Below are 244,260 nucleotides of genomic sequence, written 5' to 3' on the forward strand. Positions count from 1 at the left end.
TTTTCTCACCTGGGAAGTTTGTTTGTTCAGTTGAGTCTTCGACTGCTACAGGTAGAGAGATATTCTCTTCTCATGGGTAACTCCATTCAAATGCGAAACGGATAGAAAGAAGATAGAAACCAGAAAGCAAAAACGACTCCTGTTTCTTCATATAAAATAAAAACGCGAATTTATTTTCTATAACAGAACATCGATGACGAATTTTGGTCATCTTGGCTAATTCCAAATACTCCATCTTCTTAAACGCGACTCCCCGCTTGTGAGTTTATCTATATGGTATAAAATAAAAAGAGATGTCCGCTTTCGTGTTTATTGGCTACTAAATCCATCTTTAAGAGATGATCTTCTGCAGAGGAAGAAATGTTCCACCAACTTCATTAATTGAACTACGAATTAACCCAATTAGACGTAAAGAGGGGGGGGGATTTAAGGTAAGCTGAAACCCTAATTTTTTTCAATTGATTTAGTGTTGTATTTGATTTAATTTTAATTTATATGCGTAATTTGTATTGATTGTGACCTAATTGTGGGATTTAGGGTTAGGGTTTATGCTATTTAGGGAACAATTTTGTCTTTATAGGGTTTAATTTCGGGATTAGAGTTAGGGTTTAGTGTATTTAGGGTATTGTTCAAGGTATTTAAGGGTTTAGGGATTAGGGCTTATGGTATTTTAGGGTATATGTTTTTTGTAGGGTTTAGTTTTTTTTTTTTTTTTTTTGTTAGGGTTCTCGGGTTTTTGGGGTGATAGGGTTTAGGGTTTAGGGTTTTGGGCTTTTAGGGGTTTTAAGGTCTTGGGTTTAGGGTATTTTGGTCTTTTTAATTTTTTAGGGTTCTCAGTTAGGGATTAGGGTTTGGGGTGTTTACTCTATTTCAAATAAGGCTGAGTCGCCTACACAGGCGTCCATTAGCCAACGAAACCCTACCCCCATCACTGACGATGTATGATTCGTAGTGACTGCGATGTCATATGGAGCTCTACCAGGGGTGTTCGGTGAATTTTGACTTGATGAGTATTGTTTTGCATTATTCTAGTTATCTGCAATAGAATTAGTTTGATTAATTTTGAAATGTTTTAGAATATTGTTGAGTATTTTTTAAGTTCTATGGAATGATCTTGCCATGTGGTGAGGAGATCTGCTAACATGCAGAGGCGGCGTGCATTAGAATCCACAAGAGCCGCACAATTTCGAGATGCCATAGCGATTAACATGTGGAGTGATCATTGATGGTTGTATCTTATTGTTTTTTAACATGTATTTTATCGTTCGTATGTACAAAACTAGTAAGTTGAAGATTTTAATATTAACTACACGAAATCGTTGTTATATTCCATGGCATAAACGTTTGCTTTTATGCTATAAATTGTGGATTATTACGAACAACATATATATGAACTTATATGTTATTAATAATTTATCCTAGTTTATTAATAAAATAATAAATTTATTTATTTATTATATTCATTAATGTTATTAATATATTAAATTATAAATTTAAGACTGGTAATTGATATATAGTTAAATATAGAATTTGATCAATTACTTTGGTTTAATTATCTCATTTTTATAATTATTTAAACTAATCATTTTTTATTTTGTAAAAATATATTATAAATTACGTAAAAATCATCTTTTGTTATTAATAAAATAATTTTTTTTATTGATTCAGTTCAATTAAAATTTTTATTCATTAATTATATTAGCTTCTATTATTTTTAAATTTTTTAATTTTTTTAATTTATTCTAGTCATTCGTAATTATTATATTAATTTATAATAAATTTTAATCATTAATTGGTTTAATTATCCCATTGTTATAATTAATTACACCAATGGTTTTAAATTTTGTGGTAAATATTATTAATTAATAATACTTAAAAATATATATTATGTTATAAATAAATTAATATATTTATTTATTTTTTATATTTTTTATTACTTTATTAAATTAGTGAGTTTTAATGTTAAAATATATCTTATGTTTTAAATTAATAAATTATTTATTTACTATATTCGCTTCTGTTCATTTTTTTACTTTTATTTTTTTTATAACTTATTCTACTCACAAGTAATTATTGGATTAATTTATAATAAATTGTAATAATTAAGTATTATAATATAATGTTTCATTAATTAGCTTTTTAATATATTTTAATAGTATACGTTAATAACCATATTAATTTTGGTTAATTATCTGTTTAAGTATATATTCTATTTAAATGTATTATAAAAAGTTTCTTATTTTCTTATTTATATCATATTTTTTATTTTTGGGTCGCTGTGGACTAACCGACCAAAGTGACAACGATGGTAAAACTCTTTGAAAATGGGGTCAATCCCGCGTTCTGTGTAAAAACGATGGCAAAACTCTTAAGTTGTTATATATTAGATGAATTCTATGGTTTTCCGACAACCACTCTATCAAAAATGAATCATCCCAGCGGGCAACTTATGCTCCCGCTTTGAAAAATTGCTTGGGATAAGGCAGTAGAGAAGAGGAGAAGCTGAGATAGTAGGGGAGGAAGAAGAAGAGAAAACGAGGTAAGTCCGAAACGGTTTCATTCTCCCCTTTCCCTCCTCTTCAATCCTTTCTGATTTCGTGTTTCCTCTTGATTTTCGGGATTTGAAAGTCCTAGCTTTACTTAGTTTAATTGAGTATATACTTTTATATTACAGTAGGACAAAAGAAAGAATGGGCTCGCGTCATACAGGAACAGGAGTACGCTTTGGGACGGTCGCTGTGATTTTGCTTGTAGCCTCGCTGGTTTTCATGGCGGAATCAAGGGCCTTGATTCATCTCCCATCTCAAGGTATTATCTGGTTTGGTAATTCGTAAAACTACTCGCCTAGAAAAGGAAGACGATGGTTCTCTAATATGATCACTTGCAGTTTGTTTTGCTTCTGTTTAGTTGAAATATTATTTGTTGATAATTGGTTTTGTATTTATTAATTGTATATTAATCTTTGACAGAAAAAGTGTTGCAGCGACACGGGAGAGAGCTGTTGGGCGATAGACAGTCTGGCGGCCCTCCACCGCCCGTACGAAATGGGAATCGGAGCCCGATCCCTAAGAATCCGAGCCGGGGCCCATGGGAATCAGAGCCCTAATGGGAATCAGAGCCAAGGCATCGATTAAAAAAGAAAAATAATTAGTAAAAAATATAATTTCTAATATTTAGTAGCAGAGAATCAGGATAGAAAATTAAATAAAAGCACGAAATTATAGAATTTGGTGAAAAAAAAGAAAGAAATAGATACTTGACGAATGTATATTACTATTTTTATTAATAATGCAAATATTTTTTTTATTTTTTTTCTATTTTCTCTCTCATCATCTACATTCAAGCAAGATAATATTCTTTTTCTCTTCTCCCTACATTTATGTGTTTCAAATACAGCCAATACATGTGCCAACAACTATGGGAAACCAGATGCATCTTTACGACAAAAAAAATTTACCAAGACACGGAAGTGATTTATCATGTAAAATAAAAAATAAATCGAGAAGAAACATATATTTTAGCTATCGAGAGCTCAAAAATTATCATCCTTACATCCTCCCAAAGAAAGAGAAAGAGCAGAGGAAGATATCTACGTAGAACTGATAACCCTAATCCACGTAAAGAAACATAAGCTAACCAACCAACAATGGCGGTAGGCGAAACTACAGGGTTTAAAATTTCATGCAAAGACAGCTAAAAATAGATCATAACTCGTATACGTCGTTTAGTGCATGTGCTCAACTGTTTGACCTGTTTACCTAAGGTTTTTCCGTGCCTAAAAATGCCTCGTCTTAATTGAGTATTTAAAAAGAAAAGAAGCCATTATCTGTGGCTCATGGAAGATCCCTTATGGGGTGGAGATTGTAGAGCCATCCAAAAAACTAGAGGATGGCGTTTTCGTTTCAGAATGAAACCGTTTATTGCCCACCACACACTTCAATCAGACCACACAATCTTCCATGATTCAGAATTCCAAGTTCCAGGCACTTCCAGCCCACTGACACCATACTAGACGCCCAAGTCGACAAATACACGCCGTTGAAATAAGATTCAGGTCGCTTCTACTGTGCAAATGCTGCCGGGTTTGACGACTTTACGGTGAGTCGTACAAGGGTAGAGCATCTTCTCGCCATGAGTGTCACCTATATGGCTTCTCGGTCGTTCAACATGTGCAGACTTCTGACTGGCTCATCAAAGAGCTCTTTCTGTTCCGTGTCAGTTTCATGTTTTCCGGCGAGCAGACAACAACGGGGAGAAGGCACAAGGGTACTTTTCTCACCTGGGAAGTTTGTTTGTTCAGCTGAGTCTTCCACTGCTACAGGTAGAGAGATATTCTCTTCTCATGGGTAACTCCATTCAAATGCGAAACGGAGAGAAAGAAGATAGAAACCAGAAAGCAAAAACGACTCCCTTTTTTTCATATTAAATAAAAACGCAATTTTTTTTTTCTATAACAGAACATTGATGACGAATTTTGGTCATCTTGGCTACTTCCATTTCTCCAAATTCTGTTAACAGCTGCTAATACTCCACCCTCTCGTTCTTATCGTGCAGCCACTGAAACAAACGAAAGCGCTGAAACTCCAGAAGAAGCGCCGGCAAAGCCCAAACGTGCATCTCCAGCGAAGGCTCCAGCCAAAGCCCTGCCTGAACTAATGGAAGAAGATGTAATACCTCCACTAAAAGCTATCCTTGAAGCTCAAGATGATCTTACAGAGATTGAGCTCTCGTTTCAGGATAACAAGGTTAGCATATATATTCTACTTGCTTTATTGGTTTTTACTTCCATTTCCTGTTTATGGATCGCATTCTTTAGATTATTTTTTCACGCGTGAAAGAAAAAGCTAAATCAAATCCGAAGAGAATCTATGAGCTAGGGAACCCTTATGCCAGTAAATTAACCATGGCGACCTAATTATACTAGCACACCTTTACTTAGATTTACAGTAGTTAACTAAGCTTGGCTTAGACTCAGAAGAAAAAAATTTGGACAGTTCACTAGCTACACAAGCACAAAGAGATTTTCAATTGCTCACTAAGTTACACAAGCTTAGACCCACATAGGGACTTTTAACAACTCACTAGGAACATTAGCCCAAACCCACAAATGGGTTTTCAACACCGTCTGCATATACAAGGCCTTATGGCTCCCACAATAACAAACCCCTTCCATAGGCATGTAAGATATGATTTGAAAAAAAAATGGCTTCTAGTACATATTTTAAATGGTATAAAATCCCACAACTACAATGGTTGAAACAAATATAATTTTAAAAACATATGGAATAGATTCAACAGATTGAGTTCTAAGAACTCAATAAAGATTTCAAAGATTAGCACTAAAATACTTATCTCAATAAAAAAAACTTTCAAATTTAGCTTCATTTTAATGTTTAGAGGAGGTCGAGCTTCTCAAATCAAGTGTGAGGGCTTGGGAGGCTTGGTTTTCATTGTGGGAAGAGAGATTTTCCGTTTGAGGCGAGTTTGATATATATAGCACGATTTTAAAAGTTAAAAAAACTTGTTGTTATGAATGGATTGGGTTATTTTTGGGTTTTAGAATTAATAGGTAATAATTGGTTTCAAATTTTGTGAAAAATACTCTAAAAAACTCCATTTTTTGCTACTGAATATGTTAGTAGGTCATGTATAAAATTTGGAGACCTACAACATTCGAATTTGGATCTAAAATTTTAGAACTTTGAATTTCTACAACATGGATTTTAATCCTTTGCCATGGGTTTAAATCCATGTCTTCCAATGATATGATTTTGTAGTTGAATCCTCCCCTTGGTTAGACTCCTTTGACTTCTACTTTATACACATCCTTTGTTTGTGCCAATTAAAACTTTTTGTCAATAGGGTTCGCATCATTTTGTTGTTTTTCACCCAGATGAGGATGAATCAACCCATAGGTTTGACTCCTACAATGTGTTCTTCTTTACTACAAGGGTCCTACCCACTTTTAATTTCAAAAGTTTATGTAACTAGGATCTAATTCATTTTCCTTTTTTCTGCTACGCTTAAGGGTTCGACTCATGTCCCTTGGGGTCAAATTTTTTCTTCTTTTCACAATTCATTAAGTCATTAGAATTCGAGTCCTACTCCCTAATGGGTTTGAATCTTGTGGAGGGTTCGATGCCCACTTTTAATTCTAAAAACTTTTTGTAAATGGGGCTCGTCTTCATTTTGCCTTTCTTCATGTTGATAGGTTCAACCCCTTCCATAGGGGTGACTCCCTTTACTCCATGTTCACCATATGCTTGACCATATGCTTGATCTTTTTCACTAATGTGTTATACTTCTATTCTTGGGCTTGACTCCTTTAACTTTTGATCCTTTATTAATTCTTCAATTCTTGATCTAATTAAAGTGTTTGACTTCTTTGTGGTCATCTCCTTTTGTTTTTTCTATGCTAGTTGTTTGTAAAAATAATTCTTTTTTTTTGTTCAATTAAAAAATATTATTAGGTTAATTGGATAATGTGCTTTCTGGCATGAACTACTTGCTTTCTTTGCTTGGATCGTAGAGATACATGCCTATCGAATAGATATGCTACCAAAAAAATTCCTTTTAGAGGTTTTTTACAACACAACATTCTTAATACATATCATTAGTAACCAAAATAGAAATCGAAGTGTCTTTTCTAGGACTAGAATGACATTACTAATACTCATAGAGTCTCAAGGCCACTGGAGTATTATTGCCACCTCTCTGAGAGAAAATACCGACATTATTCTTTCCTTATGCTTCTTAAATTTCATATTAATATCATGTTTTTGTCTAAGTGGTTTGAGTATATTTAATTTCTTTTTAAAATTTTCCACGACTTCTAGTATGTAACCTCAGAGTATAATTGCACATATAATTTACTTTTAATTATTCAACTATTCTTATTTTTATTAAATAAATGCTTCAGGTAACTATATTTCCATCATATTTAAAATGATTTTTAACCTTATAATTAAGTTGAAATAAGTTGAAGTGCGTTTTACTATCATACTTGTATTTTGTACAGTTATATTTCTGCAATATCTAGGTTGATGTAAGCGCTTTGAAATGTAAAACTGTTGGGTAGAATTTTTTGATAAATCTTGCACACCTAAAAACTGGTGTTCAATTCAGTATTTCCATTTAATAGATAACTCTCCCATAACCACAATTCTATCTTTTAGAAAAACAGAATCAACCATCTATTTTATTTATTCAAAGTAGCTTCGAAAATTGCAATACTGATTCAGTGATTCTAATCGTCTGCTTCAAATGAAAAATAGTTGGAAGGTTCGTTTCTTAAGAACGGGATTCCCTACACTTTCTGGGCATTCTTCCCTAATGGAGTCATCACAGGTAAAATCATTTTTACCTTTTCCACCGTCTGATAATTTAGTGTATTCATCTGGTTGATATTATGAATCTTAATTTTTTCTATTTTTTTCTGCAGGTTCAAAGGGATTTTCCCTGTCTTCATATGGATCAGGGGCTAGCACTGTTGAACCTTTTCTTATCGACGAAAAGAGAATCACAGCAAAACATGTGGTATTTTGGGTTGAGAAGAGGTTGGCAGCTCAGGGCATCCTTCCTGTTTGGACAAAGTAATCTCAACAGTTCGCCATTCATTCTATCAAAAGGAACTAAGAGAAGGAAAGAAAATAAAAATAAAATGAATAACAGTTGTATCTAATTCTTTTTCCCTTTGGAACATTGTTGTAAATTTCCTCTTCATGGCTTCAGCATGGCTAGAGCAAATACACCGATTTCTCATCTTGTAACTCAGAATCCATAATTGTTACTGGGTTATGTCTAAGCAGAACTCAGCTGCCATTTGCGGTGATGACTCAGATTGTTCGAATGCTTTCCTCCTGCCCGCATCTCAAAATTCCAGAATATGGAGAATTAAAGAATTCAGATTGCTAACGTATATCTCTGGGATGAAGCTGATGAACCGAAATGCCAGCAGTACCGAATGATCATAAACTCTTCCAGCGCGAAAGCGAAACAACGGAATGAATTCTCTAAAATGGAGCGACGGAGCGGCGATCCCAACTTTAGTTCCATTTCCAGGCAAGCGATTACGGACGACTAAAATATGCGAGACTCGTGAGGATTCTCTGAGAACGCTCAAAGGCTCTCCGCCGTCTACTTTCCTTCTGCTGGCGGTGTAAGCTACAACTGCCAGTTTCCGCATCGAACAGTTTCCGCATCGAAGAAGGAAAACCGATTAAAATATGAAGATTAGCTCTTCGTTTTCTATTCCATACGCCCTCGTCCAGATAATTCACTCGCGATGAGAATCGGCGAGGGATCAGTTTCCATTTCCAGGATATTGAATTCATCGCGCATTTTAGTGGCATATACGGTATATTATACATAACGTAGATACCTTTTTGTATGCCGGTACGCAACCGACACAAGATGGCACTATCGGCTTAGAAAATGACTTGCCTGTCCTAAAAAGACTAGAAGCTGGGGCCCACCTCAGTGGCTCACGAATGGTTCCACGAGAATATTGTCCTCAAATGGAGTGGTCCTCGTCGTGTGACACAGTGACCCAGCTGTCTCAGCGGTCATAAATGTCACCGCATGTGGGCGTGAGTACCTGCACTCGCGCAGAGAAACGAACAAGTTGCCCAGAGGCAAAAGAAAAAAAAAACTACAAACGAATTTGGCATTTATGACAAGGCTGCGTGAACAGAAAGAATCAACCTAGAGCTGCTTACAGCTAGGATGAGGGAAAAAATAAATAACAGCTAACAGCATATAACGAAGAGCCCAGAAAGGATATGCCATGATAACTTAGTAGTGGACAGCTTTGATATACAAGTTTGTTTCAAGGGCTCAGGTTGCATTCACGGAGATATACTTGATCGTAGTTCACAAACTTTCCCCAGTAATCTTTGTACTTGGGCAAGCGTATCTCAAGCCAAGGTTTCATGTTTCCATTATAATGGATAACAGCAGCCTTTTCAATTTCCTTCAGGTTCACATTCGGATTGTAACCAAGACCCAGGACATGCCACGATCGGTCAAGCGGATATGTCCGATTCCAAAACGTAATCAGACCAGGTGGGAGAGTTCCTAACTTCCACAAAGTTCTATCATGATTCTGCACAAAAGCAGTTTTTGTAATCACGAACAGTGAGCAGGACAAAGCATAAAGAAACCATCATAAAATTCAACAGAAGGGTATGCAGAGAGAATAAATCTTAGCCCACTCTCCCTACTGTTTCTTACTTTTTGTTTCTCAATTCTGTTCATGTGTGTGCCTGTATTTGTCTAGCTTACAGTAAGCACCCAGTGATCAAGAATAGATACTTTATATTTTCATTTCTCAAAAGTCTACAAAATGAACATAGACAGCGAACTATTTTGTAGTTCAAAGAATTTTTCTTACCAGATTTTGCCATGAATGGTAAACCTCTGTTATCTTCTGCCTCCTCCACTCGTCCAAATCAAACATATTCATCCCGTATGCCCATCCACAAGCACGAGGATTGAAGTTCTTAGAAATGAGTGGGTTTGAGAAGTTCAGATACCTATCAAACCGGTGGAAACTCTCACCGCAAGTTTCAACTGCACCATTCACCTTTCCCTTCAGATCAATTCTCCAAAGCCCTGTTAAATCCTTCTGAACAACTACATCATCATCCAAGAATAGCACTTTATTGAGCTTAGGGAAAATCTCTGGTAGGTAGAATCGGAGATGATTCAGGATGGAAAGGTACTTAGGGTTCCGGTACTTCAAATTTGAATCTGAGTTTGAACGGTGTGTACGGAAGTAATAATCTATCATCGATGGAGATGCAAGCTGTTTGAGAACTGGACTGTAGCTTGCATTCAGCCATGTAAATTCTTCAATATTCTGAACCTGGACAGTAGCTGAACGAGGTGGGTTAGCCAAAAACCACATTCTCATTGCAGCATAATTAAGCCTGTCCGAAACAATGTGGAAAACATGCTTTGCAGGTTCCTACAAAATGAAACAAGGATAGTTAGAGCATGGGTGGGCATTTCAGCAATACATCTTGCATGTTGCCCAATATGCCTCAGATTTTAGAGGAACCAATACAACACATGGATACATAATGTCTCACCTGTTCAATTATTTAATAAATTTACGGGTTTTAAGGGTCCGACCCATCTCAAGACACGAGATGTTCACCCTTAACAAAGACAGTACAATTGGCATAAGAGTTCAGCTTACCTTGGCATGAAAAATAGTGGAGTTCACGACAACAGCTGCTGCCAATAAATTGTCCGAGAAAAGTGTATAGTGATATAAGCTAGGGTCTTCTAGTTTCTCTTGGTTCGGGAACTGTCGTTGGCTAGGGCTAAGCATATAGTACTCAGTAGAAAGCCGTAAAGGCAGACAGTGAAGACCTTTTGGGAGGGTTTTGGCTGCTAGCTGTGTCAGAAACATAGCCTGCTTCTTATGAACTCGCAGCTGCTCTTCTGTGGAATGGAGAATAGCACGAAGCTTCTTGATGATGATACTGCAGTCATCTTGCACCTGCTTAGCTTTAGCCAGAGCTTGGTCCATCGCCTTCATTTTCTCATTGGCGCTGGTTTTATATAACAAGGTCAGACAAATAAAAGAAGACATATTTTGGAACTAGAAAAAGCTCAGAACCTAATTAAAGAAGCAGAATCAACAAAACCAACTATATATAGATGCTTGATACAAGGACTGACTTTTTTGGCAGGTCAGAATCCTTCAATGCATCACCAACTGCTCGCAGAACTTCCCTTAGTCTTTGTCGGAGCTCCTTTAATAAGGGAGAGTTGCTTCGGATGGATCCCAGACTAATGTAGACCTTAGCTCTGATCATTTGATCTCTAAGGTACCTTACTCTAGCATCTTCTATAACTACTTTGCCACCCGGCTCCTCAATTTTGGTTCTGTGAGGTTCTTGTGAGCCAACAATGCCAGATGTTTGAGGCTGCTCTTTGGTTTTGTTTTCCTGAAGATAAAAACACAAAAAGGTATTGGAATCTATAAGTACTTTGGCTTAAGCTACCTGATGCAAACATAAAAGAGATTTTTAAGTTAACGCAGCAAACTTCTGATTACTCAAAAGAGTTTTGACATGACTTACTACAACCTGTTCATCAGTGGAGACAAATCACATTTTTCATTACAGTTTCAATGAGCCAACATAAAAGTTGAAAATGGCAGGAAGGCGAATATATTCATTACGTCTCAAGTACATATCAAATTGTTCCTGCCACTCATCTTTTATCAATACAGAAGCAAGTCCACCACAGTTGCCATAAACAACTGAAACTTAAGACCAATAACATTGTTCTCAATCCTAATCCTTATTTTTATCCTTTTGTAGTGATTGAGCAGCCGCACAAGAACTGTCATAGTCACGAAGTTCAACTAAGGTTACACAAAAGGATCACTATTTCATTTAAAAAAAAAAAAAGATCTTTGTTGCTCAATCAAATGTTCTGCTTTCCAAAGACCCAAGCTCAAATACCCCTTGATTCACCAACCTCTACCAGAAGCTATGAGGGTACTACTTTCTGTCTCTCCAACCAATCTTTGAACAATCAAGCCAATAGAATCCCATGATAGCAGACAAGTCCATAAGTTATACACAATAAATCCACCAAATTTTGACAGAGCTAAAACTGTCAGCACTCTGAGATGCAATCTCTACTTGGCTCCTTGAAGAAATAACCAATTTGGAGAAGCTCATCATGATGCAATCTGCAAATTTAAAAATTACAATTCTACAACTTCATAAAATATTCAATATTCCATACACATAAAGAAAACTTTTTTCCCCCAAAAGTGACCCAACAGCTACAAATTCATTAAAGATCCCGTGTGACATAAGCCTTGAAAGAACCGCTTAACAAAAGGCTAGACGTGTCAGCTAGGGAGGACCTCAATAATATTAACTCTAAAGAGTAGAAACAGAAATATTAAGAAACCTCAATAATATTAAATTCCAAGAGACAGTCAGCTAGAGCGCCTGAATGTATGGATACTAGAACAAGAACAGTTACCTCATTGATGGAAACGGTTTCCACCGACTCTACTTTCTTTTCCATCTGTAGTCCATGTGTTTGTTGTCCACCGATGCTAGTTTCCTCACTGCCTCTTTCTGTTACTTGTTCAATGAAGTTCACCTTTTCGGCCCCATCTTCCTCATTTGCTGCAGATAATACTCTTGCTTTATGCTCCGCAGATTGCTTTAAGGGCAATCCTGTAAATAACAATCCGCAAACGGATCATTAAAAGACAGAGTATGAACACAGTTTTACCGATTACTTCGTCCATGAAGCCTCTTCGCGTTCTACTTGAAAGTTGTAACAGTTCTTCCAAGATCACAAAACAAAAATCAAACTTTATACTAAAAACAGACCTTCTATAGACGAACTGGTCTCTCCAGCAGGATTCCTTTCACTCGAACTCAGTTCATCGGAGATAAAACCTGAATTAACCGGGTCCGCAAGATACACATTTCCAACCGGCTCCTTTAAGGAGTTCGAAATTTCCTATGCGTCAAAAGAAAAGCAAAATTGAAATTAAAAATACAAAAAATAAGATCTGAAACAAGGAATCAGGATCCTAAATGGGACTGGAGACCAGAATTTACCTGCGGAAGCGCATTTAATTTGCCGATATCACCACCAAATGCCTGAAAAAAGGTAAAATGCATATATACAAATTTAAAAATGGATACGGTACGCGCAGATTTCTTAAAATTTTCTGAAGTTTCAAACGAAATCCTCACTTTCAGAACATGTCGAGGAACTTCAATAAAAAAATAATGCGACAATAGAAAATTAACTCACAAGAGTTGAAGAATCTTCCAGGAACTCGGTTCTGCCTGATAATTACAGAAAAAAAAGAATAACATCAGAACATCAGACGGAATATCTTATAAAACAAATCCGAAATTTTTTCATATTTCTGTCCAATTTCAAGCTTCTTTACTTGAATCTACTGAACTTACTCAGTGAATTCGAGAAAGTGCCGAGCCTCTCCGTGTAAAGAACAATGGGCGAAAGAACAGTGAAGAAGAGCAAGAACAAAACAGTCTTTCTCGAAATCATCTTCCGAGGCCCAAAATGGTTCTCTCTCCCCCTCGAACCCCTACAGAGCGCCACAGACAGACATCCGCTCCAACCAACCTCACATTCTACTAGATTCGCCCGACATTCACCGGAAAGAACTTCCCGTCGTCGGAAGACCGGTAATATTTTCAACTCACTTTCAGGCGTCGGACAACAGCTATTAAAAATATTACTACTTTTTCAAGCGGGCAAAAGGCATGAAATCACGCGCTCGCAGTCTATCGCCAGACAAATTCCAGTCTCCAGAGCTTCCTGGCTTTCAAGTTAGGGGAAACCCCCTTCAACAGAGGACCACTGATGTGGAGTGCCAAGTAAAGATGACTTTAGCTGCGTGATTGCCGGCACGGCAGCCACCTCGGCCAACGGTGGGATCCCGATCGCGCCAACGAGCGCTTCCTCAGGCAAGTAACTGAGGATGTGGTTTTGGATTGGACCACTTGCATTTTACACCACCGATCGTTTCTGCAAGATGGAACGCGGAATCAACAATCGCAACCGTTTCTGAAGTGGTCCCACATGCGGTTTGCTTGTAAGGAAGAAACGAACGGTCTAGATAAGCTATTAGCTATTTAATGTGCGATCAAGGAGGCTAAGCAAAGAATCCGTGTTAGATATTTTCAAGCATCGGTTACAGCAAAGATCCTTCAATGAATCGATTTATCTAGTCAATTGCAGTCAACTGTCAAGTGAAACTAACTATTTATCTTCTAACTACGTGTACCATTTGTCACATCTCCCTCCTCAATTATTGGTATCAACATCGATGCATCCAAGCGCTTCTGTCGAGTGGGCCCCAACTATTGGAGAAAAAATTTGGTCCCCTAATATATTATTTTTGTAAAAATAGATACAATCAAGATTAATATAACTGGAATTGAGTCTACATCCCGAGTCCTCTTCCTCGGCGATTTTTGGGTTGTTGTACGGCTAAGATTGACTGCGAGCGAGTATTTTGGCCAACCGGTATGGGAACTGGGAAGTGTCGGCGCTGTGGGGCCTCGGAGTGACTATGATATGAGCCGACAGCCAAGCTGGTAGCTGACGACCTGACGTAACGTGGCGCTTGTGCATTTAACGTTATCTTCATAATCAAAGAGCAAATAAGAAGCCAACGAGAAGATTTAAAGTATTTATTTATCAAAAATTAAAAAAAACTTTAATAGAAGGATTTATGTTTAATAGAAGAATATCCTTAGGCCTTAGCACATGAGCACATGGACCTTGTTTATATGAGAGAACCACGTCTTTGCATTGATTTAAAAGTGGTATTTGTATACAATTTACAACATAAATCATTTACTCTGAAGGGATAAATACAATCAATAGAGATATTGAAGGGATAAATATAATTTGAATAAAAAAATCTTATCTCCTAAACCAAAGAAAAGATAATCTCTTTATGCTCTCTCAAGATAGGTCACGATTAGAGAGGTCAATCTTGTCTCGTAGCAATTGAAATTGTGAACATGACAATGGTTTTGTAAGAAGATCAGCAAATTGGTCAACAGAAACAATGTGAGCAACATGAAGTAGACCAGATTGAACTTGATCGCGAATGAAGTGATAATGAACTGTTACATGTTTCATTATGGAGTGAAACACCGGATCGGAACTTAATTGGGTGGCACCAATATTATCACAATAGACTACAAGAGAAGACTGTAAAGTCACACCAAGTTCAATAGGTAGAGAGCACACTCACCAAAGTTTAGAAGTTGTAGCAACAGTTGATCGATACTTAGCCTTAATAGAAGAACGAGCAACAAGGTGTTGCTTCTTTGAACTCCAGAAAATGAGATTATGCCCAAAATAGATAAAGTAGGCATTAGTGGAAGAGTAATCATCTTTATTGTCAGCCCAATTGGCATCCGAGAACCCATATAGAGATATAGAAGACTTACGATGTTAAAGAAACCCTTTATCCAGTTTGCTACATAAATACCTTAAAATTCTTTTGACAAGTATCCAGTGCTTGTAAGTTGGTCGATGCATAAATTGGGACATCTTAATGACAACAAAGGAAATATCAAGCCGAGTGAGAGAGAGATATTGCAAACTACCAACTACTTCACGAAACTGAGATGGAACAAAGAGAGAAGAGCATGAGGTCATGGTGAGTAATGAAGAGTTCGTCGACAATGGGGTGCGAATAGGTTTAACATCTTTCATATGAGTTCTTTTGAGCAGGACTTGGTTGTATCTATGTTGAGAGAGTAATATGCCGTTGTAATGCAGAGCAACCTCAACTCCAAGGATGTAAGAAAGAAAGTCAAGATCTTTTAGAGAGAAAAGATGAGCGAGGCAATAAACAAATTTAGAAATATGTTCATCACTATTACAACTAATAATAATATCATTGATATACACTAGTAGAAACAGAATATGTTTGCTAGTATTGAGAATAAATAGGGAGGTATCAGAGTGAGAATTCTTGAAACCTGAACCAACAATAAATTGATGCAGTGCATGATATCAAGCATATGGAGTCTATCTGAGACCATGGATAGCTTCATATAGTTTGCAAACATAGGTTGGATATTCAGAATCAACAACGCCATGAGGTTGTGCCATATAAATATTTTCTAAGAATCGACCTTGAATAAATGCATTATTGATATCAAGTTAACGAAGGAACCAACCATTGGTAACTGCAATTCTAAGTACAAGTCTCATGGAGGTAGGCTTAACAACCGGGCTAAAAGTCTCATGGTAATCCACACCTGGTCGTTGATGAAATCCTTTGTCTACAAGACGAGATTTGAATCTGTCAATAGACCCATCAAAGTGTCTTTTGATTCAAAATTTTCACTTACAACCAACAAGATTAGTGATACCATCAAAAGGAACTATTTTCCACATCTCATTACGAGCAAGAGCATTATACTCTTTAGCAATAGCTCAACGCCAATTATGATATTTGAGAGCTTGAGTCATGGAGGTAGGTTCAAGGTCGGGTTGGGATGGTGGGTTCAAGGTTGAGTTGGGATGGTAGGTGGGTGTGAAGGTTGAATTTTTGAATGGGTTTACGGATATTGTTTTTTGCCCCGAGTGATCATGTGATGTTGGGTGGTAGACTGGGTTTCGATGGATGGATAGGTAGCATTTAGTGATGGTTGGATGGGTCGTGGTTGTAGCTCAATTTCTATGTGATTTATTGGTGACTTAGTGGTTTGTGAATTATCATCAAAAGGAGGTAGTACATGGGGAATCCAGGTATCTATGGTGGTGGAGGTGGAATGTATTAGGTGATTATTGAGGGAGGTGTACGGGAAAACTGACTCTACAAACATGACATGACGATAAACAAATATTTTTGAAGTAGATGGGTCAAAACAAAAATAAGTACTTTGAGATAAAGAGTAATCAAGAAATACACATGGTTTAGACCTTTGATCAAGTTTGTGAGATATGTATAGACGAAACCGAATATAACATAAACAACCAAAAATCTTTAATTTAGAATAATTTAGCATTTGCTAGAAAATTAACTCATAGGGAGATGATAGATTGGGTGTAGGGGTTGACATCTTGTATATTAAATAGAAAATAGTGGCAAAGACATGGGACCAAAAACTAATTGGAAGGGAGGTATGAGAAAGTAGGGTGAGACTAGTTTCAATAATATGACGATGTCGTCTTTTTGAGTAGCCATTGTGTTCCTGTGTATGGGGTGGAATGGTTAGGTGAGAGATGCCATTTAAAGAAAGGTACTCTTTGAGGCCCATATATTCTCCCTCATTGTCTAAATAGAGTGTGATAATTTTTCTTTTGAAGTAATTTTCCACAATGGCTTTGTAACGGTGAAAAACATCATGAACTTTAGATTTTCGTTTGAGTGGGTAAAACCTTATGTATTTGGTATAGTGGTCAACAAAAATGACATAGTATTTGAAACCATTTCATGACAAATTTGGAGAAGTCCATAAATCAAAAAAAATAATTTAATGTGGTTGTGTAGAGATAAGAGATGAAGTTGAGAAAGGCATCTTATGACTTTTATTGCAAAGACATACATGCATGAAAACTCTTTTGGCATAGGAGTAGAATTTTTGTAATGATAACTAGAAAGAATGTGTGTCAAAATGGGAAGAGCAAGATGACCTAATCGATGATGATGATGTAGTTTTGACTTGAGAGAAGGCAAGAATTGGAGAAGACATAGATTTACGAGTTGACCACTCATACACTCCATCTCTAGTGTTGCTTGTCAAATGGATTGCCCCCGTGCAAAGATTCTTCACATCAAAGGAAGATGGAAAGAATTCAAAGGAAGCATTATTAGTAGTGCAAAATTAAGATATAGAAATTAAGTTCATTTGCATGGTTTGAACGCAAAGGATATCATCCAAAGTAAATGTAGTAGTGAGAGTTGAAAGAGATATAAAACCGATGAGGGTGATGGAGAGACCAGTGCCATTGCCAATCATAACATCATCAGAGCCAGTATAGGGTGTATGGGGAGATACGTTGCTCAAGTTTTTTGTAACATGGAGAGATGCTCCACTATCAAATAAACAAGTCGAATTGTTAGAGGTGATGTAAGTAGCATAATGAGTTTGTGGTTGTCATGGTGTTGTCAAAGTATGAGAAGGTGAAAATCTTGTTTAGGTTGGCTGGATCAATACGAGTTGAAATGATGGATATCGCTTAGCCGAGTTGCCCTTGGATGATACAAATCTGACAAAACCCCATATATGGACAAGGTCGGGGATGGTTGGTGTTACTTGGAGTACTTGAGTTGGTAGCCATGGTTGGTCGGCCAGGGTAGTTAAACGACGGGCGCCAGCCCGCATGATTAAACATAGTGATTGATCTGGTTGAGTCGACGTATGTAAAATAGGCAGTGAGTTAGAACTAAGAAACAGTGAATAAGAATTAATTTTCTCCCTCGCACATATGACTACAAATGGGTGCCTCGTTGTGGGATATCATAACTCACTTCGAGTGGCTTAGCTGGGGTAGTTGGAGGCGCTTGGAAGTTTGGCCGATGCGAGTTTCCACTGAAGAAGGCGTTGCAGAGAGCGCGTGATGACCGAGAAGCAAAGGAAGAAATTTCGAAGAAAAAAATTCGAAAGAAGATAAATGTTTAACTGAACCACATCTTTTAAGAGGCTAAGAGTGATGTTTATACACAATTTACAACAAAAATTTTCTAATCCAAGTGGATAATTACAATTAACAGATATCCTAAACCAAATGGATAAATACAATTTGAAACATAAATCTTTATCTCTTTGACCTCTCAACCAATGAATACTTTAATTTCCTATGCAATCACGGCTACAACTCCTCCCAAATGGAAGCCTTTTCTAAGGATGGATACAAATGCCCAGAGCAATAGAGCATTTTGGACATGAACTACCCCTCCACCGGTCTGACTCGATAGCTGAAGAGGGCACACCTAGAAAGTACAAGGTTGGCGTGCAGCATCCTATAGGAGTATCTATATCGATTGAACCCAAGAGCTTCAGGTTCCAAAAGATGGGCGAGGAGATCACTTTGTCTCCCAAGCATGGGAGGAAGGGTGGTGTTTTTGTCAATGGGAGAATCATATGGTCCGACAGTTTCCATTATGTGAAAATTCCTATTGTAGTTGCGTGAGACACGTCTCTTGATTCAATCGGGATATATCGAATCTCACTCATTAAGTGAAGAACTCCCCTCACAGAGGACAAAAGGACAAGAGGAATTGATATATATATATATGGATGGTGGCCACATAGAAGAGTCTCTTGAATTTTCGAATAGACTCGCATTTACGGCTGATAAAGTGATGGATTGAAGAGTATTGGACAATCAAATCCATACTGCACTCTGCAAATCTCAAGATGATACGAAGGCATTTAGGAAAGAAGGAGGGAGGTATTGGTTTGGGCTCCTCTGCAGCTGGTTGCGTTCCTCGATTAGCCGAGCCACTCCTATTGTATTTGCCAAGGTTCTAGGTTATTTAATTTTAACACCTATGCGAATGTCGTCTCAGATGCCTGCAATAAAATAACCAATTAGGAACCTTTCGGGCAGGCCGTCCACTCGGTGGGAAAGCCTTTCAAAAGCTTCTTGATAAGCTGCTACGGTTGTGGTTTGTTTAAGGTGATTCAGAACTTTTGACGGGTCATCATAGTCGGTTGGACCAAATTGAAGTTGTACAGCCTTGGTGAACTCATCCCATGTGAATGATCCATGAAATTTTGTTAACCACCTGTGCCATTGCAAGGCGATGCCTTCTAAATGGAAGGAGGCAAGCTGAACTTATAGTTCTGGTGCAATGTTTTTGAAGTCAAAGTATTGTTCTGCCTTGTAAATCCATCAAGTCGATCGTAGTTGTTAAACTTTGGGAAGGACAACTTGAGGTGTTGATGGGAGTGGTCATTTATAATGTTTGAACGAGAAGTATGTGGGTGTGAAGATTTGTCACGTGCAAATGGGTTGGTTTTGGAAGGGCTAGTATTTTGGGTACAGAAAGCTCAAAGAGCATGGAGCTCGGTTATCACTACTTGTAAGGCTGCTTTCACCTGATCGAAGTTAGTCTCGTGTAGTACCAAGATTTCGTTGACCTCGTTGCGAAATTCTGTATTTGTTTTGCCGCGAGTGTCCATGGTTGGAACCATTCATTTTTTTTTTTTGGGAAGCTCCTGAGGAAGCTTTCGTTGAATCAGGATGAGTCTACGGCGACGGCAATAGCAGCAGCGAACGAGAATTGTGACCCTGATTCTGGTACCGACGGCGGCGATGACGGCCCTCAGTGGCGCAGCTCAGGTACCGGCAACGGCAAGGAAGGTCTGTGATGGAGAATGATTTGCGACTTTAATTTCTTCCCGAATAGAGAGTTGTGATTTTGAATTCTGAATTTCTTCACGAAAGAGGAAGGAGATTATTCTGGCAAGATTAGAGAAGACGTTGTTGCAGAGAAAGGAAGATTATTTCTGAGCGACGCTACGGAAGAGAGGAAAGACAGACTGAAGAAGGAGAGAAAAATTATTCTGAGCAGAGAAGGAAGATTATTCGGAGAGAACCAGAAGAAGCTGCATCAGAGAAGTTTGGGAAGATGCTCACGGCAGGGGAGAATAGGATTCTAGGCAGAACCAAAACACGCTCACGACAGAGGAAGGTATGCGGTAACTCTGATTTCGGAATGTTCACGGAAGAGAAGAAGAGAGGGACAGAGTGGAAGAAATATTTCATGGCAGAGATAGAGAAGAAATTATTCACGGGAGAGAGGCAAAAGGAAATTGACAGTAGAGAGAGAAAAGAGGATTCACTGCAAAGAGAGACAGAGAGAGACAGGAAGGACGAAAGGGAAGAAATTTGATCTTCTGGGCAGAATTGAAGAGCGTTGCGACAGAGAGAGACGTAGAGATAGAGGAAGGTCTGCGGCAACATAGGCAGATGAACTCTTTCTTCAGCGACGGAACGAGAGGTCGCGGAATGGAATTTCTTCCCGAGTGGCGTAATCTCGCTCTGATACCACTGATACGAAGGAATTTAGGAAAGTAGAAACTTTTTTGAGCTTGAAATCGTATCCCTTGCTTGAAATCGTATCCCTTAATTGAAATCATTCAGGCTATATATAGCCATACAACTAACAGTGAAAAATACAACTACTGCTGGAAAACAGGTTATGAACAACACCTACGTAACAAATAACTAAAGAGTTTTTTACCAAAATAACAGTTTGAAAAATCTTATTTCTGAAAACAACGACAACATCAACTTATTTTCAAAAATACCAAACTTTGACCAGTCCACTGTACATGTGGACAGTCAAAGGTGACACGTAAGCTTTGACTGTTTACATGTCAACATCTCATCAGTGTGGTATGGTAGTTGAACACATGGGCTGCCACGTCATTATTTTTATACATCATTTGACACATCATTATCAATTTCCCTTTTTGCCCCGTCATCTCTCACCACGTCAGCTCGCGCCACGTAAACCCTCCCTTATATTTTTTTCGTTCTAATCTTTCTTCCTCTCCTCTCCTCTCCTCTCGCCCTCTCTCCTGTTGTGGCCTCTCCCCTGCTGCCGCCGCTTGGCCTCGCCCTCACGCTCACCCTCAACGCCCCCCTCTCAACTGCTCTCTCTTCGTCTCAGCCTCATCTCTCGTTATTCTTCTTTGCTCCCCTCTGTTCATCCTCTCGCGGCCCCCTCTCTTCATACCCTATCATTTCACTCTCTCGCCACCCCTTCTCTCAAAACTGAAGCCCTACTCACCCTCCAAACCCGAATTTGAATTTCGGAAGCCGATTTAGGAGGGTGATTTTTTAGGGTTTTTGTTAATTGAATCTAATTACTGTATTTAATTATAATGTTGATTTGAATTTAGTTGTTTAATTACTGTATTGATTTTTTTGTGATTTACTGTTTAATTTCTGATTTTATGTTGATGAAATTTCTACCAAATTAAAATTATTGTAAAGTTTTGTAAGATTTTTAATTCAATAATATATTTTTTAATTAAGGTGATAAAAAGTATAAAAATAAATTATATTTTTAAACTCTAAAACAACTTTTTTGTATATTTTTTAATTTATAAATATTTCAAATGGATAATATATGGGTAAGACTTAAGAGTAAAATATTTTCTATTTATAAATATTTTAAATTTCTAACTTTAATTATTTTTTAAATAAGGTGATAAAAATTATACAAATAAATTGTATTTTTAAACTCTAAAATAAATTTTTTTGTATATTTTTTTAATTTTTAAATATTTTAAATCGATAATATATGGGTAAGACTTAAGAGTAAGATTTTTAAAATTTATAAATATTTTAAATCCATAATAAATGGGTAAGAGTTAGATTTTTTCTATTTATAAATATTTAAAATTTTTAAATTTTATTATTTTGTAAATAAGGTGATAAAAAGTATACAAATAAATTGTATTTTTAAACTCTAAAATAACTTTTTTGTATTTTTTAATTTATAAATATTTTAAATCGATAATATATGGGTAAGACTTAAGAGTAAGATTTTGTCTATTTATAAATATTTAAATCTAATTAATTTACTTAATTTTTATATTTTTTAAAATATGAAGAAATAAAAAGGTTAACGATAATTTTTTTAATTATTAAATATTTTAATTGATATTAAATGGTGTTAAATAAGTAAGAGTTAATTTTTTAATTGTTTATTAAATTTTTTTAATAATTTATTATTTTAGATATAATGTAATAACAAGTGCATTTGATTTTTTATTTTTTTAAATTTATTCAAAATTTTATCATGTAATAACGTGGTAGCTGACGTAGCAGAATATGTGTCAACTATAATGACTGGGCAGCCGATGTGTTAATCTACTGTATTGCATTGATGATGTGGCGACGTGTTAGTAGTCAAAGCTTATGTGTCGCATTGGACTGTCCACATGTACAATAGACAAGTCAAAGTTCGGTTTTTTTGGAAATAAGTTGATGCCATCGTTGTTTTCAGAAATAAGTTTTTTCGAACTGTTACTGTTATTTTAGTAAAAAACCCATGAACTAAACAACGGCTAAACCGCCCATTCAATCCACCCCTTCCTGGTCTTCGTGATCGTGGCACATACCACAAGGCTCTCAGCAGACCCAAACATATAGGCTATCAGTGTCCCGAGCAAAATACACGACTGGACTTTCAAGGCAGACTTTAATGGCTGAGAACCGAGAAGGGACAAGGAAGGCGGGCGCCGCAGTGTGCAGCATGCCATTATGTAGCAAATGCGGCTTCTCATTATTCTCGCTGTCGACAGTCTCGAACATTCCCTTTCAGGAAGCCCTAATCTGCTCCGATGTTATCTTTAAATCTTTCACTCGATGAGGACTCACAGAACTATACTCGGCCGTTCTTAGAACAGTTGCTGGAACTTCTTAAGAGAGACCTATGTGAAAGAAGTTACGTGAATAGACCATGTGAGTCTGTCTTCTTTTCATGTATTCTCGTCTCGTCACGCTTTGTACATGTCAATGTTACTTCTCTGTCGTCTCTATCATACCAGGTCATTGACAGTCTATCATGATGCGGTGGCGGCGGCTGCATCTTTCTCTTATCTCTGCTTCTCTATTTATTTCCCCCGAACGCAACGACAACCCCACAACGAATCTCACAGTTCAGAGGGATCATCTCTCACTAGCCCTACGAAAGCTGCTACACCCGTTTTTCTGGTCTTCGATCTGATAAAGTACAGATGAAGAGCGGCCAAGCTTCAGGCAAGCTTGAACGCAAGATAGTGGAGAAAAACAGAAGAATGCACATGAAAAGACTCAATTCAAAACTGGCATCCGTCATCCCATGTCTCGAGAACGAGGTAAATTCCATTCGCTGCTACTTTTCTGTGTTGCTTTGGAGCTCTACGACCATCATCGCCATCGACATGTTACGCTACTGGCTCATAGAATATTAGCACTGAGCTAAATTTGATATTAGTACTGTAGTTTCTGTAACCGAAGTGTGTATTACTTCATTCGTGTACATTGTTTCGAATTCTAATTAATCAGTCAACAGATTAGTAAAAAAGATTAGACACAGTACACTGCAGAAAATTCACCACTAGTGTTCAAATCCACAGGTTATGCATATATTGTAATATCAGTTTGAGATTGCATGTAATTAATTCTACGTGACAGAAGGCAATGTCGCAACAAGAAGTGTTGGATCAGGCAACTATTCACATAAAGAACTTGCAAGAGAGAATCCAGAGCCTGAAAGCAAAGAAGGACCTGGTGCTGAAGTCGGAAAGGCGAGTGGAAGGAAGTAGAGGAAGTTATATTACAGAACTATCGCCGCCGGTGGTGGAAGTGCGAAACTTGGCCTCTGGTATTGAAGTAGTTTTAGCTACTGGGATTGACAGGACTTTCAAACTTTCTGATGCTATTACTATTCTGAACGAAGAGGGGGTCGATGTTAAATACGCAGGTTTCTCAGTTGCGGGCTGCAGAGTCTTCTGCACAATACATTCACAGGTTAAATCTACTTTGCTTATATGTATTTTCCTCCAGTTGCTGATGAAGATTGTTTTCTGTGCAGCTTGCTATTCCTAGATTGGAAAGCGACTGCGGAAGGATGCGCGAGAGATTGAAGTTGCTGGTGCAATGACATTCTGGAAGAAGATATCGATAACAAGCAAAAGCAGAAGGATAAAGCTACAAAAGCAAAGAAACACTTATGGATCATGTAGCATCTCCTGATTAAGTAAATTCAAGTAGGGTAAAAATGATATCCATGTTACAGAATAAATTGAAGAAATCTTTTCCGACCATTAAATCTCGTAGAAATCTTCCCCTCTTGCCTTCGGCTGTCTATAAAAGAGATGCAGAAACAGATCATCCAAAGTAATATACAAAAGTGAACTCCGGCTAATCTATAGGCCCTCCATCCCTTCTGTTTCCAAACAGAAAATCAATCTTCCAAAATTAACATCGTTGAAGAAACCCTGTGTGCGAGATACAGCCGTCGCCTTTAATATATATTTTACAAATTTCTAACGTATGATAATGACAATAATATTATTCTATCTGTATATTTTATTAAAGGTTCGGAAGGTTTCGACGGCCGTTTCTCATCTGGAATTACTGTGAAGCGAGAGACGGTCGGTGGCCTTATCCAGTAAAAGAGATGTGTTGTCAAGTTTCGACACCAACCAGGCGTGATCGTTTTCTGTCAACTGTCAAACGCGGTTCATCTCTTTGTCTACGTCGTGAATCTGAAGCTCTATTTGTCAAGTCAGGCTCTGCAAAAGTGACATTGGTAAATTCCACGTCAATGAAGCCTATCCACATGGCACCACATCATCTTAACCTTCAAAATTATTATTTTTATTTACCTGATTACTCATTTTACAGTTTGAAATTTAGGTAAATAAATAATAAAAAATAGAAATAATCAGATAACAAATAACCTATTCATAATCTGAATAATTAATGTCATTCCATTTATATACTGTGCAAACAAAGGCCACTGGGAAACCTGAGCAGGAAAGAAGAAGATTGGGTGGGTTGGGACGATGACTTTCAAAGTCATGTCGCAGTTGCAGGAAGCTCGTATGGCTCTTAAGATGGGAGGAATTTCAGGCGTACAAGTAATGATGAATTGGACCTTTGTCCGTGCATACCAATGACAAAGAAGTCATCGTTCTCCTTCATCACCTTTCCTTCTTTTTTCAATCAAACACAGTTCTGCTTTTCTGTTTTTATGGTCAGAGAATAAGAAAATAATCTGGTTCGTTTTCCCGTTCCGCCATTGAATTCTAGATTCCGGACTCTGGATTACGCGCTTGCGACTTCCGTACAGTGGTATCCCAATGACTTCAACTTTGACGCAAACTCCACTAAAACAATATTACTACAGAAGATAAGCGTAATGTTACAGGCGTACTGTAAGAGAATCTCGATCTGTTCTTTTGCAAATCCACAAGTTCTTGTCATCTACCTTCACTCCCACTTTAATCGCTTTAATCATTATATAGATTGAACAATTTTTTTTAAATACTTTTGGCGTTTGACGTTTGCCATGATCCCCGTGAGGCTTCCCAGTATACGAACACGACTTCTGTATTTATACTGTCTGTAAGTTCATACAAAATTATTCAGGTCACCATTTAGACTGATGGAGATTTGGGGTACGTAGATGGGTGGGTGGTGACTAGTGACTACCTGAAATCAAAGGGGCGAGTCCGACGCTCAGATCCAATCCGCCTCCTCCGAGTCCGAGTCTACCCAGCCAAATCGCTGGATGACTTGACGGGTCGGAACAGAAGCCTCGGAGTCGGAGACCGTAGTCGGTGCGAGTACGTGCGTTACTAGCTGACAGAACAATCAGTCATAAAAGACAGCTGCAGAGCCTCTCTCATATGGAAGGAACCAGTAACATTTTGAAAAATTATGTGAAATGTTCAGTACAGACGCATGTCCGGAGCTTGCATCTCTTTCTTCGAACGGCTCAGGTCCTCCTCATGCTCCCTATAAGGTATAAATACCACTACGATGAACACGAGAGAGAGAGACTGAGAGACCATCGCAGAGATTCTCAACTGCCGTGTTGCTCTCAAGTAACGAAGCGCTTCTTCCATTGTCTTCAGTCTTTCTCTTCATTTGAGCATGCAGAGCAGCCAAGCTTCACCAAAGCCTGATCGTAATACAGTGGAGAGAAATAGGAGATTGCACATGAAAACCCTCTACGCGAAGCTAACCTCCCTCATCTCAAAGCACAACCCTCCAAAGGTATAGTTGAATGCTCCGATTAGAGAAACTCTGGTTTGTTGATTTGAGTGCATATCGCTTCGTGGGAAAATAGCAGTTGCAAAACTTAGGACTCATTTAAACAACCGAGTTTCCCTTTCTTCTTCTTCATCTTCTTCTTCTTTATCTTCTTCTTCATCTTCTTTTCTTCTTAACTGTTTGGCCCTTCTTGACCAGATTAACAATAGTAGGATGTAGGGCGAGGAGTTTCGCTCTGATGCAATTAGAAAGGGAAGGGAAATCAGTTGATCGTTCTAAAGTATGGTGATCTGCATGAAACAAAATCTGGATGATGTTATCTTTCGAATTCTTTCTTGATGTCAGCATAACATGTTTTTTTTTTCTGAATTAAACGTGTAAATACTGAAAATGACATAGAAGTGGTTATAATTATTTGAAGAGTTCAATTTCAACAAGACCAACTTGCTTTCTGATTAATACATAACACAAACATATTTCCGATTGACCAGTTTACTTTTGTTCTATAGGAGAGGTTGTCACAACAAGATCGTTTGGAGCAGGCGACCATTTACATAAAGAACCTGCAGGCGAAAACCAACAAAATGAAGGAGAGAAGGGATTTGATATTGGCTAAAATCAAAGGGAAAAACAAAGATACAAGGGCTGGGTTGATACTAGATTTAAGGCCTCCTATGGTGGAAATAACCGACTCGGGTTCTCGTCTTACTGTGGTTTTGATCACTGGATTCTACAAGAAACGGATATTGCCTGATGCACTCATCGTTCTTGAGGAAGAGGGAGTTGAAGTTGTGAATGCAAGTTTCTCTACATTTGCTGACAAAATATTATATATAATACATTCACAGGTTATTTACTGTATGTCAAATTTAATGTGTTTTCTCCTCCATATTTTAGATTTAGATTTCATGCTAATAACTTTTTTTGGTTAATTTTTCTTAGGTTACTAGCTCTAGAGTGGGTTACGACGCAAATAGAGTGTATCAGAGACTCAAGGAGTTGGTGCACTGAAGCAGAAGCGAATCCAAGAAATTTAAAGGGAGAGGGAAAGAGAGAGAGAGAGCATGGAGTTCTTGTTCTTCCCCTTCTGAAGGAACGGAATTCTGAACATAAGATAAATAATCATCTCTCTTACTTCTGGTAGTATGATCAGTTTTCTTTGTAATGTAATTCCCACTTTCAGTCACTTCCATTGCCCTTCTTCCACAAAAGAATTTGCATTAGTCCGTATGAGAAAAGAAAACTGCAAAATTTCCTTAAATATGCTTTTCTTTAAATAGAACCCATATCATGTTAAGAATCTATAATGCCTTCCCAGCCGAGAGTTTGAGTTATTGAACTCGAAAATCTTCTACGAAATTTAACCCAGTTGAGTGATACACTAAGAACGCGCCCGCGAGGCGTCCTACACTGTTCGGTGTTTTGTTGTGGCTCCCTAACGGGCAAATTAAGTACCTGATGGCTGTGAGATCGGAAGGAGAGACCAGCGAGACGGAAATGTAACCGTTTGAATGATCTATTCCAATAAAATAAGGAGCCATGAAACTTCTCCGCGCCGCAAGATCCCAGGTAGATGACCGTTAGCATTTAAAACTGTGATTTCAAGCGTTACGTGAATCCTTAGATATATATCACACTCGTTCCAAAAATCAGCAAGCGCTCATAATCTTTCCCCTCTGATCGAGTCACCCTTTTCTTCATTTTCTTGTTGAGTCTTTCTGTTCAGTCCGAGGTGCAAAATCCCCCTCCAAGAACAGCAGGGGCCTCTCCTTTCTTTTTCTCTTTGTTTGGTTTGTTAAGTTCTCCTTCTCTTTTTTAAATTTCCATTTAGGTGTTTCCGTTCACGAATATCAGTCGACCTCGATAAGATCGTCTCTACGTCTCTTAGCAAACTTGCGAGTCTCTTTCTCCGGAGTTTTTCAACGTAATTTCTCCCGTTGGAAAACAATCTGTGTTAGGCATGGCGGAGTTGAGAGATGCCCATGTCATCGATATACCTGCGGAAGAAGACTCTCAACAGCACAAGTGCTGTGACACTGATCGTCTTTCTGTAATGCAGCACCACCCACTAATGGAAATCTCTCAAAGCTCCGGTCATCTACTCCTTCTCAAACTGTGGCATAGATAAGAAGATATATTCAACCGTCAAATCGCTCTGAAGGAGAACCTGTTGGACAACATTAAACGTGAAGTCTTCCAATTGTGTTGTTTCGTTTTTGGTTTTCATGGGTTCCTATTAACCTCCCTCTTCAACTCTTCCGTTCAAGTTCAAGAACACAGCGGCCGGCAATGGTGGATTCCCTTTTCTTTATCTCTGACGACATCGCTCTTCGTCATCTTCTTTGTCCAATTGAACATTTTCAGGTACCACAAGGTCTCTAACCTGTTACATAGAGATCGGAGCGCTTGGCGAGCATTGGTTAGAAGCATCCAAGAACTGAGGATGAAAGGCGAGAGCTTTAATTTGTCCAAGGAGCCACTGGCCACCAGGAGAATGAAGAGCTCCAGTGTCAAAATTAGATGGAAGCTTCTGGAATGGTGCTCCAAAAATATGATTACGATCTGCCTTCTTTGCTTCACGGGATTCGTGGTTTCCGCCGGCAAAATCATCCTTCTTGCTTGAAGATCCGATGAAAGCCGGCGATTATCCAATCTTAGTTGAAAAGGTTAACCCAAATTTTCGTTTGCGTTACTGGGCCCATTTTCGCTGTTGAAATTAGGAGTGACTTTATAGTGGGCCTGGCTGCCTCCGCATCTTTTCCGTATACGGGGGGAGGTTATTTCACAATTAAGTGGAAATATGGAAAATTAAATTGAAGTGAGATGAATTGCTTTCACTTCAACTCATGTTTGGGTGTTAGTCCAGGCCAGTTTAAGTGGCTGGAAGACAGATTCCAATGTTAGTGCCTTGAAAACAGATTCCAGTGTCATTTTCTAAATAAAGAAGATAATGAGTAATCTTTTATAATTATAGTTTATTATAAATTAAAACAATAATTACGTGTGACTACAATAAATTATATAAAATTAATAAAAAAATAACATAAGGGAATATAATAAATAAATCTAATGGTTTAATTAATTATAACAATTAGATAATTAAACCAATTAATGATTATAATTTATTATAAATTAAAACAATAATTACATGTGACATGAATAAATTATATAAAATTAATAAAAAAATTAAAAAATAATGTAAGGGAATATAATAAATAAACCTAATGGTTTAATTAATTATAGCAATTGGATAATTAACCAATTAATGATTAAAATTTATTATAAATTAATATACTAATTACTTGTGACTAGAATAAATTATATAAAAATTAAAAAATAACATAAGGGAATATAATAAATAAACCTAATTGTTTAATTAATTATAGAAATTGCATAATTAAACCAATTAATGATTACAGTTTATTATAAATTAATATACTAATTACGAGTGACTAAAATAAATTATTTAAAGTACATAAAACAGTTAAAAATAACATAAATGAATATAATTAATAAATATTTTTTTTAATAACATAATATATAGTATAAAAACACTTAATAAATTAAAATACTTAATAAATAAAATTAAAACACGTGACAAAAAGGTATAAAATGACAACAACGAATATAATTAGACTAAATTATTTTTAACAACGAGTTTGTGTGTTTAACATCATCAACTTACTTATTGAATACCTCATCGGGTACGGCCCTATGACATTCTCGGTTTCACCGTTCAGCGGATTATCCGTTTGAATCATAATTTAATCCGTTTATAATTGAACATACAATAAAAATAATTACAGATAATTCACCTATTTTTTATTTATTAAATAAAAATATAAATAATAGTTATTATGTACTCAATTATTTAAAATTTTAAACATAAATAACTTAATAATTGGATTCTAATTTTCTTTGCTTGTCAATTGTTATTTTATAATTTAGTATATTTTAAGTATTCATTTAATTTATCGGTAAGTATTTTAAGTAATTTAGGTTTTAATTAAGTAGAAAAATCAAAACCATGGAACAGTGACTTGAAGTTTGGTCTGATTACTAGAGTAATGAGTTGGGTTAGTTTTTTTGAATTCAAAGGTTGGATTTGGGTGAGGCAAAGGGACTTACAAAAAATAAGATGAACAAGTCCTATCAGCCATGAGGTTCTTGTTCTCGTTCATGGAGACTAATGCGCAGTCCACGAAATCAAAGACCTCACGGATCAAGATAGCTCCTTGCCCTTTTACAGTCTGTATAACTTCTTTATTGATGTGTTGTTTGGCATCAATATTTGCTTTTTTTCTTCATATTTTCTTCATCTGTCTGTTAGACTCGGAATATTTCTTTATAATTCTGCTTCTCGTATCTTCCTATTCATTTCTTCGCTCTTCTTTGAGGATGACCTTTTCGGTATGATTAGTGGTTGTTTCAAACTATACGGAGTGACCTACAAAGATTGCACAGATTGATTAAAATAGATATATATCAAAGACCCAACGTAGTACATATGGTTCATCACATTAAAACAAAACAGCAAGATGGGATGGACAGGGTATCAGTCAACAACCGTTAAGCTCAGGGTTGTAAATTTTGAGTTCTAGAGCTACCAGCTTCTGATAACAATGATTTAAGCTCTCCTTTTCGATGCAATCTCATAGTATCTGTTGACATAAAATCATATTCAACACCCATAGTCAGAAAACCCTTTTTGTCATACTATATATATTATGAAGAAGAACATTGGTAAGTACCTGTACAACCACCAAAGTGTTTACCACCTGGTCACCAAGTAAAACAACATATAGAGTTATATCCAAAAGAAATATGGTGAAGTTGTATGTGAAAACATGCAGATATACAAATGCCAAACAGTGACAGGAGCAAGTATAGCAGGCAGTTGATTGCTTAAAACGGTATAGCACTTGTTCCTCATAAATTAAACTTTCATCTATAAAAAGAAATTGCTAGATAATAACAAAGAAGAGAAATACAAAAAGTAAAACTTGACCCTTTGGACAAGCCATCTTAGTATCATCAAAACAAAAAAAATTATTTTTCCCTAGCAGAAAAACAAGCCACAAATTTTGCAGAGTTATGTATCATGCACATAAAATTAAATAAATGCATCAAATGTATACAGTTAAGGGGCAGGTGAAAAAGGAAAAACATGTCATACACAATAAACAAAGCACTAGATCATCTAGTGCTATACATTATATCGATACTCAAACTTTTGGGTGGTCCAAAACATCACTATATTACCATAGAAGAATGCTTGGAATCTGACACACGTTTAATACACCAAATTGACAAATCTAAAAATGCAGATCAACTTGGAAAATTTGTCATTAGAGCAGAGGCATTCCAAAGGGTTAGATTACCAATAAAAAACATTTGGAACAGTGTGCTATCCAATTAGCCTTTCCAAGACCTTTTGCAACTGTGGGCCTTGAGGACCTAGAAGAGAACATCGGTGAATAACCATCGAGCTTAGACAAGTTAATAGTAATTAATACAAATTGAAAATCTTTGGTCTAATAATGGCTATAAAATGTACAAAAAGAAATTCATGTTTCTAGTATACTGCCACTTATTCAAATATAGGAAAGCCAAAACACCAGAAAAAAGAGCAGTAGACATTTAACTCAATTTTCTTTATTCTACTTGTTCTTTTTCCTCTTCATCTTTTAGTTTAACAGTACCAAGAATAAAACTTTATCTTAGACTAAGATATGAGTGAAAAGAGAGGAAGCAGAACAGACACTGAGAGTAACAACAATGGCCTAAAAAATAATAAATATATCAGAAAAGTTATCAAGTATCTTTCAAGATAAAAGGGCATCTATAGAAATTAAAATCCTAAAAGTCCCAAACCCCAACTCTAATCCCGAAATTAAACCCTATCAAGACGAAATTGAACCCTAAATCCCATAAACCATAACCCTAAATCCCACAATTAGGCCACAATCAAGATAAATTATGCACAAAAATTAAAATTAAATCAAATACAACACTAAATTAGTTGGAAAAAAAATTAGGGTTTCGGCTTACCTTCTGAAATTTGGGGAAAACCACCACCGAATGGGGAAATCTAAGCCCAATCAAAGAAATCGACACTTAACTGTCGAAAATCGAAGGATATTGAAACCGGAATAGGTTAAATCGAAGGAAATCGGGGGAGGAGGAAAGAGAAGAGCGAGAATGAGAAGGGAGAGGGAGGCCGAGAGGGAAAAGAGAGTGGGAGAAGGAAGAGTGAGGCCGAGAAGGGAGAGGGAGGCCAAGAGTGAGAAGAGAGGGAAAAGAGAGAGGGAGAAGGAAGAGTAAGGCTGAGAGAGAAACGGAGAGGAGATGCGTAGAAGAGAAGAAGAAGATGGGGCGAAAAAAAATCAAGCGATGACGAGAGAAAACTGAGAGCGAAAATGAGAGAGGACGAGAGAAAGCAGAGGGAGCAGAGAGAGTGAAGACGAGAGGAAGAAGATGGGGCCAAAAAAATCACCGGGAGACGAAGGCCAAAGGAGAGGAAGAGGATAATAGTGAATGATTTTGGGGGGGGGGGGGAAGAAGCAACGCGGTCGCGCATAAAAAGTCGATGAATCGCAAAAAAGGTAGGAATTAACTTTCCTCCGTTTTTGCCTGGGTAGATGAAATAGTATAATCTCACTTCAATTCAAATCTTTTTATACCAATGGCTTATTTGTGATGACCTATAGGGGGGAATTCATTCCATTTAATTGTGGACTAACCCCCCCCCCCCCCCTTAAAAATGCCTGTTACAGTATGGGGCCCAAAGTTTTACGATTTTATCGCTCTGGCTATTCCTAAATATGCTAGCTTGCGCATGGATAAGGCTCTTTGCAAATTACAACTGCCCCCTTCTCCGACTGCGTGTAGCTCTTCAAAAAGGACTGCCGTGGCAGATCGACAGTTCGCCAGTCGAAACCCTAAGGCGTCTACTCTCTTGAGGAAAGGAGAGGCTACTATAGAAATCTGAAAAGAAGGCGGAATGGTCAGTGCTCCAGATGTATCATTTAAGATTTTGCTCATTCTTAAGCTGTTAGGGTTTAGATCTTTCTTTTCCAGAACTCTCGTTTTGAGTTTAGAAGTCGTGCATCATTTTAGAATGTCATGCTACTGCTTTTAAATATCTGTTTTGCGAACATTTGAATTTTATATTCTTAAAAAAGAAAAGAAATGGGAACATTGTTTCTTGGATCGTTTTGATTGACCCGGTTTCCTTGATGCATATGGGTGAAGTTCTCTACGAAGGGCTTTGATCCAGTGAGGTTGCTTAATTTGACATCTTTCTCTCGGTTTTCTTCGTTACGGTTCTGTATGGTTTTGTCAGAAAACGCTTCAAAAATACATACATACATACATACATACATACATACATACATACATATATTTCTATTTATTGATGTTAATTTCTTATAATGTAAATATTTTTTCCCCAAAGGACTCTCTTAGCTTTTTAATAAAGTTTCAGTTCTTTAGGTACAATTGAATGATTTTTTGAGTTTTTTTTTTTTTTTTTTGAATGTAGTGATTGTTTCTGGACTACGGCTCTTAAATTGTGAGATTTGACTCTTTTTGTCTCAGATTGGTAGGAGAGGGAATGATAGATTCCGTGACGTATATACGCCAAGATCTGAAGAGAAGGGTAGTGTTAGTCGGCGCAATGCACCACCTTCACGGCACCTTTGGGTCGGTAATTTGTCTCCTCACATAGCAGAAGCTGCTCTCAGGCAGCAATTCTTGCGGTTTGGAGATATCGAAAGCCTTGCTTTCCTTCCTGGAAGAAGTTATGCATTCATTAACTTCATGAAAGATGAGGATGCAATAGTGGCTATGAAAACTCTCCAAGGCTTTGTTATTGGTGGGCTGCCTATGAAAATTGAGTTCACGAAGGGGGTCAGTTGTTTTAATCTTAATTTCATTTGTTATGCTTCCTTAGCTCTACTGATTAGCGTCAGAGTTGCTTGTACTTCTTTTGATCATTTAAAAGGTTGTTTGATTTTTCTTGACAATTAAGCCTGAACTGGAACAATAAGAATTGGTACATCATACGCTGATTAATTTCAAGTTATAGTTGAATTACATAAAATTGGAATGACTTCTAATGAGCACCCAACACAAAAAATGCACGTGTATTCTTATGAATGCAGAACAGGTCATCATTGTGTACATCTTATTTATTGGTAATTACCTCTTATTAAATTTTGCAACTTAAAGTAAGAGAAATTTTTTAAAACCTAAACTTTAAAGATGTAACAAGGAAACAGTTCTTCAGCACTTGCTAAGTCCAACACAGCAGTCATACAAATGAATGCAGCAACAGTTCTTTGAAATATTATAAAACCTTAAATTCAAAGATGTGACAAGCAAACAGTTTTTTAGCATTTGCGAAGTTTAACACGACAGCTATACTTAGCATATGTACAAATGTATGCAGCAACAGCTCTTTCCTGAGCACAATTTAGCTATAGGTAACTTAGCTAGTATTATATTTTGCAACTTAAAAATAGAGAAAATTTTAGTGACCTAAACTTCAAAGATGTCACAGCCAAACTGTTTTTAGCACTTTCAAAGTTCAAAAAGATGGCAGTACAAGTTATGATTTTGATGTCTACTACATGTTAGCAAATGAAGTAGAATAAATAAAAAATATAATGTTAAACAATTAGTCGATGCCTAATGAAAGTAAAAACTGCAAATAAATAAACATTTGACAGTAGCATTGGATGTCTTTAGCATGTAAATGTTTGTGAGAACGTCATTGTTGGTTTTTAAGTTCTCTTGATGTTTAGATTAGTATTTTTGCTTGCCAGATTCAAATTCTGAAGTACTTGTTCAGCAGTCAAACCTTTCTTTGTATCTGCCCCCTTTGAGTGAAACTATGTGAGTCAGTGCAGAAATCTATTACTTTGAGCACCATTTCATCCTGGAGGCTTTTATATCGATCTTAGGGAGAAGGAGATTTTGGAAACAGATACAGTTCCCTCTTGTTAAAACTATACTATTTTTGTCTCTTCTCTTGATTGGATGGGTTATAAACCATACTTCATTGTCTTGGATGAACTGTCTTACATATGGCAAGTGGGCTTGTAAACATCAATGTTGAATTAATAGAGTTTGTTTGGTGGATAACGAAAATGAAAAACAACAAAGTGAAATTCTAATAGAAAATTACTCTTTGTTCTTTCAAATAGACTAGTCCTCACAGCATAACATACATTATATTTTCTTCTATGCAAAGAAATGTTGTACTCTTTATTGTTTCAAGTTCTAGAGATGCACATTTGTCTGTCAACTGATCCAATCATGCTTGCATCTTTAATATGAATGTGGGGGACCAATGAATTGCAATTACCATTTGTTGACTTTTGAAACATGATGTGATCTTTGCATGATGATGATAGCACAGGAAATTGTATGCAGTACTACCTCTGTAAGTGACTTTGTTTTACAATTCTATCCCACTACAGTTCTCACTCCTCTACTACTATGTGGAAATGAATTTCAAAATATCTGTGACTCACTTTTATTAATGTTTAAAAGTTCTCTTACACAAGAAAGGTCATCAAAAGACAATGGAACTGGTTCCTCACTCATCTATGGCACAACTCATTAAGCTCCAAATTTATCTCTTGACCCTCAACCACAACCCTTCTATGGTCATTTAAGCATTCTGACGGTTGTGCAGATGAAACATCTAAAATTTGAAACGTAGGATTCATTGATTTCCCTGACCAGATTTTGTTTCCTAGCTAAGCACTTTGTATTTCATGACAGATGGCAAAAGAAGCAAATGAGAATTTCCTCTGACCCAACGACTGAATAATACTAAGTTCAGTAAAGCAAGTTCATTAAATGAGCACTTTTGTGTACCTAATAGTTACTTCGTATCTTTCTGGTGGTGTCAAATGGGAATCACATTCAAAGCAAAAGTAACGTTACAAGTGATGTTAACTAATAATGAACTAATTTTTGCTAATTCACATTGACAATCACAGTCATGAGAGTGTTGTCTCAACAGTACTGGATTTGGCTATATCCTCCATTCTACTCTAGCACATGGAAATTTCCATGCCTATTGCATGCTTACAGCAGCACAGTCAAGCAGCAGAGTCATAAACATGGTTGAAGTTTTTAAAGAGCATATTTATTGGATAAATGTCATGGCTTTTGACAGTCATATGCACGAAAGCCTCTTCTTTCCTGCTTCTTACAGCAGATGTGGATGTTGAAAAAAAATAATAAACAATAATAGAGAAGACAAATCCATTTTGAACAATAAACAGTATAAAAAAAAAAAGAAGATGAAAAGCAACAAGCTGCAAATTATCTAACCATACTCATTTTGTGAGATGCCTTTGTGTGTGCTTCATGTTCTTATGGTAGTTCATTTGTGTTTTTTGTTTTGACAATACATCTAGGCAAATGCATCCCCATCAATTCAAGGAGTTGGTTTGGCCTCAATTTCACCAAAAAATTATTTACATACACTTTATGGTAATTCATTTGCATTTTTGTTTTGATAATACATCTAGGCAAATGCAACTCTATCAATTCAAGAAGTTGGTTTGGCCTCAATTTCACCAAAAAAATATTTACATACACTTTATTAGTCCTATTCCAAATGCTTCAATTATTACCATTATAAGAAAAAAAATGGCTTCAATGCCACAACCACATATCTCATACTGAAAATGCTACTTTTCATTCACACTATCCACCTTGCAATAGTTTTGAGTATGGGAATATTTGCTTTACTCTTGAATTGGCTTGGGCAGCAGAATATGCTGAACGTATTTATAAATTTGAATCAAGATGTGGTTCTCAGTGGTCCTGTGACTGTCATCTGAAATCAAAACATAGCATATTTATATTTGTGGACATGTCTATTTCTTTGATGTGTTGTTGCTGTTATTGATTTGCCGTGTAGAAAAATCAGAAAAAAATGGAAGTGAAACTTTCTTGCTACCAACAAATATATAGTGGTGGATCGAGTCTTTGGCTCAATAGCCACATGGGTGTTTCTAGTGCAATCTCTTGGTTTTAAGTCTCACCAGTATGAGAGGTTTCCACATTGTTTTTATAAAAGAAGGATACATGCTATCAAGTCCAGCTGAGTTGCACGTCATTTTCTTTTCTTTAAAAAGTCAGGATTTACAAGATTGCCACTACACAAAAATGCCATTATCTTACATTTATCATTAAAAAATAAAATAAAAATAGAAAAACATTTAAGTATTTCAGTTTGAATCCCATGTCTGCTTTAAAAATGGGTACTGCTAACTTAACCACCCGACTCCATACTCCTTTTTTTCCAAAGATATTGAATATATCCTATTTTCTGATGAACTAATTTTTATATTTACACGCTTTAGTACCTATAGAACATGTTGGCTATTGCAATTATTTCACTGATTGTGCCAATTTAATGAAGCTGACTTGAAGGTGTTTACAACAATTCACTTTTTTTTTATATGTTAATCTAGGATATTAAGATTGGAATTTCAGTTATTATTTGAGTTGATTGAATGAACAAATTCTATCGTGGATGGCTTTTTTATTGCATAAAACAGTCACACCCAAACAAAGCAGCATATTCCAAATAACTAAATATTCTTGTTAGAAATGTTTTTAATCGACTGAGGTTCAAAAAATACAAAAGGACTCGGGCAACACTGCATTAACATTTTGTCTTCTTGAAAATGGGCCGGATAATCACCTGTATACATAAGTATTTAAATGGAGACACTACCATACTCACTCAAGAAGGGAAAAACACATGCATCATGTGTATCTTGTTATGAACGATTTAATGCTTGAAGCTGAGTACCAATATGTTCTACCAAAGTTTGTCCTATTGTGTCAGAGCCTTAAATTGTCCTATATATCCATGCCAAGAGTATTGTGCACTACATTCAAATATATTTGACAGATTAGGGAGGGAGTAAGACAAAGTTGTTCATCTAGCAACATCAAGAAGCATATCCTTTGTTGCTAAGCTGAATGGAGCATCTGTCTATACTTCTGATGGGATCCCTAAAAACATGGATAATTGCAAGTATGAAGGAGAATTGTAATTTTAATGATTTATACCTTGCCTTGGGGTGCAAAATACATGAGTTTCATATCTCATATATGTGATTCTGAGCTTTGTTTGGCTTCTTAAGTTGTATCTGAACCTTTTCAATGGAAATTTGCCACCCCAACATGAGATTTTAAATTAAATGCACTTGTGAAAGAAGAATAGAAAGTACTGAACCAACAAAATCCTGAGTCTATATACTGCAGTTCTAATTACATTCTGCAGCCCTCTGCATCTGCCCTAAAATTGTTATCAGCTGAATCCATCAGTGACTCCACTTGCAGATAACCATTTTCTTTGGGAGGTGACTTGCAATGATTAAAACTCTGGAATGTGTGGAATAGTAGTCTGAAGGGTCCATTTATTAAACACAGCCAATTATTAATTTTTCTTAGCCTAGCTGGCTCTCTGGAATGAATGGGCTATACAGTAAAAATAGCGGCTCCATTCTGAACAAGAAGGTTGTTTGGCCATCGTTTCCATGTTTTATTCTGGAGCTAATACAGTTCCATCGGTTTGAAGTATTGCTGCTATTTTGGTTGGTACGGTTTGGAAGTGTTTCCAACCACTGTGGCTAGGGAACTGTCTACAAAAGTATTGTGAGATTTCCTTCTTTTTTTTTTTTTTTTCTTTTTTTTTGAAGAAATACTGACTTGAGATTTCAGGACTTGAGAAATCTGTTGAATGACAAATAATTACTGAACCTATATGACAGTGGCCAAAACCAAAGGAAATCAGGCATTTGGACTTTATCACTGGCCAAAGGAAGTCAGCAACTCTTAAGACCATGCTCACAGATCTTTCAACCCCTCCTCTTCTCATCTAAATGGCTATTAATGGGCCATGTGGGTCACTATTTTAGTTGTTGTTTGCTTGGCTCACTGTTGCTTCTTCATTTAGGAACGACAGGTCGTATGAAGTGACTTGTACATTCATTTGGATTCCATTCTTGTCCTGCACTTTAGGACAGATATTCAAGTATTTGGGCATATAATTTTTCTCATTTCTCCTTTCTACTCTCATCTTTCACTACTATTCCAGCTTCAGCCGTGCTTCAGGTTAATCACCTTCAGTCTATTAAATGTGTTCTCAGTGTAAACTGGCCATATCGTACAGGCAAAGAATTCCTTTCAGCACCTTCCATGTTTGCTAGAAGTAGTCGTATCATTGAATTCTTAACCTGTAGATATTATTTCTGGTTGGTTTTGAGTTATTACGAGCACTTTAAATTGTAGGAATCATTTATAAGTGGATGATTTTCCTGAAGATAATGAGGTAGAAATTTCATGTGCAGGAGTTGCATTAGTTTCTTAATTTTCTTTCAGGCTGTTTGTTTGAGGGAGTACATCAAAATAAGCAAATAACTATGAGACTGCCAAATTCCTACACTTTTCTTTGTTTGAAAAACTATGGTATTTTATAAGGTGAAACTTCTACCACTATGTTCTATTTTGTAGATCAAGCCAGTTATTCTGTTGGTGGTGGAATTGTGTTGGAGGCAGAAGTGCTTAGTAACCAAATTTCATTCTTTTTTTCTTGTAATATTGCTTGTGTTTCGGTTTCTATTTATAAGCTTTTGAGAGTACATTTCTTATAAAATCGATTTTGTTATTGATTTAAGTTTCTTTTATGTAGCTTTTAAATTTTTTTGTGTGTTACATTCCTAATCGCTAACTGTTTTAATTTATTAAAATTGTTGCGGATTCATTTCATCATAGTTTGCTTGAATGCAAGCTGTTCTTTCAGGTTCCTTTCTTAATGGATTTTAGGTCCCCATGGAAGAAATATTTCACTTACCCGGCACGCATTTCCTATGACAGGAAAGACCATTACATTCGTCACAAAGTGAGGGGAATGTACATAGCAGAGATAAAGTGCATGGCTCTGCTGAACATGCAGAATCATTTTCTCAAAGAGATGCAAGAACTCATTATAGCAGTCCTGAGAAATACTTTGACAAATCGAAAGGGGATAAGAATGTAGAGCCCAGTGAGGTGTTGTGGATAGGGTTCCCATCTGTTTTGAATGTCGATGAAATGACCTTAAGGAGAGCCTTTTCACTATATGGTGAAATAGAGAAAATTACAACATTCTCTGGTCGTAGCTATGCTTTTGTGCAGTTCAGGAGTGTGGTTTCAGCTTGCAAGGCGAAAGATGCTCTTCAGGGTAAATTGTTTAATAACCCTCGTGTTAATATTACCTTTGCTAAGAGTGAACTTGGCCCATCTGAGCATGTGAGGGATTCCATTACTGCTTTTCCATTTCCCCAAAATATCAAGTCTAATGCTTCCTCCATGGTCGAGGCTGCTTCTCATTTGGTATCAAATTTTGATAAGGCCCACGATTCCTTTGCCACTGGGTTTGGCCAAAATAGGGTATCAGCCGATGGTGCCTTTGATCCAGTGATGTTGCCAGGGATGGCTCCTGAGAGAGGTCTTTCAGAAGACATTTATGACCATCAAAGGGCTAGTCCATCTATTGACAAAAGTGGAAGCAGGCATGATTTTCCTCCAAACAGGCCTCCTCGAAGACCGCTCCTTGATGAGCCATGGGATGTTCCAGATGATTCTTTGTCTTTTCAAGCAGCAAAAAGGCTAAAAAGTGGTCCATTTTCTGATAGTGAGCTTCCGGAGTTCCCTTTCTCACAACATGAAAAACCGCACACTGGGCTTTCAAGGCTATCTTCTGAGGGAAACATGGGACCTGGACCTTTGGAATATGGTCAATCCCTAGATCACTCAAAGAAAATGACTCATCCTCATACAGAAATTGATGATGTCTGGAAATCTCATGATTACTTCGAACAGGGTTCTGGTTCTTTACCTCCCAAATCCCTTGCAGGCCAAAGGTTCACTCCTGAAATTCGTCCATCACCTCCAACGGAAGTATGGAAGTGGGAAGGAACAATAGCAAAGGGTGGGACCCCTGTTTGTCGTGCACGTTGCTTTCCGGTGGGAAAGGTCTTGGATTTCATGCTGTAAGTTATTCTATCCCATGCATTTTAATACATTTTATTGGACTGTTGAGGCTTCAAATTCCATCTTACTTTAAAATAAAATTGATATTTACATTTACCAATATTTAATCTGTTAAAAAGCCAGGCCGAAGACTTGTTTGGTAAATATATGACCTGTATTACCTTTTACTTGCATGTGATATCTCTTTGGGTTTTGTTTATATTTTATCTACATATACAGCAGAGGTAGTTCAAGGACAAAATTTTAAAGTAGTTCGATCTTACTTTACAGGCCTGAGTTCCTAAATTGCACTGCTAGGACCGATCTTGATATGCTTGCGAAGCATTTCTACCAAGCAGCAAACTTTTGGGTGGTCTTTTTTGTTGCTGAAAGTGATTCGGACATTGTATTTTACAATGAGTTCATGCATTATTTGGAGGAGAGGCAGCGAGCTGCTGTTGCTAAACTAAGTGAGAAGACCACTTTATTTCTGGTCCCACCATCTGACTTTTCAGAAAGGGTCTTGAAGGTACCCGGTAAACTGAGTATTTCAGGTGTAATATTGAGTTTCCAGCATACGAATTCTAATTTTGGCTCACTATATCATCAAGTGGAAGCAAAAGGTTCAAAACTTCCATCACTTCCAGATACATCACTAAGAAAGTCAAATTCACCTGAAGCTAATTCATCTTTGTGGAGCCAAAACTATCCGAGCTCGTCATTGGAACGCCTACCATTGTCAAGTTCTTCATTCCCGACATTACCAAGAACAGCTTCTACCAATCTGCACATGGAAAGGGCATCTGATCCTCAGATTGAGAATCGGTATTACCAACTTCAGCACCAAAATCTTCATGCACCATCAAATTGGTCCCCCCACCAAACTCCCAACTCACACTCTTCCATAGGCAACTTTTCTTCCCAAGCTCCCTCTTCTATTTTGCATTTTTCTGATGAATCTGCAGAACAAAACTCTCCACGGCAACGAACAAGCTCAAGCCAGTTTAGTCCTGGAAATTCAAGTGCTGCTATTCAGAGGACCAAATATTCCCCACGTGAAACTAAACCTCAGGTTACCTCATCTGTGCCCTTACCCCCATTGCAACCTGAACAGCTTGTGCAACTGGCATCACTTCTTGGGCACCAACATCAACAACAAGATAAAATGTCCAACATGGCCTCACGGGGGGACAATGGCCAATCAAGCCTACCAAATCAGTTGGAACCAGGTTCATCTGCATCAAAACCTCCTTATTTTCAAAATCATGCCTCTGTATCCCCTTCCAGAGCTACAGGTTCTCAGGTTAGCCGTGGTCAACAATTTCAGCCAGCAGTTGAGTTTCAATCTGGTGGCTTTGATCCTCGGATGAATCAACAAGGACAAAAAAATGGCCGAGAAGACACTGAAGGTGATCCACAGAAACGTCTTCAAGCAACTTTGCAGCTCGCTGCAGCTCTTCTTCAGCAGATCCAGCAGCAAGCAAAGACTTCCGACTAATGGCTAATGGCTGTTCTATCTGGAAGATAGCACGCTTTTCACCTTCTGTTGCATGAAATCATAGTACTCGATTATTTAGTCCAAACTGCTGATAGGTGTTTATATTGTTTTCCTCAACAGCTTAAAACATAGAAACTACAACGTTGTCGTTTGCACATGTGTTTCAATTGGGTCATTTTGTTTATGCAGTTTCATTGCAGTGCCCACATTATTATATATTCGAGCCAGGCAGGAGAGCCACAGGTGCATACAATGTGTCCCATTATGGTCAAGACAAGCGCTTATGAAAAGAGTTACAGATGCATATATGATTATTACAGCATCACTGATGACTGAGGTAATGTTACCAAATACACAGATTGATATGAAATCAATTATGTGACATACAAAAAAAAATTGCTACAATGAACAAAGAATTTTGAGTATAGAATCGACTCAACTGACACACAAACCAGAAGGTGGCAGCTAGTAGTAAAAGTATGCAGATGGATCAACTGTATTTGGTGAATCTCTACACAGAATTGATCTTGCTTCAGTTACTGATCTTGGAGCCTCTAGATCTTTCTCCTGCAAGGAATTTCCTTCGAATCTCTGCATTTGAGATGCGAAAGTATCATCCAGTATCTGCACAAATATATTAGTCCCAACTTCAGAAAGCAACCCACGATACTGAAGGAATTACGTGTAAAGGATTGTGTAGGTAACTTACTCCTAGCGCGTAGTAAGAACCCTTATACCAGATTCTGTTCTCTTTCCTGCTCTCCAGAAAACTCAAAACTATCTGAGAAATTTCAAAAATAAAAAGTTAGATACAAGTTTCAGGAACGAAAATTAAAAAATGTTCTTTCTATACCTGTCCCATTCTATCCCAGAATCCACGACAGATTGCTACGAAGATTCGGCTTGAGAACACATCATGTAGATTGGATACAGAGTCTACGAGTTGTGACGTTAACATCTGCATTCTGTCACGGATTTCAGCTTGTCCATCTGCCTCTTTTGTCTCCTCTAGAATTCTTTTGAGCCGGGTGTTTCTGTTAGCTTGAGTCTGATATAAACGGGAAAAAGTTACCCATTAGAACATCTCATAATAGCAGATTATGTGAAGCATATTATGAATAACAAAGACTGACATTGCTCACGAGCTTCTCCACTGTGGCCTGCATGTAGTTTTTATACTTTGTTCTCAGCATTACAGTAATTTCATTTAGCTGCTCTCCAAAAATTTTCTGATCTCCCATAACAGGTAAACAGGATGCCCATCGTCTCAAAGTATCCTCCACTCTACAATGTAAGACATCTAGTATTCTCTTAACAGTATTCAGGAACGTTCCCAGCTGCAAGGTTACGTGAGAAAATGAACGACAGCAGATACAGGAGGTTAGCATGAGAGAGTGAAACAAAATCAATTAGCATTACTATTCTTTGTGATGATTAAGTTTAGATCAGTACTTACTTGATTGGGAACATGATAAAGTGATTGAGACTGTCTTCTAGTTAGTTTCTGCACCTGAATCCCAAGCTTCTTGGGGATGCTATCCTTCAATGGTCCAAGAATTTCATAGAACTGTTTCTCTAATGCTTTTACTATAGCTCTTTCCACAGTCGCTATAGCCTGAGAAGGAGAAAAAATTACTTTTGACTCGTCTTTTCCAAGTTTACGAATTCCATTTAAGGTCTTCTCACATTCAAAATCCTTTTTAGCTACTTACATTTTCTAGGGTCAAAGAGTACTGAGGCCATCTGTTAACCACTATTTCGTATTCAGCGAGAGTATCTTTGATCTTATCATACATGTCCTCAACAAACGGTGAGGTGGAAAGATGTGTTGTGACTCCGGACCATGGAGCCTGAAGCAAACATCTCTTATTAAAGCAGAGATAATAGGACAGCAGTAAAGAAAGAATAGTAAAGATGTGCAGCAGTTAGTATATTGACGAAGAAGAAGTTAGTAAAGATAGAAACCTTGTCTGCCTTGCAAAGATCCAGCAAGTAAAGCATCTTTTCTTCAATCCATACCACTATGTAGTGATGGAAGAGAACCTTAGAATTTACACCTCCAGGCACCAGACTGAACCCAAAACACCGCACCAGAAAGACCAAATAAATATTCAGGATATAGTTGTATGAATTAAGAGTTTTATAAAAAAAATGAACATAACAAACCTGATGTTCCATGAAACGAGATCCCTCTCAAAATCAGCAGTAGCCATCAAAAGCTCTGTTACATGCGGCAATGGACTAGATGGTGGGCAAGCCGAAAGAAACCCTCTCAGCCGGTTGCACAACTCGGCACTGTAAACTGAAGCAGCTAGATTTGGCAGGTCTATCGAACTGATCCGAAAGGAGTCATAATTCAGTAGAAGAAATAAATGAGAAGACAGAATGATGCCACCATGTTTTACTGGTGCTAGTGGTTTTACTATTCACAAGAATTAGAAACCTGGGAAGAATGTGCTGATTGTGGATCTTGATGTCTGCCTGAATTTCACTGCTTATGTTCGTACACAAGGTCTTCATCTTCATGTAGGCTGTGGAGATTGTCAAAGGGTCCATTAGGAAACCCTCACCACCGCTTGACATGAACTCTTCAGTGTCCATCATATGCCTTCTACACCTCTTCATTGCTGCTTTCTGTTAACAAGTGGTGTTGATTTTAGATACTATCTATACTTTGAGAGTCTCTTCACATGTCTATCAGAACATACCTGGAGATAGTTTCGCAATGTCATTTGCGCATCATGAGAAAGTATATCATGAAGAAGTGAGTATATTTGCACAGCAGGGACAAGAGCTGGAGCAGCAGATGCTGGTGGGGGCCCAAACTTTTCTGCTAAGCCAGTGGGAGAAAGTTCATCCAGTGATTTGTAGTTTTCGAAAACCTTTGCTAAGAGATTCTCTACTTGATTCTCACTGTCCAATAATATTGATCTCTGCACAAGAAAAAAAAAAAAAAAAGTTCAAGACCCAGTTTGCAAATCCTGCTTGCATCTTATAACTAAGAAAAAGGGTATTCAAAGATTTACCTCTTGTCTAGTTAAATTTTTTTCAGCTCGAGCCTTAATCACAGGTACAAGCAATTCATACACAAGCTCTAGACAGTCCTTTGTCGGAGTAGCCACTTCAATGACATATGATAGGTACCTAATCACCAAGAGATAGTAATGAGAATTGGCTGCTAATGAAATGCTTTAGACTACTTTTAATTTACCTCAGCTTCGTATATGCGTCTGTCACTCCATAGTACTCAGCAAACTCAGCCAATAGCCACTTCCATGGCCCATGCAGCCTTAAATTCTTGGAATGAAATTGCTGAGCTCGCAAGGCTGCCTCCAGTACAAAATCATACACAAGAGTTTCGACAACAGGGCCACTCTGCAATAGACAGAGAATTTAAGGATCAAAAAAATAATATTTGCACCTCAGTATTCTATAACTTGTATTTGCTTGATGAGAAAGAAATTTTGGAACCTTTACTGCATTGGCCTCTGCACATATACTGGTACTGGAAATCAAAAGCTGAACTTTCCCAACACATTCCTGATCCTCGTGGTAGATTGGCCACCACCTAAGTCCATCATTCTAGCATATTTTATAGAGAAAAATAAGTAAAAGCTAAAGGTAGAAAGAACCTTTAAGAAGTAGCTATAAGATATGTCTACGGAAATTCAAACCGAGTTGTCTATGAGAGTTGAAATTTGAAGTATAGTCCGTCCTTGTGTGACTCTGTTACTGTCCTGAACTTCCACTATCAGTGCATCTCCTTGACTCTCGGGAAAACTGAGAAATGAGACTCTTCATGTTAGTTAATACATCAGCTATATTAACAAAACTTTCAAAGTGCTCAAAACAGATAAGATAGTATTGATTTGTTGTCAACTTACAATACATGAGAATCACTTAGTCCTGGCTGCAAGCAAATAGCAGAACTTGGATCCGTGGTTGCCTCTTCACTGGAACTTTTCAATTGGAACAAGCATGACAGTGCTTCTACATTTGTCACAGAAAATTAGTAGGAACAGAATCATGAAACAGGGAGAGAGCCAAAGAGGTGTATATTACCTTCAGATGTTACAGCATTTGCAGATATCTTTAATGAGTTGATGCTTGTTTTCAGCAGAGATGAAACATAATGAACATACTCCGCCCCCACCTGCTTGTACAGGGAACCTCGCTGAGAGAATGTGCTCCGAAGTTTTCTTCGTGGAATTATACGAATTTTTCTTACTGCCAAAATCATCAGCAGTTAAAATTTTCAAATCAAAAGGATGTTTACAAGGTATAGATCAACTTGGCGGACATCAGTGCATGGCTGCCTTTTGACAGACAAGTACAAATACAAGATACATGGGGTTTATCTAGAGGAATCCCAGAGCGTGATCGGTTGGTGTGAAGGCAAAAAACCTCCTCCGTGGCGTCTTTGCCATTAACTCTAACGAAATCCAGGATCTTTCTTATTTTTCTGTTTGCTTAGCTAATCCCAACTTCGACACCATTCGGGTGTACACACATTTTGTTTTTAGACAAAGGAACTCTCGTTTCGTTTCAAATTTTCTATTTTCTATAAAGTAGGAACTCCAAAATAATTACAATGTTATTTATATAATATGAATATTTATTCCATAAAATTCTCGTAATATTTGAGTCCCCAAAACAAAATCAGCTTAGAGATTTTTGATTTCTTACCTTCCACTCTAATTTTTCCCATTGCCTTTTTGGCCCGAACAGAGCAGTTTTCCTCCAGGTTGCCTGAGGGTCCTGCCTCCCTAGGAATCTGTTTGCCCCTTGGTTGTAGCAAGTACTTTTGCAGCCTATGTACATATATCAAACAAAAATGAACCTTTGTCAGATTTCAAATAATCTAAAAGAATGTCACTAAAGTCTCAAAATCCTATGTTTTTGTTGTTTATGAAGAAGTAATGAAAGTTGCTGCCAGAGCATACCCAAATGCATTTCGGAGAACCATACATTCATCTCGAAGAAACTCTGGTGCCTCCATGCAATCTCTTGCCCATGCATTTAGACACAACCGGAAACATGCATCATATGCTATGAGTGTCTGCCATGCACTCTGAGAACTGCAGCCACAGCAAAAGAACAAACTTAGAGAATGTGGCATTTGTTTCAGGCCACTGACTTCAGAGGTTCTCATAACATACCTTGTATTGAAATGCATTACTTGATCCATTGGCCTGATATGACTGTGAGGTAACTGCTGTTCTACTTCTGTGGAAACAGATCTGAGCACAGATGTCACAAGAAGTGTTCAGAAAACCAAACGCCTGGAATTGTTTGGACCACAACATGGCAAGTCGACTAATAAATTTAAGAGAAAGCAAGAAGAATATAGTGAAGGAAACACGCCTTGCATATGGCTCACTGCTTCTCTGCGACTGAGTTCTCTGAACTGACAAGGGTTCATTCCAGTCTTTCGTCTCTTTGGGAATATGCATTCCGTTGCATGTTTCTGGCGTTATTGGGGCAGAGAATGCTTGTGTCACACCAGGGACTCGAGTCCTGTGCTCATCCTCATCTTCAAACTGACTTTCTTCTTTTCCAATTTCCATTATTGGAGGAGCGCTTGGGGTTCCCAAGTCTGGGAGATTTGATGACTTCACTTCGTCCACCAGATGACACTGCATAAGCCGAAGATGTGACTTATTTGATAGAGCAATTAGCATATTCTATCTCTGAAGTCTTTTATCTAAATGCACCAGTGACAAATTAGAACTGTCATAACATGAAGAGAAATGTGAAATAAAGAATCTGCTCTCACATTTGGGGTGCGATAGTCATAACTTGACACTGAATGTTTGCCTTCGTACATTTCGCCATTAGTCATTCTCGGTGCACTTGAAGGCACTTCAATTCTTAGATTCTCCTTTGAAACTCCTCTAATCAGGTTAGGCTTAGCCCCATTTACTGATTTTCGATTCAAGTACCCACTGGACTTGACTCCAAAGACTTCTTCATCATAGTTTCGGGCTCCTGGCTTTTCGAATGAATCAGAATCACTAGAACCCAAATCATCTTCGTACGTATCAGAGTAGTTATCAGCTACTGATGCTGTACTCTCATCGTCCTCTTCAGAATGAATATTGACAGTACTGTGGCGCCCAAGCAAACCAGAATGGAATTTTGGGGGAGGCAAAACGCGTGGAGACAACAAATGCTTGGTGTTCCAGAACACGGGGTTTGAAATAGAATCTACTGGAACTTTCTCGGCTAATGGCGATCGAACCTGCGGTTGTATACCTGTTCCCTGCAGATTGTAAAGCAATTGTTACAGTTCATCCGTACAAACAGAATGTAAAGCAAAGGAAGGAAGGAAGATGGTTTGAGAGATATGCATGTGGTGTATCAATCAGTCTAAATAAAAATAAAATGAAAAAAATAATACAAACGGAAACACGAGCATAATCCTTTGAAAGAAGATGATTAAAGAGATAAAGTTACATTCGCAGAATTTGCAAATGAGCAAAATTCTTGATCGTAAAAGAACAATTACAGAAACCCAGAGGCACGAACTCATATAACCTTGAAAAATGCTTAAAAATCCAAGCGGAACCCAGAAGTACAGTGTTTGGTTCAAAATCATCACAAGAAGTAACAAAGAAAAATACTCGGTTGTACACCAACTGAATCAGCAGAATCAGAGGAAAAGTACAGGTCAAACACTAACACGTCAAAATGTAGAAAAACAATGATATTGTTCACGATTTAGATAAGGTTTCTATTCTCAATTTAGAAGCTCTACAGGATCTTGCGTTACCGATACCTGTTTGACCCAGTTGATGGCGCTTTCGTCCAATCCTTCAGTAAACATCTTGGAGCTTTGTACGGATAGAAAAGGGAACTTGGATGCTAGAAACTCCGAAAAATACTGAAAGAAAGAAAGCACCGAAGAGAGGAGAGAAGAACAAGAACGGCGATCGGTAGAAATGAAAACGAGCGATGGGTTTCCAAGGGAGCCGGACAGTGGAGCGCTCCTGGTGTCACCGACCGCAACGGCTAGTTTGAAATCGCACTTTTTATTTGAATTTTGATATCGACGAGTAAAATATTATCAACGCGGACAACAATCGTATTTTATTTCGCGGCGCGTGCCGGTTATCTTTCTGGCGTTTCGTTTAGCGGCTACGTTGTTAGGCCAGTCAACGGAGCCGCCAGTCATTGTCGATTTTTTATCTGAAAAATATCAAATTATAAGTATAATTTTTTTATTTTTATGATAATTTATTTTAAATAATGAAAGAAGTCACATTATTTATAATAAATTTAATTAAAACTTGACAAATAATAAAAGAGAATCTAAAATTAATATAAAATAAAATAAAATTTAAAAATTACGTCATTAATTCTAATTTTATAATTAAATTTAGGTCTTCAATTTTAAATTAAAATTATTTATTAACCATTTATTATTTTATAATACTTTTTAAAAGATAATTCCTTGACTTATTGTCAATAAACATATATATATTTTTTAAAAATACTTTCTCTAACCATACGAGGGAGAAGAAATACTTTCTCTAACCATACGAGGGAGAAGAAATACTTTCTCTAACCATACGAGGGAGAAGACTCGTATGAATCCTTGCAGAGGGGGACTTGTATGAATCCTTGCACAGGTATAAGAGGAAGAAAGGATAGGGCGTTGTTTGCGACTAGGGGTTTATTTCTTTCCCCCACCGACATTCTGTTCAATTAGATTGTATGCAGGAAACGAACTGAAAAGGAGATCACTCGCTTCGAGCACTTTCTCTTTTCCTCTGTCTTCCCCTTCCCTTCCCTCCCTTTTTCCCCCAAGTCACCCTCTCTTTTCCCACGCATAACCTCCATCGCCCCTTCCTGTGACCACGGCCTTGGCGAGGAGCTACAATAGAGAGGTTGGATCCGATCCAAGCGCTCTGCACTATGTCAGCGAAGTGAAATTTCAGAAAGCTAGCTACTGGGAGTAAATCTCTTCCCTGTGTATTCGGAATACAAGTGAATATTTCTGTCGAGACTTGAACCCCTATTTATGTTGCAGAAGATCTCTTCGAGGGGTTTCATCTAGAAATTGTCAAAAAGCCAATCTCATAATTCTGCACCGCTATTTCTATTTGTGTTAGCCGATAAAAATGGATCCTTCCATCATGAAAATACTGGAAGACGATGAGGTTCGCGTCTACTTTCCTGATTCTTGCTTTCCGAAATTTGCTCAATTTAAATTTCTGGTATATGCCTTTGGTTTCTTCCTCTACTTTGTTTGTTGTTCATATGTTTTTAATTTTCAGCCGGACGAAAGTCAGTATTCGGGGGCTGATATAGACGCGATCTCAGCCGAGTTAAACAGAGATATAGGAGGCGATGTGCCTGCTTCTCAACCCTCTGATTCGGAAAATGGTAAGTTTTTAAACCTCTTGTGTTTATGCACATGCTAGGGGTACTCTTGTGGTTGATAAATTGTAGCAATGCGTTGCTGTGTTGCTTACAGAACAACTCTGAAGCCAAGATTGAACGGGGTAGCTTGACTGAAAGATTGCAGCGAAATATTTATTATACGTACCTTCTAAAAATCGAGTATACGTTTTTAAAAAACACAAAAGACTAACGTTGTATAGAGTTGTTGTCATTCTAAAAAGTGACGTTTAATTTTATGAAAACAAATAAAAATAATTTGCACAAAATGCACGAATGAAGGTTGAGATCAGTGTGCCCAGAATGGTTGGAGAAGGCAAAAGTATCATATAGAGCATGCAATGTTTAACCAATGTAGGGGGCACTAGGATCAATAATCCAAAAATTATCTCTTATTTAAAATTTTTATTGGGAATTGACTGTATCAAAAAGTGTAGGTACCAATATTTGTTTTCTCTTGATTATAAATCGTCTTGTGGACCTTAGTTCAAATAACTTAGGAGAAACAACTGTGAGGGAAACATTTAGCTATTGGGAATGTATGAGAGGAATGCATTCTGTCATTCTTTACAGGTAAAAAGGAGGATAATGCATATGTGTGAAACACCAAAGATTATATACTCGTCAATATAAGGTAGCTATTGTTGAAATGCTGAGAAAGGAAAAAGAAAAAAATGGCAGCTTGAAATTCAGAAAATATTTCTTGTCTTGATGATTTTGCTACTTGCCATGGAGTATTGCTCCTAATATTGTTTGGTGCATCATCTTTGTGTGTTCCTGATTCAGCAGGAGTATTGGGGCATGGAGGCAATTCAACATCGAGCCAGTTACTTGAACAATGGAAAGGCTGCAATCAGGAAGAACATATTACCAACCAAAATCAACAAGAAAAATCCCAAGATCATGTGGATGCACAGGGGCAATTGTCATCTGAAGTGGGACCAACAAAAAATGCGTCAGGATCTGAAAGCCAGACCCTGCAAAATAACTGTTCACTGGAACAAGATCAACATCCATTGCACCAATCTCAGAATAATCAAACTGCACCCCCATTGTCTGAGAAAAGTCATCAGGTTTCAGAACAAAGTCAAGTCCAAATTTCTGAACCAAGCTCTGTTCAGCTCTCAGAACAGGAGGGTAGACTTCAGGCTTCTCAAACCCAGCCACTTCAAGTTTCCAAACAGTCCCCCATGAGTAATCAAGTGCCACTAGTGGCAGAACAAACTAATAGCCCCATGAGACGAAACAAATCTACTCCTAATATATCTTTCGCCATGTTGATTCCAGTATTACGGCCTCACCTTGATAAAGATAGAAATATGCAGTTGGAGACGATCTTTACCAAATTGAGGGTAGGTCCTTCAAATATTTTATTGGTTTCTACTCCGAAATTCAAATTAACTTTGGCAGAACTGGGCCAGCCAGTGTCACCCTGGAAACTGGTTCATTTCTGGTTTCAACTTGCACCACTTGTAGAACCACCACTTGGCCAGACTGATTCTAGCAGGGCTCCGTTGCAATTTGACTGGTCCAGTGCTGTTGAGACTATCTACTTTCTTAAATTTCAATTTAAAAAATGAGACTTTGAAATCTTTAACCACCATTCTATTCTCAATGTTGTCTAACTATCAAGAAAAACTAGATGTTTTAAAGTTTGACATAAAAATACTTTTGTTTTTAATACATATTATGATATCAGCAGCTCAACAGTTAGACAGATGCTCATGAGGTGGGATGAGTCATCCCACCAGTTTGATGGCTAGCCTGGTTTTCGTAACCCTGCATCAATGCATGTACTTCTGTTTATAGTAAACTAATTATCATTTTTTCTTCAGAGAAATGAAGTCACCAAAGAGGACTTTCTACGTGTTGTAAGGAACATTGTGGGAGATCAAATGCTTCGTTTTGCTGCTCAGAAAGTACAAATGCGGGTAAGAGTATCATCTTGCACCAATGCTGATGCAATGTTGAGGTTATCACATCGTTCATCAAAGACAAATTACTTTGTTTACTTCTATCTTAGGATTTAATTGGTAAAACTTGTTCCAATAGCTGAAATTAGGACTTACCAAGTAGCTTATTACAGAATATTTCCTTGAAGGTCACAATCTTATCACTCGGCTCAAACTAGATCAATTCTCAGTGAGGAATGTTTGTTTCATGGGTGGCTGAATAATTCAGTTGTCTTCCCTTGTAACATCGAATAGAATTGATCATTTTCTCAAGAAGGTATGGGCATCTTCCCACATGCGACATGTGTTTGTAAAAATGCAGATGAAGAGGAAGAGAATGCAGCAAGAACAGCAACTTGAGTACTAAGTTTAGAGAGAGGTTTAGGGTTTATTGATGTGAGAAAGAAATCCTAGAAGTTTGAGTTGTCTGCAAATTGGGAAAATATCACAAGTAAACTTGTAAAAGAATGATAAGAACAAGAAAAAACTTTGCTATATTTAAGCTTTTCTAATATGTGCCTTCATACTAGACTTTAGGACTGCTTGTAATAGCAAGGGTGGTGGCCCATGACCTTGGTTGTCTTGAATTAGTAAGAGAGATGTGCTCTGTCACATGGGCGAAGCTCAAGCCTTAAACTGTCTTGAATTAGTAAGTGAGCTAGACTTTCTCCCATTGGTAGCCATGCTAGTCTTGGGGCTTTGTGGATTAGGAGGTGCCTGGGATTGGAGTAGGTCAAGTAAAACCCCATATTAATGCAATTAACTTCATTTTCCTCTTTTGGGGTAGCATCCAGAATCAAGGCATTTGGATGCTGTCTTTTAGACAAAAGAAATAGCCATGCGTTAAGAAGACGTATTCTACAAAGAGAATGACTAACACCTTTTGTCAGACCTTTGGATGTTTAAAGAATTAAAAAGCGCGTATTATGACAATCATTGATTTTTTTATTGATCTTATTTTTTGTTTGAAATTGAAAAACTAAAGGAAAACTGATGGAATGATGAGGATTGTGGGGATACTCGTTGCACAGGTGGATAGGATTTTATTTGATTAAGGGGAACATAGCTCTTGATTCATTTTATTTTAGGGAACCAATCTTTTTCTCGTCAAAGATGGATCATGGGTAAAATTTTTGGACTCCCTCCTGCGAGGTGTCATTTCTTTTTATTAACTGAAAAGTTACAAAAACTAAAATTTGTTTTTTGAAAATAACAAAACTATATTTTAGACTCTGCCTTCATTATATTCATTAAAAAGAAACCAATGACTTTCTTTGGCTCATACTTTGACCTACCAACCTGCTAACTTCATGCTTATTATTTGTCTATTATTGATCCCTAATTTCTCTTCTATTGTTTCCTATCATTCCACCCCCTCGAGGAACCTTGTCCTAGATGTTGAAAGCTTGTGCAGTTGCTTCTCCACAACTGGACTCTTGGCCACCCATAGATTCTGCTTTAGATGGTTGTCAATGGCCTTCCCTTCCAAATATTCCTGTTCTGAGGCTATTCACTTTCAAATTGTGTCCAGGTTGTTGGTTGGACCTTTGACTTAATGGCCACATAGGAGGTTTCTACCGTGATGTCTTGGGTTCAAGTTTCACTGGGGGATAGGAATGTAGAGTACATGTGTAATCAACATTAAAAAGAAAGGGTCCAGGTCTATCCCAAAATGTCTGGTTGATGTTAGGAGACCTTTCCTGACTAATTACCACAAGATTTTTCTTAACTCTTTAACGTATGTGGGTATAGTCCCTCTAAAATTCCTCCTCATATTCAGACCCTATAAATGAACAATGGGTTTTAGATGTGGATAATATAAATGGGATATAAACTAGGTCTAGCATAACAAGTGCCTTGCTTTTATACCTTATTTTAATTAGGCCCAGATCTGTCCCAAAATGACTAGCTGAAGTTATGAATCTTTTCCTCCACTTAATAACCTTGAGATATTTATTGACTCTAACCTATATGGGATGATACCCATTTACACTCACCAATTTTGCCTCATTTGCCTTTAAACAATCTTACAGTGCTTCCTTGTTGCAAATGAAATGAGGTTGTTGAAAACATACACTACTGAGCTTTGCACTCCAAAAACGTCTCATGTGATACTGACACGTCTTGCTACCTTCCTTCCTTAAGACAGCTATTTGTCTCTCACTCATAAAGGTGCTTCTAAGTGCAGAAGAAACGTCATAAAATGTGTTATGGGAACTATTTAAGTTCGTTTCTACTTGTTCGATCTGCCTTGCACATTTCTAAGTCACTCAAGGGAAAGGAACCCGTTGTTTCAAAAGTTGCTCATGCACTTGCACTATCACTATATGGTTTTAACCTCAACCAACAGAGCATTGAGTCATTTGTCTCCACCCTTGGATGCCGAATGGGTTACCTTCGAGCCTCCTACCCTGGCTTCCCGCTATTCACCTCAAGACTAGATAAAATTATTTGGAATCTAGTGTTATCGAGAATTGAGAAGAGGCTATCAACATGGAAAGGGGGATTTCTATCCAAAGCTAGAAGACTAAACCTTATCAAATCCTGCATCTTTGCCATCCCATCGTACTTCTTATCTTACGTACACCGCCCATCGAGTGTGACACTGAAGATTGAAAGACTCATGAGGAATCTTTTGTGGAAAGGCTCAGAAACAGGATTCAAACACCACTTAATCAAGTGGTCAGATGTTTTGAAGCATAAAAAGCAAGGATGCCTTGGCATTAAATCAGTCAAAACAATGAATCAAGCCCTGCAGCAAAGTGGTGCTGGAGATTCAACAGATTCAAAGACACCACATGGAGAGACTTGGTAGCTCTGATCACACTTGGTGGTTTGGAGAAGGTATCTTGTCCACGCTCTCCCCCCCTTGGCGTAGCCTTGCCAAGCTTTTCCCCATAACCAGTTTAGCAATTCGATTACTGTTTGTTTTTGGCATGACACTTGGATGGGACGAACAACCGTTAAAAGGTCCAAGCCTCAGTCTATTCCTTCTAGTAAGAAACCTGATCCGGGTCATCTCTGAAGCCCTCATCCCGCACAGCATCAATAGTTCTTGTTGGAACCCTCCTTTCAAAAAAACTCTAAATGGCTAGGAAGTGGTTTGCTTTTCTGGGCTTCTCTCCTGGCTAAGAAACCTATACTTGTAGAGGATCAGGGAGGACATTCCCATCTGGGAGTCGAAAGCAGATGGGGAAGACTCTGTTGCTAGCTGTTTCAATCTCCTCTCAGATGACAATCCAGAGGACAACCTTGATGCTGCCCAGGCATGGTTTCTTTCTAATCCTCACAAGGTAAATTTTTTTGTTTGGAGTGCTCTGAAAGAGAAGATCCTTACACTAGATAACCTGAGCAAGGGCGCCCTCCTAAACAGTCTCATGTGCTACATTTGTGGCGCCAGTAATGAGACTATCAATCACATTCTAGTGCACAGCCCCTTTGCCCGACACATTTGAATGAGTTTCCTCAACCTTTTTGGGATTAGTTGTTGCATGGCAGACTCCTGGACAAATCTTGTTAAGCAAGTGTTGAGCTTTCCTCTCCCAAGCTCAGCAAAACCATGCTGAAAGTTTGCACTGCCTGCATCCCCTGGATAATCTGACTTGAAAGGAATGGGAGACATTTTCAGTGGAAAATCTCTCCCCAAGCTTAGTCTACTGGTTCACCCAAAGAAGCATCATCACGAGGCTCAGTACCCCGAGGGAGTTCCAACAATTCGAAGCATGTTATGTCGAGGAGAACTGGCCCTAGATCACCTCTTTATCTGCTCCTAAACCTATCAGGCTCCAACAATGGTCTCCCCCTGCTAGCAGCTCCATCAAGCTAAATTTCAATGACAACTCTTTTTGGAACCCTGGTCCAGTTGGCTATGGAGGAGTATTCAGATCAGATGGCGGGGAACTCTCCTATCCTATACTGGCCCCTTAGGCCACACAAATTCCACAGTTGCTGAATTATCAGCCTTAGTGCAAGGCTTAAAGCGATTATTCAAAAAAAAGAAGTGTAAGGCTTAAAGCTCTTCAATGAAAAAAGGCAATTTGATTGTTGAAGGAGACTCCCTTTGTTTGTCATTAATTGGTGTTCCAGCAGGACTCTCCCTCCTTTGAGATTAAGACCCCTTTTTTATGAGACCATGGATTTGGCCATTGATGTAATTTCTTGGATTCATTTTTTAGTTCAGCCAACTCGTTGGCCGACTCCCTAGCTAGAGAAGGGGTGTCCCTCCAATTCCTAATTGTTAGGGAACCCCTCTCTCCCCTTTTGTAATCTTTCTTGTCCCTCAACTACTTTTTCTTTCTAAAGAAAAACTCATTATGGTCTCCTGCTTGTCATGAGAAAGAAAAAAATGCACCATTATATAAACCTAAGCAATTGGATCATTGTTAATTTGAAATTTTGGAAAGTGCAATCGGGTAAACTTTCGTTGTTGGCTCTTGTTCTCTTGAGATTGTTTCTTTTTTGTTTATCTTCTATCTTTAACCAACATGATTGCTATCTAGGTTGACTTGGCATCAACATATTTGCTGCCAAAGTTTTCTCAGTTTTCATCATCCTTGTTCATATCTTCTTTTGAAATCTAGCAAATTCAGTTATCAGAGTTTCAATGGACAGATTGTTACTCTCCCTCCTCTTGCCTAGTCTTCTTGAAGATGATCAGGCTAATCAACTCTAGTTGTCATTGGTTTTGCAAATGTTGAGTGGGAAAAAATCCCATATTGAGATAGGAGGAAAAGTTAATGAGTTAAAGATTGAGCAATAAGCCTCCTAAGTGGTTGGTCATTTTGGGATAGAATCAGACTCAATCCAACAATGGTATCAGAGCAGGATGTATTTGTGTGTTAAGACCCAATTTGTGCTCATCTTTGTCTTGTGGCCTCTATGAGGTAGGAGTTTGTGTATTTTGGGCTCCATGAGGTGGGAGTCTATGTTCACGTCTCAAGCCTGTTATATGCAAGCTTGGATATGAGTGTTTAGTGGGAAAATGTCCCACATTGAGAAATGAGAAGAAAAACTGAGTTAAAAGATTGGGTAATAACTCTCCTAAGTGGCTTGTCATTTTGGGATAGAATCGGGCTCAATCCAACAACAAGGAAACACATTCTTTATCAAGGACAAATAATTTGGTCTCATTTGAACCGCTTCTATGAGTTTACAATATCCAAAAATCAAGGAATGACTCACTTGATCACCTTAATCAGCTTTATAGATTTCCTGAAGAAGTCCTTTTGTCCTGCTTTGCTCGTAGTATCTTGCTCTTTCCTTTCAAGATCACCACCATTGATGCAAAATGTACTTGATCCACGTTGTCCATTGTGTCTAGTATTTGTGATAACCTAGACCGGCCTTTTGGGATGTTAAATTGGGGCCCACCTTTAGATTGAATTTCAAGCTGCCTTTCTTCACCAACAAAGCAATACTTGCTCAATTGGCACCACTCAATGAGTCCTAAGTTGAAAACCATAGGAAATGTTTCTTCGATCTCCTTGGTCAACCATATGGACAGTGAATATTGACTTACAACTTAGCACCCTTTCATTTGGTAAATCTCTATCCAACTAATAATACCCAACCAATTTTGCAGTTGTTTTAGTACATTTTCCAACAAAATAGAGAACATTTTTTCTTTGGGGTGGTCAACTCAGGATGTTCCCGACTATAATAATGACGTCATTATCCAAAAAATTGACTCGTACATTGAAATCTTACCAAGGGACATTTTGAAAAAGGAATTTGAGAAAACAGTGACCCAATAACACTCTATGGGAATCAAAGTTTGAGGTTTAGGTGGATAAAGGAGGGGGGATCCAAGAACGTGATGGTTATTATATTGTCACACTTTTCTGTCACTTGGATGCTAGTCCCTCATTCTGCTAACCGGGTTGCTGATTCATTACTATGTATTTTACTACATTGGTTATTCACAATATCCCTCCACCTCCTTTTTTTGGTGGGATCTTTTGCCTATGTTTTCTTCCATTTCTTTTTTCCTTTTTTTAAATATATCAACATCATTAAAAAGAAATCTGTATGCTAATTAATTGGGCTTGTTTTAGTCCTAATAGGATTCATAATTTGGGTTACATCATTTGTGTAATGTAAGATGTTGAAGAGAGTTATGCATTTAGTGTTTAAAAGAATGTATTTTTTTAAAGATATTGTAGTTCATATTGGTTCTAGTTATATTTATAACAATTCTACCTCCTCAAATTTGGCCCTTTAATGCTTTGCCAAAAATGCATTTCCTTTTTGACTGAGTCTTGATTTTGGTTGAGAAGCTACTTGTTGAATTTCTGGTGAAGAGAAAATAATTCACTAACTTGTTGTATAACTGAGTATAGTGAACCTCTATTTATAATAGAGAAAATAAAGAATCGGATTACATTTAAACTACCCTTATCCCAGTTACACCCAAAGTCAAATACTAAAAGATAAATCCTAGAACAAGTAAACAATTAAACATAATTAGAAGAATAACATAATTAAAACTCCTCTAACTGAGGTTATTCTTTGAGACTTCCTTTTATGAGACTCATGTAAGACTACAATATTAATTCTGGCTCTGTGAGACTTCTTGTTGTGAGAGTCATGTAATATTCTTCCATACCTGCCAAAAAAAAAAAAAATACTCTTCCATACTTGCCAAAAAAAAAAAATACTCTTCCATACCTGCCCTTTAAACTACTCATTGACTCATTTGATTTTTATCCATCTAAAATTACATCAATTAGTAATTAAGGCAAACATTTTGAGTGGCAAGCTAGTAAACTGTCTTTCTTTTGAGTTTTGAGGTATTCTTATTGTAGAATTTGAAGATTAAGAGATTTGAATGCTTATTCTTACTGTTCTCAAAAAAAAAAAAAAAAAAAAAAAAGAGTTGCTGCCATCCCTTTCTCTTGTGTAATCTTCACTATTTCAAATAAAAAAAAAAGTATATACATAGACAATATTGCTCCTGCTCTGACTTGCAACTTCTAAATAAACTTATTCTGAATACATAAAGACAAGCAAAATATAAGACACCAATACTAAGCGTCCGGACTTGTGAGAGGAACAGTTTACAACTAAAGTCTTGAAGCTGAATTACCAAAATGCCCCTGAACTACATTTCTAACATTTAACGAATGGCAAAATAGAGGATTTGTTGTTGGTGCAGTTCATGGTTTGAATTTCTTTGCGAGTTTGCAGAATGTTAGTAATCAAGTAAAAGAAGTATTCTTGTTAGCTAGCAGATCTCTCACTAAAGTTTTTGCTTGTTAATGTCAGCAACAAGCTCAGGTTCAGGCTGCTCAAAATTCACAAACCAATCCTTTGCCATACCAGCCAGAGTCTCAAGCATCTGGCCAGCAGCTTACTGCACCTACCTCTAGTGCTCAACAATTCTCTGATGCCCAGCATACACAGCCTTCTCCTGTTTCAGCATCAACAGCAAAAATGCAGACTGATACTTTTACGTCACAAGAAACTAGTGCTCAAATGTCCAGAGAGGCTGGAATCCAGTTAGAGACACAAGGGATGCGTGTGAATCAAGTTGTTGTTAAGACAGAAAGAGAGAGCTCTATGGCTTCTCTACCACCAGTCAACAAGCAGCAGCAACAGCACTTGCATCTCCAGCCTACATCTTTTCCAATGTATGGAGGGACAACAATTAACAATTATAATCCCCATGGATATTCTGGTCCATCTGTCCCTTCTGGCCCAACTTCGCTTAAACCTCAAACCCAAGAGTCACAATTAAGACAAGTTCAACACTTGCAAGGTTCACCATCTACTCAATTAATAGCTACTCAACCAATGAGCCTTGTGAATACAACAAAGTATGAGATACAAAATAATATGAATGAAACGAAGAGGCTCCATGGTGGGTCCATTCCTCATTTGAACAGCCCTTCACCGCTACAACAGAATTCTACAGCATGGCTTCCTTCCTTGAACAGAGAGCAGAAAATTGATCAGGCGACTGACCAACAACAGAAACCTCCTCATTTGTTGACTATGCAGAGGCCTACATTTGGTACTGCACACTCTGACCAAGGGAACTCTGCTCCTGGACCTTCAAAGGATGAAGGAGCTGAGAAGCAAGCAGCCAGAGTTAGTTTTCCTTCCCCCACGGGTCTGATAGCCACAAGTCAGATTTCTGGTCCTGTGACAACACCAACAGATCCCTCCATGCAGGTAATTATTATTTTATTTAGTTTTGTCCTTCAATTAGATTATGGAAGTGAATCACAGATGTATGGTCTGTCATTTGGGAGGCTTCTTTTCTTCTTCTTTTTTTGAATGGTAAAGACTTTTTTTTTTGTTGAACTAATTTGCTATGGAGATGTTATGCTTTAAGGCATAAAAAATTTGTGATAAGAGTTCATTTTAAAATTCCATGCTTCATGTCTTCTTCTCTCTTACATTTATGCCCTGTAAATTCAGATGCGTTCTCACATTCCATCTGCGACTACACCAGCCGCAACTGGAACTAATGTGAGGACACCTCCAAAGAAGCCTACTGTTGGACAGAAGAAACCACTGGAGGCAGGGGGCACCCCTTCGCCTCTCTCAAGGTGAAATCTAGTTTCATGTGCATTTTCAATGTCATTTCTCATTTAAGATTGATTTTAACTATTTTATGTGATATCGAATAGTAAAAAGCAGAAGGTATCTGGAGCTCTTCTGGATCAAAGCATTGAGCAACTTAATGATGTCACTGCTGTTAGTGGGGTTAATTTGAGGGTAAGAGATCTGTTTGAGTGAACTTGATGAAAGTTCTTCTGAGTTATATTTTGTGAGGTTGACCTTTTTAGCCGCTCAGTAGTTTGGTCCTCTGCCTTTGACAGGAAGAGGAAGAGCAACTATTGGCAGCACCCAAGGAGGAAAGTAGAGCTTCAGAAGCGACCAGAAAAGTTGTTCAAGAAGAAGAAGAAAGGTTGATCTTGCAGAAGGGTCCACTTCAGAAGAAAATTGCTGAAATCAGTTAAAAATTCTTCAGCCTTTTGCTTTTCCAAATGCTTCTATTCAAATTTCAACATATGAGTTGTTTTTAAAAATTTAACCATAAGAATTTATTCTTATGCTGTCATTCAAGAAAAGAGATAATGTTAGTGACATGTTTCCTGACGTCCATTTCTGTTGTTTTATGACAGTGTCTAAATGCGGTATAAAAAGCACAAGCAATGATGTGGAGCGTTGCCTGTCATTGGTGAGATTAAAGTGACTGTTTCTACTGCATCTTTTTGTTTGATAAAGTGGCTCATATGCCTCAAATCTCTTAGTGTGTGGAGGAACGCATGCGTGGGCTTATCAGTAGTCTTATAAGAATATCCAAACAGGTATATAAATTTTATCCCCTCAATGGACACTAGCATCAACTATTGCTGGATCCTGATTTGAAATTTTTTGCAGAGGATTGATCTGGAAAAGCCAAGACACAGGTATTTTGTTACCTCAGATGTGAAACGCCAAATATTGATGATGAATCGAAAGGCCAAGGAGGATTGGGACAAAAAACAGGCCGAAGAAGCTGAAAAGCAGCGTAAACTCAATGAAGTGGGTATCTTGCTTCTGTTCAAATATATGTTGTGCAATGAACCTATTGCCTAACCAGATCTACTGAGTTTTATCTTGTGTTTATCTTTTTCTCTGTATTTATCTTTTCCGTTTTGGGGGTTGGGGGAGAGACAGAGCAGTACAGTCCCTTCTGTTTGTAGCTGATTCTAAGAGTATTTTGCTAGTCTTGCCATTTTCATAGAATTGGGATCTGCTCTGTTATTGGATCCGAATTCAACAGTAAGGTGTTTTCAAGGAACTCACACATGTTCATTACTCTAACCATCACTGCAGACTGAGGGGACCACTGGAGCTGATGTGGATAAGGATAAGGAAGAAGGTCGTGCCAAAACAGTCAAGGTATTCTTCAGTGAACAGTATTTTGATTTAATAGAAATGTTAATTACGCTTGCCCTTGCACCCAGAAAAATATTCAAATTACTCTAACACCCCTATAGTATTGTAAAAATGGAAATTCACATGAGAAGCAAACCCAGAAATTTAACATAAAATTTGAAATGGTTAAATCTGAATATCTTCAGCAGCAAAATTTCAGTGTTTTTCTTTAACTATGTGTTGATCATGTACGAGTAAGGGGGAGTTGAGATCCTCATTCATTGAATGGCTCACTTAATGTTAGGACCGAGTGTCAAATGTCATTTGGAGACAGTCCAGTTGCTTATGGGAATGACCAATTGTATTTTATAGATCACGTACGAATGCCTGATATTCTAGAATGGTCCTGATGATGGAAACAAAAAATAACGATGATGAGGCATGTATGCTTTCTTCACACTAAAATTTTGAGTTGCATGTAGGTAAACAAAGAAGAAGATGATAAGATGCGGACAACAGCGGCAAATGTTGCTGCACGAGCTGCAGTTGGAGGAGATGACATGTTTCAAAAATGGCAACTAATGGCTGAACAAGCTCGGCAGAAGCGTGAAGGGGGTCTAGATGGATCTTCTTCTTCACAATCAGGTAAAGATCCGAGCAGATCTTTATCAGCATCCGGTAGATCTCTAAGGGGTGAGAATCAAAGTGCCGAAAACAGAGGAAGCTCTGTTACTGGATCATCTGGTAAGAACAATATCTCTTTAATTTATTATTGTTCTGTTCATTGGGATGCATAGTTCTAAATGACTTATTATATGTTTCCTAGGGGCCATGAGAAAGTTTGGGAGGAATCCAGTAGGTTCGCCGCCTCTGAGAGTTGCTCGCAGCATCTCCATCAAGGATGTGATCACAGTTCTCGAAAGGGAGCCGCAGATGTCGAAGTCAACTATGATCTATCGATTGTATGAGAGGGTGCAAGCTAATGGTGCCCCCGAATGATTTAGGCTATTTAACCTATTTAAAGCTAAGTAGAGGTTGATGAGTTGTTCTTCTATGTACTTGTCCTTGTAGAGTTGTTGCTGCCTCATTGTGTAAATCTTCTGATTTCTCTCTCAATTTGCTGCCAGATCATTGCGTTCTGTGAGTGGCTCGTGCACTGCCATTTCTCTCTTTCACGTACCCATCCTTTCTGTGGTTTTAAAACGTTGAAGATACATTTATTTGTATCTCCACTTATCATCATCCATATTTATTGAGCGTTAGAGTGCAAAAGGGTATATAATCAGAATATAATAAGGTATTCTGTATATTATTTCATTTATGAAAAGCTTATTTTATATTTTACCTATTAGCCAATGATAACACAGGTAACTAGCAAATAGATGGAACGGGGATCTCTTAAAAGCCGAAAAGCTCTTTTAGAAGAGATGCTGCAATAGAGTACGAAATACGCAACAGAAATGGATGATTTTGTTTTCCGGATACTTGTGAATTGGACAAATCCATGAAGTTCCAAGTCTCTTTGATCAAATGCCCTGAAGAACATCATTTCGTAGACGAGGCCTCACTTCTGAGGCACGGGATATTTTTGACTTTCTGCCATTGATGTTATGTCATGGACTGCCATGATGTGTGCTTATGCCATGCATCTCTTCTGTGTAGCCAATGCATTAACTGTCTTTGCCAATATGATAAGGAGTGAAGCCACCCCTGACAGGATCCCATTCTTGGGGCTTCTGTGGGCTTGTAGCTGTTCTGGGTTAGAGGCTTTACCTCCAATGAAAGACATCACTGCCAGACGAGTTAATTGACAAAGAAGATTGCTCCCACATGATAGAATCATCATTAAGTATTTTAGAATAGTACATTCCGTAGGCTCCCAAAGGGTAAGTTTGTCATTTCCCATCTTTATCTATTTTTTACCCAAACAGCTAGATTCAGTGTAGATCATTGAATGTCGAGACAACCCAACCACTGCACATGGATTAATAAACGTTCTCACCAGATCTTTATGCTTCTCAAATTTCAACTGAACGTCTTACACTTTTTCAACCTACACCTCGAAATTAAAGACCATAAATATATGTAGATTTGGTCCTGCATTTTGGGTATTCCGTGTCCTCACTATCTGCTTATTTTACCCTTCAACTATATTCCTTAATCAAATCACTAATTAGAATAATGCTGCTTTGGCTCCTTATCTTTGATCCGAAGGCATATCATCCCTTTTGACTTTCCCGCTCCTAAGGGACATATTCCCTTGTCTCCAGTTCAATCAATTCTCAATAATATAATAACGAATGCCATGATGCCCTAATCTTTGCCTTCTCATGATTCCTCCTCCCACTCGCAGCCTCACATGCAACGATGAGACTTAAAATATATTTCCTCTAATAGTGAGACATCATACCCATGTGATCATACGTACAGTGGCGCCCTCTCCTGCTTCTTGGGCCAGCGACAGAGATGATTTATTATTATTCGGTGTAGGTTGGTGTGTAATGGCTCCACCGGTTGTACGCACACAACAAGATACGCGTTCCGATCGCGATGATCTTTGTGTCCCATCTCCTATCTAGGAGGCGGAGATCGCACCCTCCATCTGGCAAAGCGGCTTTGTCGAGGACCCACAGAATGGTCACATCACTTAGTGAGCGACCAGAACCTGAATGGTTAAATACGAGGAGCAAAACATGGATCAACCAATTTTTTATGTGATTCTTTGTTCGTTTCATCTGCATGGGAGCATCGACTACGTGTACGGTGCGCAATCTTCCGAACGGAGTCGGCGATTTACTCGGTGCAGGACTTCGTACGCCGTATATTTGCTTCTCTCCACGCGAGAGGTTCCATTCGTTGAAGGGCACATGTTTTAAGCCCAGCAGTGCGACCGCATCGTATGCCGAAAAGGCCCCCTGCATAAGTTAGAAATTTCTGAGGCGGCTGCTGTTGCGGGACCCAGCGCTGCCGACGGATTTGGCAGCACCGACAACAGGTAAAAGGAGGCAGAAAGAACATCACGAGACGTCTGCTTCGGGCAAACGGGAACGGCCCGACCCGGCACTCTCCAACGGAAAGAAAGGGGGAATGGTAGTTGTTTATGCGAACCCGTGATTGAGGCCTCTGATCCTGACACTTCATCCAGTGGGCCCACCGCTGGGACCACCTGTGTTTGTTTGTATCTTCTGGCGATTTTCCTGCCTAGAGTGTTGGGAGGAAAATCCCGATGAAACTTGGAAGATTCACTGTCCATCCGATGTGCCTCACATGACCCCATAACAGGACCATACATGACCCCATATCAGGACCATCCGATCAGTGGCCAGTGGCCAGTGGCCCCACGGATGGTATATTTCCAGCGACACAATTAAGAAGGCTTCCAGCGCAGTTTCACCGAAAAAGAAAAAAGGAACAAAAAACACAGAAGCAACAGTACCCTCAGTCGCTTCCACTCAAATGATTTGCTTGCTCCTTAATTACGCTCTGCGTCAAAAACGAAAAGCAAGACTCGACGCAATCTCTTGCTTTTCTTTTGACGGAGGCGGACAAACTGTCCTCCATCCATCGCACTCTCAAACGATCTCTACTTTGTCGTTTCGCCGTCGAAATGTCTCCCGCTGTCCCTCGCAGCTCTCTGCCTTCGCTTCGCCCCGTAAAAACAAAGAAACACTGCTAAAAATGCGACTTACCGGTGAGAAGAAGCAGGAGAAGGAAGACGGAGCGGGCGAAATCGCTGCCAAAAGCGACTCTATGAGGCACTCCCCTATCGCCTCGACAGCGACGCTGCGGTCGAACCCCGCTTTTCTTGCTCCTTTTTTATGCTTTTTCTGACAAATAGGTACGATCCGGTAAATAGAGCTCAAAGGAATTAGATTAATTACTTAATCATGCCCTCTGGAGTGGAGTTTTTACTTTTTACCGTTGCTCTCGGGGACCGTAAGTAAGAGATGGCAGAGGTGTGGGTCCTACTTCGTTGCCAGCGGGTCGGAGGGCGGTTTAAGCTACTGACACGTGTCCGTGGTAACGGAACCTGTCTCAGTTTGTCACCTTGTTAATAAATGTCCACGTCGTCTGCTTCAGACGTTGACGTCTGAAGAACTTAGTCATAATTTCCTTTAATGCAAAGAGAAACTGAGCAGTAATCTCAACTTAATTCCGAGGAAAAAGTTGCAACTGCCGTCGGTCAATGGAGCCTTGAAGAACTAAGTTAAATATTTAATTTTAATTAAAATTAACATCCGTAACCTCTACAATTCGTGTGTCTGATGGGGCCCATAAGCTGAATCACCTTGGTGGACCGCTGTCGATCTATATTCAAGATTCTGTTTCTTAAAATGGCTGGATCCGATGGTGGATTAGTGATTTGAAGAAATTTCCCGTTTGTTTTTTTTTTTTATGATTTATTTAAAGTATTCTCTAAATAATGTACGAAAGTTGGTCACCAGAGGGCCATTTGTGGGAGAAACGGGACGGCGGTCGCTTTCAGAACCGATCTTGCCTAGGGTGGTTTTCGAAAAATCAGAGGAGTAATTAAAATAAGACGTACACGTATATATTAAGCCACAGTGTGGAGCCTAGTGGAGAAAAAGCAAAAGCCAGCATGTCACACTAGTGCTCGAACCTTCCAATTCTTTCACCAAAAGCAGAGTTGAAACGGGGGAGAAGAAGAAAATACGGGGGCAAGAAATTCGCAAATTCTGTGTTTTTCCTTCTTCTTCTCGAGGTCCAGCTGGAAAAATGGGGGCTAGTGAAAAGGAAGGAATACCATTGAGAAAAAACACGACTTGATCCGTCGTCCCTCAGGACTCTTTTGCAGGGTGAGGTTTGGATTTTCTGCAGGGAATTTTCAGAGTCTGCTGCGAAAATCGATGTCCCTGCGATCCGATTAGGGCTTTGTGAGAGGTACCTTTCAGCCTCGTCGTTTCTACGCGAAATTTTGTCCAAAGATACGTTCCATCGGGATTCTTACGTATTAGCCTTTGTTTTTACGTTTCTGGGAGAGAATGTGGATCTGAACGGGTCTCTTGAAGATTTTAATGATGAGTGTATGGATCTTGGCCTTTTTTTGCGGGATTTAACGGAATTCTGGCTTTCAAGATTGTAGTGGCGGGTGCCTTGTAGCCATCGTTCAAGAAGTGCAGGATTTTAGTTAGATGCTGTGTAGGTCTGGGATCCGTAAATGCGGTTGCTGGTTATCGTCCTGGTGGCTTTGCATTGCATATTCTTGTTTTCTTTCGTTTCTACTCGCAGTTTAGATTTAGCTTCCCCCTTGGAAGACTCTTTGGTTTTCTGAAATCCTACTTTTACGTTTTTATTCTATGGATTACTGATGGCAAAACAAAAACAAGCAAATCCGAGCGGTTATTTCATTACATCCTGAATATCTATCATACTATCTGAACTTGATTGTATTGATGTTGTTCGTGTTCTGCTGTTGGTCGTCTTGACTGGATTTTAAGACAAGTTCTGGGAAATGCAGGTTCTTGGGGATTTCCTTTCTTTACATTAATCCAGAAAGTCACGCTGTTGGTGCTTGCGGATATGTACTGGATTTGGAAACTCTCACAGAGGTATATATTTGATGACGTTTCTGTTTATTATAATCGGTGAAGGGTTACGATCAATGTAGTCTTATGAGCCTCAGTCCACGGATATGTTCAAAATAAATTATAAACATGTACATGTTTGTGAATGGAACTTAAGTAGCTGGTTTTCTCCACTCGCTCTTTTTTTTTTATGATATATTGTGGAAATCTTGAATTTGACTAATTCCATTCAATTCTGCAGCTTTGGTTTTTTTGAAATTCAGAGGAGTTGGCAAATCCTTCCCAAGGTTGGTTTCTCTTTTAAATGTGCGTTGCATAGTTCTTTTTATGTGCCTTTTTTTAAAGAAAGGTGAAATTTTATTCCAGTTCGGAAGGAACAAAATTAAGGAAGGGTGGACCTTATGAATAAGGGATTGGAGGGACGCCCCTTCTGTTCATGTGCCTAAAAAGGACAGCCAGAGGAAATTTTGGTGTATTTTACTTTTTTTCCAGAGTTTCACTTGTGTATACAAGAGGATTCTATATGTGTTTTTTTGCTGTAGGCTGCTGGGAAATTTCACAACACTGGTGGTGTGTGTTCTTATACATTTAAGGCCTGAAGTCTCTGGGGTATCTCCTATATCGACGAAAAATGTCAGGTCAGTCTATGTATCTTGTAAGGAGATTATTTACTTGGTTTTTCCCAGATTTCAGTATTTAGCAGTATGTAGAAGATTTTCATTTTGAGAAGTAGAAGAAACCCCAAAGTTTTGAAGGATGAGAGCAGTTTCATTAGGATGTACAGAACTGTTTTTTTTTCTTTGACATATTTCTAGTTGATCTTTGACTAATATTGCACTCTGCACTGAATGTCTAATCCCTCTCACTAAAAGAGTTTTAGGTTAAAAAATGAGAGAAATTTAAGCAGCACTATTGGACTTAGTTGATGTGGTTAAGAAATAGCACCTTGGGGAGTTTTTTTAGTGATTCTGCAGTTGCTGTCTTGGTTTTCTTTCTCTAGAAATGACACCTTCTAATCTCATTTTATATTAAAAATTCTGCAGGTCTAGAAGGATTGGCAACCCATGAAGAAAGACGAGAAAGGAGATCAGACATGGAGAACTCGGAAGATGAGAGAAGGCGAACAAAAATTGGAACTCTAAAGAAGAAGGCAATAAATGCTTCAAACAAGTTCACCCATTCTCTTAAGAAACGAGGCAAAAAGAAAATTGACTGTAGGGTTCCTTCGGTTTCCATAGAGGACATCCGAGATGCAAAAGAGGAGTGTGCTGTCTATGCTTTTCGTCAAGAACTTCTTGCAAGGGATATATTGCCAGCTAGGCATGATGATTATCATACGTTGTTGCGGTAAGTGCTCCTTCATTGTGTTAATGAAGCAAGTTCAACAAAATAGTGCACCTTCATTATTCGAAATTTGTTTTTGCTGTGTATTAATTTGTTGAGTTGTCTAAGTATGTTTAGCTAGGTTTTGAACAATGCTTCAATTATGAGATGGCTTTGCATGCAAATCTTTACTCATCTTCTGTAACTGGCAAATTATGACTGGCATACTTAATTGAGAGGGTTTTTATCAGTTGTAATGGAAACTAAATCAGATTGGTGGCTTGTTGATCCTTGATCTCATAATATTACATCATCATGGATAAAGTTGTCTCACGTCTGGTCCCTAACCTTCATAGATTCTTCTTCTTCCTCTTTTTTAAAGTTTTACTTTTTTCATTTTGAATGAACAAATTTTTTCCTTCATTAGGTAAAAAAATTGGTACCATATTCCTGCCCTTTGGTAATGCTTTTGTTGCCACAGGTTTTTGAAAGCTAGACAATTTGACACCAATAAAGCAATCCCTATGTGGATGGAAATGCTTCAATGGAGAAAGGAGTATGGCACAGATACCATATTGGAGGTGAGGCTTTTGATCCTGTTCTTTATTTGTTTTTTTATTCTCATAGCTGAGCATCTAAATTCGATTTGAAAAGAAATATGTCGGGCTTCCTATGCCTCAGGAATTGATTAGTGCTTTGATTGTATCAAAATTTTTAGCAGCTATAGTGCACTTTGATTAAGAGATATCCTTCCATCTGATTACTAATTTATTCTTATTCAAGTAGTCTGTTATGATCATCATAATAGTGCTGTAAAAACAGCTAGTATACAGTGATCCATGCTTGAGCTTTTGAGATGGTCAATTGTGTACCAATTTCCGTATTGGTGTTAGTGCACTTGTAAATCACATATATTAATTTGTATATCAGTGCTGATTCAGTTTTACTTGGGGAATGAGAGAGAAAGAGAGGTGGTTTGAGATGATAGTTGAAACTAACAAAAGATGCTATTTAGTAAATTTCAGGGAAAAAAAAGAGTTATTTACAAATTTCTCTCTTTATAAAATGAACTACTTTTGACTTCTTTATTTTTTTGGGGGCCGGGAGGGGGGAGGTGGGGCGGGCCAGGCCGGGCACTGCTGTTGATCTTACCTTTATTTAGCAAAAAATTTCATCTACAGATTTATTGGAAACTCAACACAGAGAGAATGTTTAACAGAAGAGATTGATTGCAATAACTGTCTATGAATTGTGAAGATTTATTTCGGCATTGTTGTAAAAAAATATTATTATTTTCCTAACACTGCTGCCACGCCTTGAACTGAACTGAAGGACTTCGTGTTTGATGAGCTGGAGGAAGTTTTGCAGTACTATCCTCAGGGATACCATGGTGTTGATAAAGGCGGCAGACCACTTTATATTGAACGGCTTGGAAAAGTTGAACCAAACAAGGTTATGCACATTACCACAATGGAGCGTTATTTGAAGTATCATGTACAAGAGTTTGAGAAAGCGTTCCGTGAAAAATTTCCTGCGTGCTCAATTGCTGCAAGAAGACATATTACTACGACAACCACTATTTTGGATGTACAAGGCCTGGTATGTCACTTCTTTTTCTAATTATCCTGAGCTTTCTGGTTTATTGTAAACATAAATCAGTCTCTGTGTGTGTGCAATAAATTATATTGAATCATTGCCACTCCGACAATTGAATAGGAAAGTGGGGACTTTAGTTTCTATAACTTGTGAAATCATCACACTTAATAGATGGTTTTGGGGTGTTGAGAGTGGTGTAATAGTGTTCCTGTCAGGGGTCTTGTCATTATTTGATTGGGGGACCCAAAATTATAGAAGGCTGAAAACAACATGGATGAAAGTAAGGTGGAAATTTAGATGAAGTGTTCCAGATCAGGGTGGACTTAAAATGTTGTTGTTTCTTTCTTTTTTTATTTCTTTTTCTTTGTAAAATTTGCATTAATACCAATTACTTACACACAACATTGTTTTACAATGAGATACAGGGTATGAAAAACTACAGCAAAAATGCTATTGACCTTCTTCGCGGAATGCAGAGCATTGATGCAAATTACTATCCTGAGGTACTATTCTTTTAAACTTCCAAACTTGTGCACATATATTATCTGCAAATTGTCTGTAATCACTCGTTTTTCCTTTCCTGTTTTTGATACAGACTTTACATCAAATGTTCATTGTTAATGCTGGTCCTGGTTTCAAGATGCTTTGGAATATTGTGAAGAAATTTCTTGATGCAAATACCATGTCGAAGATACATGTAAGTACTGTGAACTCTTTATGCTTTTTCTGCTGAGTGCCCTTCATGTGGTAGAGCTAAATTCATTTAACCTCTTAATTGTTCAGGTACTAGGAAACAAATTTCAGAGTAAACTACTCGAAGCCATTGATTCAAGGTCAAATTTCATACTTATTGATCAATTTAACTTTTTAAATTTTCTGAAATATGGGGAATTCAACATCAGGTGTTTTTTTGTGTCAGCCAACTGCCTGATTTCCTTGGTGGATCGTGCACTTGTGCTGCAGAGGGTGGGTGTCTTAGGTCAAATAAGGGGCCATGGAATGACCCTGAAATTTTGAAGGTAAGATGTGTATAATTTGGAGGCATCTGTGGTATTATTTTGCCTATTGTTTTTTTTTAGCATAAGGATCAGCTTATTATGATAAAAAAGTTGAAACTAATTTCTTTTTTTGCTTTTCCACTTGTAGCTTGTATATAATGCAGAGGCAATGTTCGTTAGGCAGATTACACAAATTTCAGATGGTGAACAGAGAGTCAGCTCCTACACTAGGCCTCGTTCATTAAAGGCAAGATTCCCGAGATTTACAGTCCTTGGAAGGTTATAATATATTTTACATGTGGCTTATTAATTTTGTTTATTGCAACTTCGTGCAAACAGGGAAGATGCAGTGATACATCAACAGCAGAATCGGGATCAGATGTTGATGATCTTGGCTCTCCCATTGGATTAAGGGGCACTGGATTTACACGTTTGGCTCCTGTTCATGAAGAGGTAAGTTCTTGCTTTTGTTGTAAGCTTTCAACTAGTGATTGCTTGTTAAGTATCTTGTCTTTCTGCTTAAAAGTATTACCATACAGAAAATAGTTGTCTGATGTGATAATTAATTGCAAAATGCATTGGTGGTGGAGCTTAGTATGCTGCTTTCACCTGTATGGACATGACTGTGAATTAGACATAATGGCAGTTTAAGAGGAATTTTTTTTTGCTTTCTCTTTCTTCTCTGTTTTTTTCTCTCCTATTTGTTTGTGCACTTTATTGCTTATTGCCGTAGTTAATGTTCAGTTAATATGTACTTTTCCCGTATATAAATGTGCATATGTACAAGGCTTTTCTTATATGTGTCTAATCTCCTGAAGAAATGTAAAAATTTATTAATAATGTTTGTCCCTGTTTTACTTTCTTGTGTAGAAGTTCTGATGTTTCTCTTCTCTGTTTTCTGTGTCATAGTTTGCCACCCAGACTAGGCCAGCAGAGTCCTATTACAGCTGCGATGACCATTTCTCTGTGATTGACAAAACAATAGATTTTAGCAGAAGTGGAATGAGGTCTATTGAAAAGGCATCAGATCCACCAAAAAATCCACAAAGTCCTCATGGGGAATCAGCATTTAGCAACCAAGGTATACTTCATTGATACATTTAAACTTCATTAGCTATTTTTAAAGCCCATTCATTTAGAGAAGTCTGTATCAGTTCCAAACAAAAAGTCTATGATTCTGGAATGTATCTTGGTTATTATCTTCCTTCTCAGTAGTGTTTGGAGTGTGGAGAACAGCTTTGCACTCTGATTTATTTCGGTTCTTTCCTTCTTTTCATTTGCTGCAGATTATATTCCTTCTACTTTAAACCATGGTTGGTGATATATTTGGTAACTTGCCATTTTCTTATTGTAACACACCATGGTTTTCTTTTTTTGGAAAAAGGTAACACACCAATGTAGGTTTCAGTTTATATAAAAAGCTGTAAAAATGAGAAATCAGTTTTGTCTGCTTATATTAAATATGTTACTGTCTCATTTGGAGTACAATTTCACAAAAAAACTAGTGCAGTCTCAGGGCTAGTTCAACTTGTTTTTCTTTGATGAAGATGTGATGGCTAGTGTTGAAGAACAAAAAAACAATCCCTTTACTTGCTGTGTCAGGATTTTGCTACTTCAGTGCATGTGTTTGCTGCACTTTTGACATGTAGTTCTTCTGCAGGTGCTTTGCTTGAAAGGCTGAATACCATCAAAGAGAGATTGAGAGAGAGGAACTTCTTAAGTGTCTTGAGAGTACTGCTTACTCTTATGATTAAAATAGTGACATTAGTGCGCATATTACGTTGTGGGACTGGAGGAAGAAGACAGGAAAATGTACATCCATTGAACTTATCAGATTCAAATTCTGATGGTCTTCCGTCTTCAGAGGATGTCAAAGAAGACAGAGTCATCCCATGTTTACAAAGAATTCAGAGGCTTGAGACAACATTCAGTGAGCTCAGCTGTAAGCCTGCTAGCATTCCTCCTGATAAAGAGCATATGATTTTGGAATCATTGGATCGCATCAAATCAATTGAGTTTGACCTTGAAAAGACAAAGAGAGTAAGGCTCTTTTTTTCTCTTTCTTATCTTTCCTATTTTTGTACGAGCAGTTCATGAGGCAGATATCTGTTTTGATGGCACCCAGGATTGACTAGTTATTGTATGCTCAACCCTGTTTGGACCTGAGCAAACATGATCTGGTTCAATTTTGTTTAAACCAGATGTGACTGACAAGAAAGAGTGGATGGAAAGATGTCATTGTCATCAGATTAAGTAAGAGTGGACAAAAAGACATCATAATTTCCTGACCAAGAAAGGGTGGATGAAAACAGATCATAGTCACCTTTTAATCTCTCATGTAGCGGCTATATTAGAATTTTTCACAATTGCTCTGGTTACAGGTGTTGCAGGCGACTGTAATGAAGCAAATGGAAATTGTTGAGTCGCTGGATAGCCTACAAGAATCGAAAATCAGGGTATGATAATGTTTCTAGAATTTCCTTTGTTTCCTACATAATTATCTCCTGAAAATTTTTGCCTCTACTTTGTATGTCAAAATTCTTTCTTTCAGTAATTACGAAATCAAACTGTCAACATTTTAGTGAATCTTTCATCATTTGATCAGTTGTTTTATTTCTTTGAGAAAGAAATCAGTTTCTTTATGCTCACAAATGAAACTCTTGTAAATATGATTGCTGTACTTTCTAATTGAGTTTTGTTGTTTCTGATCGGATAAGTTTGCCTTTTTGTTGCTATCAGAGTCCTAGTTGAGACACGCACCTGATTTACCACTACCCATAGTTATTTAGTTTTCCTTGTGCTTTTATGACATTTTTTATGTCACTTTTTTCAAAATAAAACTGTGCTGAAAGCCCTGATCGCCATCTGCTGCTTCGGATGTTTCATATACTGGAACTTTTGCATGAGACTTTGGTATGATAACAGTAGCTCCTAAACTTATTTTTGTGGCACCAGCTCAGGCCTTTTGTTGTCATCAGCAATATGATTTCTTTCAATTGTATTTTTCTTGTGAGATCCTGGGTGAGCTGGGTTTTTCCATCAATTTGCTTGCTCCTTGCACACATTAGACAACGAGAACATAGTTAAAAGAAAAACATTTTGGTCAAAATTTTCTTCACTAGTTTACAAAATTATAGAAAAGGAAAACAGCACAAACATAGTCCAAGCCCAAGGCTCTAAAATTCTATTTACCCTAAAGAATAAGGAGTGTTAGGCGTTTGAGCTGTGAAGATTTCTAACAACTGTCACTCGTATTTTACAGAGGAAAAGGTCCTGTCTACCGTAGACATGCATTGGATCATCATAGATACCGAGGAGGAAACTTTTCTAATCTGAAAGTTAAGCAGTACTCTCAGAAAGTGATCAAAGCTTCATGCAGGTGGATGAAACGAAGGATTATTCAGCAAGTCTGACGCTTCATGCAGTACCAATTTTGTTTGGATATCGGGCATTCAAAATTTCAATTTATATTCGGCTGATTAATGACTTGAAGGAAGGGGGGAGAGTCAATGTTATGGTTTCCATCCACGATGCTTGAAATTACTCGGGCAGGCTCGTCACTATATTTTTCTTTTTTTCTGACACAAAAAGAGCTGGGATAGCTGATGTTTGCACATAGTACACAATAGGAATGAGGAGTGAGAAAATAATTCAGAGTATTCTTGCATAGTTGATTCCTTCAATTAATGGAGATTATTGGGTTTATGTTGTGGGTAATTCTTTGATTATGTATTCTGAAACCCTCATGATAAAAGGGTGGATTAGTGCAGAAGGAAATTCAACTGATTAAGTGAACAAATCAAAAGCAACTGAGCAAGAAAAAGGATCCTTCCGAAAGCTACTACGAAATTCATTTACCTGTTTTTTTTTTTTTTCATTTTCTTTTACGAATGTTGAAATATTGCGAGGAAAGATTTCATACGAACGATAATCAGGAAAACTCAACTCTGCATTCTATGAACTACATCAGTAGTAGTCCACAGTAGGAGTCATGAAGGTGCCTAAAGTGATTGTAGCCTTTCTCAAAATGGGCTTTGGAACAGGAAAAAGAGCTCTTATCAAAGGCATAAAACTGCTTTATTCCAAAACACAAAATCGAGACTAATTCTAGAGTGTATTAAAAAGCTTAGTGTTGGAGGGTTTTGTGATTTCAAATAGTTAAAAAAAACATATAGATGAGAAGTTGAAAGGGTTCCTGAAATCACTTGTTTTGAACCGAGGTAAATCATGGCAGCCCCACTTATTTCTTTGCGGTATACATTTCTTTTTTGTCCGGCCCCTTGAATTTCTGGGGCTTAAAAGCCCATAAAGGAAGCCCACAGTAGGAGTCTCTGCCGACTCTCATGCTTAAAAGCTTTAGCCCTAGTTCTTACCTGTGAAGTTCAAATCCTGATCCGGCATCGGTAATCGGGTATGTTAGAATAACACATATAAATTCTATACCACCCTGCTAAAGGTGTCGCCGCGTTCTTTCCCGTATCGATTGTACCTTTCAGTTCATTTTTAGGAAGCGGTGGGAGTGTCTTTCGCATCTCAAAGAAACTGATTTTCAGTTGATTTTCAATTTGCAAGTAAGTCTCCTCCCCCAGATCTGTCTTTGTTGCTCTTTCAGTGGCTGTTTCTGTGTTTTTTTTGTTTTTTCGTCCTTTGGAGAAATTTCACGGGATTTTGATTCTTTGAAGGGCCCTGCGTCTTAAAACTCATCGGATGAAGTTATTTCATGATTTAAGGTTCTAGTTTTTTATTTGTTATCTGCTATCTCCGATCTGCCGTCGGATCATTGAGGAATTTCTTTCATTTTATTTAAGGTTCCGTTATTGGATTTTGCAGGTTCTGCTTTTTGTCGGCCGGAAGATCAAACTTTTAAGTGTTTAGTTATTAACATGGATGGATCTGTCGTTGTGATTTTATTTATCGCTGTACCGCTGTCGTATCTTGAGGTTTGGTAGTTCTGGAACGGTACTGGGAGCGACACGGGATTTTGTTCTTTTGGGTTCTTGCGATGGGAGTTGCGTTTCTGAAGTGATTATCACCGATTATCACCAGTTGATTGTGCAGAGTCACAAAATTTTTCTTTCTTGAGATACAGATTTTTCTATCTGGAGATACAGAGTCACAAAGTACAATTAGTAGTATAGGAGGCCGAAACCAAGTGCCTTGCAATCTTTATTCGCGAGAGATCGTGATCCAGTTACAGGTTTTGTAATCTCTGAGATCAAGTGGGTATTGCCAGAATGGCTGTTTGGACGGTCTTAAAGTTTTATTCTATTTGTTTCCTTATGGCTCTTTTTTCTAATATTTGTGGTGGTTTCTATCTTCCTGGAAGTTACATGCACACATATTCAGAAGGTGAAGAGATTTCAGTTAAAGTGAATTCGTTGACCTCAATTGAAACAGAACTTCCCTACGATTATTACAGTCTTCCTTACTGCAAACCTCCTGGTGGGATTAAAAAAAGTGCAGAAAACTTAGGAGAACTCCTTATGGGGGATCAGATTGATAACACTCCCTACCGTTTCCACATGTTAAAAGATGAATCAGTTTATCTCTGCACTACAAATCCTTTAACTGAACTTGAGGTGAAGCTTTTGAAACAGAGAACCCGTGATCTCTATCAGGTGAACATGATTCTGGACAATCTACCCGCCATGCGATATGCCAAGCAAAAAGGAATTAATATACAGTGGACTGGGTTCCCTGTTGGTTTTACCCCCTCGTCCCAAAGTAGTGATGATTATATCATCAATCATCTGAAATTTAAGGTTCTTGTTCATGAGTATGAAGGGAGTGGTGTGCAGATTCTTGGTACTGGAGAAGAGGGCATGGGAGTAATAACCGAAGAAGCAGATAAGAAAAAGGCAAATGGCTATGAGATAGTTGGGTTTGAGGTTATCCCTTGTAGTGTCAAATGGAACCCAGATGAGATGACGAAACACAAGATGAATGATAACATTGATCATGTGACCTGTCCATCAGAACTTGAAAAGTCCCAGATAATTCGTGAGCAAGAAAAAGTTTCATTTACTTATGAAATTGAGTTTGAGAAGAGTGATATCCGTTGGCCTTCTCGTTGGGATGCTTATTTGAAGATGGAAGGTGCTCGTGTTCATTGGTTCTCAATCCTGAACTCCTTGATGGTTATTTTCTTTTTAGCTGGTATTGTATTTGTCATATTTTTGAGAACAGTCAGAAGGGACTTGACCAGGTACGAAGAGTTGGACAAAGAAACTCAAGCACAGATGAATGAGGAACTTTCTGGGTGGAAGCTTGTGGTTGGAGATGTATTTAGGGAGCCCGAATGCTCAAAGCTCCTCTGTGTAATGGTTGGAGATGGGGTACAAATTGCTGGGATGGCAGTTGTAACAATTGTTTTTGCAGCTCTTGGGTTCATGTCTCCCGCTTCCCGCGGGATGCTTTTGACTGGAATGATAATACTGTACCTCTTTCTTGGAATGCCAGCTGGATATGTTGCAGTTCGTCTTTGGTCAACTATCAAAGGCACTACAGAAGGGTGGAGGTCCCTCTCTTGGTCGGTTGCTTGCTTCTTCTCTGGGATTTTTTTCTTCATTCTAAGTGTTTTGAACATCATGCTTTGGTCAAGCAAAAGTACTGGAGCCATCCCAATTTCATTGTTCTTTCTGCTTCTTTTCCTTTGGTTCTGTATCTTGGTACCATTGACTCTCTTTGGAGGGTTTATAGGAACACGTGCTGAACCCATTCAGTATCCAGTCAGGACCAATCAGATTCCCAGAGAAATTCCTTCTAGAAAATACCCATCATGGCTTCTCGTTCTTGGTGCTGGTACCCTCCCATTTGGAACTTTATTCATCGAACTCTTCTTTATTTTGTCTAGCATATGGCTTGGAAGGGTCTACTATGTCTTCGGATTCTTGCTTGTAGTCTTTCTCCTGCTTGTTATTGTTTGTGCTGAAGTGTCTGTTGTTCTCACTTACATGCACCTGTGTGTAGAGGATTGGAGATGGTGGTGGAAGGCATTCTTTGCCTCTGGCTCTGTTGCTCTTTACGTGTTTTTCTACTCCATCAATTATTTGGTATTTGACCTCAGGAGTTTGAGTGGTCCTGTTTCAGCTATACTCTACATTGGTTACTCTCTGGTAATGGCACTGGCCATCATGTTAGCTACTGGCACCATTGGGTTCATCACGTCCTTCTATTTTGTCCATTACCTCTTCTCGTCCGTCAAAATTGATTAAAAAGTTACTGGACACTGTAGGGAGGACAATAATTGCCCTCTTTTAGACTACCTTACACACTACTGGTGGAGCTAATCTTTTCCATTTTTCACTGTTCATCTTGTTCTTACAGAAAGTCATCATCTCTCCAGCAATTTCACGGGTTTTGGAGGTTTTTTTATCCCTTAACAGTATTGCAATTATGTTAACTGATCAGGCTCAGCAAGCCGGAAAAGGAGGACCACAGGTAATGTACTTGAAAGACCTGGCAAATTCAAGGTGGGAAACACATCTCTACTCTGAGTTGATTGATCTAGTTTTTAGAGATTTTCACTTGGTTAATTTTCTTCAACGCTTGTATGTTGTTGAGTTACATTAAATTCTGATGCTAGCGAGTTAGCAGTTGTATTTTACCTTTAATCTGATGCTTACAGTCGCACCTTTTTTTCTGTTGGCAATGTCGTCTTTCAATTACTGTTTGTGAGGTACGAGTTAAAATTCAGCGGACATTTCTTCTTCAGAAAAAGAAAAATAGCCGACATTTGTTTAACATAACTCTTGGTAGCCAAGAATTAATTAACGAAGATCATGACTGCTTCTTCTTGCGCAAGTGCTGCATCGGAAAGCCAACTATTCGGTATTTTCTTTGTCTGCTATAGGTTTTATAATAGAGCAGATTTCTCAGCACCAACCAACTTAGTTTGGCCGATGGTCGTGAAAAGAGTGGCTAAAATATAAGGAGGGGCAGGGCAAAGGAAAGGCAAAGTTGGTGATAACTGATAAAGGAGACGATGAAGGGCTGATGCTTTCATTGAAGCTACTCGCGTAGTAAGTGGATACAAGTGATCTGTTGTTACCAGTTATCAAGAAGAAAATAGCCTGGGAGATTTCTTCTCTCTTTGAAGTGTTTTATGGAGGAGAAAATAAGCAATCTCATAGGTCAGATTTAATACTAACTTTTATCGAGTCCGACCAGGGTCGTGTTCATTGACGTGAAGCGAAAAAATTTGAGCGCTTTGAAAAACCAGTCGGACCTCTGACAGATGAAATCGGGAACGCATTTCAAGGTGTCATGGTGCATCACGCAGCGACTTAAATAAAAGCACTCAGCAACTATTGCAGTTGACCCCTAAATGACAGAAACACAGTTAATATGTCGGCTTTCCCTAAATAATAGAGACTTAAACTCCAAAATAAGGCACCATTTCTGCAAGGTTATTGAGTTCTATTGACCTCGAGACATCCGACTAATCAAGTCAGATCAATTAGATTCATTAATTGAAACTTGCCTACAAAATTTACAAAGGTAAAGATGCTGGGCCAGTATGCACGTAAGTCGGTCTTCTGAGTCTTGCAGCACAGAGATTACAGTTCAACCCAGTCCTGTACGAAACAAAACCAAGACAAATAGTTGCCCTTCCCCTTTTCTTAGCTTCTGAGCAGAATGGCTAATGCTCCAATGATGATGAGACTCACATAATCTGATATTAATAGGTACAGTCCAGAGGCTCTCACGGGAGAGTTGCCTGATCACAAAACATTTCAGCAGGGTGGAGTTGAATGTACATTCAGAAAAATAACATCTCATTGAATTTTATCAGGCTTGACAATGGCATGGAGCTCCCAACCACCGAGCCCTGCAGATGTGAATGCCTGCATTTGGATATAAACAGCCACGATGCTGAGAAAGATTAGAAACAGAGGAGAGAGAAACGATATTAACACTGTTTAAGTTATAATAATATAGAAAAATATTAAGCACAGACCCAAATTTATGCCAGAAGAGACTGCAGACTGCTCTAATTGTATGACAAATATCTGTTTTCTTCACATAATGACCATAGGAGGTGAAACCACCACAACTTCTGCCATATCAGCAACTATGTGATCTGGCAAAGAATGGGGTGATGGTGGCTCCTGCAAATTGTATTTATGACTAAAGATATCTATCATAAATCTATTCATAAGAACTAATCCCGACCTCATCCCAGGATTTTCCTGTCGCCTCTAGTAATGCTGCATTGCATGTCTTCAGTTCTACTGGAGAACCAGAAAACACGGATGCTGCCTCTTCCCAGCCTCTATTGTGCCCCATGCACCTGTGAAGCATAAAATTCACAGAATATTGAATGTTGGTTGCTGTTCACATTCAAAACACTTGACACATTTAAAAGTAAAGGAAAGCTACAGCTGCAAATGGACTGGCAATATTTACTTCGTCTTGAATCTACCTGCTTACTACAAATACATTGAAACTTAAAAATGACTTACATGACTGTAAGTGTGTCATCCCTAGAATATTCACACACAGCATCTTGGAGATGCTCGGCAGTCTGTCCATCCATGGCTGCAATGGAATAAAAGCTAGCAACGAAATGCACTTCAGCTTCTAAGAAACCTTGAACATGCTCCTGCATGATTTTAAGTGTTTCCTTTGTGCGCACAGCATCACTGCACCATAGTTTAAGGGCATTTTTAACAGTAGAATTTGCAGTAATCTTAAGGTGTAATGCACATGTCACACAATGAACTGAAGTTTTTTCTCATCACAATTAATTGAAATTACAAAGAAATGGTAAGTTACAAAAATTTATTCCGAAATAAGAAAGAACTCGTGAGCTTCTTGATAACTCTTTCAGAATTGCTGCAGTAAGCTCCTTCCTTTGTATGCAGAAAAAGAAAAGCGAGAAAATAGAAAACAGTGAGTAATAAAAGTCCAGGATTACCCACTAAAATATTCTAACCTAGATAGAATAAGTTCAGGAACCCAACCCATCTGTTCAAGTTTGCGAGAAACACTTATAGCATCAGCACGGCCAGTTTTACTTAGAGGGCGATCATGATCTGTACACCAAAAAAATTGTAGTTGTTAGTATCATTTGACAATGATAGAAGTGGTAAAGTAAGGACTTGAAAACAAGCAACCATGCAATGAGATGACTAATGATAAAGCAGAATAGTGGAGAGTCCTTGCAGCCAACTCTAACATACATTGCATAAGAAACGAATGACTATTCTTACCACTCCAAGTAAAATGGGAACTCCACATTTTTGGAGTATCAGAACCTTAATGTTCTCTTATGCAGCTGCATAACATACATAAAGGGGTTTTAAGATGAATTTCCTCATATTGAAAAACATAAACTTATCAAGCCCAAGGAATTTGGCCAGGCACGTGACTCATATTCCTGCAATACTAGTGGGATTTCGTTGTTGTTCCTTTGTATAGGCAAGGCCTACACAAGCAGAGAGAACCAATGTGTAATATAAGAACATTAAGTTTATAATATAGGGAAGGCCTTTAGCTATTTAATGTGGATTCAAAGGCCAAAACTTGCTTCTTGTTTTTAGATTTTTTTCTGTTCCTGTGTGTTAATGATCGATGTCCCACAACACCACCAAACCTGGCCTCCCATTTTTATCTCTGAGCTATTTAAACGATGTCGTCCAACATTTAGATGGATAACAACTATACTGTAAAAACAAGAAAGAACAAAGAAATGAACATAGATTAGAGAGACATAGATCGACCGCCAGAGTAAGAAGTTCAGCAAGGGGAGAAGACATATACTCTTTATAACTCAGAAAAAAAACAATCCCATGCACGCACTAAACATATCATTAAGAAAGCATAACTTTGAACAGGTTATATAACAGATCATGGTAAACACTCAAAACTAATGACAAATAGTTACGAGATGGAGACATATCCTACATCTAGAATTCATGCTTAGTGCATTTAAAAAGAAAAAAGGGGAACTTCAGAAATATTACCCCAAAACATCTTATTTTTAAGAAAAAATGAGCCAAAATTCCCATCAACACTGAGGTTTATCAATCCGTTGTCAAACCAGTTCAAATACTCTATTTCAAACTTGACGACTACATCACTTTCAGGGCATTCTAAAAAAACAAAAAAGCTTTTTCAAAAGGTAGAAGCTTGAGAGAGAACAAATAATTAAATATAAATCGGCCACTTACCCAAAACGAAAATATAAGTGAAAAAAAAAAAAAACACGAGGCCACGATAGGGAACCGCAGAACACCAGAACCAGAGGCCACGATTCCAGACATTAAACCTTCACCTAAACTCTCAAATTCACTTTGTAATTTCACAAACAAGCAGAGCTAGGATATTCCCTGAACAAAACAAACTTCACAAACCAAGGAAGGACATAAAAATAAATTAACAAACTGAACCGTAATATTGCCCTATACCTCTTAAAGTTCGATCACTCCAGGAGCTATCAGCATGACGGAGTAGAATCAAACGACGAGTAACCTTGGACTTGGCCACAGTTTCATCTTCCGACGTCTCAATGACGAGCGATCGAGCGGCAGAGGCCACAGGCCTTCTTCGATTCAGAGGTATCTTGGGACGTAGACAAAAACGAGAAGAATAGAACAATTTTGAGAGAAAAAGAGGGGAGGAAATAGCAATGCTGCAGTTCTTCAGGACTCCCTTCATACCGAGATAACAATTTTCAAGATGCTATTCGTTTTGCAAAGACTACTATGACTAGTAAAGATATGGACTCAAAAGTTAGGCCACGTGACACAGCTCGATTGAGTCACGGCGATCGACGGTGAGAAGACGAAGAAATATTTGATCAAATACGCTTCCTTTTAAAGTCTGAGTTCTTGAATAAAAAATTTAAACATGAAAACCCAGTTCATATGGGTAACAAAATGATTCAAAATGTTGAAATATGAATGCCAGTAATCATATTGATTTGATGTTTAATTTCAAGAGGTAGAAACACTAAAAATATTCAAAAATGACGCTTTGGATGCCATTATTTCAAATCCTAGTATTTGTTGAAAACCCAACCCTAATTAGGACTTGTTAGTGCCCTCGGGTCGGGTCGGAAATTTATATCCCAAAAAATAATTAAAAATTAATTTTTCGATACTACACATTTTCAATGAATTGTCAGATTAAATCTTATTAGTGACTTACGAGGAAATTACATATAATTTTTTGAAGAAAAAATTAAGTGGATAAAATAAAATATCAAATACAAAATTAACACGAAAATTTTACTCGTGCTTAAAGTATTAAAATATCAATTATCAAATGTTTATTCCAAAAAAAAATTATACGAAATCTGTGATCTGTTTAGTAATCTGTGATCTGTGGTTCTTAAAAACATATTTCTACTAAAAATATCTTTCCAATGTTTCCTGGAAAATACAGAAACAAGATATTACATTATAAAAAGATAAAATTCAAATAGTGAACCTCTATAAATATGTGGTAAGACATTTGAAAATAAATAGTGAAAGAGAGCAAGTACTATAATTCAAAACAAACCCACAAAACCTAAACCCAAACAAATAATTTCACCGATTCTTCAAAGAAATCCTTGAACCTTGTCTTATTGAAAAATTAGGACAAAAGGAGGAGTCCCAAACTAACAAGTAGGGTGGTACCAAGCCAAACTGACTCATAAACTATTTGAGTTTTACTCAAACTTGAAATAAGGCTTGTTAAGTATAACAAGCTAAACTCAAGATTTTTCAAACTTGGCCTGTTAGCTCGTGAGCCGATTCGTTAGCATAATTTTTTTACGAAAATATCCACGATTCTAATTGCTCTCATCGATTCCCTTAATTGGCTGATAGTTAGTCTTATTTACCTCAAACCTCAAAGACGATCGATAGTTCAACCCTTTTGGGTCTCTCAATATTTAATATCGTTGTTTGTCAATAGAATAAATACTATTGAAAGAAGTATTTGTTATTTCTTTAATTATTTTTATAATTTTTTTATTTTAAATATAGGTTAAATTTCGAACCCAGCTGAGATCTTAAGAGTTCAAACCCGGTTAAGCTCGAAACCGGATAAGCTCGCTCGATGCCACCTCTATAAAAGGTACCATAGCGTTTTTCTTTCGCGATAGAAACCCGTAAGGTTGCTTAAAATACTCGCGATATTATTGGAACACATTTCAACCTTGTGGGCCCGACTTTTCCTCCTAGTAGTTATTCTTATTTCCTACTCGTAATTCTAATTGCGAGTGACTGAGAATCCTACGTGGAATTATCTCAAATAGTTAATGCGCGCAGAATAACACCTCCGTCGTGCCTTTAAATTGTCCCGAACGCGAAGTAAGGCCAGTTCCTTCCATCCTGGCACAGCAAGCATAAGAAAATAATAAAACCCTAGACACCGAGCCGAGGTAAGAACTGAGAAGTCACACCCGGATCGCTTTGATTTCTTTCAAAAATTTCTCTATGCTAGATTTTGGAGGCAATGGTGTTAGTTTCTTCTTATATTGTGTACGTGTCGGTGTGTTTTTTTTTAATTTTTTTGAACGATCTTGGGTCATGTTGTTCTTCGTCCGTGCCACCGTGAAGAAGAAGATCGTATGTAGACTCTTTGTACTTCTGTTTGTCTCTTTGTTTCGCGTTCTGATCTTCTACGTTTGTCTGAACTGTAGTTCCGTTTGTTGATTATCAGTTTCAGTCGAAGGGTTTGGACGGGAAAATAGCTAATCTTTAACTGTTGCTTTTTTTTTTTCTCTGTCAATCGATCACGAATTTCATGTTGAGCTAGGATGGAGAGGAGTATAAACGAGTTTATGTGTGTCGACTTCTCTATGTCTGCAGGCTACGCAATTTTTATTTGTTTCTTTTATTTTGTTCTGTAAATGCTTTTAAATTCCTCTAAAAATTTGCCCTATAATTGTGTTTTCTCCTGTAGTCCGTGCATGCCGTCCTTCGTGTTGTCCGTGCATGTCACTCTTATCGTCGTTTAGGTGGATATACCGGCTGCTGGTTTTATTTTACAAGTTCATGAGTTTTTACAATCATGCAGGGCTGGTTCTGATTAAGTTCTCATGGCTTCGAAACGAATTACGAAGGAGCTAAAGGATCTGCAGAAGGACCCCCCTACCTCTTGTAGCGCTGGTTCGTCCAACCATTGCATTTTCTCTATGTTATTTGGTGAATTGGTGAATATTCATTTCTGTATAATATTTGCAACCACAGAATATTAGTTCTTACCTGTAGAGTTTTTTCTTTGCTCTCAGCATACCAAGTGCTTTATTTGTGGATTTGCTTCCATTCTATATGTCAGAAACGTTGCTTCTCACCCCAAACTTTATTATACTCACATTATTACTTTGGAGTTTTGAAACAAAAAGGTGCCTTCAGGGCCCTGATTATTATTTTTATTTTATTTTATTTTTTGGAAAAGTCGATGATCAGGGCCCTGATGACTGTTGTGCTGTTTATTTATTTACCTTTTTTTTATTTGATTAATGTCTATGTTTAGCTATGCATATAGTTTGTTGACAGCATTCTTTACCCTTCTCGTTAGGAAAAAGGCTTCTGCTTAAATACTAAGCTGAGGCTTTTTGCCTAATTTTAGTTACTTGTAATTGCTGTGCTTTTAGTTTTCCTGTCTGAAATACTAACTTTTTCTTCATCATAGGAAAAAAAAATAACGTTTCAAATCAAAATTTAAATTTCCATGTAATCTATGGAATCTTGACCTTGATTGATAGGATTAAGCTCGTCAGTAAAAATTTGAAAGGCTGATTAAAGAAGGAAATTGTACCAATTTTATTAAATTCGCATTTAAGTATGTTAGACCCTTTTTTTTCTCAAAAATTTAGTGAAATGACGTGATGTGCGAAGATATCATACTTTATCGATAGCATACCTTCCAAATCATATAAGCTCTCTTGTATTTTTGCCTTCTGCCCTCTTTTCCCAATTTTCAGCAGAGTTGGAGTTGTTCTGATGCTCCATCTCTGAAGGAAAAATGGAGGTGTGAGATATCTGCTTAGATTCTAACAAATATTGGAAACTGAAGTTGCAATCTATGTCAACAGTTGTTTTGGTCTCGTCCTATTTCAACATACATAAAATCGAAGTATCTGAAAAAGGACCAAAGTTCTGTTGAAAAAAAAAAAAGATGGAAGTGTGAACATGGGTAGGTGTAGCTTTGTAATTATATAACAACTATGGTGCATGCTTACGTGCTGAGGAAACTTCTTTGTGAAGCGTAATGGATACTATAAAAGATTCAGGAAGATGCTCGGCTTTATCTGATTGTTCAAAGGGGTAATTGGTTTGCTCACATAGCAGTGTGGACTTGAAAAACGCAAGTAACAGCTCTGGGAGATAGGGCATCTCTTTTTGCTGTTAAAAGTTGCCTTTGTGTATGGAGCAAACAAAATAAAAGACATTGTGTATGATATTTCTGAGGCATTTTTTTTTAAAGTTTATTTAGTAATGTAGCTTTGGAATAACAAGAGAGAGAGAGAGGGGGGGGATCCTAAACCCTAAACTTCTATAAGATTTTTGGGACATGATTTTCATAAAGGAACAATTATTCCTATTAGTAGATCAATTGTATTCGCATCTAAATTCCTCGATGAAATTAGAGATAAAAGTCAATTAAATTTTTTTTGGGTAGTTTTAATTGCATTTCAGATTACTATCCAAATCTAGCACAAAATTCTAGACTTCTTTATAATCGAGAAACTCCTCGCACTTTCTCAGCATTTCTATTGACATAAAAAGCTATACAACTCCATGGAGAATAGGATTTTCTGATTAATCCTTTTTCCAACAAAGTTTGAATTTATTGTTTACAGAGATCTACATATTCCTTTTTCATTTGGCTTGGACGAGCTTTTGTAGGATTTTTTTTTTCATAAAAATTATGAATATAACGTAAAGAAACAATATGTTTTTTCCTATTTACAAAAAGTTGTAGGAATGTCACTGCAAATTTTTGTAGTGAATTGTTGTTGTAATAGAGTTATCTAATATTTGATTTCAGGGACGGCAAACCTTTGTTCAATAGTCAGATAAAAAATTTCTTCGTTTAAGTAATTGATTTTTCTTTTTGTTATGAAAGACAATTTTTGATTCATTGAGGAATCTAGTTTGTGGACTAGATTTAAAGGGAAAGAATGTAGGGGCATCGTGAATATGTCCTACTATTCCTTGACTAGTGATGCCTGTAATGGACATAATTCTAAGAAATGGTGTGTCCCTTAAATGACTTGTCATGCAAGAATGGACTCCTCCAGCTCCTGGTTATCTCAAGCTAAATTTTGATGGTTTATCTCTTGGCAACCCTGGTATCTCCGGTTATGGTGGAGTAATTTCAGATCATTCTGGTAATCAACTCTTCATATATGCGGGCCCCCTTGGAATTTCTGATTCTACGAATGCAGAGTTACAGGCTCTCCTCTCCGGTCTTCGTGTTTTCAAAGAAAGATGTAGTGGGCCCCTCCATGTTGAAGGGGATTCTAAAGTGGTGATTGGATGGTGTGAGAGATTGTCTTCTCCTCCGTGGAGACATTGGGATACATTTAAGAAAATTTTAGATATTACCTCGATTGTTTCTTGTTGTTGGACCCACATTCCGAGATCCGCAAATTCAACGGCAGATGTACTTGCTAGGCAGGGAGCTACCCTACAATCTCTGGTTGTAAGGGAAATGCTCCCTCAAACTTTGTAATTTTCTTCTGTTTTATTAATACATCTTTTACAAAAAAAAAAAAAGTCAATAGGGAGACAATGAGAATCGCTACATATGGCTGCATTATTTAAATTATAATTAATTTTCATCTTATGGCAACTAGTATTAGTGAGACCTTGAGATGTTTTTTCAAAATATTGAGTTTAATCAACGGAATTGTCTAGTCATTTAATTTTTTATGTAAATTAAATTCTACCAATTGAGAATTTTTCATTGAACCTTTATCTCTTAAAAACTCATTTTGTCAAGATGTTCTATAAGCAAACTGTTAAGGACTTAGAGGTGATTAGAACAATTAAAATTGGTTAGTCACAATATCCAGAACTCCCGGGAAGGTCTTTCTTATATTTGTCTTTTTATCTTTATCATACACGTCTGTCAACAATTTAAAAGGGAATACTAGCCTTTCATGCCTCCATTGGCAACACAACATTAACCCCAACGTGACTTGGGTGATGTTCCATATGATAAAGAAAAGAGAAAAATAAAAGAATGCCCTTCATACATGAACACCTGATGGACTTAACTCATTTAATATGTTCTAATTTCATCTTTATCCCGTTAGCTTGCATAGCTCGCTTCCTTATAGAAGCATTCTTCCTTAGCCTTGAATCATCATGGCTCTGATACTATAAAAGCAAATGAAACTTAAATTCAAGTAAAAAGTAAAATTCAAGCTTTTATAAAGGAAAGGAGACCTTGAGAGAGAGATTACTATTGATGGGTTGCCCTTCCTCTTTTATCGCGGTTCTGATAACTCTATCAACTCCTTTGCTTGAAAATCTTGAGAGAAATGCCTTTCTTTATGGAAATGAAGACTTTCTCAGGTGGGAAGGCACACCCTCATAAACTCTTCACTTTTGGTATCTTCTCTTATTGTATGTTATTTTTCCCTTGCCTAGCCAGTGTCTGAAAGATGGTTGAGGTTATTACAAGATTCTTATGGTTCAGGGCTTTGGATGGGTTCAAACACCATCATGAAATGGGAGGATACGTGCAAGACTGAGAAGTTTGGGGGCTTTGGAGTGTGGAGCATCCACAAAGTGAGTAGAGCTCTTCTTTTTAACTGGTTTTGAGACTTGAAATTTCTCTTGGTGGCTTAGAGAGGTCCCAAGGGGTAATATTGGTTTGCTGCACCATTCCTTTCTGGTGTCAGATTTTACTTTGGGTATGACTTTACAATGAAATTTTGGCTAGACTGGTGGATGGGTGATCTTCCTCTTTCTAGTACCTACACTTTGGTCTACAACAATGATGCTAACCCCTCCATGTTAGTGCTGAAGCTCTTCCATGTAGTGATAATAGATGTGGCTGGAACCACATATGTAGACATCTCAATGACGAAGAATCTTTAGAAGTGGCAAACTTCTCATGACTTTGGAGGGGTTTTTTTTTTTTATGTTTTAATTTCAGATTGTCGTGGTCTGAAGATACTTTGGACAGATTATTCATACAAAGAAGATACTCAAATAAGCTTATCGGGTCAGCTCTCCAAGTGGGGTGTTTTCAGTCTCTTCTTGCTACTTTACCTTTCTAATCCAGCTTATCCACTCATGAAGCTTCAATTGCTTGGTGCCTCTGTGCAACTTCGAAAGTTTTCTTCCTCATATGAAGTGCTCTCTGATTGGGAGGATTCTCAATTTTGACAACCTTAGGGGAGGTGATGCCGCTACCAACAGTAGCTTTTGCAAGTTTTGGGGCACTGATGAGACAACTGATTATTTGACTTCTTGATTTTCCCTATACTTGGAGAGTTTGGTGCACTATCTGTGCAAGTGTGAAAAGTGTTTGGCTTTCCCCACTCTTTTAGAGAAATCATTTCTCTGTGAACCTTCATTTCCTTCCCTAGAGGATAAAAACATTTGGAGAGCTTATCCTGCTTATATCCCTTCTGGAATTTGGCTGGAAAGAATTGGGAGGCACTTTCAAGGTAAGAGCAGCCGAAAGTAAAAATAAATAAATGTAAGAGCAGCCATCTTACCAGCGTCGTCATTAAAAAGGTTCTCTTCAAATAATTTTTTGGGTGCATGCACTTAAGATTTCAATGATCTCCCTGGATGTCTTTATTTAAAAAAAAAACAATTCAAAGCTTGTTAGCTCTCTTTTGGTCTACATGCATAAGGAGCTGGTTGAGTGGAATCCTTCCCCTTTTGGCTGCATAAAGCTAAATTTTGATGGGTGCTCAATGGGCTACCCTGGGCTTGTGGGCATCGGTGGGCTTTCTGATTCCTTGATGTCTCTTTGGTTGTTTCTTTTGCATGTGCTATTAGTCTGACTGATTCTACTATGCTGAGCTTCTACCTCTTTTCCAAGGTTTCAAAATATTTCACTCAAACATTAGTGTATCCTTTTCCTTTTTTTCTTTCTTTTTTCAAGTATGAACATTAGTGGATCCTTAGATGTTGAAGTTGACTTGGAAGTGGTCATATTGGTGCAAGAATGAGTTGGGTTCCCCACGGAGGCATTAGCACATGTTTCACGAGTTTCAAGATTTAGCTTCTAAAGGATATATCAGAAATTGTTCAGTATTCCCTGTTCTGCTAATTATATGGCTGATTCTTTGGCTAAGGGGTGAACCTTCAATCTTTTGTTAAAAGAGCCCACCTTTTAGTGGCTTGGCATTTCTTTTAGCTTTGGCTTATTAAAAATGGCTCTCTCAAAAAAAAAAAAAATCAGAATCAGTTAGACTGAACAGTGTTTTTTATATCTGATAGAGGCTAATCTTACTTTTTCAATTGGATGAGGAAATTTACCTGGTTAAATGTTGTATGATTGGGTAACAGTCATGTAAAATTTGAAATTAAAGTTAGCATACCTGAAAATCATAAAGCCCAAATGTACAAAAGGTTTTGGATCTATTCATTGAACTTATTTATTGGCCACATGGCAAGCCATGCCAAAAAACTATGACAAATTGATTTTGGATGTTCTTCTGGTTCTAGGGTCCTGTACCCATTATACCATTTTCAGTACTTTGGTATCTTGTGTATTCTCTGTTCTCAGTGTGCTAAGAAAAGCCTGTCTGGAGTTTTAGATGATGAACCACCGATTCTGAAAAACTTAATTGAGCTGTCTGGTGTAACTAGTTAAACCAGATCTTTAACATTGTTAAAGATGGAATTGACTTCTGTCATATAGTTTCAGCACTATGTTTATTTGTTTCCTAGTAACCGAAGACTGTTAGGGTAGGAAACAACTTTTCTGAATCTCATATAACTTATTGGATACATTTTCTGAACTTCATTAGAACTTGTCTAAAATGTCATGTGAAGCATATATTTGTATGTATTTTTGGTGACACAAATATTTATATGTTTTAAAATGCTGAAGGTTAACAATGAAAAAGTTTTAGATATTTGGTTTGACCAAGTTGTTTAATTAGGCATAAGAATATATTATTCAGTAATAGTTTTATTTTTAGATCCCGCGAATGAGAAATTCTATTGCAAAATGAAAAATTAAACAATACAAAGGAGAGGGAAAGGAAAATCCTCAAGCCTCAAAAAGGAAGGGGATAAGAGTCCCAAATGATAACATGATTCTTGGAAACACCTTCTTTGGTCTGTCTATCTGAAATGCTATTAACTAATAAATTGCAGTAATTAGCTATGCAATAACTGCTTCACAAAAACAAGTGTTGTTAATTTCTCTTATTGTTTTGGATAAAAGTGGTAATATATTAAAAGCAAACCAAGATTTGATTTAACTTCTCTTTTTTGTTGTTTGTTTCTGGCAGATCCCTAAATGGTCTCTTGTGGCATTTTCTTTAGCATTTCATAGAAGGCTTAGAAAACTTCTCTTTCCATTCTTTTATTTTCCATTTTATGTATATATATAGCATTTCTATCTTTGGAATCTGGCTATTGTTGAACAGGCTCTGTTGCTTGTGCTAACATGTGTAAACAAATTTAGATGTATATGTATGAAATTGAAGTCATATGCTTTTGGATCATGATTGTCATCATTTTTTTTTTATAATAACGAGAAATGGATTGATTTTATAAGATCATGATGTATCATCATAATAGCTGTTCAATCCTTCTCTATTTTGCTTTTGATTCATATTTGAGAATTCATACATGTGTCACTTGTCTCCAAGAAATAGTCATAAAACATCTGTTATAAAACTACCAGGTGTAGATGTATCCGTTTCCGTTTCTGGTGAAAGGGAAAATATCTCTGTTCATATTTTTTTTAGTATTTGAATAATTTTTTCCATTGATATAGGTCCAGTTGCTGACGATATGTTCCACTGGCAAGCGACTATTATGGGTCCTGCAGATAGTCCTTTTGCAGGTGGTGTGTTTCTGGTGACTATTCACTTCCCTCCAGATTATCCATTCAAGCCTCCTAAGGTATCTATTCCTCTGTGTATGAATGAGTCTGTTTTTTTGTTTTTTTGGTTAATTACTCTTGCATTGGCGTAATGGTCACTTGGAGGGGATTCAAGTCTTTGGTTCAAGTGTCACCAGGGTAAAAGGGTTTCAACATTCAAAAAGAAAAAAAAATAATGTGACTAAGATAGCTTAAGATAACTCTTTAATAAATTGAGTTGGATTTTTAAGGACTTGGTTTCAGAAAGACATGATTCTTCAATGAAAAGTATTATAGAACAGCTCTCTAAATGTCACCTTGACGATGATTTATAATATATGTATGCATCTCGACCAACTGAAATTTATTGTATTGTTGAATGTAGATTTTAATGCGTGTGTTAGCTGACTTTACTTTCCTCTCTCTTGTTTTGTTTTACAATTCTATCTTCATCATTTCATATTACTTATTATGATGTGAAATTTAGAAGAAAATGGAAAATTTGAAAAAGAGAAGAATGTGTTGAGAGAAAACTCAAGCAAGATTGGCCAATTTAACTTTTGCCAACTATACATTGACCAATCATCATAGTGATGGTCAAGGCTGTGAAAACTCTTGTGCTTGATTTTGGAAGATAGTAAAGACAAGAAAGAAAGAAAAAAAGAAAGAAAGTCTTTTGAAGACCTCCTTCACTTTTTTGTTTGTTTCTTTTCTGTCTTAAAAAACGAGACTCGAGGTTATAAAGGAACTCTTGAGCATTGCTTTACTTTCCTGCATATTGTATTGATCAAGATTGTTGCAAAATGCCCAAATACTATTTTCTTGATACGGGAAATTGGCTTACATGCATTTTTCTTATTCCATAAGAAGTGTGGGTATGCCTCAAATAGAACAGAGAAAAAAAAAAGGGAGAAAATGAATCTGTTCTGTGTACATGAGCAAACAGAACGGTTTATAACTAATAGCTCAGAAAAGTGGAAATTATACTCTTTATAATTGGATGTTTACCTTGGAGGACTATTGATGATCCAGGTGGCTTTTCGTACCAAAGTTTTTCATCCTAATATCAACAGCAATGGTAGCATCTGCCTTGACATTCTAAAAGAGCAGTGGAGTCCTGCATTGACAATATCCAAGGTGATTATGTCTTTTGTTAACACGGTTTTTTTATTATTTTCATTGCTCATCTTTGGATATATGATCCTAATTGAAGGTGTTGATCATCTTTGGATGCATGCTTTACAGGTCCTACTGTCTATCTGCTCGCTGCTAACTGATCCAAACCCAGATGATCCATTGGTGCCCGAGATTGCTCAGATGTACAAGACTGACAGGGCCAAGTATGAATCAACTGCACGATCCTGGACCCAGAAATATGCGATGGGTTAGGCAGCTTTCCTCATGCTTCGTATGTTGGGTAATATTATAATTCTGCTGAATATACCAGTAAATAAAAGGTAAAATAGATATAGCGACTTGAAATTCTCTCCTTTCCCGTTAGCTTGGACAAGAAGTATGTGACTTCAAGATCGTAGTGGTCTTCCTTTTCTGGAACTCAGGTTACTTTTTATATGGCGTGGCAGTGATGCATTGTAGATTTTATGAAATGTGTAATTAATAGATCCTGGTATGAGCTGAGTTCCTAATTTGACTCGTTCGAATCTTGCTAAGATGGAGTTCAACCCATGCCATAAAAAATGGTAGCGTGGTTTTAAGCGGACTGCTCCCATGGAGGATGGAGAGAATAAAAAAGCCCTGCAAAAATGATTTTCTATAGAAGCTCGAATAAAGCTTCCTCCTGTTTTTTGTTTTCCAACTATAATTAGATCCGCGGGGAAAAGTTGGAGAAAAAAGTGGAAGAACTCTATGCTGTTCTTTTCTTAGGGTTGTCATTCCCGCTTCTAATTGAAATGTACTTAACACAAGCGTTTGACTATATATTGCCTAGTAGCATTTAGAGTGGGATTAGTGTTGTCGACGTAGGGTTTAAGATTGGCCAGTTGAACCAGTTTCAACAGGCCTCGGTTGTGGTTTCATGTGCTAAAACATGGAAGGTAAAGCATGGTCGACTTGAGCAGTTTGAAAACTTCGTATAGCTGGGAAGCTCCTTCCTCGCCTCTTCTATTTTGTATGGGAGGAGAGGTTTCTCTTCTGGCGTCGAGGCGCGGCTCTTTCCGACCAGAAGAGAAAAAAAAAAAAAAAAAAACCAGATTTATCCCTTATTTTAAGAGCACTCTTTTTCACTAACAGTTCTGGTACCAAGCAAATGACTGTACTTGATCGTTTCCGATGTTAGTTGTAGAGTATAATAAATCGAGGCACTCCCTTTAATAGTGCATAGAGCGTTACTCCCGTGGAGCATCGTAATGGGGGTAGTTGGAAGAAAGTGGAGCACAAAATGCCAAACTGGGGAAGTTGAGAAGCCAACAAATGGGTCGAGCCACGAGGAATCTCAAAAAAAGCTAACGCATATATTGCCTTTTGTCATCTCTCTACAATGTTACATGGTAAAAGATTGATTATTTTGGTCCAATACAGCAGTAGCTGATCATAGCTTTAAGACACCATTTTTTGTTCAGTAGGTTGCGGATTTCTTGTTTCTTTGTACATTTTTGGATGTTTTTCTTTTTCTTCGATGGATAGTAAAATTGGAAAAAGATTCCAGCGCACCAAAATTGCAACTCATAGCCACATCTCACTGTTGTAAAGAGTGGAGGCGGTCCAGATTGAATCGAAACGTAGCTTAGGAACAAATAAAGATTGAAAAAGAGTACTGTCTTATACGGTAAGCCTCCAAACTGCCCGGTTGGGACCGCTCAATGACACCGGCGCTCCTACGTAATCTCCCCTTCCCCACTGATCGCGGGACCCACTCTACTCTAACCCTGCGAGCTACGAAAAGATCCCGAACGAATCATCACGTTCACCCAACCCTAGTGGATTGCCCCTTTCTGTTACCATTACTTGATGTCGTTACGTCATACCCCCACCACGAATATTCCTGCTCGTTTTGATTTTACCTTAAAGCAGGAAATTTCGTCCTTAATTACATGACTGCCATTTCCGAATCTCTCGAGGCTCCACTTGGATTAAAGAAGAAAAAAGTTCGTCGTTAGTTTATCGCATTAGTTACTTTTTAAAATTCTTTTCCGGTTTGTTTCTAGTTTTGGTCGAATTACGATTGACCATAAAAGACCAGCTTTTCAACGCTAGTTAAATTACCTAAATAGCCCTCTGCATGGGAACTCTTTTTGGGACATTTGCGCCTTGTGAGTTGTTGACTGTTGGCAACGAGGTTGCAACCGTAAATAACTAACGCAAAATGAGATTTGTTTTCCCACACGCTTAACGCGTCTGTCCACATGGATTGAGCGTGTTCCGCTTGTTCGTCTTGATTGGTGGAGTGCGGTCGGACCCGCAGTATTATCCAGTAAAATACACGTTCTACGTTTAGAAATAGTTACTTTGAAGATGGCGAGGGTCACTGGATCATCCTTTCTCGTTCTCGCGTGCTCGCCTCAAAATGGCCCATTTTCGTTGGAGCTGGGTGTTCGGTTCTTCTGATGACGAAGCTCGTTAGTCCTTTACGTCCTCCTCCCCGACCCGAAGTAAAACGGCAGAGAGAGACGTGAGGAAGACCTTTTTTTTCTCTCTTCTGCTGTCGTTTTTTGCCGACATTGTTTCCCTCTTTTTACACAATTTCGTCTTTGCTTTCAGCTCGTCGTGGTCACAACGCATTTTCTACTGCAGAATTTAAGATCTCTGATGGGTGTGTGGGGTTTTTCGCATCTATTGTGAGTTTGTGATAAAAGACGGGTGGTTTGGGCGTTGGGATCCGTGAGGGTGTGATCTTCGCGTATAATTTGCCAACTTGGGCGAGGGTTTTGTTTTTGTTGGTGATTGAAGGCTCCCCCGTCCCGGTTCTGATGACATGTAGAGGCTCCTGAGCTTTTATCTTTCAATGAATCTGAAGATGCTACTCTGTTTGTAAAGTTTGGTTGGTCTGCTTTAAATTTGAGATTCTAGGCGACTTGCAGAATTTTTCGTTTTTTTTAACGAAGATGAATAGATGCGGGGTTTATAATGTGTTATGTTTGGGAGTGGAGCTAGGAGTTGATGAATTGACCTGGTTTTGATGAACTGTTGAAATTTTCCTTGGGAATTTTGTGTTACCGGTGTATGATTGAGAAGTCATTCTCCAAGGTTTCTTCCATCCAAGTGAAGCGTTTCAAGTCTTCCGAAACTTCGTGATTCTGAGTCGTTCGTTGAAGGATTTTTCTGTGTTATACCGTAGAAGGCCAGTTGAGATATCTCGAATATTACCCGGAACACCTTGAGCAGGGCAGGCCATTCTGCTATCCTCAAAGGTTATTGTTTGGCTGAATTATCAAAGTAGGAGTTAAGTGATGGAGGTTGCATTGTGTTAAGTTTCCTTACTGAGATTGAGCACTTTTGGGGTCGGAGAATGGTGGAATTTTGAACCCTCATATTCTCAGGGACTCTGCTGATTCATAGGACTACAGGCAGAGACTCTGGGGATACAAAAAAGAGGATGATTGAGCAGTTCATAAATTTTGTAATTCGACCTCCCAGGTACTCGTACGAGATCTTTCTATTTATGTTATATGTATTATCTGTTACTTTCGTTGCTTGTTATTTCGGACCATAATTTGATGATTATATCGATATTATCTTTAAATGTTGAACAGTAACTAAGTTTTAGTGTTAACTTTTTACTCAGAATGCATTGTGTGCTGTATGTGGTTTGTGTTCATGCATTTTTATTACTTTGAGTATTGTGTTGTTCAATCTGCTGAAAAATTGACTTCTTTACTTTCTTATCTGGAATTAGGATAGATACCGATGTGTGACTCCTAGCGACAAGTGGTTTTGGACTCTCTTAATCACTACATTGTGGCTGTACCCTCGAGAAACAATCACTAATGCACAATTTTCGATTTGAGTGTGTTGGGCCTTCTTTGCTGGTGTGATGTTTGTATTAACAAGGTTAAATGGTTATATTATGGTTCAAGGTTCTTGATAAATTTCAGGAAAAAGGGCTTCCTCTTATAAATGCACCAACAATGATTAGTAGAAGAGCTCCCTTGCATTTCATAATATTCCAAGTGACATGGATAGTTTATTATTGCTTATTTTAGTATGGCAGCCACTAAGGATGCTGCCACTACATCTTTGTAAATGTCGAATGATTACTGCTAAGGAATGTGTGATAGCTAATGTTCCACTGTTCAAAGATTTAAACTACTACAAAGAAAGTAGATTTGGTGGTTCCTTTTTTGGAGTCACTTGTGGTCTAGGTTCCATATGTCCCTTGAAGTTATGGATATTTCTGTCATTGTTATTCTTATTTCCAGTCTATAAATTTTCACTGTAAATGCTGCTTTTCTCTGGTGGATACTCCCATTTGTCATTTCTTAAATATGTCTATAAATTTTCACTGTGAACGCTTCTTTTCTCTGGTGGATACTCTCATTTGTCACTTCTTATCCAATATGTCTGAACCTTTAGAGAGAAATGAGAGTTTGCTTTATATATATATATATATATACAATTAAATGTTGTACTCCATCTTTTTCTCTCATGGTTTATTTATGATATGTTTTCAGCCTTGTATTGTGGAATGTCAAGTAGTTTGGAACTATTTTAGCTTCCCTTTTTTTGTCATATACTTGATTCAGATGTGATGGATGTACAGGGCTGAGTACAACCCAGATCAATATTTATGGGAGAAAGAATTCTCTCTTGCAGGCAGAAAGTACCAGCGACAAGACTTGGAGGCAAGTACGGAGATCAGTTACAGAGGTTTTTCCTTTCTTTTTATTTCTAAATATCATGTATTTTTGTTTTAAATGCTATCTATATGTGTATATGTTTGTGCTTTTAGATAACTTATGTATTGTATCACCCCTTCAAAGTTCATACATATCTAACATTACTAGTGCTTCTCTCTGAAATGTAACAGCTGCAAAATGCAAGAGGGCATACCTTGAAGTGCAGTCATTATATTCCTGCTCATTTTCCAGAGAACACCACCTTGCCCTGTGTTATTTATTGCCATGGGAACAGGTTTACAAGTTTTCAGTCATCTGTTGTTTACATATTTTTCTGTAGAAAACTTTATCCAAAATCCATTGCATCTAGGCTATATTTTTGTTTTTTGAAAAGGAAATGTTGGTGTACAAGCCTGAAGTTCTTTCCCTTGTTCAATGCAGTGGATGTAGAGCAGATGCTAATGAGGCAGCCATAATATTACTTCCATCCAATATCACATTATTTGCTCTGGATTTTTCAGGCTCTGGTTTATCCAGTGGTGATTATGTCAGCCTTGGTTGGCATGAGGTATGTTGACCTTGTGGGCATGTATGTTTCACGTCATTTTTTTTATAGTTTTATTGAATTCTCTTCCAATTTGCCAGAAAGATGATCTGAAGGTTGTGGTCTCTTATCTAAGAAGCACTCAGAAAATATCATGCATAGGGCTGTGGGGGCGATCTATGGGTGCAGTAACAAGGTACAGTTGGTTTTTTGAATTTCTTCTATGTTTGTCTAAAATTTTGTGTTTCATAAATTGTGGTTAGTGTTTGTGTGATTTCTTCTTCAAGCTAGTTACTCTTTTTTTGTTTCTTGAATGAATGTATTCAAGCTAGGTACTCTGATATGAATTTGTGACCTTTTATATGTGGATATTGCATCTCCTCAATAGGATGGTCAAGATGCCTTGAGTGGGCAAATGATGTCAATGGTCTCTCTGCTACTTTTTCTACTTTCAGATCATCCTACATCTTTTTGTTGTTGAAACCAAGGAGAAATGGGAATTTCATTGAGAGTAAACCCCTTTGAGAGGAGAAAATTACATCATGAAGAAAATACTAAAAATTTGACAGCCATTCATGAAGTGCCTATAGAAGCAATCATCCTACATCTTTAAACGTGACTTATGTGGATTTCTTGGTTAATTTTCTCCCATATTTTATATGAGGTAGGCATATAGAAGTACTCATTGTCCATTGTGTAAGTTCATATCTCACTCTGTTTTGTTTCACCCCTGTTTCTGAGTTGAGTATCTATGTATTATTTTTGATTTCCTTGACTTCTTACTGTTTTAAATGTAATGCAGCCTTCTTTATGGAGCTGAAGACCCATCCATTGCAGGGATTGTGTTGGACAGCGCATTTTCTAACTTGTTTGATCTAATGATGGAACTTGTTGATGTTTACAAAATCCGACTTCCTAAATTCACAGTAAGCCTTTTGTTATTCTCTCTATCTGTTTCCCTTTTCATGTTTGTTCTTTGTAATAAATTCTTCTCCGCTCTCTTGTATTTAATTTGGTCTCATGAGTTGTTTGCTCATGACTGTGTGAGACATTATAGTCAATTTTCCCTTTTTTTGGAACTTCCAACAATCTCATCTATGTAAGTAATTAGACGAGTCTCTCAAGTTTTAGGCTATCATACTTTAGCAAACTAATAGTTGTACTGGAGATGCGCCCTTGGGCCGTTGTAAAAGATAAATAAATAAAAAGATGCATCTTGGAGGTTTTAGCTAGACAATATCTGTTTTTGGGCTTCAAAGGAAGGTTTTACTTTTTGAAAAGTGTTCTTTGTGCAAAAAAAAAAACGAAGTTACCAGTATCTTGGTTGTTTGAAGGAGGGTAGGTGTATTTGACATTGGAATGCACTTATGATTGTTTCTTGGTGAAGCAAAACTTTGCATGGTTGATTTAAATTAGAAAAAAGGATGTAAAAATCAAGATTTGGGTGAAGGAAGAGGAGAAAATTGAGAGAAAAGGAGAAAGGAGAAGAAGAATTTTCTAAGAGCCTGAAAAGGCTTTGTTGGGAACTGTGCACGAATTCCCAGACTTCTTAAATAAGTGTTTTGAGTTACAAATTACAAAAAATACCCCTATACACTTAATAAACCTTAATCTCATTATATCTCCCTAACTATACATCCTATGTACATGAAAATTTAACCACTGATATAATTTAACATGCAAAATAAGATTACATAAATAAAATTAACCACTGAAATGGTAAAATGACCAAAATACCCTTATGGGTAAAATAACCAAAATACCCCTGGACGTATTTTCTAACATTCCCCCTCAAGTTGGAGAATATTTATCCAGGAGTCCCAACTTGTTGCAGAATGATATAAATTCTCGATTGTCAAGGGCCTAGGTGAAGACATCTACCTGGAAAGATTTGAGTTAGTTTTGTTATAGACGGATGACCTGGCTGCAAGTGCCACTGTAGAGGAGAATCTAAGGTATGTAACACCTGAATATTATTCTGCCGATGGTTCTCCAGGTAGTATAGTGCATCTCTCTCACGAGCGGAACTAATCTTCTTCCTCATCGTGAGATCCTGAAAAACACAGTGAGTAGGATAAAATGTGAGAGAACAACTCATTGACTTGCCTAGCTGACTAAACTCATAGAATATGCATGAGCTGAGCTAATGTAAAGGGTATGCACCACCAGGATTTTAAGCTTGTGCATTGAGCCTTTTAGTTACCTTTCTAACAATAGAAACTGCTACTTTTTTGCTTGAGGTAGTAGAGAAAGTAGGAGATTTGAGGTGATCCTCCGATAATGCATTCATTATGGCACCAACAGTTGGAAATACATCCCTGTGGTGAATAGACCTTGAAAATTCTTCAAATTCATCATTTACTGCCATTAAAAGCTGGGCAGCTCTTGCCTATCTTAACTTTATAGGTATCCAAACAACTGATTTGCTAGGTTCTAACAAAGCTAATTGATGCCAATAACTACTTATCAATGAATTACTGTCTTATATATCCCTTGCAGTGATTTACAGGGCCATACACCCTCAAAATGAGGAGAAAATAGTCAAAAGTGTAGTTTGAATTCTAAACCAAGGAAGCTTATGCTATTCCTTGAACAGGTCTTACGTGCATGGATGTTTAGGGTGTAAGAGTAACTGAGGCAAATTACACGAGTGGCAGTGATAAATCAACTGATTTAATGTGCATGGATTCTTCCTAATATGCCCTTAGTAACTGAAACATAGTGAAAAAAGGAAAAAGTTATAAATTCCTTGTTTTTTAGGCTTACAAGTTGGATAATAGGTTTCCTAGAATAACTAATCATTTTGGGATAGAACTGGGCCCTACTTATCATAATATCAGAGCCAAGTCCTTGCCCAGTTTGGGCCTGACCATGTAATCCATATATCATACCCATCCTTGTAATTATTATATTGGGCCTAGACAGAAAAGGGGGTGTCATTGTAGGTACAGTTTACATCTATAAAAGATTCGGATCTCTTTGCTTTATTGGTTGGTTAATACACCTCTAAGTTGACTAGTCATTTTGGGATGGGTCCATCAGATCAGCAATAATTCTTCTGCAGGCTAATTATTTTGGAAGGAACCTGCCCAACTTCAGTAGTTCCTTAAAATTTGGTAAAAAGAAAACACCGTTTTATCACCTATATTCAAGGAATCTTCAAGGAAGATCCGTCTTTTTATCACCTATATTCAAGGAATCTTCAACGAAGTTCCATTATTACAGATGAACAGTTCAATATATTGTTTTGTTGTTTTGTTTTGGGGGCTTATGGTTACTTTTTGTTACTTTGGCACTGAGTTTCTTGTTTCGCCAGGTTAAAATGGCTGTTCAATACATGCGGCGTGTCATTCAGAAAAGGGCTAAGTTTGACATTATGGACCTCAATTGCCTACAGGTTTGACATGCCATGTTGAAGGGTCATATTTGTCTTTCCTTGTGCAATGTCATTCGTGCTGTATTCTATTATATTGGAAAAATAAAAACTAATGTGGAATATCTTCTTTGGCCAGGAATAAGGTACTCCTAGGTGACTTTAATAACTTCCTGGCCTATTTACTGGTTGCTTTATCAAACATTTGAACACCTTTTCTGCCTGTGCACACTCTGGATTCCATTTCTGAGAATTTTCTCTGTTATGTACATATGCGTCTAAATATTTCTCTGTATATTTCTTATTCTTCTCCTTTTTCTTTTGTTTTTCCTTTGCTATTGATTAAGACTTGTCTTTCACTCTTTTTAGGTGAATACAAGAAATCATTGATATGTTGGTTAAAAAAGCTTCTCTTCTGCAAACTCTAATATGCTTTTCCTAGTAGTCACATCTCTGTTTTTCTTTCTCATCCATTTTTTACATTGATCGACAATTTTGTGGTATCATAAATATTCTTGAAAGAGGTTGACCCATTTACAATTACCATTAGCACTGTACCATATAGAATGCTGATTTTAACTGCAGTCTCATGTCTCAATTTATTGCCATTTCTACAGGTGGCACCAAAGACTTTCATACCAGCATTATTTGGCCATGCTACTGAGGACATATTCATTCAACCACATCACACGGAGCTCATCTTCAAATCTTATGCGGTATTCACTTCTTCCAAAAGAACCTTCTTGTTGCTTTTAGTTGGAGCAAAAATGGATCATATCATTCAGTTGCTTTATCTCATTTAATTAAAGACATAATTTATGCATTGGCCTTTGTTGATCAGGTACAATAACTACTTGCAAAGATGATCGCTAATTGATTCTGATTTCTATTGTCATGCAGGGAGATAAGAATTTTATTAGGTTTGATGGAGATCACAACTCCCCGAGACCACAATTTTATTACGATTCTGTCTCCATTTTTTTCTTCAATGTCCTTCATCCTCCAAAAATAAAATCACAATGTCCAAGTTCGATCAACAAGTATTATGATTTGGGGGATTTGAAAGTTGGCGAGGGTATGGATGAGGTGATTTCTTCACATCCTTGCTTAAGATATACCAATAAAAGGAACGATAGAAAAAGGAAAAGTAAAACCAAGAAACCATTATCATTTATTACATTAATTGTCAGGGTTTCTTGTGATTCTTTCTTTTTTTCCACATCAAAATTGATTGTAGAAGTATTCAGAGAGGACCTTCAGATTGTGTAAGATGGAGGATTGGTGGCCTTTTGAAACTTAAAACTGGAAAGAAGAGTCAATTTACAAGTAATGTAGAGCTGTGATATTGTCATCAGTAACATTAGTCAATGGGTGTCTCTTAATTCTTACAGAGCCTTCTATATGAGATCATCACTGGTATTCGTGCTGTGGGATCTGATGCTGCAAGTTCGTCATCAGCCCCTCCTGGTGTACCAAATGGAAAAGGTATGCTCGTTCTTTTAGTTTGGAAAAGCTTGAAATTGCTGTGTAGTTTAGTTGACAACATTCATTGTTCATTATTAGCTTTAGATTGATCTATTTCTAGTTCATCACTAATTGGTCTTACCTGGAAATACAGTTGCTCCTTCAAAGTCTGTAGCTGAAATGCTTGCTTATACCGGACTTATTGATGATCCGGTAAGTTTACTTGGTTCTCTTCATTTTTACATCCTCGATTGGTTTAGCACATCAGCATCTGCTAGCACCATTCTAAAGAAAAAAAAATTGTATCTTTGCTATATTATAGGTTGCATTACTAGACGAAGTAAAGGCTGTTGATGAGAATGATGGCGGAGAGCCCCATATGCAGGTGATTACTCAAACTATGTTACATTTGAAATTTTTATCCTTAGTTTGGCAAGAGTCTGGTCACTCTTTAGCAAGAGTGACCAGAAAACACTCAGTTTTTCTTATCTGTTTTATTAGTCAATCCATTGGCGACATTTTTTTTATTGACTGAAACTTTCATCTCTCCCTCTCATGAATGGGGTTATCTACATCCAATGTGTAAAATGCATTAATGCAACTAATCTTTGTTATAAACTTGCCTGCATTTATTTCTCCATGAGAAATTGTACTAATAGGTTACCAGATATCAGTGATGAAGATAACTGGCTACAAGACGGCAGTGAATTAAGAAAAGCGTTTGAAATCTGTATCATGGGCCTCATTGACAAATATGAGATTTTGTTATTTCCAGGATAAAGTGAATGGGCAGAATGAGGAATGCTGTTCCTATTCTAGTTCCAACCGGGAGAGCTGGGGCAGATGCTCTTCCCTAGGAGGAAGTGATGAGGAGTCCTCTTCTGCTGATTGCACTAGGACCACGAACAGCAGACATCAGGTCTCTCTCTCTCTCTCTCTCTCTCTCTCTCTCTTATGTAGGATTTTTATTATCTGGTAAAGACAGATTGGTTGCAGTTTTAATGTGGTATTCAGTCTTGGTGACAAACATAGAAAGCAGTAGAACCTTAATGGTCCCATCAAGACGGATGTGTTTTGAAGGCATTGATTTTTTATATTAATGACTAGTGTTGTCATACCTGTGCTCTTTGTATTCCTGAAGTTATTGAAGTATTTATTGAAATGGAACTTATCTCTTTGCAGATGACTTTTAAAGCGTTGGCAACCCCTCTTAGAAAAATACATAAGAAAACAGCAAAATCGTCCAAGGAGAAGAAGAAGGATACCCCAACATCATCAAATAAGTCAAAGAGAGAGAAATTTGAGAAATTGGAAGCCCTAGGTCAGAGATTTCGTCGATGCATTTTAAAGCGAGTGAAACACAAGCGACATCTATCGTCGTGACTACCTCAATTTGGTTGTATCATATCAAAATGTTTTGTAAGACTAACCATTTCTTTCTTCAAATTCATCTCGACTGGTTTGACCTTGTAGAGTGGGCATTTGTTGAAATATGAATCCCAGGTATCTGTTGTTGCCAATTTTTCACCCATTAACTAAAAAAAAACCCAAGAAAGAACAAACGAAGAACATCTCCTCCCTAAGAGAAGATAATCTCTGTGCGATCATGTATATAACAAGCTACTGAAATACGAAATCCGGGCTTGAATTTACGAAGATGATTTTAATTTTTATATTAACTTTTATATGTATCTGATATCTTCATTTCAAAACTGTTACTAGCCTCAATAGGCCAATGATTTGACATTTCTTCGAATTCTCACCACTGTTGATGGAGTAGCTGTGCATTCAAGTCTCTGTTGCATGCATCATACAACGCTGACGTTGTTGAATGCACTCTATTGTTTTTCTATTTTACTTCCTTTCAAATCTCATCTCTTTGAAATACATACATGAAGCTTTGTCGTAGCTCAATCTTATACACATTTAAATGTCAACAGTATTCGGATTACGAGGTTGGATTATAAATTAAGCAAAGTAAGCTGATTTACGGAACGAGAGATCTTCATTGACGCAGTTCCAGGATTTCTATATTATCGAGGAAAGAGGAGAACTATAATCATCATCCCACCGTTCGATTCCACTAATTAGCTATAATCATGGGAGTGATCCACTTTTCACAGCTGCACCACAGGGAGAAGAAAACCAACTCAGAGTTTTGTGGGTTGCTTTATGGGGATACTCAGATTTGTCTGACTTCTGTGAGTTATACGTGGTAGGTGCAGCTTCAATCTCGACGATATAGGCATTGATTATTAGAGAAAATATAACTAAGTAACAAACCCACTGGTTTCTCCTTGATTTGACCTTTGGTTACAGGTTTGGAGATTGATTGAAAGCATTGGAAGAGAGAAGCTGCCTTTGTTGTTGTTGTTTTTTTTTTCTTTTCTTTTCTTTTCTTTTGTGTTTCCTAGTGTTTTCTTGTGCAATCGGTTATTAGAATTGCTTTAAAAGATTTGGATTGATAGCTGGGTTGGAAGGTGATTTTGTTTCTATAACGAGTGGTGTGATAATCTGCAGTACTCAAGGGTGAAAAGAAACGAATCATCCACCTCTCATTGTTTTTCGGTGGAATCATTGAAGCTAATGTTTTGGTTGGTCTTTTTCTGTGTTCTTCTGCTTCTACTATGTTTTCATGTTCTGAATACTGGGTCTTGTGGGGATGGTTCGTGAATTCTGTTAGAATCTCGGCGTCTTGTAATGAATTTTGCGCTTTATCGTTATTAACATTACCGTGCAATGATTTACTCGTGGTTGTCATTTCGCTCTCACTGTGTTTATTTTTTTGGAGACGAGGTATGTAAGTCACATGTCCTCCGGTCATTTCTGATGTTTGTTTGCGTGATTGTGTCCAATGGGTGCGCGTGGTTAAAACAGAAAGGCGAGGCGCGATCTAAGTCTATTATTCATGATTTAGTTCTGTAAAATATTATATTTGCTCAGTTTCGTGCTGAATCCTCTTTTACCGTCTTTCCTGTGATTGAAGGGAACATGTCGGCGTTGGGAATTACCAGTGTTTGGTTTTTTCCATTCTTATCTGATTATAGAATCTTTAACTTCACCTTGGGAAATCTGTTGTCTCAGTAAGATTGACAATGATCTGTTTAAACTTTAACTACGATTAAATTTTTCAAGACAATTCTTTGGGTATACTTTCTCTTGCTATTCATTTTGGCTATTTAGCTACTAGGTGCATGCTTCCTAGTAATGCAGTTGATTACATCAAGCTCCATCCTACTTTTGTGGAAACCCAGAACATCTTCTCATTGGCTATCATTTCTATTTCAGTTATATGGACATCCAATAAGAAAAGTTCGACAAGGATCAGGTTAGTCTCCTTTCGCTCTGTATCATTTCTATTTCTGTTCGTTCTCTTTGGATTTTCTTTCACTTTCTGACATAGTATTTCTGTATTGTTCAGTCTGTACCCTCATATCTCCCTATCGCCCTCCTATTGGACATGATTCGTTGAAGAGTTTAATTTTGTGAGGGATAGATGCATTCCATGCCAAACTGCAGATAGTCTGACAAAAAAATTTCATTTTATTCATTTTGTGAAAAAGCCTGTTTTGCTCTATCCATTAGGTGCATTATTTGCTGTTCTGATCCATCCATATGGTGTGTTATTTGCTGTTGCATTTGAGTCGGTATTGTGAACCTACTGTTTGGGTGTGATCATTCACTTATTATTATTTTCTTTATGGAATTTTTGTGCCCATTGTCATTTAGTGGAATCTGGGAATGCTGTTTGTTGATAACATGCTATTTTGTTACAGCAGAAGTAAAACCAAAGAGAATTGGTAGCTCTGAAATTCTGGGTCACCTCTTTGAAAAACTTCTGTGGTTTTGAAGTCTTTCACATGTTTGCTTCTTTACAGTGGATCCTCTAAATTTTCAAACTGTTGACACCCAGATCTTGGGTGCAGTGGCATCTGATGAAAAGACTAAGATATTATATCATGAAGAACGAAAATGTGGGTGCTCCAACAGAATCAAGATCTTGGGGGCAATGCCTTACCAAGGAGACTAAAATGTGGATGCTCCAACAAAATCTAGAAACTGCACTAATTTGTAACTAAAAGTATGTCTAGGTATCTGATGAAAAGTCTAAGACATGAAGAAAAAAAAAACAAAAAGACTTTTCTTCAATTTTTTTTTTTAATTTTCTTGTGCCCAGAACTTATTTCCCTGCTGAGTTTTTGTAATTGTCTTTATGGTATTTGTTTAATCTATTTTCTCTGTAACTTCCCAGTTGCACATCTTGCAGATAGTAGCATCTAATTGAGCAAAATGGGAGGTGTAATTGGAAAGAGTCATCCATCTCCTTATGAACCTGAAACAAAACTTGAGGCTAAGATGGTGGAAGCAATGCAGCGGCGAGCATGTGAAGGAACTTCTATGAAATCTTTCAACAGCATAATATTGAAATTCCCCAAAATTGATGAGAGTTTGAGAAATTGCAAAACCATTTTTGAGCAGTTTGGTGAGTTCGAGGTGCTATTTCTTTTGGTGGATCCAATCAGTAAATTGTGAATTACCATCTTTACTGTTCTTCCCTTGTATCTAGAGGTTTGATATGGAATCTCTTCTTCCCTATATTAGGACAATGAGGACCAATAAAGGTTGGAGACCAGTCATGCTTATTACCTAGTAGGGGCTAGACATTGCTAGCTCCTCATTTCTTAAATGCTTGTTATTCAATAAAAATGGACTGATTTGGTGTTAGGTTCTTTTGGTTTTACTAATTATTAATCCTTCACAACAGACGAAGATTCAAATGGTACTATAGACCCAGAAGAACTGAAGAGTTGCTTCCAGAAAATGGAGATTCCTTTCTCCGAGGAGGAGATCAATGACCTCTTTGATGCATGTGACATAAATGAAAATATGGGAATGAAATTTAATGAGTTCTTTGTACTCCTCTGCCTTGTTTACCTTCTCAAGGAAGACCCCACGACCCTTCATGCTGTATCCTTATACTGAGTGTTGGTTTCAGTGCCTTCCATTTTTTGCTTTTCAACTTAAAACTTTTTTGTGGACTGTGACGAGTCTGATTATTCTTGATCTTTGGTAATTAATTTCTAAATATGTATTAAAAATCTTATGGCTCTAGGCTGCTGCTGCACAGTTATATTTTGGACGGTCTCTCATACAATCAGAATGTCCTTGTAAAAAATTGGAATTCATGAGTCCATAGATAAAGATAACTGCAAGTGTATTACTGTTTGAATTTGCTGCTAAGTTAGATGAAACTTGATTGCTATGTAAGTTCTTTGTATACCATGACTAAACCCCAGAGATCAAAAATGGGAGTGCCTAATCTTGAGGCAACATTTGAAACGTTGGTTGATGCATTTGTGTTTTTGGACAAGAACAGAGATGGACATGTCAGCAAGAACGAGATGGTTCAAGCGATAAATGAAACTACTACTGGTGAACGCTCCTCTGGACGCATAGCTATGAAAAGATTTGGTACTCTCTCTCTCTCTCTCTCTCAATTTGCACTACAAAAAAGAGAAAAATTAAGAGAAAAGTTAAGTAATATAAGCTACACTTTTTTTGTGGTCTGTGGATGCATGTACTTCTTTTCTATATTTTATCTAAATTATTATCATCCTCAATCTCTAAGCCTTGTCCCATTTACGTTGGACTTTGGTACATGGATTTCAGAATCTATGTATAGGAATGCTTCTTGAGGATTTGTATGCTTTTGACCCTTCATTACTTAAGACTACTAATTTATTTGGTGAAAATTGTTTATATATGGCTTAAAAGAATTCAAAGTCAATGATAAAATTTACAATAGGGCTGCTCTAGTTTGGATTCTCTTCCTCAGTGTTCTACTGATATGTGTGCATTTGTACCTGAAACCTCAGCTTCATGTCTAAAGGGGATTGAAATTCCAGCTTAAAGAATGTTACCAATATTTGGACAGTCAATTTCCTTGTGAAATATTCCATAAAGCTTGGTTTTTTTCATGTTATGTATCATACAAAGATGGTAGTTATTCTCCACGAAGACTCCCATTACCTTTCAAACTGTTGTTTCTTTTGGAGAAATATGTTGGAGGAGAACATTTTGCACTCTTTTTTTTTTTTAAATTTTTTTGTGATAAGAGGCACATTAATTGGTTTCTGATATTTTGAGTGATTGTAACATGCAAGGCACTCTAATTTTTAATCTTTGAAGTTGTTTAAGTATTCTACTTTTCCATCTATTTGACTCTGATTGTGTGTTATTGCAGAAGAGATGGACTGGGATAGAAATGGAATGGTAACTTTTAAGGAGTTCCTCTTTGCCTTTACACGTTGGATTGGGATGGACGACCCTGAAGATGAAGATGAAGATGAAGATGAAGAATGAACCCCGTGTTGAGGTTTGCTCTCATTTGGCGGCTTGAGACGTAAACATTTGATGTTAGTCCATGAATCTTTTCCTCCTGATGGGTTTGCAGTTCTTCTGTAAATAGTTTCACTTGAAGCTGACATAAAAAACTCCCTTTTACTCAAACAAGAGACTATTCTGATCCTGTAGGCCGGTGATCGCGCATCTCTTTTCTGGTAAGACTGGGAGGATCGAAAATTGTCTTCTTTGGTGGACAATGTTGTGAAGCCATCCAGTCTAAGGCCTGGTACCAGAAGATGATGTTGGAAACTAATTTTCACCTTTCCGTTGTTCATTATCGCAGCAAAACAACGATCACCACTGCAATTCAGATACATCAACACTTTCCTCCAACTTTTTACCATTTTTCGTTAACTCTTGAATGCGTCAACCAGCGACCAAGTCAGAAGGAAAGAAAAAGAGAAGGCCAACAGCGAACATATCTATAACTAAGAGCCATCATTGTCGTGATTAGACTATGTCTTCCTTGAACATTTCAAAGTTACACAAAGAAAAAACTCTAAACAATCTACAGTTTCTTGGAAATAAAATTTACGGTGATTCCCATAAGGCTACAGTAAAGAGTAATTGGTCAATGCTCTGGAAACAGACTACCTGGAAACACTCATTCACATATCACTCCCCGATGCATTTCCGAACCGATCTTCATCACAAAGAGAAGTGCCTGTTGAATCAAACTGGCTACCCATTGGAAATCTCGAGTATGAGGGCTGGAAACCCGAGCTTGAACTCGACTCAAGTATTGGATGTGTAAGCACCATCTCTGGTTTTGTGCTCATGGAAGCCACAACCCGGTGTTTCTTTGTTGATCTTTCTCCTCCCAGACTCTCGCTTGGAGAACCGACCTGACATCCAGAATCTGGTGTCAGTGGCTCATGGCGGGAAGAGTAGGATTCATCATGGGAGAGGCTCTTGGTTGCGTGCAGCGCAGCACATTCCTTGACGGCCTTATCTTGAAGTGGAGACTCTGAGGTTGGTGCAGGAGTGGAGGGGTCAGTCTTATTGTCAGCTTCGGGGCAGTGGTCGCCTGAGGGTGGAGCTGCAAGGCCTGAACCAGTTGTGTCAGTAAGGACACCACTCAGTCGTTGTTGTTCTTCAATTATCTTCTTCAGATACTTGCCTTGGGCTTCAATGCGCAGCTGCAGCTGTCTCTGAACCTATAGAAATTCAATATTTGATAATGGGAATGTTAGCGCCTTTCAAGGAAATATTTTAATTAAAATGGCAATTGACGGCAATAATCAAATGGAAATTCAAACCAAGTAGGAAAAGATGGGTATCCCTAACACATCACAGAATTATGAGTTTGACCACAACACGAGTTATTATTTCCATCCACATTCTCCAAAACTGGTTGTAAAACTATTATTCATATTTGCTAAGAGAAACTTTCAAAAATTGATAAGCCATCTAATTACATGTACAACCAGTAAGAATCTGAACTAGAACTATAAACTCGCTTTTCAGCACGGAACACTAAATAGCGTATTAGAAATCTTCAATGCCTTAAAATTCAATAAGATGCAGACACTCCACATAGGACTAAATCACTAAAAACAGTTACCTAGACGCATCAGAAGACTATAGCATGGTAAAATCTGATCTGTAATAATCTGAATGTGATGAATAGCCATTGCAGGAGAGATAACTGAGGAGTATCGAAAGATACACATAGAATGACAAAAATTACCGATGCCCAGACTAAATTGTGGATTTTTTCCACTTTAAATAAAGAATTTCACAATAAATCTAACTCTGAACTGGTCTAATGTTGAAGAATACATCTTTGAAAATGGCCATGCTAAGTTTTCACGTGTCTTCTAGCTACATGCAGCAGAATTGCATTAAGACCTAAGCATCACACAGTTTTCCCTCAAAAAGAAAATATAGATGGAACAATGACACAAACTGAAGATAAATCTAACTGTTTAAAGCCTAGATGCATGTGGTGCAGGCACGGAGGAGCTGTGGCCTGTTGAATCATGATTATCTTTCCATCGTCCATGCCATTGAATCAGAATGCAGTCCAGGGAGAAGAAATATTCTCATTTTTTTTTAAATAGAAGAGATATGAATAAGTATTTAATACTTCCTTTACTTTTGGCATTATACTCGATATTCACCACTTTTAGCTTATTGACGTGTTTCAACGAATCTATAGTTTGGTCATTAGTTGGTTATTTTTTTCCAGTCCCATCACCATTAACAGTGCTTTCTTATCATCAGCTTAGTATTTGTACACTGACAGTCTGACATGTTTTTTTTTAAACATCTAACATGTTTATCTATAGTTTGTGCATCGGTTGGTTATATTTCCAGTTCCACTCTTATTCCAAGTGCTTTATTTCCAATCAGTTCAGTATTGTGCGGCTTGTAGCTACCAGAGGTCTCTTCTTTGCCTGTTAATGGCACATTTCAGATGCAGTTAACCCCAAAAGAGAGATCACATTAGCAGGATTTAAGCATAATGTTTCCATTGCTCTACCAGTGTATTCCCATATTGCCTTCTCTAAAGAACTCTGTGATACTCTAAGAAGAACTTCTTCAATCTACGGTACCAAGCCTATGACCAAGTCATGAATTTGGACAAACTATTTATCAGAAAGTCCATGACAATAAGTTTTTTATAAGTATTAATGGCAGATGCAAAATTACCTCTAGTTGCTCATGCAACCTCTTTTGCACTTCCATTTGGAGTTTCAGAGCTTCTGTGATTTGCATTCCTCTATTATAACATATAGAGGGGCAGGATTAGATAAATAGAAAATGAAAAAAAAAAAAAAAAAACAACAACATGACTGAAGGCATATGGCAAAGTTAATGTATTAAAAAAAACACTTGTGTTATTTTGCAATAGAACCTGAAAGGATAAGTAACTGCAGTCAATGTATTAAAAAGCCAGAAAACAATGTACAATCCATAAGACTGTCTAAAACTATAAAACCAATCAAATCATATAAGGAATAAAAATCCAGACAGTGTGAAACTACTGACTAGATAAGTTTCAACTTTAATATAGAAATAGAGAGCAGAGTCATCATAGATACATTTTTTTAAAAAGGTAAGAACAAAAGAATTACAAAATATCAATCATGGATCGGCAATAAATCAGTAGCATAAAAATGAAAATGACAGTGTTCATTCTTGCTTTCTTTTTTTTTCATGAGAAATACTTCTAACTGATAATATGAAAACTCATCAATCTTCAAAGAAGGCAAGAGCGCATAAGCAAGAAATACAATACAAATCCCACTCTTTTCACTTTAGACTATTTTGAGCCCCAATCTCTTCAAAATATTACATATAAAACACTTTATAAGAAACATTTTCAGTTTTTTTAAATTTTCATGAAACAGAAGTGCTAATAATAAGCTCTTAGGGATCAAAAATGAAATGTCACCTTTCAAGGGGAGCAAGTAACAACAGCTACATTAGTATTCCTACTTGTGTTATTAAGTTAGGATATAACACAACCCAAAATCAGCAGATTGAGTAATAAATAAATACAAGAAAAAGGACTGAAAAAGGTAAAAAGAAAAAAATGGGTAAAAAAAAAAAAATACTTACGATGTGCCATCTAAACTTGAAAATAAGTCACTTGATTCCTTTTTGTCAATATTTTCCCCTACAAGAGAAAGGATTAAGCTTTCTAAATGAGTATCATACTAGTTGTTTCTCTAAAACATTCAAATCCATAACAGAGTTAACTGCTCACTAATGACTTGTCTGTAGTTTTACACATCCAAACTAGAAAAAGGGTATAGCTCACAAAATATATCATATTAGAGTATCTTTATAGTAGATTCACCGACCATCTGCTGTAGAATCAGGAATGTATTTTGCAAGTCGATACTTCTGAATATGACAAACAATTAAGAAAAAAATTAAATGTCAGACAGCTTGATAACTAAAATTATTTAAAACAGGTGAGCTGGTCAAAAGTGAACAAGCACCTGTAAGTGGCTTTTGACATGATATATAGTCAGACCTTGAACACCCATGACCCGTAATACACCCTTAGGAGTGGCTCCTGTAGAAGTAGAACCAATGGAACAACGAAAGTCGTAAGTAGGTAAGATTGAAGCAAAAGTCAAAATTTTCACAAGTATGACCTTGATCTGTTCAACTTATGAGTTGGACGCATTTTAAAGAAAAGATAAATCATGGTCAAGGGCATCAATGTATTGGTTGAAAAGGCTTAAAGAACTTACGGTCTGGACCACCAAGTTGTGCGACAGCATCCACAAATCGTTCATGAAGTTCATTTGTCCACCTCAGCCGCTGCCTTGAGCTCAAGTTCGCATTAACACTGTTCCCTCCACTGTTTGGAACAGCATTGGACCCAGTATCTAATTGCTGGCCATGAGCTAAAGGATTGCTGTGAACTACACTAGTGGTAGACACAGTCTTTGGGTGATACATTTATCATCACCTCTGAAAACAATAGAAGACATTTAGATCCATAAAAGAAGTACACTTGCAAAATAAATGATGGAGAAGATGAAACTCTTTTGAACGACTATATAGCTCAAATGGATAACAAAAAACTTTCCTCTTTCATTCACAAGTTAATAAATGGGTATTTATAACGTTACAATTAATTCTTGCTGTCATTAAAAATGGAGGAAATCAATATAGTTTCCCTAGTAGGAGGGAGGACCACTTCAATAGTCAAAAGCAAGTAAAAGAGTAAAATTTTCATGTATTTCATGTGTACTTTATGTTATAATGTACTTATGAAACATTTACAGGAAAAAACAATAGTTCTGTAGAATACAATGTTTACTTCCTTTTCATTGTCACCTAGATATAGTTCTGGCTGCAAATGGCACTTTTAGATTTCCTACAATGAAATGATTATACAAACATGAAAGATCCATCAAGATCTGTCAGAGCATAAATTCAACATTCTGTTCACACAAGAGGAAGTGTTTGTCCTCGTAAGTGACATTGTTGAAGTTTTTGCATTACTTCATATAATCTGTCATTTTTTTTTCTAGATGACAGAGCAGAGGGTGTTTCCAAACTGACACTATTTAAATTAGTGTGAGCCACCTAGCTGATAGTAAAAGGTCAACATGACGGAGAATCAGTAGAAAAGATCTACTGTAACAGATGTCTTTCTTTGGGTGAAAGCAGGTGGATGTCACTTCTGATGAGGGAAAACTGAGCTCTAAACAATTCATTATAAAGAGGGAAAAGGCAAGACTGAAATGATTGCAAGACGTTTAGAAAGGTGGAGCACAAAAACTTAAAAACCCTGTCAGGGATTTATGTGCTTTATATAAGCAAATTTCTGCATATTTTTATCCTTAATAAAAGGAAAAACTTTTTGAATGAGGTGCCCTCGAATATCATCTCCCCAATGTTTTCATTTACATCTGACCATTTCTTTTGTTTAAGGAAAGACATCACATGAAGGTTATATGGTTCAGGGTGCTAAATTGGTACCTCGGCTCCTAATCACCATTAATTATAAGCATCAAACCAGAACAGCACACCATTGTCTGAAGGTCAGATACCCCAAAAATATAAATAGGAAATATTAGTTCCCCTTTCTCGAAGATAGAAAACCAGAACCGAATACATGATCCGCCAAAAACCACAGGCATTAATCTACAAGAAAAAGTTCCCAGCATTACTTATTCCTCGGATACAAAATGAAAGACACAAAAACTTTAAAGCAAAAACAATTCGTTCAATAAACATCAAAATCACTTCCATTTTCATAATTAAACTTTGACCTGAACTCGAAGTTCTCAAATTCAATGAACAGTGCCGACACAAGAAAAACAAGAGAACCCACACATATAGAGTGAGAAATTAGGAGGGAAGAAAGAACAAAAACAAAGACGGAAAAGATAAAGAAGATTAACCCAAAATCCAGAGCACATTAGGATCATTTCTCTAGCAAACAGACAGCATACTTCCCCAAAAAGAAGTATCAACGGAATTCAGCTCTGCACGTCTACCACCTTGAATGAAAGCAACAAACCTTACAAACCCATAGATCAAAGACATATAAGAAGAAAGGGGAGATGAAAGACTCACCTAGTAGTAAAATAGCAGAATCCTCAAAACAGACAGCTGCAAAAACAACAAATTGTGAAATTCAGGTGATTTGGTAAAAAGGGTTTGTAAGGAAATAAATAAAACTACCGAGTGGCAGAGTGCGCGTATTAATTTCTTCTTACCGAGCTCAGGTTTTTGTCGGAAATTTGCAACAGGAAAGACTCGAACCTGCTAGCCAATCACACGTTCCTGTTTGGTCTTCTCTCCACTAATGAATTTTTGAGTCACAAGAAATAGCTGCCCGCGGAGTGCGACTGGTCCCCACATAAAGAGCACGGACCCGGTTCTCCTCACCTCGGTTTGGAGTGCCCGGTTCGAATCGATACTTGTCGGACTCGGAAGCCGGAAGGGTTCGCATCTAGACAAAACCGGCTTCGTGTTAGCATATCCCGAAGAATATTCCGGCATGTATTTCGGCGAGGAGAAAATCACAAGAGTTCGTCTCTTTGTGAGATTAATTAATCGGTCTTGCAATGTTACCTGGTTGATTTTTCGAAGGCCCGACGACGACGACGACGACCGAGTCAGAAGCAGCCCATTTTCCCTCTTACATGAGCGTGTGGCATTCGTGTAATTTACTCCCCCCGCCGAGACTTGAGATTCGGTCATCATATATTTTTATTTTTCTTTTGCAGATTAGAATTTCCAGCAGCAGAGGAAAATGACAGAGAGAGAGCTTATGACCAGAAGAGTAGTAGCCCAGTTTTTGGAATTATCTAATGACTCCAAGCAAGGCAGAATTTGAGATTTCCTTCCACTGCTTTGGGGCCTCGTGAGTCTCCTTTCATCGCAAGCGGACAATAACTGGTCAGTCTTCGAGAACGGCTCACAGTACTGACGCGTACTTTACATATAAACTGTGACACCAATGGAGGAGAGTTACAATGTCGCCATGGTGACGTTGCAAGTTTTGGCTGTTTTGGTAGCGAAATGGGCATGAACAACGTCGTAACATGTATCAGGATCGGAGCTTTTTTACGACGACTGGTGGATGCGTTAGCCTTCCCCTGCTCTGCGAATGACAGACCACGTCGAACTGTAATTATTGCATCTATTTGGAGGGCAGGCAGAGGTGTTCCGTCTCCATTTTTTTAACTAAAAAAGACAAAGTCGGCCAGACATGAGTTCATCTTGATTTTTATATGTAATAGAGGTAAATCCGATGCTGCTCATCCTTTCAAGATTATTAACCAGGGGTGTATCAAGATCCTTGAAATAATGACATGCAGGCCTCCTTTGACAGTCCTGCACTAAAAAGACATCTAAATCGAGATTATCAAGATAAATTACAAAAAAAAAAAGATGGTATTTTTCAGCCATTACAATGCAACAGCTACGAGTTAAAATACATCTGTCTTCAACATAGGATAATTACATAATAACCAAAATTTTGTTGGCATTGGAGACAACCAAAATCTGAACTGGACAACACCAAACTAGGGAGCTAGATGATATCCAATTCTATGGAAAATTCACATTTTTCTGTAGATTCTCCATCAAACTGATCGTTTCTTTGTTTCATCCAAGCACTTCGTTTGCTAACCAGTTCCATCTTCAGGAAGTAATGGATCTGGCAGTAAATAACCATCTTCCATAAATGTCTCTGCAAAATCAAATCCATTAGAACCATGGAGCTGAAAACTGGTGCCGGAGAGTAAATGTTCATGTTGGTTTCCTGCCCAAACTTCGCATTTGGTGCTACTTTTGAAGTCAATCAACCTGCCATCTCTCACGGTTGAAAGTATTTCAGCAGACAATCTGGCTAAGCTGTGTTCACAAGTCAGAGAGCTTTCAGAGGATGAAGTGGCTCGGAGGCCAATATTAGGTTCCTCTTCAGGAGGATACATCATGATGGGATCTTCTGGCCAGTGATGATGGAATGATGAACTTGATTCCAGGCCATGAGGAGAGGTTACATTGGGCTCTATACTTGATTCAGAACAGTTCTGTCCGCTAGGTTTTAGAAGCATACTTCCTTCAATTGGACTATCAAGCAGTGCATATGCACTCTCCAGAAGCCCATTTATGTACCTGTTTTGAGTAGTAATCAGAGCATCTAGGCGCAGCTGAACCTGCACAGGCAACACAAATGAAAGTTTCATACGATCAAAAGTTTGTCAATTGACTATCAAATGTTTTTTGAGCATTATCCACTGAGGAAAACAGACTAAGCCATCTATATTTTCGCATTACCAGTAGTAAATATAGCTGCCAATGATAATCTTATGTTTGCAGGAATTGTTTGATAGCTGGAGAGTTATGTCTGTCACTCACCTCTAGGCTTGAGTGCGGTTTCACTGTGGCTTTGATTTGGTCTATTAAAGCCTCAGGCACTTTCTCTTCCCTGGGCACAAATCTCCAGATATTTTACTGATTCTTTGCAAAATTTAGAACATGTATTGATAAGTAACGCTACAAAAGTACAATAAGAGATTTTGTCTTACTCCCTTGTCATCTGTTTTCCTAGCACAGGCAGTGAAGGAGAGCTATTGGTTCCTTGGTTTTCTTTATAGTCGGAAGAAGCATTTGTACCAGTCCCTACATAAGTGGAGCTCAATAGCAATGAGTTACTATAAATGTATTATTTAGAGTGTTTGGATTAAAGTAAAGAAGCCAATAAAGCAAGACAAAGAGACCGTATTACTTTTTCATCCAGACAAGGAGTTTCAAGTGACCAGAAGAGACCACTAAAATCCAGATGACTAGAGTTGACAGAGCTTAATTATGGTCAGTAGAGCTTCACATCTTTTAAAGCCAGTCCAAGTTTGACAGCAACTAGATGCCAATGCAGGAAAGGAAATATATATTTCGTACAAACAACAACAGGGAAGGTAAGGAAATTGCACTTCATTTACCGACCACTGGCTTTTGCTGATTGCTCCCCAGCCTCTCTGTTTGATTGCAGGGCTAATCTGTATTTCTGCCAAGGACCAAGAAATGTCAATTTAAATAATGTTTTGCTTCTGCTTATATATGTGTGATAATAATGTCGAGCATGTTAGATATCATTTTTAGACAATAACCAAAGATATATGAAAAGAATTTCATGCAAAGTAACACCTGAAGATGACTCTTCAAGTGATAAAGAGTAAGACCCTCGATGTTCATTGCCTGCAGTAGAGTTTTTGGTGTTGCCTCTGCAATTAAAATTATAAGTATCACAATTGTATCAAGTGAATATCATCAATGATAAAAGTTCTACAAGAATATCATGACAATTGTCCCTTTGTGAATTAAACAATGTGAAACTATCCATCTATTCTCCAATGAAAAGCAGAAAATTTGCAAAGAAGCTGAAAAACAAGTGAATGAATAAGTTAATGGAAAACAGTCACAGAAGGGAAAACAAAGAAAGAAGGGTAACTCTTCCTTTTTATAACTGGTTTTTGAGAAGTACAGCAAATGACATTTGAATCAAAATGAAGATAGGAAAATATTCTCAGATTTTGCAAGGAAATAGTGGTTCAGTGTTACCGAGTGGAACTCGAAATCTCATGAGAACAAAAGTTACCCCTTTTTATATTTAATCTCATAAGAGGACCTCTGGCATTTACTATTACTCAACTTCCTAATCATCATACGTTTTCAGTATGTGTCAAGTGAACATCTAAAATCTGGGCTTTGGGAAATCCAATCTCACTAAATACCAACACTAAGACATTACAAATCTTTCCTTCCCATTAGATAAATCACATTTCTTCTCAATTGAACTTCATAAATTCTATATTGGCAGGACCTTTTTTTTTTAAATGTTAACTTAGTTTTTGTTAGATGCTGTGTTCAAAGCTCAGCCAGTTAATATGTTAATGTCAGTCCCAAGCACAAGGAAAAAAACCCTAGTAATTAATCTGAACTCTTTTTTTTTTCTTAACAGCCAGCCCATTTAATTGTCAGTACAGTTAAGGATACATGCAAAATTACCAGATAACAACTCGTAAAAGTCTAAAACTGATAACTGTGAATGCTCCAACTCCAACAAACTGAAGTTCGAGAGCCCATCCACATCAAGTTCCAAATGTTCAGATTCTCAAAATTGCATAAGCATGAGCCAGTATGAAGCTCAACGTTTCTAAACCCTAAGCTGGCAGGTTATTGAGAGGCACCTGATTAAAGGAAAGAAACAAAGATTCTGGTTGATGCTTCAACTTTGGCCTCCACAAAGAAAAAGAAGATAGCTTGAGATAAAAATGAATTTTCTTCAGGAATCTTTACATCTCACAGGGAAATATTCCCATTAGGGATCTGACTAGACAATAGGAAGAATGGGTGTTTTTTATTTCTATTGAATTCTTAAAAAAAATTTAGTTACTAATTTATTGTCAAGTTTAATGGATTCCATTGGCCATATTTGGAAGTAGTAATCGACCACATTCACAAATACTACATCTAAGAAGGCCTTCTTCGGAAAACTACCCAGAATTTACTGTAGCTCTTCTGAGATGCAACTTTGAACTATACGATGGTGAGTTCCTAATCAATCTATATAATGTGAGAGAAAAGGTAATGGCCAGTTGGGAATAATCCATTCACTCACTGTCTGACGAATCAGCCCAAGAGTAGGATGAGTGTATGAGATTCGGGAATTACTTATAACTTTTTCCAACTTTTGTCTCTGAACTGAGGTACTGTTACAATTTCCAAAACACCCAACTTCCAGTTATAATCAAAGACAAAGCTATCACGAAATGAAAAGAAAGGAAAGATTGAAAGTAAAAAGAGAATGAGAAAAGAACTAACTGCAGGGTCCTCCAAGCTGCGTGACGGCCTCGACAAATCTCTCGTGAAGGTCGTCTGTCCATCGAAGCCGAGGTTTCGGATCCGTCGTAAGAACTAAGAGAGGCTCTTTAGTGAGGTATTGGTTTCCGATCTCTCCTGACGAGGGAGTGGCGGCTTGGTGGCGTTGAACAAGACCAGAAAACATGGTCTTTTCGAAGTAATGGAGACAAGCAGAATGAGTAGAGAGAGTGATGAATGATTGATGAAGGGAAGAATCGCCTTTGGTAACTAAGCTAACAGTTAATAAAGTAAGAAATTAGCATTTCCAGACGGGAAAACAAAATTCTACCATGGATTGCGCAAAGACAGAGATTATTTCTGAAACAAGTTCAGACGACCCAGATGAGTAAAGACACTCGAAAGTATCTCAAGATTTCCTCCTCGGTCGCTTTTTCAACAAGAAAGCTCCTACAGGCTCTAGCGTAGAGAAGGCCGAAAGGGAGCGAAAAGACTAGTTTTTTTAATAACAGACGAAGTCTCTGGGTAAGACACGAGAAGCCTCAGAAAATCCACTCGGGAGAGGTGAAATACACAGCTTGTCTCCCTCCAAGGAAGATTACTGCTGCAGATACAGACAAGCTGCGCCAAAAGAAAGGTCTCTTTTCATGTCTCCGCTTTGGCGCTGTCTGAATACTCTGCAACCTACTTTTAAGCACTCTTTTGTACGTTATTTAATTCAGAGTAACGCATTCAGCCCAACTAAAGTAGGACACCAACGAAGCATACCGAACTCCTCAGAATTTAAACGTTTAAACACAGAAAAGCAGCACTATCTAATCTAATGGTTTTTCCAAGATTTCCCTTTCTGGATAGGGGAAATCGCTGGAAGAGAGTGAGACTCGGCGAAGGTATTAATAATAGTTAGCGCAGTACCTGGATGACGACCAAACTAGCTGTTCATCAGTAACTCCGACGAAAATCCAAGCAAAATAGGTTTCTGTCACGCTCTAGCCTGAATCGATAGTTTCGTCCGGGAGCGAGATACGACAACGACATCTCCTCAGCCCGAGACAGCTTTTCCGTACATGTCTCTAATTATTTCTGTCAAACGTATGTTATCATCCGGGAGCCGTATTGAAAAAAAGAAAAACAGAGGAACACAAAACAAACAAACACAACAGATTGAATTGAATCTATTTTTAAGGCTTCGAATGCCTTTGAATTATACTTAGGATTAGAATAAAACTTCTTATTATCCTCTTAATTATGATTTTCAGACTGGGATTTGGGAAACGAGTGGTCGTCCAGAAATCCAAGCCAGTAAAATTACGTAAAACAGAAAGGACAAATGTATTGTCTCGGATTCAGTCGAGCTTCTTTCAACTCCTCTCCAATCTGACCAAATTCAATATAATATGACCCATTACAAGAATCAACTTTTGGAATACACGCAAGCATGAGTCGAACAATAAACTATACCTGGTGTACAGTTTAACAAATAAAACGTACCCAAATAACAAATGGTCGGTAAGTACCCACATCTTATCCAGTTCACTCATTCTATTAGCAAGAAATACACTCTTCAAATATAGACGTATTGCTTAGAAGGCAACCAACTACAAAAACAACTTTTAAATAATTATATCCTCGCAACCACTTCAAAGAATAGCAGAACAATGTCCCAAAACCTTAATACAACCTATGCTAATGCAAAGCACTATCGGCCAGGCATGGCTTTAGGGAAAGCAACTGTGTTCTGCTCTTTGTACACTTGCACGCTCTTCCATTTGTTGTCCTCCTCTGTGCTCCCCTGGCAGCAGCATACCAAAGTACAACCACTTAATCGTATGACGGGATGAAAAAGATTATAAGACCTTCCTCCGATCCCACCACATTTAGAGAACAACAGTCAGCAAACCCCTTAACCACCAAACTGGCCTTCTATTCTTTTATCCATAACAATACGAACAACTCCCAGTACCACGTAAAAACACGCAGATATTGAAACATGTTAAACAAGCATTGGTGCCATGGCCCTAGTCCAAGGATGGGCCTTAATCTGCAACCGCAAACATGTCACAGCAGAATCTGCTTCACATAAAGCTTCAGCTCAACCCCTTGTCTTCGCCCTTTTCATTCCAAGGCTGTTGTGGAAGGGAGAAACGGACCCTGACATGTGGGAGCCTTCCTCACGGAGTGTCCCGTTGAGCATAGCCAGCTCTCTCAATTGTTGTTTCTTGAAGAAATCAAGTGATTCATCCTGCACAAGAACGGTTGTTGTATTTTATTTACTAAAAATGCTAAGCAAATTAAGATGTGGGAACAGATGTCAGACCAGTGAGGTTGAGAGTGAAGTTACCACAGGCTTCAGCAAGTCTTCTAGTATTTCACGTGCTTGAATCAACCGAGCATCAATTATTTCCACAGGAAGTTCTGCCTCCACAAGAATGTGAAGAGGTTCATTCAAGTGCTCATAGCCTTGTTTCCCTCTCATCATTTCCTCCTGTAAGAAAATGCACTTATCAAGCTGACCATGTCCTAATTAATCGATGCATCAAGAAAATTTATGCAGCCCATATGTCAAAAGACTAGCAAATAGATATACAAAATCAACTTAAATGATTACAGATTGAATTTAAATGAATGGGAATTTGACATTACAAGTACCCGGGAAGGATCTTTGATACTCCCCCTCCCTCTGATCAATACACGGCATTCAGTGCTTGCCTCCACCCGCTTCAAAGAGTTCCCTCTAGGCCCAAGAAGCCGCCCCACAAAATTATACTGCAAAGGTGTTTTAGAAAAGCAATTACGAAGGCAGAAGTACTAGAATTCTGTATGCGTCAGGGGAGGGAGGGTTGGGGGTAGTAAGAAAGAATTAAATGTAATAAACTTAAAACATACACTAGGATACTTGTCAACAGGAATATCCACCCTGATTGTTTTCTTCACAATCAGACTAGAAGAAGAACCTTGTGATCCAAGCCAATTATGATTTCCAGTCTGTGGTGACATCCCCAATCTCTGCAAATTGCAACTCTCAGCATGTTGTCAGTTGGGTAAGTAAGCTCAAAGATAAGCAGTATTTTAATAACACGAAAAACGATAGCATAAGTAATTTGAACATAATAATGAAACATATGTGCCACAGATAATCAATAATAGCACAGGACAAAGAAATTTTGAATAGCACGGAGATTTTAAATCTGAAATCTAAAAGGTTCATTATCTGTTCAGTGGATGCAAAGTTACAAATTCAGAGAACCAATTCATCATCACCCAAATGTTCACTGTGCTTGTTAAGTTATCAGCAGCACATACAAGAGTAACAATCACATTTTGGAAACAATGATTGGAAACATCTTTGCTACAATACAAGAGAATCAAAAGCAGCCACTACCCACAAGAGCTCAAGACAGAAAGTAATGATCACAAACTATCAGTCAAAATTTTTACAAAGAAGCCAAACAAAGTAAGACTCCCCCACTGGGATAAACTGCCCCCACCACATATTACGCTGCGAGTGAAAGCATGAAGCTTTTATAATCTTTCAACACCATCAACTCCCTTTTCTAATCAATCTGTCAAAATTTCTGCATCTAACAAGCTTTGCTTCGAAAACCTCCAAAATCCAGCACTTGAATAAATGAAGGAAGCATAGTCCAGTGCATCCATTCAATGTGCACTTGACAAATGTTAGAGTAAAAAATGGAGCTCAACCAACAGTGGAATTTCAAACTTCCAAAGGTCCAACCAGTAGATTGATCTCAAGTTAGCACTAAGCTGTAAGAAACTCACAATTTGGTTAGCATTAGCATGGGCAAGTTATGTCAGAAGTAATAAAATTAGATGCAAAGAGAAGTCATGTTAATGGTTAGTATCCGTACTTCTGATTGAAATGCTGACGCCCAGCCATTTATATCAGCTCCACCATTTGAAAATAATCCTCCAGAAGTCAGAGGGCTAGCTTGTTCAAGCCCACTTTGATCTAAAAGTGATGCATTCCCCAACAATGTGGTTACACGTAATATTTCTGCTTCAAAAATGTCAATTTCAAGAATAAGACGTCCCAGTTAGCATGGTTAAGAAATTAGTCGGCACAAAATGGACAGACAATTGGGTTAATATCAAAATCAACACACCACTTAATAAAACAAGTCATGTTATTTGAAAGATAACCTAAAATGTTGACTAAAGTAAACTATTTGGGAACAATCATGAATGTAAAAGATACTAAGTATAGATCAAACTACAAAATGTCTTAACCCACACTAAAGAAGTAACAACGAATAAGCATCTGTAAATTATTGACTCATTAAATAAGTAACCACAGTCAAACAATTAGACCAACTCGCTAGGAAGCACGGTGGAGAGGTCTGAAATCAAGTGCAACCACTCATATCCATTTCTTGTGGTCTACAGAAATAAAATTACCTTCATCTTAGTTGTTTATTAATGGCACAGATTCTCACTCGAAACAGAGTCAATGAAAGGACATATCATGTTTCTTGTCAATATGCAACAAATACTCTCTGACTTTGGCTTCCAAGTTGATTACAAGTACAGCCTGAAGGGAGATGCACAACTCTTCCCATCTAACTAGTAATAAGTCTTTTCATTAATTGACAAAGGAAAACTAGCATTCTAGCATTTAAGATAGGAAGCACAAAGTGGACGATAAACATCTACAAACAAGAGAAAGAAAAACTAATCACTAACCAAAGTAACTTAAAAGGGAGACTGGCTTCCATCTATAAATCAGCTAAGGCTTTCAAACATCCGTGCAAGAAAATCAACTACACTGTTCACCCCTTCATCTCATCTTTCAGATCATAAAACTTCCTCTGAATAACATTTGCTTGCCACTTCTTCAGGCTTTCTTGTCCTCCATACAACTTGTTACACTACCAAATATGGATAGAACCAAACAATCAAGGTAGAGAGCCAAGGCTACGACATAACATGACCAAAGTCATATATAGAACTAGAAACTAAGTACATTACAATGATCCTTATCATAAATTAAATTCTGCCATCACTGTGAACAAATAGCTGGAGGAGATCCTTCACTGTGAAATTAAAATTAACATGAGGAGCAACAACCATTCTAGCATCTTTCCAGTTCGGAATATTTTCTCCAGCAATCTATACTTCTTTACCAGTTGCTTTCAAAGCTCCTTAATCTCAGTTATTCTACTAATCAATGCAGAAAGAAAATATACGACACTCTCTCAAGACCAAATGATCTCAAAACAACCACTTAGCTGGAAGACACCAAACTCAACTACCCTCCACATGCTCCAACAGCACACTAGGAAGGTTCTTCCTTTGGTATTTCTTCTAATATGATTGTATATACTTGACCTCCAAGATTTCTTTCCCCAGCTAAAAACACACTAATTCCATGCCTCCACAAGCTCCACCAGTTATATGAAAGACCATCTTCCTTCAACTGCTCTTTCTTGTTTTGACAACCATCTTCCTTCAACAGTTCTTTCTAGGTTAGCTATATGGCTGTATTTTCAAGCTCCTAGATATGCTTTATTCCTTACACAAGTAACAAATACAAAACACACTCACCCCAAACCCCTTTCTTTCATTTGTCATAGTAAGTAATAAGCACGGAAATATTTCCACTCCACACTCAATACAGTGGACAGTCTCTTAACATTATCTATGTAACTGGAATAAGGAAATGTTGTAGTAGGTAAGCTCTAAAATGCAATATTTTTCATATTGATAAATATTTCATGATTGAAAAAGTGGAATCAACATTCTTCATTCTTAATAGCTTTATCCACAGGACACATTGCACACCTAGTTGGATCAAATCTCAAGTACAGAACTTTGTATCTTAGCATGGGATGAAAAAGAATATCATAGGAAGACCGAAATCTAATTGAGATCGGGACAGCAAGGTTCATGTGCAGAATCAGGAACCTAAAGAGAAGACTGAGCCCTGCATTAGTGCATTAAGCCTAACCAGTGAAATGCCAAGAATACAAATATTACAACTGCAAACCACTAATGGACAAAATAACTATGCTAAGTCAATCATGCTCTATCTGGGAGAAAGTAATCCCCTAATGAAAGAGATGATGTAATCCAGAAGAGCATTATCAATTTAATAATCGATTCCATATCTATGTATCATCAACATAAAAAGCCCGACTTCCAGATCCCTATGTCTTACATGCAGTCACACACCAACCCTAATGCAAGGTCATCACAATAGTCAGATCAAGGTAGCTTCTACATGCTACATTGATCTAGTTTTTTTTTTTTTTTCACCCAGTTCCAAAATTAAAATCTCAACCAGAAACAAAAAATTTAATCTGAGGCTGCATACCTCAAGCATTCACCATTAAATTACATAAACTTCAAATTTAAGTTTCATTCTTTGAAGTACAAGAGATGCTTAATAGAAAACAGCATTTTGACCTTTCGGTTAAATAAAAACCCCATTTAACTACATCATTTATCTGGACTGGTTTCTAGTTCAAGTTGTGCAGTAAAGGTCTGTCTTCAGTCTGCAAGTACCTGCACCACTACAACTCTAAAATCCACAGACACTATCAGGCAGATACTATTTTGAGTGCACAACAACGTCACTTTACTGTCAAACTCCATTCTCATATTCTGCCCACACCTGCACCTGAACAGTCTGCCTCTCTCCATTACCAGAGAACTGCTATTTTCCTTATTCATGCCTTCCTCCTTGAGATCCAACTTTCCTGTTTCTTCCTCACAAAAGTCAAGCTCTAGGAACCAAGCGACAAAGTAAGCCTGACAAAATATACACGATAGAATCATAATCCTGTTAGACAACAGTATACCAGACTATCACAGTCTCTTAATCTGCAAAATATACCTTGATTAACCATTCATATTGCATCATTTGGAACAAAAAAGTGGCAGAGCTTTACAAACCTAACACTTGCACTCTTTGCACTTTCTAGGCACCTCCCCATCTGGGTCATTCAAAAACAGGCCCTCAACTAACTATTTCACAAGTCTACATTATCTGTCGTCCAAGAACATATCTCAAAGCCAGTATTCTGTCCAACCATATGAATTCAAGGACAACTTAACTTGAGTAGGGGAGAAAACTACAGAACGAGGCATTCATTTTTGCTACGGTTTAGAAAATGAGCATCTTGATGCACAATAATTAAACTTCAATATTTTACATTCAAATCTCCTATGTTTAATAAAGTTAAGATAACAAATATAATGAAATAGATCATAACTAAGAAAAAACAGGACAGGACATAACAGTAATTGTAACAAATTTAGCACTTACGTTTCCTACCTCGACAAAATTGTCCATGTATTGCATTGGCAGATATCAGTGACTTACAGAAATGTGAACAGAAGTTTCCCTAATTTTGTACCTTATACTAACTTGTCTATTAAGAGGTAACTTACGCTTGTAGATTTGAACTTGTAAACCCTGAACAAGAAAAAGATTACAAGGAAATTATTTGTGGCAAAAACTCACCCTGGTTCAGCAATCGATAACTGTGAGGAAGCACTGGCACGAAAGGACTAAGCTTGTGCCGTTCAGCCAGCAACTCCGAGAGATACCTGCCAAGCAAAAAAGGATATCCATGTAAATCCATCTGCCCACTTCAAGTGTGTGTCTGTGAGGTGGGGAGGGGTACGAAGTCAGACATGTCAGCTTTTTTTTTTTTTTTTTTTTATCTAGTCCTTGGATCATTTTAAAAAAAAAAAAAGCTGTCCAGATTCTCAACTATACTAGAAATAAAGCACACTATATCTAGTATACACATCCACCACAATGTTCTAGTCAGGATGACTTCTAAAACAACTGCACATTTTATAATACATAAAACAGTTCAATTATAAAAAATAAAAATAAAAGTATAGTAGAATACAATAAACCATATTTTCCGCCACTGATCGAGATCGTACATAAAATTTATGAAAATAAATAAACCCCTAATTTCAACGATCCTGTAAACCACATAGAACCCACCAAACTGATGTAAGAACAATCTTCAAAACATTTCCAATTTCCAACTCAACGATCAAACAAAATCAAAAGCAAAAACAGCAGTAAGACACAAGTTCTATGTAATAAAAAATCACCTTTCCCTTGACATAGGAACTAAACGGAGAAGATCCAGTAAGAATAAATCAGGCAGAACATTATCATCTAAAGCATAGCCCTTTAGATCACTAAAATAGTAACAAGAAAGAAAGACGCAAACAGCGATAGAGCATGCAACCCGAGCATCTATGGATCCACTGTCACCATAACAGAACCAGACAATCAACCGTTTCGCAATTCATAATTCGACGGAAACATAAAATGAAGACAAACGTACACAGCACAAAAAAAAAATAATAATAATAATAATAACAGCAAAGTAAAACGAAGATCATTCAGTGAGTTCAACTTGCAAATTGATAAGAGATTTACAGACTAAAAAAGAAAGAAGTCTATACTTTTCTTGCTCGACAAGAGCAGAGGTAGCTGATCGAATGCCAGAAATATGTGGAGAGTGAGGAGCAGTGGAAGGAGAGGGAGAGTAAGCCATGTATCTGCCGGAAGACATCTTAATTGAGTTAGAATCTATTCAGATTTTAAGTTTGGCGTGAAGATCCGGGCGAGAGCCTCAGATCCCGACGAGAATGGGAAGAACTGAAAGCGAGAAACGCCGCTTCAAGTCGGTGGAGGAGGTAGGTTTGGCCTCTCCATTTATACGAGAAAGATTTCCGATTTCCCTTCGTTTTTTTTACCACGCCTGTCCGAAAGACATTTTTCGCCGCTACTGGCGTCTGGCATTCGTAACTTTTTCACTGTACGTGCGTTTCGACAGTTCCAATTTCGGACCGTAAGAATCTTCGGTCCAAGACAAAAAACTCTAACTTTTTCTTCCGTAGTTCTTTTATTATTGACGTAATGTGACGAGATTACCCCCCTCTAATTCCTGTTTTTTACTAATCAAAGTGTCTTCTAGTTGACTGCTCGCTTGAAACCTGCCCGCTCATTAAATCATTGGTCGCGACCGCCGTCTCGGTATGCGGTGAACTTACTCGCTGAACCCTGAACATTTCCCCTGCGCGTTAATACATTGACTACACCTGAGAATTTAGGGCAGGCATAGAGTTCAAGTTTGAACCGAGTCCGAGCCTAAAAAAGTTAACCGAGTTTGGTGTCAAAAGAGATGGGTACGCAGCGATGCTGGGGGAACCATCAAGTTGCTTAAAGCCAGCAATCAAGCATTAAAGGGAGGAGGCAGGGAGCTAATATTTATTTGATGTGTCTTTATCAAATTGGATGTTTTTTCTACTTTAACCAAATGCAGCCAGCTATGTCAATCTTTAGGCCTAATAAATTCGCTGTCAAGGAGACGGCACGAGTGACGTATTCAGGTAGCTTACTCGTGGTCACACCGAATAAATTGTACAAGCTACTAATGTAATGTAGACAATGCGTCATGCATCGATAATTTTCAACGACTGGGCCCTCGCTTTCAAATCTCGCGCATCCAAACCAGGACGATTAGACGACCAGTCCATACGTATCGATGAAGCAGGAAACAGACCATGTGATCTGCATTCAAACTCTCCCGTGAGAGATCTCAATGGCATCACGCCTGCTGTGTTTTTGTTTAACTGTATCACAGTTCAGTGGCCGGTGAAGAGACGGCGATGGCGGAGCATCACGCGGAGCAAAATGAAAGGGCATTATTGTAATGGGGGAATTAAAGGAAAAGGTGAGCACACTTTTGCTTTTTCCCGGTTGTCACAAATGGAGAGACAAGGAGTACAAGCAGGTGATGGTGTTTGATTGCTTTTTGAAGGCATTTCTCCTTTCACATGATCACTCTCTTCCTAAAGGAGGAAGACAACCCTTTTTTTGCCTCCCAACAGTTTTTCAGAGATTGAAGGCGTTGAAGGTCAAAAAGTGAGATGGCTTTGAGCTTTTAAGTTTAATTTCACCATTTTTCCCATGTTATAATTTAAATTGATCGATTGAATTGGGTTTAATTGGCCATTAAAGTTACAGTCGAGCAAAGAATTCTCCCAGATGGCAGAGAAAATAGGTGGAGGCGGGAAGATGCACCTTCTCTTCTCTTTTGGCACTGACTACGGAAGAACCTCCCTTACCTACCCCACCACTAATTCAAAGCGGTCCTTCGCTTGTTAATATTTTGTATTTAGGGTTTTTCCTTTCTTCATCATTCTTTAGTTTTTCATCTTCTATGCTGAAATCAGTTTCTCGTATCTAATATTTGAGTAGTTGAATGACTTACATATCATCAACCATTTTAACTAGGAATTCTAGAGATATGAACTGATCTTACTGTTTTTCATTTATGTCGTACATAATGGCAGATGGGAGATCTATCTCCTGATGAATGGAATTACAAGCTAAGGCTACATTGTTTAATCTCATTTAACCATATATTATATTTAAAAATTTTGAAGTGATATCAATATATGCATTACAGGGATGATTCAAGCTTCCATTCCAGCTCAATTTTATCAAAATTAAGAAAATCAAATCAAATATGAGAAAAAATCAGATACCATGAAAATCTAGCATGGGTTTTTTACGCTTGTCGCAAGATGTTCATGTCTCAGACTCTCAATTAAGACGAACGTGAAGCGCCTGATTCCTGAATGACTAAGCTAAATTACAAAAACATCCTTTCCCGCTCCAGAAAATGATTGACGCCCGTCTCACTGCTGCAGTGCACCCCCCTCTCCTCAACATCTTCTACGGATCGCTTCTGAAATAGAGGAAGTCGCTGGAATGGTGGATACAGCAATACCCTTCAAAAATCTTCACAGCAGAGAATATCAAGGTCATAAGAAGAAGGTAAAACTTTGTCTTAGATTATCTTATGCCCTTCTATACGAGTTCGACTGCTGAAAATCAGAAGCCTGCGGATTGCGTAGTTGTTTAAAAAACACAGCGGTCAGGGATTTGTTTCGAAAGCCATAGATTGCTCTACATCAGTATTCGAACTGGAGATTAATTATCGTGTTGTTTTCCGTTAGGTGCATTCCGTGGCATGGAATTGCACCGGCGTGAAGGTCGCTTCAGGTTCCGTTGATCAAACCGCTCGCGTTTGGCATATTGAGCCGCATGGCCATGTAAGTATCTAAGCCTTTTTTTAAGGCTCAATTTTGCGTTTTCTCGTGTTGGAACTAGGAATGGCAACTGCGCATATTGAGCCGCATGGTCATGTAAGTATCTTTACGTTTTTTTTAGGGCTCAATTTTGTGTTTTCTGTTTTAGAACACGAATATGGGCTTTCTACAATTAACGCTGTTGCTATCTTAAATCCATGGCAACCTACGTCGGCCTACTCCATCTAATATTCAGATTTCGCAATTTTCTTGCTTAGTTCTTATATATGACATGTAATATAGTTTTATATAAATTCGATAATATCGAAATAACACAAAAAAAAATTCAAATACTTGAAGATACACAAAGATACCCTAAACTCGAGGAAAGAGTAAATTCAAATAACTAAAAGTACTGATGAACGCAAGCGTGAATTACGACATGGTAAACTTAAGAAGTGTCATTACGCTGTAAAATTGTTCTTCTATGCATTCTAGTGCCCATTGGTAGGGACATAAGGAAAGACCTTACTTGTAGGAGGCCATTTTAACAAGATATGTATTGCAGAAGTTTGGACTTTCTTTCCCTCGAGGCTTAGAAGCTGTGAAAAACATAATTCCTTATGTAAATTTATTGAGATTTACCATGAGAAATGGCTTAGCTGAATGGTTATCATATCTATGCACACAGTTCAAAAAGAAAAAAAGAAGACTTCTGCTCACTGACAAAGTTTGGGAAAGAAGGTCACCTATCAGGCAATATAGTATGCCAGTAGGCACTTGGTACCCACCCTTAACATTTCTAATCACCAGCCTAGACTGATATGGTTCATTGCAATTATCAAGCTACAAAAAATGTTATTGGATTCACTCTGCTACTTGCTAGTCTTCTAAACTTATGTAAAGCTTCTAATAAACTTTTACTAGAATTCCTTCAAACTTATCTAAAACTTTGCATAGATGTATATGGTTCATATCCTAAAATAACAGGTTGAAAAAGAAAGGTTTACAAAATTTCTTCAAAAATTGTTTAATTAAGTCAGTAATTAATTTTTAGAATTCTGTTTTATGATTATTGTCAACTTCGATTTTTATCAAAAAAAGTTTAATTAATTTTTAGAATTCAGTTTTATGATTATTTTCAACTTCGATTTTTATCAAAAAAAAGTTTAATTAATTTTTTAAATCACTTGATATATTACTAATAGAAATCTCATTCAATTGTTTTCTGCTTTTTTATAAATTTCTGCATGACTCTTTCTTTTTAATCATTTAGAAATTTCTTAAACATTTTTCAAACTTATTTAAGAGAGGCAAGATTTGCTTAACAATGGCTTTATGCAGTGATAACCTTTCTGATTATTGCAGGGTAAGGTCAAGGACGTTGAGTTGAAAGGGCACACAGATAGTGTTGATCAACTATGTTGGGATCCAAAGCACCCTGATCTGATTGCAACAGCCTCAGGGGACAAGACTGTGCGCCTTTGGGATGCTCGTAGTAAGTATATATATATTTTTTTTAAATGATATGGTAAGTATATATTATGAAACGTTACGCTGAGTTGGACTCAAAACAATCAATATGTACTGCAGATAGTGATCCAGAGTTTCTTTGAAGAGAATTGTTTTTCTTCTTCAATTGAAAGTGCATGTTTCAGACCAATTGTTATGCACTATTCTGGTCAAGCAATTGTTATTAGTGTTATCAGATACAACAATTGTGTTTTATCTTATTTCTTTATCCTACATCCTCTCACTGATACTTTGATGTTTACATTGCTTGAGGAACAGGTGGAAAATGCTCTCAACAGGTGGAACTCAGTGGTGAAAACATCAACATCACATACAAACCTGATGGGACACACATAGCTGTTGGAAACAGGGTATGTGCAATAACCATTACTTGATACTGCAAATGTTGCTAAATGCATGCTACTATTGAGACTTACTGACTGGTCGTTAACCATGGAATTTCCTATACTAGCTGATATGATTGTGAATGCAAAGCAGCCTTGCTGTTATTTTTCTTATTTGTAAGTTGGAATGAGATTTATAAAAGAAAACAAACTTCAAAAATTTCATTTGATGAAGACTTATAGGGAATTATCTTTCCCATAAATGCATACAATACAACATGGCTAATTATGCATTATAATGTCTATGATCCTAATATAGTTGTTAAACTTGTACCATGTCTGATCTCTTTGTCCTTTGTACACCAAATCTGCAGCTATATCATGGGTTGTAGATTCCCAATCAGTGTAGACCATGTCTCAGTTGCTAGAGAATATTTTATCCACTGTTGGTGACACTGCTACAAATCTCTTTACCTTCTCACTGATGGTTCTGTGCCAAAATGTTTTCCCTTCTTGTAGTTAAAGGTCATCAGAAGGGTCATGTATTACTTTCTTATTCATGAATAATATAGTGAGTATATAATGTGGGTACAGATTAATATTGATTTCCCCTGTTAAGTTTAGAAAGTTTTACAGATGATAAGAAGTGTACGACATGCTTAGCTCTATTGTTGCACACCTATGATGACCTTTAACTCTGATCTTCTGCCTCTCTACACTCCCATGCACATGACCCTTTTGATGTTTTATATGTTGTCCATTGTTTCTTTCCATGTGTCTCTATTTTTAATAACATTATTATGTCATTTCCCTTCATGTAGCATGTTCAACTTAAAAAAAAAAAATCTACGGATCACTAATGCTTTTGGAGGATTGATCATAGATAATTTTCAACAAAGAAAATCATACTCAACAGAAAGGAGATTGCAAGTTGCAACCAATTTTGCACTCTAACGCTTTTCTAAAATTATTTTATTTTCATTTCTGTTAGGATGATGAGCTAACCATATTGGATGTTCGAAAATTTAAAGCAATCCACAGGCGCAAGTTTACCTATGAGGTAATCATCACCGGGGCCATGTAGTTTGAAATGGTTTCTTCCCTATCACTTATATTTTTAGGACATCTCATATCTTTTCCTGCACTGCTTGTTTATGAATGTGACTTATTGAGTTACAATGGATATCTTAATATGTATTTCGTACTTCAGTATTTATCTTTTTTAAATAACTCTATATTTTTTTGCAGTTTTGAGCAAACAATATGTCTATGCTTTCCTTTGGAGATGTTTCTATACTTATGACAGTTTCACTTGTGAAATTGCTAAGTTTCTTTTTAGGAATTCAGACAAACAAAATGGTTTTAGTACATTAGTACTATAGATCAGCATTACCACTCTTGTGCTGATCCACCTGTACCTTGATCCAACTATGTTGGATTTGGGTATGTGACTCCTTTTTTGTCATCTAATCTTTCTTATGCCATATATTATTAAGTTGGTGTCTTTCAAGTCTTTCCTCCCAACTTTTATGACTATCATTTTCTGCTTTAATCTTCTTGCTTTTCATTAACTGGCATCAGTAAAAACTGCCTCATCAATGCAATATTAGGTAACGTCAAATATGTTTAAACCATCTAAAATGGTCCGCTCTTATTTTTTGATTGAGTGGTGCCACTCCTATATGTAATGTAATATGTTTTTCTTTTTTCTTTTTTTTTTCCTTCTAGTTTTTTCACACTTGTCTCAAAATTCTCATCTCTGTATGCTTCCATGAATGTTGCTTCTTCATGTGGCTATCAAACCTGGTCTAACAGATGGAATTTATTCCTCTCATGCTTTTCACATAGGTCCCGAGATACTGGACTTCTCCTTAACCAATCAATATTTGCTTCATGAATTGCATCGTTGTTAAACCCTTCCTTATGAATTGTAGAACCTACGTGTAAAACCCCCCCCAAAAAAAAACTTGCATGGAGAAAATCATTGCTGTCATGTATGTGGCAAGTGACAACTTGGGGTAGCATTGTGCATTTTAAGTTACTTTATTTTAATTTAATTATGACGAAATGCAATTGGACACTTGTTGAATTTCTTGTTATCAGCACAAATGAGAACATACTCAGATTTTGGTGAGCTGTTTCTCAACTATATATGCCTGAAGCTATATAATTGTTCCTACAAATGTTCAGAAATTCAAATTTTACAGTGTCTTTATTTCACTTTAAAGGGATGGAAAGTTGCTGAATAGGACGTTAGAAGGAGAAAAACACATTCATATACTACTGCACTTTCAAGGGCAAAGTTTTCCCTTCTGAATTTAGTAATAGGATTCATTTTGTAAACTATTTCTGATCTAAACTAGCTGACTTCACTTAGTATTCCTTACTTCTAGGTAAATGAGATTGCTTGGAACACTACAGGGGATGTTTTCTTTCTTACTACTGGGAATGGTGAGCAAATATATTGTTGACTTTTCTACTTTTCACTGCCATAAAATGTATTAGGTATAACTATTTTACATTTTCATCTGTCACGACTTTGATTAAGTTTTGGTTGATGTTTTCTTTGAAGTCTGTTGCACAAATGTACAGGGTTTAAATGGACCTTGTTATTGGTTCATATTCAGTTCAGCATATTTGTTGTTAAAAAGTCGGGCCTGGCCTAGCTCACCTGCCAAAAATTATTTTCACCTTTGGACAGTTTTAGACCCTGTATGGAAGGTGTTTGAGACCATGTGGTCTCTTCGTAAGAGGACTCGATTGTGAAGCTGGAGCTCAGCTTAAGACATCAATAGTTTGATTTGGTTTTTCCTGGTTACTTAAATAGGTATCTTTGAGATGTTGACCAATAATTAGAGTTATGAGACACTAAGGTGTGCTACTGGGCTAAGAGCTTGGGAATTATTTCTAAGTCAGTGATTTTTCTGACTACCGGAAATTGCTCGACTATGATATAAAGGTATATGGATTGTGCAATCTCAGAAAAAAAAAAGTAAAAAAGAAGAAGAAGAAGCTTACATCTGGAGCAGCTCTTTGTTTTATTTGAGAAATGTTGCATGAATCTTGCCCAACCAATGCCAGTTTTATTTTGACTCTCTTGTACTCTTGCAAATGAGTGCGTATTATGGATCCTAAAGGCTGAATTTTATTTTCAACACAGGCACCCTTGAGGTTTTGGATTACCCATCTCTTCGAGCCATGCACACCCTTATGGCCCATACAGCAGGATGCTATTGCATTGCAATCGACCCTACTGGAAAGTATTTCTCTCTCTCTCTCTCTCTGCTTATTGTCAAACTTTAGTCATTCTGTTTTGCTGTGTTCTACAAAAACACAACCCTTTATGTCAGGAGGAAAAAATACACTAGACTTTGAGTACCTCTGTTTGACCTCTTTATGCCATGACAGACACTTTGCTGTTGGGAGTGCTGATTCATTAGTCAGTCTGTGGGATTTCTCTGAGATGCTTTGCATACGTACATTTACGAAACTTGAGTGAGTCACACTTGCATCCCTTCCTATCAATTGAAGCAAGTTTCCTTCTTTAAAAGTATAATGTTGATACTCTTTTTTGGTATGGTAGTTGAATTTTGCTGCAGATATTTCCCAGCTACTGAAATCATTCCAATGCAGTAAGCTTGTTCTTTCATTTTTTTTCTGCTCAGATGGCCTGTTAGAACTGTTAGTTTCAATTATTCGGGTGATTACATCGCCTCAGCTAGTGAAGATCTATTTATTGACATTGTGCGTAAGCCCTTCACTGTATCATTCTTTTAATTGCTTTTCAGATTTATTAGGCCCTTGTGTGTTGCAACTCATGCATGTGTAAATGTTTCCTGTATTAATAGTCCAATGTTCATACTGGGCGAACTGTGCATCAAATTCCTTGTCGAGCTGCAATGAATAGTGTGGAGTGGAATCCCAAATACAATTTGCTTGCTTATGCCGGAGACGATAAGAACATGTACCAGGTTGATGAAGGTACTTTTTGTTCTCCATTTTTGCTGAAGAAGGATCTTCAGTTGCCATACACTGCACTTTGTTCTTTATTCCTTTCAATAATAACGATGCATACTTAATAAGTTTTTAGAGAATAAAAAATTGCCTTTCCTGACCTGCTATGTCTTGTTTACCCCAAAGATCTGTACATTAAAGTGGGTCTTTTCTAAGCTTAGAGGCAACTTACAAAAGAAGAACAGAGCTCAAAGCCAAAAAACAGACCCAAAATATGAAAATTTATAATCTCAAGCTATTTATATCCATTTTAATAACATCTATAAATATATTTTAAATTGTGTTAATATATTTTTTTGAATTTAAGGAAGCTTGTTTATGAATTGATAATAAGATTTGCCTTAATTCTTTCTTTCAGGTGTGTTTCGAATATTTGGCTTTCAAAGTCCGTAAGTTTATTTGAAGAAAGAGGTTAGACATCATCAATTATCTGGCCTCTTTTCAATGCGTTTGTCCTTTTACTACTGAAATCAAGTTGGGAGGTTGTTCGTCATTTTGTCTTCGAAATAGTATGCAATCACTGTTAGATTTAGTTATTAGTTTCTAACTCTTCACCAGTAAATACAACATTCTTATTTCAATGAAACCGTTTTCTTACTGCGTCTTTCTCTACTTTCCATCTCTACTAAGATGAGTTAACTTCTGACTGGGGATGTATAGTAGAAGGGATTTGGAGAAGTAGACTGAGCTCGTGTTGTGAGCTACAGCTGATACCCGGGGTAAAGCAAAAGAGACAAATAATATTAGGAGATCAAATGGGTGATGAAGCTGGCATTCCTCGTAATACAGAGAATTTTTTTGTCAGAGAAAAAACGATGATAAGCAACCCAAACAAATCTCTGATTAACAAATTGGAAGAGAAGAAAATCCTAATTAAATTTCACTATGTTTGTGCAGGTGCAATGAAATCCTAAAAATCAAACATGTGGGTGGTATATCATCAACGTTTGTATTTAACATTCATGAGGCTTGTTATCGAGCCAACTCACTGTCACCGGACTTTGTCGTCACATGCTCTCTATATGTTTTCTTCATACATGCAATTAGTCCTGAAATGTGTATTGAGAAAGTGATAGTGGAGAAACTTCATGCGGTTTGACCTTATGATCTTGTGAGTCCAGTGGGGGTCATGGCCGTAAATTGTGATGGCGACGGACCCAAGATGATAGGATGGTTCACACTTCACAGCCTGTAGCCATGCAAGTGCTTAGCCCATCTTCTAGCCATGTAGGGATCATGGTACTCCCATCTCTCCACATTGCTATTCCTTCCACCTATGCTCGAGTCCCTGACATCACCCCTCTCGTCGCTCCTTTCTCCCTTGTCCCCAAGTCCTACAATGATCTCCCCTGTCGTTAACCGCTCTTCTGGTCCGCATTCAATGTAGGTATAACCCACACAAACATACCCACAGTCACCCAAGTCGAGAGGAATTCTTCTTTCTTCTCCACCCCTCAATTCGCCTAATCTAGCCCATCCTTCCTCACCAATTCTCAACTGGGTTTCTCTAATAACACCTCCAAGTAGTCTAGCCAAGAACTCTTCGAATTCGTGCATCACAAAACCGTTTGAAGTACCAAATCCAAACCCCACATGGAAACAGTGAACAGGGACGGGAACTTGCAAGTCGCGACCAAGGTAAGCAGCTCTTGTTGGACTATCAGACAGGTGCAAGATGCAACAATGAGGATTCTGGTGGGTACGGTCTTGCAGTATCTTCACCCCCTTCTTAAGTCCTTCACTGGGATCAGCCTCACCGAGGTAAAACAGACGATCGATGACTTGCAGAGCTGTTCTTTTCCCATGGGAAGTCATCCGTCTTAATGGGAAGGCCCGTGTTGCAGCGGAGGAGTATGTGACTATGGATAACCGGTCGACAGAACGTAGGGAGAAAACCACCAGCGCCATTGACTGTTTCAGAAGCCTAAGGTGAGGGCCATTAGTGCTGGTGACTAAGACAAGATCCGTTGCTTTCTGTTGGGCGAGCTTTACAGATACGAAAGCTCTGTTAGAACAGAAGTACGGCTGCTGATCTGTGGGTGAAGAATTGTAGGACGATGAAGTAGAAAACTGACTCAATGGGGATTGTCCGCAGACAATTTCATGCAAAGCTGAATGACTACAAGGGTGAGTTTGCGGAACCGGGATGAGAGACAGGCGGAGGCGGGGAAGTCCAGGAGAGTGGTCAGGCTCGATAGGATCATCGTCATCGTAACGGGCGGAACGGAGAGATGACCGCCTGTGAACACGAAAGGTGGCAATGGAATCATCAAGAATCCGGAGAATGGGATCTGATTGGTGGCAGGGAATTGAGCATGTGGGCATGAGACTTCGAGGCAGCTGGGTCCAGTGAGCTCTGCAGATAGGGCATGTAACGTTGCCATGGCGAACATTTGAGGAGATACAAATAAAGTGGAAGGCATGCGAGCACTGAGCTGTGAATATGGCCTTGCCAGGGCTCGCGCCAGGGCTGCTGCTTAGAGGTTCCAGACATATTGCACATAAATTCTGCAAAATTGAGAGCCTTGTTAGAGGGCTCTAGTTACAGACTACAGAACAAACCGGAGCTATGAAGTGAAGAAAATAATCACGGCTAACAAAATTCTGCTTCTTGGAGACTCCAAAGAAATTATTCAGGGAGGCATGGCTAAAGAACAGAGCCATTTGCGGCATTCCGTCATATCCAACTCCAATAGCTCTTTTTATTTGTCTTTGCCACTAACCTACTCTTCAATCTTACCCAAAAAAAAACATAAAAACCCTATTCTTTAGAGCTTACCTTCGCGAAGCTACTGGACTCAGCTTCCTCTGCTAATTCTTTAACATTCTCTTTTTGACTGGAAACCACCGGGGTTGAGATCTGAAACATGATATAAATATCAGAGCTTTTTCTTGATGTGTCAAAATCAATCAAACCTAAAACAGTGAAAAATCTGAAGATCATCACAACGGGGAATGCAGCAGGAGGCAACGCCATATTGGATTCTTGCAAGCAACACCAAGCTTTGGCGAAGCGTTATAGAAAATAATTATTTACAGAAAACCAAAGGGACTGAAAACTTTTGGGATTGGACTCTAGCTTAAGAATGTCCAAACATGGGGAAAAAGATTCCATCGGAAAACCCGAGTTAAAAAAGGCCCTTCGTTGAAAAGATGAAGAAAACTCCCCTTCGACGCACAACCAGAACAATGAAAAGATCATAAATATGCAAGAGAAGACAGTAGCAAACCTACATTTTCCATCTCCCGATAATCCCGAGACCTCGTCCTCGACAGTGAGCCGCAAGGGAGACCGAACTTCCGAGCCATTTTTTTGAGCTTGGAAGAAGCTCCGGCCATGGCGGAAGAACCTCTCTTTCTGTATTCTCTGCTTCTGGGCACTCCTTTTCTCTTTTTATGTCACTATTTCTTCTCCGAAATTTGATTTCGTAAGGGCAAAAGGGGACACACTCTGCAAATTCCGCAGCGTTTCCTGTTATTACTCCTTACTTTATTCTCTCTCCTAAACCTTTAATACTGACAAAAAACCATATAAAATTCAGTGAAACTTCTTTTACTTTCTTCCTCCATTTTAAATCTCCCATTTCTTTCCTCCTTTCCCCACTCATCTCAGCTCAAAATATTCCTCGTTCGAATCTCCCTGTACTACACTCCCCACTGAGACCACAAAGCCGGCGAAGTGCTACTGCTGGCTCCCACTAGAATTGAATAAAGCTTTCAACTATTAACATGGACCATTCCTGCTTTCTGGATTGAATCTGGACGTTTGGGTCTTCCACTCAGTTGAAAAGCAAAAATTTCCCGTATCTGATAAATGTTAGTAACGGTCTATGTTTGAACTTGAAAGCAGCCACGCTTCATGTTACCTGCAACACAGACAATTGCATCATTACTACGTCTCCTTACTTGATTCTAGTTTTTTTTTTTTTCAGTTTTAATGCATGGATGCTACTTGCAGGTTCCAAGATGCGGATGGGAGTAGGCATGTTTGGTTGGCCTTCCACGACCGTCCTTATCCAGAACTCAGAACTCAGAACTCGGAAGCTCTGAGCGCTTCGGTAATCTATTCAATCGATAGCCAGGATGAGGCCAAATAATCAACACGGGTGTTCTTGAGGTTGACACGCTACCAATTTTCTCGATTTAAGGACTTAATATATCCTATAATTCGTTAAATTAAGCTGATAACGGAATCACGATGGTCTACAAAGACAAAAGAAACAGCTTCCACTCTCCAGAGGAGACGACTCCGTGAGGAGCTCAATTATTTCTTTTCCCTTTTTTTTGTTTTTTTAATTCAAATATTGTCCTTTGCGATTATTCTTACCTGCTCTTATCATCGATGGATATTTTCGACATTTCAATCGTCCACGTCACTCCATTGGTAGAAAGAGACTGCCCTGCGTGAGATTAGTATGAGACGCATACGGCAAATAAGGCACAAGCCCAAAGTTGTGAGAAAAAACGTGCCGTTACGTTTGAAATGGGTAGGGGGGTCGCTGTCATGATGGGTTCAAAAGCTAAAGATGAGTTGGCGCCAAAACCGCTTTTTTTTCTCGGTATCCCACTTGGCCCCACCTCCCGCGATCTCACTTTTGGCTTTGGAAGTAACGGATACCGACGCTCCTCGATTGGAATCATTTCCGCTCTTTGACCGCCAATCAACCCTTTATCATTTTCCCTTAATTAAGAGATTATTTAATTAATCTCTTAATTAATTGTTGCCTTGTTGGACTTTTACACCGGCCCCACATAGGCGGAAATTGATTCTTATGACATGATCGCTGACCGTTGATTGGTTGCAGACAAGGTGGGCTTTTTTTATTGACGGGTAGTTATCCAAGGAGTGACATTTTCGCCGAGTCGTGGGTCGTGGTGGGCCATGTCAGTGATCTGTCTTCATCGTTTGGGAGGCCGTGCATGTGGTCCAGTTACCATCTCAGGAGTGTCTCGTTCCGAACAGTCTCAGTTATTGATTGGGTCATGCCTCGACAGGTTTATTTATGGCCCAAATCACAGTTTATTCTTACTGGGCCCCTCTGATCATCTTCCATCCTTTGAATTTTATTTTATTTTATTTTCCCATTTCTTCTGGCTCTCCACCCCTAACTCAATCTCTACCACATCCTCCCAACATGAACCCGCCTTGCCCCTAACTCACTTTCTGCCACACCCTCCCAAACTGAACCCACCTTGCTTCCTCCCGGTATCGCATCGGCCTGACCTCTCACCAGAAGATGTACTCTCTCCAATTCAGATGAATGAAGTCAGTGAAGAATAACTAATGAAGTAGAAGCAAGTAGGGAAAAAACCTGTACCTATCAGATGAACAGATCAAACAGAGGGAGCCTAAACTACATTTGAGGAAGATGAAGACTCTAGCCAATTCATTCGTATCTTGATTTCATGGTTGAGAATAGTAGAGCTGAACTATCAATTAGAGCAGGAAAAAGAAATGAAAGAAAACAAAAAGTAGGTTAAAAGTAGCTAGAATAGCAGTAAGCTTCTATCATTCATGTCAATCACTAACCTGCTTAAAGAAACTCTCAGCCACCCTCCATCAACAACACATTAAAGAAACTTTCATCCAAAAACTTAGTTTGGGAAGTCTGTGTTTCCCTTAGAAGATAGAAAAATGAGACGGTTATAACTGCCCATCAGTTCCAATTTTTCCTCTGTTGTTATTGACAAGAGAGTTTTAGAAGTTGGTATGTGAAGGGAACCGGAACAGGCTAACTTTCATGGACTTGAGCTTTTGAGAAATGCAGCCCATACACTACTAGTAAAGCCCAAGCCCTCAAGTCATTCTACATAATTACGCTGTTTAACGAAACAATCGAAAAAGGCCGTAAGCAAGCCAGCGCAACAACAGCTTTCTCTTTCAACGCGTAAGAGAACGTGACTCGGAGTCGGTCGTTGAGGCGACTAGCTTGTTTTTTCAACCTATTATAGCTGGAATTTACAGAAAACAGGAAATCGCTCTCTCTCTCTCTCTCTCTCGTCGGGCTTTGTCGGAGGGGAGCGGAGGATCTTCGCTATGGCGCCGCAACGCTGCGTTCTTGCTGTTGGATTCTTCCTTTTGGTAGGCATGGCTTCCTCTTCCTTCATTTCAGGTGAGTTGAAGTTCTGCATCTTAGTAACTGGCCAAAGCTGCAATTCTTTTTGTTGATTTCTGTTGCCTCTTTGCAGACGCTGTGTTTCAATCTCATGGATCTACCGGCCGTAGCCTCCTCCAGTCGAAAAAGAGTAAGTTTTTCTCTTTCATTTCGACCGATTTTTTCTTCTTCGGATTCTGAATAGTATCTTTTCCGGATTATGGTTTTTTTCCCCCTTTTTGTTTGTCCTTTCTTTGTTTGATATGGGGACTGAAACGATCTTCTGAATTTCATTGGAGTGGGAAACCGGAATCTCTCCTGTCGCTTATCTGCGGGAGAGGAACCCGACGTGAATTCTAATTTTATAATTTAGCTGGTTGTTAACTAAAACTAGATATGCTGGAACTGGAGGCATCGTGATTGCGAATGTGATTCCGTTAATTTTTGTAGTTCCATTTGGAAATTTTGGCTTGGTTGTGCCAAATGTGGATACGTGGCCTGCAGTTCTATATCCACAGCTAAGATTGCATATGTATTTCCTGAATCGTGTCTGACCTGTTAACCAAAGTTTCACTTTTTGTTTTTCTATTAAAATCCCAAAGTTAAGTTCCATGAGAACTTTCAGTTGCTGTTCCTTTTACCTAGAAATACGTAATACTGGTTTGGTACTGTTAGGGTTTTGATTATCTGTTTCCATCCTTCAGAAGATTTGGTTTCAATTGTCAATTTTGTTTTATGAATAGATGTCAAAGTTTCGAAGGGCACACCATCATTGAATTGGCACCATAATGAAGAATGATGCTCAAAGAAAATATGAACGTTATGAAATTTGAGTATCAGATGTTCTGGTGGCTTTAGTGAGCAAGATTTCTTATAGTTTGTGCTACTAAAGGCAATTCCCTTTTAGTTGGTAAAGAAAAGGAGGGTGTCATATTTTTCAAATAATATTGTCTCAAAAGCAATCAAACTTGATTTCTACTGGTAAGGCCTCCTTGGATTACCCTTTGTTGAGACATTTATGATAATTAATTTTCACCCTAACTCGTTGATGACCAAGATGAATGATTGGATGCCGTTTTCTTATAGTTTGTGCTACTAAAGGCAATTCCCTTTTAGTTGGTAAAGAAAAGGAGGGTGTCATATTTTTCAAATAATAGTCTCAAAAGCAATCAAACTTGATTTCTACTGGTAAGGCCTTCTTGGATTACCCTTTGTTGAGACATTTATGATAATTAATTTTCGCCCTAGGATATGTTATATCATGTTCTTGTGTCATGAAAATCCTTTTCAAGTTAAAAAAAATTGGTTGCTATACCTGGTGTTTGGTAAGGATGGAGTCTGGCTTGGTAATGGAAAAGAAGTTTGGCTCTCTGGATCTCATTTAAAGTTGATCAAGATCTCATTGAATAGATCCAATTAAAACAAATGGGCATCTTAAAAAATATCATATGAGAGGTGATGGTCGTCTACTTTATTACATATATGGGATGATACAACTAGCTCCTGGATGAACAAAATATAGCATGGCATGTCATGGTAGAGAATTACTTGAGCATTTCTTCATGTGAAAGTGTAAATATCCCGAGTAGAGAAACAAAGTACCATGAATTTGAGCATTAAGAAAGAATTTGGACATGAATACAATTCTCCTCTTGCCAGGGAGTGGACTTGATCTTTAATATATGGTTGGTTGAGTCGGTCTTTTAGAAGTAATATAAAAAAAATGAAGGAAATCTGTATGCATTTTGGAGGAAAAAGAGCTAGGGTCTCTAGAATGGGAAATGTAATGTTGCCCTTGGTCTTTCGACTTTATGTAGAAAGAAAAGAAAATTCAAGTACCTGATACGATTACAGTTACAAGATAAACATTATATTTTCTATGCAGAGAAAGAACAGAGCATAGAACTCATGTTATTGAAGTGGTCAACCTTGCAGTCTTTTAAAAATGGAGAGGCTGGGTAAACTTCGATAAGTATTTGTACTAGCTCAAACACACTTTAACCAATTTATTTTCCATTAACTTTAAACTGTGTTGGTGAACTTTTAGCTTAGGTTGGATCTGCAAATCCACTACTTGTTACTTTCATTAGTTGTAGATTAAATTGTAACATGTGGAATTGTCTTTAGATAAACACTACAACTAGCTCATGTTCTTCCCCTCTGTACAGGTTGCCAAATAAATTTCGAGTTCCAGAACTACACAATCATTACAAGCCGGTGCAAAGGACCCCATTACCCTCCCTCGCTTTGTTGTTCATCTCTCAAGGATTTTGCATGCCCCTTCTTACCGGAGTTGAATGATGTGTCTACTGATTGTGCATCAACTATGTTCAGCTATATCAATCTCTATGGAAAATACCCACCTGGCCTGTTCAGCAGTGAATGTAAAGAAGGAAAACTAGGACTTGAATGCCCCGCTATATCACCGGAGACAGCTACTTCGGAATTGGCAGATAAGAACGGAGGTCAAGCAGCTCAAAAACTATCGCCACTATTAATACTTGGAACTGCATTTTCCTTGTTATTCCTTTCTCTCTGAGATCCTGGTGTTGACATAAATCCAGAAGAGCCTGTAAAGCTTTGTCAGACTGAGACTTTGGAGGCAACTATTTTCCAAATCCACGGGGTCTCTGGCCCATAATTTTGCAGTTTTACTGCAGCGAGTGATAAATTTGACATTCGTTCAGTAATTCTGTGAATTTATTTGTGTATAGTATCTAGTCTGCACTTGGAGTCCATCTGTAGACGCGTTTTCTTTTCTTGCCCGTGGGCATCGTCTCATGGGGTCGTTTACTCGTAACTTTTGGCTGAAAGATTGTATTTGGTTGATGCATTTTGTTGTCTCTTTTTGGTTTAGGGACAAGTAGGAGAGATTAGAGTCTGGTTCAGTGCGAAGCAAATAACAGTTAACGCTTTTGGAATCTCTTCGTGATTTATAGAAATGAAAGCTTTTTGAAACAGAGAATTGGCTTGCGGTTCGGAGGGCTTGATGTGTCTACGGTAAAGATATGGAAAGAGTTTTTGGCTTAGGCGGGTTTAGTTAGAGAATCCAAACTGGACTGCCTCTTCAGAAACTATCACTACCAAATGTCCGTCTTCCCCTCTCCCCTCAGTACGAACAGCTTATCATCAATCAGATCCCCTACACGCCGAGCTCCATCACCAAGTCCGGCGGCCATCTTCTTGCTCCAGATATGCCAGACTCTTCGGGAGCTGAAGCAAATTCATGCCCAATTGGTTGTGACTGGTCTCCTTCGCTTTCGCCCAGCTGCCTTAAAACTCCTCGAATCCGGCGTTTCTATCTCCGAAGTCGGATACGCGTGGTCCATTTTTGAACAGATTACTTCACCAGATACCTTCGGTTTCAACACTATGATCAGAGGCCTTATGCTAGACAATTCCACGTACCATTCCATCTTGTTGTATAAAGAGATGTTGCTGATCGATTGTATACCAGACAATCACACTTACACTTTCGTCCTCAAAGCTTGTTCATCCATTAAGGCACTTAACGAAGGTAGACAAGTCCACTCCGGGATAATTAAGGCAGGGATTTCGCCAAATACCCACATACATAGCTCTCTTATACACATGTATGCGAACTGTGACAGCTTGGATTGTGCAGAAAAAATATTTGATGAATTTCCTCAAGAGAACACGATCATCAAGAACTCCATGATCTCAGGCTACTTCCGATGCGGCTGCGCGGAAGACGCTAGAGGAGTATTTTACCAGACGCCGGTGAAAGATGTCGCGACATGGAGTGCCATGGTTTCAGGGTACGTGAAGAATGAGATGTATACGGAGGCGCTAGATGTCTTTCGAGAAATGACGGTTTCTGGAATCAAGGTAAATGAATCGGTGGTGGTGAGTGCACTCTCTGCGTGCGGAAGATTGGGTGCGCTGGATCACGGAAGATGGATACACGCTTATGTAAAGAAGAAAGCCATGGAAGAGATGAGTGTTATTCTGAGCACTGCGATTGTCGATATGTACGCCAAGTGTGGCAGCATAGAAACTAGCTACGAGATATTCGATAAAATGCGTAGGAAAGATGTGGTGACATGGAGTGCCATGATATTAGGATTTGCAATTCATGGACGAGCTGAAAAATCATTCGATTTGTTCAACGAGATGACTGCCGCCGGAGTTCGTCCCAACGGAGCTGTCTTTGTTGCGGTGCTCACTGCTTGTCATCATGCAGGAAGCGTCGAAAGGGCTCGGTATTATTTCGAACAAATGAGCACAAAATATGGGATTAAGCCATCAATTGAGCATTGTGGGTGTATGGTGGGCGTGCTCAGCAGAGCAGGGCAGCTCGCTGAAGCCGAGGAGTTCATCTCTGCCATGACGGAGAGGCCAAATGCAGTCATATGGGCGACTTTTCTTAGTGCCTGTAGGATACACAAGGACATCAGAAGAGGAAAAATTGCGTTCAGACATCTGCTCGAGCTTGAACCCATGTCTGGTGATAGGTTTAAGCTCATGGGTCAAGTCTTTGCTACCACTGGTAATCAGGTTGAAGCGATGAAAGTGTGGAAGTTGATCAAAGAGGGAGACATGGAAACTACTTGTGGGTCGAGCTTGATTGAAGTGGATGGCATGGTTCGTGAGTTCGTTGCAGGGCGAGTCGGCCATGACAAGGCTAGGGAGATTTACATGGTCATTGAGGGATTTAGCCAAACGATGGAGAGAGAGGATTGCCTCTACTGTTGAGTTATCCAGATGGACTTCTTCAACAAGCTTGGTAAGACCACTTACAAAATTGTTATTAAAAAAAATAAAAAATGTATACATATATAGAGACTTGTCAATGGGCTAAATTGGTACAATCGAATTGTCACGTAAAAGTATTCAGATTCAACCTTGGGAGGAGGAGGAGGATACGTACATATCGCGTCCACGCCAGCGTTACGTGTAACTAAAATTGATTTAAGAAACGCATCGACGGGGGTCAAGAAAAAGTCACTCGGCCGTCGGTGTGACATGTGATCGTTATCGTCTATTACACCGATAAGACGCGCACCCGGGTTAGGTGTCTCACTTATAGCATATCACTCGCGGCTGTCCGCAGATATTTTTTAAGCCATGGCCCCCGCAGAATTTTTTTAAAAAATTTGGATTAAGGGTTGAGATTATATGGTCAAAGGGTCCACATATTGAAGGAGGGTAATTTTGTGAATTCAGCTACTTTCAGGATAAAGGGTATTTCAGTAAAATATAATGTTTTTTTAGGTTATTTAGTGTGGCCGACTTGATTTTTTAATCCTTTCCTGTCCTTTTCCTTCTTATTTCTTCGGTGGGGGAACAAGCCATTTGATAGAACCAGACTCACCTTATTTGCTTTCGTCTTTTGATTTATCGCGATCGAGGACCCTCCGGCTTTAGCTTCTTCGTGGTATTTCTCTCTAGGGCTTCTGCACATGCTGATCATTATCTGAGGCCTCGTTGGCAGCTTCGATTCATCAAGGTTAGGAACGTTTTGAGATCTTGTTTATTGGTGTTCGGCAAGTAAAAAAATGCGCTTTCCTCTCTGTAATGTGATTTTACCCTAGGTTTGCGCTGGAGTTTGGTCACAAGTTTGTCCTTTTATTTCCCTAATTTTTTTATATGTGCTTGCGAGCTAATGATGGTAAACCGTCATATGTTTCATCACTGATAATGTGTTACTGAAAATCTGGAATTATATTGAATCTGTTTCCATTTTTTTAATTTATTTTTTGTTTGCGAACATGAAAAGCTGTCCCTGTTACTCTCTGTATGGTATTGTTTCAATTAGGGCTTCTAACTTGGAACAATTTTTTTTTTTTTTTTTGTCTTTTGTTTTAGTTTTCAGGACATGCGGTTGTAGTTTAGTGTTCTCTTCCACCAGTGAGCATCCAGAAGCTTTTATGTTTTTATTAGCCAAAAAATTGCAACTTCTCGAGTTTTGAGTAGGAATTTACCTACGGCAAACTTTAAGTCCTTTGCGTTCTTAGAATTTAATAGTTATTTCGAATACATGATTCGTTGACTACCTCGACTTCTTTCTCCCCATCAGAGTAAAGAAATTACATGCTAGCTTTTATTTGGTGCTATTTTAATAGCAATTCTCTCGAGAAAGCTGATGTATAATTCAACCCTTGATAGTTTGTTGATGTTCAGATAATTTCCATGCATCGAACTAGGTCTGTTGGTACTTGTTCAGTTGTGGTAACCGGGCAGACCTCATTGATTCAATCTATAATTAAAAATCCATCGCAATTGATGACTGTTCTGTATTTTTGTCGACAGTTTTAAAATTCTCTGCTTGAACTGCTCTACTGATTTCTCTTGTTTTAATTTGATCTGCTCAAAATTTGAGAAATGCATTGTGATCATTTTCTTCCACCCAAAAGAGTTAAAATTTAGTTCATTCAGCTTAATCATGTTAGTTGGAAGCTGTGTTTTGTTAGTAATTATTACTTTTGCTTCTTTTGCTGTTTGTTTTATTTGTTTTTCTACCTGCCCTTTTTTTGGGGTGGTAGAATCATAGAAGCCTTTGTAATTGATATGGTGAATATTATTTCTGGTATCATGATTTTTGTCTACTTTTTGCATTATTGATCTTTTATATTTCTGGAATTGTACAGAAGCGCGTACTTTGTAGAACGATGTCCCATTCCCAAGTCGATGATACTGAATATATGGGTGATGATTATGAGATGGCGGATGTGGATGATGACATGGATGAAGAATTCCGCGGTAGAGGGACTGGTGAATCTGACTCAGAAGATGAAGATTATGATCATTTGGTCTGTATCGATTTCTTATATGCTGGATCAGTCGGTCCATATTTTTGTTATCTTTTCCATAAGAATTATTGGATTATTACAAAGCATATTTATGTTTTATATTTACTGTTTGAAATCTATACCGGAAAGAAATTATGATGATTTTGTAAGTGATTAAAGTTTTTTTTTTTTTTTTTTTGCAGAATAACAAAATAACTGATACATCATCTGCACAAGCTAGAAAAGGAAAGGATATTCAAGGTATCCCATGGGACAGATTAAGCATTACGAGAGAGAAATACAGACAAACCAGGTTGGAGCAGTACAAAAATTATGAGAACATTCCTCAATCTGGAGAGGGGTCAGAGAAGGTATTTACTCTTTGCTGGTCCACACTCTAAATTTTACCTTTTTATATTTCACTTCAATTACTCTGATTCAATTCTTCTTAATTTAATTTCTAGGAATGCAAGCCAACCAAAAAAGGTGGCACATTCTATGAATTCAGGCACAATACGAGGTCTGTGAAATCTACTATCCTTCATTTTCAGGTAAGCAAGGTCAGAATGCTGCATTCTGGCTTTCTCTCTCTCTCTCTCTCTTCTTTAAAAAAAATCTATTTCTATGTGGGTTATCAGTATGCTCCATCTATTGTTTTTGTGTTCACAATATAAATAGTTTTTTTTGGCTTTTTTTCAGTGTGTTTTTAGTTTATAATTACTTACCAAAAGGCTAGAAGCAAAACATACTAAATATGGAGTAACTTTAGATTTTGGCTTCTTAGCATTTGGTTTTTTGGTAGTGAGAGATGGTCTTTATCGCTGGTTGTCAGGGATCTGATCCCTTTTCTGTAATTTCTCTTGTTAATATAAATACATCTTTATAAAAAAAAAAAAATACCTACTGGTAGTGAGAGATGGTCTTTATAGTTCTGAGAATGCCAAACAGGGCAATAAAAAGTACCTACTGGGACTTTTATCTGGTTTAGAGCTGCTGTTTGGATATATTCTTCAGGCATTGTGCAATATTCTTCTTGTTGAGACTTGCTGTTTGGAAATATGTAATATAACTTCTCTTTTGAACTGTACTTGGAACCACATCCCTAGGTCTGCCAATTATTTGGCAGTCACTCAGGCTATGTTGGGTGTTTCACTCCAACACCTTGTTGTGGAGGAAGATCCGCTTAGTTAGGTTTGTATATTTCTCTCCCTCCTTTATAAAAGTTTTTACATCCTTCATAAAAAGAAAATGTGATTTTTGTTTGCTAGATATCAGATAGCCATTGATGCTAAATCGTTGAGCAAGTTGTCATCAGGAACGCTGATGCTGGCAGTCATTTTGTTTTCTCTGTTCCTTTCGGTTTAATGTGATTCGACAGAGCCATACTTATGGGCGTTTCTTCAGGGTATTTGGCTGTTTGCTGGTTCATTCTCCAAGTCCTCTCTTATTTGAGTGAGTGTCGGCAGTTTTCATTAGTTGGTTTTCTGACAAGAAGTTTTCGCTCTGGTACTTTTCAGTGCACATTGGTGAAATTGAAGATATCTGCAGCTACCTGTCTGTCTTTTTGTCCACGTCCTTAGTAGTGTTAATCATTTTGCTAACACTGATGCAAGTTGTAGTCTGCCATTGGTCATCAACGCCTTGTTGGAGAAACTGCTTTACTGCTATAATTCATTTCAGCTATCTTGTCATTTTCATTTTTCTCCATAATTCTAATTTTATTTTAACAGATGCCTTTCATATATTGTAACACTCTCCCTTGGAAGTTCTGAACATAATTTTTTTCTCCCTAAAACAAACAATTACCTAATCAAGCAGTATGGTCCTTGGTCCAAGTACCAGCAATGACAAATAGGTGAAACATTTATAATCGTCATTAGCTGAATGAGATAGCAGTTTTTCCTAGGCAACTTACCTTGTGAACGGAGTGTATTTTAGGACTTGGTCACTAGGAAATTCTGCACAGAATTCAGGATACTGTTGCATTGATAGTCATTTTTATTATAATTTTTTCTTGCTGTATTAAAAAAAATATAGATCTTGTATAACCTCTAAATTGTTGGACTATGTTTTCTTTTATTTTTTATGTTGCTGGTTCTTACTCCTAACTGTGAGATTGTTTTTTTCTGCACAAGAGAACCTAGTTTGCTTTTGCTATTGGTTTTTATTTGAGGAAATCTTTATGCTGTCCCATCTTGAATTTGGTGAAAATGAAAACAAAGGAATTTTAAGCATTAAAAATTGAGTGGCCAATCTATATATATATATATATATATATACATATGGAAGCCTCTAGCGGACTCTAACATGAGTCGCGCCCACTCCACCTAAAAGATTCGAGGGTGGTTTTGTTGACATGGAGGGACTCTTATGTACTTTTCACTGTAAAATTCCTGCATTATAAGGCTTTGTGATACTTGGAAAAAAGGGATCCTTGTATGTTCGACTTCTGAAAAGTTCTTTGAAAAAATGGATGGCTCCTGCTTCATCTATGTCTATGAGAAAGTAAATGATTGCCTTTCTTTCTAGATTTTAAAGTAGGTTCTAAGTGGTGATCTTGCTTGTAATATGTTAGTAAATGTCACATCATGCAGTATTGTCATCTTTGAATTGTTGATAGCATGGGGCAAGGTGTTGATACACATTGCTTATGATAGTAATGGTTTCTTTTACTGCCAACAAATAAAGGCTATGTTATATCCTGTAGCTTTTCTATTTCTTAATCAGTAGTATGCAAATTAAATATTCATTAATATTTACTGGCTTCTGTTTGTAGTTGGGGGGAATTTCTTGTGCAATTAGTGTTGTTCAAAGGTAGGTTTTAGTTGTTGCAAAGTACTTACTATTTTAGTGGTTAACCCCACAGGAAGAACTATGTTTAGCTTTTCCCTACTTCATTTTGTCTCTTTTTGGCTTTATCAGTTGTTAATTCAAACTTCTATGAACTTGAATTTTTAGTTTTGTTGTTTATTCATGCTTGATATTTGATATGTGCTTCCTCCTTCCTTTCATATTGCATTATTTTGCCACATTTGAAGTTTCCTTTGGTGATTCCTACTTGAAATGTTTATATGCATTTAGGATTCCTTTTGGATGACTGTAACTCACTCATACTTGTTGCTCATATGCAGTTACGTAACCTGGTTTGGGCGACATCAAAGCATGATGTCTATCTCATGTCACACTTCTCTGTCATTCATTGGTCTGCAATAACTTGCAGTGAATCAGAAGTGCTTAATGTTTCTGGACATGTTGCTCCCTGCGAGGTGCTTGTTCCTCACTGAAATCCATTTGAAACTCTCTGTCTCTGTCTGCCTCTCTCTTTCTCTATCTCTCCTGGATTTACTTTTACTGTGTTGTCATGATGCCACTCTGTTGAACTTACATGCTCACTTTTGTTTATAGAAACATCCAGGAAGCCTGTTGGAAGGATTTACACAGACCCAAGTTAGTACATTGGCTGTGAAAGATAAGCTACTTGTAGCTGGAGGGTTTCAGGGTGAGCTTATTTGTAAGGTAATTTGCTTCATTTTCTGGACAGGTCTTCTCTATAATGTTCTCATATTTTGCTCTGCATGCGCATCTCAGCTCACACCTTTTGCATATCTTCCTCTGCTTGCTTGCACCATTCCAGTCTTCATCTGGCTGCCACCTTTCATTACCCTTGTATTCAGAGACACTAGAATATAATGATGCTCAAAACTACACTATCAAACATAACATGAAATGAAGAAGGATTGCTTGATGTTGCTTGGATGTATACTTTTTTGTTCCACATGTATTTGATATATTTTCATCTCCTTAGTTTGATGTTTCTTGAGGAAAAAGTTTCGGCATGTCAACATTTTGTTATCTTGTTGCTTGTGTTTCGCTGATGCTTTACTCCACAAAAATTTGCATGTAGATTTACTGGACCTAACTTATTTGCAATTATTTTATCCTTTTGGCAATTTGATTGGATCCAGATTCCTTGGTTTGCAAGTTCTATCTCTTATCAGTTTGCAAGGATGGTCTCTAGACAGTCTCTTGTAATTTGGAATTCTATTTCTTTGTAACCTTTGGGGATTCCCTTGTACCATGTGTTGTATCATATGGTTGTACTCTAGCTTGTATCTTAGGATTTTGATCCAATAAAAGCTCTCACAAATTTTATTTTTTTTAAATCATTTGTTTGTCTTAGCTTTATGCATTGTCACTATGTTGGGAATTTTTTGTTGTATAGTTCATAGATAATAGGAGCAATGAAGACCTGGTAGTAGCTCTGGCTGGAGAAGGTTTAAATCATTTTGATGTCCATGGTGGCTTCCGCTGGCAACTGGAGTGTCCATTTAAAGTCATCATTTTCTATTCTCTGAGTCTGTTGCTTTTCCTTCACTTGATTACTGTTATTTCGGGGCCTTAAAAAATTATGAGCTTCTACTGCATAATAACATAAATAAATATACAGAAGTGCTTCCAGGTCAGGAGTTTGATTTGCTTCAAATATAAATAATTTATTTTTGTGTTCTTAGCTAAATATGAAGATAATATGTTACTGCAACTTTACCCTTTTTAATCTATATTGGATTAAGAGGAGTGTTTCTGGTAGGTTATTCTAACTATTAATTTGGCCTTTTGCTGTTTATTTATATATGCTCATCTTTACAAAATGCAGTATTTGGATCGACCTGGAGTTAGCTTCTGTTGCCGGACAACTTATGATGATAATGCTATTACAAATGCTGTTGATATATATGATAGCCCTAGGTATGTGTTTCTGCTTTCCATTGTTTATCGATATTGTTATTTTCAATTATTTTGGAAAACTGACCGAAATTTTTTACTTAGTGGTGCTGTTCATTTCATGGCTTCGAATAATGATTGTGGGGTTAGAGACTTTGACATGGAGAGATTTCAGCTTTCCAAGCACTTCCGCTTTCCTTGGCCTGTAAATGTGAGTCAGAGGCTGTTTGTATTCTGAGGAATTGAATAATTTGAGGATCCTTTTATTTAGTCTAATTGAAGATGTTGTAAATCATGATAATTGACTGACTAGTGTAAAAAAAGAAAAGAAATGTATAATTGGGTAGGCTTTGACATCAGATGATCTTAAACTAACTATTTTTGTGATTGCTTTCCCTTGCAGCATACTTCCCTAAGTCCAGATGGTAAACTTCTCGTCATTGTTGGAGACAGTCCTGATGGGATACTGGTGGACTCCCGTACTGGCAAGGTGTTTATTACACAAAAATGATCATTGCAAATTTTGCTTTTGTACAATGGTTCTTTCTGTCTACATGTTGGTTCAAAGAAAATCTTGTCCCAATCTTTAGAAAACTGTGTTTTGATCAATTTTTATCTGGTCAGTTCTCCTAGACTGTCTATTCGATGCTAGTTGCTTTATCTTAATTGTGCTGGCTTGGCATTGTTTTAGTAGTTTCTGAGTTAGTAAACCCTTGTTTCCATCATTAATTCAGGGTGGTTGAATGTATGAACTAGTTCTAATTCTTCTGAAGGAAAAAGCATTTCTGATATTAATTTCTTTGTTGGCCTAAAAAGCCGATTCTGCCCTCCCTAATATGATAGTAGTAGAGTGTTGATGATTATAGATAAAAGTTCAGTGCAGTGGCTTTTTTGTTTTATTATTATAATGTTATTTTTTGCTATATTTATTAAGTCTCTTTTGGCTGATGGTAAACACTTAAAGGGATCTTGTTTGAAGTGAGACTATAGGTGTTGGGATGAAACTGATATTGGCTGTGCTACTTGTGCAGACGGTAAGCCCTCTTTGTGGGCATTTGGACTTCTCATTTGCATCTGCATGGCACCCAGATGGCCGGACTTTTGCAACTGGAAATCAGGATAAGACATGTCGCATTTGGGATGTCAGAAACCTCTCAAAGTCAGTGGCTGCTCTCAAGGGCAATTTGGGTGCAATAAGATCCATCCGCTTCAGTTCTGATGGGCAGTTCATGGCTATGGCAGAGCCTGCCGACTTCGTTCATGTATTTGATGTGCGGAGTGGGTATGAAAAGGAACAGGAAATCGACTTCTTTGGTGAGATATCTGGTGTATCCTTCAGTCCGGACACAGAGTCACTGTTCATAGGAGTGTGGGACCGGACATATGGTAGTCTTCTTCAGTATGGCCGAAAACGGACTTACTCATATCTAGATTCACTGCTTTGAGATAAATACTTCAGGTCTCACTGCACGGTGTTAAGGGGGGTCAGGTGAGGAGGCTCTTGGAACATGCCTCAGCCATGGAGTAGTAAGCATATCTCACGTTAAGAGAGTGACACAAGTGTTCTGCAGCTGAAGGTGTATAAAGAGTTGTTGTACAGATCACGATAGGTTGCTTTTTCTTCCCATGTATCTGAAAACTTGCATCTGTGTGTAATTCTTTTGGTCTAATAAGTTAGGTGTAACATTGAATTCTTTGGTAACTTTTGTTTCTCTTATCATCTTCATATCAGAGTTCATGTCAGACAAACCTTTTAATATGTAAGACGGACTTCTTTAGGAAATTGGTGAAATCAGACTGAAGGGTTGTTTACTGATTCCAATGGCTCTGGTGATTGAATAGTGCCCCATTTTCTTGTTTGGTTCCTCTGTGTTCATCTTTTCAGTTTTTTTTTTTTTTTTGTTTTTTGGTCTCATTTGACATGGTAGTGTTTTTTTTAAATGAGCAGTCTGTACATGATTAAATGTGTGGTCGGTTAAGAACTTTTTCTTATTGATCGTGGGTTCGAAAGGATCTCGTCGGTGTTCGCATGCAAGAGCAGGATTTTGATATGTAAACGTAATTTATGCGTCTTAAATCAGCTTTCAGAAAAATGTAAACATTGAACCATTATGCTTTATGTACAGAACTAGAGATTATGCTTTATGAACCACTTTCTTTCCTGGAATAAGACTGGTTTGTTGACATTAATTGCCTTAGTTATTGAATAGAATTGGTAAGTTGACATTAATTGCCATAGTTATTGAATAGAACAAAAGAACCAAGGGAAGAAAATGCTGCAGTGTGTTGGTAGCAATCGTCTTCTCTCTCAAAGTCTCAATCACGCTATCTTGTTTATAAAAAAAGTGCTTTCTTAAGATGTAAGAAAAAATATTTCTAAATTAAATGTCTAGTAGAAAGAGTAAGACTGAGTTTTTTTTATTGAAAAACAAAGTAGATTCTCAATTTTACTTCTCTCTAATCTACACTGATAGGAGAAAAAAGAAAAAGGCAGGGGATAAGTAGGGATTAGGATAACAAAAGAATCCCAGCTTTTTAGAGGGTATTGATGAACCCGACGTGAATCGAACACGCAACCTTCTGATCTGGAGTCAGACGCGCTACCATTGCGCCACGGATCCTATTTGAATTGTTCTATTTGAAAATCTATAAGACAGAATATTTAAGGAAACTTGCCAGGCCACCTAAAAAAAATCTCTTTCTCTTTCCAAATATCTCTCTTATCTGACTTCGGCCAATCAAAAGTCCCCAAATCCCCCGCACTCTCTCACAGCCCTCTTCCTCTGTCCATTCACTCCACTCTCTCCTAACATTTCACACTTTCTGCTTCCTCTGCTGCATCCCCTCTCCCAGTAAACCGAAACCATGGCCGCAGCTCTGCTGACCACCCCCACCTTCACACCTTCCGTTCAGAAAATCTCCCAATTCAGCCCTGTCCAGCAGTCATTCCATGGCCTAAGACCACTAAAACCCACCGATTCCTTCTTTAACTTGGTCAAGACACCCTCCAGGGCAGCCTTTGTCACCAAATCTGCTCGCAGTAAATCCAGCATTAAATCCGAGTTGAGCGCGCCCTTGGTGATCAGCTTGAGCACTGGACTATCACTCTTCCTGGGGAGATTCGTCTTCTTCAACTTCCAGCGCGAGAACCTCGCGAAACAGGGTCTGCCGGAGCAAAACGGCAAGACCCATTTCGAGGCCGGGGACGTTCGAGCGAAGGAGTACGTCGGATTGCTTCAATCGAACGATCCGGTAGGATTCAACATCGTCGACGTGCTGGCGTGGGGATCGATTGGACACATCGTTGCCTACTACATTCTTGCAACGTCGAGCAATGGGTATGATCCCAAGTTCTTCGGTTGAAGAGGAGAGGGATGATGGATTGGGAAGTGTCCCAAATTGAGGGAGGAATCGAGTTATATGTACAGTTGGCTCGATGTGTTTCTTTATATTTCTCTGCAACCTTTAATGGCTTCCTGGTTACTGCTATTTCTTCAAGGATAATTTTCTATTCTAGTGTTTCTATCCATTCTCTCGCTTTAAAGAAAGAAAAATGGGAAATCAATACAACCTGTGACGATAAAGTTGCAGCGCTTGCCCATTTTAAATCGAATCGAAACAATAAGTACAATCCATTTCAATTTGTTGTTAAATACACATTCAGGTTCTCAGAACAAGGAAGTTGTGAATACAGCTTGATTATACTAATGCCTACAAAAAAACTCATTTGAAAATTCCTGTAATTACTAAACCAAAAGCTTCAAAATTTAAAATGAAACTGATCACGCAAAGCTATGTAATTATCTCGCAGTGGACTTCGGTTATAGAAATTACTATAAATCGAAATTGAGCACATGAATCCGGTTCTCTCGGGTCCAGTCTTTATAGCTCTCAAGGCGAGGGAAAGGGACCGCGAACCATACCTGATACCAAAGACTTGCTACCTAATATGAGTAGACAGAGCCAATCATACGGAATCTGAAAAATGTCTCACGGATCTGATGCTTGAGAGGGTGAGACTCTGTTTTTTGCAACCTCGTTTCTCTCCACTTGTCCGAGGCAGCTGACCGACTGTACTGAACTGTTCGATAAGTCTGGAGTTTTGTACCATTTCAAGTTTTCAACGCCTCAGATACTCTCCATTGTTTCTTGAAAAGGAAAGTTGAGTGGAAATCGTTGGACAAGTTCTCTCGTACGTCTGATACGGGATTATACTTGGGCGATGAAAAATGTCTGTCCATATCTCTGGAAACACGAATGTTCCGACACCGGCTGACCCAAGTGGGAAAGTCTCAGGTAGCGCTTCCTCTTATCCTTCTCCCGTTGCTAGATATGAAGAGATTGTTGGGGATTCCGATATGTTCATGGCAACGCTGGAGAACCTACATATGGCCAAGGGAACAAAGTTTATGTAAGTGGGTTTTGATTTTTGTTACTTTTTCTGATTTCGAGTATCGGGTTTGGTGATCCGTTTTTCATGTTCTCGTTTTGGGTAAACGTTGTTTTCGAATCCTGCTGAGTTGATTGACACCAACTTTTCGAGAGTTTGTTCGTTCGGGTTTGAAAAATGCCTGAAACTTCGTTTTCGGCTCATACTGGTTGCTACATTTTCTTCTTGTAGATTTTTTTTGTTCTTACTAATTGGTTATGGCTAATTATTAGAACAGTATGGAGATTTAAGCTCGTATGAATTCAAAGAGAATCATATTTTCTCTACTCTGTCATAACTACAAGTTGTTTACAAGTGGTATCCATAAGCAGTCTTAACATCTTTATGAATCCCAAGAGAAGAAATGATTGATGGATTTGAAGAAATGACAAGAAGAACGGCAAGATTCATGTAGTTTTGCTGTGAGAGCACCTACGTCCACAACAGCCAAGAGAAGCCCATTGAAACTCATTATGAGTTTTGTGTGTACAAGTCCTGCTCTGCCCTTTTCAACTTGTCTCACACATATGGGTTCATCTCACCAGATAAACTTGTCGGTGGTAAGATGTCCACTGGTCTATAGTTTTACATGTGTTTCACGTCTTTGGCTAGTTGTTTGAAAGTGTGAGCTATGTGTATGTGAGGCAATAGTTCCACATTGGTTTGGGTTTGAAAAGATCCTATTCTTATAAGTTGGAAAGAGGCTTCCTGCATTTGGTTTCTCATTTTGGGATAAACTGACCTTACTCATATAAAACTAACCAGACCCATTGAGTTGCACATTATCACATATTTGGCTATCGACTCTTTAATGGAGGGAATAATCCCACATAGGTTAAAATGGTTTGCCTTCTTTTTGGCAATGGATGTAGGTTAAAGTTTAGAATAAGTCTTGTGGTTATTGGTTGAGAAAAAAACTCCTAACTTTTGGTTAATCATTTTGGGTTAGACATAGACCCAACTTAAAATGGTGATTGAGCAGGGCATTTGTTTTGTTGGGTCTAGGTTATGTACCCTGGTCTTTCAACTGTTTGTTTGAGTTTGGGCGTGAGGGGGTAGTGTTAGTGGGAATAATCCCTAACAAGTTAAAGTTTGGCTTGTGGTTGTTAGTTGGGGAAAAAAAAATTATAATCTTTGTCTAGTATTAAAGAAGGGACATAGAGCCAACTTAACAATCATCGCCTAATTATTCTTCTGCTTCCATAAACCTAGTTTGATCTTGAGATATTTGTTGTGTCAATCAAGTTTTAATTTTTTATCTTTTTATCCTTCTCAACTAGGATTATTATTTTTATTTTTTATAACATATATATTTCAGTATTTGGGGATATTATTTTACTAAATTTTCTATTTTATCTTCTAGGGCAACTGTGAAGCCTGAATTAGATTAATTGTATTGATGGTGTCATTCTGTTTCAATTATCTTTACAACATTAATACTTGAATCTTGATTATGTGCATATATTGGGATATAATGATATTTATACCCGATAACTCTTTTTTGTTCAAAATTACATACATTGCTTTTCTTTCAAGTTACTCTTCATGTTTTCTGTTTCCAGGATACCCACTATCGGAGGAAAAGCACTAGATCTTCACCGACTTTTTGTGGAAGTCACATCTCGTGGTGGCCTAGAACAGGTCTGCCATATCCTTCGGGTGGAAACATGCACTAGATGCTCTTATATTTGAAGTCATCTTTCTGAAGTCAACCAAAGACTCCTCATGCCATTTTCTCAGAGTAACTAAGCCTTTCAAGAGAATTCACTATGATTTGCAGTAATGTTTGTTTAAAAAAATCGATCTTGGGTCTGCTGTCTTCAATGATGGCTCAAGCCTCTTAAATGGCCTTTCATCCTGTAGTTTCCAGAAAAAAGGATGGTGTTGCACAAATCATGGCTCCTGGAAGCTTATTACTGTCCATCACAAATTTTCCTTATTAAAAACTGTAGTCATGGCTCTTTTCTGCTGATTTTGAAGGTTGTTTTCATATGGGAAGATACGAACCCCTAATCAAACTTATGAAGAATTAATATTGCTTGTCATCCGAGGATGGCAGTTTTAGTTTCTCCTCTTCTTGGTTAAAAATGTTAAGAATTTTGAATTAATTAATGCCATTTCTTACAAATGTTATGAAGACCGCATAATATGATCTAATACTGTTTTTACCACAACTTGTTACGTATTCTGGTTCAAATTTGTTTCCTTTTTTGGTTATGGAATCTAAGAATCTTTGTCATTTTTTTTTGTCAGGTTATTAGAGATCGTAAATGGCGAGATGTAGTTGCTCTTTTCAGTTTTCCAAGTACAATTACCAATGCATCCTTTGTATTGAGAAAGTACTACATATCCCTACTCCATGACTATGAACAAATTTATTTCTTTCGAGAGCAAAGGTGGCAAATGTCCACAGGTGCTTTTCTGTGAGCCTGATTATTCCTTCATATAAGCTTATATCTTTTATTTCCTGCGTGAGTTAACCTAAAACATATATGTGTTTAAGTGTCTGATGTTGCTGGAGATGATTTCTCTTATTTAAATCCAGTGCTTCTTTCCCCAGGAAGTTCTGTAAGCGCTTCAGTGCAAGGACAAATTCAAGTTGCAGCACCACCAATCCTAGATAATGACACTTCTGGGAATCAATTAACAGGTTCCTACTGGTACTTCTTTACAGAATTTGCACGTTACATTCTTTTCACTTCCTCTCTTGTTTTCATACCATTCCCATCCTTTTGGGCGTCTTTGGCGCCCTTTCATAGCCGTATAACCGAGGGTGAAAAAGCCTGTTAAGGGTGGAATAGGTTCTTTTGCGGTTTTCAGTGATTGGCTGTTTTTATTTTCCTACATTGATATTTCCATATTTAGGCTTATGGCAACACAGCTTCTAACTGATGCAGCCAACAGACGACCAAAGTGCACCAATATATCATGTTGTCGTAAATTCTTTACATGTTTGAAGTAATATGAAAGAATGTATAAAAAATAGAATGACTGATTTGAACACACTGCTTTTGTTTAGTGGCAGATTGGGCCCCATATCTATCTGAAACCTGTCACATACTTAACTATGTGATCAGTATGCATATAAAGGAAGTGCTTAAATAGTCATCTGATTTACTTTATCCCGGTTTCTTTTGTCAAAACCAGATCTGAAGCCTATGATGATACATTATAAGAGCCAAGGACTTATCTTAATTCCAAATGTTCTCAGTGGTATTAGGCTGTTCTATGTACTGCACGAGTTTCAGTACAATTTATTTGTCTACTTCTTTAAGTGGATGCACTTATTATGAATCAATCAGCTGTCATTAATTAGAGCCGTGCCTCTAGAAACAACCAGGTTTTACTCATGGGTTGTGAACTGTTAGCAGCATGTAAAACCCTAATGCTTCTGCATCTTACTGACCTAGAAGTCCCGTTCAGATGTTGACAACTTTCGGATTTCAATACTGAAGACCTTATTGATGGTTTTATCCCCATCTTCTTGGCATCTCAAGCAGTTGATTTCATTCCTCATATTGTCTAAATGTCTTTTTCGATATTGCAAGTCATGGTTATTTTCATTCCAATATTTCTGTTATAATATTCATCAACCACATTTCATTTTAAAACTAAACTGGTCTGGTCATGTTATCTCTGAAGTACAGTCAAATCTACCCATCTTGAAAAATCAGGATGTGCGGGGCGAATTAAATGTCAGAAGTCTTCAGGATTGTACTTGTCTATGTCAACAATCTCTTCTGAGATGATTTTCAGTGACTAGGAAGGATAATGATGTCCAAATCTTGAATCCTTAGATTGTGAAGTACACCACTACATTTATTCACATCCTTTCTGCTAGACTGTGTTGTAACCTGTTATGAATTCGCGTGCAGATGTTTTTTATGTCATTTTGTCCTCATCCACGTGCTGATACCTCTAAGATGTCCTACCTAGGTCAATACTCAAATGAATCACCAGGAGTAGTTATTATCCCTTTTATGGAAAAGAGAAGAAATCCAAAAAAAGAGAGAGAAGCAATTTGTTTCATAAAGCAAAAAGCCATTATGTGACCTACACATGCACTTGTAGACAACCATCTGTGATGCGCAGGGACAGTATTGTGTTCTGTTTTTTACTTACTGTGGTAAAATTGTTTCCTGAGGAAAAATAACATGGTGTCTGAAAAGCTAATTTAAGGTTTGGGTGGTGTAATTCAAGTTTAAGAGCACTATTTCCCTCTTGGTTTAATTCATGATTTCTTTATTTATTATTTCCAGTGGGCTCTTTGTTGACTGGAACGATCAAAGGAAAATTTGATAATGGATATCTAGTGAGTGTTAGTCATGGTTCAGAAATGCTTCAAGGTATCCTTTATCATGCTTCTGCGGGCTTACCAGTTTCCTCCAGGAGTGTGTCATCAGTGCTACCTCGTCGCAGCATTAGGAGAAGATCAAGACGGGCTCTCCGGGATCCATCTCATCCGAAGTCGAATAGAAGTGGCTACAATTTCTTCTTTGCAGAACATTATGCAAAGCTCAAGCCTTTTTATCATGGTGAAGAGACTGCAATCACTCAAAAGATTGGTCATTTATGGAGCACACTAACTGAGGCTGAAAGGGAGGTAATGATGTTCTTTGTGCTTTTGTTCTGAATTGCTTTCTTTTGTGGCATGTAGAACTGTCTTATGATCTATGCCTACATGGCTATCTACTTCTTAGAAATTTATAGAACGGTTGCTGTTGAATGGGAGAGTATTTTGATTTATGGCCTGGTATAGTAGATATTGTTAGGGAAGAGGAAGAAAGAAGAATGGAGTCACAAGCTCTTGTCCTATGCTAAGTAATTTAAGAAAATCTTTATGGTTGTGCAGGTGTATCAGGCGAAAGGGGTAAAGGATAAAGAAAGGTACCAGATCGAGATGTTGGAATATAGAAAATCATCGATTGCTTCAAAACCTCGTTAGTTTTCTGCAATTTACAAGAGTCTTATTCTCTTCCACCATAGAAAATGCATACCATGTACAGAGAGAAGACAAAGCAGTGCAGCACCTTGCATTTTTGAGGAACTGTGGCCATCATTTTGATCAGTTTGTTCTTCCGACGTTGCAGGCTGATCCTTTTATCTAATTGACGAGAGCTCACAAAATGAAAGTTTTGTTTTGGGACATTATTCTGCTATTCTTTGAAGTGGTTGCGAGGATATAGTTATTTAAAGTTGCCGTTGTTGTAGTTTTAATTGACAATGTTCTATACAAATCGCATGGGCCTTTTTTTAATTCTATACAGCTTATATGCATCACATCATTACCAACTAGATTGAGTTTAAGCTTTAAAGAAAGTAGTAGTAGTAGTAGTAGTTTAACTTGACCTCCTGCATATTTCATTCAAGAATGATTTCCAGAGCGGATGACAAAGAATGATTTTGTTACCTTTTCTGCTCACGATGAGATGAAATGAAAAACCTCCTCACGTCAAGTCATCCTTAAGAACAACATGTGTGAATGTGTGTGCTTCCGATTTCTGAAATTCCATCTTCTCCCTCCTCTCCTTGTCCATCTTCTGCTGCGTTAATCTCCCTTTCGACGTTGCAGGCTGTCTCCAACGAAGGAGATATTTCAAACGAAGAGTCCCTTCTTTCCGATGGTTCAATCTTTAAGACTTTTTGCTCAGGGAAGTGCCATGCTACGACTTGGGCGCGAGCGGCGCACACAGAATAAGATCGCGCCGTCCATTGGTCGATCGGATGGGCCCCACTGAACATCCACGTGACGTCCAGTTGGATATACCAATACCTGCTGGCTGCTGCTGCTGCCACCTCGACTCCCGGGACAAATCTCTCCGCCTTCTTCCACCTAAACTCTTGCACCTTTTACAGAAATACAGCTTATAAACGCCTCTTCGTATGAGGTCCTGAAAGAATCTGTCACGGCACTTCATTGCTTTTGCAGCTCTCCGCTCAAAGGCCGAACCTCACCATCTTTCAGCTTCGCTTCAGGGTTCAGTTCCTCCAATCAAGTCTCTCCTTTTGCTCTCTCTCTCTCTCTCTCTCTCTCTCTCTCTATTTTGCTAATCTGTTTTCTTTTTTCTTTGTATGTTTTGAATAATATTTGTTTTCTTCTCTCTTGAAATTTTGGATGCGAAAGCTGAAAGCTGAAAGATTAAAAAGATTTATGTGTGATTCGATATTTGTTTTCTTCTCTCTTGATATTTTGGATGCGGCTGCTTTGATTTTTATATCCTCTTATGATCTTCCTTTATTTTTTATATTCAACGTTTAAGGATTGTTGCTACTTTCAGCTTTTTCCACCTTAATTTCGTGATTGTGGTAATTGGTCGTACGTTGTTCTCCATGATTCTTTACATCCCGTCTGTTGTTTTGAGACTGTTTTGTATCCTTGTTAACTGAGCTGATTTGTGTTGTATTGGGACTATTTAGTTTCGCATGCCGCTTTTTTTTTTATTTTTTTATTTTTTCTACCCTTTGATGCTGCAAGTTTGCTTCACGTAAACCATGTAGATGGTTTTAATGGCGCTGTTTTAATTTTCCTTTTTAAGTGGAGGTTCTCAGTTGTTTCTACGGTTCGTCCATGCTATTTATCTTTACACCTAATTTCTTCGTCTCTCCATATTTCTTTTACTTCGAAATACTATCCGACAATAATAGTACTTCAATTTTTTTCGCTCTTCTGCTAGCTAATTTTTCACTTGGATCTAGTCACAGACGAATATATCAAAATGTTTAATTTAATTTCTAATTTGATATTGGTACTAAGATTTCCTGTTGAAATCCGCCCTTGGTCTAGTACAAAGTTATCTGCTTCTTCAGTTCTTCGCGCTCTAGACTTTGGAATTTCCTTGTGTTGGTTATTTCATCTGTTCTGTATTGTATTGACTTTCAAGAATTTTGCTTTAAACCTATGTTTGCTTCGTAGCTACTACTTTCGGATAAAGCTTTGACGCCTCCTGTAACCATTGGTCTCTCGATCCAAGTCTTCCTGATGTCTCATGTTTTCATTCTTCTTCTCATTTCTGCCGACTTTCTATTCTGCATCGCTGATTAAGCCAAATTTGTACTAAATAGGACTGTAAATTCAACGAATTCTACTTCTTTTGTGTTTTGGTCCGGGTGGCTTTCTTACACCACCTTATCTTTTCTATTGTTTCCTGAACCAGGAAGCTTAAATGGCTAGCAAACGGATTCAGAAGGAGCTTCAGGATCTGCAGAGAGATCCACCAACTTCCTGCAGTGCTGGACCAGTCGGGGAGGACCTTTTCCATTGGCAGGCCACAATCATGGGCCCTGCCGATAGCCCCTATGCAGGAGGTGTATTTTTCATCATGATCCATTTCCCACCAGATTACCCCTTCAAACCCCCAAAAGTGAACTTCCAGACTAAGGTTAGACACAATCCATCTTTGGGGCAGTATATGTTTTGAACAATATCTCGTTTCCTATAAAGATGGGAGTTGCAGGTCAAGCTGCTTTCTTTTGTCTTTGCCAATTCTTTATGGTTGCTTTTTTTTGTCTGTTGCCAATTCTGTATGGTTGGTAATTTTATTGACTGGGAAGAACATTTAGGCAAACTTTTTTCTTGAGTCCATATAATCAGGAATCTTCCTATTTTAACATTTGAAACTCTATTCTTGTCATATTAATTGGTTTAGTGTTCAAGGAAAGTGATGTAATAATTCTTGAAGAAGCTCTGTTTGATTATCACTCAATGATTTAAATAGTTATCTAATAGTTGCAGTCTTCTTAACATATTAGATCTCAAAATATTACAGTTATAATAGTCTTCCTGCTCTTTGGGTTTGAACCGAAATGTTAATGCTACATAAATGGATAACAAGCTGCTGGCTATGGTTGTCACTGAAAGTGTCAGAGCTGATGTACTTTTAATGGGTTTTATGAAGGTCAATGATTGGCAAGTAGCTCCTCGTGTTTGGAGCAAGTCCCACTAACTAGCATTTCTAATTTCGCATTTGGATAATTATGATTAATGTTAGTGTTATGTTTTGATTAATTTCTTGACATACTGAGGCTACTTAGGAAATCTTTCAATTTTTTTTTAAACTGTAGGAACTCTTTCAATCAAATAGCTTCTTAACGCAAAGTGGATGATTAAATAGTTTAAGAAATGCCATTTTAAAAAAAAATCAACGTAAGAACTGAATGGAAGACTGAATAGTTAAAAAAAAAGGATTAAACACATTTCAAAGATGAGCCAAATATGACTGGGATAGGGTTTTATTCTGCTGATGATAGAAAACCTTGATTCCATTACATAAAGACAGCACTTTGAATGCTTTTCAGTTATTCTTTTTTTGTTCATGTTATTCTTAATTGTTTGATGATTACTGTATGTTCAGTAGTGTAATCTTTCCAAAGGTAATACCTTCTAATGCTGGTTCATTCAAAATTTACTACTTCATAACTTGGAGTTGTTTACATTTTGTGGTGACTGATCTTATATATGGTTTGATTCTGTCTATAGTTTATTTTGATTTGAAAATCTAAATTATTTTCTCTTTCCTTTGCTTAAAAATTAATGGATACGGATGGATGTGGATTTCGAAGAGGCTGTCTAGCAGACATATTACTACTTAATCTGTTCTGAAAAAAATTACTTCCTGAGGGGAAAATGGTCTCTTATCCATCTCTTTCTTTCAGAATCTCTTTTTCAAACTTCTTGTTTATGAACTTCTCTCTTTAGTGTCTACAAAATTTATAAAGTTTGCAACAGTTGGACATCTGCTAACAGTGAAATGTTTGGCATATGATGCAATTTACTTGGAAGGACACTATCCAACTTGGAAGGAAATAGTTATTGTGGTTTCTTGCCGTTGACTGTATTGTCTCATCAGTTTGCTGTTGTTCTAGAACAAGGATAACTGCATGTGTTCTAAATTCACTGATCAATAGATTCCTCTTGCGGCAGTTCAGAAAAAAAAAAAAAATCCTGTATGTGCATTTTCACTGGTTTTCTAACGTTCTAACAAGTAAGTTATGTTGCTCTTGTTATTCTAGTTATTAGGCTTTTCCTAACAAAAGAGAACAACAAAGAGAATAAAAGAAAGCACATCAGAAACTACAACAGTGAATCAAACTGTAGAGGAATGGCATCTAGCAGCAAGCTGCTGGTGTGAGATCTCATAACTAGCAAGAAAATTGGCAAGACTTGCATTGGGAAATGTGGAACAGCTAAATGCAGATGCTTTGCTTTGGTTTCATGATTTTACCAAGCGAATGGGTAGAACCACTTAATATTGGATGGTTCGTTTTGGGTTCATGGTCTTACCCAGCGTATGGCCAACTGGGTGTCACCCTCTAATAGGAGCATTGTTAGTGCAATGGAAAAGTTGCAAGAGAATTTACTCTCTTGAAAACTGTATGGAAATGAGTTAGTCAAGGGGAAAAGTAGGGAGGGGAACTCACTGCATCTAGAGAATTCTCTCTCATTTTATAATATTAACTCTTCCTCTGTTAAAGGTAAATGAGAGAATATAACCCTGCAAAAAGGGTGCCATTTGACCATGTTATCTTTCCATGAATTTTGCAGGTTTACCACCCAAATATAAACTCAAATGGCAGTATCTGTCTGGATATCCTCAAAGAACAGTGGAGCCCTGCGTTGACAATCTCAAAGGTGCTCCTCTCCATCTGCTCCCTCCTCACTGATCCCAACCCTGAAGATCCGCTGGTTCCTGAGATTGCTCACATTTACAAGAACCAAAGAACCCGTTATGAGGAAACTGCAAGGGCATGGTCCCAGAAATATGCCATGAACTGACAGCATGCTTGATGGGTTGTCAAGTTCTTAAACAGTCAGTTGAGCTATCAACTCTCATGCACAGGAAACAAGTGAGCAAATCTGTACTATTTATTAATGAACGTTTTGTATCTCAGGATTGCTCCCTTTTTTGGGTTTGATGGCTTCTGTAAATTGGATTTCTCTTTTTTTTTCTTGTTTTTTTCTTTTTTTTTAGAGAGAGTGTGAGCGTGTAATGACATTATATGTTTAAATCTACCTTTCCTGCTATGGGCATATGTGGAGAAAGTTGAAAATATTGGACCCCAAATGTTTCACTTCTCGTGGAGGGAGAGAATACAGAACGAAGGAGGTGAGATGCAAAGTCCCGTTAAAGTGATATACTTGGGAGCTCTTTATTCTCTTACTACTCGAGAATGACTCTTTATTTATCTTCTTAGCAGAACAGGCCATGGAAAATATGCATTTTTCTTCTTAAAAATCCAACTTTATTAGACGAGCTGAGTCGTTATCTTTATGTCACATATTATGGACAAAAACATGAGTGCCCTCTTTTTGTCTTTCTTATTTCTTCGACTCACTTATCTGCATGAAATGAATAAATTAATCATCAAATATATGAAACTAGAAAATACATCACAAATATAATATATTATCGTCAAAACCATCATTTTCCTTATTTTATTTACATATTTTATTATTTATATTACCCAAAAGATCAGCGGAAGATATAGGTGTCCAACAACGTAGGTAAGACAACGATAATATATTATCAATCAATTAAATATATAAAAATAAAAATACCATAATAATTTATATTTTACCTGTTAGTAGTATAAGAGAAAATATAAAACACAAAAATATTCTTGATTTATTTATTTAATATTAAAAGCCATAAAAATAGTATTCGAATCAAATTAAATATTTTTAATTAAAATGGCAGCAACTTCAGAGTTTCGAGTTGATCGTGGCTGTCGATTTCCGCGGGGAGGGTCACGTTCACAAGACTCGGCATCGGCCCCACGCGGCACGACCCAAGTCTTTGACTGGTGGACCCAAAAAGACGGAGACTTCGTGAAGTTTGGTAACGGAAAATTGTTCTATGTTGGAGACTGGTCGTACAAGTACGACAGGGATGGCTTTCATTTTTTTGTCTGACGAAAATGCCCCTGGGAAACTTCTGGGAACTCTCCTCGGCATATTTACTTGGGGTGACACAAAATCATCATGCAAACGAAATTGAATTCCTGCAGATTCTCCGATATCTTCCCAAACTGGCAGCTTCTCCCGCCTTTTCTCACGTGTGGGGATTGTGGCATATCCGGATTTTCCTAAACGACAGGGGTAGTTTTGTCATTTTATCTATCTGATTAAGATTTTAGATTCATCACCCTGTCGGTTACACGGTTGGGTCAAATCGTCAATATCTTAAAGATGAAGCGAACGAACCCGTCCGTTCATCACACCCGTTGATTCCCACCCGGGTCCACTCTTGGATAAAATCGAAATTTTAGTTTCGTGATTGGGCGTCAAGTTTCCTATAATAAGAAGGTCACGATGTTCTTCTACACGCGCACGAGGAGGGGGGGTTAGCGTGCCGAGCGTGGCCTCCGCGTCAAGAGATGGACACGCGCGTGTCGTGGGCCCCGCAAGAGTAAGAGATGATGATGATGAACGGCGAGGATGGCGGTTGCAACGTGTCGCAGTACGGGTGAAGCGGGTCCATGCGTAGAAGTTGTTGGGGGGCAAAAAAGGAAAGGTGTAAATGCGTGATTAAGGGGGAGAGAGAGAGAGAGAGAGAGATTGGAAATTTAAAAACCGAAAGAGTTTTCCTTCAGAAGCTTAACCTTCGAATAGAATTTAAAGATTCAGAGCAGTAAAATTCCGTTAAGCTCCAAGGGAATTCATGCACATTTACTGAGAGATTATCGGAAGAGGAGGAGTGCGTATCCGAATCCAACCGACTGAAAATGGAAAAATAACATTTAAATCACAAATGGGTATCTTAATCTCGCTATCTTCTAGTTGGAAAGACAAATCAGAAGAGGAAACTCCCCGGCGAAACAGCTCCAAGAGAAATTAAAAGGCCTCCTCCGGAAAAGAGAACGTTCAGGAACGTGCAGTCAATCTTCAGCAGCTGCAGCATGGAGCTGGAGAGACGCTTCCAGTGAGAATACCCAACTGGTTCTTCGCGCTTTCTTCCCTTTCCTCGATACAGATCATCGTCGCAGTCGGTTGCCTAGTGTTTGCCTTTAACTAGGTTGCGTGTATGATCATAGTTTTTTTTTTTTTTAAGTTTTTTTTTTTTAGATCCGTATTAGGTGAGGAAGTTTCAATACCTTAGCTGCAGTTTCCTGCTTTTAGCTTCTGTTGTTGATCTTTAACTATGTTAATCTACTTCTTCTGAAGCTTGACGATTCTTATTCTCGTGGTGTCTGCAAAGAACAGCTGCTCGTTGAAAAAATCTATCGTCTTTGTTGCAGTTTTTGAGCTTAGCTCGAAGGATGGAGGTACGGTACCTCTACCTCGTCTCAGCTGGGATTCGGGAAAATTCCTTGTTTTCTATTCTGAACCGCGAGGACCGGTGTCATCGGGCCTCCGTTATACAACAACAGGCTTTATAGCTTTCCTCTCTGTTTTGCTTCCTGATTCATCTTATCTTTCACCTCTACAAATTGATACCGGTCTCATCTGCGGTCTCTTGCTCGGCCTTCTCCTCTCCCAGGAGTAATTATAGCCAGCTGTGTTATTTGCTGGGTTCTCCTTTTCGTGTCACTCCGCACTCTGTTTTACAGTTTTGAGCTGGTTTTTAGAGGACACCTTTCAACGATTCTTTAAACTCTGGAGTGAAAATTAGCTGTTTTTTTTTTTCACCCTTCGTCTCCTGTCAATGATTCACGCCAAAATTCTTCCAAAGATTTCTTCAGATTACTACGACGAAGATATCGAAGCCGCGTCTGATTCCGACGAAAAATCGGATGACAGATTGCTTTCTATCAATAGGAAGTTGGTGAAAAACAGGATCAGGATTAAATTGAAGGTCCAGAAAGCGGGTCAAGGCAGCAAGGTAGAAATGGCAGACGCAGTCAGTGCACAGGAGGGTCATGTTTGTAAGGTCTGTGACAAGGTTTTCAGCTCCGGGAAAGCTCTGGGTGGTCACATGAGAGTTCATAACTCCAATGGAAATGACAATGCCAACAGTAAGAATCCGGCATATGTTGAACAAGCCCGAGACGGCAATTTAGAGAAGCCTGCTAAAGAGAGCGGCGGTACCAGACCGATTTGCTCCGAGTGTGGTAAGCACTTTCCATCTGAGAAATCTTTATATGGTCATATGAGATGCCATCCCGAGAGGAGCTGGCGCGGAATCAATCCTCCCTCAAGTGCGAGGAACAGCTCTTCTTCTACAGTAGATTCTGGGGGTGAGAAGACCGACGATCAGATGGATTCAGCTACCACAGAGATGCCTGCTCCCGATGGAGCTTGCTCACTCGCTACCTGGCCCGTGACTGCGAGGCGGGGCCGGAAGATTGCTTTTGCACCACCTGATAAGTCTACTGGTTGTGCGGACCAAGTGCCAGACGGAGAGGCTGTTGCGAATCTGTTATTTCTCGCTCAGGGAAGCCCATCGAATAGGAAGCCTGAAATTGAGGAACAGGGAGAGAAAATAAGGGAAATTAGCTCAAAGAAAGTGAAGGAACACGCGGAAGACAGTGGTTCTAGTGATGAATACGAATTGAAGGACAAGTACATGGATCCCGTCTCAGATAACAGAAATCGCGTTGATGATGGAAACGAGGATAGTGGGGAGGAATCGGAGAGTACGACTTGTAACAGGCAACTGGATACAATAAGCGAGAACAGTAAGAAGAGGAAGAAGAAGAGAAAATTCAGAGATTTAGATACAGTTGCCAGTGGAAAATACAAGTGCAGCACTTGTAACAAAACCTTCTATTCTCACCAAGCACTGGGAGGGCATAGAGCAAGCCACAAGAAGTACAAATCCCAATCACCCAGTGCCGAAGTGGAAGAAGAAGAAGCTGATGAAGAGAAAACCCCGATTACGAGTGGGACTCATCTCGACGGGTCAAACGAATCCAGCGAAGCTCATCGCTGCCAGATTTGTAACAAAACCTTTCCATCAGGCCAGGCTCTTGGAGGACACAAGAGGTGCCACTACATCGCTCCCACTGAAACTGCAGTGAGCTCCGTCAGTTCGCCGGAGGACGCCCACAAGACTGTTCTGAGAGTTCTAGATTTCGACCTCAACGAGATGCCCCCAGTAGAAGACAATGATGCAGCTGTTGAGTTCTCTACCCCCGTTCATCTTCTTGGCCATTAGCCATTCGGACTGGTGCCTCCTTGAGCGTTTCAGTTAATCAGTTGGTGATTTTGCTTATTTTGTTTAGATCATTAACCTGTTACATTCTTTTAGCTCTGTATTTCGGCAAGTTGGGTTTATAGTCAAAAGGTTATATACCTTCTGTTCTGTTCTTAGAATTGGGGTACAGTGAAGAAAACATAAGGTCTTCCTCCCCATCTTACGATTTCGTCTGATTTTCTCATACAGTAAATGCCGCCTGATATTGCAGGGAAGTCATGCTCAAGGACAGGTACAACCAGGCAAAGCTATGTTCTTCTCTGTGTTTTTTTAAATTCTCAGAATCTGCTACAGGTCCCCTCGTGGTATGGCATGAGGCGGAGCTGGAAGCAGAATCCTTCAACGTTCAAACAAGTGAGTCGAAATTTTATTTTATTGTAATTAGTCGTTCCTGAGTTCTGACTGCTGGCTGCCGGCTGCTGCTTCTGCTCTTTTGGTGCATTGTTCTTTTATATCGGGGGAAGAAGGTAAGAGTAAGAACAAAACCCAAAGTAGTGGAGGTCCAGAACAGAGAGCAAGAAAAAAACAAAAAGTCAAGAACTGCCCACCAAAGCCACCTCCTACTTTAATTGAAAAGGGTCTTTTTCCCTGCAATTTTTCATGAATTTGGGATGATTTGGTGGCATGTAGTCTTCTCTGTTGTGGGGTGGGAATCGATTGTCTTCATCCTTGTTTTTCTGGGTTTTCTTTTTCTTTTCTTTTTTCTTTTTTTTTTTCTTTTCCATAACCATTTAAAGACAATTTTGGGTTCATGAAAACTTCTTAAATGTTGATTCCGCTTATTTCATACTGCGCTTGGAATGCGTCACAACTACTGGTAAAAATCAGCATTCTTGCGGGAATCGGCATCAGGGCACTGTTGTGGATGGCGACTGTTTGGGTTTCCGACTCCGTCAATCTATTTTCTGCAACACAAACGATCCATTTTCCTTTAAATGCCCGTCAAGACTCGATTAACTTCGTCATTCATTAACTCATTTAAGGTCGAGCTAAAATCGGGCGTTGAACTGATTCTCATGGTTAAAAAATTCATCCATTCTGGTATGAAAAACAGACCCAGAACCAGAATTGAGACGGTAATCAGGAGGGAGCTCCTCGACTGATTCTAACATAACTTCCAGTCTTCTCGAGTCCAGGTTCGATTGACTTCCAGAATTCCTGATGAGTTAATTGCATCGGCTTTTCCCCAGAAAGATCGAGCTTTTTGAGCTTTCAGATATATTCGGATAGACCATACTAGGGAGTTCATCAATTGAAGAAGCAATCGATTAAAATTCGAACCCAGAAAATTCTTGACCAGAAATATTTTTAAGAACTGACGAATCGCGAAAACTGGAAGAATGAATCGGGGGTTGGCACAGCGAGCGGTGATCTGTAAAATTAGAGAAACGCTCGAACTTGAAAATCGTACGAGAAATTAAATAGGGATTTGGTGAATTTGGCTTTTACATGGATTTAGGTTCGAAAGCAATGGGGTACACATGCTTTGTTACAGGGAAAAGGGGAGGAAGGATTGAATGCTTCTTGACACATTCCCGTGACCGTCTCTCGAAAACAACTCAAGTGTACGAATCGATTGACTTTTCCAGCCTTCTCACGTTTTCTCCTTAACTCCGCTTGGTACTCGTATTAGTAATTCATATTGATCTTCTTTTCCCTCTCCATCGCTTGAAGCTCTTTGCAATGGACAAGATGTCTAATCACTGCAATCTGGTATCATGTGTTCTTGCGAAATTTGGGTTTTCTACTAGTATTTTTTATATATTTTTTTATTGATTTTCTGGGTAGGATGATCACGGGATCAGCCGTAAGAGTTTTCCTACTTTCACGATTTAGCGGATTAGGTTTCTAGGTGTGATCAAGGATCAAATCTCAGTCTCATCGACAAAAGATTTGACCGAGTTTCTGAACTCTGCAAATTACTTACTTTTCAAAGGAGACGTGGAGGAGCGAAAGAAGCACCTTCCGACAAGTGAAAGAAAAAAAACTTGGTAGCTAGTTTCTGAACTCGATTGAACTGGGTTGTATTGGAAGTGCCTGAACTATCGATTTGACGGATTCTTAGATTCTAAAAATACGTTTTGATCTATGTATAATCGAAGTGATTTTGTTCTCGTTTTGTTTATTTTATAAAAATATGCAGGAAAATGCACTATATATTCTTAATTAAGCTGATATTACAGCGTCTGTAGATTCGGATTATTGGTCGATTCAAATCGGATTGACTCAGTTTTACGAGATTGTGATCTCACCATCTTGTATAACTGCATTTGATTGACGAAAAAATGAAACGATCTTTTATTTTTTTTCGTTTTTTGTTCAGCGGAAATATTTTTATCTCCAGTCATCTGTGCGACGAGCATGCGAGATACGTAATCCTCAAGCGTGACATTACCCAGCAACAACAGAGTTCAGAAAATATTCTTCAGTCGCCGGGAGTTTCATCTGTGGAAAAGCCGTAGCAAGTATTAAAATTTCTCCGCGTCGAGCAAAGTCTTGTCGCATTCGGTTAGACTCTACGGCGGCTGAAGCTTCCGTGAGAAAATCATCGAGAAGTGGCGACGAAGCCGACGCTGTTTGCAAATTGCAGCCTTTTTTAATCTCATAAATTCTCCAGACCCACGATGGGTATCAACGAACGTTTGGAATCTTTGCGTTTTCGCGGCGGTTGTGGGAATGAGGATTAGTAGAAGGCGTAGGGAGACTCGAGAAATGTGTTTCAGACTAGCTAGTTTCTGTTTCTGTAAATTTCTTGTAAAATTTACAAAAGAGTACCCTTTACGATTTCGTCAGTCTCCGTTCAATAGTCATCTAAGAAATCATTTTCCAAAGGATTAACAACGGATGATCTTCTTCTTTGACGATGGCGGAGTTCCTCGTATGTGCTGACAGCAGTGAGACAGGATGTATCCAGGAACAGAAGAAGCAAAATCTCTCCGACTCTCTCGACACCCAAAACGATGACTTCCCAGTTTACATTACCTCTGATACTATGTTCAAACAAGTGTTAAAAGGCTCGAATATTATACAAGGATTGACCTGATCGATACAAACAAATGCAAAAATATATTTTTCACCTTAATCGGCTACTTGAAGCAACCGAAAAAAGTAAGAACACATAATAGTCTCGAACAATTTGATGAATTTTTTTTTTTTTTTTACTATTTCTGAACTCAATGGAGATCATTTTGATTTCATTTTTCGTTAGAATTGTCACTCTTCTATAAAATTCTAATAAAGAGAAAACTTTTTTCTCTCAATTTTGAGTGTATATAAACTCTCCCTTAGGGACCATTTTATATCGTCCATGAAAATTATTTTTCCTTTGACTAATTTTTTCATTAAATTTTTTTTCAACAAAAGATTCCGATCATACGTGTAATAATCTCAAATATTCGATTTTAGACAATGTGGGGGCTATTTTTATATTTATTTTCTCATTAATGAGAACCACCACTAGAAAATTTAGTCAAAAGAAAAATTCTATCTTCTCAATTGTGACATAACTCTCCCTTAGGGACCGCTTATAACTTGATCGAAAATAAAATGTTGAAAATTTCAGTTTTGCTTTGACCAACTTTTTTGATAATTTTCTATTGAAAATACATTTCATCGAACTTGTTCTCCTGCATTTATGCTTTCCTATTTTCTATTTGAGCAATAGAAACACATTTTTATTTCCTCTAACACCGACATAAACACGAAAAAAGATTTTTTATCAAATAAAAAAAAATTATGTGTAATTTTTTCCACAATTTCCTATCAGTTATGTACCCCCCCCCCCCCCCCCCCCCCCCCCCCGACATCATTTTAAGTCACTGATAACTATTTGACAATAGCAATTAATGTTATCGTTAAATATATCTTATATTAAGTTAGCTCAAGAGGACATTGAACTTGGAGAGGTGATTGGAACCGCTAGAACAAGGGTTGAAATGAAGAGAAGAATGTGGTTTCTTGCTCTCCCAAAGGGTAAAGGGTGACAAATGTTCCCATGTCACATATACATGACACATCAACTTCAGCTTTAAAATTGTACCTCATTTGAATATTAAAGGAAGAGCCCGACTTTTGGGGTTTCTCTCTCTAAATCAGCGGTCCCACGTCACGCGGCAGTTTTTCTGGTTGCCGTCAAGGCCCGCGTTAGTTGTTAGTTGCAACAACTACCGTTGCATCCCCCTGTACCTCTCACTGACTGCCATCCTCCCTCACCCACCCATCTCTCCCTCTCTCCCTATTTTCCACGTATTACTTTTTTATTAACAAATCTAACACTTTTTTTTTAACACTTCTTATATTAATATATAAATATGAAAATATCAACTAATTATTTAAAGGAATATATTTAATAATTAATTAATTATATATATATATATTTTTTCATAAACCCTATTCGCCATACAATATTAAAGCCCTATTTATCGTATTTTTAAAATAAAATAATTAATTAAAAAATAAAAATAAAATTAAAACCTCAATTTGTTTTTTTTTTTTTAAAATGATTTTTAGGTCCACAATTGGCGCCAGGAAACGAGGTGGGTGCGTTTTGTGAAAGGTGATGGGCCATGACGAAGAAAAAATGCAACTCTCAGGGAAGATTGGATGAGCTGCTATTGGATAAATCCAAAAAGTGGTTCGGGTAAAGACTTTTTTGTCTACCTCGAGTCTTCACTGATCGTATTGCCATTTATCAACAATTGGCTCCCATCGAGGGCTTTCGCTGCGTTAGCTGCTTCGGCGGTGGGCATTTCAGTATGAAATTCTTGGATGCCGACCTATCGTATCATCAGAGGATTCAGATCAGTTTTCGATGATTAATTCATCATTTTTTACCTCTTTGTTATCTATTTTTTAGCTTTCGGAGATTAAAGCATTCTAAAGAACACTCTTATGTGGGGGCTATGCGTTTTTCCTCTTCGTTAAGTAGTCTTTCACCCGATCCTGTCGTTGTACTTGGGGAAGAGAAAATCCTTTCTCTTCTTTCTTTCTTTCTTTCTTACTCCGTACAAAAAGACCTCCACAGGCTTAGTCCAGTGCATCTCAGCTAAAACTGATTATAAATTGATGATAATAAGACAAATAAATAAATACCCTAAATTAAAACTCCCTTGAAAATGAAAAAAAAAGTACAGAGATTTTGTTTTTCGCTCGTTTTCATCTAGTCAGTCTAAAGTAGAGACTAGGTGGGAACGAAGTCTGGAGGAGGGGGTAACAACTCCAGCAGGAACCACCCTATTACAACACATATCAATACAAACTGGGTGAAGCAGAAGAGAGCAGACTTGCATAAATTATTCCTAGCCGACAACTCTTTGAGTCTTACCAGTTCTCTACTGGAAGCCTCCAACTCTTTTGCTTCTTCCTCCAGCAAAATTGCCTTCTGTCTGGTGTCCGAGAGCTTGCGCATCATCTCTGCCCGTTCCTTGGCTACAGTCTTTTGGTCTTCAAACAGATCGATATGATCCTCAACTGCAGCTCTCCACTTCTGATTAATTCCACTCAGTGTCAAGTACTCTAGCTCGGCCTCTATCTTCTTCATTAACATATTCTCTAGTTCATTCTCCATTTCTTTGCATGTTTCCTTCAGACATTCCACCTTGGTATCACGTTCATCCTTGGGCATTTGGCTCCCACTCAGAATTGATTCTAGTTCAAAAACCTTGGATTCCTTTGCCTTGAGACTTAGCCTAGTTTCCTCCAAAGAGCATTCAAGGATATTTATCCTTTGTGTAAGTTCCTTCATCCGGGTTTCCAGAGGTGTAGAGCTACATTCTTCCATCTCCTCAAAATGAAGCTGATCAGATGAGTTGGGCGCCGGGGTGCCAGTCTCAAAAGTTGCAAACTTACCAGCCAAATTAATGCCATGACTAGCAACATCAGCTGACGATATAGACTCCTTCCCGATTTCCCCAAACTTTCGAATTTCTGCAAGAGTAATTCAAGTAGATTTTTTTTCAGAAAAGATTCACATGTTTCACATTCGTAGTGTTCTTCAAAATTACAACTACAAGCTCCATTAAAATAAAGAATCATAAACCAAATTTGATTTTCCTGACAGAGTAATCAAATTTAAGAAAAACACCAAATAGAAAGAATACTGCACAGTATGCATTACATGTAAGAGCAGTTTGGTACAATTTCAACGAGAGTAAACAGATGAAAGAATCGCAAACTTAAGCACCACAAACACACGAGTAAGAGATAAAGTACCTTTCTCCAGAGCTTCCTGTGCAGCTTGGAGCAAAAACATTGACTCAACTAAAGGATCCTTTTCAGTGGGAAAACTATCCCTGTTCTCTAGTTTCTTCTCTCCTCGTGCATTCACGACTGGCTCTTCCTTGGAAACATCACCATGATCTTCCCCTTTCTCCTCAAAATTTCCTGTCCGGACCTCCTCACTGGATTGCGGCTCATAAGCCTGACCTTCATCACTATTTTCTCCATCATAATTTAAAGATCTTTCCCTCTCTATCTCATCGGAGGCTTCAGCAAAACTACTCGTTTGAGTAAATACAAAGGCAGAGCTTCTCAGATCAGATTCAACACTAGAATATGAGTTCTCATTATCAGTTTTAGCTCTCTCTCCCCTGAGCTTCTTACTGGCTTCAACCTTTCCTTTCCCTTGTTGACCCCTTTGAACAGCATTAGCCGACATCCGTCCACTTGGATTTTTTGCCTTGTTTTTATCCTTTGCAATCCCCATCACTATTGGAACCTCCGCTAGCAATTTTGCAATGCTAGTAGCAGTGGATGATTTACTACTTCGATCCTCACTATTCTCAGAATCTGTTCCAATAGGAAAAGTGGAACCCTTTGCCAACCTGGACTCTGAATCTGAGACACCAAGAGGCAAACTGGAGAACCCCAAATTTTTTATCACCGAAGTCATGGATGCAACAGAGCCTTCACTCTTCCCCAGGATCTTACCTGAGGTAAGTACGCCTTTCACAGGTTCAGCTGCGTTAGAGAGCCCACGTTTTAAAATTCGATTGGGATCCACTGTGCTACCTGCATCTTTTACTGCATCCCTCCTCTTCCTCCTCCATTTCTTCAAACCGTAGCCTTTCGTTGTCGGTGACAAACTAGAGTCGCCTGAAGGAGATTCTGCACCTTTGGGAGATGTTTCCGCTGCTTTCCCAATTCCAGTTCCTTTTTCATTCTCCTTTTCTAATTCATGGGGAGGAGATCCGTTACTTTCAAGTTTAATTTCTTCACTGATTCTTGTTTTTTCCTGAGGTTGACTCTCCATCTCCTCCTCATACAAATTCGAGTCATCTAGTGTACCCAATATTAGCTCTTCTGAAATTTCTGAAGGAGACCTAATTCCTCCATTACCACCTTCCAACATTTTTCCATTTCCAGCCCTTCCCCAATTTATTCCGGCTGAGGTTTTATTTTCTTGAGAAAATGTCCCAACCAAACTACAAGATCCATTAATTCCTACTTTAGTTCTATCAAAATCGTGTGCTTTTTCTAACGCTGGTTCTACATCAACAGAGTCTACGATCTTGTTGAAAAGAACTCCATTAAGGTCTTTCCTCATTTCATCAGAATCGAAAGACCTTTCACCACTTTCGATCTTCCCTAATTCATCAGAACCCAATCTACCATCACCACCAACAGAAGCTCCATTGGTTTCCGACCTACTCTCCACAGAAGGAGACGATTTTTCTACAGGATCAACATCGGTGCCTACTTTTTTTCCAACAGAATCTATAGCATTCTCCATCCTGAATATATACAGAATTTGTACAAATTCCGAGTCCCCGATGATCAAGCACAATCCTGTATAAAATACGTTACTTTCTAAAGGGTTCTCCCTACGTTGATCGTCTTCCGACAGATCTCAACGGCCTCTCCCCAAATAAATGGCAAACTAAATCAGATAGGAGAAACCGATCAAATCAAGAACATCAACTACCGTCACGAATAATTCAGATTGCAAAACAGAAACTTTCTCGATCAATGATCAAAGCTCGATCCAAGTTTCCGTTTTTTTTCAGTAAACTCTAACTCCAATACCCGGAAAACATATGAAAACGACGAAATTCACCAAAAGTGTCACGAAATTCGGTCGAATTGTGAGAAGAACCGTACCTTCTTTTGTGGAATTTAAGCTCAACATGGTCGGGGGGAGGAGGAAGTGGAAACCCTATACGTTCCAGAATTTGCTCCTTTAAAACCATGAAAAAATCAATTAAACTAACTACGTCACACGTGGGCACATGGTACAGGTTTAAAGTGTTGGGTCCCACAAACGTGGCACAGAGAAGCAGGCTCTGTCTTAGCATTATTTAGCGCTTACATTACAACGATACCCCGGCTAATTAGAGAGAATAACGAGAAAACCTGAGAAAGCCTTATAAGTAACCCTTGTTTTAAGGGAACATAGACCAATATTATCCAATTGTAACTTAGAGTGGTTACGTCTACTCTCCGGCTATCAGTTTTTTAGGTGTATTGGCTAATCGTTGTTATGGTATTAGAGCTGGGAATGCCATGTCCCACAAATCCCGTGAGAAGTAGTCAAAAAATGGGCGAGGTGGGTGTCAGAGTAGTTCTATTCACTTTTGTAGACGGTAACTTTCCGTACCTAACAGATCGGTCTCTTCGGTTATATTGGCTAACCATTGTCACTTAGGCATTGTTAGTGCATTTTCAGGAAACGCTAGAAAAAATATTTAAGTGCCTCATATTTCATGTAAACGCTTTTCTAACTGAAAAATTCTTATAAAAAAAAATCATATAATTTTCCAAGTAAGATGGCGTGAAAAAACTATATAAAAAATTTTTGAATAAGTAATTGACAATTGATGTTGTAATACTTTCAACCCAATGCAATTTTTTCATTCAAATTTTGTATATGATATTTAATTTAATTAAAAATTTATCGGATAAGTATAGTAATATATGAAATTGATTATTAATATCTATTTATTTTCACATAAAGACGCTAACCGGTCTATTTAATTTTCCTTGATTTTTTTTTTAAATTTTCCATGTGAAATAAAATATGAGAGAAAGCCCTATTTCTATACAAGAAGCCTTTATATGGGTATAAAAACCATAGCCTAAGCACACTGGCGATTTGGTTTCTCATCATTATTGTCTTAAAAAAACACGAGCTCCACCTTCCAGCTATGTCTGTTTGGTGACTCCTCCTGCTTCTTCCCCCTGACCCTCTTCTATCTGTTTAAGAACAAACTCTTCCTCTGCTGTCATCTCCTTCAAAGACTCTTCAAAAGCAGCTACTAATTCCGGATCAAATAGCACTTGTTCCTTGCTGTTGTTGCGTTTTGTTGGCACTGGTAAACTGAAACTCCCAAACTTGGGGGTAATATAGTCCCTAGTGGGGAACATCTGAGCCCCAAGGTCCAGCCACTCCCCAAGACTTCCGACGGCAGGAATACTAGTACTTGTTGGAATGCTGAGGGTGGTTAGCTCCTTTGCCTTGGCCTTTCTTCGATAACCCTTCTCCTTTCCGTTCTTCCCAGTACCATCACCACTACAATCTTCCTCAGCTTGACGAGGATGGCTTTCAGACAACATAGCAAAACCCAAATCTCTACTGCTCATTTCTCGAACCTGTGTCTCGTTAACTGCTTCGTAATCCTTGACTGAAAATCTCTCTCTTCCTTGTGCCGGAATCTCACGTTCTTTGCCTTGTGCTTGAGACCAGAGATTGCTCTCCACGAACTTATCATCGTATTCTTCAAGAGTATCAACACTTCTAGAACGGGTATGGCTCCCTCTGTCCTGGGATTGAACCAACGCATCAAATTCTTCCACGGTATGGAAACTTCTACAACGCACGTCGACCCTTGTACTCCGTGTTATTGATCGATCTTCTTCCTCTTTCTCCTCTCCAAGACCTTCCATCAATTCCCAAGAGTTGATTGTCTCGGGTTTGGAGGCTTCAACACATGGTTCTGCATCGAGTCCAGACTCTTGAGACTGGACTTCTGTTTGAAGCTTCTTCGTCACTGTGTTAGCAGCACAGACGAGAGCGAGGAATTGGTCTTCCCCTTTATTGGAGATAAACAGGTCCTCTAGTAGTGGGAAACCATTGACACTCCTCCTAAGGCTCTGTCTCAATTCTTCCTTGAAGCTGCTTGATCTCGTCACAATTTTCGAAGAGAAGCATCCCATCCTTGATACCACAATCCCTGCTACAAGACGTTCCAAGAAGGGCTGCAGAGAGGAGAACAAAACTGAATGAAATTCACGACTTATACCATCACAGACTCCACAAATTTGTCAATTATCACGTTTGGTCAAGATGATGAAAGCCGTCAGGAAAGAGGGTCCCGTTTTTACATAATTAAACCAAAACAAAAATAGCAGTTGCAAACATTTCAATAGGATAATCAAAGTGCATTTGTCTTAATGTGGACAGGAACCGACAGGGTTGGACTGACCGACAGAAAATTAAAGACGAGACAAATTCATGGAGCACACCGCTGGAAACCTTATGGCTGTTCTTTCTTTCACATTACAGGGGTTACAGATTAGAGATCAAAGATTGAGCAAGAGCGCAGACTTTGACTAATATCCCATAGGCATTAGTTTGGAGGAAACAAGTTAAATGGAGAATGATTAGAGATGCTCGTGTGCCCACGGAGGAATAATTTGAACTAAATTTTTTATGAATGTGAAATGACAACTCTTATAGCATCTGAAATTCCGAAAAAACATATTGATTGTTTGTTTCCTGTCAACGAAACTGGGCGTCTCATTTCACCGTCTTGAGTTGCAGAGACAAAAGGCTAATCATTCAATACAAAGCCGGATAAGTTCAGTGAAGAAAGATGTGGAAACAGAGTCAATTATACAACTATCTTCCATGCACTTAATAAAAGAGATATCGAAATCCTGAGATGTCGAAGAAAGCGTCGTCTGTTCGACATGGAAAATTCAGAGGCGAGAGCAGAAGGCAGATTCATTCCCACCTCTTGTTTAATTTAGTTAGCTAATTCCATTAAGCTTCCCCCTGAATTGGATGCGTTGGTTTAGGTGAAATGATTGAAGATGAAGAGGGAGAAATCAAGTAGCTTCCCAGCATCCAAAAAGAAACAACGACGAGATCAACCAACACGACCCCTTGTTTTCCGCTAACAATAACTAAACCAAAGGACAAGAAGCCATCGCAAATCCGTGCTCTTCTAAAACCAGAAAGCTAACAATTTTGAAGTAAAAAACAGAGACAGCTTTAATTACCTCTCGAAATAGTTTCAGTATTTCATCTCCGCAGAACTTCCGAGTAGAGAAGTCAAGGTGCAAATCTAAAAGATTTGTATAAGCCTTCACTAGGCGTACACCGTTTAATTGAGAGCTTGTAAATGGAAGCCATGGACGAATTTGAAGGTCTGACTCCGAGCTCGAGGCAATCACGGCTGCAAATTCCTGAACTTGACCACAGCAGTTAATCTTACTACATCCCTCTAGTAGGTTAATGCCCCGGAATGTTAGCAAAAATTGCAAAAATACCTCCTAAAATAGAACGAACTCTTTTCAAAAAGTTGCTTTTGAAAATGTGGCAGATTAGTCATTTTAGTGATGGACTTGGGCATTCACGTATCATATAATAAACCGCTGACGGCGGGAAGGGCGAAATTGTCGTGGGTGGATCGTTATTATAAGTGAGTGACGCCATCAGATTCGATCGATCGGGGCCGTTGAATAAGATCTGCATGGTGCAGATGGGTCAAAAGTGGGCGACATTACGCCGCGAGATGATAAATAAATTAAGTGGGGGCAAGTGATTTCCCATAGGTTTCACGTGACACGTGTTTAGTCTACTAATCAACCTTATTTTATGATTAGTATTCATCGTTATGATAAGATTATTGCTGAGAGAAAATCACTTGATTCACTTATTTTTGTGCGTTTGTGTTACCATAATAAAATAAATTAATTAATTATAATATTTTTTATATTTTTTAAAAAATAATAATAAAACCTCTTTTAATGCTTCTTGATTTATTTTATCCCTGGTTCTTAACTGGAGCAATATGGAACTCATTTTCCAAATGGTTTTTTTAATACGACTCACCTTTATTTAATTGGTTGAATTGAACTTTATCTGGGTTAGGACACATTAAGACATGAAAAAGGGTAAAAACTTGGTTAATTAGGGTCAGTTTAATAATTTAATTGTGAACCGACTAAACATACTTGATCAATTGGGTTATATTGTCACATGAGGAAATTCCCCATGTGTCACCACTAGTCGTGGATAACCCCAAGTGACACTAGAAAATGAGGAGGGTCTCTTTAAAGAGCAAAGATACCTGACTTTGTAAAAATTTGTATACATGAGATTAACTAATTAATTGTCTTCCATAAAGAATATATAAATCACCATTCTGTTTAAGTGATTTTTGTTGTAAATCTATATATAAATATAGCTCTAAATCAATACAAAATTGTAATTCAATTCAATCAACAACGATCACTCATATGGTATCAGAGTAGTTCATTTAATCCTTTTCTATGTATTTATTTTCATTTAGAATTTTTTTTCAAGATCTCTAATTCTTTCTCTCCGCCCATAACACCATCTCTCCAACAGCCACTAGCACCATCACCAGTGCCCACAACTCGTTGGTCGTCAACAACCCGTTCGAGTCTTTGTCGCCATCAATTATTCCTCCTCTGTCTCTTACACTAGCTTGCCCAGTTCGACGGCAAGGCAACTGTAATTAGAAAAAAAAAGAAACATGCTCCAACAAAAAGCTCATAACATTCTCTATCGCCTACACTCTTTGCACAACCACGAATACTCATGCACCTCCAACAATCCCGACTGAGCCTTCAGAACGGTGTTCCAACGTACCGCACAGGCCACCCAGGAGCTAAAGTGCAACCACCGCTACCAACTATATCAACATGAGGTAAAGAGCAAAGTTATTTGACTCTGTAAAATGTGACCACGAGATGGTTCGGCGTATGTATTGGCAAGAATAGTCCATGCTTCTCACGAAGTGATGGCTCGAGCAATGAACGAGATAAATGTAGGAGACAGAGAGTTGATGTGGACATTAAGGATCAGTTGATCTTATCGAATCAAGACATTGTAAGCTTGATTTGAAGAGAGGTTTGCAGTGAAGGTCTTTGGTGGATAGGTTCTTGGATGCCGACTGAGTTGGAAATAAAGATGATTACTCTTCCAACAATGCCTATCTTATCTATCTTGGGCATAATCTCATTTCTTGGAGTTCAAAGAAACAACATAACGTTGCTCGTTCTTCTATTGAGGTTAAGTATCAATCAATTTTTACTACTACTGCAAAATTTCAGTGGGTGTGCTCTCTACTTGTTGAACTCGGTGTGGTTGTGCAATCATCTTTTGTTGTTTATTGTGATAATATTGGTGCCATTAAGGTAAGCGCCAATCTCATATTTCACTCCAGAATGAAACATGTAGCAGTTGATTACCACTTTATCCATGATCAAGTTCAATCTGGTCTACTTCGTGTGGTTCATGTTACTTCTGTTAACCAACTTGTTGATCTTTTTACTAAGCCATTGCCACATTTACAGTTTCAATTGCTAAGAGACAAGATTAATGTCTCTAATGGTGGCCTATCTTGAAGGGGCATAAAGAGTAGAGATACTTGACTTTATAAAAATTCGTATAGATGAGATTAGCTAATTAGTTGAATCTTCCATAAGATTATGACTCCTCTGACTCACCCTTTTGTTTAGGTGATTCTTGTTATAAATTTGTATATAAATATAAATCTAGATCAATATATTGAAATATATGATGTAATTAGGGTGGCATAAATGTAATTTGTTTGTGATTTATGTCTCTTATTCACTCTTACTAGGGTGAATGGTATAATTGTAATATTAATATTTTTAATATCTATATATACAACTTAAGGGGAAAGGTTTGGAGTAAGTTCAAGACCCTAATTTCCTCCTCTTTTTCCCTCATGTATTATTTTCTCTCTTTTCTCTCTTGGACATGTATCTTCTCTTCTCTCCCTTTCTCTTCTCTCTTCTTTCTTCTTCCTTCTTCCTTCTTTGTTTTATCTAAAGTTATTATGTATGGAATCCTGAAAATCAACATAGTATTAGGATTCCAATTATTTTCTCTATTGCTTTAATTATGAAATATGAAGATTGATGTTCGATCTTGAAAATGTGAAGATTGCATGGGTTTATTCCTGCATGTATACATATGAATCAATTGCATGTTTTGGAGAACAAGTCTTATTTTTCTCTTTTCTCTCATTCAATTGTTTCACTACTGTAAGAATGGGATCAGTTTATTGTTTTTAAGATTTGAATTTCTTAGGAAAATAAAGCACATTGTGGCGAGATCTGAGCCGCTTCAGTCCATTATGATCGGCCAATTTCCAGCCTCATTTAATTGTATATGTGGGTGCTGTCCACAAGGTTTGTGTCGTTCGTCTCTCTCATTTGTTTCCCTCATGATCTTTGAGCAATCAAGACCAGTGCATTCAGTCAGCTTCCATGGCAACAAACCCCAAATTAGATAAGCATCATCCACACCAGAACATTTATAAAGTCCGCACTACCTGATAAAAACAAAAGCAAGAGAAAACCCAAGGATGTGGTGGAGAATTAACCTCCTAAAAATCATCGAAGAGCTCATCTCTCTATCTCTCTCTCTATTCTGCTGCACCAGAAGACACCTCCCCTAGTCACCAGCAAACGTGAGCAGCATTTTGGGTTAAAGAAACTAAAGTTATCTTTTCTTCGGTTGAAAAGGAAGCTCTAGTGGACTAGTGGGTTAATTTTTTCTTCAATCAATCCATTTGGTGTTTATCTTTTGGGGTTTATTGACACACTGAAAGCGTATCGATTGGTTCCCTAAGCAATCGAACACAGAAAGGATTAAAAAGTTTCACTTTCCTTTCATACTGATCAACATCTTTATTTTTTTTAATTTTCCCACATTGCTGCCTCTGGAGTGACACTGACGCCCATTACAAGAAACATTAGACAATAGCTTCGGAAGGCAAAAATATAGTTCAAGAAACTGGACTGTTCCATCTCGTAATGAGATGGCTTTTGCCTCCACATTACTGGCAGGTCGGCAAATAAGAAAGGCCGAGTCAGCTGAGCATGAACAAACCTAAAACACCAGACTGATGGCCTCTTAATGGGTCCGTAATCAGGGCTGGTCTTCGGTCCAATTTCCAGAGCAAAGTCCAACGTGTCAGAAAAGAGTACACAGATACAGAGAGAAACCTGCAATTTTCAAGCTTGTTGGCCTGTAGGATTTGAGCTCTGGCCAACAAGATCTGAGCCTGGGTTCCCTTCCCGATGCCATTTCACTCTGTTCCTTCTGACCGGCCATTGGCCTCTGTGTGGAGTTTGACAACCTCTATTAAAATAACCAGTATAATCTGCAGCACATACAACAAAAAGTAAACAATCCTACATAAAAGAAAGTGAAATATGCACCCAGTCATTATCCCGATCTCTCTTTCCTATCACTATTTGAATGTATTATATTCCCATTTACAGATCGAACCCATGCAGCAGATTCCCTATCCCTAAATTTTACCTCTTGGTTGTATGGTAGAGAGAGAGAGAGAGAGAGAGAGAGAGAGAGAGAGAGAGAGAGAGAGAGAGAGAGAGAGAGAGAGAGAGGGTTGTTTCCGGGGAAAAAAAGTTCCACTTCTTTACTGGAAGAAGAAATCTAAAATCAATGTGTGCTTTTGTACTCATTTGTACTTTCTGGGTCTTCTTCTGATGAGCAATTGATGATTTGCTTCTGTTCTCTGCTTCTGCTGCCAGTTTGTTTTTCCCCTCATTGAACTCAAACCTGTGGAACTCTATCGTCATCACGCCTGGCTGTACATTATTAGATAAAGGAGAACCGAATGGTTGATTTTAGCTGCCTCCTTATTCACTGAAAATAGAAACGAAGATCCTTTGATATTTTCCGTTTTGACCCTTTTTTCTTTGGATGATACTGTTGATTCTCTGATCCGATCCATCAATCTATCAGAGGACGCTTTCACCTGTCAGATTCTTCCCTTGCATTTATTTGGTGGTGGGTCTTTGCTATCACTCGCAGCTCTTCTACAACTGTCAATTCAAATGCAACTAGAGAACAAAACAAAGTGCAGTTGTATTGATTTTCTTTCGCTCAAATGATTCCTGAACGCCAAGAAGCAGACAAGAGGGTGGGCAGATCACTTCCCCGTGCTTCAAAGAAGCGGAGCTATGCTATACAGAGGAAATCTGAACTTGCCTTCTCCGGAACTAAATCTCTCCTGTTTCTGAAATTCTGAGTATTCGTTTCACTGGTTTTATTAATCCATGGCTGCACCGTCGCCACCGGAGTCTCTGCAAGAGCCACCTCCTCAGGAACTCGACACCCTGACGAAGCCTCTAACAATAAAAATCGCGACTTCCGGCGCTTATTCAGGTGAGAAGTCTGCACCCATTTCTCCAGGTTTTTTGTCTCCTCACTTTAAACTCTCCCCTGAATCATCAGTATATAACTCTCCTTCCATCATCTCTCCTCCGTCCTCTGCCTTCGTCTCGGCGTTACAATCACCTTACATATCTCCAAGGGCATCGATTTTACCTGTGCCACCAGAAAACCCCACCCCTCCTACACACCCATCACCGATCTCTTACTGTGGCTCACAGTCCGATGACGTCCCGAGCACATCTTACACTCCCCCACCGGAGAGACTCGATTTCTCTGATGACCCCTCGGATCAGAAAGCAAAGTTTGCTAGTGGTATTCCAGTTACGGAGTCGGCTCCACCTCGTATATCTTTCTCTTTCCCCGTCCCACGACTTTCTTTCGCCAAAGGCTCGGTTTCTCCTGCCTCTAATGCCAAACTCAGAAGCTGTGATGTTTACATAGGCTATCACGGGCAGAGCCTTAGCCTTGTCCGTTTCTGTAAATGGCTGAAATCGGAGCTTGAGATTCGTGGAATTGCTTCTTTTGTTGCTGATAGAGCCATATACTCGGATACTCAAAGCCATGAGATTGCCGACAGAATTATCTGCTCTGCAACATTTGGGATCATTGTAGTCACTGCAGCGAGCTTTCTGAACCCTCTGACTACCGAAGAGATCAAATTTTTTGCTCAAAAGAAGAATCTTATCCCCCTTCTTTTTGATACCGATTCAAGCGAAATCGCTAGGCTTCTTGATAGTAATTCAGATGACAAGGAATGGAGAGAAGCCATTGACGGATTAATGAAGTGTCAAGAATTCAAGCTGGAAGCCAATGCCACGAACTGGAGAAATTGTATATCTAGAGCGGTTGGGATCTTGAAATCGAAACTTGGAAGGAGAAGTTCTGCTGAAAAGGAGGTAGAAGGTTTGGAAGAGATTGCATTTCCGAGAAACAGGTTGTTTGTGGGCAGAGAGAAGGAGCTACAGGAGATTGAATCCTCTCTTTTTGGGTCTAACGACTGCCTGGAAAATGATAATTCATCAAGGAGAGTATCTAATGGATTTTCGGACGGTTTTGCTGATGAAGACAGTGACACGGTGAAGACACGAGGGAGATATATCAGTTTGGAGATGAGAAAATGCAAAGAGCCAACTTTAGAGGCTTGGATCGATCCAGTGATTGAGCTGAGTAACAAAGGAAGAAGCCCACAGAAGCAAAGGCTGAAACACAAGAAATCCAAGAGCTACAAAAACAACTGTAACTCCAATGTGGTTTGTATTAGTGGGAGTTCAGGTATCGGAAAAACCGAGCTGGCCTTAGAGTTTGCTTACAGATACTCGCAGAGATACAAGATGGTTTTGTGGGTTGGTGGGGAAGCCAGGTACTTCAGGCAGAACATATTGAACTTGTCCTGGAATTTAGGATTAGATGTCAGTGCTGAAGCAGAGAAGGAGAGGGGCAGGATCAGAAGCTTTGATGAGCAAGAATTTGATGCCTTTCAGAGAGTGAAAAGAGAGCTCTACAGGGATATACCTTACTTGCTCATTATTGACAATCTTGAAACAGAAAAGGAATGGTGGGAAGAAAAGGATTTGCATGATTTGATTCCTAGAAACACGGGGGCGACCCATGTAATTGTCACCACCCGATTAGCAAAGGTGATGAACTTTGAACCAACACAACTTATGCCATTACCTTTGGCAGATGCAATGGTTTTGCTCAAGGGAAAGAGGAGGAAGGACTACAACAGTGATGAACTGGATGTTCTCAAAAAATTTGACGAGAGGTTGGGACGGGTGAGCTTTGGGTTGTGCTTAGTAGGGTCCATACTCTCAGAGCTAGTCATTTCTCCTTCTGCTCTATTCGATGCCATAAACCGAATCCCACTCAGTGAAAGTTTATGTTCTCTTAATGGTGCTGAGGAGTTTTTCTGCAAAAACAATCCTTTCCTGCTGAAGACTCTGGAGTTCTGTTTTACAGTTTTGGATCAGATCAATACCAGAAGTAACCTTGCTATGAGAATGGTACTTTCTGGCGCATGGTTCGCTCCGGCACCCACCCCGGTGGCTCTCATAGCAGCTGCAGCTAAGAAGATATCAACGAAGGGAAAGGGCTTTGATCAATGGAAAACACTGGTTGCAGAGGCCTTCTGGTCAAGCTGTTGTGTAGTACCCCAAGCTCGGAGAAGTGAATCGGAATCCGCTCTCTTGATAGTAAAACTAGGCCTAGCAAGAAGAACTAATCGGCAACCTGGTTGTTGGATCCAATTCCATGAGATCACCCAAATTTTTGCTAAAAGAAAGGGAGGTATGCCTGCAGCAAAGGCCACAATTCATAGCGTCGGGAAAATTGGGAACCCAGCAGTGAACTCAGATCACCTCTGGGCCTCTGCCTTTCTGGTTTTTGGTTTCAAATGTGAGCCCCCGCTTATCCAACTAAAAGCAATTGACATGGTTGTGTTCATAAAAAAGACTGCTCTTCCTTTGGCAATTAGATCATTCATGACGTTTTCAAGGTGCAATTCGGCATTGGAGCTTCTGAAGGTATGCACGAATGTGCTCGAAGAGGTTGAGAAATCTTTCGTATCACAGATACAAGACTGGTGCCATGGCTCACTATGCTGGAAACAAAGATTACAATCTGCCCACAGGGTGGACGAGTATGTGTGGCAGGATGTTACATTGTTGAAAGCCACTTTGCTCGAGACCAGAGCTAAGCTACTGCTGAGAGGAGGCCATTTTGACAGTGGAGAAGAGCTTTGTAGAACTTGCATTAGTATCAGGACAGTTATGCTCGGCCACAACCATGCTCTGACACTAGCAGCACAAGAGACACTCGCCAAATTAGTCAGGTTGAGGAGTAAGATTTGAAGTTCTCCTCACTAACCATCTGTTCTCATAAGTAGGTTTTCGAGGTACAGATTTACAACCATGAAAACCCTTTCAAAATCTGTAAAATTCGAGTTGCGGGTTCTATACTGTAATCTTACTTTAGGAGAAGGGGTGGATACGTATCAAATCATTACTTTGTTAAGATGATGAATTTTACAAGCTTCCATCAGTAAGAATGTATTCATCCCTTTCACACAACAAAAACGTTCTGGGTGATTGTCGGGACTGTACAGTCTATACTGCAAGTGCTGCTTCAAGATGCTCTTTCCCAGAAGTCCAGTGCTTCTGCTACTAAATTGTTCATCCGTCACGTTAAGTAGTTTTCACTTTTCCCACGTTACTTTCGGCCGTGGCCTATTACGAGCAACAAAACCTTCGGAAACAAGAATCAAAGAAACAGTTTGTTGGACTGAGTGGTCTTCGTGTTCTTCTCCTTTTCCAGTCCTGTTGCTTTCATGGAGGAAAGGTTGCAGAAGTAACCAAAATCGAGGAAGTCGTGCACTCGGCTGGTTGCCGACTGCTGAGGCGAATGCAAGCAGAAAGTGATGATTCCATGGCCATGAGGGGCCTTTCGACGCGCATACGACTGCCCGCATTGACCAGGATTGCGACAAATTGGAGCATCGTCTCCTACTCATGCCGATGTTTCCGGGCAAAAAATTAAACTTTTCCTGAGGTTGAGGGGTGGCTTCGAACCGAGCCGATTCGCGAGCGGCTCGTGTTCGGCTCGGTTCCGGCTCGGTTTGACTCGTTATATTTCGAGTTCGAGCCGAACTTGAACTCAGAAATAGGTTCGTTTAGGTTAACGAGCCGAGCTGAACAGAGCCAGGTTCGGCTCGTGAGCCGACTCTTTAATTTAACGAGCGGCAGGATCGGGGGTCTCTCGCTCTCCTCTCCCAAATTTTTTTTTTCGGTCTCTCTCCCGCCCTCGCTGCTCTCTTCTCTCCCAAATTTTTTTTTTCGGTCTCTCTCCCGCCCTCGCTCTCTTCTCTCCCAAATTTTTTTTTTCGGTCTCTCTCTTGCCCTCGCTCTCTTCGTCTCCTCCTTCCCTTCTCTCTTTTTCCTCTGAAATTCCCTCTCTTGGCCTCCATCTCCCTTCTCCCTCTCGCCGTCGGTGCCCCTTCTGCCGCCGCCGCACCTAATCCTTCCCCCCGCTCATCGCCTTCTCTGCCTCTCATCGTTGTCGCCGTCGACTCCGTAGCGTCGCTCTCACTTCGTCGTACCCCAACTAGAGCGGCTGCTTTGGACCCTCTCCCGTCGTCGTCACCCCTACCACCGCCTGTTGCCGCCATTAAATCAGCCGGCCACCGCTCTCGCCGGAATGGGAACCCCCGGATACCTAAAGTTCGGAGAAAGGGGGGGAGATTATTTTCCCCCCTCGACGCTCCATCCCGCACAGCATGCGAACTCGCACGTGCAACTCACACATGCGAGTTTCGCACGTGTGGTTTTTATAAAAAAAAAAAAACTTGCAAATCCTAATACGTAAAAATATAATGTGTTAAAGTTAGCATTTGATCAAATTTTTCTGTTTATTTTTTTATTTTTTATAATTAATCTTGTACACAGTTAATTGGCTCACATAATTATTGTATTGATGTATAATAAACAGTAATCAATAAATAATATAATATCTAATTTAATTAATTAATATATTAATTATACATTAAATTACTTATTTGTGTTGTAATCATGTTTGTTTTACCTAATTTGGGGTTTAAATATTATGTTTTAATTAAGTATACTATTATAAGTTACTCATTTTCTTGTTTTTTATATTTTTCTTATTTTGGGGCACTAACACTGGAAACTGTTTTCCAATGTATATGAACTTGTCCACACTAACACCAAGTTTGAAATTGAATTTCATGTAGAGGAATTAAATGAATATGAAGCAGGAGATGAAGATGAACTTCAAATTTTAAGTTTGTTGACTAACCCCCCTTATAATTCTCATATCCACAATAACTTTGGAGTCATTATTTAGTGCTGGTGGTAGAGACTCGTATAGTTCTTCTTTGGTACCAAATACATTTCAAACTTTGATTTGTGGCACTGGTTGGGTTCGAACTTTTCACGGTATAAAGAAAAATCAAAAGGTGAATTTCTTTGATTAATTATTTATTACGATATTTTTTAGTTTTATTCATTAAAATTTTGTTTTATGATTACAGCATGAGAAGAAGAGTGTAAAGATAATGCTATCAGCTACATGATTTTTCATGTTTTTCTCATCATGGTAATTTTAATATTTTTAATGACATTAAGTAACTACCAGTGGAAGAGTATTTTTTTATCTGACAATAACTAATTTTATTTTTTTGTTTTTGTCATAGGTGGAGATTTTGCTCGAGCAAGGACGTATATTATTTTCTAACATAAAGAGAAATAACTATAGTTTGTAAATTTATAATGGATTTATAGTTTTTATTTGGGTGATTGTAAATTGATAGTGATATTTCATTTAATTTTGTTGTGTTTGATTATTGTATGAAATTTATTTATAATATTATGCAGTGTATGGAGTGTTTAGACTATTTTATGGAATGAATAAACAATTTATTGGAGTGTTTATGGAATGTATAAATAATTTTATGGAGTATTTATGCAAGTATTATGTATGTTGATTATGCCCAATTTTATATAGAAATCACGTCGAATTTTATATAGGTATTATATATATAGATTATGCTTAATTTTAAGTATACCCAATCTTATACATGTATTATATATATAGGTCATGCCCAATTTTATGTAAAATGTATGCATAATTTTATATATATTTTATTTGGTATATATTTTTTGAAAAGTTTTAAATGTATGTTGAGGCTTGAGTTCGGCTCGAAGCTCGACTCGAACTCGGTGGGCTCGAGCTCGATAACAATTTTAGGCTCGAGATGAGGCTCGGGTCGAAGCTCGGCTCGAAATATTTAAATCAAGCTCGGCTCGAACATAGGCAAGTTCGGGCTCGGCTTGGCTCGATGCCACCCCTAGGTGAAAGTAAAGAAGATTTTAGTTTAGTCAAAATTAATAAAATAATTATAAAGTAAAATAAAAGTATTAATTAAATTAATTATAAAAATAAATGTCTACGTGTGTATTTCCAAGATCTGACCCACGGACTGAATCATGTCATACGTGTGGGCTACAATGGTCATTTCACGTAAATTTTGGAAATAGGCGGGAGAGTGCACGTTTTAAAACAAAATTTGAGTAGGAGTAGAACTACTAAAACATTCTTAGTACTAAAGTATTTGACGTCATTGAGTGGCTATTTTTCATGGCATTATACTATCTTATAGGGCTATTTAGGTCAGATAAAATAAGTTTCACGTCCGCAGATGAGCTCAGAGGCGCCACGTGGAAGAGGGTTGTCGCGACGTTAGAAACTTGAAGTGGCAATTGCGTAGTTTCAGCAACATGAGAGCCGTTTTTATCGGCCTGGAATCCACACTTGACTGCTACTTCTGCGTAACAAATTGAAAAGTTTGATTTCTCCGCCATTTTCACTGGCATTTGCAATAAAAAAGAAGAAGTTGTTTTCGTCCTCTCTCCGTCTCTCTGGTCTCTCCTCAATTGAAACAGGAAAATGGAGGATTCATTTCATTTCATTCATTTGAATCTTAAATTTTAGCATTCAAATGTTCGACAGCTTCAGTACCTTGGTTGACTCGTTCTGGTTATCCTCTCTCTTAATGTGCCTCTCGTCCGTTTTCCCCCAGTCAATAATAACGAGCTGGAAGATGTTGATCTTCTAACCCTAGTTTATTTCTTCGTTCTCGACTTTCTTTTCCAGTGAAAAATGGCGAGTGCGGCTTTCAAATCTAACACGAAGAGAACGCCGATTGGCTCGGCGTCTACTGCTGAAGACGCCGGTTCTTCCAATCGAGCTGGACTTCACCGCCGGTCTAGAAGCCTGAGTCGTTATTCCAGGAGGTGTCCGCCGCCTGAGCCTGATAGCGAACGCCTTGCGCCGAGGGGCGGGTTTGTAAATACTGTCAGAGGGTCAAGATTAACTGACATAAGCCTTGATGATCTTGCCGATGAGTTTTTTGCCGTCAAAGAAGATGCACAGAGGAGTCGGGTGGGGCGGAGGGTCTCTTCGGCGGGACTCAATGGTGATGCTATTGTCAGGAGGGGCAGGTCGGTGTCCCGGAGCCATGGGAAGGGCAACTCTGCTGACAGTTTATCCAGTAAGGGCGTTTCTGATACTTACTCATGGAGGCGTCGCTCTGTCTCCGTCGCGCGTTACCAGCAGAGTGATTCAGAGGTACCTGACTTGAGTCTCCTACATTTCCATTCTGTAATCTCTGTTTCTATTTAATTATTCCTTATGGTTTTATACTACAAGCAATGCAAACTTCATTTGTGTAACAACATGCTTTTGTTAATCATCTTTAAATATAATAAATTACTTAATTTTCTCTATATCTGATGCTGTAATCATAGGAGGGAGGTTACCAATGTATATGATTATTACAAGCTATTTATTGGATTTTATTTCCTGTATGTTTATATCTGTAGGTTATCTGAATTACCAATCTAAAAGTTAATTTTATTGATGCATTGAAAATAGTACAATGACGAACGATATCAAGTTTGTTTTGTGAAAAAGGTACAGTATAAGAGGCTATTATAGCCACATAATTATTAATATGATATAAATCCAATTAGAGTGTAGAAGTCGTTATGTGCATGTGGGACTAAATTTAAATACCCTGCTTCATGGATTGTTGTGGTGATTCTCTGCTTTATTCCATTGTAAGTGTCATGTTACCAATGTCTGTTAATACTGCTATTAATAAAGAAGACAGAGTACTGTTCCTATAATTTCTTTTATAAATCTCCTTAAAATTCATTTTTTAATATTTGTTACTTGGACAGAGTGAACGAGACCGTTCTCACAATTCAAGCAGTCATGAGAAAATAAAGAACCTCAGTAGCCGAAACTGCCAGAGATCCACAACGGCTACTCCAACAATTCCAAATCATCAGCATGCATTGAGAAGGTCTCTGAGTCAAATAGATCTTTTGCCCTCTCATGATGGATACTCGGTAAGCAATGTAGTTTCTAATGGGAAAGTGAGTTGTTCTTATCCTGCGGAGTCTGTTTTATTTATTAGCAGAAGACAGATGAATGTATATGAGATATAGATAGGTAAAAATCTGATTTGACCAGCTTCCAGTATTCTCATTCTCAATGTCAATTTGCTTCCACTTTTAACTTAGATTGATAGATGTTGCAAAACTGACCTGAATCAAGAGTCATTTCTTCAACATTTCAGAGCTACTCATCTGCTTTAACTGATGATGAAGCATTGGATACTCGTCAGAAAAATGGGTATGAAAAGACGATTCGTGCAGTTTATTCTCAGAAGAAGGTTTGTACCATCTTTTCAGCTTGCCGAGAAATTTAAATGATTTAGGAAGGTCTGATGCTGGGTAACTATTTCTTTTTGCATTTTAGTCAGAGCATCCCTGTGGAGAGGCAGTGGGCACAGGCTTGTTTGAGGCAATGAGAAAAGAAGTTAGACATGCTGTTGATGAAATCAGGACTGAGCTTGAACAAGTAAGTTACTGATGCATATATATGTTGACATTTAGGCTTGATTATCTCATCCCAAATTTTACTGTGCATTTTGTGATTCCATTGAGAGTTTGCTTGTGCATGCATGTAATGGTAAAATAAAAGTTCTGGTCGTAATTGATCGACAACACAAAACATCTCTTGCTGTTTGCATTGCCATGTCTCCAAACCTCTTCTCTATTGTCCACAATCCCAGAGCCATGTGATGTTGGAATGCAAAGTCTGTTGTGCGTACCGTCACACCCTTCCATGCAGAAGCTGAAAAGTGGGTCATCTACATGCCACCTAAATTGTGTTTATTTTCCACTCATTATTGCAACACTGATTGCCAAAACCTAACATCTAGCTTGTAACATTGTTTTGTTGTCATAGTCAGGCTTAATTGTTTCATATCAGAATATTTATTTTATTTATATGCTACTTTAGTGCTTGCAGTATATTTAATTTTGGGAAACTCGTAGCAAAATGGGTGTGAGTGATACAGGAAAAATTAATAGTCAGAATTGTGACTTCTTATTTGTTGCAATTTCAAATAAAACCTCATGCACTGGTTGCAGACAAAAGGTGGAAGGGCATCTCTTATATAATGTTTAGGGAGTCTTTTGATATGCAGTTTTGCATCATTGTGCAAAGAGCCATAGGCACTTTTATTTTGGTCAAAGGGCATTGAGAAAGCAAACGTTGATGATAGTTTTGATTCATGAAAATTGTTCTGTGCCTTTTCTTTCTCTAAAAGATTCTCCCTTACTTCATTTGTTTAGTGGAACTATGATCCATCTATTTCATTGTCTACTGACACTCTTGATGTGTACTCCGACATTTTCAGGCAATGGTGAAAGCAAAACCAGCCATGTCAGTCCATGGAAATAACTTGCAGTCTGATGGCTCAGATGTTGTTCTGGCCATGGGTGAGATTAGAAAAAATTATTCCATGAAACTAGAAGAGGTATTAGTTGATTTTTTTCCTAGAATCATATTGTTGCTTTGAGATTCTTATACCCCATAATCCCAAAGAAACAACAACCGGTTTGATACTGCTTACTCTATTTCCTTGATTAAATTTTGTTGAATTATAAGTTGAGACATCATCAGTCAAAGGAAAAGCTATTACATCAGAAAATTTGAAGCGGGTTTTAATGTTTGTATTCTTTAGTTTTTCTCAATTTTTTTCTGCAATATGGTCATAATATTGAATTCGTTTAATTTTCTAGTCTGAGAAGCGTAAGCAGGATCTTTTAGCTGAATTATCTGCTGAAGAACAACGTAGTTGTGATATTTCTAAAATTGTCAGGGAGTTGCTTCCTGAGACAAAGAAAACACCTGAGATGACATCACAGGCAAGAAAGGTAATAGCATTGTTCAAATTCAGGCACTTGTTGTAATTCATTCTTTCTACATGATTTCCTGATGTGTTAAACAGTTTGATTTTATCATTATGAAAGTGGAACTTTGGTGCTTTCTTTTAAGTGTTCACATATTTGGCTAACTATCAGAAAACCTTCTAGTTGGCAAAAACTGAATTCTTTAGTTTGTCCGAGTTTTGAAATCAATACCTTATACTGAAAGGTGGGCTTGGTTGACTGTGCCAAGTGTTCATATGTGATTATTCTTGTTGTTACAAGAGTTATGGTTTGGTAGAGTATGTAATAGTGAACCAGGCATTGAACTTATATTATGCTGTGTCTCGAAATAATTTTGAAAGTTGTCCGAAAATTTTTCTAAGCCAAAATAGTACATTTCTGAGAGTGTTATCTTAAGCAGATATCTATAATTTATCTCCCTAAGTAAACTGCTGTTTGAGTATTCAAACTTTGACAATGCGTTGTTATGTTAACAGAGGAGCAATGATAGAGTGAGAATGTCCAGGAGATTGACTGAAGAGGCAGAGAAGTATTTTGAGGATTTCATCTCAAATGTTGAAGATACTGACTTCTCATCAATTGATGGAGAAAAAAGTGACACAAGTTCAACATTAGGAGGAAGCGTAAAGTCAAAAGATGCTTTGCACAGATTTGGCAAAACAGAAATGGAAGGAACTACAGAACGAGCTGCCTCTATGCCAATTGAAATGGATGGGGTCCTTCTGCCTTGGTTGCAGTGGGAGACGAGCCATGATAATACACCTATTACATGCAACAGCAAAGATATGCCTGTGAGTTCAAGGGGCGGCTTGTGTGATTCAGTTCAGGTATTTGTTTTTCTTCCAATCGTCTAAATAAAGTCTTTCACTAGGGTATTGCTTGCAACTTTTTCCAAAGTGATCATGAAGCTAGGTTCTTCTAGACGATGCTATAAATCTGTTAGATGAGATTTTGACCACATACTGGAGTTGTAAGTCAACCGAAAAAGCTCTACTTATTCACCAATTCATCCATTTAAGTTCACATAATCTTATCATAAGAACTTTGCATGTAGGACGGGAGCATGGCAGACAGTAATGGCCACTGTTTCGCTACTAGTCTTGAGAGTTGGAGCCCCCATAGTGATGGCACTTCTGCAGATGCTGGAAACAAGTCAAGTTGTAAATTTGCTGAAGGTGTATCCTGCCTAGTACAGCAAATGCCAAGGGAACAAAGTGGTTCTTCGCTCAACTTGAATGAATTAATGAATCTCCAAGAAGCAGATGATCTTCTTTTTGAGAAGTTTAGGCAGAGAAGTAGGATCGATTATGGTGGTCTCATCCTCTGCGCTAAAACAATTCTCTAGCCTTTTAGTCATTTTTTTCTTTTTTAAAAACTTTTAGGTTCCATTGTAGTTTGTATATATATAGAGAGAATCAGGAATAAATATGTTCACGTGTTCTACCCGGCGAATGCCTGCTTATGATGAGCTTAAGTCATTCATTTCCGTTCTGAAGACCTTCGATGGTAAATCACAAAGAGTTCATTCACCAATTCATCAACATCCCTAGTAAGAAGATAAATATATACAAGGTGGAGAAATGAATCTGTAAATTTTAAATTTTACAATGCAAATTTTGAAGAGAAAATATATCATATCAGACTTGGGAAGAAAGAGAAAAACGCTAAAATTGACAGACACATTCCCTTTGACCATGATCGTCTGCCATCTAAAGAAAAAAGGAGAAGAATGTTCAAGAATGCAAACATCTTTTTACCAACATAAAAACTTCAGTAATTGATAGAATCATCTCCGCCGATGTTAACCAGAAGCAGCATCTTTTAAACATGTTCTCATCAACTTCCCAAGCTTTGAGCAAGCATCAAGGCAGAGTTCCATTGCCTGTTCACGAGCACAAAAGAACGTCATCACTAGACATGCAAGAGTGAGCAATGCAGCTTTCTTACCAATGGAGTTACCAGTTTTTGAAGTACAAAATAGAGAAAGGTATAAAGGAGAGCTCCCAAACTTGTTGCTCAGAGCTCAAAGCTTCATTTGTCTCCTATTTTATGTGAATGAAACTATAGTTATTATCATTGACCACATGTCTCGAGTGGCATTCTTGGGCTGCTTTGCCTCATAACATGTGTGCATATCCATGAGGTTGGACCTAGTTTTGATTCTCTTATCTATTAATATATTTCTAACAACATTTCTTACTTCCGTGCAATCTTTTCAAAATTCAACTCAGTCAGTTGCACACTTCCGGACAGTTAATCAAATGATCTAATACTTGTTACCCACAACTCAGTCATCTAATAGTATGAGAAAGAATCTTAACACGTTAAGAAAAAAAAATAAAAAATTCCTTTCTGCATCATAACTTGAGGTTCAAAAGAAGAATCTTAGTACAACTAGGCCAAACTAAAAATTACCACTAGTGAATCTCTGTTCGTTCATTCCAAATCCAAAAGAAACAGATTTTTTCTCTAGAGAGAAGCATTTAACATCTCATTGTATAGTTTCTCAGCATCGAAAATCTTTTGAAAATTTTGATACTCCAGAAGAGCTCATCTGAGGACAAGTCTTGTCCAAAGAGAACTCTCCTAACTTAGTCACTATTTGATTCAGACTTTCTTTTTCTACTTAACTTTATTTTTTGGTGCAAAAAAAACAAATGAACAGATGAAGGAAAACCATTAATCCATACCTCATGTATCTTTGGTGTTGACCATTCTCCAGTCAAAGTCAGCTGAGTGACCTCATTGCGAGAAGGCATGCACGTAATCATAAGATTGCCATCTTGATGGCTCTCCTCTTTGGAAGTAGGATCAATAATGAGGTTCTTCCTGATAAATGACTAAGCAGAAGGAGAAAAAGACCACAACAACATCAAGGAACATATATAAAGCAAACAGTGAAGTAATCTGAGAAAATCTCAATGTAGATACATACCACAGATACTGCAGGTACAAGGTCATACATCATAATACCAGCATCTGCTAGTGCCAGACTTGCACATGATACAATCACTGGAAGATCACCTTAAGAATTCAAGGAGAGACATAAACAAGTTAAAGAAGGTAATAACAAACAAAAGGAAGTACAACAAAAAGAGGAAAGATCCCCTTAAAATGAACAAACTAAACTTGGGGACATTTCCATAAATTGATTTTTTGCCAAAGTTCTGCAGATGAAATATTCAAATTATGAGCAAAGATTACTCCATTACACCCTGGGTGATTAGTCATAAGTTTACACAGACCATCTGCTGCAGAGATACATGTATGATTCAACATAAGAAAAAAGGCATCGAACATTGAGAGTGCAGACTTGAACCTTTTTTCTTTTGAAGACATGAACTATTTTGAAGAAACTATTAAACTAATTGTCAGGAAGTGGCTGTACTGAACCACCAAATCACGAAATAGTTTGCCACATATATTCAACAACTTCAAAGAATATAAGAAGGCAAAGAATTGCAAGCAACCACACAAATAAACTGATGTGAAGACTTACTGCCACCAGATTCCAGCACCAGTGCAAACACATCTACTGTTGTTTTTGGAAAAGTCTCCAGTATAATAGCACCTTCCAAAGCTTTATGAAGCATTGACGAAAAGTCTTTGTTTTCTGATCCCTAAGCTCTCAGAATTACCAGGTTAGACCATCAAAAGCAATTTCAAAACAAAGGATCAAGCCAGAAAAACAATGCCATCTACCTGCCCACGCATAGGAGCACAAAAAGTTGTAAAGCTCACGTTACAATTCAAGCGCCCTATATCACTGTACATCATTGCCTTCTTACTTTCCCTAGGACCAAACCTGAAGAAAAGAATTTGCATAATTATCATGCAGGAAAAAAGGAAGCCAAAGTAGTTGCCATAATTCTAACAAAATCAACAGGAAAATACTCTCCATCTACTCACACTGAAACAATGACCTTTGTGTTACCAAACTCTGCATAAGCAGATCCTGAAGCGGCATTCACTGCACTAGTCCTCATAACTGAATCAATAGAGAAACAAACTTTTATGTAAACAAAGTCCTATTTAACATCATTTTTACACGAGAACAATATCCATAAATTTTCAAAATAATTTTTAAAAGTTCTTGAAGAGAAAAACTACCAGCATATAAGAGTCTCAAGAGTAAACAAATGTCAGCACAAATTTGACAAGGGCAAAACCTAGTAATAGAGGCCATAGAAAGCTGTTTAGTTAATTCAATTTAACACAGAGAAGACTCCATGAATTAAAAGCTCAAAATAAGGTAACAAGTCTCAAAATATGAAGACAAGCTAAACTGGAAGGAATTTGTCCCAGTAAAATCTGAGGGCACTAAAGAAGGTCATTTGAAGTTAAAAAGAAAGAAAACTTCCACATACTTGCTATAACTCAATAACAAGTGAGCATAACTTTCTGTATATGATCAACGAGACTGCTCAACAAGCCCAAGAACCTCAAACTTGCCATTGCTGACTAACCAGTAAAAAACCACTGTAATGATGTCAAGAAAATATTTTCCAGCGATAAGAATAGAGCAAAATACATAAGGAAAGCCAAATTTATTCAGAAATAAGCCCAAAACTTCATAATCAGAAATAGAGGGAAATCAAAATTAAAATCAGCTTGAATCAGGGAGATTCATGCTCCCTAAAGATAGAAAAGCAACTATGAAATACAAAGAAGAAAACTGATGAAAAAAAGCCAAAAAAAAAAACAATTTTTTTGTGAAAAAGGAATATCAACTGTTGGCAATTTCATACCACACAACCTAAATGCCTCATGTCGTACTTCAGTCATGACAAACAGAAGAAAAAATTCGCCCACATATGTAGTATTCATCCACCTACATAAGCAAAATAAAGACTTGACCAAAAGAACGCAAAAAATAAGAACAGAAGGAGAAAGAAATTTACTCGTAAAACAAACATCACAAGTTCCACCAACAGGCTATGTATGAGACACGATTTATGTTCGAAAATAGAAAAGTATCAAACCATCGAAATAAATCAATATCGCCCCGTTGTGCCTCCCATTATGTTAGCACGAACAGTATTTTCAGTTAATGCAGTTTTTCTCGTTCTATTCTCATAAAAAAATCCAGAAACAGAAGAAACGCAGAGAGAGGGAAAAGGAATACTAACAAGCAGGCCTGCATTCGTGGAAGTTTCGACCATCCGCACGAACCCAGTCGACATCTTCAAAAATGGGATGGGTTGGCTTCTGGCTCGGCGACGGCGAATAGGTCGTTGGCCCGGCCATCACCGCTACTCTTCGGATGCACTGTACACACTCCCCTCTCGGGCGAGAAAGCGTATATATATGGAAAGAGGAAAGAGGAAAGAGGAACTTGAGCAGCAAGGGCAATCGAACAGAATATGGGTAACCCAGATGGGTGAATTCGTCATTTCATCAACTCTAAACACAAACGGCATTAACAAGTTCGTCACAACCTCTTAACCCAGTTGATAGCTAAAATAATGGAAGCACGGGAAGAGACAGTGAGTTGCAGCATTATAAACTATAGAAGAGCATGTAATTAATTTTGCTTCGTATAAAAAGAGGTAATTTTGATGATATAGCATCGTATAAAAAGAGGTAATTTTGATGATATAGCATGAATAGGGGGGGTTAGTCCACAATAAAGTGGAAATGAAGTGAAAAATTAAATTGAAGTAAGATGAATTGTTTCTACTTTAACTCATGTTTGGGTGTTAGTCCAGGCCAGTTGAAGTGGCTGGAAAACAGATTCTAGTGTTAGTGCTTGGAAAACAGATTCCAGTGTCTTTTTCTAAATAAAGAAGAGAATGAATACATAATTAACCAATTAATGATTATAATTTATTATAAATTAATATACTAATTACGTGTGACTAGAATAAATTATATAAATTTAATAAAAATTAAAAAATAACATAAAGGAATATAATAAATAAACATAATGGTTTAATTAATTATAGCAATTGGATAATTAACCAATTAATGATTACAATTAATTATAAATTAATATACTAATTACTTGTGACTAGAATAAATTATATAAAATTAATAAAAATTAAAAAATAATATAAGAGAATATAATAAATAAACCTAATGGTTTAATTAATTATAAAAATTGGATAAATAAACCAATTAATGAATAAAATTTATTATAACTTAATATACTAATTACGTGTGACTAGAATAAATTATTTAAATTACATAAAACAATTAAAAATAACATAAATGAATATAATTAATAAATAAATTATTTTGTAATAACATAATATATAATATAAAAATACTTAATAAATAAAAATAAAACACGTGACAAAAAGATATAAAATGACAAAAACTTTCTTTGCATCCTCCGTATAATGACATTTGCCATATGCATCGATAAGACTATTTGTGACATAAACATCAGACTCCAACCCCAATTTGATAGCATATGAGTGGATCTCTTTGCTCGCATCAATTAATTGCAAGCTAGCAATTGGTTTCAGAATAGTGGACAATGTTGTTTGGTTACAATTAAACCCTTCTTTTTGCATATCACAGAAAAGTGATATGGCTTCTTCATCATTCAAATTTTGTACGTAGGCTGAGATTATAGAATTCCAATAAATTAAATCCTGCATAGGCATCAAATTGAAAACCCTTCTTGCATCCTCCATAAGACCACATTTTGAGTACATATCAACAAGTCCCACACAGACAAATACATTAGTATCAAAACCCACTTTCATCAAATGTGAATTAATTTGCCTGCCCAAATCGATCATTCCCATGCCTGCACAAGCTTTAAGAATACTAGATAGAGTGAACATGTTTGGAGTTGTGCCTAACACTTTCATCTCTTGCAACAATTCCAGTGTTAGATCATGGAAACCATGAAGAGCACAACCGGTAATAAGAGTGTTCCATGAAACAATATCAGGTAGCAAAATTTTCTCAAAAACCATCATAGCAGCTTCAATATCTCCTAATTTAGCATAAATATCAACAAGTGCATTAGCTGAAAAAGAATCAGCATCATATCCAAGTCGTATCAAAGATCCATTAGACATATGCAACATTTCCATACAGCATTTACTAGTTCGCTCAATTGGCTATGCAAAGAAAAGCCTTAACTAGTTCACTGAATTGGCTATTCACAGAAGAGAAGACCTTTTACAAGGTCGCGCTGATACACCTTAGCTATCAGGTACAACAACTGTCTTCAAGCCAATTTATAAAAGACTTACTGCTTAGTTCGGTTTATGATTCTACAATAAATTCAAAAACAAGATACTGATTTTTATGCTATATCTTTTAAAGGAACCATACTGATTCATGTAAGTCAGCACTAATAAAACTTCTGGATCTATTCTCACATAATAATCTCCGCTTTGTGGTCTTCCAAACCTTCTTTCAGTGAAACACTGAATGTCACTCTACTTTACCTCAAGTTTATTTTAAAATCGTGAGAATTTCATAGAAACAACTCCAAGAAAACAAAATGCAAAGAAGTCAACCTTTATCCGATGGGGAAGTTTCTCCCTCAACGATATGTTGGACACCGCCTAGCGTTTATTTTTACCTAAATTCAACCACACAAATACAACACAGAGAAGCCATTCCTCATTTCGAGCTCCCATTTCTATAGAACTTATTTTTGAAATATATTCAACCATAAAAGGAGAAAGAAGTGACATTTTTTTATAAGAATTTAAAAAATAAAATAAAAAAACTGACCATGAGTCGAACTATAATTGTTTGCAGCAATACATAACAAAATTTTCTCAAAAACCATCATAGAAGCTTCAATATCTCATAATTTAGCATAAATATCAACAAGTGCATTGGCTGAAAAGGAATCAGCATCATATCCAAGTCGTATCAAAGATCCGTACAACATCTAAACTCATCAGGCATCATTCCAAAACTAAACCCTAAAAAAAAACTACTCTTCAAAACTAAACCCTAGACCTTAAAACCCTAAAAGTCCCAAACCCCAACTCTAATCCCGAAATTAAACCCTATCAACACGAATTTGAACCCTAAATCCCATAAACCCTAACCCTACATCCCAAAATTTGGCCACAATCAAGATAAATTACGCACAAAAATTCAAATTAACTCAAACACAACACTAAATTAGTTGAAAAACAAATTAGAGTTTCGGATTACCTTCTAATATTTGGGGGAAATCACCACCGAATGGGGAAATGTAAGCCCAATGGAAGAAATCGATGCCTAACTGTCAAAAATCGAAGAAGATTGAAGGAAATCGAAGGATATTGAAACCGGAATAGGTTAAATCAAAGGAAATCGGGGGAGGAGGAAGGAGAAGAGCGAGAACGAGAAGGAAGAGGGAGGCCGAGAGTGAGAAGAGATGGAGGCCTAGAGGCAAAAGAGAGAGGGAGACGAGAGAGGGAGAAGGAAGAGAAAGGCCGAGAGAGAAAGAGACGAGAGAGGGAGATGGGGCGAAAACGAGAGATAAAGGCGAGAGAGTAGAGGGAGCAGAGATAGCAGAGGAGCAAAGAACAAAGACGAGAGCCGAGCGAGAGGAGCAGAGGGAATAGAGAGCGAAAACGAGATAAGAAGGTCGGGCGAAAAAATTCGTTGGGAGACGAAGGCTGAGCAAAGGAGAGGAGAAAGAGGAAATGAGAAAGGATTTTTAGTTTGGGGGGGGGGGGGGGGGGGGGGGGGGAAGAAGCGACGCCGTCGCTCGTGGTAAGTCGATGATTTGAAAAAACGGGCGGAATCATGTTTCCGTCATTTTTGCCTGAGGAGATGAAACGGTGTTATCTGGCTTCAATTCAATTCATTTTGTACTAAGACCTTATTTATGATGACCTAGGTAATGCGGGGGGAATTCATTCCACTTCATTGTGGACTAACCCCCCCTATATGGAAAGAGGAAAGAGGAACTTGAGCAGCTAGGGCAATCGAACAGAATATGGGTAACCCGGATGGGTGAATTCGTCATTTCATCAACTCTCAACACAAACGGCATTAACAAGTTCATCACAACCTCTTAACCCAGTTGATAGCTAAAATAATGCACGCACGGGAAGAAACAGTGAGTTGCAACATTATAAACTATAGAAGAGCATGTAATTAATTTTTATTCGTATAAAAAGAGGTAATTTTGATGATATAGCATGAATAGGGGGGGGGGGGGGGGGGGGTTAGTCCGCAATATAGTGGAAATAAAGTGGAAAATTGAATTGAAGTGAGATGAATTGCTTCCACTTCAACTCATGTTTGGGTGTTAGTCCAGGCCAGTTGAAGTGGCTGGAAAACAGATTCTAGTGTTAGTGCTTGGAAAACAGATTCCAGTGTCTTTTTCTAAATAAAGAAGAGAATGAATACATAATTAACCAATTAATGATTATAATTTATTATAAATTAATATACTAATTACGTGTGACTAGAATAAATTATATAAATTTAATAAAAATTAAAAAATAACATAAGGGAATATAATAAATAAACATAATGGTTTAATTAATTATAGCAATTGGATAATTAACCAATTAATGATTACGATTAATTATAAATTAATATACTAATTACTTGTGACTAGAATAAATTATATAAAATTAATAAAAATTAAAAAATAATATAAGAGAATATAATAAATAAACCTAATGGTTTAATTAATTATAAAAATTGGATAATTAAACCAATTAATGAATGAAATTTATTATAACTTAATATACTAATTACGTGTGACTAGAATAAATTATTTAAATTACATAAAACAATTAAAAATAACATAAATGAATATAATTAATAAATAAATTATTTTGTAATAACATAATATATAATATAAAAATACTTAATAAATAAAAATAAAACACGTGACAAAAAGATATAAAATGACAAAAACTTTCTTTGCATCCTCCGTATAATGACATTTGCCATATGCATCGATAAGACTATTTGTGACATAAACATCAGACTCCAACCCCAATTTGATAGCATATGAGTGGATCTCTTTGCTCGCATCAATTAATTGCAAGCTAGCAATTGGTTTCAGAATAGTGGACAATGTTGTTTGGTTACAATTAAACCCTTCTTTTTGCATATCACAGAAAAGTGATATGGCTTCTTCATCATTCAAATTTTGTACGTAGGCTGAGATTATAGAATTCCAATAAATTAAATCCTGCATAGGCATCAAATTGAAAACCCTTCTTGCATCCTCCATAAGACCACATTTTGAGTACATATCAACAAGTCCCACACAGACAAATACATTAGTATCAAAACCCACTTTCATCAAATGTGAATTAATTTGCCTGCCCAAATCGATCATTCCCATGCCTGCACAAGCTTTAAGAATACTAGATAGAGTGAACATGTTTGGAGTTGTGCCTAACACTTTCATCTCTTGCAACAATTCCAGTGTTAGATCATGGAAACCATGAAGAGCACAACCGGTAATAAGAGTGTTCCATGAAACAATATCAGGTAGCAAAATTTTCTCAAAAACCATCATAGCAGCTTCAATATCTCCTAATTTAGCATAAATATCAACAAGTGCATTAGCTGAAAAGGAATCAGCATCATATCCAAGTCGTATCAAAGATCCATTAGACATATGCAACATTTCCATACAGCATTTACTAGTTCGCTCAATTGGCTATGCAAAGAAAAACCTTAACTAGTTCACTGAATTGGCTATTCACAGAAGAGAAGACCTTTTACAAGGTCGCGCTGATACACCTTAGCTATCAGGTACAACAACTGTCTTCAAGCCAATTTATAAAAGACTTACTGCTTAGTTCGGTTTATGATTCTACAATAAATTCAAAAACAAGATACTGATTTTTATGCTATATCTTCTAAAGGAACCATACTGATTCATGTAAGTCAGCACTAATAAAACTTCTGGATCTATTCTCACATAATAATCTCCGCTTTGTGGTCTTCCAAACCTTCTTTCAGTGAAACACTGAATGTCACTCTACTTTACCTCAAGTTTATTTTAAAATCATGAGAATTTCATAGAAACAACTCCAAGAAAACAAAATGCAAAGAAGTCAACCTTTATCCGATGGGGAAGTTTCTCCCTCAACGATATGTTGGAGACTGCCTAGCGTTTACTTTTACCTAAATTCATCCACACAAATACAACACAGAGAAGTCATTCCTCATTTCGAGCTCCCATTTCTATAGAACTTATTTTTGAAATATATTCAACCATAAAAGGAGAAAGAAGTGACATTTTTTTATAAGAATTTAAAAAATAAAATAAAAAAACTGACCATGAGTCGAACTATAATTGTTTGCAGCAATACATAACAAAATTTTCTCAAAAACCATCATAGAAGCTTCATTATCTCATAATTTAGCATAAATATCAACAAGTGCATTGGCTGAAAAGGAATCGGCATCATATCCAAGTCGTATCAAAGATCCGTACAACATCTAAACTCATCAGGCATCACTCCAAAACTAAACCCTAAACAAAAACTACTCTTCAAAACTAAACCCTAGACCTTAAAACCCTAAAAGTCCCAAACCCCAACTCTAATCCCGAAATTAAACCCTATCAACACGAATTTGAACCCTAAATCCCATAAACCCTAACCCTACATCCCAAAATTTGGCCACAATCAAGATAAATTACGCACGAAAATTCAAATTAACTCAAACACAACACTAAATTAGTTGAAAAAAAATTAGGGTTTCGGATTACCTTCTAATATTTGGGGGAAATCACCACCGAATGGGCAAATGTAAGCCCAATGGAAGAAATCGACACCTAACTGTCGAAAATCGAAGAAGATTGAAGGAAATCGGGGGAGGAGGAAAGAGAAGAGCGAGAACGAGAAGGAAGAGGGAGGTCGAGAGTGAGAAGAGATGGAGGCCTAGAGGCAAAAGAGAGAGGGAGACGAGAGAGGGAGAAGGAAGAGAAAGGCCGAGAGAGAAAGAGACGAGAGAGGGAGATGGGGCGAAAACGAGAGATAAATGCGAGAGAGTAGAGGGAGCAGAGACAGCAGAGGAGCAAAGAACAAAGACGAGAGCCGAGCGAGAGGAGCAAAGGGAACAGAGAGCGAAAAAGAGATAAGAAGGTCAGGCGAAAAAATTCGTCGGGAGACGAAGGCCGAGCAGAGGAGAGGAGAAAGAGGAATTGAGAAAGGATTTTTAGTTTCGTGGGGGAGGGGGGGTGGGGGGGGGAAGCGACGCCGTCGCTCGTGGTAAGTCGATGATTTGAAAAAACGGGCAGAATCAGGTTTCCGTCGTTTTTGCCTGAGGAGATGAAACAGTGTTATCTGGCTTCAATTCAATTCATTTTGCACTAAGACCTTATTTATGATGACCTAGGTAATACGGGGGGAATTTATTCCACTTCATTGTGGACTAACCCCCCCCCCCCCCCCCCCCCCCCCCCCCCCCTATATGGAAAGAGGAAAGAGGAACTTGAGCCCCCCCTATATGGAAAGAGGAAAGAGGAACTTGAGCAGTAAGGGCAATCGAACAGAATATGGGTAACCCAGATGGGTGGATTCGTCATTTCATCAACTCTCAACACAAACGGCATTAACAAGTTCATCACAACCTCTTAACCTAGTTGATAGCTAAAATAATGGAAGCACAGGAAGAAACAGTGAGTTGCAGCATTATAAACTATAGACGAGCATGTAATTAATTTGGATTCATATAAAAAGACGTAATTTTGATGATATAGCATGAATCTAAAAGTGTTTGTGCCATATTTCGGTGATTAATCCTAAAAAACAGAAATTAAAGTTCAATAAATTATTTAGCTACAAATATTATATTATACCAAATTTAATATTTTAACTTTTACTCAATAATATTATCAAGAATAATATGTGCCATATTTCTTGTATTTTTCATTGTTCACATTAACCCTCCAAAAAGTATAAATAAATATAAGTTTATTTTAAAAATATGAAATATGTGATTTATCTTACTTTAGATTACTGTATAAAAAGTAAAAAAATATAAAATAATAAAATTGTAAAAACCACTTATGAGAGGTATTATTTCCGTTGGATATGAGAATGGGTGGGGATGGAGATGGAAATGGAGATGGAGTTTGAGAACAAGGTCGAAAATCAAAATCCGCCATGGATGTTTCATGGGAAAGGTTGATAGGGCAGGTTAGCAAGGTACTAAGATCAGAAAGATTTACCATTTAATGACCGATTTCTTGATAGTCTCGAATAAAAGAATCAAATGAGATTTTTGAGCTTCCAGTGTCTTACCGGCCACATATCTCCAAAGAATTACCGGCCACAAGATCCCTTATCCGGAGAATCTAGGCATGTGTCATCACCTAGTTGGCCAAGTTTACCAAATCTCATCTCCAGAAAGAGCCACCTGATATCTCAGATTTCCGTGGACCCATTCCCTTCTCCTTCGGAGCATATTTCACCCTTTTTTGTCCAGAGATTTTCTCCCTACTAACAGACTCCCAACTTGTGACTCAACACAGAAGGTAAAGAACATATCAAATGGCAGCAACACAGGCTCTTGTATCGGTTGCTTCCAGCAGCTCTTCGATGGAGGCTGGACGCCAACTTCTAGGAGGGAGACCTCTTCAAATAGCATCCTCTAGATTCGTAGCATCGCCCAGAAGATCTTCTTTTGTTGTCCGGGCTGCTTCCACTCCTCCCGCAAAGGTCAGTTAAAAAAACCCACTTCCATGTTTGTCTCTTTTGATTTAATTTGCCTTAGGTAATTGATCTGAGGTATCACTGGTTAATTCCGAGCCATTGACGGGAATCTCTTGCATATTTATCTGGGTTTACATGAAATCTTCGTTTTCTCTCAGCAAGGAGCAGACAGACAACTCTGGTTCGCATCGAAACAAAGCCTTTCGTACTTGGATGGAACGTAAGTCCAGAACACAAAACACTCTATTCTTAAACGGATAAACACTTGAAAACCTTCTTTGTAAAGATTTGTTCCCTGTGTGTAGTCTCCCAGGCGACTACGGGTTCGATCCCTTAGGCCTGTCGGACCCGGAAGGAACCGGAGGCTTCATCGAACCCAAATGGCTGGCCTACGGTGAAGTCATCAATGGCCGATACGCCATGCTCGGAGCTGTCGGCGCTATCGCGCCTGAAATTCTTGGCAAACTGGGTCTCATTCCGGCGGAAACTGCACTCCCCTGGTTCAAGACCGGCGTCATCCCCCCAGCCGGCACATACAACTACTGGGCCGACCCGTACACGCTCTTCGTCTTCGAGATGGCTCTGATGGGCTTCGCGGAGCACAGGAGATTCCAAGATTGGTACAATCCTGGATCCATGGGAAGACAGTACTTCTTGGGACTGGAGAAGGGCCTTGGTGGATCAGGCGACCCAGCATACCCCGGCGGGCCGTTCTTCAACCCTTTAGGGTTTGGGAAAGATGAGAAATCCTTCAAGGATTTGAAGCTTAAGGAGGTCAAGAACGGGAGATTGGCCATGTTAGCCATCTTGGGTTACTTTGTGCAAGCGCTGGTTACTGGGGTTGGGCCCTTCCAGAATCTGTTGGACCACTTGGCTGACCCTATCAACAACAATGTCTTAACCAGCCTCAAATTCCACTGAGCTCTGCGGTGTTATTTGTTTAAATCCCTTATGTGTAACATGTTGTGAAGATTAAGTGTAATTTTGGGTGTTTATCTGTATGACATGTTAGACTCCTGAGACTTGAGGCTTGTAATTGATAAGATACTCTCTTCCAGACAGATTGGGTTCTGCTGCTTAATCCAGGCCTGCAATTGAAAGTAGAAGATGAAAACTCAAAACCCAGATCATAGAGGATAAGTGGAAGATGAAGGTTTTGATGCTCAAGTTTCCCATAGATTTCCATTATTCAAGACGAAAGAAATTTAGAAGATGAAAACTAAAACCTAGATCATAGAGGATAAGTGGAAGATGAAGAAGGTTTTGATGCTCAAGTTTCTCATAGATTTCCATTATTCAAGTCAGTAATATCCATTGACCTCCGCACAGTATACCAACTGCTCCAACTCCATCCAATTTCTACCTGAATTCATCGATCTTACAGAAGAGGAGACGACCAAACGCTGAAATATCAGATGAAAGTCGTCAATACTTTCATTTTTTTCCATCTTTAGTGGATCTGGAAAAAAGAGAGAGATCGAAAATAACTGGGCGTCAGCCAATTGCCAGATTCAACATCAAAACACCTTCCACACAGTTCCGTTGAAAGAAATCATATTCTAATATCCAAAAATGCTGAGATATTCAATTCCAATCCGTTTGAAATTTTCAACAAACCTATTCAGAGTATCCTCGTAAAGTCGTTTCCCCAAAAATACGTCTCTGAATAAAAAATGGAATAGTTTCCTTAATCTGCAAGAAAATTTTAAAAAACTTGGCGGATCTGTATTCTTTAGACGTTTTTGAAAATTTCTTCGTTCCAAAACCCTTACCTTCGCATCTGGCGGGCCCCCGCCGCGGGAACAGCTGACGAGACAGTTCGTACGTTACGATTTTCAGAGAGCGAAGGAACCCGAGCGCAGAGGACGACAGTGGACAGAGATCCCAGTCCTACCACAAAAACCCCGTATTTTTTGAATATTTATATCTCGATCCCGGCCGGAAAGAGAGGAAAACCGAACGAATCACCACCGCTTCTAATGACGTGGGAGATTACAGTTATTAAGTGATACCGTCTCCCACCGAGTTATGGTGCTGTCGAGCTTTTTCCATGCAACGCACATTGCACAAAGCCGAAGACAAAAAGGAGAAAAAGAAGGAAGAGAGGGACACAAATAATGGAGATCCAACGGCTATGTTCTCCACTTCTTTTGGACCAACGTCGTTACCTTGTGTCTTTGTCTCTGCGAAATCATTCTGGGGACTCATTTCTCAAACTCCCACTATCTATTTCACAGTTTTACTTCTCTTTTGGACTTCAGAGTTTGAGAAATTTACTTTCGACCAAGCCGTCACTTTTTTTCACTACAGTCTTCAGGCGTCTCTCTCTTCTCTCTTTCGATTGTCGCTTTTACTTCATTCTTGATGTCATCTTCTTCCGTAGTGCCGTAACGGCTACATTTCAGGCTGTAACTCACGAACTCTTTTCGTAGTGGATTTACAGGCTTTAAAGCTTGATGGGTTCTTGTCATCCTCACCAACTGATGCGCCTACTTGATCGTCAACCATATCTTCTTTCAGCTTTATCGGGTCCCATGATTTCCGTCACCACTTCAGACGCTGTTTCATGGGTGATGTTCACTGAGATTTGCAGAATAACTGATTTTTTGCTATTTATGGCTTCTGGGTTTTACTCCAGGACAAGCTACGACAGCTTGTTGTCGATATATGAGCATAATTCAAACAGCTTTCTTTTTTGGTTTTTTTGGCAAAAAACCAATAAGACGTAGCAATTTTTTTCATAAAACTCGAGAAGGCGACGCAGTAAGATTCTTCCAATCTGAAAAGCTTAACAGGAGCTCGGTTGAAGAAACGATAACATAAAATATACTCATCAGTAAGGAATTCCAATCGCATTTACGAATCTCTGGTCCAGCATATGGGGTTCGAATCAGCAGTGTCTAGCCCATAAACGCTTGCCGAATCTCTATTATCGTATCAATCAATTTTATGCTAAATAACTGATGATCGAAATCTCTGGCACATTATCGTGCCTTCCAAGCTGTGGCCATTGCCATTACTGGTTGTCATCATAAATTACAAGAGATAAAGAACATGAGTGACCAGAAAAGAACGCGTCCTTTCTTTTCTGCGTGGTGTAGATATAGTACATATACAGCAGGACAACCAAACTCGTACTGACAGGTATTTCCCACTTAGGACCAGCTCTTCTTTAGAATAAGGAGCAAGATTAATTTCACAAAAAAAAAAAATCAGTAAAAGCTTTCACTTCTATACATTTGAAAGAAGGAACTTTATATATCTATAAACGTTTTATGGCCAGCGCTCTAAAGTCTAAACTGCTGACAGTAACTTCGCTGTAAAAAGGAAAATCAGACGAGACATAAGAAAGAAAATGCTCCCAGTAAAAGATTGAACAGATTCATAAATTATTGCAGATCGGATAAAACAAGCTTCTTACAGCCGCAACTTTTTGCTGACAGCAGCCTCAAAACTCTTTGAACCTGATAAAGATTTCAGTATTTTAAAACGATACAATCTCTGCTCAAAACTGCTAGTACGAGTTAAAGTTTCACTGGCTCCATCTGTCAAAATATTTCCTTCACCCCAGAACCATTTTACAGCTCAGTTCTAAGCACAATCTTTCAAAGTCCACACCAATCTTTGACCAATGGAAAGGCCCTCCTGCCCTTTCTGGTTTGTGAGTTCAAAGCAGCTATCAGATTTAAGATATACAACTGAGCTAACACTTCAGCCTGTTTCCGGATGCATTTCCATTATTTTGTCTACTTTGGGCTCGAAATATAATACACTGTTGATTTTAAATAACCTGTGGAGGAAAGTAGGAACGGGCTCTGTGGAAAGACACCAGAGCCTTCAGGGTTACCTCGCCTTGTAGATGTAGCATTGGCTCCGGGACAAGACATTAAAAAGCTTGGCTTAGGCCCAGACGGTTCCCTTAAGAAAGTATTCTGTGTTGAGTAAGAGGAAAAAGCCTTTGCTGGCCTTGAATTACAGTTGGAACCTGAAGGTGGTAAACTGGCTCCCAAACCCAGCTGGTTTATCCTAGAACCTGAAGGTCCTGCACTCATGCTTGGATCAGGTTCATGTTCGGGGGAGTCATCAATGATAATTACTTCTCTACCGGCTCTGGCAACTTGATGAGGAGCACTTCTCTCAACATTGTATCCGAACCCAGATGGAGAGATGAACCTTTTACTAACTCTCTTCTGTTGAACCAGAAAATCACTGTTACTCTTAGATCCATAGGCGAGAGCAGGCCCTGCAAAACCACCAACCCACATCTCCTGAGGCGCCAGGGGTAGTTCCTGAGAGCTGTTGTGACCTCTAAAACCGCTTGAAAGACCAGCACTGAAATTTGGTGATAAACTGCATTTATCCTGGCCATAGACCACTGAATCAGCTGCAGACTGGTGGTATTGTGCAGTACTATCCTGATTTAAAGCATTGCCCGTGGAAAACCCAAGAAGACTCAGATACTTTGCATTTGGATCATCTGTCATAGTACCCAGAGAGGGCTTCTGGAGCTGTACAGGCTCATCTTCGTCCTTGTTAACAACCATTAAGTTCTTTCCCATTAACCTCAGGATCGGACTAGATGTTGATTGAGAGAGCAACTGAGATGATGAGGGACTAGCTAAGCCAAAATCACCACAATTCGGAAACTTCCTGGAAGTATCCAAATGCAACTTATTAGCAGGCAAGGGAGATTCTCGGGTTGGAGTATCGATTCTTGAAGTTGGAAAGGAGGCAAAAGAAGTAGCACTTTCTGACCTATTATTATTGATACACAAATTCACTTGTTTTCCTTTTGGGATAACTCTTGATATGAAGGTGCTTTGCCTAAAGAACTGTGATTCTGGATTCAAGCAAGAACTATTCTCCTTCCTTGAGCAACAACATGGCTGATCATCTGAAATTTTTTGAAGATCATTGCTTGTTGGGATTGCAATTTTCAGATTGTCTCTATTGATTTCCATACTTCTTTCTGCTCCTTCTACGTTAGAAGAGGATCGCGTTGTAGAAGTGTGGATCATATCAACAGCTTCTAAAGGTTCAGTGGAACCATCTGGGCAGCTTCCACCTCCCTTATCCTGAACAGGTGGGAGTAATAGGGATCTTGGCCTGCAACTGAGAGAGTCTGTAGAAGTTGCAGAAACTGGAGCTGGAGAAGGATCTCTAGAATTGTCAATATCTTGATTGGACTGCAAATTACTTGCATCAAACGAAGAGTTCCCCTGCGGAACTCCATAACCCATATCCTCAAAACTTGGTAAACACAATTCTGACCCTCGAATAGGCATAGAGTCACAATCACAGCCTGTGTTTTGAGCTTCAGACATAAAGCCTTCATCCACTCCAGGATCCAATTCTGCGGTCTGTGAACTTATACCTGTCCCATAATCATTGGAATGCATCTCTTTGTACCCATAATATTTCTGAGGGTTGTGGTCAACCCACATAGCAGACCGAGAAGCTGCAACAGTAAGTACATTTCCAAGCAAGTGAGTTGAATCAGATTGCATAACTGAATGATTGGCTGATCCATCATCCTCTGACATCCCAGTTTCAGCAGGAGCACCGGCACAAGATGTCTCAACCAGAAACACTGGAGAGGCACCATCACCTGCCATCGCCTCTTCAGCCAATGATGCTGAGTGATCAGATTCAAGTGAAAGAGAACCACCAGCTTCAGAGTCAAGTTTTTCAGGGCCAGAAAATGCTAATGAACCCTCTGGAGTACTTTTGACATTCCTCTCTTCTTCAGATGCTTCATTGAAGGGCTCTTCCACCTCAGATTCCTTAACATTCTCCAAATGAGCCAATTTATTAGCACAATGCATCTTGTTAAGTCTTTTGCACCGAGGTCCAATTAATTGATCTGCAGGTGATTGCCTCATCTGGTGACCCCTTGGATCCATCATTTTATCTTTACAAGACTTCTTAAATGCTGGTTTGTTTCCATTCCACTTGTTTGCTTTGATCGGTGGAGATGATTTTCCAAATAAACCACACTTCCTTAAGCTTGAGGTTCTTTTGTTTGATGAGAAATGATGATCTTCAATATTTGTATCCTCCTCTACTCTTTTGCTCCTAGGAGACGATACATAGTTTCCTGTAGCTAATTTCGGTATAGTGCAATCAGCAATTGAAGAAACTTTGGTTGACAAATCAATATCACTCTCAGGTGAAGCTTGAGACATTTCTTCCCCACTGTCCTCTACACTTGATGAACCTAGTAGGGTCTCTTCTCTCTTGCTTTTAGGATGTGACATTGAATTCCCTGGCCTCCTTGAAAGCTTCAGAATATGACTTCTTTGAATTGAAGAATGGTTGCTCTCAGGCAACGGATCGCGAGACACAGAACCTTTCTCACTAGACTTTTTTGAGAGATCCGTTCTTTTGGAACACACCCATTGCTTTAGAGTCCCAGGAGACACTGTAGCATGTTCTGGGTCTCTTGCTTTAAGCAACTGACATAAAGATTCTCCCTTCTCTTGATTCTTTGCCTCATGATTTTCTGTCGCTTTAAGAATCTGATAACCAAGACCCGTTGCCCAAACTTAATATCTTGATAAAAAAGAGTAAATCTACCAGAATAATGAAAGATTACGCTGACAAACATGTCTATGAAACGACATGCTAATGTCCATCAATTGAAAAAAAAAAAAATCAGTGAAAAAAATAAGAAAATTCATTGAAGAGAGAAATCACATACCTCGCCCTTATACAGCTTCGTCGAGCAGAATTTCTTGCTCTGGGACTTTGCCTTGAGAGTTTTAGAACCTCTGAAACCAGGTTGCCTCGTCTTGCCGGCTGAATTATTCTGATCTTCCGCCTCAACTGGAGTCGGTGAGTCATTAAATCTCGAGAGTATTCGAATCTTTGTACCACTCGAATCCACATAGACTGCACCGTCGTTCCCGTCATCGCAGAAATCAGTCGGGCCCCACCGTGGTCTTTTGTTCTCAGTACAAATCTCTTCATTGGGACCTGCTGAGCTAGAATCTGTAGCCCTGGTCAACCCATTTCTCCTTTCTAGCTCTTCTAATGTGCAGCGTGGAGCGGTTGCACAGATATCCACCATGGATCTCTTCTTCCTGGGTTTAACTTTATGAGGTTTTGTTAATTTAGTAACCACCCGTTGGGCTGTTGATTCCTCTGAGAGGCACTGATCAATATGAGCATTTAAAGTGGTGTTCGATGTGGACGAGAAAGTTTTACAAACAGGGCAAACTTTTGACGCCATGGGGTCCAATACGGAGCTAGAATTTGAGATTATCTCTTCTGTCCGGCTTGCTTCCGCGACACCACTCAACTTCACAATCAACCGGCGCTTATGTTCCGGTGGCTCAGACGAGTTTCGCGACTTCTCTGTAAGAACTGCTGGATTATCTGATTTTTTGTTGATTTCAGTTACTGAACAAGGTCTATTGGTGGAGAAGGAGTTAGGTTCAGCTTGAACATGAGCAGCAACTGTTATTGTGCTCACTTCTTCTCCACCTGCCTCAGACAAACCTGATGATTTTGATAATTTACCCGATTTTCCATCACTTTGAGTATCCTCCTGTGGAAACGGAGAATGCTCTTGATCTGAATTTTCTAAAGCCCAAGGGTCAGATGATTTGCCTTTTATATTATCAACTCTGGAATCCAACAAACTGTTGGCATCTTTATCACCGTCCAAATCGACTTCAGTTGAAGCTATCTCTTCGCATTCTGTAGGAACGATCACTTGATCAGACTCTGAAGGCGTCCCGGAAGACTGAGCTCTTACGGAATCAGGAGGTTCAAACGGTGGCAATAACTCTTTTACGCCATGCTTCAGGCAAAGCTGCAAAAACTGAGGAGGAAATGGCCAATTCGTTCCTATATCCTTGCTCCGCGAAGCGAAAACATAGTTCCTGCAGACACAACAAAGCAAACAGATCAAATTAGAAGGAGCATCAGAAACATCGGTCGATTGAACAATAATATAATATTTTCATAGAGGGACACAACTCTCACCGCGACTGATCAGACCGAGTTTATATCGTATGCGGAAACGCAGAAAAGAAATGGATTCAGTTAACATGGATTGAAAGGGTTCTCCACTATGCCTCCTCAAATTCGAAGTAACCGTCAAGAGTTATTCAACTCGGTCTTATCAGTCTAACATCAGGAGATGGTTCGGAGATAATTTTTACTTCTTGGCTTTAAATTTTGTAATTCCGACCCACATCCCTGGCAGATGACATGAAATCATAAGGGAGGGAAACAAAGAAACATCTCCACGAGGCTTGAGATATGCAACCAAGCCACTTCCCATACCACCCATCAGCCGCACAGAAAGAAAATTAACAAAGTTTTAATCAGGATAAAGGAATTACTACATATCCGCTGAGAGAGAGAAAGAAAAAAAAAGAGAAATAGCCGTGAGGAAGTGTCGATTGCCCAATTTGATTCAAAGCTGTGACCTTTATCAGTAAAAACTTACACATGTAAGCTCTCGCGTTTGTGGGTAGATGGATTGAAAAGTCGAACAATATATTACCTTATAGAGAAAGGTCCTGGTTTTTCCGGATCTGCCTCCTGTAAGGCAAGTTTCTCAGTAGCTCTCTCATCACCTTTCAGTCCAGAAATGCTGTAGGAACATGAGGAATCTGGAAGTTTTTCAACGGATAACATCTGAGAGAGGCTTCTCCTTTTTTGTTTTGTTATTCTCAACAGTCCCAAGAGCTTTACTGCGACTGGCCCTGACCTTATACTTAGTCTCCAGCATAACCAAAGGCCACAGAATCCAATCAAATCCAAAAGAACAAGGTTAGAACCTTTTACCGAGTTGGTCTTGATCCCTGCAGATAATCGAGAGGAAAATGATACTCTTAAAACCCAAATACTAGAAACTAGCTCCTTAAACAATATTTTATGTAAACAGAAACAGAAGAGATAGAAGAAAGACCATCTCATATGATCAAACTGACGGATACAGATGAAGCGCATGATATCAACAACAACGGACCCGGAAGAAGAGATTCGATCAGGCTTCTTCGGCGTTATTTTATGCACAAATCGAAGGTAGAAGAGACCTGGAGCAGGGAGTGGAAAACGTTCATATCAAAGAAAACGTGGAAAGAAATATCTGATGTCAGAGAAAACACACGGAAAGGGAAAGCGTGCCATGAAATCTCACGGAAAGAAGAAAGGGAGCAAAGTAGGCAAGAAGTAAATTGAAGCGCAAAGACGAGATGTGATACATAGAAGTCGAGCCGGAGAAACTCTCAACGAGATGGAGAGAAGGTACAGATCAAGCCCAGAGAGTTTCGAAAGGAAGAGGAACGGAGTTTATGAAACATAGAGTCATACCCCCATCTTCCATGCCTTCCAAGAAGGGTTTTGACAGCCAACTCTGACAGAAACGAAGAGAAGAGATTGAATTTTGAAAACTTGAGCGTTAAAGTAAACAAATCTGACCAAGACCCTTGACCAGATTTCCGGGGAGAGTCACCGAAGAAGCAGATTCAAGCAAGAAAAAGCTTTCGTTAAAGAAAACTCACTAGCTGAAGTCCGATAAAGCCCAGATAAAGGTGCGAAAACAATTACAAATTCTAGACAAGAATCCCATAAAAATCCAGAGAGATTGCAGCAAATCCATCACACGCCTCACCCCAGACCCCCAACCAAAAAAGGAAGGACCTGAAAAATCGAAAAAAATATAAGAAAACCCAGATGTTAACGACATAAAATCATACAAACCTCTCGCTCCGAAGCATATTTCCCCTGATTTTACCAGAGAAAGGAAGAAAAATGAGCAGAAACAGCGAAATCCATAGACAACAGTAAGTCAAGAACACAGAGAAGCAGAAAAGGAGGAAAGCAACCGGGGAGAAGAGAGAGAGAGAGAGAGAGTCGGTCTCCACCTACAGTGAAAAAAACAGCACCACCCACATACACATCAAAGGCATCTGGTTCTCGCTCCACCAAAAGCAGTTTGTACAATTACAGTAACCTCGGGGAGGAGAGAGGAGAGATGCAAGGGTTTTTCTCCAGTGACCTGTCCTATCCTATACCTGCTCTAGGAGCCTTTTCTTGAAGATTTCACGAAGTGTCGAAATGAAATACGAAAAGCAGAATATTTTGTCCTTGCTTTTCCCTAAAATTTCATCATTGCCATTATCGGTTTGAAATTCCGCCAAAAGACAACTCCATTTCTCAGGTTGACCAGATTAGCCTCCTTTTCCCTCGAGTCTTCCCATTCCCTCCTCCTCTTTCCTCTCATCTCTATTCAAGAATCAAGGGTATTTCATGAATACGTGACAATCTCTCATAATTTTTTGTCACATATATCAATTTCAGAGGTAAAAAATTAGCCTCTCAAAGAGTTCTTGAGGGGTATTATAGTCATTCAGAAACTACAAAGTAAACTCTCTTTCTAAAAATTTTGATGGGAAAAGTCAGAGTCGTGCTTTCAAAATCCAACGCGAGTGAAGGGTACTTTTGTAATTAAGTATACCTTACATGGATACTTGAATATAAAAAAAATGTTTTATTTTAATATTTCCCCATTTTTTTAATATTAATATTTGAATATTTCCCTACATTTGACAGCTTTTTATATAGTAATGAGATTTGCTTTGTCTTCGTTTAAAACCCCTCCCCACTAACGCAAACTTGCTTTCCCCACCCCTCCGAGCGTGCTTAAAAATATAAAACTCAAAATAATCCCGATTATTGGATTTCCCTGTACAATTTTTCCACCACGTCAGCACGGGTTGAAAAAAGCGACCCGAGTTTTCAGGATTCGGATTTCCGGGACTCTCTTTTCCGTCGAAAGAGCGCGCCTCCTCCTTTATTTTCAACGAAAAAGACACGTCCTACGTCCACGTCCACCTCTCACTAGGATGAGGCAGAGAACATTCATGCTACCTGTAGCGAAATGACCGAAAGGGCCATTGCCGTATCGCTGACGATATTTTAGTCGAAACGAGTGGTCGATGCTCTTCAAGCGTGCACGCCAGACTTGGCTTTAAAGCTTGTATTAAATTGTAATTCGAGAAAAATGAAAAAGCCGTGGGGTCTGCGCCCAATATTATATAATCCTAAGTTGTCTCGAAATAAATGTAGGAGCTGACCATTATAACCAATCACGGTTGTTGTGGTACTTTTAGTAATTACAGAAAAGATCTTTTACCTAGCAGTCATTTGACCTCCTAATGGGACCCACTTAAGGGACGTTAATGTTCAGTTTAAATCTTTTTTTTTAACCGGTCTAATTAATTATAATTTGGCGGGTTTTGCGCACTCGATGTTCGACGGATTAACATTTCTAAAGCAAGAATGATTAGGGCTCAAAATATCAATTCAGAGAAGGTTTAATTAAGTGTTTAACTTTAATTAGTGACCTTTAGCTGCTTCTCCTTTCGGTCTCTTCACATGAAAACGAACGGAGAGTAGTGTGCCGGTGGATCCCACCTCGCGCCACGTCAACAAGACTGTACCCATCAGAAACTTTTCGAGCCACGTGTACGGGAGGATTGTCCAAGCACTCGCACAGTACGCAGTTGGTCCCACGTTGTATCGTCACTCGCGTCTCGCAGTCGTAAAAAAAGGAGTTGGACACGTCATCTCAGCTATGTGTGGTCCCCTGCGACATTGAATTGCCACGTTTCAGGTTCGTGGGCTTTTCAGCTTTCTAATTATAAACGGCGTTTAGGTAAAATATTTTCGTAAAAAAAATTACGCTAATGAAACGGAATTTTTTAGGCATAGGAGAGTGGAAAAGGACACGTAACGTGGACGTTTTTGCAAATAATGTCATTCGCTAAAACGACAGCCAATGAGGCATCAGCCCATTTTCTCCGCGGAAAGAGAAAAGTGAAAGAGCTGCCAGTGATAATGACTTCGAGATTGTTTTGATTGGATCGGATGGTCTCGATTCTCCATTCTCCTCGATCCAACGGCCCACAGTCCAGAACCAACTTGCTGCGCTTGACCATCCCCGACAGTTCCATCAACGGCGATTAAGTTGCAAATATTTGGTACATTTTTTTGGCTTTAAGAGGCGACAGCTACGACACTGTGGGCCCCGGTGGGCACTGACCAGACTTTTACTAGCAACCGTATAATTACTTGTTCAGTCCTGTCCGATCTCATTTGATTTGCTCTGTCACATTTCTGAAAAAAGGAGGCCCATTAATTTGGCCCATTATTTATATTTTTTCCTTACCCACCTTTGTCGTCGATACCCGGATCGGGGACCCCTTCTTTGTCCATCCATCAATCCAATCTCTTTCTTGACATTTTTGAAAGTGAAACTATGACCTTGGCAAGGGTTATGTAATGAGATTTGGCAAGGGTTATGTAATGAGATTTGTTTTATTTGTTAGTTATTGGAATCAAAAGTACAATGAGTGGATAGAGGTTGGGGTGGACAGAATCGAAAATAACACATCATCTAGTTAAGAGATGTAAAAGAACAACGGCATTACCGTTGGGGCAGACGGAATCGGAGAAAAGCATAATCCGGTATGGAAGAACAGCAGTATTGAGGCAAACGAAATCGAAGATAACGCTTTATCTGGTAAAGAAATATAGAAGAACAACAACACTAGTAGCGGTTGGGGTAGACGGAATTGAAGGGAACACATCATTCGGTGAAGAGATGTGGATAAACAGTGGCACTGGTAGTGGCTGGGGAGGACAAAATCAGAGAGAATGCATCGTCGGGCAGGGGAGGAGAGGATTTGCAGTGAGGGTTTTTCTTTTTATTTGGCACGTGTGAGTTCGCCCATGTGTGGGACAAGGGCATCGTGTGTGTGTGTGTGTGTAGCGGGAAGCGGCAAACGACAAACGACAACGGTGAAGGACAACAGCGACGATGGAGGTGAAGTTTGATGATGATGGAGATGGCGATGTTGGCAAAAGTAAAGGAGAAGCCGAGGAGAAAGATGCATGAACTAGTTTCACTCGTCAAGACGGGATTTGAGTCTGAATACGACGTGATGATGGCGATGACGGAAATGGCAATTGACGGCACCGGCAACATTGGCGGAGATGTGGAAATTTTTGCGATTGGTCTATAGGGACATTGACGGAAGGAAGAACGGCTGTTAAAAGTTATGGTCTTTAGCAACGACAATGAGAGGAGAGTCGGACGGATGAGGGGTGAATGTAGGAAGGGATTATGGAGGTGCAACAGGCGGAGGTCGGGCTTGGTGCGATTGTGGGAGAGAGTGAGCGATAGTGGAGGCAACGACAATGGCTGGAGAAGGTGGAGGTGAAAATTGGATTGGTTGGTCAATGGTGAGGGATGCGTCGTCTACAGGAAGGCTGAAGAATGACGAAAGGAAGAACGAGATAGGGTTTCAGAACTTGTGGGAGGGAGAGGAGGAGAATGGGGAGAAAAGTTTGTTTTTCTGTTTTTTTCTTTTTTTCTAGAGGAGTGAGTCGGTAGTTCAGCTTGAGTCATGAGTTACAGGTGCGATGGTGGGTGAGACCGAGGCAGACGGAGGATCGAGAGCACATCATCCAGGTGGCTCAGCTTGGGACGGTGTGGCAGAGAGGAAGTTACGGGTGGAGAGATAGAGGAAGCGGAAAAAAAAATCGGAGGATGACAAATGCAGAAGATCGATCTACTTTAATACCATGTTAAATGTTGAACTGAACCACACATTTACAATTGATATTTAAACAATTTAGAATGAAAAAGGTAAGCTTTATACGAGAAGATAAATATAACATAGGATAAATCCAATGGGATATTATCTGATAACTAAAAGGATTATGCTTATCCCTTATCACATAACTTATCAAACAAGTAATAAAAATAAGTTTATGTGTGCAACTGTAGAATTGATATAAACCCACCTTGTTTCGTGTTTGACAATAGTGTAGTTATACGCAGATTTTTGCTAGAAAATGTCTCCATTTGATACCAATGAAGTCATTATGAACCTCAAATGTATTCGTATAGGTGGATAGTCATTACCGTGCTTGATATTTACCTTCTTGAGCCCGTAAACAAGCAAGAATCAGAATAAGTATTAGTTTGACAACAGAATTGAGGTAATAGTACTAGCTAGCGATGGAGCATTCTCTTTTTATCTCTCTTTCCCGGTAGAGATTATCAACAGACTGACAAAGAATGCCATGTTCGTTAAAACTAAATTTCAGGCTTGTGTCTTCTTCCTTATTCATTGATGTCAATTGCCTTTTATTATGGAATCCCTTTTTTCTGTCATGTTTTATTAAGGAATAGTTCTACAAGTACAAAGATCATGAGTTTATTAGTTGAGAAAAAAGTTTTTTAAGGTGGTTAGTCATCATGGGATGGGCCTTGAACCCAATTTCACATGGTATCAAAGCAGGTAAGTATGTAAGCCTCCACCTAAATTATCCACATATAGAGCCACAAAAAAGGACCTACAGGTGAGGGGGAATGTTAAGGAATAGTCCCGCATGGATTAGTGAATACAAATCTATTGAGTTTATTAGTTGAAAAAAAAGTTTCCTAAGTTGGCTAGTCATTTTGGAATGGGCCTTGGGTCAAATCTAGCCTTTTCTGCATTGATAGATCTAGGATTAGTCAATCATTAAACCTTTTACTCACATAAATCTCTGGAAAAGTGATTCCATGAATCAAAATAGAATTCAACAAAAACTTCTTCATACTTAGAATTGGGATATAGTTTGCTTCTAACTCCATAAAAGTAGACATATAACAAATGCATTAGGTGAGGCGATTAAGCTATAAAAGTGTGTAAAAAGTAGACTAATCTCTTCTTTCCTTAGATCCCCATTCGGTCATTTGGGGCCTATTTAGAATCCCATGGAAAAAAAAAGAAAAAAAGAATTTATTATTCCAAAAAATAGTTAGTAAATTTTTTTTATCATTATCTTATTTTCATTAACTATTTTTGGATAATAATAATAATAATCAAAAAAAATTTAAGTGTTCCAAATAGACCCTCAAATGCAGAGAGGATTCTGTATTTGGTTAATCAAATTTTGTGGCAAAGAGGTGTGTCACATGGAATCAGTTCTTAACCCGGGACCCACGTAGTTCTTTTAAGTGTGGACAGAAGCATTAGTGACACCTATTGTGGACCCACCGACTCTCTAGATGAAGCTTGTCTGACACACACAATCCGACGGAGCCGACGTGGACGTGATACCAATCCTCCTCAGGAATCTCCCAAAAACGTCGAATCTTTCTCCATCATCATCCGTCCATCCCTGGCGCATGCAAAGTTAGCACAGGAATCTCCTTTTCTGATGAGTTTTACCCCGCCTACAAAACCCCATGACAAACCTATCATTAAACGTAAAATAGTCCCGTTTCAAGAAGAATCCGATTCTTTTCCCCCAGCCACAGAAGATGCTCGTATTATTGGCTCGATTAGCTATTATTAATCGTGATGTCTGTAGCGCTGGATCGGAGCTATCGCAGTCCCCCTCTGTCTGCAAATTTTTTTATTTTTTTTATTTTTTGCATTCTTATATCAGTATATACATTAACAATTCAATGTGGACCGCAGTTCGTTTTGTCTCCAATTCTGATTCCATTAGTGTCTTCTTCTTCCACGTAGTGAGGTGTATAGGAAAGGAATGAAACCGACGATGGATTGGAGATTATGGACCATGAACTAGCTTGCTGCTGGTGTCTTTCACTGTTTCACCGACACCCGCCGGCTGAGAATCCGATTCTCGAGTTTTCCACGTCGTAGGCAACTCTGTATGTCTGTTGCTGCCAGTTTCCGATTATAGACACACCGGTGGTGGCCCTGTTGCCGGCTAACGCCAAGCAAGTGACCCCCCCGTCCACGTCGATCATTGTGTTTTGAGGGGCCAGCTTCAGCTCCGCTCCGCCCTCGAACACTAGCCGCACCTCCGGGACCACCATCCTCTTGAAAGTTCCCACGAAACAGGTGTCCAGGATGGAAAACGGCTTCGCTTGCTTGTACCTCCTCATCGCCTTCACGAACGCCTGCTGTAACTCGGAGTAGACGGCCAACGGCAGACGGGTAATGACTGTGCCGGAGTCGATGATCGTCGGCGTACGGGTGTACACGGCGGTCGACAGCGGGAGTGCTTTACCAGCTACGGTAATACTGGAGAAATGTAGAAAATACAAAGTCTTGTCTTGCGGGTGCGTGTACATCGGCGTGAATCTGTAGAGAGATGGATTGAAGCCCATCTTTCCGATGGACAAAGATCCAGATGACGCCATTGTAGGTAGACAGTATGAAAATACGCTACCGTATTTCAAGCTCAGTTGACCCAGCAGAGAGAGCCTGTTACGAGCAAGACCGATCAGGCCGGCCGACTGGCCGAACAAGCCTTGATTGTCCTGCCCGCACCCGTATACAAACCCCGGTAGAGCCAGTGTAGAGGATAATGTCAACGTATCTCGACTGAGATACCCAACGGAGTACGAAGTGTCACCGTAGCTTGCCTCGTATATGCATGTATTCAGGTTACTGCAAGCAGGAGGATTGAGTGTGGCTGCTTGCAGGCTCGAACACTCCAGACTTCCGCACTGTACAGCTTTGTAGGTGTGGGACTGTGAAGGGTTGAATCTGGGTCCGATTTGGGGGTGGCAGAAGATCCTGCAGGGTTCGCACTGGACCCAGTTGAAGGAGCTGCCGGTGTCCGCCACCATGATGAAGTACTTCGGAGGAGTGCCCAACCCTAGCTTGACTACGTAATTGCCGATTCCCACCGACTGGCCGGGAGTCAGGGGGACATCGACGGACTCCGGTCTGAGATTACTAGAGTTAAAAGAGGTGGATTTGGTTATACGGGCTTCGTTAAACCGGTAACCCAAGGTTTTGATTCGAGCTTCGTCGCGTTTGAAGATATCGGAGATCGCTGGCGGCGGCAAAGTGACCGGCGAGCATGGACCATGAACATGATGCAGGGTGAGATGAATGCCGGAACTATTGACGATTTGCAAATCATCTGCAAAAATAGAAAAAAACTTACCAGAATCATGAGATAATTCATGAATAGTACGTGTATGTACGAATTAATCACACCTTTATATGCAGAATTACACGTCAATACAGACCCTAAAATTGAAGAAAGTTGTTTGCAAGAACTGGTTCTTAATTTCTTTTTCTTTTTTTCAGCGGAGAGGGAAAAGAGAAAAGCTCCCACCTTACGAGAAGTTTCTTCTTTCATAAAGCAAATTTCCATGATATGAACGGAAGAGTGATATCAAATTGCAGAGAATTATTCAATTAGCAAAGAAGACAGAAGAAGAATTAAGTACTCTAGTAGACCTTTTATCGTGTACGAGCAGAAGACATAAAAGTCACAGCAGAAAAGCCCTCAAGGGGCAAAAAAGAGTTTTATCTACTCAATAATTGAAACTACCTTCTAAAATGGGAGAATATCACAGAAAGACTTGGCAATACCTTGCAGAGCAGAGCAAGATCTCTGGGTAGTATTATCTACAAGAGGAGATGCAGTTCCCAGAAGAAACGAGTACAGAACGAGGAAAAACAACACCATCTTGCCAGGAGAGATGGGAGTAACAGAATGGATCGGTGGGTTTTCCTCTACGAAATGTTCTTATATAGCGATGATCAAGCCACTATCTTGCTTGGGAAATCAGAATAATGGGAACAGTAATTCACCAGGGGTGTGAAAACTTTAACTTCTTCTCAGTGCAAGGCAAGGAGATCTCTTGAAGAGTAAAAACTACCCATTAACTGTTCTTCATTATTTTTTTCTGAAACGATGGTGGGAATGTTTGAAGGGGATGTGCCGCACAGGACAAATGGATTAATAACCGCGACCACTTTTTCAAAAGCAAGACAGTACTTCTTAGAGAAAGATCTCATAAAGAAGAGTACTTACCATCTTGCCAAGTAGATCTAACTACTTCGGTTCAGAAATAAAGAAACAGAAAGAACTTATTTTCCCGAAAATATGCAAAGGTTTTCATCTGAAAACAACAAAAGTAAATTGTTTGAGAAATAGAGTTAAATTGAAATATTCCTTTGTGATAAGGCACTCCTGGCCACCAGTTTTTGGCAGATTGATTGGTGGAATCCATTGAAAAATGTGACTCTTATGTCGATACGTTCACTGAAAAAGGTGTAATAAGGACAATTTGAAGAGGAAGAGGGGTTCATTTCTTTCAGTTCTAACTCCCTTCATCATTCCTTCTATTAAGAATAGACTCCAGATCTTACACGAAAGAACAATCTAAGAATAACCATACACCCACTACCAGGATAATCTACGTTCAGAAGAACAATCATCTTGGGATAGAATTAAATATAACCTTAACATAATCTCAGATGATCTAACTTTTACTGTAGAATTAACCCAAACTTAACAATCACCTTCGGAAATGAATGATTCTCAAAATATGCATCATTGCGTATCACTCCTCCCTCTCTGCGAGCTGTGACAATGGCATCCGACCTGGTGGGCACCGCCATCAATAATTCAGGGCTCCACGGGATGCCGTTCTCGCTCCTTCATACGACATGGCCGTTCTGAAGTACCCAGAACTTGTTGGAATTACGTAAAAAGAACTAGCAACGAAAAGTCATCCCATCAAGTTTAGTGGTTGGCTGTTATTTTCTCTCATTGATGATTTGATTTGATCGGCGATGCCAGTGAGAATGCAGAGTACAGACTCTTTAAAATATTTATTTTGGTTCCATTGTTGTCAAATGGAAAAGTGGTTGATTGTTGAAGACCACTTATAGCAGAGTATTAGTGCAGAGACGTGACCTACAAGACACTGATTATCGAGTTGTTTCATCAGGTAAACAGATGGAATCATTTCATCATTTCAAGAGAAAGTGACGCACGGCTAGTTTTTCAAGCTCCTGGTTAGCTCTCGAACGCTTCCAGTTTTTCCTATTCTGGGTGATAAAGTTGACATACGATAATAATTGAGAGAAAATGGAATTTAAAACAAAGAGACTAGTAGTAGATTCGAGCAAGAAATTCTATTCCCAGAAACAGAACCAGAATTTCTGAATCCTTAATGCAGGCAAGAAATGGGAAACGGTAGTGAGTACATGAATTTGTCACCATCAGTTTGGAAATTTGTAGTGCTTTAGTTCGATGCAGTTCACCATCTGGAAATCTTAATGCTGATCGTAATCATCTGATTCATTTCTAATCAGCTTTTACCCATTTTCTTGATGCTTCATGTGGAGAACGGTAGCTTCCGAACAGGCCGTTAAAGGAGACCAATTTCCTTTGACCAGAATCTTGAAAAGAAAGATCAGTAATTAAGTATTTGTTATGTCTTGTGGTCTTAATGGACGGAGAGCATGATTTTAGTTGATTACAGAAGATGAATATGGTAGAGGATTTCAGTAATGACGCAATTACATCCCATGGGTTTTAGTTTTAACTTCATTAATCACAGACTTTGACCACGGAGACGTCCCAAATCTTCCCGGTTTATTAACCAAAGCGATGAAGTCAAATAGTTGATGACAAAATTGAGGCCAGCGCCTTGTAAACCACTTTCAAAGTCTTCTATTCAATGAGTCAATGATACACTTTTATCTTAAATGGAGGTCATCGGTGGTGATGATGGCGGTGGTGGTGGTGGCGGTGGTAGTGCCTCGCTCATTTGCGTTTCTTTATCATTTCTGGTAGGTAGCAGACCAGCCACAACAGAGCTTGTTGATATTGTTGTTATTTAAATGACACTGGTTAGCAGCCAAAATATTTAAAACCTACTGAATCAGTCCAACCATCTAATGCAGAGCAGTAGAACCTCCTACGATAAATAAAATATTTGGCCACTGTCGAAAACCAGATTTGGAAGCAGAATCATTTTGCTAGATAAGTAGGTCTTGACTGAAAACTGTTGATGCGACAGAATCCAGTAATGCAAAAATCTGGGCGTCGGTAAGATTCGAGTTCTACAGCTGCGTTCTTACAGAAATTCATCTTCCTACTGAAAAATCCTCTTATTATCTCACTGATTATACCCAATCATGAAGAATCCTGCACCTACGTCGTGGCATTTCCTGCCGGACAAACATTTCTACATCTCATTTAGTGGTGGCCGGCTAGACCCTTCTGGCAAGATCACGACCTCCCAGGCTCCACCACCTCCATGTTTTGCTTGTTTGTCCAGCTTCTCCACTGTAATCTTCCACCCATCACCCCTACATCTCGATCTGCACTTGTGGCACTTCACTTCCACATCCATCTGCAATCAGACAAATGAAAGTAATTTCCAGGTTACTCACAGTGGCAAATTAAACTTGCTAACGTTTAAAAAAATAATTAAAAAATACATTTTGCTGAATTAGTTCTTTTCGTTCTACACTACATGCATTGATTGGCAGGAAAGTTCTACAGTCAATCGCATACCAAACACCCATCTAAAACAAAAAATACTTAATGTTATGAGAAAACTTAAAAAGAAATTCAGTTGCAGGTTCGCATAGACACGAAATTTCAGGTTTCAGCACCGATCTTTTAGGTGGCCATACCCTTGGCTTTATGTGTTCAATAGATACTCCAAAATTATGTTGAAGGTAAATGAATGAGAAGGTTTTAATTTAACTTTTTCTTGTTGAAGTTCATCCTTTGCACAAACTCTTGGTATAGCATTTCGTCTTCCTCCATTGAGATCACATAGTGAACTTCATCAGGATCTCTGGTGGTTCCTCCCTGTCCTCTGGCATCACTTTAAAGTCCCACTTTGCAGGGAAGAGAAACCGCATGGAATACCCTATCATGAGAGTTGCAAACCTGCAAGAGAAAAATATAGACAAAATTTAAATGCAATATTAACACAGAAAGTTCTTCTAAATAAAAAGCTAATCAGTATGGAATAGGGCCTTCTAGATTGGTAATTCAAAACACAAATAAACAAGTCGAATACCTATAAAAGAGTATATATTGAAAAAATAATTGCTTACGCTTTTACATAATACTAACTTAAAGACCTCTGATACAAGATATCAAATAGATAAGTTAATTGACAGACACTCAAAATGAGACAGTGACTAATGGTAAAATATGTACAAATAAAACCAAGTCACCCATTAAATGCATCCAAAATTATTTCAAACTGTGTTTGCCTAAGCATCCAACTTTTTCCACAAAAATTGGTAGAAAGGTGCAATGCCAAGCCATAAGTAGTGCATGCAACCATGGTTTTACAACTCAGTGGGTCAACCCAGATTTTAACAGGGCTTGGTTGGGCCAGGGTCAGACTCACCCCTTTTTTTTTAATATAGATTTACCCTCCCTCTTGACATTCTCCTCGTAGTTTTTGGCCAGTAAAAATAGAAATTGGACCTGCTAAGCAAAATCTGCATCAAGATTCCCCACCAGTGGCAGAAGCCAGCCTGAAAGATTACCATTCAAGAATAAAAGAAGAGGTAAATTCCTGATTCTTTTATCCAGGGCTGTTGTTAGTATCAGACTGTCTCAATAGGCAATGGAAACCCAACCATGAACAGCACATGGTCTTGTCAGTTGTCTCTTGGCCTGCATTTGCTTGCTGCACCTTATGGGGTGGCAATTAGCACAAGGGATGAATCCACCACTTGGACATGAGACTGTTAGGAAGAAAGAACTCCATGGTAAATCAGACGTCCCTAAAACTACCTATAGCACATCAGAACTGAAGGTAATTCACATTCATCTCTTATCTACCAGATTAAGATGTTTCAAATTTGGTGAAAAAATTTAAGCCTCGTGTGACAGATGAATTGCTAAGCCAAGGCTGCCACCGACTCTAACTGCTTCTTGACAAGGAAATAGAGGTTGAACTACAAAAACCTTCTTTCCACTGACCACAAAACGTTCTTCAGTTTCTTTTCTTCTCATCAATAGCACATAAGCAAGCAATCTTCATCTGTAATAAATCTCCCTTTCCAACAAAGGGCACCATAACATTACAACATGTGTTTAACATATGAAGAAAAAAGAACTAGGTGGTGAAAATTCTTTTAACCTGTGCATCATCACATGTTGAGAAATCAAAAAGTGCAAATGTTTGTCTAACTCACCCAAGCCAGAGCCATCTCAAGAGATTTGTAGCCAACATACCAAAGTAAGAAAATCTCTTAGATGGCACAGCCCTCCAGTTGAAGGAAGAGTTGACTGAATTAATGTGTTTCTTTTTATTTGAAGCATTAGCTAGCCAGACAATATCACCTTTGAGTTCATGAATTGAGACTCGCAAATAATCGATTCTGCAGGAACTTCCAGAATCTCTGTGAGATTCCCAGATGGTATGAATCAAAAATAGGTTAAACATTCTAAACTCGCCTTGAAAATAGTCAAGAAGTAAGACCATCAAGAGTTTATTTTGTTTTGAATCACCATCTACCATGAATAAGGTAAAAACTCAAATCCGTTTAAGCTAGTTAGGTGTTGACAACTTCGTGGAAACAATATTTCCAGTGACATAATAATCTCAGAGTAGATATAGTTGAAGAATAGGACGAAATAAAGAGGAACAGTAATGTTATAAAGATATATAAATTTAGTATCATCAGCAAACGAAACGAAATAGTGGGAAGTGGATTCTTACTCAGGGCACGCGTCAAGCAACAGCTCGACTGAATCATCCAATGGGTGACAAAGCGTTTTTTCTTCCTCTTCGACCTCTTTCAGCCACAAGATTGCATGAACCCGCTGTCGCATAATGCGATAAGTCTCAATCTCGGGATTTCCTTATGAAAACGATACATTTCAGCCCTCTCCGTATCTTTCCAGTACGATCCCTTAGCACCAGGGACTTCATCAATACGTTTATTTCCTTCGTCCGATCCTTCCATCCGTCGTCGATAAACAATTGGCTTTTTGAGTTTCCCTACTCCAACTCTTCTGCGAAGTCCCTATCCGTCTCCGCCGTCGTAGCGGTCGACAGAAGAACACCTTCCCGCCAGACCTGCCGTCCCACAGCTTGTCCATCAAAATGGTCTTTCGTAAGTCCCGTCGACCACGACGAAACGTCGTCGGACACGTCATTCTCCGAACTACCGACGATGATCCAACACTATCCCATCCCTTCTCACATCAACACTCGAGTTTGACGATTTTGCCTTTCCATTTCCATTCCGTAAACCCCTTTACCGCTATAATTTCATGGACTCTATAAAATTAGATATTACAAAAAAACACGTATTTTTTAATTTTGAAGATGAAGTGACTAAATAACTTGTTAAGAAATAAAAAAGTTTATACAGTATAAATATCAAATTTAAAAGTCTAATAAGTAAACGTATAAATCTGTCGTCAAAACATGAAAATGTTCGACGAATTTCTATAACACAAGCATAGAAATGCTGTAATCTTTGAATCACGAGTGACGGAATGAGGGACCTGTGCATAAAATATTGAAAGCACGAATTCATCACAAGCCGTAAGCCAATGACTTAATTTGGGCAATTGGGTCGTCAAGTGCGCAAAACTTGTAATTTGCAACTTGAATATACATCATTACCATTAAAGAACCATCGTGACAGCAGAAAATACTGTCAACATTGCCCTAGTTCTGATCTCATTCAAGCCTCTTATCTTGCGGAGTTTGCTTCAGTAATCAGTGACCAAGAACAAACGAAGCACCGCATCCTATCCCGTAACAAGGGCAATGTCCTCATTCTGTCATACAGGCAAAACTGCAGGACGTTTTTGTGGATGATGAGCAAGTTGCCCCAAGCTCTCAACTTGTTGAGTCGTCAGAACAAGCAATCATCCACCAGTTAATGGCATTGTCCTCTTGTTCCGTGTCTTTCTACTGCTGCAATAGTTCATACATGTAACTTCTGGCAAGACCGGAACAAGCCATCCGGTCGGCTATTTAGCGACGAGAGTGAATTATAGCCAAAGATTAAGAGGATTATGGACGGTAGGAAAATCATCCATCACATGTAAAAACAAGTATTATGCTCATACATGAAGCTGAAATAGGTAAAATATCTATAATGAGAACACGTTGTGACAATGTACATACGGCCATCATGCCAGAAAGTTATCTTGCCTGCTACTTAGAAAGATTTTCCATAGTCCTGATTAGATTGGTCCCAGACACCCAGAAAACCTATAAGATACCATTTCCAGCTGTTAGCGACATAGTAACAAAACTTTTGAGAAAAGTAATAATTATGTAAATCTTTTGCACCAAAAAAGGAAGATGGAACATACGGTTTTCAATAATTGCCGTCATATTTGAGTGCAAACAATTTGAAGAGAACTCAGATGACCATACAGAAATATCAGGCAAGAATTCTAGATAATACCCTATAGCTCATTGTTTAAGAGCATCCTTGCCCAAGAACAGCTACACAAAAGCCGGTGCACATGAAATTTTAAAACATGGTTTGCTTTCATCATAATTCCCCATGTTCCATTTGAAAATGGATCAGCAGTAACATGACACTTTGTTCACAGACACTAGATCATGAAAACCTACGATATTTGAGTTGCCCTTGACTCTTAGTTACAAAAAATGTCATTCCAAAATTCTTTGGACTCTCATGGTAAGCAGCACATGAATGAAGGATCGACTAGCTATCTAAGACCATTCTTGTCAAGAACAGCTACCATGCTGGTGCGCGTGTAATTTAAAAAATGATCGGCTTTGACATTACTTCCTTCGTTCCATTTGAAAAATGATCAATCCTACAAGACACTTTGTTCACAAACATGAGATGATGAAACCTACAAGATTTAGAGTTGCCCTCAACTCTCATATAAAGAAATATGCTGTTTGCTCCAGAAATCCATGTACTCTCAAGAAAAGTAGCACACATATGGAGGAGTCCCTAGCTGACGCTCACTTTCTGTCCTCCACTTCAGTCATTACAACATGGATAAATTTCTGAACGAGATATATTCTTTAAACCCAAAATATGTATTGTAAAGATCTTGCAGATCAGACGTAGTTCATGTACCCAGTTTTTATCTTCTTCAGTATGTTCTACACCTTTTTGTAATTTCTGGACCACAAAATGAGACACTAGTAGATATGCAGGTAAAATCCCAAGGTCTCCACCTATAGAGCAACAGAGATGAACCTAAACATAAAAAAGAATTCAAGAAATGACACCAAAAGAACCAAAAAAGGGGGTGGTAAAAAATGAAGAGTTTGGAAAAACCCAACATCTACAAAGAAAAACATTCAGTATAAAGTACCACGTTGGTGTAGAACAAACAACAAAACTAGCAGTAAACTAAATATGTGGCTTACTTATTGGTATTTCGCCAAGAGAGAGATAAATTGGATCATCCACACCCCCAGGAATCACCTGAAAAATATGAACCCAAGAAATGTTTGATCACACACTGAGTAGCAGATATTGTAAAAGAACAAAAGAACCACTTCAGAGACTAACACTTTTAAGTCATACAAAACACTAACAAAGAAAGACTCCCCAAATAACTCCATGCTAAAATTAAAGCAAGCAAGAACATAACTGAATACATGCACCAAAAAACTATTGTGAAACCAACAGATTGATCGCAGTAGTCATCCAAAACAGTATCTGGGTCAGTCTGGAGGTAATACCTCTTGATTATGAAGAGTCATATCAGTCTGTAAGTCATTAATATTAGCCGAAACTGATGAACAACCTGATATATCATTTCCAAGTAATTCTGATATTGCATAGCCATAGCTGTCTGGCATATTGGAGAGATCAACAGGGTTTTCTGTGTGGCTAAGAAAATTTTCCAAGTTTGAATATATTGTCTCAGACCTGTTATCACAAAGTAGAATTCAAATAAACATAAATCATCAAAAGAATTTGAAAGAAAAAAAGAAAAAAATGTGAATTCAATTTAAAGTCAAAACTCAATGGCAAATGAGCTAATAAAATATACAAAAAAAGCACTAGGATGTCAATGTGAACTCACTTCCGTGCTGCAGTATCAAAAACCTTCTCAGGTTCATCATCATCCGGCACATCAACTATCACAACCTCTTTAGAGTCACTAGAACGTCCTTCATAGCCAGTAGCATTATTGAATCTATGACTTATTGACAAGCCAACGTCTACTGATACTTCCTTCTGAAGTCTTAGGGTAGATTGAACATCAGAAATACTACGTCCTATGACAGCATCATTAGGATGCACATCACTAGGACCATCAATCATCTCAGAAGATTCTGTAAGGTTAAGATCACATATTTTAAATGAATTGGGTAAATGCTGCTTCTCTTCCTTAGATTCCATATTGGGCTGACAACTGCCTTCTGGAAATAAAGCAACTTCAACCAGAGGTTTTTTATCAACTGTATTAGTCATTCCATCACCTTGCAGGTCCCTGACTTGTGACTCTGATGGCTTTGCTCTCACATTGTGCAGATGGAAATACTCGTCAGACTCGGAATCCCACTCCCTGGGTCTTTTGGCCCCCCCCTCATGGGTGACTAAAGATTGACCAAAACTTCCTTGATCACTTGTAATCACAATTGATCTACTTCTTCCAAATACTGGGGCACCCTGGCCCAATTCTTGTTGGTGTATAAAAGAAGACCGATCAGAGAATGACTGCGACCTTGCCCGTTTTTCTCTTTCTAGAACAAATATGGTTTCAAGATCTGCTGGCTCATCTGCAGGCTGGATAGATGAAATGGATAAGTTGGATGTGAGGCTTTTTGAATCATTAGGTGTTTGGTTCATGAGTGAATCACTTGAAGAGCCTTCAACAAAAGTTTCTTCTGCTAGCGCTTGTGACTCCCTTGCAGGAGTAGGTGACTCCCTTGCAGGAGTGGTGTCAGGTATATTGTTCTTCTCTCCCCTAGTCAAATTCTCATCTGGCTTCAAGACTCTAGGAGTCAATGAGGAGCGGGCCTTAGTGGGAACTTTTCCAAAGCTACACAAGCTTAACAAATCTCTACCACCTCTTCTAACTAGATCAGCCTCAGTTGAGTCTGTCCCCTTACCAAGTTCTGCTGAACTATCCTGCTTTGCCAATTCCATGGAAACATTCTCTTTCACCAAATCAATTTCAGGTTCATTTTTCTCATTCATTTTGTCCTCACAATCGCTGTCCTCCACTTCTCCAGCCTCCAAATTTAAGCCTCTTGCATCTTCAAGTCCCTTTTTGGAATCCGTATCCATCAGAAAGGGCATTTCTTTAGCCCTACTAGAGGAGTTTTCTTTGGAATCCGTGTCAGGAGGGGATTCATAAGTGTCCAACTCAGATTCTGAATCACCTGGAGTTTCATTTTTCGAAGGAAACTCTTCTGCAGCAATTCTTGAGGCACTACTACCAGCATTTAAATTGCCTCTTCTTTCTGCTTGGTACCCACCAACATAACTGCTATCACTCTCTTGAGCATCAGAAAAACCTCTTGATTTGTCCGGCCAGGACTCATTCTTTCCATTCTCTCTACTCCAGTCCGAACCATAACTTTTAAAAGACCCTGATCTTCTCCTTCCTCTCCCATGGCCTCTGACCCCTGTTGAGCTGAACTCGTCAATAAACCTTTTTCTGCTAGGACCCATGTCTGGAACAGCATTTCCAAGCCGAGAAAGAACTGAAGCCCTACCATCCGATTGGGGAAGACTTTCACGGTCCTGCCCTCTGTAATCCTGGAAATGACCATTCTGCAATTTATTCGGAAGCGAGTTGGGAGACAACAGTCCTTGTGAAACCAAGTACTCGGCAGCAAGGCGACCAGCTTCCATGAATATATCCCCCTTGCGAGGTGGCTGGGGTGTTGGGGGTGGGGGGTAAGCCTTTGGTGTTCCCCGTCCGTAACCCCTGTTGAAGCTTCTGTAATCCGAAGTATACATTCCGTGCCCACGCATTGAGCCTTCAGGAGAGATACGGCTGGAAGATAAGCCGATCGCCACGGAATTTGACCGAACTGAATCACCAGGACTGCGATGCCTGGAGTGCATTTTTTGCCCAAAATAGTACTATTTGTACTGGCTACAATTGTATCGAAATACCTATGATCTCAGTGACTATAGAACGACGAAATAAAACTCTCCCGTTTTGTTTCTGTTTCCTTTTTTGTGGTTAGAACGAATATACCTCCCCGAAACCCCAGCACACAATCTTCCAGTGACTGCAACTCACAGAACCAATGTGTTCAAGAAATAAAAACTCTTAAATTTGCCAAAAGGCCTTGGGATTTTCAACTGTACTACCACCTCCTCGTTCCACTTCATATAAACCCTTGTTTCCGCGAAGGAAATGTTCGTATTCAAGTAAAGAAATGTCTCTTTATTTGTCTATCAAACGATACAAGCCTAGGAACAAACAGAGCAACCATCGAGGGATCCTCTTGTCCTTCCTCGTCAATGAAAAACAAATATTCCCAACTTGCGAAGAAACTTGATAAATTTCCAGGTTAGTACAGGTTCAAGAAGCATTTGGAGGTATAATATGAAAGACCCGGAGGGAATCCATCACCCATATTTTCTATGGTCTTTAATTCCAGATCGCCAAAAAATCATACCTTCTCAAAACTGCAGAGAAAAAGGGCGCCAGTTAAGGGGTTTATAGCTTAAGCACAGTTCCAATTTCTTCAACAGAATTGATGAATTTTGCGTCCTTAAGAAGACGAATCCGATTCGCGAAACAGATATCGATTCCCCTTCCGTCTTAGGGATTTTGTGCATCGTACAGTGACTTGGATTTTTCAACTCCCTCTCGTATCTACTTTTTTCTACTTTTTCTCGATTTTCCTAGGCTCAACACTCTCGGACACCGAAAGGTGCAACTTCCGCTTATTTTCTTCGCTCGCTCGAGAGTTGAGGTAAATCTTTCACTCTGCACCTAATCGCGATTCGCAATCATCTGATCCGAGGTCCCGCCCCTACCAGACCTTAAGAAAGAGGTAGTCGGGAACTCGGGATATCGGTCCGATCCGATTCATCCTGTCAACCACATGAACAGTTGCAGACTTGCAGCTTACAAACCCCAAAATTAACATAACCTTGAAAAACCCTTTGCAGTTGGACATTCATATATATAGCCTATAGTCAGAGGGTATAATTTTTATGTCTAATTTCATGATTATAATTAATTATAATTAAGGCAACATTGTTAATATACTTTAATACTTTTTTTATTAAGATGATTTTTAAAATATATATTTAATATTAAAATATTTACTTTTTTTATTTAAAAAATAAAATAAGCTTTAGTTAGCATCATTTTTTTTTTCAAAACGAGGAGTAGGAGGAGACCTTAGGGAGAGCAAAGAAGTACGAGGCTTCGACTCTCCCGTTGCAGTGCGAGAGAGTTTCACCATGCAAAAATACAGTAGAAGGGGTTTTATTTTGTCTAAAAATAAATAAACATTATAGAGATCAATTGGCTTATTTTCACCTATTAAAAAATATTATAATTAATACATAATATATTATGTAAAATAATATCATTCATATGTTTTGACAAATATTTCATTAAATCCACTTTTTTCATCGAATCGATTCCTAATTAGTCCTACCAGATCAAATGAAGAG

General features: G+C 38.3%; 33 protein-coding genes and 1 non-coding gene across 53 annotated transcripts; 20 read left to right on the forward strand and 14 right to left on the reverse strand.

Moving 5' to 3' along the window:
• Positions 1-4,146: 4,146 nt before the first annotated feature.
• On the forward strand, positions 4,147-7,746 carry LOC137937487 (uncharacterized). The gene is made up of 4 exons (XM_068782544.1): positions 4,147-4,321; positions 4,555-4,745; positions 7,275-7,347; positions 7,442-7,746. Exons 1-4 carry the CDS (start codon positions 4,147-4,149, stop codon positions 7,594-7,596), a joined length of 594 nt encoding a protein of 197 aa, XP_068638645.1. The 3' UTR covers positions 7,597-7,746.
• A 905-nt stretch (positions 7,747-8,651) lies between these two features.
• On the reverse strand, positions 8,652-13,154 carry LOC137935975 (probable galacturonosyltransferase 4). Its single transcript, XM_068780440.1, has 9 exons — positions 12,969-13,154; positions 12,808-12,842; positions 12,609-12,650; positions 12,375-12,507; positions 12,016-12,215; positions 10,690-10,958; positions 10,202-10,559; positions 9,392-9,967; positions 8,652-9,103 (listed from the first exon to the last, which is right to left on the reverse strand). Exons 1-9 carry the CDS (start codon positions 13,066-13,068, stop codon positions 8,828-8,830), a joined length of 1,989 nt encoding a protein of 662 aa, XP_068636541.1. The 5' UTR covers positions 13,069-13,154; the 3' UTR covers positions 8,652-8,827.
• A 10,549-nt stretch (positions 13,155-23,703) lies between these two features.
• LOC137937489 (transcription factor bHLH167-like) lies at positions 23,704-24,166 on the forward strand. The gene is made up of 2 exons (XM_068782545.1): positions 23,704-24,033; positions 24,098-24,166. The coding sequence occupies exons 1-2, from the start codon at positions 23,704-23,706 to the stop codon at positions 24,164-24,166; spliced, it is 399 nt and encodes a 132-aa protein (XP_068638646.1).
• Positions 24,167-33,140: 8,974 nt separating this feature from the next.
• On the forward strand, positions 33,141-42,993 carry LOC137935989 (flowering time control protein FPA-like). The gene is made up of 4 exons (XM_068780456.1): positions 33,141-33,292; positions 33,886-34,197; positions 40,204-41,360; positions 41,632-42,993. Exons 1-4 carry the CDS (start codon positions 33,290-33,292, stop codon positions 42,836-42,838), a joined length of 2,679 nt encoding a protein of 892 aa, XP_068636557.1. The 5' UTR covers positions 33,141-33,289; the 3' UTR covers positions 42,839-42,993.
• Positions 42,994-43,077: 84 nt separating this feature from the next.
• On the reverse strand, positions 43,078-49,847 carry LOC137935987 (uncharacterized). The gene is made up of 22 exons (XM_068780454.1): positions 49,617-49,847; positions 48,615-49,100; positions 48,203-48,474; positions 47,998-48,078; positions 47,782-47,916; positions 47,525-47,649; positions 46,901-47,065; positions 46,723-46,828; positions 46,513-46,618; positions 46,310-46,420; positions 46,050-46,213; positions 45,865-45,982; positions 45,547-45,771; positions 45,282-45,472; positions 45,005-45,172; positions 44,804-44,909; positions 44,551-44,688; positions 44,295-44,453; positions 43,972-44,175; positions 43,692-43,886; positions 43,548-43,619; positions 43,078-43,462 (listed from the first exon to the last, which is right to left on the reverse strand). The coding sequence occupies exons 1-22, from the start codon at positions 49,662-49,664 to the stop codon at positions 43,304-43,306; spliced, it is 3,534 nt and encodes a 1,177-aa protein (XP_068636555.1). The 5' UTR covers positions 49,665-49,847; the 3' UTR covers positions 43,078-43,303.
• A 675-nt stretch (positions 49,848-50,522) lies between these two features.
• Positions 50,523-64,322, forward strand: LOC137935971 (transcription initiation factor TFIID subunit 4b). Of its 4 annotated transcripts, none has more exons than XM_068780434.1 (15): positions 50,523-51,000; positions 51,118-51,226; positions 52,028-52,593; positions 53,077-53,172; positions 60,457-61,365; positions 61,615-61,745; positions 61,827-61,914; positions 62,019-62,154; positions 62,325-62,380; positions 62,454-62,510; positions 62,584-62,727; positions 63,022-63,087; positions 63,546-63,807; positions 63,890-64,097; positions 64,191-64,322. In XM_068780434.1, exons 1-14 carry the CDS (start codon positions 50,962-50,964, stop codon positions 64,060-64,062), a joined length of 2,832 nt encoding a protein of 943 aa, XP_068636535.1. In that variant the 5' UTR covers positions 50,523-50,961; the 3' UTR covers positions 64,063-64,097; positions 64,191-64,322. The 4 variants fall into 4 exon arrangements, with proteins under 4 accessions (XP_068636535.1, XP_068636534.1, XP_068636533.1 ...); XM_068780433.1 differs by having other exon boundaries at positions 50,523-50,795; positions 50,871-51,000; positions 63,890-64,322; XM_068780432.1 differs by having other exon boundaries at positions 63,890-64,322.
• Positions 64,323-67,670: 3,348 nt separating this feature from the next.
• Positions 67,671-76,345, forward strand: LOC137937050 (phosphatidylinositol/phosphatidylcholine transfer protein SFH13-like). Of its 2 annotated transcripts, none has more exons than XM_068782083.1 (17): positions 67,671-67,965; positions 68,543-68,633; positions 68,851-68,896; positions 69,152-69,247; positions 69,653-69,956; positions 70,414-70,513; positions 71,265-71,531; positions 71,954-72,031; positions 72,124-72,225; positions 72,312-72,361; positions 72,448-72,547; positions 72,675-72,773; positions 72,866-72,979; positions 73,436-73,607; positions 74,187-74,566; positions 74,908-74,982; positions 75,789-76,345. In XM_068782083.1, the coding sequence occupies exons 4-17, from the start codon at positions 69,241-69,243 to the stop codon at positions 75,810-75,812; spliced, it is 1,872 nt and encodes a 623-aa protein (XP_068638184.1). In that variant the 5' UTR covers positions 67,671-67,965; positions 68,543-68,633; positions 68,851-68,896; positions 69,152-69,240; the 3' UTR covers positions 75,813-76,345. The 2 variants fall into 2 exon arrangements, with proteins under 2 accessions (XP_068638184.1, XP_068638185.1); XM_068782084.1 differs by lacking the exon at positions 67,671-67,965 and adding an exon at positions 68,012-68,227.
• A 587-nt stretch (positions 76,346-76,932) lies between these two features.
• Positions 76,933-80,168, forward strand: LOC137937049 (transmembrane 9 superfamily member 12-like). Its single transcript, XM_068782082.1, has 2 exons — positions 76,933-77,097; positions 77,357-80,168. The coding sequence occupies exon 2, from the start codon at positions 77,761-77,763 to the stop codon at positions 79,738-79,740; it is 1,980 nt and encodes a 659-aa protein (XP_068638183.1). The 5' UTR covers positions 76,933-77,097; positions 77,357-77,760; the 3' UTR covers positions 79,741-80,168.
• A 675-nt stretch (positions 80,169-80,843) lies between these two features.
• LOC137937160 (uncharacterized protein At3g52155, chloroplastic) lies at positions 80,844-84,202 on the reverse strand. The gene is made up of 5 exons (XM_068782243.1): positions 83,938-84,202; positions 82,464-82,563; positions 81,991-82,170; positions 81,701-81,818; positions 80,844-81,372 (listed from the first exon to the last, which is right to left on the reverse strand). The coding sequence occupies exons 1-5, from the start codon at positions 84,185-84,187 to the stop codon at positions 81,304-81,306; spliced, it is 717 nt and encodes a 238-aa protein (XP_068638344.1). The 5' UTR covers positions 84,188-84,202; the 3' UTR covers positions 80,844-81,303.
• Positions 84,203-85,799: 1,597 nt separating this feature from the next.
• On the forward strand, positions 85,800-95,191 carry LOC137936038 (ubiquitin-conjugating enzyme E2 28-like). The gene is made up of 5 exons (XM_068780546.1): positions 85,800-85,901; positions 86,540-86,631; positions 93,452-93,579; positions 94,571-94,675; positions 94,784-95,191. Exons 2-5 carry the CDS (start codon positions 86,562-86,564, stop codon positions 94,925-94,927), a joined length of 447 nt encoding a protein of 148 aa, XP_068636647.1. The 5' UTR covers positions 85,800-85,901; positions 86,540-86,561; the 3' UTR covers positions 94,928-95,191.
• Positions 95,192-97,029: 1,838 nt separating this feature from the next.
• LOC137936698 (uncharacterized) lies at positions 97,030-106,231 on the forward strand. Of its 2 annotated transcripts, XM_068781530.1 has the most exons (15): positions 97,030-97,166; positions 97,256-98,131; positions 99,255-99,336; positions 99,522-99,625; positions 99,772-99,898; positions 99,976-100,070; positions 100,677-100,800; positions 103,191-103,271; positions 103,865-103,963; positions 104,148-104,333; positions 104,639-104,732; positions 104,866-104,924; positions 105,034-105,096; positions 105,487-105,630; positions 105,894-106,231. In XM_068781530.1, the coding sequence occupies exons 2-15, from the start codon at positions 98,091-98,093 to the stop codon at positions 106,092-106,094; spliced, it is 1,500 nt and encodes a 499-aa protein (XP_068637631.1). In that variant the 5' UTR covers positions 97,030-97,166; positions 97,256-98,090; the 3' UTR covers positions 106,095-106,231. The 2 variants fall into 2 exon arrangements, with proteins under 2 accessions (XP_068637631.1, XP_068637630.1); XM_068781529.1 differs by having other exon boundaries at positions 97,030-98,131.
• Positions 106,232-106,854: 623 nt separating this feature from the next.
• Positions 106,855-111,449, forward strand: LOC137937134 (probable calcium-binding protein CML21). 4 transcript variants are annotated; one of them, XM_068782205.1, is made up of 6 exons: positions 106,855-106,926; positions 108,000-108,039; positions 108,964-109,194; positions 109,477-109,679; positions 110,009-110,183; positions 110,956-111,449. In XM_068782205.1, the coding sequence occupies exons 3-6, from the start codon at positions 109,002-109,004 to the stop codon at positions 111,072-111,074; spliced, it is 690 nt and encodes a 229-aa protein (XP_068638306.1). In that variant the 5' UTR covers positions 106,855-106,926; positions 108,000-108,039; positions 108,964-109,001; the 3' UTR covers positions 111,075-111,449. The 4 variants fall into 4 exon arrangements, with proteins under 4 accessions (XP_068638306.1, XP_068638304.1, XP_068638305.1 ...); XM_068782203.1 differs by having other exon boundaries at positions 108,979-109,194; XM_068782204.1 differs by lacking the exon at positions 106,855-106,926 and adding an exon at positions 107,014-107,305.
• A 90-nt stretch (positions 111,450-111,539) lies between these two features.
• LOC137936427 (myb family transcription factor PHL7-like) lies at positions 111,540-117,374 on the reverse strand. Of its 5 annotated transcripts, XM_068781087.1 has the most exons (9): positions 117,311-117,374; positions 117,168-117,203; positions 115,328-115,550; positions 115,070-115,146; positions 114,929-114,971; positions 114,684-114,741; positions 113,772-113,841; positions 112,237-112,273; positions 111,540-112,164 (listed from the first exon to the last, which is right to left on the reverse strand). In XM_068781087.1, the coding sequence occupies exons 3-9, from the start codon at positions 115,536-115,538 to the stop codon at positions 111,725-111,727; spliced, it is 936 nt and encodes a 311-aa protein (XP_068637188.1). In that variant the 5' UTR covers positions 115,539-115,550; positions 117,168-117,203; positions 117,311-117,374; the 3' UTR covers positions 111,540-111,724. The 5 variants fall into 5 exon arrangements, with proteins under 5 accessions (XP_068637188.1, XP_068637183.1, XP_068637185.1 ...); XM_068781082.1 differs by having other exon boundaries at positions 111,540-112,273; XM_068781084.1 differs by lacking the exon at positions 117,311-117,374 and having other exon boundaries at positions 111,540-112,273; positions 117,168-117,279.
• Positions 117,375-118,451: 1,077 nt separating this feature from the next.
• LOC137937022 (protein PHR1-LIKE 3-like) lies at positions 118,452-122,419 on the reverse strand. Its single transcript, XM_068782036.1, has 6 exons — positions 121,926-122,419; positions 120,249-120,325; positions 120,048-120,108; positions 119,633-119,726; positions 119,463-119,532; positions 118,452-119,260 (listed from the first exon to the last, which is right to left on the reverse strand). Exons 1-6 carry the CDS (start codon positions 122,107-122,109, stop codon positions 118,727-118,729), a joined length of 1,020 nt encoding a protein of 339 aa, XP_068638137.1. The 5' UTR covers positions 122,110-122,419; the 3' UTR covers positions 118,452-118,726.
• Positions 122,420-123,428: 1,009 nt separating this feature from the next.
• Positions 123,429-130,586, reverse strand: LOC137935934 (KH domain-containing protein At5g56140-like). Of its 4 annotated transcripts, none has more exons than XM_068780364.1 (7): positions 130,377-130,586; positions 129,406-129,491; positions 125,792-125,937; positions 124,809-124,928; positions 124,572-124,688; positions 124,264-124,407; positions 123,429-124,164 (listed from the first exon to the last, which is right to left on the reverse strand). In XM_068780364.1, exons 1-7 carry the CDS (start codon positions 130,484-130,486, stop codon positions 124,015-124,017), a joined length of 873 nt encoding a protein of 290 aa, XP_068636465.1. In that variant the 5' UTR covers positions 130,487-130,586; the 3' UTR covers positions 123,429-124,014. The 4 variants fall into 4 exon arrangements, with proteins under 4 accessions (XP_068636465.1, XP_068636463.1, XP_068636464.1 ...); XM_068780362.1 differs by having other exon boundaries at positions 124,240-124,407; XM_068780363.1 differs by having other exon boundaries at positions 124,566-124,688.
• Positions 130,587-131,461: 875 nt separating this feature from the next.
• Positions 131,462-139,850, forward strand: LOC137935869 (THO complex subunit 3-like). 5 transcript variants are annotated; one of them, XM_068780256.1, is made up of 13 exons: positions 131,462-131,841; positions 132,633-132,759; positions 132,942-133,037; positions 134,382-134,511; positions 134,805-134,896; positions 135,861-135,929; positions 137,263-137,320; positions 138,030-138,129; positions 138,278-138,364; positions 138,535-138,613; positions 138,718-138,850; positions 139,242-139,294; positions 139,781-139,850. In XM_068780256.1, the coding sequence occupies exons 1-12, from the start codon at positions 131,630-131,632 to the stop codon at positions 139,274-139,276; spliced, it is 1,218 nt and encodes a 405-aa protein (XP_068636357.1). In that variant the 5' UTR covers positions 131,462-131,629; the 3' UTR covers positions 139,277-139,294; positions 139,781-139,850. The 5 variants fall into 5 exon arrangements, with proteins under 5 accessions (XP_068636357.1, XP_068636358.1, XP_068636356.1 ...); XM_068780257.1 differs by lacking the exon at positions 139,781-139,850 and having other exon boundaries at positions 131,462-131,650; positions 131,738-131,841; positions 139,242-139,478; XM_068780255.1 differs by lacking the exon at positions 139,781-139,850 and having other exon boundaries at positions 139,242-139,478.
• LOC137935868 (probable E3 ubiquitin-protein ligase EDA40) lies at positions 139,727-142,278 on the reverse strand. Its single transcript, XM_068780254.1, has 3 exons — positions 142,118-142,278; positions 141,663-141,743; positions 139,727-141,391 (listed from the first exon to the last, which is right to left on the reverse strand). Exons 1-3 carry the CDS (start codon positions 142,220-142,222, stop codon positions 140,066-140,068), a joined length of 1,512 nt encoding a protein of 503 aa, XP_068636355.1. The 5' UTR covers positions 142,223-142,278; the 3' UTR covers positions 139,727-140,065.
• A 2,461-nt stretch (positions 142,279-144,739) lies between these two features.
• Positions 144,740-147,834, forward strand: LOC137935871 (GPI-anchored protein LLG1-like). The gene is made up of 3 exons (XM_068780261.1): positions 144,740-144,996; positions 145,073-145,129; positions 147,147-147,834. The coding sequence occupies exons 1-3, from the start codon at positions 144,921-144,923 to the stop codon at positions 147,515-147,517; spliced, it is 504 nt and encodes a 167-aa protein (XP_068636362.1). The 5' UTR covers positions 144,740-144,920; the 3' UTR covers positions 147,518-147,834.
• Positions 147,835-148,016: 182 nt separating this feature from the next.
• On the forward strand, positions 148,017-149,871 carry LOC137937722 (pentatricopeptide repeat-containing protein At5g66520-like). Its single transcript, XM_068782851.1, has 2 exons — positions 148,017-148,495; positions 148,604-149,871. Exons 1-2 carry the CDS (start codon positions 148,066-148,068, stop codon positions 149,692-149,694), a joined length of 1,521 nt encoding a protein of 506 aa, XP_068638952.1. The 5' UTR covers positions 148,017-148,065; the 3' UTR covers positions 149,695-149,871.
• A 415-nt stretch (positions 149,872-150,286) lies between these two features.
• On the forward strand, positions 150,287-158,261 carry LOC137936004 (uncharacterized WD repeat-containing protein C2A9.03-like). The gene is made up of 10 exons (XM_068780478.1): positions 150,287-150,448; positions 151,590-151,751; positions 151,934-152,101; positions 152,195-152,281; positions 154,862-154,996; positions 155,136-155,246; positions 156,385-156,476; positions 156,558-156,663; positions 156,856-156,942; positions 157,484-158,261. The coding sequence occupies exons 2-10, from the start codon at positions 151,611-151,613 to the stop codon at positions 157,895-157,897; spliced, it is 1,341 nt and encodes a 446-aa protein (XP_068636579.1). The 5' UTR covers positions 150,287-150,448; positions 151,590-151,610; the 3' UTR covers positions 157,898-158,261.
• Positions 158,262-159,001: 740 nt separating this feature from the next.
• On the reverse strand, positions 159,002-159,073 carry TRNAW-CCA (transfer RNA tryptophan (anticodon CCA)). Its single transcript has one exon. It is a non-coding gene; the product is annotated as a tRNA-Trp (tRNA).
• Positions 159,074-159,205: 132 nt separating this feature from the next.
• On the forward strand, positions 159,206-159,973 carry LOC137936874 (photosystem I reaction center subunit V, chloroplastic-like). The gene has a single exon (XM_068781815.1). It carries the CDS (start codon positions 159,318-159,320, stop codon positions 159,813-159,815), a length of 498 nt encoding a protein of 165 aa, XP_068637916.1. The 5' UTR covers positions 159,206-159,317; the 3' UTR covers positions 159,816-159,973.
• A 571-nt stretch (positions 159,974-160,544) lies between these two features.
• Positions 160,545-166,164, forward strand: LOC137936374 (high mobility group B protein 15-like). Its single transcript, XM_068780985.1, has 6 exons — positions 160,545-160,863; positions 162,444-162,522; positions 163,135-163,294; positions 163,442-163,531; positions 165,141-165,484; positions 165,734-166,164. Exons 1-6 carry the CDS (start codon positions 160,682-160,684, stop codon positions 165,824-165,826), a joined length of 948 nt encoding a protein of 315 aa, XP_068637086.1. The 5' UTR covers positions 160,545-160,681; the 3' UTR covers positions 165,827-166,164.
• A 527-nt stretch (positions 166,165-166,691) lies between these two features.
• Positions 166,692-170,899, forward strand: LOC137936375 (ubiquitin-conjugating enzyme E2 5A-like). Its single transcript, XM_068780986.1, has 3 exons — positions 166,692-166,877; positions 168,036-168,260; positions 170,423-170,899. The coding sequence occupies exons 2-3, from the start codon at positions 168,045-168,047 to the stop codon at positions 170,651-170,653; spliced, it is 447 nt and encodes a 148-aa protein (XP_068637087.1). The 5' UTR covers positions 166,692-166,877; positions 168,036-168,044; the 3' UTR covers positions 170,654-170,899.
• A 2,599-nt stretch (positions 170,900-173,498) lies between these two features.
• On the forward strand, positions 173,499-175,073 carry LOC137937705 (zinc finger protein ZAT9-like). Its single transcript, XM_068782828.1, has one exon. The coding sequence runs from the start codon at positions 173,523-173,525 to the stop codon at positions 174,972-174,974; it is 1,452 nt and encodes a 483-aa protein (XP_068638929.1). The 5' UTR covers positions 173,499-173,522; the 3' UTR covers positions 174,975-175,073.
• A 4,978-nt stretch (positions 175,074-180,051) lies between these two features.
• Positions 180,052-183,162, reverse strand: LOC137936484 (WPP domain-interacting protein 2-like). Its single transcript, XM_068781196.1, has 2 exons — positions 181,224-183,162; positions 180,052-180,938 (listed from the first exon to the last, which is right to left on the reverse strand). The coding sequence occupies exons 1-2, from the start codon at positions 182,740-182,742 to the stop codon at positions 180,193-180,195; spliced, it is 2,265 nt and encodes a 754-aa protein (XP_068637297.1). The 5' UTR covers positions 182,743-183,162; the 3' UTR covers positions 180,052-180,192.
• Positions 183,163-191,318: 8,156 nt separating this feature from the next.
• On the forward strand, positions 191,319-194,377 carry LOC137937490 (uncharacterized). The gene has a single exon (XM_068782546.1). It carries the CDS (start codon positions 191,319-191,321, stop codon positions 194,283-194,285), a length of 2,967 nt encoding a protein of 988 aa, XP_068638647.1. The 3' UTR covers positions 194,286-194,377.
• Positions 194,378-197,877: 3,500 nt separating this feature from the next.
• LOC137936370 (uncharacterized) lies at positions 197,878-202,697 on the forward strand. Its single transcript, XM_068780980.1, has 9 exons — positions 197,878-197,985; positions 198,103-198,576; positions 199,191-199,361; positions 199,592-199,687; positions 199,774-199,875; positions 200,720-200,839; positions 201,105-201,239; positions 201,731-202,081; positions 202,309-202,697. Exons 2-9 carry the CDS (start codon positions 198,109-198,111, stop codon positions 202,597-202,599), a joined length of 1,734 nt encoding a protein of 577 aa, XP_068637081.1. The 5' UTR covers positions 197,878-197,985; positions 198,103-198,108; the 3' UTR covers positions 202,600-202,697.
• Positions 202,698-202,843: 146 nt separating this feature from the next.
• On the reverse strand, positions 202,844-206,575 carry LOC137936371 (exosome complex component RRP41-like). Its single transcript, XM_068780981.1, has 7 exons — positions 206,384-206,575; positions 205,164-205,242; positions 204,957-205,059; positions 204,754-204,874; positions 204,190-204,278; positions 203,945-204,094; positions 202,844-203,136 (listed from the first exon to the last, which is right to left on the reverse strand). Exons 1-7 carry the CDS (start codon positions 206,499-206,501, stop codon positions 203,056-203,058), a joined length of 741 nt encoding a protein of 246 aa, XP_068637082.1. The 5' UTR covers positions 206,502-206,575; the 3' UTR covers positions 202,844-203,055.
• A 948-nt stretch (positions 206,576-207,523) lies between these two features.
• On the reverse strand, positions 207,524-211,821 carry LOC137937491 (pentatricopeptide repeat-containing protein At4g39530-like). Its single transcript, XM_068782547.1, has 2 exons — positions 211,099-211,821; positions 207,524-208,330 (listed from the first exon to the last, which is right to left on the reverse strand). The coding sequence occupies exons 1-2, from the start codon at positions 211,819-211,821 to the stop codon at positions 207,524-207,526; spliced, it is 1,530 nt and encodes a 509-aa protein (XP_068638648.1).
• A 2,784-nt stretch (positions 211,822-214,605) lies between these two features.
• Positions 214,606-215,883, forward strand: LOC137937599 (chlorophyll a-b binding protein 8, chloroplastic). Its single transcript, XM_068782696.1, has 3 exons — positions 214,606-214,867; positions 215,020-215,081; positions 215,167-215,883. The coding sequence occupies exons 1-3, from the start codon at positions 214,700-214,702 to the stop codon at positions 215,780-215,782; spliced, it is 846 nt and encodes a 281-aa protein (XP_068638797.1). The 5' UTR covers positions 214,606-214,699; the 3' UTR covers positions 215,783-215,883.
• A 2,271-nt stretch (positions 215,884-218,154) lies between these two features.
• LOC137936748 (uncharacterized) lies at positions 218,155-224,666 on the reverse strand. The gene is made up of 4 exons (XM_068781610.1): positions 224,579-224,666; positions 223,377-223,677; positions 221,562-222,747; positions 218,155-221,379 (listed from the first exon to the last, which is right to left on the reverse strand). The coding sequence occupies exons 2-4, from the start codon at positions 223,508-223,510 to the stop codon at positions 218,608-218,610; spliced, it is 4,092 nt and encodes a 1,363-aa protein (XP_068637711.1). The 5' UTR covers positions 223,511-223,677; positions 224,579-224,666; the 3' UTR covers positions 218,155-218,607.
• A 5,612-nt stretch (positions 224,667-230,278) lies between these two features.
• On the reverse strand, positions 230,279-232,382 carry LOC137936373 (aspartyl protease family protein At5g10770-like). The gene is made up of 2 exons (XM_068780984.1): positions 232,240-232,382; positions 230,279-231,781 (listed from the first exon to the last, which is right to left on the reverse strand). The coding sequence occupies exons 1-2, from the start codon at positions 232,334-232,336 to the stop codon at positions 230,496-230,498; spliced, it is 1,383 nt and encodes a 460-aa protein (XP_068637085.1). The 5' UTR covers positions 232,337-232,382; the 3' UTR covers positions 230,279-230,495.
• Positions 232,383-238,227: 5,845 nt separating this feature from the next.
• On the reverse strand, positions 238,228-243,608 carry LOC137937607 (uncharacterized protein At4g26450-like). Its single transcript, XM_068782708.1, has 4 exons — positions 240,689-243,608; positions 240,342-240,531; positions 240,024-240,081; positions 238,228-238,874 (listed from the first exon to the last, which is right to left on the reverse strand). Exons 1-4 carry the CDS (start codon positions 242,683-242,685, stop codon positions 238,822-238,824), a joined length of 2,298 nt encoding a protein of 765 aa, XP_068638809.1. The 5' UTR covers positions 242,686-243,608; the 3' UTR covers positions 238,228-238,821.
• Between the last annotated feature and the right edge of the window lie 652 nt (positions 243,609-244,260).

The sequence above is a fragment of the Aristolochia californica genome, unplaced genomic scaffold (assembly GCF_029961685.1).
Source record: "Aristolochia californica isolate CCGP_79_NKW_82.1479 unplaced genomic scaffold, dmAriCali1.0.hap1 SCAF_7, whole genome shotgun sequence".
NCBI classification, from domain to species: Eukaryota; Viridiplantae; Streptophyta; class Magnoliopsida; order Piperales; family Aristolochiaceae; genus Aristolochia; species Aristolochia californica.

What these genes read in the sequence shown, in the direction of transcription:
- LOC137937487 (XM_068782544.1), top strand. Translation starts at nt 4,147, where the DNA reads ATGGCTTCTCGGTCGTTCAACATGTGCAGACTTCTGACTGGCTCATCA. An exon ending in TCTCGTTTCAGGATAACAAG is followed by an intron (nt 4,746 to 7,274) that starts GTTAGCATATAT and finishes AATGAAAAATAG; the next exon opens with TTGGAAGGTTCGTTTCTTAA. An exon ending in CCCTAATGGAGTCATCACAG is followed by an intron (nt 7,348 to 7,441) that starts GTAAAATCATTT and finishes TTTTTTCTGCAG; the next exon opens with GTTCAAAGGGATTTTCCCTG.
- LOC137935975 (XM_068780440.1), bottom strand. Translation starts at nt 13,068, where the DNA reads ATGATTTCGAGAAAGACTGTTTTGTTCTTGCTCTTCTTCACTGTTCTT. An exon ending in GACCAGTTCGTCTATAGAAG is followed by an intron (nt 12,216 to 12,374) that starts GTCTGTTTTTAG and finishes TGTTATTTACAG; the next exon opens with GATTGCCCTTAAAGCAATCT. An exon ending in ACCATTCATGGCAAAATCTG is followed by an intron (nt 9,104 to 9,391) that starts GTAAGAAAAATT and finishes GCTTTTGTGCAG; the next exon opens with AATCATGATAGAACTTTGTG.
- LOC137937489 (XM_068782545.1), top strand. Translation starts at nt 23,704, where the DNA reads ATGTCGCAACAAGAAGTGTTGGATCAGGCAACTATTCACATAAAGAAC. An exon ending in TCTGCACAATACATTCACAG is followed by an intron (nt 24,034 to 24,097) that starts GTTAAATCTACT and finishes TTTTCTGTGCAG; the next exon opens with CTTGCTATTCCTAGATTGGA.
- LOC137935989 (XM_068780456.1), top strand. An exon ending in AAATTGAGTTCACGAAGGGG is followed by an intron (nt 34,198 to 40,203) that starts GTCAGTTGTTTT and finishes TTCCTATGACAG; the next exon opens with GAAAGACCATTACATTCGTC. An exon ending in AAGGTCTTGGATTTCATGCT is followed by an intron (nt 41,361 to 41,631) that starts GTAAGTTATTCT and finishes CTTACTTTACAG; the next exon opens with GCCTGAGTTCCTAAATTGCA.
- LOC137935987 (XM_068780454.1), bottom strand. Translation starts at nt 49,664, where the DNA reads ATGTTTACTGAAGGATTGGACGAAAGCGCCATCAACTGGGTCAAACAG. An exon ending in GTTCTCCGAAATGCATTTGG is followed by an intron (nt 47,650 to 47,781) that starts GTATGCTCTGGC and finishes ATATGTACATAG; the next exon opens with GCTGCAAAAGTACTTGCTAC. An exon ending in AAAATTTAACTAGACAAGAG is followed by an intron (nt 45,772 to 45,864) that starts GTAAATCTTTGA and finishes TTTCTTGTGCAG; the next exon opens with AGATCAATATTATTGGACAG.
- LOC137935971 (XM_068780432.1), top strand. Translation starts at nt 50,962, where the DNA reads ATGGATCCTTCCATCATGAAAATACTGGAAGACGATGAG. An exon ending in TTAGTGGGGTTAATTTGAGG is followed by an intron (nt 61,915 to 62,018) that starts GTAAGAGATCTG and finishes TGCCTTTGACAG; the next exon opens with GAAGAGGAAGAGCAACTATT. An exon ending in CTCTGTTACTGGATCATCTG is followed by an intron (nt 63,808 to 63,889) that starts GTAAGAACAATA and finishes TATGTTTCCTAG; the next exon opens with GGGCCATGAGAAAGTTTGGG.
- LOC137937050 (XM_068782083.1), top strand. An exon ending in GATTATCATACGTTGTTGCG is followed by an intron (nt 69,957 to 70,413) that starts GTAAGTGCTCCT and finishes TTGTTGCCACAG; the next exon opens with GTTTTTGAAAGCTAGACAAT. An exon ending in TGGCTCCTGTTCATGAAGAG is followed by an intron (nt 72,980 to 73,435) that starts GTAAGTTCTTGC and finishes TCTGTGTCATAG; the next exon opens with TTTGCCACCCAGACTAGGCC.
- LOC137937049 (XM_068782082.1), top strand. Translation starts at nt 77,761, where the DNA reads ATGGCTGTTTGGACGGTCTTAAAGTTTTATTCTATTTGTTTCCTTATG.
- LOC137937160 (XM_068782243.1), bottom strand. Translation starts at nt 84,187, where the DNA reads ATGAAGGGAGTCCTGAAGAACTGCAGCATTGCTATTTCCTCCCCTCTT. An exon ending in GAGTGATCGAACTTTAAGAG is followed by an intron (nt 82,564 to 83,937) that starts GTATAGGGCAAT and finishes TTTGGTGTACAG; the next exon opens with ATCATGATCGCCCTCTAAGT. An exon ending in CAGGAAAATCCTGGGATGAG is followed by an intron (nt 81,373 to 81,700) that starts GTCGGGATTAGT and finishes ATCCAAATGCAG; the next exon opens with GCATTCACATCTGCAGGGCT.
- LOC137936038 (XM_068780546.1), top strand. Translation starts at nt 86,562, where the DNA reads ATGGCTTCGAAACGAATTACGAAGGAGCTAAAGGATCTGCAGAAGGAC. An exon ending in CCCTACCTCTTGTAGCGCTG is followed by an intron (nt 86,632 to 93,451) that starts GTTCGTCCAACC and finishes CCATTGATATAG; the next exon opens with GTCCAGTTGCTGACGATATG. An exon ending in ATCCATTCAAGCCTCCTAAG is followed by an intron (nt 93,580 to 94,570) that starts GTATCTATTCCT and finishes TTGATGATCCAG; the next exon opens with GTGGCTTTTCGTACCAAAGT.
- LOC137936698 (XM_068781529.1), top strand. Translation starts at nt 98,091, where the DNA reads ATGATTGAGCAGTTCATAAATTTTGTAATTCGACCTCCCAG. An exon ending in TCAGCCTTGGTTGGCATGAG is followed by an intron (nt 99,899 to 99,975) that starts GTATGTTGACCT and finishes CCAATTTGCCAG; the next exon opens with AAAGATGATCTGAAGGTTGT. An exon ending in TGGTGTACCAAATGGAAAAG is followed by an intron (nt 104,733 to 104,865) that starts GTATGCTCGTTC and finishes CTGGAAATACAG; the next exon opens with TTGCTCCTTCAAAGTCTGTA.
- LOC137937134 (XM_068782205.1), top strand. Translation starts at nt 109,002, where the DNA reads ATGGGAGGTGTAATTGGAAAGAGTCATCCATCTCCTTATGAACCTGAA. An exon ending in AACCATTTTTGAGCAGTTTG is followed by an intron (nt 109,195 to 109,476) that starts GTGAGTTCGAGG and finishes CCTTCACAACAG; the next exon opens with ACGAAGATTCAAATGGTACT. An exon ending in ACCCCACGACCCTTCATGCT is followed by an intron (nt 109,680 to 110,008) that starts GTATCCTTATAC and finishes ACTAAACCCCAG; the next exon opens with AGATCAAAAATGGGAGTGCC.
- LOC137936427 (XM_068781082.1), bottom strand. Translation starts at nt 115,538, where the DNA reads ATGTATCACCCAAAGACTGTGTCTACCACTAGTGTAGTTCACAGCAAT. An exon ending in TCCTGATTCTACAGCAGATG is followed by an intron (nt 114,742 to 114,928) that starts GTCGGTGAATCT and finishes TTTCTCTTGTAG; the next exon opens with GGGAAAATATTGACAAAAAG. An exon ending in TCAAGTTTAGATGGCACATC is followed by an intron (nt 113,842 to 114,683) that starts GTAAGTATTTTT and finishes ATGTTATAATAG; the next exon opens with AGGAATGCAAATCACAGAAG.
- LOC137937022 (XM_068782036.1), bottom strand. Translation starts at nt 122,109, where the DNA reads ATGTTTTCTGGTCTTGTTCAACGCCACCAAGCCGCCACTCCCTCGTCA. An exon ending in GGAAAACAGATGACAAGGGA is followed by an intron (nt 119,533 to 119,632) that starts GTAAGACAAAAT and finishes ATTTGTGCCCAG; the next exon opens with GGAAGAGAAAGTGCCTGAGG. An exon ending in AACCGCACTCAAGCCTAGAG is followed by an intron (nt 119,261 to 119,462) that starts GTGAGTGACAGA and finishes TTGCCTGTGCAG; the next exon opens with GTTCAGCTGCGCCTAGATGC.
- LOC137935934 (XM_068780361.1), bottom strand. Translation starts at nt 130,486, where the DNA reads ATGTCTTCCGGCAGATACATGGCTTACTCTCCCTCTCCTTCCACTGCT. An exon ending in CGTCAGCATTTCAATCAGAA is followed by an intron (nt 124,929 to 125,791) that starts GTACGGATACTA and finishes TGCAATTTGCAG; the next exon opens with AGATTGGGGATGTCACCACA. An exon ending in AAGATCCTTCCCGGGTACTT is followed by an intron (nt 124,408 to 124,565) that starts GTAATGTCAAAT and finishes ATTTTCTTACAG; the next exon opens with GAGGAAATGATGAGAGGGAA.
- LOC137935869 (XM_068780256.1), top strand. Translation starts at nt 131,630, where the DNA reads ATGGGGGAATTAAAGGAAAAGGTGAGCACACTTTTGCTTTTTCCCGGT. An exon ending in ATCAAGGTCATAAGAAGAAG is followed by an intron (nt 132,760 to 132,941) that starts GTAAAACTTTGT and finishes GTTTTCCGTTAG; the next exon opens with GTGCATTCCGTGGCATGGAA. An exon ending in CTTTCTTACTACTGGGAATG is followed by an intron (nt 137,321 to 138,029) that starts GTGAGCAAATAT and finishes TTTTCAACACAG; the next exon opens with GCACCCTTGAGGTTTTGGAT.
- LOC137935868 (XM_068780254.1), bottom strand. Translation starts at nt 142,222, where the DNA reads ATGGCCGGAGCTTCTTCCAAGCTCAAAAAAATGGCTCGGAAGTTCGGT. An exon ending in ATTATCGGGAGATGGAAAAT is followed by an intron (nt 141,744 to 142,117) that starts GTAGGTTTGCTA and finishes ATCATGTTTCAG; the next exon opens with ATCTCAACCCCGGTGGTTTC. An exon ending in AGTCCAGTAGCTTCGCGAAG is followed by an intron (nt 141,392 to 141,662) that starts GTAAGCTCTAAA and finishes TCAATTTTGCAG; the next exon opens with AATTTATGTGCAATATGTCT.
- LOC137935871 (XM_068780261.1), top strand. Translation starts at nt 144,921, where the DNA reads ATGGCGCCGCAACGCTGCGTTCTTGCTGTTGGATTCTTCCTTTTGGTA. An exon ending in TTCCTCTTCCTTCATTTCAG is followed by an intron (nt 144,997 to 145,072) that starts GTGAGTTGAAGT and finishes GCCTCTTTGCAG; the next exon opens with ACGCTGTGTTTCAATCTCAT. An exon ending in CCTCCTCCAGTCGAAAAAGA is followed by an intron (nt 145,130 to 147,146) that starts GTAAGTTTTTCT and finishes CCCTCTGTACAG; the next exon opens with GTTGCCAAATAAATTTCGAG.
- LOC137937722 (XM_068782851.1), top strand. Translation starts at nt 148,066, where the DNA reads ATGTCCGTCTTCCCCTCTCCCCTCAGTACGAACAGCTTATCATCAATC. An exon ending in CATTAAGGCACTTAACGAAG is followed by an intron (nt 148,496 to 148,603) that starts GTAGACAAGTCC and finishes TGGATTGTGCAG; the next exon opens with AAAAAATATTTGATGAATTT.
- LOC137936004 (XM_068780478.1), top strand. Translation starts at nt 151,611, where the DNA reads ATGTCCCATTCCCAAGTCGATGATACTGAATATATGGGTGATGATTAT. An exon ending in ATGAAGATTATGATCATTTG is followed by an intron (nt 151,752 to 151,933) that starts GTCTGTATCGAT and finishes TTTTTTTTGCAG; the next exon opens with AATAACAAAATAACTGATAC. An exon ending in TGGACTCCCGTACTGGCAAG is followed by an intron (nt 156,943 to 157,483) that starts GTGTTTATTACA and finishes CTACTTGTGCAG; the next exon opens with ACGGTAAGCCCTCTTTGTGG.
- LOC137936874 (XM_068781815.1), top strand. Translation starts at nt 159,318, where the DNA reads ATGGCCGCAGCTCTGCTGACCACCCCCACCTTCACACCTTCCGTTCAG.
- LOC137936374 (XM_068780985.1), top strand. Translation starts at nt 160,682, where the DNA reads ATGTCTGTCCATATCTCTGGAAACACGAATGTTCCGACACCGGCTGAC. An exon ending in GCCAAGGGAACAAAGTTTAT is followed by an intron (nt 160,864 to 162,443) that starts GTAAGTGGGTTT and finishes TTCTGTTTCCAG; the next exon opens with GATACCCACTATCGGAGGAA. An exon ending in TAACTGAGGCTGAAAGGGAG is followed by an intron (nt 165,485 to 165,733) that starts GTAATGATGTTC and finishes ATGGTTGTGCAG; the next exon opens with GTGTATCAGGCGAAAGGGGT.
- LOC137936375 (XM_068780986.1), top strand. Translation starts at nt 168,045, where the DNA reads ATGGCTAGCAAACGGATTCAGAAGGAGCTTCAGGATCTGCAGAGAGAT. An exon ending in AAGTGAACTTCCAGACTAAG is followed by an intron (nt 168,261 to 170,422) that starts GTTAGACACAAT and finishes TGAATTTTGCAG; the next exon opens with GTTTACCACCCAAATATAAA.
- LOC137937705 (XM_068782828.1), top strand. Translation starts at nt 173,523, where the DNA reads ATGATTCACGCCAAAATTCTTCCAAAGATTTCTTCAGATTACTACGAC.
- LOC137936484 (XM_068781196.1), bottom strand. Translation starts at nt 182,742, where the DNA reads ATGGAGAATGCTATAGATTCTGTTGGAAAAAAAGTAGGCACCGATGTT. An exon ending in ACAGGAAGCTCTGGAGAAAG is followed by an intron (nt 180,939 to 181,223) that starts GTACTTTATCTC and finishes TTACTCTTGCAG; the next exon opens with AAATTCGAAAGTTTGGGGAA.
- LOC137937490 (XM_068782546.1), top strand. Translation starts at nt 191,319, where the DNA reads ATGGCTGCACCGTCGCCACCGGAGTCTCTGCAAGAGCCACCTCCTCAG.
- LOC137936370 (XM_068780980.1), top strand. Translation starts at nt 198,109, where the DNA reads ATGGCGAGTGCGGCTTTCAAATCTAACACGAAGAGAACGCCGATTGGC. An exon ending in CCTCTCATGATGGATACTCG is followed by an intron (nt 199,362 to 199,591) that starts GTAAGCAATGTA and finishes TCAACATTTCAG; the next exon opens with AGCTACTCATCTGCTTTAAC. An exon ending in TGACATCACAGGCAAGAAAG is followed by an intron (nt 201,240 to 201,730) that starts GTAATAGCATTG and finishes TTATGTTAACAG; the next exon opens with AGGAGCAATGATAGAGTGAG.
- LOC137936371 (XM_068780981.1), bottom strand. Translation starts at nt 206,501, where the DNA reads ATGGCCGGGCCAACGACCTATTCGCCGTCGCCGAGCCAGAAGCCAACC. An exon ending in ACAAAGGTCATTGTTTCAGT is followed by an intron (nt 205,060 to 205,163) that starts GTGAGTAGATGG and finishes TCTTTTCTTCAG; the next exon opens with GTTTGGTCCTAGGGAAAGTA. An exon ending in TTGTACCTGCAGTATCTGTG is followed by an intron (nt 204,095 to 204,189) that starts GTATGTATCTAC and finishes CCTTCTGCTTAG; the next exon opens with TCATTTATCAGGAAGAACCT.
- LOC137937491 (XM_068782547.1), bottom strand. Translation starts at nt 211,821, where the DNA reads ATGTTGCATATGTCTAATGGATCTTTGATACGACTTGGATATGATGCT. An exon ending in ATACGGAGGATGCAAAGAAA is followed by an intron (nt 208,331 to 211,098) that starts GTTTTTGTCATT and finishes TTCTTTGCATAG; the next exon opens with CCAATTGAGCGAACTAGTAA.
- LOC137937599 (XM_068782696.1), top strand. Translation starts at nt 214,700, where the DNA reads ATGGCAGCAACACAGGCTCTTGTATCGGTTGCTTCCAGCAGCTCTTCG. An exon ending in CTTCCACTCCTCCCGCAAAG is followed by an intron (nt 214,868 to 215,019) that starts GTCAGTTAAAAA and finishes GTTTTCTCTCAG; the next exon opens with CAAGGAGCAGACAGACAACT. An exon ending in CTTTCGTACTTGGATGGAAC is followed by an intron (nt 215,082 to 215,166) that starts GTAAGTCCAGAA and finishes CCCTGTGTGTAG; the next exon opens with TCTCCCAGGCGACTACGGGT.
- LOC137936748 (XM_068781610.1), bottom strand. Translation starts at nt 223,510, where the DNA reads ATGTTATCCGTTGAAAAACTTCCAGATTCCTCATGTTCCTACAGCATT. An exon ending in CCAGGACCTTTCTCTATAAG is followed by an intron (nt 222,748 to 223,376) that starts GTAATATATTGT and finishes TTGTGTCTGCAG; the next exon opens with GAACTATGTTTTCGCTTCGC. An exon ending in CGAAGCTGTATAAGGGCGAG is followed by an intron (nt 221,380 to 221,561) that starts GTATGTGATTTC and finishes CTTGGTTATCAG; the next exon opens with ATTCTTAAAGCGACAGAAAA.
- LOC137936373 (XM_068780984.1), bottom strand. Translation starts at nt 232,336, where the DNA reads ATGGTGTTGTTTTTCCTCGTTCTGTACTCGTTTCTTCTGGGAACTGCA. An exon ending in ATCTTGCTCTGCTCTGCAAG is followed by an intron (nt 231,782 to 232,239) that starts GTATTGCCAAGT and finishes CTATTTTTGCAG; the next exon opens with ATGATTTGCAAATCGTCAAT.
- LOC137937607 (XM_068782708.1), bottom strand. Translation starts at nt 242,685, where the DNA reads ATGCACTCCAGGCATCGCAGTCCTGGTGATTCAGTTCGGTCAAATTCC. An exon ending in TTTGATACTGCAGCACGGAA is followed by an intron (nt 240,532 to 240,688) that starts GTGAGTTCACAT and finishes TTGTGATAACAG; the next exon opens with GTCTGAGACAATATATTCAA. An exon ending in TGACTCTTCATAATCAAGAG is followed by an intron (nt 240,082 to 240,341) that starts GTATTACCTCCA and finishes CATATTTTTCAG; the next exon opens with GTGATTCCTGGGGGTGTGGA.